The sequence below is a fragment of the Bombina bombina genome, chromosome 2 (genome assembly GCF_027579735.1).
Source record: "Bombina bombina isolate aBomBom1 chromosome 2, aBomBom1.pri, whole genome shotgun sequence".
In the NCBI taxonomy this organism is placed as follows: domain Eukaryota; kingdom Metazoa; phylum Chordata; class Amphibia; order Anura; family Bombinatoridae; genus Bombina; species Bombina bombina.
The window spans coordinates 118,291,475-118,561,708 of record NC_069500.1 but is presented as its reverse complement, the minus strand read 5'-3'; the positions used below and the strand labels follow the sequence as shown (position 1 = coordinate 118,561,708).

The window sequence follows — 270,234 nt, the reverse complement described above, 5'->3', positions numbered from 1 at the left end:
TGTATTGTTTCTATCCATATTGCACTGTGCCTGTCAATAAACAAACCCTCTCTAACCTGTTATGGTCTGAAGAGTCAAATCAGTCCAGGGTGAATATCAACAACAAATGGCGTAGTCAGCAAGATAGCACATCCCAGATGACAGTCCAGGTGGCAACGACTTTCTGCTCACAGGGGCACTCAATTAAGACCAGTCTTCTAAATGGTAAGAGTACTTTTTAAATGCCTTTAGTGTAACTGTAATTGAGTGCATCTGGGTAAGGGGTCAGAGATTTTTGGTGTTCTGGGTGACATTATCTGTCTTTGTTTATTGATTCATCAATGTTATATGTTGTATTGTCTAAATTGTTTTTGTAAAGGTGAACATTTGTATAGTGTAAATTGTTTTGTAAATGTAAAAACTTGTGACCTAGGAGGGTGTCTATTTATAGGCAAATGGGATTAGGATATTGGGTTAATAGTTCTTTATGCCCCAGTCCTATTTGATTGCAAGGGGGACTGCATGATTTACCTATATCTAAAACTATGACCTGGTAGACACCCTAAGAAGACACATAGTTATCTGTTAATAATTTATAGATATTTATGGTTTAGGATAAGTCCTGGTTAGAAAGCTTTATTTCATGCAGAAGCACAGATAGTAGTTCCAGTGAGGAAGTATTGTTAGTCTTGGTGAGGGCTATCCTGGGTAGACGTAAGACTGCAGTGGTCATTTAAGATCAGACACATTTTGTAGTCTCGCCATGGTCCCCTGATAATATAATTCTGTTTTGTTGTTTTTTGTTTCTGTGTAAATTAGAATTTGTGTTATTTGATAGTAAAAAAACCCTGGGTACATAATGAAACATAAAGTAGTTGATTTAAAATGGGACATAATTCCCCTAAAGGTTGTTCCAATAATCCTAATAATATTGGCCAAAAGGTTCCCCAGCAGACTATATGAATCAACACTATGGACCTTTTTGTAATTATTATCAAACTAAAAGGTCCCAACTGACCCAAAACAAGTGTTCCAATATATGGCCAGAGGGTAGCTCTTGGAAGTAATGTTTTAATAAAAAAGAGATACACCTACATCAGCAGAGGTGAAGATACAAAAAATAAATTTGTTGCTGAAGTTAACAAAAAGTGTTTCAGGGTACACAATAGCAGGTTATGGGACATTTTATATTTCAGTATATTAAGGAAAGGTTCATTTCTAATGCTTGAGTGCATGCAAGGGGTATAGGGATATTGATAGAAGAACCGGTGCAAGTATGTGATAGAAACGTTAGTGTTTTAATGATTTAAAGGGTAAGTAATAAATTAAAACTGTGCTTTATATTCCTAATTGACATATTGAGTAGGGTAAATCACGTCTTAGTGTTTGTTATCAGGGAGTACCCATGAACAAAGTAATGGGATAGTTTTAAAGTGAATGTCAATTTTGATGATAAAGTGCCCGATTTTTTAAAATTTGATTAAAAACAGGGGCACTTTAATTCATCAAAATTTACATTTCACTCCTGTTGAGAAAAAAACTTACCTTTTAATCTTGACAGCAGCTCCAGCTTCCTCCACCCGTCGCAAAGCCTCTTCCTGGGTCTAAAATGAGGAATCCGGCTTCCTCCAATCATGGTGTTGAACCAGACACTAATTCCCTCGGGGGGGAAGCTGTGATTGGAGGATGACCTATCCATCATTTCTGACATCAGAAATGGCTTGCAACAACTGGAGGAAGCTGGAGCTGCTGTGAAGATTACAAGGTAAGTTTTTTTTTCTCAACAGGAGTGAAATGTAAATTTTGATGAATTAAAGTGCCCCTGTTTTTAATCGAATTTTTAAAAACTGGGCACTTCAGCATCAAAATTTACATTCACTTTAAACAATTCTGTAAAAATAGGAAAATTAAGAAGAAGAAGAGTGTTTCTTTGTCAGTGGATAAGCTTGAAGATTTGGAATTAATGGTTAATTGTCTAATAGGCATTTTGCATTGCAATGTAGGAAAATCAAGTTTTGTTAACAGATTGAATGTTTCATGTGTTGTCTCAATGTGAGATGTAGGTTGTGAACACCGGTTCAATGTGTCTGTGTTGTATGATTTTTCCAGTGTGTGTATAACGGTAGGGTTTATTGTGTTCTTCAGTGAAATTAAACAGATTGTCATGGTAAATAATTTGCAGCAAATTTTCTTAAATATAAAGGGCTAGTTTACAAGTGGAGCTCTAAATTAATGACTGCCCACAAACGGGCACATTTGCAGTTTACGGGTGCGCAATAATTAACCAGACATTGCAAGTGGCTGGTTATTGCTACCGTGAGTTTGCAGTAGCAATTAGTGCTCATAAATTTAACCAGAGATCCAATCTCTGGTTCATTTTCTAATAGTTCCCCAAATGCCCTCAAAATAAGAGTGTATTTTAGTTTTTTATTAAAAAAAAAATATGTAGCATTTTTTTTTTAATAAAAAACAACTACAGCAGGCAGTTTTAGGGCTTTAAAGTTGGTGGGGGTGTTGTGATAGAAAAAAACTAACACTGAAAAGTGCCTTTACATTGCAGTCTATAGGAACTGTGTGTTCCTAGTAAATATGTGTATGCACATAGACATATATATTTATAAATGCTGCAATCGCTGCACAACTTATCCCCTTCGCTGTGCTTTAGTTCTGATGCCATCTCTGTGCTGGTATTACACAGTGGAGCGCAGATATCACTTTTTTAGCCCATATTGTCTTGATTTGCAGAACTGGTCAGACCATGAAAAGGCAATATTTTGTTTAAATAATATTTGGTGGATGAATACAATTAAACCATGTGTAATCTTAAAAAAGAAGTTTGTAAAAAAAAAAATGTTTTAATTATTATTATTTGTTTTTTGTTTTTGAGTGAATGTAGACATTCTATGTTAACTATGGTTTTCTGTTATTTTTATGTAGAACTGAGTGAAAGCATTTAAGGAGTTAAGAATAGTATGCTGCTCCTATCCCCCCCCCCCCACAACTAGGGATATAGGTCAAATGGTGCAGTCCATCTTGACCCCTTCAGGGCAACCTAAGTTCATTGCCAGATATGATGTCGATCCTTATAGTTGGGGGAGGTAGTTATTCGTGTTTTCCCCAGTTGGAACAGTCTGTGTGATGAGAGAGATACAAAACCATTGGGTTAGAGGTATACACATTTGCAAACTGCAACTCAGAATACCTTTAAAATTTAGATACATTGAGAAAAATAACAGTATGAAACAAAGTAATAAAATGTTTTAACTAATGTGACAGAAAGCAAGGCCTGGTTATAAATGGAAGATATTTAAGACCAAGCATTGTACATGCTATTTCTCCTTTCAGTTAAAACCCCAGGGAGAAAGAGTGTGTATTTGATTATGCAGTTGATAAACTGTGTTCTGGGTCCCTGGGGTTTGGGATAATTGGAGAGAGGGTGGGCCATTATCCCAGACAGCTGTGAAGCTGTCCAGCAGTTAATCACAGGTGTGGCTAATTAGAAGTTGTGAGGGTTTAAATAGCAGCCTCACTTAGGCCTTGAGAGAGAGTTACACAGCTACAGAAGCTGGTGTGTGTGTGTTTGTTACACTGTGTAAAAGACTTTTGTTCCTGTGAACTGTAAAAGGACATTATTTTTACAAAGCACTTGTGGAATGCTGTGAAGTGCTGGGACACATTTAAAAGTACTTAACTTTGCTGCAGAGGAAGGATTTCCCTCTTTTTAAAATGAACTGCCTGTTTGTTATTGCTGTGGAAAATAAAGCCTTTTAAACTACAGTGGACTGTCCTGTGCTGCATTTGTGCCCTAGAAGACCGTGGTTAAAAGTGTTCCTGTTACACTAAAGACAAATGTGACACAGAAAAAGATTTTGAGCAATCAGGCAATATAGAAACAGGAGCTGTGTGTCATAGGAAAAGGGAGGGGAGAAGGAAATATTTAACCATGAAAAGTATGAAAATTATGACTGACCAGCTGAGCAGATTTTTGTTTCAGCTCTAGGTTAGACAAAGGACAAAGCCTCTTGTAAATATAGCTAAAAGCTTTTAATTATTACTAGATTTGGGAATAAGGGTACCCCACACCACATATTAGAACCCTTGAGTGTAACTGTATATCCTGTAACAGAATGGCATTCCTTTGTTAAAGGGACAGTCTAGTCAAAATTAAACTTTCATGATTCCGATAGGGCATGCAATTTTAAATAACTTTCCAATTTACTTTTATCATCAAATTTGCTTTGTTCCCTTGGTGGTATTTTTGAAAAGTTAAACTTAGGTAGGCTCAAACTGATTTCTAAACCGTTGAAAACCGCATCTTAGCTCAGAGCATTTTGAAAGTTTTTCACAGTTAGACAGTACTAGTTCAGTGTGTCATATAGATAACATTGTGCTCTCTCCCATGGAGTTATTTAGGAGTCTGTGCTGATTGACTAAGCTGCATGTCTGTCAAAAGCACTGAGATAAGGGGCAGTCTGCAGAAGCTTAGATGCAAGATAATCAAAAACTGTGTTAGTTATGCAAAACTGGGGAGTGGGTAATAAAGGGATTATCTACCGGCTGAAAAAAGTCTAACACCTGCCAAAAGCAGCGTAAAGCTCCTTAACGCAGCCCCATTGATTCCTAATGGGAAATAAAATTTATGTCTACACCTAACACCCTAACATGAACTCCGAGTCTAAACACCACTAATCTTACACTTATTAACCCCTAATCTGCCGCCCCCGACATCGCCGCCACCTACATTATACTTATGAACCCCTAATCTGCTGCCCCCATAATCGCTGACACCTACATTATATTTATTAACCTCTAATCTGCCGCCCCCTATGTCGCCGCCACCTACCTACATTTATTAACCCCTAATCTGCTGCCCCAATGTCGCCACCACTATAATAAACATATTAACCACTAAACCGCCGCACTCCCGCCTCGCAAACATTATATAAATATTATTGACCCCTAATCTGCCAATCCTAACATCAACGCCACCTACCTAAATTTATTAACCCCTAATCTGCTGCCCCCAACGTCGCCGCCACTATATTAAAGTTATTAACCCCTAAACCTAAGTCTAACCCTAAACCTAACACCCCCTAACTTAAATATAATTTAAAGAAATCTAAATAAAATTACTATAATTAAATAAATTATTTCTATTTAAAACTAAATAATTACCTGATAGTTACATTGTAGCTAGCTTAGGGTTTATTTTTATTTTACAGGCAAGTTTGTATTTATTTTAACTAGGTAGAATAGTTACTAAATAGTTATTAACTATTTAATAACTACCTAGCTAAAATAAATTCAAAGTTACCTGTAAAATAAAACCTAACCTAAGTTACAATTACACCTAACACTACACTATAATTAAATTAATTCCCTAAATTAAATACAATTAAATAACATTATCTAAAGTACAAAAAAGCAAACACTAAATTACAGAAAATAATAAACAAATTACAAGATTTTTAAACTAATTACACCTAATCTAACCCCCTGACAAAATAAAAAAGCCCCCCCAAAATAAAAAAGCCCTACCCTACACTAAATTACAAATAGCCTTAAAAGGGCCTTTTGCGGGAATTGCCCCAACGTAATCAGCTCTTTTAACTGTAAAAAAAATTACAAATCCCCCCCACACATTAAAACCCACCACCCAAACAACCAACCCTACTCTAAAACCCACCCAATACCCCCTTAAAAAAACCTAACACTAACCCCTTGAAGATCACCTTACCAGGAGACGTCTTCATCCAACCGGGCCGAAGTCCTCAACGAAGCCGGGAGAAGTAATCCTCCAGACAGGCAGAAGACTTCATCCAGACAGCATCTTCTATCTTCATCCATCCGGCGCGGAGCGGCTCCATCTTCAAGACATCCGACGCGGAGCATCCTCTTCAATCGATGGCTAACACAGAATGAAGGTTCCTTTAAGTGACGTCATCCAAGATGGCGTCCCTTCAATTCCGATTGGCTGATAGAATTCTATCAGCCAATTGGAATTAAGGTAAATAAAATCCTATTGGCTGATGCAATAAGCCAATAGGATTGAAGTTCAATCCTATTGGCTGATCCAATCAGCCAATAGAATGCAAGCTCAATCCTATTGGCTGATTGGATCAGCCAATAGGATTGAACTTCAATCCTATTCGCTGATTGCATCAGCCAATAGGATTTTTTTTTCTACCTTAATTCCGATCGGAATTGAAGGGACGCCATCTTGGATGACGTCACTTAAAGGTACCTTCATTCTGTGTTAGCCATCAATTGAAGAGGATGTCTTGAAGATGGAGCCGCTCCGCGTTGGATGGATGAAGATAGAAGATGCTGTCTGGATGAAGACTTCTGCCTGTCTGGAGGACCACTTCGCCTGGCTTGGATGAAGACTTCTCCCGGCTTCATTGAGGACTTCGGCCCGGATGGATGAAGACGTCTCCTGGTAAGGTGATCTTCAAGGGGTTAATGTTAGTTTTTTTTAAGGGGGTATTGGGTGGGTTTTAGAGTAGGGTTGGTTGTGTGGGTGGTGGGTTTTAATGTTGGGGGGATTTGTAATTTTTTTTACAGGTAAAAGAGCTGATTACTTTGGGGCAATGCCCCGCAAAAGGCCCTTTTAAGGGCTATTTGTAATTTAGTGTAGGGTAGGGCTTTTTTATTTTGGGAGGCTTTTTTATTTTGTTAGGGGGGTTAGATTAGGTGTAATTAGTTTAAAAATCTTGTAATTTGTTTATTATTTTCTGTAATTTAGTGGGGGGGTTGTACTTTAGATAATTGTATTTAATTGTTGATAAATTAGTTAATTTATTTAATTATAGTGTAGTGTTAGGTGTAATTGTAACTTAGGTTAGGTTTTCTTTTACAGGTACTTTTGTATTTATTTTAACTAGGTAGTTATTAAATAGTTAATAACTATTTAATAACTATTCTACCTAGTTAAAATAAATACAAACTTGCCTGTAAAATAAAAATAAACCCTAAGCTAGCTACAATGTAACTATTAGTTATATTGTAGCTAGCTTAGGGTTTATTTTATAGGTAAGTATTTAGTTTTAAATAGGAATTATTTAGTTAATGATAGGAATTTTATTTAGATTTATTTAAATTATATTTAAGTAGGGGGTGTTAGGGTTAGGGTTAGACTTAGATTTAGGGGTTAATAACTTTAGTATAGTGGCGGCGACGTTGGGGGTGGCAGATTAGGGGTTAATAAATGTAGGTAGGTGTCGGCTATGTTAGGGATGGCAAATTAGGGGTTAATAATATTTAACTAATATTTGCGAGGCGGGAGTGCGGCGGTTTAGGGGTTAATATATTTATTATAGTGGTGGCGATGTCCAGTTCGGCAGATTAGGGGTTAAAAAATGTATTTTAGTGTTTGCAATGTGGGGGGGCCTCGGTTTAGGGGTTAATAGGTAGTTTATGGGTGTTAGTGTACTTTTTAGCACTTTAGTAAGGAGTTTTTTGCTACGGCGTTGTAGAGTAAAACTCTTAACTACTGACTTTAAAATGCGGTACCAGTCTTGACAGGAGAGGGTCTACCGCTCACTTTTTGTCAGACTCGTAATACCGACGCTATGCAAGTCCCATTGAAAAAATAGGATACGCAATTTGCGTAAGTGGATTTGCGGTATTTCCAAGTCTGGCCAAAAAAGTGAGTGGTACACCTGTACCTTCAAGACTCATAATACCAGCGAGCATTAAAAAGCAGTGTTGGGACCGGCCAACGCTGCTTTTTAAGCTTAACACACAACTGGTAATCTAGCGGATAGTTTTTGGCAAATTAGTTAAGTTAAAGGGACAGTGAACCCAAATTTTTTTCTTTCGTGATTCAGATAGAGCATGCAATTTTAAGCAACTTTCTAATTTACTCCTATTAACAAATTTTCTTCATTCTCTTGGTATCTTTATTTGAAATGCAAGAATGTAAGTTTAGATGCCGGTCCATTTTTGGTGAACAACCTGGGTTGTTCTTGCTGATTGGTGGATAAATTCATCCACCAATAAAAAAGTGCTGTCCAGGATCTGAACTAATAAAAAAGCTTAGATGCCTTCTTTTTCAAATAAAGATAGCAAGAAAACGAAGAAAAATTGATCACAGGAGTAAATTAGAAAGTTGCTTAAAATTGCATGCTATATCTGAATCACGAAAGAAAAAAAATTGGGTTCAGTGTACCTTTAAAACGTTTTTTTCAGATCCATTCGTTATTTCGGTTCCATTCTTTATTCATATTCATTATTCTATTGTAAAGTTTAGAATAGAATAATGCATTGAATAAAGAATGGATCCAAAAAAACGGAAAGATCTGAAAAAATGATTTAACTAAACATAACAAATATGCCGCCGATTGCCGAAATTATTTAATACATCCGCCTCTGCCACCCAAAACGCCAACACTAAATAAAGTTATCAACCCCTAAACCACCGCCCCCCCCACATTGAAAAACACTAAATAAAACTATTAACCCTTAAACCGCCGCCCCCCCACAGCCGAAACTAACTAAACCTATTAACCCCTAAACCACTGTTCCCCAACATTGTCGACACTAGCTAAACCTATTAACTCCTAAACCGCAGCTCCCCGACATCGCCGACCCTAACTAAATCACTAAATAAACCTATTAACCCCTAAACCACAGTTTCCTGACATCGCCAACACTAAATAAACCTATTAACTCCTAAACCATAGCCCCCACATCGCCAACAATAACTAAACATATTAACCCCTAAACTGCCGCCCCCCACATCAAAGCAACCTAAATTAAACTATATTAAACCTCTAAACCTAACACCCCCTAACTTTAACATAATTAAATTTACAATTATTAACTAACTACCTATTGAAAAAGAAATACAAACTTACCTGTAAAATAAAAATAAAACCTAAGTTAGCTAAAATATAACTATTTACTAACTACCTAGTTTAAATAAATACAAACTTACCTGTGAAATAAAAATAAAACCTAAGCTTACACTAATAAAACCTAACATTTAGTTAGGTTTAGTTAGTGTTGGCGATGTGGGGGGCGGAGATTTAGAGGTTAATAGGTTTATTTAGTGTTTTAGTTAGTGTTGGCGATGTGGGTGTACAGCGGTTTAGGGGTTAATAGGTTTAGTTAATGTCGGGGATGTCAGGGAACTGTTTAGGGCTTAATAGGTTTAGTTAGTTTTGGGGAACTGCGGTTTTTCGGGTAAATAGTTTTAGTTAGTTAGGCAATGTTTAGGGGTTAATAGGTTTATTTAATGTTTTAGTTAGTGTCAGCGATGTCTTGGAACTGCAGTTTAGGGGTTAATAGGTTTATTTAGTGTTGGCGATGTTTGGGAACGGCAGTTTAGGGGTCAATAGGTTTAGTTAGGGTTGGTGATGTTTAGGAACGGTGGTTTAGGGGTTTATAGGTTTAGTTAGTGTCGACGATGTCAGTGAACTGCGGTTTAGGGGTTAATAGGTTAAGTTAGTGTCGGCGATGTCGGGGAACTGCAGTTTAGGGGTTAATAGGTTTAGTTAGTGTTGGCGATGTCGGGGAACGGCGGTTTAGGGGTTAATAACTGTATTTAGTGATTTTGTTAGTGTCGGGGAACTGCGGTTTAGATTATAACAATGAAAAATTCTGAATATGAATAAAGAATGGATCTGAAAATTCGGAAACTAATTTATTCATTTTTAGGATTTTAGTTATGGTGCCGATTCAGAAATTCAGATTCATTTGAATCTCCGAATCGGCCAAAATTTGTCCAAAAACAAAATTCATCCGAAACGAATTGCACATGTCTAGGGAAAGACATACTGATGTCCCTGGAGGGGAACAAGACAGTGTATACCTACCTTGGACTGATAGTGAGCTCCTCCTCCCTCTTAAAATTTGGTAAATTGCAGAATCTCTTTGTGTTAAAGAGGGTGATGATTTGGGACTAATAAAGTCAGCAGGGGAGAAAATTCTGTATTTTCCAATACCTCTGTGTAAAAAGTCTATTGAACACTGGTTTAACATTGCTCAGAAACAAGTTGTAAAGATCATATCTGTGATGATGATTTTAGTGACTATTGCATATAACTAACATCAATACATAAAGGGACAGTATACTGTAAAATAGTTTATCCCTTAATGTGTTTCCAATTACATTTTTTACCAACTGCAGAGTATAACATGTATGAGAATTTGCTTTTTAAGGTTTATTTGTGTATATTAAATAGCTGATTTTGTGTTCTGAAGCCACAACCTAATAAAATGGGTTGAGCTTGTAGGTATAATCAGATCTCATTACTTTATCACATTGTGTAGATATACATGCTTCTTTATCTTATATCTGCCCGTAAACCAAAGGCCAATACTTAGAGAGAACAATGGAAAATTTACATTTTATAACTGTATCTCTTCTATTCCCCACTGGCAGTGCAATTTATTCTGCTGGCTGTGTTTACACAGATTATCTATAGCTTGGACCTAAGGTCAGAAACTTTCATATAGGTGGGGATAACACAGGCTTAATCAACTATTTCATATGTCAATATAAGGGTAAAGGAAATATTTGTAAACAATTTTATACACTCCAGCAGGTAAAGTGGATCATTGGGATCAAATTAAAGGGGAGAAACATTTTTGAGTATACTGTCTCTTTAAGTCCCTCTATCTCCAGGTACATGTTGTGCAGTCACAGAATGATAATCGTGTAGTGCATGCCATCTCACCTGGTGATCGCCTACTGATTAAAAGTTTTTCCAAAAAAACAGCTCTAGAGCCAAAGTGGAAGGGTCTTTTCTGTATACTTCTTATATCACACATACAGTCATTGAAGTTACAGAAGTTAAATCATGGATCCATGTATTTCACTGCAAATTGGTGCCCCATAGTCTGATCCTATCACTGGCAAGGGAATCCATAAAGACTGAGTTTTTGGGAAGTATCATTCTTTGATAGTACTTGATTATTTCCTGACGGCTAGATTTGGAGTTTTGTCGGTAACGACCCGAAAAGCTAACGCCGGCTTTTTTCTGGCCGCACCATAAAAATAACTCTGGTATTGAGAGTCCACATAAAGGCTGCGTTAGGCTCCAAAAAAGCAGCGTAGAGCATATTTAACGCAGCTTCAACTCTCGATACCAGAGTTGCTTACGCAAGCGGCCAGCCTCAAAAACGTGCTCGTGCACGATTCCCCCATAGGAAACAATGGGGCTGTTTGAGCTGAAAAAAAACCTAACACCTGCAAAAAAGCCGCGTTCAGCTCCTAACGCAGCCCCATTGTTTGCTATGCGGAAACACTTCCTACGTCTGCACCTAACACTCTAACATGTACCCCGAGTCTAAACACCCCTAACCTTATACTTATTAACCCCTAATCTGCCACCCCCGCTATTGCTGACTCCTGCATATTATTACTAACGCCTAATCTGCCGCTCCGTAAACCGCCGCTACTTACATTATCCCTATGTACCCCTAATCTACTGCCCTAACATCGCCGACCCCTATATTATAATTATTAACCCCTAATCTGCCCCCAACAACGTCGCCTCCACCTGCCTACACTTATTAACCTCTAATCTGCCGAGCGGACCTGAGCGCTACTATAATAAAGTTATTAACCCCTAATCCGCCTCACTAACCCTATAATAAATAGTATTAACCCCTAATCTGCCCTCCCTAACATCGCCGACACCTAACTTCAATTATTAACCCCTAATCTGCCGACTGGATTTCACCGCTATTCTAATAAATGTATTAACCCCTAAAGCTAAGTCTACCCCTAACACTAACACCCCCCTAAATTAAATATAATTTACATCTAACGAAATTAATTATCTCTTATTAAATAAATTATTCCTATTTAAAGCTAAATACTTACCTGTAAAATAAATCCTAATATAGCTGCAATATAAATTATAATTACATTGTAGCTATTTTAGGATTAATATTTATTTTACAGGCAACTTTGTAATTATTTTAACCAGGTACAATAGCTATTAAATAGTTAAGAACTATTTAATAGTTACCTAGTTAAAATAATTACAAAATTACCTGTAAAATAAATCTTAACCTAAGTTAGAATTAAACCTAACACTATGCTATGATTAAATTAATTAAATAAAATACCTACAATTACCTACAATTAAACCTAACACTACACTATCAATAAATAAATTAAATACAATTCCTACAAATAACTACAATGAAATAAACTAACTAAAGTACAAAAAATAAAAAAGAACTAAGTTACAAAAAATAAAAAAATATTTACAAACATAAGAAAAATATTACAACAATTTTAAACTAATTACACCTACTCTAAGCCCCCTAATAAAATAACAAAGACCCCCAAAATAAAAAATGCCCTACCCTATTCTAAATTACTAAAGTTCAAAGCTCTTTTACCTTACCAGCCCTGAACAGGGCCCTTTGCGGGGCATGCCCCAAGAAGTTCAGCTCTTTTGCCTGTAAAAAAAACCATACAATACCCCCCCAACATTACAACCCACCACCAACATACCCCTAATCTAACCCAAACCCCCCTTAAATAAACCTAACACTAAGCCCCTGAAGATCATCCTATCTTGTCTTCACCTCACCAGGTATTACCGATCCGTCCTGGCTCCAAAATCTTCATCCAACCCAAGCGGGGGCTGGCGATCCATCATCCGGTGGCTGAAGAGGTCCAGAAGAGGCTCCAAAGTCTTCATCCTATCCGGGAAGAAGAGGCGATCCGGACCGGCAACCATCTTGATCCAAGCGGCATCTTCTATCTTCATCCGATGACGACCGGCTCCATCCTGAAGACCTCCACCGCGGACCCATCTTTTTCCGGCGACGTCCAACTGAAGAATGACGGTTCCTTTAAGGGACGTCATCCAAGATGGCGTCCCTCGAATTCCGATTGGCTAATAGGATTCTATCAGCCAATCGGAATTAAGGTAGGAATATTCTGATTGGCTGATGGAATCAGCCAATCAGAATCAAGTTCAATCCGATTGGCTGATCCAATCAGCCAATCAGATTGAGCTCGCATTCTATTGGCTGTTCCGATCAGCCAATAGAATGCGAGCTCAATCTGATTGGCTGATTGGATCAGCCAATCGGATTGAACTTGATTCTGATTGGCTGATTCCATCAGCCAATCAGAATATTCCTACCTTAATTCCGATTGGCTGATAGAATCAGCCAATCGGAATTCGAGGGACGCCATCTTGGATGACGTCCCTTAAAGGAACCGTCATTCTTCAGTTGGACGTCGCCGGAAGAAGATGGGTCCGCGGTGGAGGTCTTCAGGATGGAGACGGTCGTCATCGGATGAAGATAGAAGATGCCGCTTGGATCAAGATGGTTGCCGGTCCGGATCGCCTCTTCTTCCCGGATAGGATGAAGACTTTGGAGCCTCTTCTGGACCTCTTCAGCCACCGGATGATGGATCGCCAGCCCCCGCTTGGGTTGGATGAAGATTTTGGAGCCAGGACGGATCGGTGATACCTGGTGAGGTGAAGACAAGGTAGGATGATCTTCAGGGGCTTAGTGTTAGGTTTATTTAAGGGGGGTTTGGGTTAGATTAGGGGTATGTGGGTGGTGGGTTATAATGTTGGGGGGGGTATTGTATGTTTTTTTTTACAGGCAAAAGAGCTGAACTTCTTGGGGCATGCCCCGCAAAGGGCCCTGTTCAGGGCTGGTAAGGTAAAAGAGCTTTGAACTTTAGTAATTTAGAATAGGGTAGGGCATTTTTTATTTTGGGGGTCTTTGTTATTTTATTAGGGGGCTTAGAGTACGTGTAATTAGTTTAAAATTGTTGTAATATTTTTCTTATGTTTGTAAATATTTTTTTATTTTTTGTAACTTAGTTCTTTTTTATTTTTTGTACTTTATTTAGTTTATTTCATTGTAGTTATTTGCAGATATTGTATTTAATTAATGTATTGATAGTGTAGTGTTAGGTTTAATTGTAGGTAATTATAGGTATTTTATTTAATTAATTTAATGATAGTATAGTGTTAGGTTTAATTGTAACTTAGGTTAGGATTTATTTTACAGGTAATTTTGTAATTATTTTAACTAGATAGCTATTAAATAGTTCTTAACTATTTAATAGCTATTGTACCTGGTTAAAATAATTACAAAGTTGCCTGTAAAATAAATATTAATCCTAAAATAGCTACAATGTAATTATAATTTATATTGTAGCTATATTAGGATTTATTTTACAGGTAAGTATTTAGCTTTAAATAGGAATAATTTATTTAATAAGAGTTAATTTATTTCGTTAGATTAAAATTATATTTAACTTAGGGGGGTGTTAGTGTTAGGGTTAGACTTAGCTTTAGGGGTTAATACATTTATTAGAATAGCGGTGAGCTCCGGTCGGCAAATTAGGGGTTAATAATTGAAGTTAGGTGTCGGCGATGTTAGGGAGGGCAGATTAGGGGTTAATACTATTTATTATAGGGTTAGTGAGGCGGATTAGGGGTTAATAAGTGTAGGCAGGTGTGGTCCGCTCGGCAGATTAGGGGTTAATAAGTGTAGGCAGGTGGAGGCGACGTTGAGGGGGGCAGATTAGGGGTTAATAAATATAATATAGGGGTTGGCGGTGTTAGGGGCAGCAGATTAGGGGTACATAGCTATAATGTAGGTGGCGACGCTTTGCGGTCGGCAGATTAGGGGTTAATTATTGTAGGTAGCTGGCGGCGACGTTGTGGGGGGCAGATTAGGGGTTAATAAATATAATACAGGGGTCGGCGGTGTTAGGGGCAGCAGATTAGGGGTACATAAGTATAACGTAGGTAGCGGTCGGCAGATTAGGGGTTAAAAAAATGTAATCGAGTGGCGGCGATGTGGGGGGGCCTCGGTTTAGGGGTACATAGGTAGTTTATGGGTGTTAGTGTACTTTAGAGTACAGTAGTTAAGAGCTTTATGAACCGGCGTTAGCCCAAAACGCTCTTAACTACTGACTTTTTTCTGCGGCTTGAGTTTTGTCATTAGATTTCTAACGCTCACTTCAGACACGACTCTAAATACCGGAGTTAGAAAGATCCCATTGAAAAGATAGGATACGCAATTGACGTAAGGGGATTTGCGGTATGGAAAAGTCGCGGCTGAAAAGTGAGCGTTAGGCCCTTTTTTGAGTGACTCCAAATACCGGAGTTAGCCTAAAACCAGCGTTAGGAGCCTCTAACGCTGGTTTTCACGGCTAACGCCAAACTCCAAATCTAGCCGTGAGTGTTTGAAACTAATGAACTCATTTTTTATTTTTATTTTCCATCATTTCTGTATGCTGCAGTCACACTCTGTTGATGCTCATATCGGAGTGTAAAGGATTTCTCTGATTTATAAAATGTTGAATGATCACTTAGATATTAGCAAATAATTTTGGTATCATATGTTCATTCTATCACTTTGTAATTATGTTATATGCTTCTTTAACTCACCATGTATCCTTTTATATTTACGGGTACTCTCACTGTTCCCAGTTATGTCTGCGATACCAACCCATGGGAACAGGACAATTAATAAAGCATATTACTGTCACACTGAAGGTACAGGGGCCTGTTTGATACCCTGGGTACTTTAGACTCTGGGTACCTCTATATTGATGGTTTTTTAATTAAAAGACTATTAAACTAGGCATTTCAACAATGAATAAAATGTCTCACTCTTGAAAATTAAACATTACTATACATTCATTATTTGTTTTGCTTCAATTTGCTTTAAAATGCATATCAAAATTATCTTTGTTCCACTTTCTCCCAGGGAGGATTAGTTTAATACTTTCAGCTAATTTATCTGGGAGGTTTTGTTTAACCCCCGTCCTCCCTCACATTCTCAGTACTAATTTGCTTTTTAAAGTGGATTATCAGTTTTGCATCAAAAATCGTGATAGGAAAAGTATTTTTTCCAATAGCATTGGGCATGCAGGCTACATTATTTATTAGAAAAATATTTTCAGAAATGAAGGTACATTATTTTGCAGCATAAAATTTGTGTTTAATGTTCCTTTAATAAAAAAATTAAAAAAACATCAACAAGGTGTTGACCCTGAATAAACTGCTGGGCCCTAGATATCATATTAACTTATAATGACATGCTCTTTGATAGAAGCCCAATGCTGTGTACTATTGTGACAAATATTGGAGAATCACAGCAGTTTGGTTAACTGAACACATAAATGCAGAGTTCTGAGTATATATATTTGCAGCCGGATATTGAGCAATGACAAGTTGTAACAGTGAATAGTTGTAAAGTTCAACAATTATTCAGTTGTAGTAATCAGAGTATGATCATAGCAAAATACAAACTTGTAATTTAGATTGGGGTCAGAGTAAGCTTAATAAAAGTGTCCAAGAAACAATACCAGAAATTTATGGTTATTTGCAGTTAGTAGAATTCAGGCTTTAGTAGACAGGCAAGGCTGAAACCTGAATATCTCTAGGAAATTTCCATGCTGGAAAACAAACACAAACAAAAACAAACTTCAAAGCTAGTGCAAAGTACAATAGGCCTGACATAGCTAAATAGAGGCTGAGAGAACCAGGTGCATGAATAATTAATAAGCTAGGTTAATTCCAGCAGAAGAGTCAATGCAGACTACGCCCCAAACAGCATGATTGACAGAAGCAGGGAAGTCAGTCTTAAAGGGACAGTGATAGCAGGTAAGCATATGTGACAGTATATATTCATGAATACTTATGTGTGCATTTATACCACTACATATAACTTGCTCAATATTATTATAACTAGGATAGGACTGGATTAATAGGAATGTCTCAGAAAAGCAGACATTAGTTAAAGTGAAAGTCAACCATAGCGTTTTTGAAACGCTAGGGTTGACTGTTGAAACAAATAAATGGCACTTTCATTCATGGAGTATAAGATACTGCTTGCAAAAAGTGCCTTTATTAGTTTTAACCAATCACGGTTCTTAGCTGCTACTACAGCCCACAGCCCAAAAACATTTTGCTAAGAGGTGACATTTTCACCTTTTAGCCAATAGCCGTGCTGTAAATCCGGTTTGGCGCCCATGGGAGTTAAACCATACCCCCCAACTGTCCCGATTTTCGCGGGACAGTCCCGATTTTAGGGGTCTGTCCCTCTGTCCTGAGTTGCTAGCCATCTGTCCCGATTTGCCCCAGGCATTTAAAAAATTTTTTTTTTTTTTTTTTTTTTTTAAATTCTATTGGGCCCATACTCAGAAGCAGCTGGCTTTGCTCTCACAGGGTTAGATACCTGTTATATTCCCTGTGGAAAAGGAATGGTGTGTGGGTTAAGCAGGAGTAAGAAGGCTGTATACACTCTGACCACGGATAATGGTGACCTCTCTAACCTACCTCTGGTAATGATGGTATCTAACCCCTGGTGATAATACTAGCATGCCTTCAGTTTTATACAATGAGCAGTGCTAATACCAGGGTAACGAACAGTGTAACGAACAGTGGCAGCCGCAGACTGCCAGCTAATGTGCTTGCCAACCCCAGGACCCCATACAATGAATTACAGATACCCATAGATGATGTAGTGTGTGTCTATCTGTATCCATAACTGTGTGTGTGTATCTGTATGTATAAGTTTATGCTATGTAGTGTGTGTATGTCTGCATGTATAAATGTAAGCTATGCAGTGTGTATGTGTATCTGCATGTATAAGTGTATGCTATGTAGTGTGTGTGTGTCTGCATGTATAAGTGTATACTATGTAGTATACTATGTAGTGTCTGTGTATCTGCATGTATAAGTGTATGCTGCATGTATAAGTCTATGCTATGTAATGTGTGTGTGTCTGCCTGTATAAGTGTATGCTATGTAGTGTGTATGTATCTGCATGTGTAAGTGTATGCTATGTAGTGTGTGTGTGTATCTGCATGTATAAGTGTATACTATGTAGTGTGTATCTGCATGTATAAGTGTATACTATGTAGTGTGTGTATCTGCATGTATAAGTGTATACTATGTAGTGTGCTACTGTGCATTTTTGCTGACTTTAAAAGCCAGAATTTAGAATATTAATGGGGAATGCAGAGAGCAGTTTTAAAGAATTTATTATTAAATGTCCAATTAAGATAAAAATATTTAGCAATGTCTGTGCAAAGGATAATTAAATACAGTGCTCACATAGCCATACCAGTGGTTTGAGCTTGTGTCTGATTTGCTGCCTAAGTGTATTAAAATCTATGAATTTATTAATAATTTTATTTATATTACTTTGGTCTTATGATTTTTTTAAGCCCCGCCCACATAATGTGGGGGGGGGGGGTGTCCCTCTTTTGAATTTTGAAATGTTGGGAGGTATGGTTAAACACAGAGCTATATACAAGCAATAGTGCAATTAAGTTTAACAAAAGCCTTAACAAATTAGAGCATTTTTTTTTAAATTATTTTAATTTGTAATTTTTACTGTTCTTTATATGACCATTTTGTTCTATGTTATGTAAACTTTGTAAGACAACATTCATTAAAATGACCCTTCCCTCTTCCAAGCTCTGAGTTACCACTAATGCAACTTTTTTTCACAGACTACCGGCATGTCCTGTTATGTATATGTTGTCCCCTCCTCTCTCTCTCTAATTTAAAGTTTCTTCATAACCTCTGAACCCTTCAGATTAATCAAAATAGTGTCAACTGATACTGGATAATGTTTTATGCATTTTGATTCTACCAAAGGTTTACAAAAATAAATAATTTATTTGGTTTTATTACATGTTTCTTGGTTGGATTTGTTATGTTTTTATTTATCTCAAATTTAGCCACTAACTTAAAAAAAAGTTGTTTTTTAATCTCATGCAAACACAGCCATCTGAGCCATGTGAATACTGCACTATAGATTACAGTATCAAAACATAGGAAATTGCATGTTTGGCCATTGTGTTTTTCACAAGAGCAATTACTGGAACTAACTATTTGGAAATGTTGCTGATCAGTGAACAAACATCACAAAGGAATTTAGCTAAAGGATACAAGGGACAGTTCAAGTAAACAGCAGATAAGGAACAAAATAAACAGTAATTTTCTGTAATATAGTCATCATTTGTTTTAATTAAGGAATATTTCTTTTATGATTTAAATACATAGTTTACTGCTGTCACTTACATATAAAGAATTATTTGTTAAGTTCCAGTCACTGTTTTAAAAATTGCATAAATATATGTAAATTTATTTTAAATAAAACTGCATGAAAATAAAACTGCTGAAACCTGCGCCACCCATAAGATCACCTCACACATCGGGTGAATCACATATACGGCGCTGTCAGATGATAAACTTCCGTAAGTCAGATAAACTGCGGATGTTCAGAAATGTGCGGAAATACACATTTCTGGAGTCGCCAGTGACATGGCAGTTTATGATCTGCCGGAGCGTAAGAAAAAAACATAAAAATGTTGTATTGCACTTAAAAGTCGAACACGGAATGGTACTCACCATTCCTGAAGTCCGCAGTGAAGGTCTTCTTGCAGGCGGGTCCATCTTCATCCAGCGCAGGGACATCTTCTTTCTTAATCTGGAGCAAAGGTGGCGCAGAGCGAAGGCGGCCACTGAGCAGGACCGGCGGCTGCGGAGCAGGACCGGCGGCTGCGGAGCAGGACCGGCGTCCGCTGAGCCATCCAGCGTGGAGGATCCTCTTCATGCAATCGTCGCCACACACTGATCATTAAATGCAAGGTACCTGTTTTTAATTGGGGTACCTTGCATTCCTATTGTTTGAAATTTTTAAATCAGCCAATTGGATGAGAGCTACTGAAATCCTATAGGCTGATTTGAACAGCCAATAGTATTTTAGTAGCTCTCATCCATTTTATTTTATGAAGTTGGGGTTAACTTAGGGGGTGTTAGGTTATGGGGCTTAGTGTTTAGATTAATACTTTGAGCTGTAGGTGGGTTGGTGGTTTAGGGGTTAATAGTGTAATTAGGTAGTGGGTTGGTGGTTTAGGGGTTAATAGTGTAATTAGGTAGTTGGTGTTGTGGGGGATTGGCAGTTCAGTGCAACTGCTGAAACCCGCGCCGCATGTAAGTTCACCTCGCACATCGGGTGAATCACATATACAGCGCCGTCAGATGATAAACTTCCATAAGTCGGAAGTCGCCAGTGACTCACGGCAGTTTATGATCTGCTGGCACGTAAGAAAAAAACATAAAAATGTTTTATTGCACGTAAAAGTCTAACCCGCCTCCCAAAAATAAACCGACACGTCAAAACCCCTATATCTAGTGTGACCATATTGCCGCTTTAAAAAGGGACGCATATGAAAAATTCTTATATCAGGGTTCTTATACAAAACATTTATTTAAACAGCCCTGAGAGGCAATATGGTCACCCTACCTATATCCGCAGTCCCCCACATCGCAACTAGTAATAAAAATGTATTAACTTCTAAACTGCCATCCCCCCACATTGCAACTATTAACAAAAGTATTAACCCCTAATCCGCCTACCCCCCCACATCGCAATCTACCTAATACAGTTATTAACCACTAAACCGCCAACCCCCCACATCGCACCCTACCTAACACTGTTATTAACCACTAAACCGCCAGCCTCTCACATTGCAATCTACCTAAAAAAGTGATTAACCCCTAATCCGCCATTCACCCACAACGCAAATAACCTAATTAAAGTATTAACCCCTAAACCACTAACCCCCCACAACGCAATCTACCTAATTAACCCCTATAATGCCATCCCCTCACAACGCAAATAATTAAGCTAATCACTAAGCCCCTTAGCCTAACACCCCTTAAATTAACACCAATTGAATACAATAAAAAAATTTAATTAAAAAGTACCAAAGTAAAAATAAATCCTAATTTAAAATAAAAAAAACTAACATTACATAAAAAAAACTAAGCACAAATTAAAATTAAATAATCTATTATTACAAAAATAAAAAAAATCTAAAATTACAGAAAAAATAAACAAAATCCTAATCTAATACCCTTATAAAAATGTCACCCCAAAATAAAAACACCCCTAATCTAAGAATAAACTACCAATAGCCCTTAAAATGACCTTTTGTAGGGCATTGCCCTAAAGTGATCAGCGCTTTCACTGTTAAAAATTACAAATTTCTCCCTAAAAGTCGCCACTTCTCGCCGCCTGGATGAAGATGGATGTCCAGACTTCAGGAACCGTGAGTAGATGTTCTGGGGTTAGTGTTAGATTTTTATTTTTTTGGGGGGTGTTTTCTTTTTCAGATTAGGGTTTGGGCAATTCGAAAAAGAGCTAAATGCCCTTTTAAGGACAATGCCCATACAAATGCCCCTTTAGGGGCAATAGGTAGCTTAGGTTTGTTTTAGAGTTAGGTTTTAATTTTGGGGGTTGGTTGGGTGGTGGGTTTTACTGTTGGGGGGACTTTGTATTTTTTTTTTTATAGGTAAAAGAGCTGTTTAACTTAGGGTAATGCTCTACAAAAGGCCCTTTTAAGGGCTATTGGTAGTTTATTGTAGGCTAGGGGTGTTTTTATTTGGGGGGGGGGCTTTTTTATTTTTATAGGGCTATTAGATTAGGTGTAATTGTTTTTATTTTTAATAATTTAATTTATTATTTTTGTAACTTAGCGTTTTTTATTTTTCGCAATTTAGTGTCTATTATTGTTGTTTTTTTAAATTTGTCATTTAGATTTTTTTAATTGGTAGTATTTTTATTTTATTAGAATAGTAATTTTTAATTTTAATTTTTAATTTATAGTTTTGGGTTAGTTTTATTTTTATTTCACAGGTTTTTATTTATTTAAAGATAGTTATATTGTAATTTTAATTTAAAGTTTGGGGGGTGTTAGGTTTAGGGGTTAATAGTTTAATTTAGTGTTTTGCGATGTGGGGGGCAGAGGTTTAGGGGTTAATAGGTTTATTTAGTGGCAGCCATGTGGGAGGCCGGAGGTTTAGGGGTTAATAACTTTATTATAGTGGTGGGGATGTTGGGGAGCAGCGGATTAGGGGTAAATAGCTTTTTATAGTGTCGGGGAGCGGCGGAATAGGAGTTAATAACTTTATTATAGTGGCGGTGATGTCGGGGAGCGGCGGAATAGGGGTTAATAGCTTTTATTAGCGTCAGCGATGTCGGGAGCAGCAGATTAGGGGTTAATAACTTTATTTAGGTGTTGGCGATGTCGGGGGCATCAGATTTAGGGTTGTTTCAACTTGGGGTTTAGGGTGTTAGGTTTAAACATAACTTTTTTCCCCCATAGACATCAATGGGGATTGCATTACGGCGATCTCCATTCCGCACTTCAGGTGTTGTTTGTTTTTTTCTAACACTCTCTCCCCATTGATATCTATGGGGTAAGAGTGCACAAGCACGTCAAAGCAGCCCTTGGATTTTTTACGGTATGGAGCTTTTCAGTAACTCATAATGGCAACCCTATGGAGAGTGAAATAACACAACTTTTTTGGTGTTAGTTTCACACCTTGTTTAGCGCAAAACCCGTAATCTAGGTGTTTATTAGGTAGTTTGCTATATGCGGGGTTGGCGTATTAGGGGTTAATACTGTAATGAGATACTTTGTGTTTTGGGTGGGTGACGGATTAGGGGTTAATAACTTTATTAGGTACTTTGCGATATGGGGGTTGATGGATTAGGGGTTCATACATTTTATTTAGTTATTGTGTTTGGGATGGTGGTTGACAGGTAGATATAGCGCATGCGTTAGGTGTTGTTAAGACTTCTAGGCAGTTACGGTGCATACATATTCAGCGCAAGGCTTGCTGCACCTGCCTATGTGTGGCGAGGTGAAAATTGAGTAAAATTTCTCAATTTTTGCCGTGTAAGTCCTTGCGCTGAATATGTTATACCGACTTGCGATGCTGGTTCTATGATAGTTTATGGGAGTAAAAATATCGGCCGACGGGTGATATCTACATGCCACAATTATATGCGGTGCCGTATATGTGATAGCAATATCTGACTAACAACAGCCGACGCCGGCTTTTGTGGGCAACTCTGCATATGTAATCTCGCCCATCATGCATGTTTAAAATCAGCACTATATACATATATTGAATTTATAATTTAAAAACATAAAAAAAGAAAATATTATTACTAAGCAAAATTGGATATTACTATACATACTTAACTAAATAATAAGAGAGTAATTTATACAATTTGAATCACTACAGAACGGGTCTAAGAATTTTTTAAATACATTATAGAGATTGAAGTGTTAAACATTTTCAGCTGAAATAATATCTATCCCCTTGAATGCAGTTCCTTACTGATATTTTTAAAAAAAAACATTTTTATTGGTTTTCTATGAAGGTTGATACAAAACAAAACATATTTCTGAATACTCAGATAATATCTGAAGTGTAACAAGGTATGGCTACAACTGATAGTTATTCATAGTATCAAAACATTATTAATGGTAAGCAGTCATATGGTTTAACAATAAGGAAAAAAGAGAGGAAGAAAGAAGAAAAAAACAAGATTCAAGACATAATTAAATAAAAAAATTAAGAATCAAGAATTAGAGGTCCATTAATTTCTTACTTTTTTATCCAGTAATGGATGGTAGCTCCAGAGTCCAAATTATACGAATTGAATATTTGCATGATAATGTCTCATAATGAAACAATTGTTTTCAAGAACAATACCTGTATGCACTTAAGAGTTCTAAAAGGAAGTCAAACAGTGTCAAGTTAAACTCATGAGAATAGGACTCTGGACTTGCACTCACAATGTTGTTTCACACAAGTTGAGTCTCATCAATGTGGAAAAAGGTAAGAAGCATTTTAAAACTGATGTCATTTCTTATAATCTCTCTCTCTCTCTCTCTCTCTATCTCTATCTCCATCTCTGTCTATCTCTATCTATCTCTATCTATCTCTATCTATCTCTATCTCTCTCTCTTTCTCCTTTTCCTATATAAAATAAATTTCACAGTGTTTTTCCTTGGGCACATTTAGGTTTTGTTGCTAGTTAGACTGGAAAGCAAAAAAGCTCCTTCACGGTTCAGTGATTTGGCGTTGTCAATTACAAATTTGGTATGGTTGGCTCAAATGAATATTTTTACAGATTTTTATATCAAACAGATTAACTAGAGATGCCCTAAGTTTCAACAAAAAATGCAAACGGAAATCGGTAAATGTGATAATTTTTTTTTTTTTTAAATAAATTGTTTGTTGTGCTTGAATCATAAAAAGTAAACGGCTTCCATATACATTTAAGATACAGATTTATCCCAAACTATAATGAGTAATATTCAAAGCATGTGACTTGTCTCTCTGTCTCATTGTTCCTCTCTTTCCCTATCTACCTACCAGTCTCTTTCTCTTATCTAAAGCTCTCTACACTCGTAAGATTATCTGACACCTCGTCTGCACTGTGAGGTCTCTTAAAACATTTTAGAAAGACATTTTAGAAAGGCAAATGTTATCTTGGGATCTGTTTCTCTAGCTTTACTGGATTCTCAATTTGAAGGAAAGACATTTACATTACAGTATAGGGCTAGATTACAAGTGGAGAGCTAATTTATCACTCACCCGCAAACTGTCAAATTCACCCATTTATGGGTGCGCAATAAATAACCAGCCATTACAAGTAGTTGGTTATTGCTATCATGAGCTTGTGGTAGCAAATAGCGCTCAAAAATGTAACCAGAGGTCAGACCTCTGGTTATTTTTCTTAATATCCCCCAATTGCCCCCAAAATAAATTGTTTCTTTTCCTTTTTTTAAAAAAAATAATATGAGCATTTTTTTTGTTATTAAAAACTGCACAAAGCAGTTTTATGGGGTTACGGTTGGCGGGTGTTTGGGGTGTTAAAAAAATAATGGCACTGAAAAGTGCCTTTAAATTGCGTTCTATGGGAAAATATATATGTATATGCTTATTTACATATATATTTATGTGTATATACACATATAAATACATAAATATATATGTTTATAAGCATATACATATATATTTACATATGCTGCACATTGATGCGTGACTTACCTCTTTTGCTGTTCTAGTTCTCATGCTATGTCTGACGGCATAAGAACGAGGCTCCTATTGGAGCCTAAGAAAGCTTCCGTGCAATACGAACACGAGGTTGTGTTCACATTGCACCTACTTTGTAATACCATCACACATTTGCGTGCTCTGGTGTTACTAAGTAGAGTGCAAATATCGCTTTTGCGCTCTACTTGTAATGTAGCCCATAAGGTTTTTTTACAAAAAAGAAGAATTTGCGTGATTTCTCTTAGGAACAACTAATCAAACTCTGCAGTTCCTATGTTATTTGGAGAAGCATAGAGCAGAGAGGTAATCAAAGTTTACAGAATAGGCTTTTAGAATAACAAGGGAATTGGACACCCTTAATTATTAATACAAACTCAAAACATTAATAGGATTTAGCTTTTCTCCTCCCATTTTTGCATTTTTACTACTTCTGATAAATATACAGCATTACATTATTAAATAAAACAATAGGAGACTGTTGAAGCAGAAGCATCCCATAAACTGTTTGCTATAGTTTAAATAACTATAATATAATATAATATAGTTGTTATATAATGTTATCACAAATTAATTTAAAAAAGAAAGAAAAATGGCAGCCCTGGATGATAATAAAGAAAGAGGGGCTTTTGACCCCAAGGAAGGCAAAATGTATCAAAAAGTTGGTTAGGAATGAGGTGGGTGGGTGGTGTTAAGTAGAGGGGTATTTAACAGGAGATCCCAGGAAGTAAGGGTCTCTTCATTCTGGACTAGCAAGTGAAAAGAAGCTCCCGCCCGCCCTCCCTGCGAATTACTTCTAGGGTGTCTGTTTCATGTTTGGGGGAGTGCTTGCCTTCTTTGAAGGGTGGTGTTTGAAGTGAGGGTACCTCCTGGTGGGCCAGGAGAGGTTTGTGATCAAGTCTGAGTGGTAACACTTAGGGTGATGTTACTGAACAAGCACTGTTGGGGTTTAAAAGAGGACTTATAAGAATGGTAATTTTACACTGTTGTTGTTTATTTATGTTCCAGTTTTATAATAAATAACTGCTACCCAAAATCCTGGTGTGGTGGTATACTTATTATGGTTACCTGTTGAGGTTAATGGGGAATGTATTGCCTAATTAGGGGGCCATGTAATATCTGCATTAAAGGAACACATTTAGGGTTGCCACTTTTTCTGAAAATAATACCAGCTGTGCTCATTAGCATAAATTTGCATAAATAATTATACAGCCTAACTTAAAGCTGTTAGGGCTAAAATTTAATAATCACTGATTAATAATTAGATTCTAACACACTTGAAAGATGTGTCCCTAGGATATCATCTTTATTTTATATTTATTCTTCATTTTCAACTTTGACCAGAGCCTTAAAAATACTGTCCGTGTTGGTAAAATACCTGCTGGGGTGTAACCCTAGACTCATTACCTTATGCTAAATCACTTGAAATTGATGCAGCATAACTGTCAAAAGCTGACTAGAAAATATCACATGATGTTATTCAGCATTTCACAGTAAAATGTCCCTTTAAATGACAAAATACACATTTTACCATTCTATGGGGCCGAATTATCAGGCTCGCCGGAAACAGCACTGTTATGCTCCATAACTTGTCCGCTGCCTCTGAGGCTGCGGTCTGCAATCCGCACAATCCTATATGATCAGGCTGATTGACACCCCCTGCTAGCGGCCTGTTGACCGTGAATCTGCAGGGGGCGGCATTGTACGAGCAGTTCTGGTGAACTGCTTGTGCAATGTTAAATGTCGACAGCATATTCTGTCAGCATTCAGCGATGTCTGTGGGACATGATACGCCACAGCGTATAATGTCGGACAGACATTGATATATCGGCCCCTATAACTATAAATTCAAACAATATCGCAATCCTATTCCATGTTTTTATTTATTTATCAGTTTTAAGATTTAGCAATGGTTTATCCGGCTGACAAATTGTAATGACACTACCCATTTTTGGAACAATTGCAGGTTTAGATTAGTCAGTACAAAAAGAATGCAAATATTGCAGACTTAAGCCAAAGCAAACAGGAGTCTCAGATTTTTAATCCCAGTGAACGGGCTAGTGCGACACAAGGTGAGTCTCACGTGTGGCAGAAGGTAAGGAAGATATGTGTTCAGCAACGGAAAATAATGTTATGGGGTTTTGTTTAGTTTTTTTGGCTTTTGCAACGTATTTTGCTGAAATATTGTTCTATTTTGTTGTGGGGGGGGGAGCCTCTGATACTAGAAAAAATACATCATAGCTTTTGTACCTTTTTTTGTTTTTTGTTTTACTGTGCTGTTTGTCTATAATGCTCTCTAACTTCACTTCCTTTTTTATTCTATAGGAGCTAATTTTAACTAACCTCTGTAACCATCTATAGCAGAGCTTTCCAAACTTTTCATGTTGGTGACACACTTTTTAGACCTACATCATTTCGCGACACAGTAATTCAGTTGTACTAGCAAAAAGGAGGTTAAACTAACTTGTTTTAAGAGATACGGACACATACATAAATTATATAATTATGAAATGTATTTACAAGTAACAGTATGTATGTGCAAGAATTAAAAAAAGTTTAATAACACCAATAACTACTTGCTATTTTAATGGAATGTATGAGGTTGAATGGATAAACACAATTTCTAAATATTTGGTGGAATATTAGATAAAGACACTCGCATTTCATCATCAAGCATTTTTAAGCTTCCACTTCCTATCCATATATCAAGAGCAGGAGCAGCAATGCACTACTGGGAGCTAGTTGCCAAAAAAACCCCACTGACTTCAGCTAAGCGTTTAAGCTGCCGCCCTCAGAGCTCGGTGAGTCCGATTGATTACTGCCCACGCTGCAAACACACTGCTGTCCCACTCAATGACTACACATGCAGTCACGAGCCAATTAAGGAGACTACACGTGCAGTCAGGAGCCAATGTGCCGCCAATGGGAATAGTTTTGGTTCCCACTGAGTTGCACCAATAGGTTAAGATGATCTGTATCCCCCTAGGTATCAATCACATGTCAACCATATGATATGCGTAGCATGCAGGCAGAAAGTAAGAAACCAAAAAAAAAATTTTTAAAAATTTGTGCTGAAGCAGGGACACACCTACACACTGCTGCCGACACACTAGTGTGTCCCGACACACAGTTTGGAAAGCACTGATCTATAGTATAGAAGAGAGTTGTGCAGTCACTTTACAGTTTTGCAATTTATTTTTCTTTCTTTCTATTTCTCTCTCTCTTTCTTTCTTTCTTTCTTTCTCTCTTTCTCTTTCTCTCTCTTGCTCTCATTCTCTCTTTCTTTTCTTTCCACCTGTCTTGCTTTCTTTCTTCCTTTCTCTTTCTTTCTTTCTTTCTTTCTTTCTCTCTTTCTTTCTTTCTTTCTTTCTTTCTCTTTCTTTCTTTCTCTCTTTCTCTTTCTCTCTCTTGCTCTCATTCTCTCTTTCTTTCCACCTGTCTCGCTTGCTTTCTTTCTTTCTTTCTTTCTTTCTTTCTTTCTCTCTTTCTTTCTTTATTTTTTTCTCTTTCTTTCTTTCTTTCTTTCTTTCTCTCTTTCTCTTTCTCTCTCTTGCTCTCATTCTCTCTTTCTTTTCTTTCCACCTGTCTCGCTTTCTTTCTTTCTTTCTTTCTTTCTTTCTTTCTTTCTCTTTCTTTCTTTCTTTCTTTCTCTTTCTCTCTCTTGCTCTCATTCTCTCTTTCTTTTCTTTCCTCCTGTCTCGCTTTCTTTCTTTCTTTCTTTCTCTTTCTTTCTTTCTTTCTTTCTTTCTTTCTCTCTTTCTCTTTCTCTCTCTTGCTCTCATTCTCTCTTTCTTTTCTTTCCCCGTCTCGCTTTCTTTCTTCCTTTCTCTTTCTTTCTTGCTTTCTTTCTTTCTCTTTCTTTCTTGCTTTCTTTCTTTCTCTTTCTTTCTTTCTTTCTTTCTCTTTCTCTCTCTTGCTCTCATTCTCTCATTCTCTCTTTCTCTCTTTCTTTCTCTTTCTTTCTCACTCACTCTTTCTTTCTTTCTCTTTTTTTCCTTTAGTTAAAGAGATAGAAAGGACAAAGTTGGAATGTGTGGATGAGGGCATTTCAGACTTTTTTGCAATATACATCATTAGCAAAATGCTTCTAATAAAAGTAATTATTATTTTTTCAGTGGTTTACACACATATGCTATAAGTGCCCCTGTGCGCCTACATTTATAAACCACATGCGTGAATGGGGGCTGGTATGGCAAAATGTATCTTCACTGATGCAATACACACCATGGTCAGCTCTCTGAACAGGCATGGTGCTTTACTCTTCATCCACTAGTCACGCGTAGCATATGTGCATATGCTGCTGTAACTGTAATAAATATTGCTAGAAGCATGTTTGCTAATGGAAGTATATTCCAAAAATGCCTATATTTAGAACTGAAATTATCTGATGCATGTTTCAGTTTTGACCTCTCACTTTAATATGTATAGTAAAACAATGTTAGAATCAAAAGGACAACCTAACGATAAAACAAACTTGCTGTAATTTGTTAGAGCATTTCATTTTAGCACTACTGTCCCTGCCAATTTGTTTAAAGCCCGGAACACAAAGCTAAGAGTCCTGCTTGGGATCCACAGCCTATTGCAGCTCCTAAGCAGAATATGGTCAGTGATTGGCGGCTTCCTGCCTTAACACACCTGATTGTAGTAGCTTTTGTGAGTAGCTGTTCCAGGGTTTATTGCATGGGGACTCTGTCACTGCAGTAAGGGTTAATTGAGATGAAGGGCTTCAAGCTAATAGTAGTAAAAGTTGTGTTTTTATAGAATAACATATCAGCCAATTTTCAACATTTTTAAAACAAATTAATGTGTTTTACTGCAATTATGCTTCTATAGCCATATATATGTAGCAGAGTTAGCCTTGAGATGTCCACAGGGGGCATTTAAAGGTCTGAGAATAAGAAATTGCTCAATTTCCAGAGCTAAGTTACACAAAAACGGGGCAAAATAAATAACAAGAATGTATTGCAAAAGTTAATTCATTATGCATAACTAAACATTTTATATAAAAATCCCAAGGTGTTTACTGTCCCTTTAAGAGCAATAGGGTGTCAGTGTAATTGCAGTTAAGGTTTAAGTGTAGTTAAGGGTCTGTAAGGACTAGAGAAGTCATGGTTAGTGTAAAATACGGCAGAGTGTCTCACTGAATCATACTTAGAAATAAGCTGCTATGTAGTCCGAGGGGATCATGGTTAGGTTTAATTTATTTTTAATATTTTTCTTTTTGCTCTTTTCTTTTAGTTTTAGAGTCAGAATTCCGTTAAAAGTCCTCATGTTACAGTAGAAATGTATAATACCAAGGGACCCATTAACTAACTGCTTAACAAAATATGTCATTTATCTCATTGAATGCACATGTTGTTCCCTACAATTTATGGGTCTCAACTAAGCAATATAAGTTGCAAAAAAAAACTGTTCTGCCCTCTCTAAACACTTTATAGGTCTGCACTAACAAAAAGCTAATTCCTTTAAGTGGAGAGCTATGGAGAGAGTGAGTTATCCTAAATGGAGAGGTGATAGATTTACTCTATTGGAGCGACAAGAAGTCTATTGGATCTTTAATCTCCAAACTCAGATACCTAAAGGGCCAATAGTGAACCATTGGCTATAATTAATTATTTACTAAAATATTTTATGATTTTATTTGCCTAATTAAATGGCCCTTAAATGAAACTAATCTATTTAATTCCTAACATCGACTGTTAATACCTGTTCGTTATACTGTGAATCTGTGAATACAGGGGAGTGAAACAGTTAATATTGGTTTTAATTAATTAACCAACCATCTTAGTATTAGCCTTTTAAATTCTGCATTGCATATGTGTATTCCAGGATCTATGATAACAGTGACAGTGAGTTCAGCTGAAACACGTCAAATCTTTTTTCTAAATACCGTTTTTGACCCCAGGGGTATGGCCTAAATAAAGCTTATACCATTTTTTTATAGCTTGGCCTTTTTTTCATTCATCCCTTAAAAGGTTGTAAGACTCCTAAAGCTACACATAAGAGAAAAAGTTAGTGCATTAACGTGCGGCATAGCAGCCATAAAGCATTCCATCACTACAATGCTGCAGTGCATCCTATAGGAAGTGTGTGTATGAGACCACTACATGTGCACGCTGCCACTACCTGACTGGCATTTCCGTTTGCAGTGTGATGGACATGATTCAGCTTGTGATTCTCTACCTAGAATTATTCTCCAATAAATGACAAGTACAGGATCTAGGCAAATGCTTGCGATGGATATTAGTGCTAAATTTAAGTTATGATTATATTTACATTATATTTTTCTTTATCTCTCTTTTCAGACTTATTCATCAATGGATAACAATATGTATTTCTCAGTCCTTCTATTAAGCTCTGTTTTTGGAATTGCATTGTCTTGTTTTTGTGAACGCTATCCATGGGCTCAGTGGTCAGCCTGCTCTAAAACCTGTAACCATGGCACTCAAAGCCGATCACGGTAAGTGATATGAATGGTAAATGCACAGTTTTAAAATTAAACATTGTCTCTTTTAAGGTGACAACAATTTTATATTATTGATAAGGTACTTAAAGGGATTAAAAAATCTCAAGGGATAGTAAACATGTTGTAATATGAAATGTTTAGTTATGTGTGATAACTAAACATTTGCCCAACATCTGTTGGGCTAATATGGAATTGCTTTTAACTTTTATTATTGTAACATTCCAATCTCTTGTCTCTCCTTCTACCCTGTCTCAAACTACACCTCTCCCTTTACTTTATAACCAGGATTTTTCACCTTACCATTCTCTTTCTTACAGCTGCAACTCTAACTAAACAACTTACCCTGCTCTGCAAGCACTAGCCCTCCAATCCTCCCTCCACCACCCTCCCTGGTGTTACCTTAATATATACACACCTCCTTACAGCAGTTAGGTGCAGCTGTCACTAATAATCCAGGATAGAGACACTACTTCATTTTCACAGCATCTGTACTGGCACTTAACCACATTCTGTTGCACTTTTCCAAACCTCATTTGCCCACTCACCACACACTTTTTCTTATTGTTTGCTTACACTACTCACTCTCAGTTTACTCTGCCTTATATCAGAAATATTTCCCTTCTCCTTTCCTTCTGTGTACATTCCCTCTCCTTTAGATCGTAAGCTTGAGAGCCTCTCTACCTGTAGGCCACTTTGTATTTAAAGGGAACTATTACTGATTGTGCTCAAGGGCAGGGCATTCCTCTCCTTTTGTATAGCTCAATTATTGCAGCTACAACTGTAATGTACCCCAATACTGTACTTGTTTGTGTATGTAATGCATTATTGTAATGTTCTATTATTACTTGTATAGCGCAGCATAATCTGCTGGAGCATTATAAATACCTGATAATAATAATAATAAAACAACTTTACAGTATACTTTCATACTTTTTTGCCTGCTTTTTAGGTACTTTAACTCTCAAAATTGGGGGTTTTCTATTCCTCAGAAATACAAACGCACAAAGCTAACCCTGATACATATATGTTCCTCATTAGCCTCAGAAAATAGCAACTGCAAACCAGTGCAGCGTATACTAACATTATGACTATAATACTGCAATATTGTTTTAACTTAATTTTAAGCAGCTTTTACTTAAAATTCTCTTCTCAAGAAAATGTTACCGTGTAAATTCTAGTCTTTTCATATGGAGGCACAACTTTCAGGACAATGTCCCTTTAGAGAAACTCTAAAATATTGTTTTATAAAATCACAAAAATGAATTTTCTCTTGTAAATTACAAATAAATATATGTCGTTTTTAGCATTATTGTGAAACATTTGACTTGTGCTGAGAAATATGACCTCTACAAATCATTTACTCATCTCAGTTCATAAACAAACACAGAAAAATACTATCAGCCCTGTAGGGCTTGAATCAATAGTATACAAACTAACCTTCCAACTCTGCAACTTATAAAAAGTGCTTGTTAAAGTGGTACTGCAAACCAAAAAGTCTACCATACTGCAGTAGATTGGACATACACACAAGTTTGAATATATAGATATATGGTATAATTGTTTAACAATGGGTCCAGTGTCTTGCAATGAGTTTGTCACACCTATGAAAATCCATTAGCTTAGAGTTTTCTGCCCCAAATCTTATATTTGATAATCTGTGAATGTTAGTTAAAGGGACACTGAACCCAAATTTTTTCTTTTGTGAGTCAGATAGAACATTCAATTTTAAGCAACTTTCTAATTTACTCCTATTATCATTTTTTCTTCGTTCTTTTGCTATCTTTAATTGAAAAAGAAGGCATCTAAGCTTTTTTCTTAGTTCAGCACTCTGGACAGCACTTTTTTTTATTGGTGGATGAATTTATCCACCAATCAGCAAGGACAACCCAGGTTGTTCACCAAAAATGGGCCGGCATCTAAACTTACAGTCTTGCTTTTCAAATAAAGATACCAAGAGAATAAAGAAAAATTGATAATAGGAGTAAATTAGAAAGTTGCTTAAAATGTCATGCTCTATCTAAATCATAAAAGAAAAAATTTGGGTTCAGTGTCCCTTTAATGTTTGTGCCACTAGGAGGAACTATTGGTTGTACACAACATTCTGAATGTTGAATATTAATTATGTGCTATTCTTAGGGTGCATAATAGATTTACTTAGACTTAAAGGGATAGGGAACCCAAAAAAAAAATTTTGTGATACAATTTAAAAAAAAGTTTCCAATTGACTTCTATTATAAAATGTGCTTTGCCCCCATGATATTCTTTGTTGAAGAGATACCTAAGTAGGTCACTGGAGCACTACATAGCAGGAAATAGTGCTGCCATCTAGTGCTCTTGCAAATGGATAACATTCTTGCAAAATTACTGCCATATAGTGCTCCAGACGTGTGCACACTCCTGAGCTTATATCCCTGTGTTTCAACAAAGGCTATCAAGAGAATGAAGAAATTTGATAATACAAGTAGAAAGTTGGTTAAAATTGCATGTTCGAGTTGAAATGTTGGGTTTCATGTCCCTTTAATAGACCTACTTGCATGACTTTTATAACCTCAGATGAGCAGGGTGTGATGACAAAACAATTTTCAAAAATATTTTCATTAGTTGCTTTCAGGCAATGTCATTGTATCTGTTCTGTTGTTACAGTACTTTAGAATGTAGCAGTCCTCCCTAACGGGACATATTTTCAGGATTACCTTGGGTGAGAGCAGGTAAAATAACCATGTTTACTAATCCGCTGATTATTTCACCTGTAGTCTAGTTCAGATATCCTCAAAATCTGACCTTTAAGACCTGAAAACAGGTTTGAAGCCAGTGCTCTATAGTGAGCAGAGGCTTCCACAACCATAGAACAACAAGTTAGAGCAAGAGAACAGTACTGATGATGTGCACTTGATACAGTTCACAGGGCCTGTCTAGACTACCAGATAGAGCAAGAGAACGGTGCTGATGATGTGCACAGGCTACAGTCAACAGGGCCTCCTTACACTACCAGATAGAGCAAGAGAACAGTGCTGATGTTGTGCACTTGATACAGTTCACAGGGCCTGTCTAGACTACCAGATAGAGCAAGAGAACAGTACTGATGATGTGCACAGGTTACAGTCTACAAGGCCTCCTTAAACTACCAGATAGAGCAGGAGAACAGTACTGATGATGTGCACAGGCTACAGTACACAGGGCCTGCTTAGACTACCAGATAGAGCAGGAGAACAGTACTGATGATGTGCACAGGCTACAGTACACAGGACCTGCTTAGACTACCAGATAGAGCAAGAGAACAGTACTGATGATGTGCACAGGCTACAGTACACAGGGCCTGCTTAGACTACCAGATAGAGCAAGAGAACAGTACTGATGATGTGCACAGGCTGCAGTACACAGGGCCTGCTTAGACTACCAGATAGAGCAAGAGAACAGTACTGATGATGTGCACAGGATACAGTACACAGAACCTCTTTAGACTACCAGATAGAGCAAGAGAACAGTACTGATGATGTGCACAGGCTACAGTCTACAAGGCCTCCTTAAACTACCAGATAGAGCAGGAGAACAGTACTGATGATGTGCACAGGCTACAGTAAACAGGGCCTCCTTACACTACCAGATAGAGCAAGAGAACAGTGCTGATGTTGTGCACAGGCTACAGTACACAGGGCCTGCTTAGACTACCAGATAGAGCAAGAGAACAGTACTGATGATGTGCACAGGTTACAGTCTACAAGGCCTCCTTAAACTACCAGATAGAGCAGGAGAACAGTACTGATGATGTGCACAGGCTACAGTACACAGGGCCTGCTTAGACTACCAGATAGAGCAAGAGAACAGTGCTGATGATGTGCACAGGCTACAGTACACAGGGCCTGCTTAGACTACCAGATAGAGCAAGAGAACAGTACTGATGATGTGCACAGGCTGCAGTACACAGGGCCTGCTTAGACTACCAGATAGAGCAAGAGAACAGTACTGATGATGTGCACAGGATACAGTACACAGAACCTCTTTAGACTACCAGATAGAGCAAGAGAACAGTACTGATGATGTGCACAGGCTACAGTCTACAAGGCCTGCTTAGACTACCAGATAGAGCAAGAGAACAGTACTGATGATGTGCACAGGTTACAGTCTACAAGGCCTCCTTAGACTACCAGATAGAGCAAGAGAACAGTGCTGATGATGTGCTCAGGCTACAGTCTACAAGGCCTGCTTAGACTACCAGATAGAGCAAGAGAACAGTACTGATGATGTGCACAGGTTACAGTCTACAAGGCCTCCTTAGACTACCAGATAGAGCAAGAGAACAGTACTGATGATGTGCACAGGCTACAGTACACAGGGCCTGCTTAGACTACCAGATAGAGCAAGAGAACGGTGCTGATGATGTGCACAGGCTACAGTACACAGGGCCTCCTTAGACTACCAGATAGAGCAAGAGAACAGTACTGATGATGTGCACAGGCTACAGTACACAAGGCCTCCTTAGACTACCAGATAGAACAAGAGAACGGTGCTGATGATGTGCACAGGCTACAGTACACAGGGCCTCCTTAGACTACCAGATAGAGCAAGAGAACGGTGCTGATGATGTGCACAGGCTACAGTACACAGAGCCTCCTTAGACTACCAGATAGAACAAGAGAACGGTGCTGATGATGTGCACAGGCTACAGTACACAGAGCCTCCTTAGACTACCAGATAGAGCAAGAGAACAGTACTGATGATGTGCACAGGCTACAGTACACAGGGCCTCCTTAGACTACCAGATAGAGCAAGAGAACAGTACTGATGATCTGTACAGGCTACAGTCTACAAGGCCTCCTTAGACTACCAGATAGAGCAGGAAAACAGTACTGATGATGTGCACAGGCTACAGTACACAGGGACTGCTTAGACTACCAGAGAGAGCAAGATAAAGGTGCTGATGATGTGCACAGGCTACAGTCCACAAGGCCTCCTTAGACTACCAGATAGAGCAAGAGAACAGTACTGATGATGTGCACAGGCTACAGTACACAGGGCCTGCTTAGACTACCAGATAGAGCAAGAGAACAGTACTGATGATGTGCACAGGCTACAGTCTACAAGGCCTCCTTAGACTACCAGATAGAGCAAGAAAACAGCGCTGATGATGTGCACATAATACAGTCCAAGAACCTCTTTAGACTACAAGATAGAGCAAGAGAATGGTGCTGATGATGTGCACAGGCTACAGTACACAGGGCCTGCTTAGACTACCAGATAGAGCAAGAGAACAGTACTGATGATGTGCACAGGCTACAGTACACAGGGCCTGCTTAGACTACCAGATAGAGCAAGAGAACAGTACTGATGATGTGCACAGGCTACAGTACACAGGGCCTGCTTAGACTACCAGATAGAGCAAGAGAACGATGCTGAAGGCCTACTTAGACTACCAGATAGAGCAAGATAACAGTGCTGATGATGTGCACAGGCTACAGTACACAGGGCCTGCTTAGACTACCAGATAGAGCAAGAGAATGGTGCTGATGATGTGCACAGGTTACAGTCCACAGAGCCTCCTTAGACTACCAGATAGAGCAAGAGAACAGTACTGATGATGTGCACAGGTTACAGTCTACAAGGCCTGCTTAGACTACCAGATAGAGCAAGAGAACAGTACTGATGATGTGCACAGGTTACAGTCTACAAGGCCTCCTTAGACTACCAGATAGAGCAAGAGAACGGTGCTGATGATGTGCACAGGCTACAGTCTACAAGGCCTCCTTGGACTACCAGATAGAGCAAGAGAACAGTACTGATGAAGTGCACAGGCTACAGTACACAGGGCCTGCTTAAATTGCCAGATAAAGCAAGAGAACGGTGCTGAAGATGTGCTCAGGCTACAGTACACAGGGCCTGCTTAGACTACCAGAAAGAGCAAGAGAACTGTGCTGCTGAAGCCAATGAGACGAATAGGCAAAGTGCAGGATATGAGGTTGATTTGGGCATTCAGCTGGCATTACAGGGTGTACTGGTTATGCATATATTAAATTCTAATGTGGCATGTATATGGCAACATGAGGCTACAGTGGCTGTGCACAGGATGTGAAGGCTAATTTAAGCTGGCACAAGGGGGCTGTAAAGGCCATGCATATGATCTGTTGTCTCATATGGGTATATAACTAGCATGAGAGGGTTGTATAGGCCATGCATATAATCTATTGTCTCATATGGGTATATAACTAGCATGAGGGGTCTGTAAAGCAATACATATGAACTGTTGTCTCATATGGGTATATAACTAGCATCAGGGGTCTGTATAGGCCATGCATATGATCTGTGGTCTCATATGGGTATATAACTAGCATGAGGGGGTTGTACGGCCAAAATCTGATCTATTTTTCTAATGTTTGTAATAGAGGGTCAATCACAAACATTCAGAAAAGTTTATCAAATTATCTATCTACAAAAATCTCCATAGACGTAAATGGTGTGTTTCTTTTGATAATTATTTGATATGTTTTTCTTCAGGATTGTGATGGAACCCATAGTTGGCATGTGGGGCACTGTTAGAATTTAGCTGAGTAAATTGATGGCACAACTGATGCTCATATAGTTTATGAATTACACACAGGAGTCTGGACACTGTCTCACCCTCTAAGCCTTTCAGATTGGACTAAGATCTCTCCACTTAGTCAAAATGTTTATCAAAAATACAGAAATATGAAGGACGCTCAGGAGCTGAGGGGTATGATATAATATGTCTTTGACTAGTTAAAATATTAAGTCTTTGACCAATTGAAAATATTAGAGATGAATTATTGTGTTACCAAAGTATTTATATAGGTGTATATAGGCCCATTAGTAGGACGAAAGCAAGTTGTATAATAAATATAATAACTAGGTTTAAATAATAAATCCAACAACTACGTATAAATAATAAATGGAATTTAATCAATATAAAAATACATAAATTTAGAGTTCAATAAAATTAAGTTGTGGCCACAACTACTAAAAAATTAGTTTGTAATAAAACGATATAGACACTTCTCTGTGCTAGTTATCCTAATACATAGATAGTAATATACAGGGAGTGCAGAATTATTAGGCAAATGAGTATTTTGACCACATCATCCTCTTTATGCATGTTGTCTTACTCCAAGCTGTATAGGCTCGAAAGCCTACTACCAATTAAGCATATTAGGTGATGTGCATCTCTGTAATGAGAAGGGGTGTGGTCTAATGACATCAACACCCTATATCAGGTGTGCATAATTATTAGGCAACTTCCTTTCCTTTGGCAAAATGGGTCAAAAGAAGGACTTGACAGGCTCAGAAAAGTCAAAAATAGTGAGATATCTTGCAGAGGGATGCAGCACTCTTAAAATTGCAAAGCTTCTGAAGCGTGATCATCGAACAATCAAGCGTTTCATTCAAAATAGTCAACAGGGTCGCAAGAAGCGTGTGGAAAAACCAAGGCGCAAAATAACTGCCCATGAACTGAGAAAAGTCAAGCGTGCAGCTGCCAAGATGCCACTTGCCACCAGTTTGGCCATATTTCAGAGCTGCAAAATCACTGGAGTGCCCAAAAGCACAAGGTGTGCAATACTCAGAGACATGGCCAAGGTAAGAAAGGCTGAAAGACGACCACCACTGAACAAGACACACAAGCTGAAACGTCAAGACTGGGCCAAGAAATATCTCAAGACTGATTTTTCTAAGGTTTTATGGACTGATGAAATGAGAGTGAGTCTTGATGGGCCAGATGGATGGGCCCGTGGCTGGATTGGTAAAGGGCAGAGAGCTCCAGTCCGACTCAGATGCCAGCAAGGTGGAGGTGGAGTACTGGTTTGGGCTGGTATCATCAAAGATGAGCTTGTGGGGCCTTTTCGGGTTGAGGATGGAGTCAAGCTCAACTCCCAGTCCTACTGCCAGTTTCTGGAAGACACCTTCTTCAAGCAGTGGTACAGGAAGAAGTCTGCATCCTTCAAGAAAAACATGATTTTCATGCAGGACAATGCTCCATCAAACGCGTCCAAGTACTCCACAGCGTGGCTGGCAAGAAAGGGTATAAAAGAAAAATCTAATGACATGGCCTCCTTGTTCACCTGATCTGAACCCCATTGAGAACCTGTGGTCCATCATCAAATGTGAGATTTACAAGGAGGGAAAACAGTACACCTCTCTGAACAGTGTCTGGGAGGCTGTGGTTGCTGCTGCACGCAATGTTGATGGTGAACAGATCAAAACACTGACAGAATCCATGGATGGCAGGCTTTTGAGTGTCCTTGCAAAGAAAGGTGGCTATATTGGTCACTGATTTGTTTTTGTTTTGTTTTTGAATGTCAGAAATGTATATTTGTGAATGTTGAGATGTTATATTGGTTTCACTGGTAAAAATAAATAATTGAAATGGGTATATATTTGTTTTTTGTTAAGTTGCCTAATAATTATGCACAGTAATAATCACCTGCACACACAGATATCCCCCTAAAATAGCTATAACTAAAAACAAACTAAAAACTACTTCCAAAACTATTCAGCTTTGATATTAATGAGTTTTTTGGGTTCATTGAGAACATGGTTGTTGTTCAATAATAAAATTAATCCTCAAAAATACAACTTGCCTAATAATTCTGCACTCCCTGTATATTAGGCTCTAATCAGATTTAGCAGTATAATCAAAAACACATCCTGTAGAACTATAAATGACACTAATAGTGAAGATCTATTCATAGGAAGACACTTTATTGTGAAGAAAACACTTAATAGTGAAGAATTAAAAAGTCTCTTAGAGCGAAACAGCCGTGAAATTTTTTTTCTTTATGATTTGGGTGATTGTATCAAAACATCACAGGTCTCTTATAAACATTGATACAAATTGTAGGATAATGTGAAAAACTGGCTGTTCTCCAGTGTTATGCTGTGACTGGAGTGTAGTAGTGCAGTTTGTATCCAAATTCAGTTGTAACACCTTTCTCACAAAATTGTGTAAAATATATAGATAAATGTTGGTCTTTTTTCCGTTTTCCTTGTGAGAGAAAACAATGGTCGTTACTGTGACTTAACGCTATGTTATAACATGTTCCAACTTATGTGATACTAAGATAGATGTGTATTTTATCCACTCTTATGTATATAATTATCCGATGATAGTAATTTGTGCAACTTAGTGCTACGTGAAACAGTGATTATGTTCAAAGTCAGTGAGTATTATCCTCCAAAATAGGTATGTCCAGTTTAAAAGCAGTTAGCTTCTGTAAGTATTAGTAGGCTTGTAAGTAAATGCGATGTTGTGGCTATATGACAGACTTACCTAGCTGCTCTCCCTGGCCGGCGTTGTCCTTGCACGGCGGAAGTACTCGCAGCCTCTTCACTGTCTGGTGTAGCCCGGTCTTTTCTTCGCTATTTCTGTGTGGTCTTTTCCGTGTGGTTTGTTAACCTTTAGCCTTGCAAGTCGCTGTTGAACTGGTTCCTCCTGCAGTCTGCAGCAATGGTGAAGAAAGAAATTACAAGTGCAATAGATCCACAGATTACTTCTACGCATTTCAGCACTCCATGTGCCTTTATCAGGATAGTTTCTGTGGATTCGATCTCGCCTTTTAAGTGTTGCTCATGCCTGTATGTAAGACCCGTATGTAGAAGCAAGGTCTTAGAGGTAGTTCGCTATCATTGTGATTTGGTCTCATATAAATTTCTAGTAAACACATTATCATTTAGTAAACATTCTCTATTTGTAGGGGTACATTATACTCAATATAAAATTAACTGTATAATTCCTAACTAAATCGATAAATTATTATGTAATGTTTATTATACAAATTTATTAATTCTGTTTTACATTGATAACCAACAATTCATCATATCTTGTATTATACTGGATAACTTATTTGCACCTATTAGGGGTATCTAATTTTATTTTAACTATAAGAGTGTATTATAGTAATTAGTTTCTTTTGGTGCTAGATGTTGCACTAGTGTAACAAATATTACTGAGAGTATTTGCAGAAGTTTATGAGAACTAAGAGAGGGAAAGAAGATAAATCAATATGTTATGTATAAAAATATGTTATGTAAAAAAATATATATATATAAATTGAGGTGTTGTGTGCAAAAAATAATGTATGATAAAAAATAAATAAATACATATATAAAACTATGTGAGTGTATTTGAAGTGTTAGCTAGATGTTAGAAATTCTGGCTAAAGTATAAGGAAGTATATGCTATAGTATGTATGTGAGTGTTATATACTATATAAACGGATTTAGGTCCAATTCTGCGTTGAGCCCTCCTGGGATTAGGGAGGAGAAATTTACTATAAGTTCAGCTTCTACCTGTAATAGTTTTTTAGGTGCAAATAAGTTATCCAGTATAATACAAGATATGATGAATTGTTGGTTATCAATGTAAAACAGAATTAATCAATTTGTATAATAAACATTACATAATAATTTATCGATTTAGTTAGGAATTATACAGTTAATTTTATATTGAGTATAATGTACCCCTACAAATAGAGAATGTTTACTAAATGATAATGTGTTTACTAGAAATTTATATGAGACCAAATCACAATGATAGCGAACTACCTCTAAGAACTTGCTTCTACATACGGGTCTTACATACGGGCATGAGCAACACTTAAAAGGCGAGATCGAATCCACAGAAACTATCTTGATAAAGGCACCTGGAGTGCTGAAACGCGTAGAAGTAATCTGTGGATCTATTGCACTTGTCATTTCTTTCTTCACCATTGCTGCAGACTGCAGGAGGAACCAGTTCAACAGCGACTTGCAAGGCTAAAGGTTAACAAACCACACGGAAAAGACCACACAGAAATAGCGAAGAAAAGACCGGGCTACACCAGACAGTGAAGAGGCTGCGAGTACTTCCGCCGTGCAAGGACAACGCCGGCCAGGGAGCGCAGCCAGGTAAGTCTGTCATATAGCCACAACATCGCATTTACTTACAAGCCTACTAATACTTACAGAAGCTAACTGCTTTTAAACTGGACATACCTATTTTGGAGGATAATACTCACTGACTTTGAACATAATCACTGTTTCACGTAGCACTAAGTTGCACAAATTACTATCATCGGATAATTATATACATAAGAGTGGATAAAATACACATCTATCTTAGTATCACATAAGTTGGAACATGTTATAACATAGCGTTAAGTCACAGTAACGACCATTGTTTTCTCTCACAAGGAAAACGGAAAAAAGACCAACATTTATCTATATATTTTACACAATTTTGTGAGAAAGGTGTTACAACTGAATTTGGATACAAACTGCACTACTACACTCCAGTCACAGCATAACACTGGAGAACAGCCAGTTTTTCACATTATCCTACAATTTGTATCAATGTTTATAAGAGACCTGTGATGTTTTGATGCAATCACCCAAATCATAAAGAAAAAAATTTTCACGGCTGTTTCGCTCTAAGAGACTTTTTAATTCTTCACTATTAAGTGTTTTCTTCACTATAAAGTGTCTTCCTATGAATAGATCTTCACTATCAGTGTCATTTATAGTTCTACAGGATGTGTTTTTGATTATACTGCTAAATCTGATTAGAGCCTAATATATATTACTAGTGATGTCCCGAACTGTTCGCCCGCGAATGGTTCACAGCGAACATAGGTTGTTCGCGTTCGCGTTTGTGGGCGAACACATGGCAATCCGCCCCTATGTGTCATCATTGTGGAAACTTTGACCCTTTATGTCACAGCCGCCTGACACATTAGAGCCAATCAACATCAGACACTCCCTCACAGACACTCCCAGCTACTCGGAATCCGCCATTTTAGACTCATAACGACCTTGCTTTTTTAATGAGAGGACGTGTTGTTTTTTTGCTCCTGACATTAATAGGAAAAACATAGCTAGGCTAGTGTATTTACAGTCCAGAAGGACTCCACTCATCTCTGCTGCAAGCACAGCACCCCAAAAAGCCCTTTTTAGGGCTATATTTCGTGCCGTTTTTTTTTTTTTTTTTTTTTTATTAGCATTTGCCTGGCTTTCAGCTGTGTGTTTAAGGCTCACAGCATATGCTGTGACTACTGCCACCACTGATATCTCCCTAACAACATTAGTTTAAATTTAACTAACCCAAAAATATAATTATTTTTCTAGTGTAATTTTTTTTCATTTTCTATCAGGCCAGTGTCACACAGCATATACTCTGGTTCATTGCTCTGTGCCAGCCAGCAGCCAGCAGTGTTAATATCCGTTTATAACATTATTTTTAATTTAAAAAAAAAAACACAAAAAAATATTTTTCTAGTGTAATCTAATTACATTTACTATCATGCCTGTGTCTGTCAGGCTCACTCAGCATTAATATACCTCTTTTTTTTCCAGTCTTTTGGTTAATTGGTCTGTTCCAGGCAGCCACCCAGCACTCATATCTATTTTTCTTTCACCTTAATTTTAATATATATAAAAAAAAAAGTTTAAATGTGTTTGCTAGTGTAATCAAATCTAATTTTCTATCCGGCCTGTGTGTTTTGCTGACATAGAGAGCCTACTTTGTTTACTTGCTGCCCTCCCTAGTCTATGAGCCACGACTCATATGTGTTTAACCTTTTTTTAATTTCCCCCCCCAAAAAAATTATTTCAATCATTTTTCTAGTGTAATCTAATAGTATTTTCTATCAGGCGTGTGTGTATCCGACATACATAGCCTACTGTTTTTAATAGCTGCCCTTCCAAGGCTATCAGCCACAACTCATATGTATGTGCTTAACCTTTTTCTTAAAATTTCCAAAAAAAAGTCTTTAAATCATTATGCTAGTGTAATCTAATTGTATTTTCTATCAGGCCTGTGTCTAACTGTCTATCTGACTTACACAGCATACTGTTGTTATAATTGCTGCCCTACGTAGCAGCCAGCCAGTGCGACCACTCATAGAGTCATATGTGCATTGCACTTCTTAACATAATTTTAATATTAAAATCTAAAATTTTAAAATATTTTGCTAGTGTAATGTAACTTAATTTTCTATCAGTCCTGTGTTTTTGTCACTTACACAGCATACTGTGTTAAATTACTGCCCTACCTACCATCCACGACTCATATCTGCCAGCCTGTCTGCCAGGCCCAAGTAGCCAATTAGTGGCACCAATCACAATTCTTGTAACAGTAATAAAAAATAAAAAAAACATAATTTTTTGGACTGCAAATATTCAGTCTCCTAGGGCCATTGAATTTCATTTACCTCCTGCCTGCCACTGCCAGCCTTTTGTGCCAGGCCGTCTAGCCAACTATTTACACCAATCATAATTGTTGTCACAGTCAGACAGTATAGTTATTAATTTAAATAAAAAATTTTTTTAGTGTTGATCTTAACCCTCAGTTTGCTTGTGCCTTTGAATTGCACTTTTCTACAGCCTTCCAAGCCTGTGTGCCAGGCCTACTTAAAAAATATTTACACCAATCATATTTGTTGTGACAGTATTCTAATAATTAAAAATTAAAATTTTTGGTAATAGTTGCTGTGATTTGAATCGTCAGTTTGCTGGTGCCATTGAAACGCACTTTCCTCCTGCCTTGCAGCCTGCTGTGAGCCAGGCCCCCACCTAGCCAATTGTTGTCAGCAATCATATTTCTGTTAACAGTATTGCAAAAATTGTCAATCATCACTGTTTAGACTGTCAGTAATCAGTCTCCTAGTGTCCTTGAATTGCATCTCCCTCCTGACTGCCATCCTTTTGTGCCAGGCCGTCTTGCCAACTATTTACACCAATCCTAATTTTTTGTCACAGTATAGTTACTAATTAAAATTAAAAAAATCTTTATTGTTGATGATCTTAACCCTCAGTTTGCTCGTGCCTTTGAATTGCACTTTTCTACAGCCTTCCAAGCCTGTGTGCCAGGCCTACTTAAAAAATATTTACACCAATCATATTTGTTGTGACAGTATTCTAATAATTAAAATTAAAATTTTTGGTAATAGTTGCTGTGATTTGAATCGTCAGTTTGCTGGTGCCATTGAAACGCACTTTCCTCCTGCCTTGCAGCCTGCTGTGAGCCAGGCCCCCACCTAGCCAATTGTTGTCAGCAATCATATTTCTGTTAACAGTATTGCAAAAATTGTCAATCATCACTGTTTAGACTGTCAGTAATCAGTCTCCTAGTGTCCTTGAATTGCATCTCCCTCCTGCCTGCCATCCTTTTGTGCCAGGCCGTCTTGCCAACTATTTACACCAATCCTAATTTTTTGTCACAGTATAGTTACTAATTATAATTAAAAAAATCTTTATTGTTGATGATCTTAACCCTCAGTTTGCTCGTGCCTTTGAATTGCACTTTTCTACAGCCTTCCAAGCCTGTGTGCCAGGCCTACTTAAAAAATATTTACACCAATCATATTTGTTGTGACAGTATTCTAATAATTAAAAATTAAAATTTTTGGTAATAGTTGCTGTGATTTGAATCGTCAGTTTGCTGGTGCCATTGAAACGCACTTTCCTCCTGCCTTGCAGCCTGCTGTGAGCCAGGCCCCCACCTAGCCAATTGTTGTCAGCAATCATATTTCTGTTAACAGTATTGCAAAAATTGTCAATCATCACTGTTTAGACTGTCAGTAATCAGTCTCCTAGTGTCCTTGAATTGCATCTCCCTCCTGCCTGCCATCCTTTTGTGCCAGGCCGTCTTGCCAACTATTTACACCAATCCTAATTTTTTGTCACAGTATAGTTAATAATTAAAATTAAAAAAATCTTTATTGTTGATGATCTTAACCCTCAGTTTGCTCGTGCCTTTGAATTGCACTTTTCTACAGCCTTCCAAGCCTGTGTGCCAGGCCTACTTAAAAATATTTACACCAATCATATTTGTTGTGACAGTATTCTAATAATTAAAAATTAAAATTTTTGGTAATAGTTGCTGTGATTTGAAACCTCAGTTTGCTGGTGCCATTGAATAGCACTTTCCTCCTGCCTTGCAGCCTGCTGTGAGCCAGGCCCACCTAGCCAATTGTTGTCAGCAATCATATTTCTTTTAACAGTATTGCAAAAATTGTCAATGATCACTGTTTTGACTGTCATTAATCAGTCTCCTAGTGTCCTTGAATTGCATCTCCCTCCTGCCTGCCATCCTTTTGTGCCAGGCCGTCTTGCCAACTATTTACACCAATCCTAATTGTTGTCACAGTATAGTTACTAATTTAAATAAAAAAAATCTTGATGGTTGATCTTAATCCTCATTTTGCTTGTGCCATTGAATTGCACTTTTCTACTGCCTGCCAGCCTGTGTGCCAGGCCCAACTATCCAATTAGTGCTAGCAATCATATTTCTTTTAACAGTATTGCAAAATTTGTCAATCAACACTGTTTTCACTGTCAATCTGTCTACTAGTGCCCTTGAATTGCATTTTCCTCCTGCCTGCCTGCCTGTGTGCCAGTCCCAACTAGCCAATTAGTGCCACCACTCATATTTATTGTAACAGGATTGGAATTTTTGTTAATCATAACTGTTTTGACTGTGATTATTCAGTCTCCTAGTGCCATTGAATTGCAGTTTCCTTTCTCCCAGAGTGTGTGCCAGACAGGCTCATTTGCCAAATAGTGCCAAACAATCATATTTGTTGCCACAGTACTAGTAATATTTAAAAAAATTAACAATTTGTGATTTTTAAAACATCTGTCTTTTTTGTTGTTGTCAGTCTCACAGTGTATACTGTGCCCACTTTCACAGTGCCACCACTCAATTGGTGTAATAGTATTGTTAGTGTCCATTTAAAAAAAAATGACAGGCAGAGGCAGGCCACCCCGCAGGTTCTGTGGTCGTGGTCGGGGTGCTGTGATTCCTTTAGACCCTACAAATATGCACATTGTTCAGACGCCGGGTGCCAGGGGGGATGCAAAAACTTCTGAGGAGGACCTAGTTGAATGGCTAACACAGGAAACCCAATCTTCTTCAGCTTCCGCTGCTAGTCCTCCTAACCTTGACGCACCATCTAAGTCCAGCTGTGCTTTGGGCAGGTCTCAAGTGATCAGTGACACTCCGCCGCCTGTCGCCACCACCAACACTAGCACCACAGCCGCTTCACTTGATCTGTCACAGGAGTTATTGACACATCATTTTGAAGAAATGAGTGATGCGCAACCATCATTGACAGAGGATGTAGATAATAGTGATCAGTCTCAGTCAGGCAGCATTACCGACATGGAGGTACGGTGTGATGATGATGGTGATGTTGTACCCGCTGCTGCTTCCTTTCTTGATGTTTCAGATACAAGTGAAGCGGTTGATGATGATGTGTCGGTGGATGTCACGTGGGTGCCTGCTAGAAGAGAAGAAGAAGAGGGGGAAAGTTCAGATGGGGAGACAGAGAGGAGGAGGAGGAGGAGACGATTTGGAAGCACGGGGAGGTCGTCTCAAGGAGCTAGTGGCACAGTCAGACAGCATGCATCGTCACCAGGGGTCAGCCAGACAGCCCGCCGACGCCCATCAACGCATGCTGTTGCCACCACCAGAATGCCGTCATCGCAGAGCTCAGCAGTGTGGCATTTTTTTTGTGTGTCTGCCTCTGACAACAGCGATGCCATTTGCAACCTGTGCCAAAAGAAACTGAGTCGTGGGAAGTCCAACAGCCACCTAGGTACAACTGCTTTGCGAAGGCACATGGTCTCCCATCACAAAGGCCGATGGGAAGAACACATGAGTAGAAGCAGCACACAAAGTGAAAGCCGCCCTCCTCCTCCTGCTCCAGCATCTTCAGCCACGTCAACCAGTGCTGTCCTCCTTGCCCCCTCTCAACCATCCTCCACTCAGTCTCTCTTACGTAGCAGTTCCTGGTCATCTGCCCACAGTCAGGTGTCTGTCAAGGACATGTTTGAGCGTAAGAAGCCAATTTCACCCCCTTGCCCGGCGTCTGACAGCTGGCTTGTCTGAACTCTTAGCCCGCCAGCTTTTACCATACAAGCTGGTGGAGTCTGATGCTTTCAAAAAATTTGTATCTATTGGGACACCGCAGTGGAAGGTACCTGGCAGAAATTTCTTTTCACAAAAGGCAATCCCAAACCTGAGAAAGGAAGTTATGGCATGTCTGGCACACAGCGTTGGGGCAAGGGTCCATATGACCACGGATAGCTGGTCTGCAAAGCATGGTCAGGGCAGGTATATCACCTACACTGCGCATTGGGTAAACCTGCTGACTTCTGACAAGCATGGAATGCATGGCTCTGCAGAAGAGTTGGTGACACCGCCACGACTTGCAGGCAGGCCTGCTGCTACCTCCTCTACTCCTCCTACTCCATCCTCTTCCATAACCTCTTCCTCGGCTGAGTCCTCTTCAACTTCTGCGTCTTGCTCCACATCTATGGCACCCCCCAAGCTCCCCAGGTACTATGCTACATTCCGGGTACGGCAGTGTCACGCCGTCTTGGGGTTGACTTGCCTGAAAGCGGAGAGTCACACCGCACCAGCACTCCTGACCGCCCTGAACGCACAGGTGGATCAGTGGCTGACTCCGCACCAACTGGAGATTGGCAAGGTTGTTTCTGACAATGGAAGTAATTTGGTGGCGGCATTGAAATTGGGCAAGTTGACACATGTGCCGTGCATGGCACATGTGTGTAATCTGATTGTACAACGATTTGTCCATAAGTACCCAGGCTTACAGGACGTCCTGAAGCAGGCCAGGAAGGTGTGTGGCCATTTCAGGCATTCCTACACGGCCATGGCACACTTGTCTGATATCCAGCGTCGAAACAACCTGCCAGTGAGGCGCTTGATTTGCGACAGCCCGACACGGTGGAATTCAACACTCCTAATGTTTGACTGCCTGCTCCAACAAGAAAAAGCTGTTAATGAGTATTTGTATGACCGGGGTGCTAGGACAGCCTCTGGGGAGCTGGGGATATTTTTGCCAAATTACTGGACGCTCATGCGCAATGCCTGTAGGCTCATGCGTCCTTTTGAGGAGGTGACAAACCTTGTCAGTCGCACCGAAGGCACCATCAGCGACATCATACCATTTGTTTTCTTCCTGGAGCGTGCCCTGCGAAGAGTGCTGGATCAGGCAGTAGATGAGCGTGAAGAGGAAGAGGAAGAGTTGTGGTGTCCATCATCCCCACAAACAGCCGAATCAGCATTGCTTGCTGGACCTGCGGCAACGCAGGAAGAGGATTGTGAGGAAGAGGAGTCAGAGGAGGAATGTGGCTTTGGGGAGGATGAGGAGGAGGAAGACCGAGCACAACAGTCATCCCAGGGTGCTAGTTGTTGTCACCTCTCTGGTACCCGTGGTGTTGTACGTGGCTGGGGGGAAGAAGATACCATCAGTGAGATCAGTGAGGAGGAGGAACGCGACATGATTAGCTCAGCATCCAACCTTGTTCAAATGGGTTCTTTCATGCTGTCGTGCCTGTTGAGGGACCCTCGTATAAAAAAGCTGAAGGAGAACGACCTGTACTGGGTGTCCATGCTCCTCGACCCCCGGTATAAGCATAAAGTGCCTGAAATGTTACCAAATTCCCGCAAGTCGGAAAGGATGGAGCATTTTCATAATAAATTAAAAACTATGCTTTATACAGCGTATAAGGGTGATGTCACAGCACCACGGGAATGTAACAGGGGAAGAGATGAAATTAATCCTCCTCCTCCCACGACCACGGCGGCAAGGACCGGGCGCTTTCCTGACGTCTTGTTGATGGAGGACATGCGTACCTTTTTAACTCCCATGCACCATCAGAGCCTTTCGTGATCCAGCCTTAGAGAAAGACTCAACCGACAGGTAGCAGACTACCTAGCTTTAACTGCGGATCTCGACACTCTCAGGAGCGATGGACCCCTTGACTACTGGGTGTGCAGGCTGGACTTGTGGCCTGAGCTATCCCAATTTGCAATGGAACTTCTGGCCTGCCCCGCTTCAAGTGTCCTGTCCAAAAGGACTTTTAGTGCAGCAGGAGGTTTTGTCACTGAGAAGAGAAGTCGCCTAGGTCAAAAAAGCCTTGACTATCTCACTTTTATAAAAATGAATGAGGGCTGGATCCCGAAGGGACTGACATTGGGCGATACATTTGAATAAAAAACTACTGATGATGATATGAGCTGCCTTGGGCTACAACTGGTACACAGGCTGGCCTTTTTTTTTTGGTTATAAAGACGGAGGACTTGCTTGACTTATCCGCCAACAACTAGTGTTCAAGCCACAAGCTTTTAGGGCACTTTATAAATGTTTTACAAACATCGATTTTTCTGGCCGCTGCTACAGCAGTTGCTCCAACAATACCCCAATGTTTCAGTCATTTGTACATTCCTAATTTTTCTGGCCTCTGCTGCATCTCTGTGGGTACAAAACTCAAATAAAAAAAATAAGGCACATAACACTAGTGATTAAACTGTTACGAATTGTACAACTTTACACACCACTCATATCCGGTGGACCATTCAATTGAACGCAAAATGCAACAAATTTGAAAGAGTAGGACCGACCAAGCATCTTTATCCGTCTCTTGGTTGATCTAAATTATCTCCGTGTTCCATCTATGACATACCTGTACTCTATTGTGCAAAAGGGTGGCATATGTTTTGTTTCATGCTGTTGTGCCTGTTGCGGGTCGTGGCCCATGATATAAAAAGGCTGAAGGAGAACGACCTGTAGTAATGGTTGCCCCATCCAGTTTTTATAAAAATGTTCCTGGTTCCTCTCAATTATCTTTGGGTTTCTAAAATGGATGCCATACCTGTACTCGCTTGTGCAAAAGGATGGCATATGTGGTGGTGTTTCCTGCAGTTGTTTCTGTTGAGGGTGCTGGACCCTCTTATAAAAAAGCTGAAGGTGAACGACCTGGAGTGGGAGTCCAAGCATGGTTTTTGGTGCTATTTCACTTTTACAAACAATTATCTGTGGGTTTCACAAATCAATGCCGTACCAGTACTCTATTGTTCCAAAGTATGCCATATGTTCTCTTTCCTGCTGGTATTTTGTTTGAGGGTCCTGGACACTCTTATAAAAAGGCCTAAGGTGAAAGAGGTGTACTGGGTGTCCACTCATTTTTATTTTCTATTTCTCATTTGACCTAAATTATCTCTGGTTTTGTAAAATCAATGCCGTACCTGTACTCTATTGTTCAAAAGGATGCCATACATCCTCTTTCCTGCTGGTGTTTTTTTTGAGTGTCCAGGACCATCTTATAAAAATGCCGAAGGAGAAAGAGGTGTACTGGTTGGCCACTCATTTTTATTTTTCTATTTAATAATTGACCAAAATGATCTCTGGGTTTGTAAAATCAATGCTGTACCTGTACTCTATTGTTCAAAAGGATGCCATATGTCCTCTTTCCTGCTGGTGTTTTTTTTGAGGGTCCAGGACCCTCTTATAAAAAGGCCTAAGGAGAAAGAGGTGTACTGGCTGTCCATCGAATCATTTTTTTTATTCAAATTTACATTTGCAAAAAAATTATCTATGGGTTTCTAAAATCAATGCCTTTCCTGTACTCTTACTGTATTGTTAAAAAGTATGCCATATGTCCTCTTTCCTGCTGGTTTTTTGTTTGAGGGTCCTGGACCCTCTTATAAAAAGGCATTATGGATAAAGAATTGTACCTGGTGTCCATCCAATCTTTTTTTTTAATTCAAATTCACGGTTGCAACAAATTATCCCCGGGTTTCTAAAATCAATGTCTTTCCAGTAATCTATTATTCACAAGGATGCCATATGTACTTTTTGATGCTGTTGTTTCGGTTGAGGCTCCGGGAGCCTCTTATTAAAAAGGCCTAATGAAAAATAAGTGTACTGGGTGTCTAATCAATGTTTTTTTCGATTTACCGTTTGCAACTAATGATCTCTGTGTTTCTGAAATCAATGCCTTTCCTATAATCATTTTTTCCAAAGGATGCCATATGTCCTCTTTCCTGCTGCTGGTTTTGTCGACGGTCCTGGAGCCTCTGCTGCGCATAATAAAGAAAAAAAATTAATTTAACTTGACTTAATAACTGAAGCATGACTTCAGGAGTCAGGTGTGGTTGTAGGTAGTGGTTGTTGTTAGCAGATTATTTTTATTGCAAATTGCAATTGCCACAGCGTGCATAAAATGTGCGTCACTAGTCCAAATTTTAAGTTTTTTTTTTTTCATTCATGATTAGTTTGGGGTACGGCGCAACATTGGAAAGGCAAAAAACAGGTCTCGGTACCCGTTGATATAAGGGGTGACTACTAGTGCTTTTACCAGGCTCCTCTTGGATAGCCCCAGAAAGTGTGAGTATGAATCCCAAAAAGAAAATTAAATTAAGGTTGAAAAATTACTCCTAAGTAAATTGTAAGACCCGGAGCTCCTCAAACACACGTCCTACCGCAACAGGTATAGGCTCTGCCCACCCAAATCTTACCTTTTTAATGCCAATTGATATTGCCACAGCTGGAATAACAGTAACTAACATGTGCGTCACCACAGTTTCCGAATCTATTGTCGGATGTATACAAAAACAACAATAAAGAATTCCTTTTGGGGCGCAAAGAGATGGCTACCGGAACACTCCAGGAACTTCACAAAAGTGGCTGTCTTGTGTTTCTGGTGATGTTGTAGACATCTGGGTAGTGTACAGGGAGGGCAAAAATCCTCTCCATCTCTGTGCACCACAGGACAGGACGTCCTTGTCATCCATAAGCACATGAAATTGCTGGCATTTTTGTTGCTTCAAGAAGTTCATTTTTTGTGGTGATAGATAGTACTGAATTAAATAAACTTTGGTTTCCTACCATACTCAAGACAATCTTGTAGTTCAAGCTTCGGACTTGCTGTGGGAAACAGTGGGCTGTCCATAACAGGAAGATGATTTAGACAGAAGTAACGGGCTCTGCATGCAGGTGACACATGTTTATCGTCAATCATCAAAGGGGTTGCGTGCAGAATATGGCTGATGGCCCCTTATTCACATGTTTGTCCAGAGCAACAACATTTGCAAACAGCCAGAAGAGAGGTCGGTTCTCACCAGCCTTAAGTTGAGCTTCAATTACCAAATGCTGATATTCAATAAATAGACAAACAGTGCCTTAAAAAACACATTTGCAATATGGATTCACCAGAGCAAGGTCATTGCTAGTATTTCCCACAATAACAAAATTAAAATGACACAACTCCGCAATCTTCCCCTTCACATTATTATTGTCACACTCCATTGTACTCCTATGCCCACCTCCCTGCTCTTGTTTTTGTTGAGGGTCCTGGAGCCTCTGCTAAAAAGGCCTAAGGATAAATAAGTGTACTTGGTGTATAATCGAAGTTTTTTGTGATTTCACGGTTGCAACTAATGATCTCTGTGTTTCTAAAATCAATGCCTTTCCTGTAATCTAATTTTCTAAAGGATGCCATATGTCCTCTTTCATGCTGCTGGTTTTGTGGAGGGTCCTGGAGCCTCTGCTAAAAAGGCCTAAGGATAAATAAGTGTACTTGGTGTATAATCGAAGTTTTTTGTGATTTCACGGTTGCAACTAATGATCTCTGTGTTTCTAAAATCAATGCCTTTCCTATAATCATTTTTTTCAAAAGGATGCCATATGTCCTCTTTCCTGCTGTTGGTTTTGTCGAGGGTCCTGGAGCCTCTGCTGCGAATAATAAAGAAAAAAAAAATTAATTTAACTTGACTTAATAACTGAAGCATGACTTCAGGAGTCAGGTGTGGTCATAGGTAGTGGTTGTTGTTAGCAGATTATTTTTATTGCAAATTGCAATTGCCACAGCGTGCATAAAATGTGCGTCACTAGTCCAAATTTTAATTATTTTTTTTTCATTCAGGATTAGTTTGGGGTACGGCGCAATATTGGAAACGCAAAAAACAGGTCTCCGTACCCTTTGATATAAGGGGTGACTACTACTGCTTTTACCAGGCTCCTCTTGGATAGCCCCAGAAAGTGTGACTATGAATCCCAAAAAGAAAATTAAATTAAGGTTGAAAACTAACTCCAAAGTAACTTGTAAGACCTGGAGCTCCTCAAACACACGTCCTACCTTAACAGCTATAGGCTCCACAACCCACAAATCTTAACTTTTTCATGCCAATTGATATTGCCACAGCTGGAACAACAGTAAATAACATGTGCGTCACCACAGTCTCCGAAGCTGTTGTCGGATGTATACAAAAACACTGATAAAGTATTCCTTTACGAGCGCAAAGAGATGGCTACCGGAACACCAGGAACTTCACAAGAGTGGCTGTATTGTGTTTCTGGTGATGTTTGAGACATCTGGGTAGTGTACAGGGAGGGCAAAAATCGTCTCCATCTCTGTGCACCAAAGGACATGACATCCTTGTCATCCATAAGCACATGAAATTGCTGGCATTTTTGTTGCTTCAAGAAGTTCATTTTTTGTGGTGATAGATAGTACTGAATTAAATAAACTTTGGTTTCCTACCATACTCAAGACAATCTTGTATTTCAAAATTCGTACTTGCTGTGGGAAACAGTGGCCTGTCCATACCAGGAAGATGATTTAGACAGAAGTAACGAGCTCTGCTTGCAGGTGACACATGTTTATCGTCAATCATCAAAGGGGTTGCGTGCAGAATATGGCTGATGGCCCCTTATTCACATGTTTGTCCAGAGCCACAACATTTGCAAACAGCCAGAAGAAAGGTCGTTTCTCACCAGCCTAAGTTGAGCTTCATTTAACAAATGCTGATATTCAAAAAAATAGACAAACAGTGCCTTAAATAACACATTTGTGATATGGATTCACCAGAGCAAGGTCATTGCAAGTACTAAGTTCCCACGATAACAAAATTAAAATGCCACAACTATGCAATCTTCACCTTCAGATTATTATTGTCACACTCCATTGTACTCCTATGCCCAGCTCCCTGCTCTTGTTTTTGTTGAGGGTCCTGGAGCCTCTGCTGAAAAGGCCTATGGATAATAAAGTGTACTGGGTGTCTGTTCAATTTTTTTTTTTATTTCCCGGTTGCAAGTAATTATCTCAGTGTTTCTAAAATCAATGCCTTTCCTGTAATCTATAATTCAAAAAGATTGACATATGTCCTCTTTCATGCTGTTGTTTCAGTTGCGGCTCCGGGACCCTCGTATTAACAAGGCCTGAGGATAAATAAGTGTAACCGGTGTCTAATGAATGTTTTTTTCTATTACACGGGTCATATAAATGATCTGTGGGTTTCTAAAATCAATGCCTTTCCTGTAATCTTTTATTCAAAAGTATGACATATCTCCTCTTTCATGCTGTTGTTTCGGTTGAGGCTCCGGGACCATCGTATTAAAAAGGCCTGAGCATAAATAAGTGTCACGGGTGTGTAATCAATTTTTTTTTCTAATTTCACGGTTGCAAATAATGATCTGTGGGTTTCTAAAATCAATGCCTTTCCTGTAATCTTTTATTCAAAAGTATGACATATCTCCTCTTTCATGCTGTTGTTTCGGTTGAGCCTCCGGGACCCTCGTATTAAAAAGGCCTGAGCATAAATAAGTGTCACGGCTGTCTAATCAATGTTTTTGTCTAATTTCACGGTTGCAAATAATGATCTGTGGCTTTCTAAAATCAATGCCTTTCCTGTAATCTTTTATTCAAAAGGATGACATATCTCCTCTTTCATGCTGTTGTTTCGGTTGAGGCTCCGGGACCCTCGTATTAAAAAGGCCTGAGCATAAATAAGTGTGACGGCTGTGTAATCAATTTTTTTTTCTAAATTCACGGTTGCAAATAATGATCTGTGGGTTTCTAAAATCAATGCCTTTCCTGTAATCTTTTATTCAAAAGGATGACATATCTCCTCTTTCATGCTGTTGTTTCGGTTGAGGCTCCGGGACCCTCGTATTAAAAAGGCCTGAGCATAAATAAGTGTCACGGCTGTGTAATCAATTTTTTTTTCTAAATTCACGGTTGCAAATAATGATCTGTGGGTTTCTAAATTCAATGCCTTTACTGTAATCTTTTATTCAAAAGGATGACATATCTCCTCTTTCATGCTGTTGTTTCGGTTGAGGCTCCAGGACCCTCGTATTAAAAAGGCCTGAGCATAAATAAGTGTCACGGCTGTGTAATCAATTTTTTTTTCTAAATTCACGGTTGCAAATAATGAACTGTGGGTTTCTAAAATCAATGCCTTTCCTGTAATCTTTTATTCAAAAGGATGACATATCTCCTCTTTCATGCTGTTGTTTCAGTTGAGGCTCCAGGACCCTCGTATTAAAAAGGCCTGAGCATAAATAAGTGTGACGGGTGTGTAATCAATTTTTTTTTCTAAATTCACGGTTGCAAATAATGATCTGTGGGTTTCTAAAATCAATGTCTTTCCTGTAATCTTTTATTCAAAAGGATGACATATCTCCTCTTTCATGCTGTTGTTTCGGTTGAGGCTCCGGGACCCTCGTATTAAAAAGGCCTGAGCATAAATAAGTGTCACGGCTGTGTAATCAATTTTTTTTTCTAAATTCACTGTTGCAAATAATGATCTGTGGGTTTCTAAAATCAATGCCTTTACTGTAATCTTTTATTCAAAAGGATGACAGTACTACCAAAATACAGCCAATGAAGGGCCTTAGGAAGACTGAGCCAAGGTTGGATTGTAGTATATGGTTAGGCTAATCATGATGGCCATGTAGACCACCACCACCGAGAGTCCTGGAAGTAACAGGGATGATGAGATGAAAGAGCTAAGAATAGTAGAACTTGAAACAACAGAGTTAGCCATGGGTGTTAGTGCAAAACCGCTTGGCTTTTTTTTGGCTTTGGGTGCGGCTATTCATGCAGGCCATATAGAGCTGACAACATTCGGTGTCGTATCAGCTATTAAACTAATAAGAACAGTACTACCAAAATACAGCCAATGAAGGGCCTTAGGAAGACTGGGCCAAGGTTGGATTGTAGTATTTGGTTAGGCTAATCATGATGGCCATGTAGACCACCATGTAGTAATAAGAACAGTACTAGCAAAATACAGCCAATGAAGGGCCTTAGGAAGACTGAGCCAAGGTTGGATTGTAGTATTTGGTTAGGCTAATCCTGATGGCCATGTAGACCACCACCACCGAGAGTCCTGGAAGTAACAGGGATGATGAGATGAAAGTGCTAAGAATAGTAGAACTTGAAACAACAGAGTTAGCCATGGGTGTTAGTGCAAAACCGCTTGGCTTTTTTTTGGCTTTGGGTGCGGCTATTCATGCAGGCCATATAGAGCTGACAACATTCGGTGTCGTATCAGCTATTAAACTAATAAGAACAGTACTACCAAAATACAGCCAATGAAGGGCCTTAGGAAGACTGAGCCAAGGTTGGATTGTAGTATTTGGTTAGGCTAATCATGATGGCCATGTAGACCACCATAGTAATAGGAACAGTACTAGCAAAATACAGCCAATGAAGGGCCTTAGGAAGACTGAGCCAAGGTTGGATTGTAGTATTTGGTTAGGCTAATCATGATGGCCATGTAGACCACCACCACCGAGAGTCCTGAAAGTAACAGGGATGATGAGATGAAAGAGCTAAGAATAGTAGAACTTGAAACAACAGAGTTAGCCATGGGTGTTAGTGCAAAACCGCTTGGCTTTTTTTTGGCTTTGGGTGCGGCTATTCATGCAGGCCATATAGAGCTGACAACATTCGGTGTTGTATCAGCTATTAAACTAATAAGAACAGTACTACCAAAATACAGCCAATGAAGGGCCTTAGGAAGACTGGGCCAAGATTGGATTGTAGTATTTGGTTAGGCTAATCATGATGGCCATGTAGACCACCACCACCGAGAGTCCTGGAAGTAACAGGGATGATGAGATGAAAGAGCTAAGAATAGTAGAACTTGAAACAACAGAGTTAGCCATGGGTGTTAGTGCAAAACCGCTTGGCTTTTTTTTGGCTTTGGGTGCGGCTATTCATGCAGGCCATATAGAGCTGACAACATTCGGTGTCGTATCAGCTATTAAACTAATAAGAACAGTACTACCAAAATACAGCCAATGAAGGGCCTTAGGAAGACTGGGCCAAGGTTGGATTGTAGTATTTGGTTAGGCTAATCATGATGGCCATGTAGACCACCACCACCGAGAGTCCTGGAAGTAACAGGGATGATGAGATGAAAGAGCTAAGAATAGTAGAACTTGAAACAACAGAGTTAGCCATGGGTTTTAGTGCAAAACCGCTTGGCTTTTTTTTGGCTTTGGGTGCGGCTATTCATGCAGGCCATATAGAGCTGACAACATTCGGTGTCGTATCAGCTATTAAACTAATAAGAACAGTACTACCAAAATACAGCCAATGAAGGGCCTTAGGAAGACTGGGCCAAGGTTGGATTGTAGTATTTGGTTAGGCTAATCATGATGGCCATGTAGACCACCACCACAGAGAGTCCTGGAAGTAACAGGGATGATGAGATGAAAGAGCTAAGAATAGTAGAACTTGAAACAACAGAGTTAGCCATGGGTGTTAGTGCAAAACCGCTTGGCTTTTTTTTGGCTTTGGGTGCGGCTATTCATGCAGGCCATATAGAGCTGACAACATTCGGTGTTGTATCAGCTATTAAACTAATAAGAACAGTGCTACCAAAATACAGCCAATGAAGGGCCTTAGGAAGACTGAGCCAAGGTTGGATTGTAGTATTTGGTTAGGCTAATCATGATGGCCATGTAGACCACCATAGTAATAAGAACAGTACTAGCAAAATACAGCCAATGAAGGGCCTTAGGAAGACTGAGCCAAGGTTGGATTGTAGTATTTGGTTAGGCTAATCATGATGGCCATGTAGACCACCACCACCGAGAGTCCTGGAAGTAACAGGGATGATGAGATGAAAGTGCTAAGAATAGTACTACTTGAAACAACAGAGTTAGCCATGGGTGTTAATCCAAGACCGCTTGGATTTATTTTTGTATTGGGTGCAGCTAATCATGCAGGCCATATAGAGCTGACAACATTCGGTGTTGTATCAGCTATAAAAATAATAAGAACTGTACTATCAAAATACAGACAATGAAGGGCCTATGAAGACTGAGCAAAGGTTGGATTGTAGTATTTTGTTCGGCTAATCATGATGGCCATGTAGACCGCCCGTAACAGGGATGAAAGTGCTAAGAATAGTACTAATTGAAACAACAGAGTTAGCCATGGGTGTTAGTCTAAGACCACTCGGCTTTTTTTTGGGTTTGGGTGCAGCTAATCATGAAGGACAGATAGACCTGCCACCATTTGGTGTTGTAACAGGTATGAAAATGCAAAGAACAGTACTACATAACACAACCTACTTACCATGGGTCCCAGAACATATGTTTGGTTGTTATATTTTGTAAGGGTAATCATGCAGGCCATATAGACCTCCACCGATAGGGTGAGTATGAGTAACAGCTATTAAAATGCGAAGGACATTACTAATTAACACAACATAGTTACCATGGGTCGCAGACCAAGAGCAGATGTCTTATTATTATATTTTGTATGGGTAATCATCCAGGCCGTATAGACCTCACCAAATAGGGGGAGTTACAGAGATTAAAGTGCTAAGAATGGTAGTACTTAAAACACAACCTCGTTAAAATAGGTAGCAGACCACATGTCTTATTATTATAATTTTTCAGGGTAATCTGGCAGGCCATATAGAACTCCCACGATAAGGGGGGGGGGAACAGGGATTAAAGTGCTAAGAAAAGTACTAATTGACACAAGCTAGTTGGGTCCAAGAACGCATGTTTGATTATTAGAATTTATTAGGGTAATTATATATCTAACAAATATATCTATTTCTCTTCTATCGATTCTATCTAACTATCAGTCTATGTATATCTATCTATCCTATCTATCACTATCAATCTATCTTCTGTCCGCGATGTTTTGAGACAGCCACTTTGGGAATGTTATTTGATTTAGACCCATTATGGCTTAAAAGCAGACCCCCTCCAGCCTGCAACAGTCCAGGTGTTAGGACCCTTGAAACAACTTTTCCATCACTATTGTGGCCAGAAAGAGTCCTTGTAGGTTTTAAAGTTCGCCTGCCTATTGAATTCAATGGCGGTTCGTGCGTTCGCGAACAATACCGGAAGTTCGAGTCCGCGGTTCGTGAACCGAAAATTTTAGGCTCGCGACATCACTATATATTACTATCTATGTATTAGGATAACTAGCACAGAGAAGTGTCTATATCGTTTTATTAGAAACTAATTTTTTAGTAGTTGTGGCCACAACTTAATTTTATTGAACTCTAAATTTATGTATTTTTATATTGATTAAATTCCATTTATTATTTATACGTAGTTGTTGGATTTATTATTTAAACCTAGTTATTATATTTATTATACAACTTGCTTTCTTCCTACGTATGGGCCTATATACACCTATATAAATACTTTGGCAACACAATAATTCATCTCTAATATTTTCAATTGGTCAAAGACTTAATATTTTAACTAGTCGTATGCTCATATAGTTGCTCTGTGGTCTCACTTGTCTGTAATTTTGGTAAAATATCACTATAATTAGTGAGTGAACACTTTAATTAGTGAGTTGAACATTATTATTTATTAGCTCTGGGTTATTTGTAGAGGAAGGATAGCATTAGCATATTTGCTTTATCTTTTAAAAACAGTTCACTACTTTATTACTTCATACTAAAAATAAATGTATAGATGGTTTCCATGTAGATCCAGGTTCTCTGAAGTTGTGTTTCTGATTGGGGATGGGGGTAACTCAAACAACATGGGAATTAAAGGAACGTTAAACACTTTGAGATGGTAATATAAAATGCTTCTGGAATAACAAACAGATAGAGGGGCACCTAATGTGTGTATCAATCAGTTGTGTTCAACATCAAAAGTAAGATATACAGAGAGAGTACTCACATTTTCCAAAAGCACCCTAATGTGCTGGTAGAAGCAAGCTGATAGATTGGGGTGTATCAGCTCACCCTCTCCCGGTGGTTAGAACAAACTGGAATGTTTCCAATATTTATTTATTTATACAGTATTTTACCAGCTGTGAATTCCAAAACTGTTATGGGGCATAAATTCCCAAAACTGCTGTATAGAAATGGCTCAACCAAACTACTCAGGTTAAAAAAAGCATTTTAATTAGAACACATTAAAAACAATAGCAGAAGGTATTAGGGAGCAAACTAGAGCTCCCCTTAAGTAATGAAATACGTTTCTCGGCTCTGGTAATCTGCAGTTTCATCAGGCATTAGAAGTAAATTGGAAAGTTGCTTAAAAATGTAAGCTCCTCTATCTGAATCATGAAAGTAAAATTTGGGGTTTCATGTCTCTTTAATTGTTGATAATTATCAAATAGCAAGGATACAAATTATGAACAGTAAGAATTAAGTTCTGGAAAGCTACAGCGCACTGACATTTATTTTATTGTTATGTGACTAAGTTTATTACCTTTATATAAATGCGTTTTTTACAGGAATATCGTTTATGATGAATACTACAGGAAAAACTTTTGTGAACGACTGTGTACAAAATATGAGACTCGAGCATGTAACGATGAGGCGTGTCCTATACACTGTCTCCTTGGTGATTATGGACCATGGTCTGACTGTGATGCCTGCCTCAAAAAACAAGTACGTTGCTAAATTATCATTTTTAGTAAGTGAATATTCATTACTCTGCATGTAAAGCAGGAATTAATGACATTAAAGGGGCTGTAAGCACAATGAGATTTTTATAAAAAAAATGCTTAATATTGTGTAATAAATATATTTGCAATATATTTTCAAGTTACATTTTGTCCCCTTTTCCTGTCACTTAGGATCTTCCGATTCTCAGAAATTGAAATGCACCATTCTGACTTCTCAAAGCTAACCATGCTACATAACCCCCTAATTAAAGGGATAGTAAACCCCAAAATTTTCTTTTATGATTCAGATACAAGATACAATTTTTAACTACTTTCCAATTTCATTCTATTATCAAATTTTCTTCATTCTCTTGTTATCCATTGCTGAAGGGACAGCATTGCACTGCTACCAGGAAGCTGAAAATATCTATTTAGCCAATCACAAGAGACAAATGTGTCCAGGCACCAATTAGCAGCAGCTCCCACTAGTGTATGATATCTGCGTATTCAAGTGAATTTAAAAGTGTCTTAACATTACATACTCTATCTGAATCATGCAAGCTTAATTTTGACTTTCCTAACCCTTTAAGCTTTAGCGGATAACAACTGTAAAACAATGTATACACTACGCTAACATTATGCAGACTCAAGCCCGAATTGGCTCATCCACATATGGTAAACGGTGGGTAGGCTATTGAAAACAGTTGCAACAAACATGATATTATTTGTTTGTAAAAACGTTTAGAATTGGCTGATATTCTATAGCAACACAGCAGAAATGTAATGTAATTCCGAGTTATTTAGGGTTCCTTTAACCACAACTATTTTAAGTAAAAATTAATTATGAATATAAAGATATATATAAAGAACATTTTTTATATGTGAAGAACATAGGAATTTCAAGTATTTTTATTCAAAACACATTAAAACACTTTTAAAACAAATACAAATTATATTGCATGTTTGACTGGGAAGGGCTCAATAGTGTAAGGCCTGCTCCTAAGCTTTCATTCCTGCTTTTTCAAATAAAGATACCATGAAAATGAAGTAAAATTGATAATAGGTGTAAATTAGAAAGTTGCTTAACATTGCATGCTCTATCTGAATCATAAAATAAAAAAAATCTGGGTTTAGTATCCCTTTAAACTAAAGTGAGATTGGCTTCCCTTTTTTACCCAGTTTACATGCATCTTCATTCTGTTTTATCACTGCACACAAATGTACAACTCTAGCAAGATGGTGTTTTTTTGTACTTGCAACCCTCACCTGAGACAGACAGTACATTTATATAATTATGAACGATTAGTTAAATATATTATATTTCAGTATTAATATTTATTTATTTATAAAATATTTTACCAGAAAGGATACATTGAGATTTCTCTTGTTTTCAAGTATGTCCTCTGTCCACAAAACATTGCATTGATACAATAGGGTACAATAAAATACAAAAACAATAATAATACACAATATATGCAAAATTTAACATAGAATAGGTAGGAAATATGTAATCAACCATGACAGGTGCATTCTGTTTTGAGATATGTAGAGAGGGATCTCTTAAAGGATTTTAGGCTTGGGGAAGGTTTGAAAGTGTGTGGGAGGTTGTTCCATAATTGTGGTGCTCTGTAGGAAAAGGAGGATCGAGCTGCTTTCTTTTTGTATTGAGGCAAGCTAAATAATGTGCTGGTACTGGATCGGAGGTTATAGGAGGTGGGAATAGCCGGGGAGAGCATTCTGCTCAGGTAGGGTGGAAGCTTTCTAGAAAAGCTCTTAAACACAAGGCTGGAAAGATGGAGGGTGCGTCTTGATTCCAGCAACAGCCAGTTTAGTTCTTTTAGCATGTCACAATGGTGGGTCCTGTAGTTACATTGTAGCACAAAGCAGCAGAACAAGTTATACAATGTGTTACGTTTATTAAGGTGAGTTTGCAGTGCATATACTACATCCCCATAATCCATGATAGGCATCAGCATTTGCTGTACAATCTTTTCCTTTACTGTAGGGCTGAGGCAGGATTTGTTTCTGTACAGGGCACCTTGTTTTGGATAAAGTTTAGATGCAAGTTTTTCTATGTAGAGGCCAAAAAATAGATTGGGGTCTAACAACATACCCAAGTATTTGAAAGAGTGGACTGCGGTCAGTGTGCAATTTGATTTTGTATTGTTGCATAGATGGGAATTTTAAAGTTTGTGTAATTTAGGTCCCGTTCCAAAGATCATTGTGACAGTTTAGTTTTGTCAGTGTTTAGGAAGAGTTTGCTTTTTGAGATCCACTTTTCTACCTCTGTGAACTGGTCTTGGAGCTGAGGCAGATCGGATTTGTTTGCATAGATTACTGTGTCATTTGCGTACATGTGTACAGTTGAGGATTTGCAGACATTAGGCAGATCATTTATAAATAAAGTGAATAGTTGGGGGCCGAGAATGGATCCTTGGGGAACACCACACGTGACTGGAAGAGGGAGGGAGTCTCTGTCACAAATTGAGACATATTGTGATCGATCCGATACATATGATCGAAACCAGGTTAGCGGACGATCACCAATACCTGAGTTTTTTAGTTTGAGCAGTAGAATGTTGTGGTCTACTGTGTCAAAGGCCTTTGCAAAATCAAGGAAAATAGCTCCAGTTAGGTCTTCTTGTTCCATGCCAGTTTGGATGTCGTTGCAAACTTTTAGAAGGGCAGTTGTAGTGGAGTGATTCAGGCGAAAACCTGATTGATCAGGGGTCAGATAGTTAGATTGTTGGTAATACTCAAATAATTGCATATGGACGCATTTTTCTAAGATTTTTGACAATACTGGGAGCAATTGGGCGATAGTTAGAAACCAAGGTTATCTCACCACTTTTATGGATAGGTACTACTCTTACAGTCTTGCAAAGTTTAGGTATGTATCCAGACACCAAGGATTCATTAATTAGAGTTGTGACAGGCTTAGCAGTTGCCGGCGCACTGAACTTCAACAGCATTGCTGGGATTTGATCAGGTCCAGACTGGTATTTCATTTTTAGATTATTAAGGTGTTTTTTAATGACATTGATGGGTACAGGTCTAAAATGTAACTTCTCTATATTGCAGATTTAGTGGAGCCTGATCCACATTTGTAGTTTCAGGATGTGTTTAATTTATCAGTTTGTCAATCAGGGTGGTGGAGCATCTGACAAAATAATTGTTAAAGGCATTTGCTACTTCTAAGGGAAGTTGCAGGGTTTGGTTGTCCACTTTGACAGTGGAGGGTTGGGAGTGGATTGGTGGAGTTTGTAAGTTATTTATGACTTTCCAAAACTTTCAAGGGTTTGATATGTTATTGTTCAGATTTTCACAGAAATATTGGGCCTTGGCCAATTTTGTTTGTTTACTTGCATATATTTCGCCATTGTCTACATACACAGTGATCGTTCATAGAGCCAGTATGCTTGAACTTTGACCACAATGAATCCCGAAACTGGTACATTTGAATGAGGTCAGCTGTGATCCAATTCAAATGTGCTCCTTTTGCTCTCACCTTAAAGGGACAGTATACACTCATTTTCATATAACTGCATGTAATAGACACTACTATAAAGAATAAGATGCACAGATACTGATATAAAAATCCAGTATAAAACTGTTTAAAAACTTACTTAGAAGTTCTAAGTTTAACTCTGTTGAAAGGGTGGCTGGAAAGCCCACTGCAAGTGGAAAATAAGACACTCCCCCTTCTTTTGCATATGAAAAGACCCTTTACACAAACAGGAGCAAGCTGGAGAAGGTAGCTGACGATATTCACATAAAACTTTGGGGCTTGGTTAGGAGTCTGAAAATCAGAGCAATGTTACTTAAAAATAAGCAAAACTATACATTTTAAAAAAAAAAAAACTTTATGTGCTTTATAAATAGATCATCTACAAAACATTTATGCAAAGAAAAAATGAGTGTATAATGTCCCTTTAAGCAGCGGGGCATGCAAATTCCAAACCTGTAGGAGTTCGGACTGAAAGAATTCAACTGCATAGTCTAAATCTGGGATTAGGTTTAATCTATGCCAGGGGAGGTTCTTCATGTAATTTAGAAATGATTGAAGATTACATTTTTTGAAGGACCTGGTGATTTTAACCTTGGGAGAGGATTTATTTTGCGCACGCAGTACACTAAGCAGTGGTCACTGAAACTGTTAGGGAGAACACCTGCCTCCTGGATTCGGTCAGGAGAAGTGGAGAGAATCCAATTGAGCAGGGTGTGATTATGGATTTTGATGTTTATACGAGTTGGGGAGGAGGTTAATTGCGTTAGCTGCAAAGTCTTAAACAGCGAGCAAGAACTATTATTTTTAGGATTCAGTCAATCAATATTAAAATCTCCAAAAATCAAAATTTAACTTTTTGGGTTTTGAGCTATGGTTTCACTAAGGAGATGTGCTATGTCAGAAAGGGAATGCACAGGGAGCTAGGTGGGCGGTAGATTTCTGCAACAATGATTGATTTACTGCACAGGATCTCAGTTGTGCCAGAAAGGAAATCAAAGGTGTCAGGAGAGCTAGATTTTTGTAAGGGGGTGTACTTTGTGGAATTGTCAACATAAATTACAATGCCGCCTCCTCTCTTTGCTCTGTCATTTCTATGGCATGAATACCCATGTATTGCAATGGCAGAGTCAGGTATTTTTGCAGTTAGCCACGATGCAGAGATCACAATGATTTTGGGCTTGTATTGTAAACACCATGCATGCTTGCAGTGCATCAATTTTTGGTAGTAAGCTGCAGATATTACAGTGCACAAAGGAGAGGCCTGTTTTAGCTGGAAGGCTAGTAATAGAATTTGTTGGGGGACCAGGGTTAGACTCTACATCATTTGCAAGGGCAAGTAACATAAGGAATAGGAATTTGGACATAATTTTTGTTTGGCCATATAGTGAATGGGATACTTTATAATTTTGTGAGGTGGGGGTAGGAAGGTTATTTTTTATAACTCTCCACCAGCACTCAGCAGATAAGTTACAGCAACAGAGCAGGCCATGGTGTATGATAATTTGTTTTCCAGTTTGAGGTGTGTGCGTATGGTTAGTGAGAAAAGGGTTATTAAGAATAACAGTATGGTCATATTTGGATTCATATTAGTGGTATGATGTGTGTAGATGAAAATAAAATGAAAAATAATAATAAAAAAATAAATTAATTATTAAAAATAAAAAATTTTATTAAAAATTAAAAATATAAAAAAAATATATATATAAAATATACAAATGTATTAGTACATATTGGCCTAGATTATAAGTGGAGCGCATAATTGGGCAGCAAATTAAAAATATATATGTTTGAATATGAACATAGATATGTAAGTGTTTATATGTGTATATATACACATATTAACAAATAAATATATATGTATATAAGCAAATACATATATATTTACATAGAGGTTAAGTCCCCATTCCATGTCACTTTAACCCCTTATAACTGTTTTGTGCAGTTTTTTATTAAATAAATAAAAATGGTCATATTTTTATTTATATAAAACTGTCCACTTTATTTTGGGGGTAATAAAGGCACATTTTTTAATTAACCAGATGTCTGACCTCTGGTTAATTGAGCTAAGCGCAAAGTGCCCTTTGTATAGGCTGGTTATGTAACGTGCGCCCGTAAAGGGGCAAACTTCTAATCTAGCCCTTTATGTATAAAATATTAGAGTCAACATAATTCTCAATAATTCATATGATTTTATTGAACATGTGTGTTTCATATGTATTTTAAATGGGATACATTTTGAAATACTAGTTGTAAAGGGCATTTAACCCTTTAAACCTAGCCATTATTATGCTCATTGTGTGCTATAATTTTTGTGGTTAGCAAGTGCAAACAAAAGTGTTAGTTATGCAAAACTGGGGAATGGTTAATATCTAACTTTTTAAACAATAAACATTTTCAATTAGACTTTCTCTATAGTTTAATACTAAGAGCGCAATTTATCAAATGGTTGACAAATAATGTTCCCAGCTAGGGAACCTGTCTGTTGCCCACATTTAGTTTTGTACAAGAATGTGCTTATGCAGTGCTGCCCCTTGCTCTCTGGCAACCTATCATGCAAGAGCATGGCCTGTCAGTCATTTCAAACGAGTTTGCACCTCCGGGGCTCTAAAAGCTGCACCCATAGCTTGAAACTGCAGCCCAGTTTGGTATCTAGTACTAAACAGAAGCAAAGCATGATTGACATAGTAACAATCACAAATTAAAATACTTTAAAGTTGTTGTGGGATACTAACATTCCTACAGAACTATTTAGTATTTTACACTCTCCAAATGTGCATATTTTTTTAAAGGGACAGTCTACTCCAGAATTTTTATTGTTTAAAAAAATACACAATCCCTTTATTACCCATTCCCTAGTTTTGCATAACCAACACGGTTATATTAATATGCTTTTTATCTCTGTGATTATCTTGTATCTAAGCCTCTGCAGACTGCTTCTTATTTCATTTCTTTTGACAGACTTGCATTTTAGCCAATCAATGCTGCCTCATAAGTAACTCCATGGAGTGAGCACAATGTTATCTATATGGGACACATGAACTAGCACTGTCAAGCTGTGAAAAAAATGTCAAAATGCAGATGTGACCGTTAGAATTTAGCATATAAGCCTACCTAGGTTTAGTTTTTAATAAAGAATACCAAGAGAACAAAGCAAATTTGATGATAAAAGTAAATTGGAAAGTTGTTTAAAATTGCATGTCCTATTTGAATCATGGACATTTTGACTAGACTGTCCATTTCAGAAAAAGGATTTATTAAATTCCATTGAGTATCTATTTGCAGTTGTAAAAAGAAAAACTGCTTTAGAACCTAGGTAGTATAATAGTATTTTATAGCACATTCACTAGTGAAAAGCTTAAATCATTTGCAAAGTTTTCAGAATTCAATACCTTTTGAGCTTTGAAAATATTGTATTACAGCAGCTACAGCTTAACATCTTACACCTTCTTGGCTAGGAAATAGGTTCCCATTGGTGTATGCAAAGATAGGGCTGCTTGCATAATATTATTTTTGCATTATGTTATACCAGACGTGTCACAGTGACATGACTTTCAGCACCTTAATTACAATGTATGAATATAAATTTGAACATCAATTTAAATTACATTCATTATTTTCCATTGGAGTCTTGCTATGCTTTCTCAATAAAAAAAAAAAATTAAGAGCAGGAAGGTATATATATATTTTTTTTTAAAAAAATTATTTATTTTTTTAAACCTTGATTTAGTAACTAAGATACCTATGCTTGTTATCTATCAATTTATAGTTTTATTAGCCTTTTAACTACAAATACAAAGTTTTCTCGTTGGAAATAAAACATCAATGATTTATTTTTCAGTTATTTTAGAGATTTTCATTGGATTCCTTATTAAATACGGACTCTAAGATGACAATATGTCAAATAGCTACTGCAAATTTGATGACATTTAAATGGTGAAGCTGAAATTGTAAAGCATAGCCAGCACTCAAGAGAAACCCAACAAAAATGCAGAGATGCCATTATCTACCTCATTTTATTGCTGGAGTTAGTTTAATTGGCCATTGCCTCACTTCTCAAATTCAAGATGGCAACATTTCATTTTGCTGTCACTAATAATGATGTGGTTATCTTACAACCATCATTTTTATGCCTTTATATAGTAATACAAAAATTGTGTTAGATACATGAAAGTTTATACAGATTAAATATGTTTCTTCCTTTAACATTAACCCTTTCAGTTCCGTGTACGAGCACTGGTACGTCCGTCTCAGTTTGGAGGTGAAGCCTGCGCAGGGCAGTTGGTTGATTCCAGAGTATGCAATCCTTCAAAGATTTGTAATATTGAACAGGAAGACTGCTCTGAAAAATTCAAGTGTGACTCAGGTAATTTTATATGGTGACTGACCGCTACACATATTACATAACAATGTGGGTATCATTTCACAATAGAGTGTAGTTCCATAAAGGGAGTATGTTTACTCCCAAGTGTCTGCATATTTCAAAGGCCTTCACAATTGTTTTCTGACACAGCTGTCCATATTATATGGCTTTGCTCCCATCCATGTGCTGTTACACAGATAATATAGGTGGCACCCACTTTCCCAACTTCCCTAGGAGCTCAACTTGAAAAATCACATAGTTACCATATGGTTGTCCCCACAAAATAAACCATGGATTACTTATTAGCCTAAAAGTTAAAGAGATTATGCACTCAAACAAGCAACTGCTAAGAGTTAATTGTATTCAAAGCACCTGCAGGAACACTTTGTCGTATGGGCCCAGCTCTCTCCCACCCACACCCCATTGGGAAGTTGCTGCTTTTCTTTAGCTAATACTACATTATCAAAATTTGCAGTGTATCTTTCTGAAGGCAAAAGCAGCTACTTCAAATGACATAATAAAGGTAAATGAGCTATTTTAAAACATTATAATACACTTAAAGGAACATGAAACCCACATTTTTTCTTTCATGATTTAGAAAGAGAATGCAATTTTAAACATCTTTCTAATTTACTTCTATTATCTAATTTGTTTTATTCTCTTGATATTCTTTGCTGAAAAGCATATCTAGATATGTTCAGTAGCTGTTGATTGGCTGCTGCACATAGAAGCCTCATGTGATTGGCTCACCCATGTGCATTGCTTTTTCTTCTAATAAGGATATCTAAAAAATGAAGCAAAATAAATAATAGAAGTAAATTGTAATGTTGTTTAAATTTGTATGTTCTATCTGAATCATGAAAGAAAGATTTTGGGTTTACTGGCCCTTTAAGCAGGTAAAATGGAGATACATTTAGCATACAATATCTCTGTAACTATCTAATCAACTCAAGCTTAAAGGGATATGAAATCAATTTTAAACAACTTTCTAATTTATTCTATTCTCAATTTTTCTTGGTTCTCTTGATATTCTTTTGTTGAAAAGCAGGGATGTATGCTTAGGAACATGCCCATTTCTGGAGCACTATATGGCGGAAGTTTTGAAAGAATGTTATTATTTGCAAGCCCACTAGAGGGCAGCACTATTTCCTGCCATGTAGTTCCAGACACCGACCTAGGTATCTCTTCAACAAAGAATTTTATTGGAACAAAGCAAATTTGATAATAGATGTAAATGGTAAATTTGTTTAAAATTGTAAGCGCTCTCTGAATCATACAATAATTTTTTGGGGTTCACATCCCTTTAAAAAGCCCTTTAACAATAACTTGCAGATTCGAACACCCCCAATTAACATATTGTTTACCAGACGTAGCGCTGATGATAGGCACAACTTTATTGGAAAACTGTATCAATTTATACAGAATATAACAGGTAACAGGTCAAGCTGCTACTGTTTAGATGAATTTTATTTTTAGTTGTTTGGTAAAGTTCTGTTATCTTCCTGTTTTGTACAGGATTCGTGTTTTTGCTGCAGTGCTGGAGAAGACTGTTATTGCCTTTTGATAAAAAATAAATATTGTTTAAATTCATTATTTTATTTGCATTTAAACAACAGGTCGCTGCATACCCAAAAATCTTCAGTGTAACGGAGACAATGACTGCGGTGATAATTCAGATGAAAGGGGTTGTAGGAAAAAGAGTTTGTGCAAAAGAAGTTTTGAGAACATACCTGGAGTTCAGTTGATGGGGAATGGGTAAATTGCATTTAGATCTAATTTCTTCATATAACATGTACAGCTAGTAACCTAATTATTTCAGTGTTCTATATATATGTAGTCTTGTAACTAGTCATAGTATAATCTTTAATTAAATAAAAAAAATGTCCTGTATAAATTGCTAATTGTACTTAGGACATAATAAACTAAAAAATAAATTTAAAAAATACTCTTTTTTGATGAAAAGTTCTTAGACTGCTGAAATTGATATTAGAACTAGTTGGGAATGCAAATTTGTGCATAAACTAAACTCTTGTATAAAGTGCTCAGAGGCTGATATACTGGTGGACATGCTATACTGGTGAGCATGCTTTATTGGTGGGCATGCTTTATTGGTGGGCATGCTATAATGGTGACCATGCTATACTGGTGGTCATGCTATACTGGTTTTCATGCTATATTGGTGGTTATGCTATATTGGTTGGCATGCTATATTGGTGGGCATTCTATATTGGTGGACAGGCTATACTGGTTGGCATGCTATATTGGTGGGCATGCTATACTTGTGGTCATGCTATATTGGTGGTCATGCTATATTGGTGGGCAGTCTATATTGGTGGGCATGCTATACTGGTGAGGTTGCTATACTGGTGAGCTTGCTATACTTGTGGTCATGCTATACTGGTGGTCATGCTATACTTGTGGGCATGCTATACTGGTGGGCATGCTATACCGATGGCCTTGCCATACTGTTGGGCATGCTATACTGTTGGGCATGCTATACTGGTGGGAATGCTATACTGATGGGCTTGCTATACTGATTGGCATGCTATACTGATTGGCATGCTATACTTGTGGGCATGCTATACTGGTGGGCATGCTATAATAGTAGGCATATTTAACTGGTGGGCATGCTATACTGGTAGGCATGCTATACTGGTGGGCATGCTATACTGATGGCCTTGCCATACTGTTGGGCATGCTATACTGGTGGGAATGCTATACTGATGGGCTTGCTATACTGATTGGCATGCTATACTGATTGGCATGCTATAATTGTGGGCATGCTATACTGGTGGGCATGCTATAATAGTAGGCATATTTAACTGGTAGGCATGCTATACTGGTGGGCATGCTATACTGGTGGGCATGCTATACTGGTGGGCATGCTATACTGGTGGGCATGCTATACTGGTGGGCATGCTATACTGATGCGCATGCTATACTGATTGGAATGCTATACTGGTGGGCATGCCTTCAGGAGAATAAAGAAAACTATGCTCAATCAAACACAGTAACATTCATAAAAAAAATCTTATATATTTTAAGAGAGGCTTTCTCAGTTCCAACAGTAAACAAATAGGAATGCACATCATGTAAATTGCCTGCTTTTTTCTGTAATTAACGTTAGCAAATTTTACTTTTCCCCTTTACCAAGAGGGTTTAGAGACCTAGAGGGTTATTTATCAAGCCTTCAACCGCGAATAAGCTGGAATTAAGCAGCGTAATTGTGGTGAGCTTGATTCGACCTAGTTATCAAAGCCTACAGACCGGCAAAAGTTGAAATTTGTGACTTAACATACAATCCGCCGGTCTCAATCTGACGCAGATCGATGCTTACGTCATTACAGATGTTCCGAATACACATTTGGCTCTGACACTTTTTCCCATTTATCAAATTTCTAACAGGTACGCTTGCGGCTATTCCGGCCCAGCGTACCTGGTTTTCAATCCGCCACCCTGGAGGCTGCGGATGCCATAGGAATCAATGGGAGTCGGAAAGCAGTGAAAGCTTATGTTCAATGCTGCCAGATAGCCCATTGATTTCTATGGTAGAAAACCAATTACGTTTACACCTAACACCCTAACATAAACCCTGAGTCTAAATACCCCTAATCTGCCACTCCGACATCGCCGCCACCTACATAATGTTATTAACCCCTATCCCGCCGCTCCCGGACCCCACCGCAACTAAATAAATGTATTAACCCCTAAACCCCTGGCCTCCCACATCACTACCACTTACTAAACCTATTAACCCCTAACCTGCCAGCCCCCAACATCACCATAAACTAAATTAAGCTATTAACCCCTTAACCTAACAACCCGCTAACTTTACATTAAAATTACAACATCCCTATCTTATAATAAATTTAAACTTACCTGTAGAATTAAATTAAACTATTAATTAACCTACCCTAACTTTTATACTAAAATTACATTAAACTATATTAAACTATTAATTAACCTACCCTAACTATTATACTAAAATTACATTAAACTACCAATTCAATTAACTATATTACATATTTAAAAACCTAACCCTACTCAAATGATTTAAATCTACAATTAAAAATTAGTAAATTACAAAAAAAAATAAACTATAAGTTACAAAAAATAAAAAACAGTTACAAAAAATAAAAAACACTAAGTTACAAAAAATTAAAAACCACAGTATCAAAAATAAAAAAGAATTACACCTAATCTAATAGCCCTATCAGCGCCTTTTGCGGGGCATTGGCCCAAAGAAATCAGCTCTTTTACCTGTAAGAAAAAAATACAAACACTCCCCCAACAGTAAAACCCACAACCCACACATCCAATCCCCACAAATAAAAACCCTATCTAAAAAACCTAAGCTCCCCATTGCCCTGAAAAGGGCATTTGTATGGGCATTGCCCTTAAAAGGGCATTTAGCTATTTTACTGCCCAGACCCTACTCTAAAAATAAAACCCACCCAAAAAAACATTAAATAAACCTAACACTAACCCCCGACGATCCACTTACAGTTTTGAAGTTCCGCTTGAAGGATCCATCCAGCCGGCAAGAAGTCTTCATCTGGGCGGCCTCTTCCCTCTTCATCCAGACAGCGAAGTCTTCATCCATGCAGCCTCTTCTATCTTCATCCATCCATCCGGCGAGGAGCGGGTGGATGGGAACAGCCAATAGGATTTTAGCGGGTCTAATCCTATTGGTTGATTGGAACCTTTCAACCAATAGGAATGCAAGGGATGCCATCTTGGATGACGTCACTTGCATTCAAGATCCAGTTTATGGCGGAGACCGTATTGAAGAGGAGCTCCTTGTCGGATGTCTTCAGGATGGACCCGCTCTGCGCTGGATGTCTTCAGGATGGACCCGCTCCTTGCCGGATGGATGAAGATAGAAGAGGCTGCATGGATAAAGACTTTGCCGTCTGGATGAAGATGGAAGAGGCTGCCCGGATGAAGACTTCTTGCCGACTGGATGGATCCTTCAAGCGGAACTTCAAAAAACTGTAAGTGGATCGTCGGGGGTTAGTGTTAGGTTTATTTAAGGTTTTTTTGGGTGGGTTTTATTTTAGAGTAGGGTCTGGGCAGTAAAAGAGCTAAATGCCCTTTTAAGGGCAATGCCCATACAAATGCCCTTTTCAGGGCAATGGGGAGCTTAGGTTTTTTAGATAGGGTTTTTATTTGGGGGGATTGGTTGTGTGGTTGTGTGGGTGGTGGGTTTTACTGTTGGGGGGGTGTTTGTATTTTTTCTTACAGGTAAAAGAGCTGATTTCTTTGGGGCAATGTCCCGCAAAAGGCCCTTTTAATGGCCATTGGTAGTTTATTGTAGGCTAGGGTTTTTTTTTATTTTGGGGGGGGGGCTTTTTTATTTTGATAGGGCTATTAGATGAGGTGTAATTCTTTTTTTTTATGATACTGTGGTTTTTTATTTTTTGTAACTTAGTGTTTTGTTTTTTTTGTAACTTAGCGTTTATTTTTTTTGTAATTTAGTAATTTTTAATTGTAGATTTACATAATTTGAGTAGGGTTAGGTTTTTAAATATGTAATATAGTTAATTTAATTGGTAGTTTAATGTAATTTTAGTATAATAGTTATTTAGTTGTGGTGGGGTCCGGGAGCGGCGGAATGGGGGTTAATACTTTTATTTAGTTGCGGTGGGATCCGGGAGCGTTTGGATAGGGGTTAAAAATTTTAGTATAGTGGCTGTGTTTAGTGACAGGGTATAAATAAAGTTGGTAAAAAGCAGAATAGCAGCGAGATCGATGACTGATAGTTAACAACTGTCGGCTGCTCATCGCCCCGTACTTGGTGGGCGGCTTTTTGCCGGCTTTTTTAATAAATATGGAGATCGTATTCAGGTCCGCGGCCGCGATGTTAGGCGATGTTAGGCAAACGTATTGGTGCCGTCGAATGCAAGAAAGTTGACGGCTTGATAGATAGGCCTCCTAGGATCTGATTCTCTAAAACTCACCGAAAAATCAAGAAATCATCAGATTATTTTAGTGAGCATCATATTGTAAAGTAAGTATCTCTCCTTAACATAAAGCATATTAGTGGTTTTCCCATTAGAGCAGCCTTTGACTGATCACAAGAGAAATCAGGAGTACAGATGTGACCAGGCTTTTTAAAGGGTGAAAGGGAAACAGAAAAGTCCAACCACAGTAAATAAAATCCTTTATTTCTTTGTATGGGTCAAGGTGAAACAGAACACAACATTTCAAGATCAAAAGCTTGACATGATTAAGGGCTTTTAAGCTTGAAACATTGACGGGGCATGAATGATATAAGTTAATTTATTATCAATGTCATATACGCCAGCAATAGCTTTTAATAGAAGCATGTCAGCATTTAAGGCCCAATTATATAAACTTCGCCGAATCAGAAGTACTTTTTTGCCCACCCTCGCAGTAGCTGCCCTGGTAGAATTATCGTAAAAAAAGGGCAGTTCCTGCTATTGAAAGAAATGGAGCTAACTAACTGGAAAGGGGAACTTTGCTCCTTAGAATGAAGTTAGCAGTAAGTAGGGGGCACAATTTATAAAAGTAAATCCTGCTGCCGATGTAAATCACATTATGCTGCTTTCTCTGCTCATATTCCTCTATTCATTTTGCCATAGTAGGTGTCCCATGATTTCTATTCATACTTTCTTTTTTATGTTTTTCTCTCTATCTTTCTCTGTGGGTTAAAGTATCTAAAAAAAGATCAGTCATTGCTACCAGATCTTTCTCAGGATTCTGGAAAAGCAAATCTTACATTGAGGTCTGTGTATCTCACTGAGGGAGTCACTATATTTCTGTATATAAAGGAGTTACACATACATTGCAATACAGTGCTCAATAAAATAAGCAGTTTAAAAGTTGGACAAAAAGTACAAAATACAAATTGTAACTTTAGAATACAAAGTAAACTCCATAATGAAAGTACAAAGTAGAAATCATAATTTCATAATACAAAGGAAAAACTGTAATGAAATATTAATTAAAAAGCATTATAAAAAAATAAAATAAAAAAAATGTAAAATTCTCTTTGTGCTTCAAAGATCAAAATACAGACTATAGTGAATCTCACATTCTGAGCGAGTGACCTGAAGATATGTGAATAAACGTTAAAGGGACAGTAGAGTCAAAATTAGTCTTTCATGATTTAGATAGCAAGCAGTTTTAAACAATTTTTCAATTAACTTCAATTATCAAGTTTGCTTTGCTCTTTTGGTATTCTTTGTTGAAGAGCAGGATCAGGAGCAGCGATGCACTACTGGGAGCTAGCTGAACACATATAGTAAGCCAATGACAAGAGGCATATTTGTGCAGCCACTAATTAGAAAATGGCTCCCAGCAGTAAATTGCTGCTCCTGAGCCTGAGAACAAAAAAAATTTGATCATAGAAGTAAAATAGAAAGTTGTTTAAAATCACATGCTCTGTCTGAATCATTAAAGTTTAATTTTGACTTTACTGTACCTTTCAAATAATTTAATGTGTATTTGCTTAAAAAAATTATCAGTACTGGTTGTGCTCTGCTTAATTTGCTCTCCCTATAAATTTCTCCACTCTCGCTACTTTTTAGAAAATTAAAGGGACAGTTTAGTCAAAATTAAACTTTCATGATTCAGATAGGGCATGTCATTTTAAACAACTTTCCATTTTATTTTTATCATCAAATTTGGTTTGTTTTCTTGTTATGCTTAGTTGAAAGCTAAACCTAGGTAGGCTCATATGCTAATTTCTTGAAGGTTGCCTCTTATCTGAATGCATTTGACAGTTTTTCACAGCTAGAGGGCATTAGTGCATCTGTGCTACATAGATAACATTGAGCTCACGTCCGTGGGGTTACTGATTGGCTAAATTGCAAGCCTGTCAAAAAAAGTGAAATAAAGGAGTAGTCTCCAGAGGCTTATAGACAAGGTAATCACAGAGGTAAAAATTGTATTAATATAACCGTGTTGGTTATGCAAAACTTGGGAAGGGGTAATAAAAGGATTATCTATCTTTTTAAACAATAACAATTCTGGAGTATACTGCCCCTTTAAGCTTACCTTACTTTTGTAATATATGCAAAGTGGTATAAAATTCAGTCAGTTATGTTTTAAGTACAGGAGATCCTAATGCCTATACTTAAAGGGACACTCAAGTCAAAATTAAACTTTCATGGTTCAGATGGAGCAGCAGTTTTAAACTACTTTCCAATTTACTTCCATTAACAAAATGTGCACAGCCTTTTTATATTTACACTTTTTTGAGTCACCACCTCCTACTGAGCATGTGCAGGAATTCACAGAATATATTTATATGCATTTGTGATTGGCTGATGGCTGTCACATGATACAGAGGGAATGGAAATAGACAAATTTGTCACAAAAAAATCTACCACTCATTTGAAGTTTAGACTAAGTGCTATTGCATTGCCTTGTTATCATGCATTTGTTGATTATGGAAATCTACTGTATGTACTGGTCCTTTAAGCGTTCTTATTTTTACAGCTGGTATTACTGTTTGAAGGGACACAAAACCCATATGAAATGTATTACTTTTTTTGTCCCTGTATTTAATAAAGTGCTAAATTAATAATCTGGCTATCTTTCACTGAGCAATAGGGGCTAGATTACAAGTGAGGCGCAAACGGTTTTGCGGTAGCTCAATCGTGTTTTTGTGAGCCATTTTAATTTTGCTGATATTGCAAGTGAAGCGAAATCACGATTACACAGCAACTGGACTAGGTTCCTTCAGTTTCTTGTCCATGCTTAGTAGAGGACTTTTGCTGCAAAAACATGTGGCAATAGAACTTAAAGGGACATTAAACACTTTGAGGTGGATTTATAAAATAATAAATCACATATATAAAAGAAACTTTGCAATATACTTTAATTATTTATTTTGTCCCATTTTCCTGTAATTTCAATTTGAAATTGTGAGCTTTTCAGTTCCTGTTAGAAATGGAAGTGCAGAACACTGTTACATTCCACACAGCCATTGGCTGCACACTTTAGTGACCTTTTTATAACTGTATATAATTGGCCACAGCAGAGAAAGTAACCTAAGTTATAACATGGCAGCTCCCATTGTTTTTTAGACACTAAAACTTTAACACTTATTTTGTCAATATTTAAACAGCTAATAAAACTTTAAAAATACATCTACGTTATTCTCAGACTAATGTTTTCTTTGAATGCTTCGTTCTATATAGCATTTATTAAGAGTTTAAAGTTGTTTAAGATTTATAATGGTAGGGCCCTTATCTCACTAAAAGCAGTGCTCATTTTGCAAGAAAACAAGTAAGTTGTTTGCTTTTTTAACACAATCTGCTTCTTTATATTTACTTTTATTTAACATACTGTATATATACTGTGTATATATATATATATATATATATATATATATATATATAAACAAGCAAAGTGCACTCCAGATCCTGAACAACAATAGCTTCGGGTGCTAGTCAAAACCTAAACATAGCCAGAAAACAAGAAGCACTCCAGAAGTCTTTCAATAGTTTCACCTTTAATTAGTGAACGTTTTCGGGCAATAAACTGCCCGTCCTTGTAAGTTTGTAAGTTTGAGGACGGGCAGTTTATTGCCCGAAAACGTTCACTAATTAAAGGTGAAACTATTGAAAGACTTCTGGAGTGCTTCTTGTTTTCTGGCTATATATATATTTGTTTACTAAAGGAGCACTGCTTCATATTCTGTTAACTTGCCTTGTTTTTTATTGAATACATGTAGATCTTGTTTCCATTGCTGTTGTAAACCATGTATGGCGGTGTTAATAACTATTATCTCCATTACAGTCTGAGGAGATGTTTATGTTACACAGTTTAAAGCAGCAATGGTAACTAGTCCATACAAAATGATTACAGATTTAGATTTGTTAATTTATCAGCTTTGTTTATGCTTTATACATTGATGATCTTTTTTTTTCACCCCTAGGTTTAATTACCTATCTGCAGAAAGCCGAGGGGAAGTTCTAGATAATTCTTTCTTTGGAGGCAAATGTGTCACAATCATAGGGAATGGCACGGGGTCAAACAGAAAATTTTATAGGCAACCAGCAAATATTGAAAAAATGGATTTTGAGGTAAATATTTCAGTTTTCCATTATTAAATAATAATGTATGGCCTAGATTATGAGTTTTGCGTCATGGTGTGGTACGGCTATCACCGCTGAAAAATTGCCCATTGCGCTGAAATGGCCGGTAACGCATATTACGAGTCGCAGAGGTATAGGCTGTAACGCAAGCACTTTAGCCTTAACGTAACGTCTATTCCGCACTCAAAAAAATTACGTTTGAGTGCAGGATTTTCCATAGCGCCGTATTACAGGTTGTGAAATCCGGCTAAAATGCTTGCGTTTCAGCCTATACCAACACAATCCATTCCGCCATCTGAGACCAGTAGTTATGGATTTTGCAAAACAAAAATGTTTCACAAAACTCATAACTAAAATGTTACAAAGTACACTAACACCCATAAACTACCTATTAACCCCTAAACCGCCACCCCCACCGCATGGCAAATACTATAATAAACCTATTAACCCCTAATCCGCCGCCCCCACATCGCAACTATTAAATAAACCAATTAACCCCTAATCCATCACCCACATCGCCAACACTAAATAAATCTATTAACCCCATAATCCGCAGCTCCCCAACATCGCCGACACTAAATAAAATTATTAACCCCTAATCTGCCACCCCCGACATTGCTGAAACTAAATAAACCTATTAACCTCTAAACCGCCGGCCCACCACATCGCAACTAATAAATAAACCTATTAACCCCTAAACCACCATCCCCCACATCACAAAACACTAAAAATATTACCAATTAAAAAACCTAAATTACACATTAAAAAAAAAATAAAAAAGATCTAACATTACAAAAAATAATAAACACTAAATTACGAAAAATAAAAAACTCTAAGATTACAAAAATAATAAACGAAATTATCAAAAATAAAAATAATTACACCTAATCTAATAGCCCTATAAAAATAAAAAAGTCCCCCAAAAATAAAAAAGCCCCCCAAAATAAAAACACCCCCTAACCTACAATAAACTACAAATAGCCCTTAAAAGGACCTTTTGTAGGGCATTGCCCTAAGTTAAACAGCTCTTTTACCTAGAAAAAAAATACAAAGTCCCCCCCCAACAATAAAACCCCCCACCCAACCAACCCCCCAATATAAAAAACCTAAGTCTAAAAAAACCTAAGCTACTAATTGCCCCTATTTGTATGGGCATTCAGCTCTTTTACAAGCCCAAATCTTAAAAAAAAAAAACACTAACCCCAGAATATCTTCTCACGGTTCCTGAAGTCCGGACATTCATCTCCATCCAGGCGGCAAGAAGTCTTCATCCAGGCGGCGAGAAGTCTTTATCCAGGTGGCAACATCTTCATCCATCGCAGGGGCGTCTTCTATCTTCATACCGGCTGCGCGGAGATGAGCTATAAAGGACCAGCGATGACATCCTGTGCGGATCGTCCTCTTCATACGATCACCGCCATACACAGAAGTTGAATGCAAGGTACCCGTTTAAAAATGGCGTACCTTGCATTCCTATTGGCTGATTTGATTCTTCAAATTCAAAACAGCCAATAGGAGGAGAGCTACTGAAATCCTATTGGCTGATTTGAACAGCCAATAGGATTTCAGTAGCTCTCATCCTATTGGCTGTTCAAATCAGCCAATAGGATTTCAGTAGCTCTCATCCTATTGGCTGATTTGAATTTGAAGAATCAAATCAGCCAATAGGAATGCAAATTATACATTTATTAGCATAATTATTTCTCTTATTTTTTGCTGGATTATAGATTATTTGTATTATTAGCAACATTTTACAGTTATGGGCCCCTATTCCAGCTATTTTAAAGGGATCTTTTAATGACTTTTTTTTATTATTATTATTATAATTGTTATTTATTTATAAAGCACCAACAGATTCCGCAGCACTGTCCATGGGTACAAAGATAAAAGTACAATGGAGAAACAATACAATAAAAGACAACATTTTACAGACAGACACAGGGGGAATTAAGGGCCCTATTCCTGTGGTAACTTGCAATCTAGATGGGTAGGAGGATAGGAAACAAGAGGTGGGGACTGCAGAGGTGAGAATGATATTAGTGAGGAGATAGATGAGGACAACTGTTAGGTAAGTGAAAATCATTTGTTACTGAATCGGGTAGTAAGCTTCCCTGAACAAAAAGGTCTTTAGGGAGCGTTTAAAGGAGGACAGGTTAGGGGAATGTCTGAAAGCTCGAGGAAGAGCGTTCCAGAGGGTTGGTGCCGCCCAAGAGAAGTCCTGTAGTCTAGCATGGGAGGAGAGGATGGTAGAGGATGTAAGGAGCAGGTCATGGTTGGATCTTAGGAGGCGGGCTGAAGTATATTTGTTGATGAGTGAGGACAGGTATGTGGGGCACCGTTGGTGAGGGCTTTGTCAGTCAGGGTGAGGATTTTGAATTTAACTCTGCTGTGAATGGGGAGCCAGAGAGGTGTAACAGAACCAGAGCATCGGGAGAGGTGGATTAGCCTGGCAGAGGCATTTAGGATGGATTGAAGGGGAGAGAGGCAGGAGAGAGGGAGGCCAGTTAGTAGGTTATTACAGTAGTCAAGTCGGGAAAAAAATTACCAGGGAGTGGATTAGCTGTTTAGTATTTTCAGCGCTCAGAAACTGATGAATTTTGTAGATACTGTGTAGGTGGTTGCGGCAGGATGAAAAGAGCAATTAGATGTGGGGAATGAAGGACAGGTTTGAGTCAAGTGTGACTCCAAGGCAGCGGACTTAAGGTGATGGGGAGATAATGGTGCCGCCAACAGTGATAGAAAAATTAAAAACTGGAGTAGAGTTAGAGGAGGGAGGAATAGAAGTAGTTCGGTCTTGGACATGTTTATTTTTAGGTGGTAAAGGCCATCCAGGAGGAAATGCCAGATAAGCAGTCGCTGATGTGAGAATCAACAGAAGGAGAGAGTGCAGGGAGTCATTTGATGATCAGCAAACTACTTTAGAAGTCATTTCCACATCATCAGACATCATCAGGCTTTTAAAGTCATCCGCTAAGGTATGAAAAAGTCTGTGTGATGACTTCAGAATGATTAGCAGATTATTTTGCTAAATACTTCACAAGCATGAACAGTCAACGAATGACTCTATATGACTAGTCTAAAGTCATCGATTACTTCAGAATGACTCCAGGAAGTTCATCCTTTTTGACTAGGGAACCTTCATTCACTTGTTCTGTCATTTCTATTTAAGTTTCCAAAACTTATTTTAGTTTCCTAACTAGAACACACAAAGTATTTTAACTTCGGATAATGATAAAGATAGGGCTAAGGATTTATTTTCATCCTTCCTTATTAAAATGAACAAGTTCTAGTTGAGTCATAAATAAAGACATTTGAGTTATTGGGATCCAATTTATGTTTTTTTTTATTTTCATCATTTTCATAATTCAACACTATGGTAAGGTAGTTACAGAGTAATCAATGCGTATTATTACAGAGTGATTGCACAATAGAAAGATACAGGGTTTCCTATATTTTGGTGATAAATAATTATATTAATTTACAAACAATGCCTATTGTAAAAGGGCCATATTTGTATGTGTATTCTTCCCAAATGAACTTAATGGCATAATAGTCATCTAATTTACGTGTTACATAATAATGATACTTTTCTAGTGATAAAGCTAGTGTGACTGAATTAATCCATTCAGAATTCGATGGTGTCTCTTTTTTCTTCCAATATCTATATTTAATCTATATTTAATTAATCCATTCACAATTTTATCTATATTTAGAGCAATGTGTCATTTTGCTGAGGCGTGTCATCCAGAGTTTACATTTTATTTTCTGGGATTTGTTAAATAGACAAATCATTAGGTCTCTGGGGATATCTGTGTCTAATACTCTAGTCATTTCCCTAGTTATTGTGTCCCAGAAATCGTTAATCCTGGGGCATTCCCACCAAATATGTGATGCTGTGCATGTCTGTCCGCAATCTCTCCAGCATAAAGCTTTTGACTTTGGGAATATCTGTGCTAATCTGTGGGGTGTGTAGTACCAAAAAGTGAGAAGTTTCATATTTGTTTCTTTGAATTTCATGGATTAAGAAGAAGAACTCATCCGTGATTATTATAGTATACTATTCTTTGCTTGTCAAAGTTAGGTTTATTTCCTTCTCCCACTTCTTGGTGTAGGAGGGGAGGGCTCTGGAGTGATATTGCAGGAGTATCTTATATGTTTGGGAGAGGTATCCTTTACTCAATTGCATACACATATTTTCAAACGGAGTTAGTGATCTAGTTATGTTAAATGTTTCTGGGTGAGTGTCTATAATGTGATTGAGCTGAAAGTATCTAAACCATTTGTTAAAGTAATCAATCCCTCTTTCTGTCAAGTCTCCCTTTGGGCGTAGTTTGCCTGTACAGAGCAAAATGGGAGTAATAAATGCATAGTATGGTTGTTTGAGGAGTTTAGGTTGGGCTTGTTATCAAAGGGGGGTGTATAGAGGATTAAGGTTAGGGGAGAAGATAATAGGTGGATAAGGTGGGAATTTGTTTGAGCAATTTTTCCCAGATATGAAAAGTTAATGCCGTTAACATGAAAGAGATTTTAATACCTTTCTTTTGGGATATTGGTGTACAGCATAAGCTACCAATATGCACTGTATCTGCCAAATTATTGTCAAGCCTAACCCATTCTTTATCTTTTTCATGTTGGCACTAGTTTATGATTCTTACCAGATGTGTTGCATATGTATAATAATCTAGAAGAGGGACACCCAATCCACCCTTCTCCTTTGACATGTACATAGTTCCAATTTATGGGTTTTTTGTTTGTTTTTAAATATATATTGAAGAGAGTGGGAACTAAATGTGTGGGGAAAAAAAGGGAAAATAGTAAAAATAACTAGTGGTTATGCAAGAAAACTGGCAGAAGTTATTCTACTTTTTACTGGGACCTTAAAGAGACATTAAACCCAAATTTTTTCTTTCATGCTTCAGGTAGAGAATACAATTTTAAACAACATTCCAATTTACTTCTATTATCTAATTTGCTTCATTCTTTAGATATACTTTGTTGAAGAAATAGCAACGCACATGTGTAAGCCAAACACACGAGGCATCTATGTGCAGCACCCAATCAGCAGTTACTGAGCCTATCTATATATGCTTTTCAGCAAAGAACATCAAGAGATTGAAGCAAATTAGACAATAGAAGTAAATTAGAAAGTTGTTTAAAATTGCATACTCTATCTGAATCATGAAAGAAAAAATGTGGAATTTATGTCCCTTTAAATACCGTAAATATTTATATTTTGCTTTTTTCATCAGATAAAAAATGAAGAAGATGATGTAGCATCGGCATACTACAACAGTTTGGTAAATTTCAATGATGGTAGCAGCTGGCATTCATCATCTTCATCTTCTTCAAGACGTAGATCTGGGATTCCCTATCTCTTTGGCAAAAAAAGTAACACGAGAGTAACTTCATCTTCATCTTTCAGAGAAGCGGTTCAGGCATCGTACAAAAAAGTAAGTAAGATTTGTTGATATAATCTGACGGTAAAACTTTACACATTTGTTTCCAATAAATAGTTATTGTGTTTAAAAAAATGTCTTTATAAATTTACTGAAAAAAGGTGTTGCACAGGTCTATGTGTATATAAATGTTTTCCAGGTATCTACATATTAAAGGGACAATGTACTGTAAAATTAGTTTATTGGTTAATGTGTGGCAAATGACTTGTTATACCAGCTTAAGATGTATGGAAAATGTCTCCTTTGGGTGTATTTTGTATATGAAATAGTTGTCTCTGCTAATTAAAACCACAACAATCAAATGGGTGGAGCTTCCAGGAAGAGCAGACCTCATTAAAGGGACAGTCTACACCAGAATTTTTATTGTTTTAAAAGATAGATAATCCCTTTATTACCCATTTCCCAGTTTTGCATAACCAACACAGTTATAACACAGTTATAATAATATACTTGCAGTCTAGCCAATCAGTGCCTTCTCCCAAATTACTTCACATGCACAAGCACAGTGTTATCTATATGAAATATGTGAACTAGTGGTGAAAAACTGTTAAAATGCAATCTGAAAGAGGTGGGCTTCAAGGTCTAAGAAATTAGCATATGAACCTCCTAGGTTAGGCTTTCAACTAAGAATACCAAGAGAACAAAGCAAAATTGGTGATAAAAGTAAATTGGAAAATTGTTTAAAATTGCATGCTCTATCTGAATCATGAAAGTTTATTTTGGCCTAGACTGTCCCTTTAAGTTGTCTCTCTATATTTACTCACAATTCTCCTTATTGTTTCTTTCTATACACAGTGAGACCAATGCTTAGATTGAACATTGGAAAATTAACTTTTTATTTCTCTGTCCGTTCCACCACCCACCAGGAGTGTAATTGTTTCTAAACATTATTGTTTGCATAACTTTTCTTTAACGTGTACAGTATTACAATACTCAGTATAAGTGAGGATACAGCAGGCTAAAGCATATATTCACAATATCAAAATAAAGGTAAATTAGCTATTTGTAAACAATTTAAAGGGACACAGGTCAAATTAAATTTTCATGATTCAGATACAGCATGTAATTTTAAACAACTTTCCAATTTACTTCCATTAAAAAAAATGTGCACATTCTTTTATATTTACACTTTTTGAGTCACCAGCTCCTACTGAGAATGTGCAAGAATTCACAGACTATACGTATATGCATTTGTGATTGGCTGATTGCTATCACATGGTACAGGGGGAGTGGAAATATACATAACTGAAATTTGTTAGAAAAAAAATCTACTACTCATTTGAAATTCAGAGTCAATGCTATTGCATTGTCTTGTTATCTTGCATTTGTTGATTATGCAAATCTACTGTGTTTACTGGTCCTTTAATACACTTAAGCAGATAAAATGAATCTTTGGGAATACATTAAAGGGGAGAAAACAAATCACAGTACACTATTTTCTTTAAAAAGTAGTAATCTCATTGTCATAATAAAGATTAGTTTTTAATCTGGATCTGTTGTTTGCTGGTCTGTTAATCCAATCACTAGTACAATTATACAGAAGTTCAGCTGGGTTTATAAACATCCTTTGTATTAAAGTTCAAGTTTGTTAAAAGGATGTGAGGCCCAAACATTTTCTTTCGTTATTCAGACAGAGCAAATCCCTTTAAAAAAAGATTTCCAATTTACTTCTATTATCAAATTTGATTCTTTTCCATTTTGGGTGTCTGGAGCACTGCATAGCAGAAATAGTGCTACCATCTAAAGCTGCATTCTTGCAAAACTGCTGTCCCTGCTCTTCAAAAAAAGATACAGAGACACATTCATTTTTAAAGGGACAGTCTGCTTAAAATGTTTATTGTTTAGAAAGATAGATAATCCCTTTTTTCTACACATCCCCCAGTTTTGCATAATCAATATGGTTATACTAATATACTTTGTATCTCTGTGATTACCTTGTATCTAAGCCTCTGCAGACTGCCCCCTTATCTCAGTTCTTTTGCCAGATTTGCATTTTAGCCAATCAGCCAATAACTCCACGGGATATGGCACACATGAACTAGCACTGTCTAACTGTGAAGAACTGAGATAAGAGGCGGCCTTCAAGGGCTTAGAAATTAGCATATGAGTCTACCTAGGTTTAGCTTTCAACAAAGAATAATAAGAGAAAAAGCAAATGTGATGATAAAAGAAAATTGGAAAGGTATATAAAATTGCATGCCCTATCTGAATCATTAAAGTTTATTTTTGACTAGACTGTCCCTATAACTACAATAATATAATAATGGGATAGATGTGTGTGTGTATGTATATATATATACATATATATATATATATATATATATATATATATATATATATATATATATATATATATATATATATATATATATATATATACATATATATACACACACACACAAGCTTTAAACCTTTAGTATATTTCCAATGATTTTATGTGCTGGAGTGTATTCAGTTGTTTACTAATAGCTCTTTTACCTTTATATCAGCATTTGAATAGCTGGTTTTGCCTGTGGTATACCCATACTTAAAGATTATATACTTAAGTATAGCCTAAAGAAAATCTGTGTAAGCATGGCCAGCAGAAGAAATTGCACTCCCAGTGGGATGGAGGCTTTGAGGCCTAATTGTGCTCAAGTTAAATCAATAGCGCTCCTATACTTGCGCTCATAAATGCTATTTTTTCTTTTATACACACACACACATATATATATATATATATATATATATATATATATATATATATATATATATATATATATAAAATTTAAAATAAGATTTTTCTTTTAAGTTTCTAACTGAAGAACAAAGGTATTTAAACATTCTATAAAAAAAAGAAATTCAATGATTAAAATGGATATATTATATGTCAAGGTGTTTGACTGGGAAGGGCTCAAGTGTATATATTTGTATGTATATATAGTATGTATGTATATATGCACATACATATGTCCACATATAAACACAAATGTACATACACACATACAAATATATACAGTTTTGAGCCCTTCCCTGTCAAACACCTTGTCATATACCATATCACTTTAAAATCTTCTTATACATTTATTAAAATAATAGACATATATTTTATTTTTAATATGTACATTTATGAGTTTAATACTTTATTTTAATATGTTTACATGTGTTTTGTTGTACTTTTATTTTAGTCTTAACACTTTACTTTAGGTCTCAATTTGCTTGCGTGCAATACGTAACTTTCAGCTTACTATGAGTGATATTTAGTGCGGTTGCGATATCCATTGGAAGTATATACAGTATATGCGTTAAAGGGATGTCGGCCGCGCTGAGCATTTTCTGGTTATTAAGTTTTACTGTGGGCTTGTAATATCAGATTGCATGCTAAGCCTAGCGTGGTCCATTAATATTAACAGTGTGTACCCTGCATTATCAATAGTGTTTCACTTGTAATGTTTGCCAAAGTATGTAAAATTTTATATTCTTTTTTATAATGTGCTTGATAATGGAGATGATAAAAGTAAACAACTACTTTTTTTTTAGAATTCAGGATTTGTCAGGATACATAAGGAAATATCAGTTTCAAATTTCAAAATGAAACAAAATGACCTTTGGATTTCAGACGTTTTCTTAAAGGCTCTGAACCATCTGCCCTTGGAATACAACTACCCTCTGTATAGCAGAATATTTGAGAATTTTGGAACCCATTATGTCAGTAGTGGCTCAATGGGAGGCTCATATGACCTTCTTTACCAGTACAGTACGGCGGATCTAAAAAATTCAGGTACAGTACAATAAATTTGTAAATAGATGAAAATTTGTGTGGTAGCTTCCCAAAACGTCTCTCCAGCTTGAAATTGGACCTCACAGGGGTAGACCTTACTGAATTCTCTAAGGGGCAGAATCTGGAAGTTCCTGTGAGTAGTGAACCGCTTTCCACTGAAAGTAATGAAACTCTCTGAAATGCAGAATCCCACAGGGCAGAGCGAGGTTAAATGAAGGTACTAATGCACAGATTACATATTCTAATGTTAGGGCATGTAATTGTTGCATTACTGATTCTAGCTATGCTTTAACCCCTAAATGATCGTTTACGTGTCTTGAGAACTTTATGTGTAATATTGCAATATTTTTGCAAGCACTACTGTCATATATTGCTCAAGAGACATACACGCTCCTGAGCCTACCTCAGTATGGTGTCATGAAGCTACGATTAGCAAAACGGATGACATGAGAAAGAGGTCATTTTAATAATAGGGAAATAAAAGGTTTTTTTTAAAGCCCATAATGTAACATGGTGAGAATTAACTGCCATTTAAAGGGACACTGAACCCAAATTTTTTTCTTTCGTGATTCAGATAGAGCATGCAATTTTAAGCAACTTTCTAATTTACTCCTATTATCAAATGTTCTTCATTCTCTTGGTATCTTTAATTGAAAAGCAAGAATGTAAGTTTAGATGCCGGCCCATTTTTGGTGAACAACCTGGGTTGTTCTTGCTGATTGGTGGATTGATTTAACCGACCAATAAACAAGTGCTGAACCAAAAAAATAACTTAGATGCAAATAAAGATAGCAAGAGAACGAAGAAAAATTGATAATAGGAGTAAATTAGAAAGTTGCTTAAAATTGCATGCTCTATCTGAACCACGAAAGAAAAAAATTGGGTTTGGTGTCCCTTTAACAGAAACAAAAGCTACAATAAAATAACAGAAACAAGGATGTTATCCTCAGTTATATTTTCTTAACCCTTTCAGTGCTAATGACGGCTCTGAGCCGTCACAAAGTTTCTCACTCTGGTGCTAATGACGGGTCAGAGCCGTCATGATCTGGGGGCTCCTTACTGCTCCTACCCCGGCAATCGTGCCTGTAGAGTGACAGGCATTGCCGGGGCTTCACGTGATGGCGGTGACATCACGCGCAATTACGTGATGACGTCACGGCGCAACTTTATTTATACTTAACAATGTTAAGTATAGGAGGAGGGGGCATGCTGCTTAGAAGCCTGTATCTCAGTCATCTAAGCAGCTACAGTCCCTCAAGACCCACTGTTGGAAAGGTAATCCAAGGGTGTAAAAAAAAAAAAAAAATTCGAAAAAAAAATATTAGCACCCAGGTGGGAAATGGCTTAGCAGCCAAAGGGTTAATATTACTGCCCCAGACATAGACAGCTACTTATTAAAAATTTCTCTAAGAGCTCAACTGCAATTTTTCTCAGTTTCTGATGAGTTTACCAGAATTCATTTTCAAGTCAGTCTATTAAAACAACATCCACAAATGAGTATAATGGGTTTGTCTATGAATTAGCTCAAGCAATTGGCATTTCGGATTAAGCAGCTAAAGAGATCTAATTATAATGCTATGTATAAGCACACTGCTACAGTATAAATATAGTATTTAAGGCAATCATCTTTGTGCATCTGTAAAATTAGGAAGAAAAAATAATTGTTTGTGAGTTTATTAAAGGGCCATTATAGTCGAAAAATTACATTGACTATCGACCCTGGTCTACTGTTTATTTAAAGGGACAGTTAACTCCAGAATTTTTATTGTTTAAAAAGCTAGATAATCCCTTGATTACCCATTCCCCAGTTTTGCATAACCAACACTGTTATATTAAAACACTTTTTAGCTCTGTGATTACCTTGTTTCTAAGCCTCTACAGACTGCCCCCTTATCTCAGTTCCTTTGACAGACATGCATTTTAGCCAATCAGTGCTGACTCCTAAATAACTTCACGGGAGTGAGCACAATGTTATCTATATGACACCTATATGACACACATGAATTAGCAGTATCTAACTGTCAAAAACTGTCAAAATGCACTAAGATAAGAGGCAGTTCAACGGCTTAGAAATTATCATATGAGCCTACGTAGGTTTAGCTTTCCACAAAGAATAGCAAGAGAACAAAGCAAATTTTATGATAATAGTTTATGAAAAAAAGTTGTTTAAAATTACATGACCTATCTAAATCATGAAATTTTAATTTTGACTTGACTGTCCCTTTAACCCCTGCAGTAGATGCTGCGCTCAGAGCCCAAGGTGAACTGCTGGTCCCGAGATGAACCCACCAATCAGCAGCACTAGTCACACGACCCAGATTTTTTAACTAGAACTACTAATTGGATCAGCGGTGGGTTCAGCTCGGGAGCTTTGCAGGGGTTAAACAAACAAATAGACCATGGTCGATAGTAAAATAAAAATGACACACTGTAACGGATTAGAGCATGTCATTTTCCGACTATAATGGCCCTTTAACATGTGTGTCACAAATATTACCCACTGACTGAATTGCATTAAAAATGGAATACGCTATCTTCTGAATTCCTGTGAAATACCTGAACAAGAACCAGTCTATTATTATTGTTATACATATTACCATCTTCATTCATTTGTTTACGTATACCAAAAAAGGTATAAGCTGCCTTCCATAAAGTAAGAAAAATATAACTAAGAGGAATTTATCTTAGATAGGAAAATTATATTTTATGGACCTCAAAGTCCTGAAAGCTTGTAATTGTGTTCCCGATATTAGTTGTATTTACAGAAATTACAGGTATATATAAACCTGTTTTAAACTTAAAACAAGAAACCTACGATCCCAGACAAGTGTGTAATAAAGGAAATTCATGGGTTTATATTCTGATTGGACAGAAATTTCAAGCTTAAATCTTGCCCTGTAGTTACATAATGATATCCACCATGTCAATGAGAATCTGCATGCAAGAATAACCATAGTAAGAATACCTCTCCTTACCCAGTACCTCTTTATTTAAAGGGAAACTAAACACAATTTTTTTTCTTTCATGATTCAGGTAGAGCATTCAATTTTAAGCATTTTTCTAATTTACTCCTATTATCATTCTTTCTTCGTTCTCTTGCTATCTTATTTAAAAAACAGGAATGTAAAGCTTAGTAGCTGGCCCATTTTAGGTTCAGCACCCTGGATAGCACTTGCTTATTGGTGACTACATTTAGCCACCAATTAGCAAGAATAACCCAGGTTCTGAACCAAAAAGAAGCTGGCTCTTAAACTTTACATTTCTTCTTTTTAAATAAAGTTAGCAAGAGAACGAAGAAAATTTGATAATAGGAGTAAAATAGAAAGTTGCTTAAAATTGCATGCTCTATCTGAATCCCGAAAGAAAAAATTTGGGTTCAGTGTCCCTTTAATGAAAAAAAATTTGGTTTAGTATCCCTTTAACATCAATTGCCTCAAAATGTTAATTCAGGAGCATCTGGGGAGGGTGCAGGGTGATTCCTATATTATGGATACATTCTATTTGAGCTATTGGGGCATATTTATCAAGCTCTAAAGACCGCTGCTCTATAACCTGTCCGCCTGGTCTGAGGCGGCGGACAGAAATCACCAGAAATCAACCCGATCGAATACGATCAGGTTGATTGACACCCCTGCTAGCAGCCGATTGGCCGCAAATCTGCAGGGGGCGGTATTGCACCAGCAGTTCACAAGAACTGCTGGTGCAATAATAAATGCAGAGAGCGTATGCTGTCGGCATTTATCAATGTGCAGCGGACATGATCCGCTGTATCGGATCTTGTCCGCTCGCACCATCTTAAATAGGCCCCATAGATTCTACTTCAGCTGAAATGTCTATCAACATTTTCTACAATATTGATCATTAAAATCTCTAAGTGGTTTTATAGGTAAATGTTGTGGTAAGCTTTTAACTATTTGATAACGCTAAATAGAGAGACGATGATGAAATCTGAGATTGCAAATACATCTTGCCTTCACTGTAGGTGACCTTTCTTTGATAAGCGATTCTAGGCCACTGCATTATATATATATGCATAAGCTGACAGAAGCATGTTCTTAAAGGGACATTAAACACAATTTTAGTTCTTTCTTATGTTTCATGATTCAAATAGAGCATGTGTTTTTAAACAACTTTCCAATTGACTTATTTTATCCAATTTGCTTCATTCTACTGGTATCCTTTTTTGATGGAGCAGCTATGCACTACTGGGAGCTATCTGAAAACAACGGGTGAACCAATGAAGAGAGGCATTTTTGTGCAGCCACTAATCAGAAGCTAGCTCCCAGTAATGCATTGCTGCTCCTAAGCCTACCTAGATATGTTTTTCAAATAAGGATACCAAGAGAATGAAGAAATTTAGATAAGCAAAATTAAAAAGTTGTTTAAAATCAAATGTTCTCTCTGAATAATGAAAGGAAAAAAATTGTGTTTCATGTCCCTTTAATGTTGCACCTGGATTCTAATTGCTATACGACTTTTTCTTCCATAGGTTTAACAGAGGAGGAATCCACGGAATGTTCGCGGACAGAAACAGTTAGACGTGTGTTTTTTAGGAAGAAAAAAAAAGTCACAGAGAAATGTGTCTATAACAAAATGTCTCAGCAACACGAAGGTAAAATAAAATTTAGTAGATGTGCACAGACAAAAGAAATTAGTTTTCAGATTAATTATTTGCTGTGAAAATAAAATTATTTTGTTTCTTCCTGGGGTCTTTCAGTTCAGCCGACTTTTGCTAACATTAATTGTTGACAGAAATTCTTTAACGCCTTATTTTCTACAGTGAAAGTCTTAAAGGCAGCAGAGGGGCAGCTGGACATCAGTTTAAACTTAAAGGGACACTGAACCCATTTTTTTTCATTTGTGATTCAGATAGAGCATGCAATTTTAAGCAACTTTCTAATTTACTCCTATTATCAATTTTTCTTCGTTCTCTTGCTATCTTTATTTGAAAACGAAGGCATCTAAGCTATTTTTTTGTGGTTCAGAACAATGGACACCACTTATTTATTGGAGGGTGAATTTATCCACCAATCAGTAAGAACAACCCAGGTTGTTCACCAAAAATGGGCCAGCATCTAAACTTACATTCTGGCATTTTAAATAAAGATACCAAGAGAATGAAGAAAATTTGATAATAGGAGTACATTAGAAAGTTGCTTAAAATTGCATGCTCTATCTGAATCACAAAAGAAAAAAATTGGTTTCAGTGTCCCTTTAAAGGGACATGATACCCAAATGTTTAAACACTTGAAAGTGATAAAGCATAACTGTAAAAAGCTGACTAGAAAATATCACCTGAACATCTCTATTTAAAAAAGGAAGATAGTTTACCTCAAAATTCCATCAGCAGCAGTGTCTAAAGATGTGTGTGTGTGTATATATATATACATATGTATTTATATGTGTAAATATGTGTTTACACACATATAAACACAAAAATACATAGGTACACATATAAGTACACATATAAAGATAAATATATAAGTACATTGGAGTCCTTTGCAGTTAATTAGATGAAAACATGTGTAATCGTATTTATGCATATTTAAAATATAAAAATGTAGAGATATACAGATATACAGGGAATGCAGAATTATTAGGCAAGTTGTATTTTTGAGGATTAATTTTATTATTGAACAACAACCATGTTCTCAATGAACCCAAAAAACTCATTAATATCAAAGCTGAATAGTTTTGGAAGTAGTTTTTAGTTTGTTTTTAGTTATAGCTATTTTAGGGGGATATCTGTGTGTGCAGGTGACAATTACTGTGCATAATTATTAGGCAACTTAACAAAAAACAAATATATACCCATTTCAATTATTTATTTTTACCAGTGAAACCAATATAACATCTCAACATTCACAAATATACATTTCTGACATTCAAAAACAAATCAGTGACCAATATAGCCACCTTTCTTTGCAAGGACACTCAAAAGCCTGCCATCCATGGATTCTGTCAGTGTTTTGATCTGTTCACCATCAACATTGCGTGCAGCAGCAACCACAGCCTCCCAGACACTGTTCAGAGAGGTGTACTGTTTTCCCTCCTTGTAAATCTCACATTTGATGATGGACCACAGGTTCTCAATGGGGTTCAGATCAGGTGAACAAGGAGGCCATGTCATTAGATTTTCTTCTTTTATACCCTTTCTTGCCAGCCACGCTGTGAAGTACTTGGACGCGTGTGATGGAGCATTGTCCTGCATGAAAATCATGTTTTTCTTGAAGGATGCAGACTTCTTCCTGTACCACTGCTTGAAGAAGGTGTCTTCCAGAAACTTGCAGTAGGACTGGGAGTTGAGCTTGACTCCATCCTCAACCCGAAAAGGCCCCACAAGCTCATCTTTGATGATACCAGCCCAAACCAGTACTCCACCTCCACCTTGCTGGCATCTGAGTCGGACTGGAGCTCTCTGCCCTTTACCAATCCAGCCATGGGCCCATCCATCTGGCCCATCAAGACTCACTCTCATTTCATCAGTCCATAAAACCTTAGAAAAATCAGTCTTGAGATATTTCTTGGCCCAGTCTTGACGTTTCAGCTTGTGTGTCTTGTTCAGTGGTGGTCGTCTTTCAGCCTTTCTTACCTTGGCCATGTCTCTGAGTATTGCACACCTTGTGCTTTTGGGCACTCCAGTGATGTTGCAGCTCTGAAATATGGCCAAACTGGTGGCAAGTGGCATTTTGGCAGCTGCACGCTTGACTTTTTTCAGTTCATGGGCAGTTATTTTGCGCCTTGGTTTTTCCACATGCTTCTTGCGACCCTGTTGACTATTTTGAATGAAAAGCTTGATTGTTCAATGATCACGCTTCAGAAGCTTTGCAATTTTAAGAGTGCTGCATCCCTCTGCAAGATATCTCACTATTTTTGACTTTTCTGAGCCTGTCAAGTCCTTCTTTTGACCCATTTTGCCAAAGGAAAGGACGTTGCCTAATAATTATGCACACCTGATATAGGGTGTTGATGTCATTAGACCACACCCCTTCTCATTACAGAGATGCACATCACCTAATATGCTTAATTGGTAGTAGGCTTTCGAGCCTATACAGCTTGGAGTAAGACAACATGCATAAAGAGGATGATGTGGTCAAAATACTAATTTGCCTAATAATTCTGCACTCCCTGTAGGTATATATATATATATTGTACAAAAAAACCCATCAGATATATATAAATATTTATTTATTAATAAGTAGAACATATTCTGTTATGTGAAGAACATTGGAAAGTGAAATATTCATGTTTTTATGTCAGGTTAGCGCACATGAGAATATGCGATCGTGTTTGCACGAGAATGGGTTGTTAGGTTTTTTTCCCACTTTTTTCTCCATTGACTTTTATAGGGGAATACGTGAACGCACACGCGATATTGTAAGTTCGGCTTTTTTCGCTTATCAGGTTAGCGCGCAGCATGGGAAAACAGTTTACTTTCAACTGATAATAAAAGCGCAACCCGACGAGCACAAAAAGCTTACTTCTAGCGCAGTTAATGTTTGAGCGGGATCATTAATTAGCGATCTACTTGTAATCTGGGCCTGTATCGGAATATTTACTATTCTGTTTCATCTCTTGCAGGCTCATTTCTGGAGGCCTCTGAAAGATCCATCTCTTTAGTAAAAGGTGGAAGAGCAGAATATGCAGCTGCTTTGGCCTGGAAGAAAGAAGGAGCTTTTCCAGAACACACTCCCTATACAAACTGGGTAGCATCGACAGTAGACAATCCAGTCATTGTTGATTATGAGGTAAGAAGTGCAGCATCTTTATAGGCCATGATTAATTATCAATAATATTAAACTAATTTAGATTTTTTTGCAAACAAATATGTCTGATTGTGTAAATTAGGAATACATTACAATACAATCAGGGGCGGAACTACTATTGGTGTAGCAGTTACAGTCGCAACAGGGCCCAAAAACTGAAGGGGGCCCATAACAGCCAGTCTATACATATGTGTGTGCAGAATGTGTACAATCCTAATGCAGGGGAGCCTTTTATTAGTGCAGGTTGTAGGTCCATCTGTCTATCCTCAAAAGCATTATACAGTTAACTTTTAATACACTTAAAGGGACACTGAACCCAATTTTTTTCTTTCATGATTCAGACAGAGCATGCGATTTTGAGCAACTTTCTAATTTATTCCTGTTATCAATTTTTCTTCGTTCTCTTCTATCTTTATTTGAAAAAGAAGGCATCTAAGCTAAGGAGCTAGCAATTTTTTGGTTCAACACCCTCGACAGCATTTGTTTAATGGTGGGTGCATTTAGCCACCAGTCAGCAAGAACAATCCAGGTTGTGAACCAAAAATGGTCCGGCTTCTAAACTTACATTCTTGCTTTTCAAATAAAGATAGCAAGAAAATGAAGAAAAATTGATAATATGTGTAAATTAGAAAGTTGCTTAAAAACACATGCTCTATCTGAATCATGAAAGAAAAAATTTGGGTTCAGTGTCTATTTCACTTTAATACCAGCAAACATAAGCATGCGCTGGTATTACTCAGTGGATCACTAATATTGCTTGCATGCAAGCGATATGTAGCGCTCCACTTATAATCTAGCCCAGTATTTGCAGAATATACACATTATTAAATATTATTATGGAATTATTATTTAGACGCATACACACACATATATATATATATATACAGTATATTTATATAAAAGCCCTCTACATTAAATTACATTGCCATAAACCATATACCTTTGAACTCTTATAAATATTTTTTTTAATATATTTTTATGACAACATTTTATCAGATGCTGTTTATATGAGTGAATCAATTTATTTTAGTGTGTTTATGTTGTGTTTGGTGCAATTTTTTGATCTCACTACCCCTTACATGAGGATGCCAGTCACGCTAACCCAACTATCATAATTCACGTTTGCGCTCTCGTTTACTTTCAACGTGTAATATGAGCATTATTTCCATTGCGCAAAAAGCCGAAAAAACCCGATATTGCTCACACTTGTAATCCAGCCCTAAATTTGTAAAAAATAAATTGGTTTAACCATCAATCTGTGATATAGTTGAACAGGTATGGAACATTTCTTCATGTTGTAAATTGACTATAAATTGTTACATTACAAAAACACAATTGATTTTTACTCTTTTTATCTTTCAGTTATCTCCAATTCTAGACCTAGTAAAAGGATTTCCGTGTGCAGTAACAAAGCGGCGCAATCTCTTAAAGGCATTTGAGACTTATCTTGGTACATTTGACCCATGCACATGTTCACCTTGCCCTAATAATGCCAGGCCGGTTTTATTGGGCACTGAGTGTCTGTGTGTTTGCCAGACTGGTACTTATGGTGAAAGCTGTTCTAAGAAAGCTCCAGATTACATCTCAGGTAAAGTCAACACAGATCAAATAAAATAATGAGTCAAAATATCTGATACAAAGTATAAACTACACATTTTGAAACTAGTAAGAGAAAATATGTGTGATTTATTCAACCAAACCATAATTGTTATATCTTCCCTACCAGAGGATAATCTAAAGAAGATAATTATTGTATGAAGAAATAAAAAATACAACTTTATTAAAAAAAAATGTTTTTAGTAAATTGTAGTACTTATTACTGTGTAGTCCTACTCCTAAATTAATGGGTCATGAATGATGAAAGTAGTATACTTGAACTGTACAACCTCAGAACAGTTCTGCGCAGCAACTGCTAGAAAGCAGTGTTTACAAAATGCATAGTAACATAGTAGATGAGGTTGAAAGAAGACAAAATAAGTCTATCAAGCTCAACCTATATAGATAGCGCCTGATTTACATTGAAGAAACTGCCAACTTGAAGTATCATTAATACAATTAGAATGCCGACCCATTTAACAAAAGCAATTATATCCTTGAATTCTGTTTTTAGCCAAAAATGTATCTAAGCCATTTTTAAATGTATCTTAGGGATTGGCTTTCACTACCTCCTTAAGCAATTAGTTCTGCAATTTGATCTGATAGTGAAAAAATGACCTCTAGTCACAAACAATTGCCTTGGAATAAACATCACTAACACCAACTCTGTATATGGGCCTTGAATATATTTTTATAAAGTAATCATATCACCTCTCAACTGCCTTTTTTTCTAGAGTAAACAGGTAAACCTTTCTCTTATTTTATCACATTACAGAAGCCTTTTGGGAAGGCTCTGCAGATTTACACTGGGAGACGCCATCTTGTAGTGCGTGTATTGTTTCATCATGTGATAGAAGCACTGCACTTTCACTGCACTTTCACGGATGTTACTGGCTTTTTTGACAGCTGCACTTTGGATTATCGCATATAACAGAATTTAGAAGCTTTAAATATTTACATTTTTAAACACAGTTTAAATGTTACGTAAAAAATATAAAATGCCCTTAGGAATAATACAGAGAAATTCAGCCGCTGCAAAAATCTACAGCTCCCACTCTGTATTGTGCACTCTAAACTGAAGTGCACAGTAATGTTTGTCAAGAAGGCAACGATATCACAGATATGTCAGTACACACTCGCTTCTGTCACAGTGTGCATCAATACATAAACTCCAAAATGGCGGCACCCATTGTGAAGATGCAGAGTTTCACTAACCAGCACTTGTAAAGGGTTAAAATAAGAGAACGGCTTTGAAGAGAGCTGCAATCACAAGAGAAAAACCAATAGCATGATGTGTAGTAAGTCACTTTCAATCTACTTCTATTTTCAAATTGACTTTGTTAACTTGGTATAATTTGCTGAAAAAGTATATGTACATATCCTTCACTACTGGGAACTAGCTGGTGATTGATGGCTACACACATTTGTCTCTCATCATTGGCTATTCAGATGTGTTTAGCTAGCTCCCAGTAGTGCAGTGCTGCTCTGGAGCTGTCTTTAACTAAGTGTTTAAGTCCTTTGCAGGGGTTAAACACACAGTTTTATACAATCATTAGTGCCATAATAAAATGCACTAATGTATTAGAGCATATATTTTTTCCACTTTTATGCCCCTTTAACCATAACCACATTGTCTGTATTTAACTCTTCACAGTTGCAGTTGATGGTTACTGGAGCTGCTGGTCTTCATGGAGTCCTTGTGATGGTTCTTTAAAGAGAAGAAGGACAAGAGAATGTAATAACCCTGCGCCACTTAATGGGGGCAAACCGTGTGAGGGGGAGAGCACGCAAGAGGAGAACTGTATGATCTCACTATTTGCTGATAAGTGAGTAAAATGTCCTATCATTTCTATATAATTGTAAAGATTTTCTATCATTTGGCCTTAACTACTTTGAGCTCTGTCACAATGGGAAGTTTACTTTGTGCCTCGTGCATATAATCTTACATAATGGGGCCAATTTATTAATGTGCGAGCGGACATGATACTATGTAGCGTATCATGTCCGCCGCACATTGATAAATGTCGGCATTTATCATTACACAAGCAGTTCTTGTGAACTGCTTGTGCAATGCCACCCCCTGCAGATTCGTGGCCAATCGGCCGCTAGCAGGGGGTGTCAATCTGTCCAATTCGGATCGGGCAGATTGATGTCCGCGGCCTCAGAGCAGGCGGACAAATTATGGAGTAGCGATGTATAGACCACTGCTTCATAACTTCTGTTGCCAGCGAGCCTGAAGGAGCTTGATAATTCGGCCCCAAAGTATCTTATACACATATAGTTAAAGGACCAGTCAACACAGTAGATTTGCATAATCAACAAATGCAAGATAACAAGACAATGCAATAGCACTTAGTCTGAACTTCAAATGAGTAGTAGATTTTTTTTGGTGACAATTTTAAAAGTTATGTCTTTTTCCACTCCCCCTGTACCATGTGACAGCCATCAGCCATTCACAAATGCATACACGTACCATGTGACAGCCATCAGCCATTCACAAATGCATACACGTACCATGTGACAGCCATCAGCCATTCACAAATGCATACACACTTATTCTTGCACATGCTCAGTAGGAGCTGGTGACTCAAAAAGTTTAAATATAAAAAGACTGTGCACATTTAGTTAATGGAAATAAATTGTAAAGTTGTTTAAAATGGCTGCTCTATCTGAATAATGAAAGTTTAATTTTGATTGAGTGTCCCTTTAAGGGGACATAACAGACCAATGGCCTAATGTGTCAGATCATTATATTATTGTACTATTACTTACACACAATCCCTGCAAAGAGGTTAAACATGTAGTTATGGGGACAGTAAACTCAGAATTAAACTTTTATGATACAGATAGAGTATGCCACTTTACACAACGTTCAGTTTATTTTTATTATCTAATTTGCTTCATTCTCTTGGTATCCTTTGTTTATAAACTCACCTAGGTAGGCTCAGAAGCAGCAATGCACTACTGGGGACTAGGTGGTGAATGTTGACTGCACATTGGCTCACCTGATATTTTCAGGTAGCTCCCAGTAGTGCACTGCTGCTCCTTCAACAAAAGGAAACCAAGGGATTTATGCAAAATTGATAATAAAAAGTAAATGAGAAAATTGTATTTTGTTTTTGAATCATGAAATAATTTTGGTTTCATGTCCTTATAAAGTCAGCTCCAGACCAACAATACACTGACAAACAATCCTGAGCTAAACATGGTTGATAAGCTCAACGTCTCAGTTAGTGACCAGTAGGGTTGGAAACCCAATTTTTTTTTCTTTCAGGATTTAGATTGCACATATAATTTTAAGCAACTTTCCAATTTGCATCTATTATAAAATTTGTTTCATTCCCTTGATATCCTTTGCTGAAGGAACAGCAATGCACTACTGACAGCTAGCTGAACACATCTTCTCTTTAAAGAACCATCACAAGGACTCCATGAAGACCAGCAGCTCCAGTAACCATCAACTGCAACTGTGAAGAGTTAAATACAGACAATGTGGTTATGGTTAAAGGGAATAAAAGTACAAAAAATATTTGCTCTAATACATTAGTGCATTTTATTATGGCACTAATGATTGTATAAAATTGATTGTTTAACCCTTTGCAAAGGACTTAAACACTTATGGCTAGATTACGAGTTTTGCGTTATGAGGGGCGCGGAACTAACTTGCACGTTATTGTCACTGCTCACTTACCTACAGCGCTGGTATTACAGGTTTTTACAAACCCGGCGTTAAAAGGCAAGAAGTAAAATTGTGCTCCATACTGCACTCCAATACCAGCGCTGCTTAAGTCAGCGGTGAGCTGGTTGTACGTGCTCGTGCACGATTTCCCCATAGACATCAATGGGGAGAGCCGGCTGAGAAAAAGTCTAACACCTACCAAAAAGCAGCGTAAAGCTCAGTAACGCAGCCCCATTGATTCCTATGGGGAAACACATTTTATGTTTACACCTAACACCCTAACATGAACCCTGAGTCTAAACACCCCTAATTTTACACTTATTAACCCCTAATCTGCTGCCCCCGACATCGCCAACACCTACATTATACTTATTAACCCCTAATCTGCCTCTCCGGACATCGCCGCCACCTACATTATACTTATTAACCCCTAATCTGCTGCCCCCAACATCGCCGACACCTACATTATATTATTAACCCCTAATATCCCACCCCCAATGTCGCAGCAACCTACCTACACTTTTAAACCCCTAATCTGCCGCCACTATAATAAACATATTAACCCCTAAACTGCCGTCCCTAACATCGCCGCCACCTACCTACATTTATTGACCCCTCATCTGCCGCCCCCAACGTCGCCGCCACTATTTTAAATTTATTAACCCCTAAACCTAAGTCTAACCTTAACCCTAACACCCCCTAACTTAAATTAATTAAAATAAATCTAAATAAAACCTACAATTAATAACTAAATAATTCCTATTTAAAGCTAAATACTTACCTGTAAAATAAACCCTAAGCTAGCTACAATATAAATAATAGTTACATTGTATCTAGCTTAGGTTTTATTTTTATTTTACAGCAAGTTTGTATTTATTTTAACTAGGTAGAATAGTTACTAAATAGTTATTAACTATTTACTAACTAACTACCTAAAATAAATACAAATTGACCTGTAAAATAAAACCTAACCTGTCTTACACTAACACCTAACCTAACCCTACAATTAAATAAATTCCCTAAATTAAATACAATTAACTAAATTCAAAACAATTAGCTAAATTACAAAAAAAAAACTAAATTACAGAAAATAAAAAACAAATTACAAGATCTTTAAACTAATTACACCTAATCTAATAGCCCTATCAAAATAAAAAAGCCCCCCCAAAATAAAAAAAAAACCCTAGCCTAAACTAAACTACCAATAGCCCTTAAAAGGGCCTTCTGTGGAGCATTGCCCCAAAGAAATCAGCTCTTTTACCTGTAAAAAAAAATACAAACAACCCCCCCAACAGTAAAACCCACCACCCACACAACCAACCCCCCAAATAAAACCCTAACTCAAAAAACCTAATCTCCCCATTGCCCAGAAAAGGGCATTTGGATGGGCATTGCCCTTAAAAGGGCATTTAGCGCTATTGCGGCCCAAAGCCCTAACCTAAAAATAAAACCCACCCAATACACCCTTAAAAAATCCTAACACTAACCCCCGAAGATCCACTTACCGGGAGAAGTCTTCATCCAAGTGGCAAGATGTCCTCAACGAAGCCGGCAGAAGTGGTCCTCCTGACGGGCAGAAGTCTTCACCCAGACAGCATCTTCTATCTTAATTTTTCTGACACGGAGCGGCTCCATCTTCAAGAAATCCGGCGCGGAGCATTATCTTCCAATGACGACTACCCAACGAATGAAGGTACCTTTAAGTGACATCATCCAAGATGGCATCCCTTAGATTCCGATTGGCTGATAGAATTCTATCAGCCAATCGGAATTAAGGTTGAAAAAATCCTATTGGCTGATGCAATCAGCCAATAGGATTGAACTTCAATCCTATTGGCTGATCCAATCAGCCAATAGGATTGAGCTTGCATTCTATTGGCTGTTCCAATCGGGGTAGGGTGTACCGCTCACTTTTTGGCCTCCCAGGACAAGCTCGTAATACCGGCGCTATGGAAGTCCCATAGAATAAAGACTATACGCAAATTGCGTAAGTTGATTTGCGGTAAGTCCACAAAAGTGTGCGGTGCCCCTAAATCTGCAAGACTTGTAATACCAGTGGTAGTAAAAAACAGCGTTATGAGGCTTAACGCTGCTCTTATACTCATAACGCAAGACTCGTAATCTAGCCGTTAGTTAAATGCAGCTCCAGAGCATCAGTGCACTACTGAGAGCTAGCTGAGCTATCTGGTGAGCCAATCACAAGAGAAAATGTGTGCATGCACCAATCACCAGCTAGCTCCAAATAGTGTACGTATTATTTTTCAACAATGGATACCAAGAGAACAAAGTACATTTGAAAATGGAAGTGAATGTAAAAGTGTGCTAAAATGGCATGCTGTATCTGAATCATGCAAGTTTAATTTTGACTTTCCAATCCCTTTAAAGGGACATTAAACACTAAATAATTGCTAGATAGAATGATGCATTCAAAGAAAAGATAAGTCAGAGAATAACATGTAGATGTCTTTTTAATGTTTCATTTGCTGTTTGAATAGTGACAAAATAAGTGTAAGGGCCGAATTATCAAGCTCCGAATGGAGCGTGATCTCCCTGTTTTCGTGCGAGCCTTTAGGCTTGCCGGAAACAGCAGTTATGAAGCAGCGGTCTAAATACTGCTGCGCCATAACTTGTCCGTCTGCTCTGAGGCTGCGGACCACAATCCGCCCAATCCTATACGATCGGCTGATTGACACCCCCGGCTAACGACCGATTGCCTGTGAATCTGCAGGGGACGGCATTGCACAAGCAGTTCACAAGAAAATAAGGTAAATAAAATAAATCTCAATTTCTTAGCAAATTCTTAATATGTTATCTGACAATGTCACTATATGAGACAAAGACACATGTGCTAATCTGACAGTAGTGGCTATTTGTTGGATATGTCAAACTGACATTTTAGAGGGGGGAAGTTCCAGTTATGGTTGTGAAGAGCAAAGCGTATACACTCAGCACTACACACCTGGCAACTGTGGTTAGATAAACAGTCCACCACAATGACTTGAGAACGTTTGTTTAGTACATATTAGCAATTAAAAGGCACATGAAACCCAATTTTTTTCTTTAATGCTTCAGATAGAGCATATCATTTTAAACTATCCATTTTACTTCATTCTTTCTGTATCCTTTACTGAAGGAGCAATGCATCACTAGAATCTAGCTGACCACATCAGGGCCTCGATCCAATATGCAGCGTCACCTGCAGAAGCCGGCGACGCCAAAATTTGCGCGGGTTTGGTATCCTATATACGGCGTAACCTAGAAGTTACGCTCGTATATTTCTGCCTTCGCCCGTAGTTTTTTGGGCCATAGACAGGTATACCAAACCCGCGCAGTTTGGTATCCAATATACAGCGTAAGGACTTACGTGGCGAAAATGGAGAAATCTTACTCCATTTTCACCTCGCCACAAAATGCAGCCGTAGTAAGCCTTACGCTCTCTATTGGAGCCCCGTAACTCCCTAAACTAGCTGCTAAATAAAACCTAACACCTAACGCATGCGCAATGTCTATCTACCTGTCAACCGCGATCCCCCGCCGCAATCCCTAATAAAGTATTTAACCCCTAAACTGCTGCTCCCGGACCCCGCCGCCACCTACATTAAAAGTATAACCCCCTAATGTGATCCCCCTACACCGTCGCCAGCTACATTACATACCCCCTAATGTGAGCTCCTACCCCGCCGCCAGCTATATTAAACTTCCCCCTAATGTGAGCCTCTTACACCGCCGCCAGCTACATTAAACTACCTCCTAATGTGAGCCCCTTACACCGCCGCCAGCTACATTAAACTACCCCCTAATGTGAGCTCCTACCCCGCCACCAGCTATATTAAACTACCCCCTAATGTGAGCCCCTTACACCGCCGCCAGCTATATTAAATGTATTAACCCCTAATCTAATCCCCCTATACCGCCGCCAGCTATATTAAATACATTAACCCCTAATCTAATCCCCCTACACCGCCGCCAGCTATATTATCTATATTAACCCTAATTATATTAGGGTTAATATAGTTAATATAGTTATTATATTATATATATTAACTATATTAACCCTAATTATATTAGGGTTAATATAGTTAATATCGTTATTATATTATATATATATTAAGTATAATAACCCTATCTAACTCTAACATCCCTAACTAAATTCTTATTAAAATAAATCTAATTAATATTAATATTATTAATTAAAATATTCCTATTTAAATCTAAATACTTACCTATAAAATAAACCATAAGATAGCTACAATGTAATTAATAATTACATTGTACCTATTTTAGGGTTTATATTTATTTTACAGGTAACTTGGTATTTGTTTTAACTAGGTACAATAGCTATTAAATAGTTAATAACTATTTAATAGCTACCTAGTTAAAATAATTACCAATTTACCTGTAAAATAAATCCTAACCTAAGTTACAAATACACCTACACTATCAATAAATTAAATAAACTACAAATATCTAAACTAAAATACAATTAAATAAACTAAACTAAATTACAAAAAATACCCACTAAATTACAAAAAATAAAAAAAGATTACAAGATTTTTAAGCTAATTACACCTTTCTAAGCCCCCTAATAAAATAATAAAGCCCCCCAATATAAAAAAAATTCCCTACCCTATTCTAAATTAAAAAAGTTAACAGCTCTATTACCTTACTAGCCCTTAAAAGGGCCTTTTGCGGGGCATGCCCCAAAGATATCAGCTCTTTTGCCTGTAAAAAAAAACACAATACCACCCCCCAACATTACAACCCACCACCCACATACCCCTACTCTAACCCAAACCCCCCTTAAATAAACCTAACACTACCCCCCTGAAGATATCCCTACCTTGTCTTCACCCAGCCGGGCAGAACTCCTCATCCGATCCGGGCGATGTCTTCAATCAAACGGCAGAGAAGAAGTCTTCCATCCGGCGATGTCTTCAATCAAGCGGCAGAGAAGAAGTCTTCCATCCGGGCGATGTCTTCAATCAAGCGGCAAAGAAGAGGTCCTCCATCGGGGCGAAGTTATCTTCCAAGTGGCATCTTCAATCTTCTTTCTTCGCTCCTCCAACATGGAACATCCATCCGGCACGACAACTTCCCGACGAATGAGGTTCCTTTAAATGACGTCATCCAAGATGGCGTCCGTCGAATTTCGATTGGCTGATAGGATTCTATCAGCCAATCGGAATTAAAGTAGAAAAATCTGATTGGCTGATTGAATCAGCCAATCAGATTCAAATTCAATCAGATTGGCTGAACCAATATAATTAGGGTTAATATAGATAATATAGCTGGCGGCGGTGTAGGGGGATTAAATTAGGGGGTAATGTATTTAATATAGCTGGCGGCGGTGTAGGGGGATTAGATTAGGGGTTAATACATTTAATATAGCTGGCCGGCGGTATAGGGGGATTAGATTAGGGGTTAATGTATTTAATATAGCTGGCGGCGGTATAGGGGGATTAGATTAGGGGTTAATTAATTTAATATAGCTGGCGGTGGGGTAGGGGGATTAAATTAGGGGTTAATAATTTTAATATAGCTGGCGGCGGGGTAGGGGGATTAGATTAGGGGTTAATAATTTTAATATAGCTGGCGGCGGTGTAAGGGGCTCACATTAGGGGGTAGTTAATGTAGGTGGTGGCGGGGTAGGAGCTCACATAAGTTGGTAGTTAATGTAGGTGGCGGGGGGGTAGGAGCTCACATTAGGGGGTAGATAATGTAGGTGGCGGCGGGGTCCGAGAGCGGCGGTTTAGGGGTTAATAACTTTATTAGGTGGTGGCGGGGTCCGGGAGCAGCGGTTTAGGGGTTAATACATTTTTTATTGTTAGGATAGTGAGAGGGGATAGCGGATAGAGGGTTAGACGTGTCGGGCTATGTTTGGTAGGCGTGTTAGACAGTACGGGTGATTTTATAACTTAGTCAGGTTTTGTAGGCGCCGGCAGTTTCTAAAGTGCCGTAAGTCACTGGCGACTCCAGAAATTTGTACTCACGCAGATTTCTGGACATCGCTGGTATATCCGACTTACGGCACTTTAGCCTCTGACGGCGCCGTATATGTGATAGCTCGAGTTGCGAGCTGAAACTACGGGCGGCAGGGGTTCCCTCGCTTGCGCCGCAAACTACGATCTATATCGGATCGCGCCCCAGGTGAGACAGCTGCTGCTTAAAGGGACAATGAACCCAAATTTTTTCTTTTGTGATTCAGATAGAGCATGACATTTTAAGCAACTTTCTAATTTACTCCTATTATCAAATTTTCTTTATTCTCTTGGTATCTTTATTTGAAATGCAAGAATGTAAGTTTAGATGCCGGCCCATTTTTGGTGAACAACCTGGGTTGTCCATGCTGATTAAGTACTGTCCAGAGCTGAACCAAGAAAAAAGCTTAGATGCCTTCTTTTTCAAATAAAGATAGCAAGAGAACGAAGACAATTTGATAATAGGAGTAAATTAGAAAGTTGCTTAAAATTGCATGCTCTATCTGAATCACGAAAGAAAAAAATTGGGTTCAGTGTCCCTTTAACCTGACTGAAATCATCCTGATCTGATCAGCCCCTGCTAGTAGATGATTGGCCCCCAGCCCCAGCAGGGAGCAATACTGCACAATCACTGCTTGTGCAATGTTAAATATTGATAGCGTAAGCTGTCCGCTCGCAGCGAGGTTCAGTGGACATGATTTAGCACCCCCATAAAACCACTACTTGTTGCGGGTGCAGGGACATAAGGTTTGGGGTAGCTTGTCACATAGATTGTAGTTGCAGTAGCAAAACATAGCAGTTCAAGATGTATTTTGGTGTGGATGAAAAACATATAATAGATTATAAGCCTAAAGATGAGGGATTTCCAAAAGCACCTGAAACTTTATTGTCCATTTTAAGCAAGGCCCAGAGCTTTATAACCTATGTAAGAACTTCTGAATACGTGACCAGTCCTTCACATGCAATGAATAAAATGAAATTATAAAGAAACACAGAGATACGTGTATATGTCTATAACACATTTTATTTCTCAGGGGAGCCCTGTGCATAAATGATGATGAAGAAAAAAAAGAAGAAGATTTAGAAGACCCTCACTATGATACTGGATGCCCGAGAACAAGCCCACCAGAGAATGGATACTTTATAGTAACATATCCTCTTCATTTATTTATACTTGTTTTGTACAATGTCATTTCAATTGCAAAAAAAAAAATACAATTTAATTTGTTTTTGGGGCAGTTTCAGGAACTGCAGAGGTCTTAATATATCTAACACAATGTTCAGGTTTTATTTACAAATCTAATGAAAGGCAGAAAATTCTAGAATAGGTCATTCTGTCAAGTTGCATAATATGCTATTTGCAATAAAGTTACGTATAGGAGCCTGTGTTGTCTACCTAGTTATATCTCAGGGCTAGATGCCATCAATGTGCTAAATGGATGAGCAACACCAAACATAGCACTTTTTTTGGTTGTTGTAGCTCATCCATTTAACTATTTAATGACTATTCACTACTAATGTTCAGGTAGTAGTACCTGATGGCTGGTTATAGCAAACAGCCAGGGAGTTTCTGACTCAAGTCACTATTACACTGGTATCCCTAAAAAAGTGTATTTTACACCCTCACTGCTACCTGCCCCCAAGGACCTCCCACTGCATAAACTTGTTACTCACTAAGCTGCAGAAACTCCCACTGCATAAACCTGTTACTCACTAAGCTGCAGAAACTCCCACTGCATAAACCTGTTACTCACTAAGCTGCAGACACTCCCACTGCATAAACTTGTTACTCACTAAGCTGCAGAAACTCCCACTGCATAAACCTGTTACTCACTAAGCTGCAGAAACTCCCACTGCATAAACCTGTGTTACTCACTAAGCTGCAGAAACTCCCACTGCATAAACCTGTGTTACTCACTAAGCTGCAGAAACTCCCACTGCATAAACCTGTTACTCACTAAGCTGCAGAAACTCACACTGCATAAACATGTTACTCACTAAGCTGCAGAAACTCCCACTGCATACACCTGTTACTCACTAAGCTGCAGAAACTCCCACTGCATAAACCTGTTACTCACTAAGCTGCAGAAACTCCCACTGCATAAACTTGTTACTTACTAAGCTGCAGAAACTCCCACTGCATAAACTTGTTACTCACTAAGCTGCAGAAACTCCCACTGCATAAACTTGTTACTTACTAAGCTGCAGAAACTCCCACTGCATTATGAGTGGAGCAGTATTTATCATTCCCGCTCGCACACTAAATCCTCTAGAAGAAAGCAAGTCAATAGAGAAAAAAACATTGATAAAAAACTAAACACCCAACTCGCACGCAAACCAATCGCATATTCTTAATAGCCTTAACCTGACATGAAAATATTAATATTTCACATTCCAATGTTCTTCACATAGAATAATATGTTCTAATTATTCCTAAATACATATTTCTACATATATCTGATGGTATTTTGGTACAATATACAAGTATAGATATATACAGGAATATCTATTTACATAGAATATATTCCGCTATGTGCAGAACATTGGAATGTGAAATATTTACAGTAATTATACAGTATAACACTTAAATATGAATATTGCATAAATATGCTTTTTCATGTTTTCATCTACTTGACTGCAAAAGACTCCTATGCACATATATATATATATATATATATATATATATATATATATATATATATATATATATATATATATATATATATGTATTTATATGTCTGTAAATACATATATACACATAAATACATAAATATGTACACACATATAAACACATATAGATACATACATATACATATTTTGATATTAACACCTGAAACCTCATATCTTTTAACCCTTTTTTGTGCAATAATTTTTTATAATAATTTTTATGAGATGGTGTTATTATGAGTGTAACTGTACTTTGTAATACTTTTTTTGTTTCTGAGAACGTTTACTTTTTTTGTTTCTGAGACAGTTAACCAGAGTTCTGAGGTTGTGCTATCCCGACGCGCATTAAATTAAATTGTGCTCAAGCGATCTGGTTTATTTTCAACTTGTAAAACGAGAGCTACATCCGATGCGCACAAACAGCCAAGATAAACCCGATAACGCTTGCGCATAACTGTTAGCTCGCTACTTGTAATCTGGCCCTTCATTTGCTACTTATGCTTTCCATTAAAAGTATAGGGAGCGCTATTTATATATTGGTATTTTAAGAATGTTTTATTCTTTAAACATTTGATTTAATTAAAATGCAGTTTAATTAAAAAAAACTTTTAATATCCAATTGTCTGTTATTGTTTGAATGACATTTATTGCAAAATAACACGGAAAACTTTAACAGTTGCGCCCAACTTCTAATCAAGGCCTGTAATAAAATATGCGTGAATTACAGCGTGTAATGTCTGTGTCAGAATGATCCTTTATTGTAGCTTTTTTATTTTATTACCCTGGTGCTCTCCCCTTATGCACATTATGCACATTATTATTTTAACAATATGGTTTGTTTTGTATTGTACAGAATGAAAAGAAGTGGTATTCAGTAGCTGAAGAGGCGGAAATAGCTTGTGTTACTGGATATGAACTTTCTGGCTATCAATTCTTAAGGTGTCTCCCAGATGGAACGTGGAAACATGAAAATACAGAATGTCATCGTAAGTGTGATATATTTATACCTGGTTAGAATTTACTGCCTTCATTTATATGGAAATGTAAACTTGCTTCCAAAAGACTTGTTTTATTTATCGTTTTCCCTCCCAGCCATTTTCATTATAGATAGATTGAGAGTTTACAACTGCGAAAAAGTAAATACCTACGATTTATTATGATACAGATGAACACATTGCATGTTGTAGCATATTTTGTAGGATATATCTTACATTGATCACTTATAATACTGAGGAATTATTCATTTGGAAAAACCTAGTAATGGAATAAAACACCGATGTGCATAACCACTTTTCTAACTGTAGGTAAATGCAAAAGGAAATGCAAGGGGTTTCTTTAATTGCTCTACTTTGTCTAGTGGTGGGATTTTATCCCTTTCTTGTTCACCATATGCTAAAGCAGTGTTTTTCAACCGCGGACCTCAAGTACCCCCAACAGGACAGGTTTTCAATATAGCTGAACTAAAATAATGTGTAGATAGGTTTTAAAGGGAAAGTAAAGTCATTTTTATGTATGCAAAGCAAATGTCATCAATTAAATGCACACCCTAGTGTAAAAGGTATACTTCATATAATATTTCCACTGCTGAACATCAAACTCTATGGCCCCAAGGTTCAAAAGATCACTGCGTCCAACGAGAAGCATTCATTTCCATCCCACCAGTCTCACAATGTTCACGCAGCGGCCAGGTTAAAGAAGAGGTCTTTAGCCTCTTTGTGTAGAGATCTGCAATGTTGTTTCTATTGGAAAATAAAGGTCTCACTACTTAAAGGGACATGAAACCCAATTTTTTTTTCTCATGATTTAGAAAGAGCATGTCATTTTAAACAACTTTCTAATTTACTTCTATTACCTAATTTGCTTCATTCTCTTGATATCACTTGCTGAAAAGCATATCTAGATATGCTCAGTAGCTGCTGATTGGTTGCTGCACATAAATGCCTTGTGTGATTGGCTCACACATGTACATTGCTATTTCTTCAACAAAGGATATCTAAAGAATTGAGCAAATTAGATAATAGAAGTAAATTGGAAAGTTGTTTAAAATTGCATGCCCTATCTGAATCATGAAAGTTAAATTTTTGACTAGACTGTCCCTTTAAGAACCTTCTGAAGGTGGCGGAGCCGGGAGCTTCATAGAGATGGAGGTGTAGGTTTGGAGCTCCGCAAAACACTGCTTATCAAACAGTTGCAAAGGGCATAAATTTATTTGCTGCTGCTTTAAAAACCTAAGGGAAGAGGTAATGAAGGAAAGGTGAACCCAAAAACTTAAGACCGGGAACCGAGCTGCACATTGAACGCTGTGAAACTCAAGGAGCAAAGTATGAAGCGTTAGCTAGGCGGAGTGATCCGCCATCTTGCCCACGCGGTCAGCAACTACTCAGAAGCAAAGACTTCAAGCCGCATACACGGCATCTAGAACATACTCGCCACATAAACGTGGAGATCGGACCAAGAAGAAACGGAATGACCGACAGGGTAAGAGAAAGGAGCGGTGGTTATTAACTTTGGGAGCGCGGTCGCGGACCGCCCCAGAACAAGCAATAATAAATAAATGGCGTAGTGCCGCGTACACACAGCAGACACCACATGCTTGTAGGAGAGGTTGCTAAAGAGAGACATAAAACTGGGGAGCCACTTGGGTGCTGCAACAGTATTAATGCAAGCGAATTAGGAGATGGAGGAATGGCATAATAGAGGAACTCCTTTACATGACACCTAAGTCCCCGCTCAAAGGCAGAGTATTAAGCGACCTATTTACTGGCATACAGCAGAAGACGCAGCAAATCTATGGGTGGATGTGTCAGTGCTGCGCCACAGAAACATAGTTAGCTCCAAGTCAAAAGACTATCTACTCAAATACTAATAGGTGACCTGCTGCATTAGGATACGATATAGCTGCCCCTCCACAGCTTACCAAATAAATACATATCCTTAGAAGCTATCTTTATAAAACAAGAGATTAATGTATTTAACAAGAAACCGCTTTGAGGCTGAAGATATGACTGCAAGCATGATGCATAAGGTGCAATGCTAACAGGCGCAAGATCCCAGGTCCCATTAAACACAACGATGCTACATCCTGACAAGTATAATAACTATGTATAATCTGTGTGCTGCAGAATAGCCTGCCTTAACAACAAATTCCTACATAGCGATTAATCTATCCAAGGAAACTAAGGATACAAAAGGCATACACCTTGCTTAAGATTTACAGGTTTACATCACTTAATTCACAAAAAAAGAGACTATAAACGCTGACACTCATCTGTCAACTAATAACTTACCACCGCACCGGGTGACATATATTAGCCAATATGACAGCTAGAAAGCACACTAAATCCTCTCAAGGACTTAAAACTCCAACAGCAACTATGTTTTTTAAACCAGTAAAAGAGAAGGCTATAGAGGCAATCAACAGCGAAGCAGATGAAGAGGTGGATTCTGATACAGACTCACAAATCCAGGTAGATGATTCTACCCCCGCTACAAAAGCTGACCTCAAGACACTGGTATCAAAGCAAGATATCAACCAGAACTTTGACAAGTTGTGGGAAAAAATCGACACATTTCAAAGCACTATAACCAACAGTCTAGCAGAAATTAAGCAAGATGTTATAGACCTAGGCTCTAGAGTGGCGATCCTAGAAGACGCTGACACTTCAGTAACAGAAGATCTCTCTAACTTCAAGCAGCAACTTACTGCACAACAACAAGAGGTTATGGAAATGCAAGACAAACTAGAAGATCTTGAAAATAGAAGCCGAAGATGTAACCTAAGGCTGAAAGGAATACCTGAATCTGTTACAGCAGAAGAATTACATATCTATCTACATCAGCTCTTCCAAGCCATAACGGGAGAAGGGGGCGACGAGAAATTCCAAATGGAAAGAGCACACAGAGCACTTCGTGCCAAACCAAAAGAGGGAGCCCCACCTAGAGACGTCGTGGTCAAGTTTTTTAGATTCCCAGAAAAAGAGGAGATCCTGACAGCAGCACGGAAAAATCCCACATTCAAATTCCAAGGTTCGGTGATCCAGTTCTACCAGGACCTCTGTCTCAAGACGCTGCAGAGAAGAAGCGGTTTGAAACCTCTCACCACTATCCTGAGGAAACACCAAATCAGATATAGATGGGGATTCCCCTTTAATCTATACATCATACATAATGGCAGACCTCTAAGTCTTAGAGAACCGGATGAGATTCCAGCAATTTGTAGCAAACTACACTTGGAGATCCCAGATCTACCGCAAAGCAACCATGATGAGGATACCGAGCAGCAGACATCTAGACACAACCACCTACAAAAACCAAAATGGACAAAAGTCACGAAGAAGAAAACCAAAACATGACATCTTTATCCAATACAAGTTCGGAGATTCCAGGGACTGGACTGAAGCAGTATGTCCCATCAAACACCTTGTGGAGACATAAGTAATCAAGGTTTAGTATCACACCCCTAGACAAAGGCTGACGGGGGTGGGAACTGTGAGTAATATGTTCAAATTAACTCTGACTATTGATCGTGCCCAAATCTACCACGTTGGCAGTGGGAGTACAAAATATTCAGAAAATGTTTGAAGTAATAGGGGGGTGGGGGGGGGAGATCATAGTTTTGTTAACTTTCTATGTTTATCTTCTACATATAGTTACCCAATGTAGGAGTCATTTGTTATTTATTGTTTTTAATGTTGCCACTCGATATTCCACAGTTGATATGCTGCATACTATATGTAACTTGCCTAATAATGATGTTGTCTTTGTTTTCCTACATTGCTTGCCCCGCTTGGGCGAAACCCCTGGAGGGGGACATACCCTTTTTGAGTCATCCAGGGATAATGTTTGTGAATGTGGAAGAGGCGGATCCGGGGGGGAGAGCCCCAAACACCAAATTGTAAGTAATGACTAGTGATATTCGCTTAATTTCACATAATGTTAGAGGCCTTAACACAGACCTTAAAAGACGGACAGCACTGTCGCAATACCTGAGATTAAACGCTAAGCTCATTTTCTTGCAGGAAACACACTTCACCAAAGAGGTGGTTCCAAAATACTGGTCAAGACACTTCACACAACACTACCATTCAACATCAGACAAAAAAAAGAGAGGGGTGTCGATATTGATACATCAATCCATGGGATTTATGGTGGAGGAGACAATTAGGGACCCAGAAGGGAGGTATCTGATAGTAAGAGGAAGACAACAAGACAAGCAAATTATTCTATGCAACATATATGCACCTAACGAGACACAGATATCTTTTTTTGCACACATATCTCATCTACTGACCCAATGGTCACAAGCCAGGATACTCCTAGGAGGCGATTTTAATATATCAATGTACCCATACCAAAATACAGAACAGACTAAATTGACACACAAACAACTAAGACATAATTCTATGATTAAGAAAATAAAGGAGATTTTTTTATCCCACAATATTATAGATTCATGGGATACCTTATATGGTAAAACATCTGACTATACCTACTATTCTCACGCACACAAAAAATACTCCAAATTAGACTATGTTTATGTAAGCCAAATCTTGATACCAGACTTGACATCCTCCACCATACACGCCTGTGCTTGGTCAGATCACTCCATAGTCCAAATTCACATTAAAGACACCTATCATGTTAGTGCGGCACGTTCATGGAACTATGACCCTATGATATTGCAAAAACCAGGCACACACGAATCTATTTTACAGAACATGTCAGAATATTGGACAATGAACGAGGGAACCACATCTAACCCTATCAACACATGGGCGGCACACAAACCCTTCATTAGAGGATTGCTAATCAAAGAAAAAGTGGCCCTAAACAAGATTAATAGAAAGCAAATAGATTTACTACAAACTCAAATAGATACCCTTACTAAAACTCACCAACAGAACCTATCAGCCACAGTATTCCAAGAACTACAAGCCAAAAGACTAGAATTATCAGAGATTATGAACAGGGCATCTCTCAGAGCAGCTCATAGATTGAAATCACAGTACTTCATTTATTCCAATAAACCTGATAAGTACTTAGCCCACAAACTCAGGGAACAGACAAAATCATTTTCCATACCAGTTTTACAGACACAAGACGGAACTAATACCTCTAATCCACAAGTAATAGCGGATACTTTTGCACAATATTACGCAGGTCTTTATGACGGAGAAAAAACAAGTAAAACTAACCAAACCAAACTGTTACTACACAAATTTTTAGATGACGCTAATTTAAGTCCAATAGACGAAGCCACCCGAGACGAATTAAATGCAGAGGTGTCGACCAGGGAAGTCCTATTAGCCATTAAAGAACTTAAGCCTGGAAAGGCAGCAGGTCCGGATGGTTTCCCAGGGGAATATTATAAACTTTTTAAATCTACTTTAATCCCGCACGTTGTAACTTTTTGTAATGATATTCTACAAGGTAAGACAATCCCAAAAGAAATTCTGCAAGCAAAAATAGTAGTGATCCCTAAGCCGGGGAGGAATCCCAAATTATGTCAGAGCTATAGACCTATATCACTAATCAATCAGGATATCAAGATCTTTACTAAAATTTTAGCAAACAGGCTTAAACTACATTTACCAACTTTGATCCATCCGGACCAGGTAGGATTTATCTCAGGTAGAGAGGCCCCCGACAATATCAGACGCACGATCTCCCTGGTCGACTACCTAACTAGGACACGAACGCCTTCTCTGGTCCTGTCATTGGACGCGGAGAAGGCGTTCGACAGAATAGATTGGGATTTTATGTTTGAAGTGCTACACAGGTTAGGGTTTATTGGCTCATTTGTTCAGGCTATTAGGAGTATATACTCATATCCCACAGCTTACATCCGAGCGGCAGGTTATCAGTCTAGGGGAATTGATATTCGTAACGGTACAAGACAAGGGTGTCCCTTGTCGCCGCTTTTATTTGCTATCTGTATTGAGCCATTGGCAGCGATGATTAGATTAACTCCAGAGATACACGGAGTTCTGATAGGTAGAGAGGAATTCAAATTATCTTTATTCGCAGATGATATCCTTCTCACCCTATCCAATCCAATGACGTCTTTACCCCACCTATATCGAGTCCTAAAGGACTATGCCGACATATCAGGGTATAAGATCAACCAAGAGAAATGTGAAGCGATTCCTATCGCTCTCCCTTCCCACACTAGAAAGCTCCTTGAAATTAATTTTTCGTTCGAATGGGCCAAGGAAGCAATAAAATATCTAGGAATCCGGTTGTCTAACGCTATTCCAGACCTCTACAAACTAAACTATGTCCCACTATATAAATCTATTAGAAAAGAGATCAACAAGTGGAGAACAGGGGGTTTCTCTTGGTACGGACGTCTATCTACTGTTAAAATGAACGTTCTCCCGAGGTTACTATATTTATTCAGGGCCCTGCCGATTAAGATTCCCATACCAGAACTCAATAAACTCCAAGTAGACTTGATTAAATTTATAAGAGGGAACAAAAAAGCTAGGATACCATCACAAATACTACAGCAACATAGACAACTAGGAGGGGTTGGGGTACCCAACTTGCTTAATTACTATCAAGCGGCGAGATTAGCACAAACAACACTGCTGGGCAATCCACAAACAGATTTGGTATGGGTGAAAGTAGAGTCCAAGATAGCAGAATATAACCACTCAGACGATATACTTTGGGGGCGTCCAGGGGACAGACTTGGGTTGGATGGGGTTTCGAAACTTACAGGTGAGATGATGTCCATGTGGCACTCAGTGACCACTGCCCTAAAATTATTCCCACAAGACTCACTGTTGAGACCTCTGCGAACTCTATTAGATAGAGACTCTCATAAGCTGATCAATAAATGGGTGAACAAAGGACTCTATAGGGTAGCAGACTTTCTACACAAGGGTAAAATAGCCACACACCATCAGTTACAAGACAAACTATTACCAGAAAAATTGCCATGGTTTTTATACCTACAAATAGCATCAGCTATTAATAAATATCTACCTCAACAATCTAGACAGACGTTGACGACACTAGAAAAGCTAAGTGGCTCTGGATCCCGACTTAAAAAACTAATCTCCATTATATACATCTCACTGCAAGAAGCTAAACACACTGACAAATCCCCACTAATGGAAAAATTGGACAGAGATACTAATGCTACACATTCCAAAGAGGACTGGACAGAGATTTTTTATAAATCAGGCAAAGGTATGATCAGTGCGGACTTTAAAGAAAACTGTATTAAAACTACCTTTCGATGGTACCTTACCCCGATAATCACATCACATTACACTCAAAATGGTAGCAAAAATTGCTATAGAGGCTGCAACGAGATAGGGACGTATAGTCATATGTGGTGGGATTGCCCACACGTTCAGCAAATTTGGTCTAAACTATCCCAACTATTGAGCGAGGTGCTCTCCGAAAACATCACCCTAACAATAACTCAAGCTTTGCTGAATGAACATATCACACCTTTTAACTCAGCCACAAACACATTCATACACACTTTATGCACTGCCACTAGGATTTGTGTGGCCCGATACTGGAAGGTGGGGGTGCCCTCCTGGGGGGAGGTACTGGAGAAAATCAAGATAACATACTCACTCTCTGAATCAGCATCACTGATACAAGCCAATCATGACCAATTCTTAAAAGTCTGGAATTACTGGATATTAGGGGGACACTGATTAAGCACATCTGGGGAATTTGACTAGGACACAACTTTGAGTTCAAGACAGGACTGGATACATTTAGAGAATCAAAAGGCGACAGTGGAGGGTAGGGATTTATGCAGGCCGACTGCAGACGGGGCTCTCTCTTCCCGGATCGGCGTCTGAAGCAAGGCTGAAGCAGGCAAGTAGATGTCTAACACTTTATCGAGTGGGGGGGATGTTGATTTATAGTTTATTGTTATACAATAAGAGGGTAATAGATATTGGGAAATGTTTTAATAGAATGCAATTGAGTGGAGCGGGGACTGAAGGGTTGCCATGTATATTTTCAATGTCCACAGAAATTGGTGATGTGCCTCACCCTTTGGTCTCTGTAGTTCTTACCGATTGTATGATTAATCACACTGTTTGATAAATCTCTCCATGCTCAGACAAAAGCGTTTGGACATTCCACAGTTTTTCTGGTTCAGCAAACCAATCTGTGGCAACCTACTATGAACTTTTACCTAATGGACCCTCACCAGAGAAATAGAGGGAAGAGTTGGAGAATTACAAATAGGACAAATTATGCAATATGTGATGTATCTATTATTCTTTGTTTATTTTATTTTTACAATAAAAATCATTTCAACTAAGAACCTTCTGAAATCTTTGAATGTCAGCAGTATCGAGGGACATATTTTCAAAATATGTTTACTTACTATATTATGTGCATTTCTTAAATCTGAAAATAGATTATGTTTTGTTATATGTCAAATAGTCTATATGCAAACTAATTTTCAAAGTATATTACATATATTTCTTAAGTTAAAGAGTGACGAGACATGTATGGGTGGAAATGTACCCCTTAGCGTGCGTATATTGTTAGAACATACCTGCAAAGTTTCCTCATTGTAATACAAGTTAAAGTGATTGTAAATGTTGTGTATACCATGATGCATATTTCTATTGTTCATCCCTTGACTAGCAAATTTGCATGATTTTTATTTGTTGTTTGCTTTTTATTAAAAAAATATAACAAAATGTATCACCTGTCAACCAAAGTTCACTAGACCGCCCTTACCGTTTCCGAAAGCGTACACTAAGTGATGTTGACAGAGGGTAGTACCTTTGTAACGTCACAGTAAGGGCGGATGTTATCTGACCGATGTTCTGCTCACTGTTTATGCGCGCCCCAGTATCAGCTCACTGATCCTTCTTACCCTCTAACAGATGAGACAAAGCTGCTGGTGGCTATCCAAGTAAACACTGAATTGTAAAAAAAATACGATTCAGTGTTTACAATGTTGCGAGTAAGAAACTCCCCTTGGAAGAAACGCGCATGTCTGTTTAGTATCATGAACATGCATGGTGACGACTGCTGTTTGAGTACTATGACACGACACAGACTTTAGCACATGTGCATTAAGGATGAAAATGAAGGCTATCATAAAAAGCCTGTCAACTGACATGCATCGCAATAGGACTAATTGCGTCATAGGAAGAAAAAAAAGTGTTAGAGCGGGGACGGCGGATACACAGCAGTGAAAAGTATATTTGTTTCTAATGATACGATGAGTCCACGGATCATCTAATTACTATTGGGAATATCACTCCTGCCCAGCAGGAGGTGGCAAAGAGCACCACAGCAAAGCTGTTAAATATCACCTCCCTTCCCTCCAACCCCAGTCATTCTCTTTGCCTACGTTAGAGCAAGGAAGTGGTAAAGTTAGGTGTTAGAAAAGATTCTTCAAGCAAGATTTTATTATTTTTCAGCATGTAAGATTGTGCTGTTTTGTTCTAGGGTGTAGCCGTAGTCCATATCAGTCTCTTCAGTAGAGCAGTGGTGGCTTTAAAGCAATGGGAACTTAATTGGGGACATAATTCTCACTGCGCCTCCCATGTATTAATGCTGCCCTAACCGTACAAGCCTGAGTAAGGTTACTCTTTGTTTCTATCCACAGGTCCATGTGAGGGAACTGGCCTCTCAAACCTAGTGAGCTGCCGTGCTGCCTGGCAGAAGTCTTAAGGTAAGTGCTAACTTTAATTTTTTCTGGGACACGCATACAGAGAAAAAGATAGCACTTTCACATTTAAAAATTTGGGGACAAGTCACATTCACCTATGATAGGGGAATGTTTATTAAGGGCAGCAGAGCAGGCACTGGGGACAAGGAGAGTCCGATCGGGAGTTTCATGTGGTTACGCCCACGATGGGCGGAGTTAGATTCGGCGGCAGTTCCTATTGTGCGCCTTTTTTTCTGGCCCGGTGTCACTTCCTGTGTTCCGCATTGGAAATCAGCTGCATCACAGATTAAGCAGCGTTGCGGTTATGGACCGTAATTGCTAAAACATTTGAGTCCGGATCAACTAGAAGTCACATACTTCGTTAGTAGGCAGACAGGTAAGCACCTCAGCAGGACTAAGCTGAGGTGTAGAGTTGTCTGAGGTGTTATTTTAGGGGCCATTGTTTATTTGAAATGACAGAAAAATAAAGCAGTTATTTTTTTTTTTCGTTTAAAATTTAAAGAGACAGTAACGATTTTTTGGGGGGGCTATTTTCTAAATAAAAAAATATCAATGTTTGTCTGTTTATTGGTGAATAAAGATGGACCAAGAAACCCTGCAAGATGTTACATGTTCTCTATGCTAATGTAGAACCACCAATTCCTTGCTGTTCATGTATTGAGAGAACTTTACATTACAGGGATAGACTTTTTTCTGAGCCAACATTGTCTAAGGCGGATACTGTTCAGGAGTCTTCTGACAATGTTCAAGATATGCCGCAGCTTTCTCCTCATATGTCCCAAAAAATTAGCGTCCATACAGCCAGTGCCCTGCGCTTCCTCTATTACTCCACATGGAGTTACCTTGCAAGACATTGCTTCCCTAATGTCATCAACGGTATCTAATGCGTTGTCTGCTTTTCCCATGCTGCAGGGAAAGCACAAGAGGAAATGTAATCAATCTGTGAATAAGGTTGCTGACACAGTAGTGGCTATTCCGAATGTTTCTTCCGAGAAACCTGAAGAGGAAGATACTTTGGTAGTATCTGAGGGTGAAATCTCAGACTCAGACAGTGTAATACCTTTAGCTGATACTGAAGTTGTTTCTTTCAGGTTTAAGTTTGAACACCTCCGTTTGTTACTTAAGCAGGTTTTAGCTACCCTGTACGACTCCGACACTACCGTCGTAGTCAATACTAAGAAGTCTAGTAAACTAATCAAGTACTTTGACGTGCCCTCCATGGTGGAGGTATTTCCTGTACCAGATAGGGCTACAGAGATTATTGCTAAGGAATGGGAGAGACCATCCCCTATATTTAAAAAGATATTTCCTATAGCAGTCTCTATCAAGGAGTCTTGGCAAACGGTACCCAAAGTGGAAGGGGCAATTTCCACGCTAGCCAAGAGAACAACTATTACCATAGAGGATAGTTGTTCCTTTAAGGATCCTATGGATAAGAAGTTAGAGGGGTTGCTCAAGAAAATGTATGTACACCAGGGTTTACAATGGCAACCTGCGGTTTATATTGCTACTGTCACTAGTGCGGCAGAATACTGGTTTGATGCGTTGTCTGATTCTATTCGGACAAACACTCCCCTCAAAGAAATCCAGGATAGGATAAAGGCCCTTAAGTTAGCCAACTCCTTTATTACTGATGCTTCCCTTCAGGTTATTAAGCTAGGAGCTAAGATTTCTGGTTTTGCCGTACTGGCCCGCAGAGCTTTATGGTTAAAATCTTGGACTGCAGATGTGTCATCTAAGTCTAAACTTTTGGCAATTCCTTACAAGGGAAAGACCTTGTTTGGGCCGGGCTTGACGGAAATAATTTCTGACATTACAGGTGGAAAGGGCCATTTCCACCCTCAGGATAAGAGAAATAAGCAAAAGGGACGTCAGAGTAATTTTAAATCCTTTCAAAATTTCAAGGGAAAGCCTTCCTCTCCCTCTTCCAAGCAGGAGCAGTTCAAGGCTTCCTGGAGGCCCAATCAGTCTTGGAACAAGGGAAAACAATCCAAAAAGCCTGATATTGAATCAAAAGCAGCAGGAAGGACCTGCCCCCGATCCGGGACCGGATCTTGTGTGGGGGCAGACTTTCCTTCTTCACTCAGGCTTGGGTTCGAGATGTTCAGGATCCTTGGGCGGTAGACATCGTGTCCCAGGGATACAAACTAGAGTTCAAGACCTTTCCTCCCAGGGGCAGGTTTCTGCTCTCAAGATTATCTGTAGACCAGACAAAAAGAAAGGCATTCTTACACTGTGTTCAGGACCTCTCTGACCTGGGAGTGATAGTTCCTGTTCTGATGCAGGAACAGGGTCTGGGGTTCTATTCCAATCTGTTCGTGGTTCCCAAAAAGGAGGGAACCTTCAGACCAATTTTACATATCAAGAGTCTAAACAAATTCCTCAGAGTGCCATCCTTCACGATGGAAACTATTTGTTCCATTCTTCCTTTGGTCCAAGAGGGTCAATTTTATGACAATGGTAGATTTAAAGGACGCATACCTGCATGTTCCCATCCACAGGGACCATCACAAGTTTCTAAGGTTTGCATTTCTAGACAAACACTTCCAGTTCGTGGCTCTTCCATTTGGCCTTGCCACAGCTCCCAGAATTTTCTCAAAGGTTCTGGGATCCCTGTTGGTGGTGCTCCGATTGCGAGGCATTGCAGTGACGCCTTATCTGGAAGACATTCTGGTTCAGACGCCATCCTTTCATCAAGCGAGATCCCACACGGAAATGTTGTTATCTTTCCTGCGATCTCACGGTTATAAGGTAAATTTGGAAAAGAGTTCCTTAGTTCCAAATACAAGGGTAATTTTCTTGGGAACCATAATAGATTCCTTATCAATGAAAATATTTCTGACAGAAGTCAGGAACTCAAAGATTTTTGATTCTTGCCTAGCGCTTCAGTCCTCTCCTTGGCCATCAGTGGCTCAGTGCATGAAGGTAATCGGTCTGATGGTAGCGGCAATGGACATCATCCTATTTGCCTGTTTCCACCTCAGACCTCTGCAGTTAAGCATGCTCAGTCAGTGGAACGGAGATTATGCGGATCTGTCTCCGCGATTACAGCTGGAGCAGGAGACAAGGGATTCTCTTCTTTGGGGGTTGTCTCAGGATTATCTTTCGCAGACCCTCTTGGGTGATTGTGACAACAGACACCAGCCTTCTGGGATGGGGAGCAGTATGGGGCTCTCTACATGCTCAGGGAACAGGGACTCGGTCGGAGTCTGTTCTACTCATAAACATTCTGGAGCTGAGAGCAATCTTCAATGCTCTTCTGGCCTGGCCTCAGTTAGCCTCGGCCCGGTTCATCAGGTTCCAGTCGGACAATATAACTTTAGTCTAAAATTAAAACCCACCCAATTTCACCTTTAGAAATAAGCATATGAGCCTGTCTAGGTTTAGCTTTCAACAAAGAATGCCAAGAGAACAAAGCAAATTTGATGATTAAAGTGAATTGGAAAATTGCATTCCCTATCTAAATCATGAACGTTTTATTTTGACTATACTGTCCTTTTACGTGAGTGCTGTGATTGATGCTTCCTTTGCTTTCTACTATATAATATTACTGTCTAGCACTTAGCACCCTCCATAACTCTCTTTTGTGGGTTAAATATAGGTACCCCTGTGCTGCACACGATTGCCCTATATTTCATGTGTATGTATGTATCTCAATGTTAAAGCATTTTGGCTGCCTTTTTGTTTTCTAACACCTGAGACCTCATATCTTTGAGCCTTTATAACTTTTTTGTCAAATATTTTTTTAAATATGTTTTATTATATGGTGCTATTATGAGCGTAACTGTACTTTGCAATTTATTTTTTATGTGTTTTGTGCAACTTTTTTTTTCATGTAACAGTTGACCACAGCTCTGAGAAAGGCTTATCATACTAGTGTAAATCACGATTGCGCTCAAGTGTTCGCTTTAACTTTCAACTTGTAATACCAGCACAATTTGAAATACTGCGATATTTCGAACATCGAAACTCTTGATTCGCCAAACTCTAAGCTCTCACTGATTTACTTACAGGATCCTGTTCTGCGCACTGAGACGCATATTTGCAATATACTTCCATTAGAAAAAATGCTTCTAGTAAAGATTTTTGAGCAGCATACGCACATATCTACTGATATGCAAGCCCTCACAGCATGCTGCATATATGTAGGGTTGCCACCTTTTCTGGAAAGAAATACAGACCATGCTCATTAGCATACATTTGCATATAGAATTATACAGCCTAACTTACGGCTAGATTTAGAGTTTAGAAAAAAGCCCGCGTATCTAACGCTGGCTTTTTTCTGGCCGCACCTTTAAAATAACTCTGGTATTGAGAGTCCACAGAATGGCTGCGTTAGGCTCCAAAAAAGGAGCGTATAGCATATTTAACGCAACTGCAACTCTCGATACCAGTGTTGCTTACGGACGCGGCCAGCCTCAAAAACGTGCTCGTGCATGATTCCCCCATAGGAAACAATGGGGCTGTTTGAGCTGAAAAAAAACCTAACACCTGCAAAAAAGCCGCGTTCAGCTCCTAACGCAGCACCATTGTTTCCTATGGGGAAACACTTCCTACGTCTGCACCTAACACTCTAACATGTACCCCGAGTCTAAACACCCCTAACCTTACACTTATTAACCCCTATTCTGCCACCCCCGCTATCGCTGACCCCTGTATATTATTTTTAACCCCTAATCTGCCGCTCCGTAAACCGCCGCTACTTACATTTTCCCTATGTACCCCTAATCTGCTGCCCTAACATCGCCGACCCCTATATTATATTTATTAACCCCTAATCTGCCCCCCACAACGTCGCCTCCACCTGCCTACACTTATTAACCCCTAATCTGCCGAGCGGACCGCACCGCTATTATAATAAAGTTATTAACCCCTAATCCGCCTCACTAACCCTATAATAAATAGTATTAACCCCTAATCTGCCCTCCCTAACATCGCCGACACTTAACTTCAATTATTAACCCCTAATCTGCCGACTGGAGCTCACTGCTATTCTAATAAATGTATTAACCCCTAAAGCTAAGTCTAACCCTAACACTAACACCCCCCTAAATTAAATATAATTTTAATCTAACGAAATTAATTAACTCTTATTAAATAAATTATTCCTATTTAAAGCTAAATACTTACCTGTAAAATAAATCCTAATATAGCTACAATATAAATTATAATGATATTATAGCTATTTTAGGATTAATATTTATTTTACAGGTAACTTTGTATTTATTTTAACCAGGTACAATAGCTATTAAATAGTTAAGAACTATTTAATAGCTAAAATAGTTAAAATAATTACAAAATGACCTGTAAAATAAATCCTAACCTAAGTTACAATTAAACCTAACACTACACTATCAATAAATTAATTAAATAAAATACCTATAATTATCTACAATTAAACCTAACACTACACTATCAATAAATAAATTAAATACAATTCCTACAAATAAATACAATGAAATAAACTAACTAAAGTACAAAAAATAAAAAAGAACTAAGTTACAAAAAATAAAAAAATATTTACAAACATTAGAAATATATTACAACAATTTTAAACTAATTACACCTACTCTAAGCCCCCTAATAAAATAACAAAGCCCCCCAAAATAAAAAAAATGCCCTACCCTATTCTAAATTACTAAAGTTCAAAGCTCTTTTACCTTACCAGAACCTGAACAGGGCCCTTTGCGGGGCATGCCCCAAGAAGTTCAGCTCTTTTGCCTGTAAAAAAAAACATACAATACCCCCCCCCCAACATTACAACCCACCACCCACATACCCCTAATCTAACCCAAACCCCCCTTAAATAAACCTAACACTAAGCCCCTGAAGATCTCCCTACCTTGAGTCGTCTTCACCCAGCCGAGCCAAATTCTTCATCCAAGCGGAGCAAGAAGAGGTCCTCCATCCGGTAGAAGTCTTCATCCAAGCGGGGCACAAGAGGTCTTCCATCCGATTGAAGTCTTCATCCAAGCAGGATCTTCTATCGTCATCCATCCGGAGCAGAGCGGCAGCATCCTGAAGACCTCCGACGCGGAACATCCATCCTGGCCGACGTCTGAACGACGAATGACGGTTCCTTTAAATGACGTCATCCAAGATGGCGTCCCTCGAATTCCGATTGGCTGATAGGATTCTATCAGCCAATCGGAATTAAGGTAGGAATATTCTGATTGGCTGATGGAATCAGCCAATCAGAATCAAGTTCAATCCGATTGGCTGATCCAAGGTAGGGAGATCTTCAGGGGCTTAGTGTTAGGTTTATTTAAGGGGGGTTTGGGTTAGATTAGGGGTATGTGGGTGGTGGGTTGTAATGTTGGGGGGGGGTATTGTATGTTTTTTTTTACAGGCAAAAGAGCTGAACTTCTTGGGGCATGCCCCGCAAAGGGCCCTGTTCAGGGCTGGTAAGGTAAAAGAGCTTTGACTTTAGTAATTTAGAATAGGGTAGGGCATTTTTTTATTTTGGGGGGCTTTGTTATTTTATTAGGGGGCTTAGAGTAGGTGTAATTAGTTTAAAATTGTTGTAATATATTTCTAATGTTTGTAAATATTTTTTAATTTTTTGTAACTTAGTTCTTTTTTATTTTTTGTACTTTTGTTAGTTTATTTCATTGTATTTATTTGTAGGAATTGTATTTAATTTATTTATTGATAGTGTAGTGTTAGGTTTAATTGTAGATAATTATAGGTATTTTGTTTAATTAATTTATTGATGGTGTAGTGTTAGGTTTAATTGTAACTTAGGTTAGGATTTATTTTACAGGTCATTTTGTAATTATTTTAACTATTTTAGCTATTAAATAGTTCTTAACTATTTAATAGCTATTGTACCTGGTTAAAATAAATACAAAGTTACCTGTAAAATAAATATTAATCCTAAAATAGCTATAATATCATTATAATTTATATTGTAGCTATATTAGGATTTATTTTACAGGTATGTATTAAGCTTTAAATAGGAATAATTTATTTAATAAAAGTTAATTAATTTCGTTAGATTAAAATTATATTTAATTTAGGGGGGTGTTAGTGTTAGGGTTAGACTTAGCTTTAGGGGTTAATATATTTATTAGAATAGCGGTGAGCTCCAGTCGGCAGATTAGGGGTTAATAATTGAAGTTAGGTGTCGGCGATGTTAGGGAGGGCAGATTAGGGGTTAATACTATTTATTATAGGGTTAGTGAGGCGGATTAGGGGTTAATAACTTTATTATAGTAGCGGTGCGGTCCGCTCGGCAGATTAGGGGTTAATAAGTGTAGGCAGGTGGAGGCGACGTTGAGGGGGGCAGATTAGGGGTTAATAAATATAATATAGGGGTCGGCGGTGTTAGGGGCAGCAGATTAGGGGTACATAGCTATAATGTAGGTGGCGGCTCTTTGCGGTCGGCAGATTAGGGGTTAATTATTGTAGGTAGCTGGCTGCGACGTTGTGGGGGGCAGGTTAGGGGTTAATAAATATAATATAGGGGTCGGCGGTGTTAGGGGCAGCAGATTAGGGGTACATAAGTATAACGTAGGTGGCGGTCGGCAGATTAGGGGTTAAAAAAAATTAATTGAGTGTCGGCGATGTGGGGGGACCTCGGTTTAGGGGTACATAGGTAGTTTATGGGTGTTAGTGTACTTTAGAGCACAGTAGTTAAGAGCTTTATGAACTGGCGTTAGCCCAGAAAGCTCTTAACTACTGACTTTTTTTTCTGCGGCTGGAGTTTTGTCGTTAGAATTCTAACGCTCACTTCAGACACGACTCTAAATACCGGAGTTAGAAAGATCCCATAGAAAAGATAGGATACGCAATTGACGTAAGGGGATCTGCGGTATGGAAAAGTCGCGGCTGAAAAGTGAGCGTTAGACCCTTTTTTGACTGACTCCAAATACCGGCGGTATCCTAAAACCAGCGTTAGGAGCCTCTAACGCTGGTTTTCACGGCTACCGCCAAACTCCAAATCTAGGCCTTAGAAACTAAAGCTGCTAGGACTGATATTAAATCATCATTGGTTTATAATTGGATTAAAAAAATACTTAGAAGAAGTTTCCCCATGATATTATCTTTATTTCTATATTTATTCTTCATTTTCAATCTGTAACCTGAGCCTTAAAAATACTGGCTGTGTTTGTAAAATACCAGCTGGGTGATAATCCTACAAATGTGCATATGCCACAGAAAAACAGTAATGACTTTTAATAGGAGCCTTTTAGCTAATATACAGTAAGTATAATGAAAAAATGCTTATATTTCATATTGTCACCTCATGCATATTTAAATGTTGACCTTTCTATCCCTTTAACACTAATATTTAGTTAGCAAAATTTTCATAGTTTTGCAATCATGAGACATACCCCTTGAAAAGATTCTTTATTGAATATTTCTTATTTGATATGTTGGGGCAATTACAAACTTATTTACATGAGCTCCTGAAATATCTATTTAAAATGTTGCAGGATCATGATGAAGAATCCTGCATTATACATTCCAGCCTCTCAGGGGTACTGAAACAAAACACATTTTCAGAGCTAAATTACAGGAAAGTAAATAATACGTTTGTTGCAATTGCTTTTTTAATAACACACATTTCAGAAACTCAGTATTTATGATCAATTAATTTCATTATTAAAGTTCAATAATTCTTATTAAAAAATGTTTTTATTATTTCAGGAAAAACATGTCCCAGACCATCAGCCTTAGTTGACGTCACAATATTTAAATTCCAAACAGAGTATAAGATTGGTGAAAGCATCCAGATCAGCTGCCCAGCTGGTTTTGTTAAAACTGGTCCGACTCGCTATACGTGTGGAGCAGATTTGCAATGGAATCCTCCTATCCTGAGAGAATTTAGTTGTGAACCAGGTAATCCCTCTTTTTAATCCTATTATTCTGTAGCTGTTAGGGTTGCCAAATGCCCTGCCATTTCTGGACAATCTGTAGTTGACTGATCACAATGGTAGGGGCGGTCACACAATGCCCCTGAAAACATCATTCCACTGCTTGGTACAGCCAATAAAAAGCCATACCCCACAGAGAAATAGCACACTTCTGAACCTTGGCTCAACTTGCTGCCCTATTTTTTTTATTATACTGCAGCTTAGTCAGAGACACTGGAGTGTGTGCATCTAATTTTGATTTATCACTACATTTAATACCCAATGGAATGATATTAGAGCAATTCTGTCTAAACATTGGAAAATATTATCCACTGATTCTGAGGTTCAAAAAATTGTGGGGGAATACCCACTCATGAGAGCTAGACGTGCACTGTCACTCAAAGACAGGCTAGTGCATAGCCATTTCAAAAGAAAAAATGAATGGCTGGGGAAACTTCAAACTAAAAATGGATGTTATAAAAGTGGCAAATGTAAAATGTGTAAACATCTGATAAAAGAACAATTTATGATAGCCAGGGATGGACGCTCCAATAAAATTAAAGGGCATATTCCATGCCGCAGCGAAGGGATAGTCTATGTAGCCTTTTGTTCATTCCCAAGTTTTATGTGGGCAAAACGTACAGAGAATTTAAAGAACGTATGAAGGAACACAGGAGGGATATTCTTAATGAAAGAGTTAAAGACAGTGGAGTGGCACGACACTTCTCTGAACAGGGGCAAAACTACAGGGGGTGTAGAGGTTGCAATTGCGACTGGGCCCCCAAGGGTGGGTGTCTAGCTTAAAATTTTTTTTTTTATTTTGTTTACAATAAAAAATGTTGGCCTGCCACTGCCTGCACTGATATCATGTGAGTGTGACATGATGCTTCACTAGTGTCTCTGACTACAGGCGTTAGTGTTTCTGTTTTACCCATTGGTGTTAATGTGTGTGTGTGTATGTATGTGACTGTGTGTATTTATGCATGTGTGTGTGTATATTTGTGGAACCAGCAAATTACAGACCTTGATACTACAGCATGGGGGGCGGGGGGTAAACAGTGTCACTATACAGTACCACTATATACAATACGGGGGGGCTGGACCATGTCACAAACTACTGTGGTCACTTTATAAAGTACTGGGGCGGGTAGGATCAGGCCAGCCATCTCACCGGCAGATTACAGACTGTGTCACTGACTCACTATATACAGTACTGGTGGGTTAAACAGTGTCACTATATACAGTAATAGGGGGTCAGGCCATCTCACAGTGGGCACAGGGTACCTCCTTTTGCAGACATGTAATCTGATTCACATTTTTTTTTCTGTGTTAAATGTAAAAAAAAAAAAAAAGATATGTATCAAATTCACTTTTTTTTGGGGGGGGTGGGGCCTTCTTAGATTCTTGCACCTGGGCCCTGTGGTTTCTAGTTACGCCTCTGTCTCTGAATCACATAATAGTAAATATGATGATCGTAAATGTAGGGGCCTTGAATTGTTTTATATTAGTGAAAGGTGAGGAGATTGGGATAACTTACTCCTTAAGTCAGAATGTAAATGGAATTATAACTTGTGTTCATTACAACCATCAGGGATCAACGAAGAAATTAACTATGCCGCCTTCTTGGCAAATTAGATGTTAATAACCGCTTAATAATATTCCATTTTGGTCTATGTAACTATAGGCGATGTACTAACTTACTTCGTAATTGCTTAGATTATTATTATTATGTGCCCCTTTTTTGTGTTCAAGCATTATGCTTATATTTATGATAAGGTTGCAACCCTTCTTTCTCTTTGTTTTGAGTGATCAGTATGATTAGTGCTGATCTATATTCTTACCCCCTTATGAATTTCAAATTTCCTTAATGGTTTAATTATAGGAATGTAAATAAATACTATTACTTTTTAGCTGTTATCTAATTGCTGCTCACCGTTTGTGATTAATAATAATAACTATGGCCTAGATTTGGAGTTTGGCGGTAAAAGGGCTGTTAACGCTCCGCGGGCTTTTTTCTGGCCGCACCATAAAATTAACTCTGGTATCGAGAGTTCAAACAAATGCTGCGTTAGGCTCCAAAAAAGGAGCGTAGAGCATTTTTACCGCAAATGCAACTCTCGATACCAGAGTTGCTTACGGACGCGGCCGGCCTCAAAAACGTGCTCGTGCACGATTCCCCCATAGGAAACAATGGGGCTGTTTGAGCTGAAAAAAAACCTAACACCTGCAAAAAAGCAGCGTTCAGCTCCTAACGCAGCCCCATTGTTTCCTATGGGGAAACACTTCCTACGTCTGCACCTAACACCCTAACATGAACCCCGAGTCTAAACACCCCTAACCTTACACTTATTAACCCCTAATCTGCCGCCCCCGCTATCGCTGACCCCTGCATATTTTTTTTAACCCCTAATCTGCCGCTCCGTAAACCGCCGCAACCTACGTTATCCCTATGTACCCCTAATCTGCTGCCCTAACATCGCCGACCCCTATATTATATTTATTAACCCCTAATCTGCCCCCCTCAACGTCGCCGACACCTGCCTACACTTATTAACCCCTAATCTGCCGAGCGGACCTGAGCGCTACTATAATAAAGTTATTAACCCCTAATCCGCCTCACTAACCCTATCATAAATAGTATTAACCCCTAATCTGCCCTCCCTAACATCGCCGACACCTACCTTCAATTATTAACCCCTAATCTGCCGAGCGGACCTCACCGCTATTCTAATAAATGTATTAACCCCTAAAGCTAAGTCTAACCCTAACACTAACACCCCCCTAACTTAAATATAATTTACATCTAACGAAATAAATTAACTCTTATTAAATAAATTATTCCTATTTAAAGCTAAATACTTACCTGTAAAATAAATCCTAATATAGCTACAATATAAATTATAATTATATTATAGCTATTTTAGGATTAATATTTATTTTACAGGCAACTTGGTATTTATTTTAACTAGGTACAATAGCTATTAAATAGTTAAGAACTATTTAATAGCTAAAATAGTTAAAATAATAACAAATTTACCTGTAAAATAAATCCTAACCTAAGATATAATTAAACCTAACACTACCCTATCAATAAAATAATTAAATAAACTACCTACAATTACTTACAATTAACCTAACACTACACTATCAATAAATTAATTAAACACAATTGCTACAAATAAATACAATTAAATAAACTATCTAAAGTACAAAAAATAAAAAAGAACTAAGTTACAAAAAATAAAAAAATATTTACAAACATAAGAAAAATATTACAACAATTTTAAACTAATTACACCTACTCTAAGCCCCCTAATAAAATAACAAAGCCCCCCAAAATAAAAAATTCCCTACCCTATTCTAAATTAAAAAAGTTACAAGCTCTTTTACCTTACCAGCCCTGAACAGGGCCCTTTGCGGGGCATGCCCCAAGAATTTCAGCTCTTTTGCCTGTAAAAGAATAAATACAATACCCCCCCCCCCCCAACATTACAACCCACCACCCACATACCCCTAATCTAACCCAAACCCCCCTTAAATAAACCTAACACTAAGCCCCTGAAGATCTTCCTACCTTGTCTTCACCATCCAGGTATCACCGATCCGTCCTGGCTCCAACATCTTCATCCAACCCAAGCGGGGGTTGGCGATCCATAATCCGGTGCTGAAGAGGTCCAGAAGAGACTCCAAAGTCTTCCTCCTATCCGGCAAGAAGAGGACATCCGGACCGGCAAACATCTTCTCCAAGCGGCATCTTCGATCTTCTTCCATCCGGAGCGAAGCGGCAGGATCCTGAAGACCTCCAGCGCGGAACATCCATCCGGACCGACGACTGAACGACGAATGACTGTTCCTTTAAGGGACGTCATCCAAGATGGCGTCCCTCGAATTCCGATTGGCTGATAGGATTCTATCAGCCAATCGGAATTAAGGTAGGAATTTTCTGATTGGCTGATGGAATCAGCCAATCAGAATCTAGTTCAATCCGATTGGCCGATCCAATCAGCCAATCAGATTGAGCTTGCATTCTATTGGCTGTTCCGATCAGCCAATAGAATGCGAGCTCAATCTGATTGGCTGATTGGATCGGCCAATCGGATTGAACTAGATTCTGATTGGCTGATTCCATCAGCCAATCAGAAAATTCCTACCTTAATTCCGATTGGCTGATAGAATCCTATCAGCCAATCGGAATTCGAGGGACGCCATCTTGGATGACGTCCCTTAAAGGAACAGTCATTCGTCGTTCAGTCGTCGGTCCGGATGGATGTTCCGCGCTGGAGGTCTTCAGGATCCTGCCGCTTCGCTCCGGATGGAAGAAGATCGAAGATGCCGCTTGGAGAAGATGTTTGCCGGTCCGGATGTCCTCTTCTTGCCGGATAGGAGGAAGACTTTGGAGCCTCTTCTGGACCTCTTCAGCACCGGATTATGGATCGCCAACCCCCGCTTGGGTTGGATGAAGATGTTGGAGCCAGGACGGATCGGTGATACCTGGATGGTGAAGACAAGGTAGGAAGATCTTCAGGGGCTTAGTGTTAGGTTTATTTAAGGGGGGTTTGGGTTAGATTAGGGGTATGTGGGTGGTGGGTTGTAATGTTGGGGGGGGGGGTATTGTATTTATTCTTTTACAGGCAAAAGAGCTGAAATTCTTGGGGCATGCCCCGCAAAGGGCCCTGTTCAGGGCTGGTAAGGTAAAAGAGCTTGTAACTTTTTTAATTTAGAATAGGGTAGGGAATTTTTTATTTTGGGGGGCTTTGTTATTTTATTAGGGGGCTTAGAGTAGGTGTAATTAGTTTAAAATTGTTGTAATATTTTTCTTATGTTTGTAAATATTTTTTTATTTTTTGTAACTTAGTTCTTTTTTATTTTTTGTACTTTAGTTAGTTTATTTAATTGTATTTATTTGTAGCAATTGTGTTTAATTAATTTATTGATAGTGTAGTGTTAGGTTAATTGTAGGTAATTGTAGGTAGTTTATTTAATTATTTTATTGATAGGGTAGTGTTAGGTTTAATTATATCTTAGGTTAGGATTTATTTTACAGGTAAATTTGTTATTATTTTAACTATTTTAGCTATTAAATAGTTCTTAACTATTTAATAGCTATTGTACCTAGTTAAAATAAATACCAAGTTGCCTGTAAAATAAATATTAATCCTAAAATAGCTATAATATAATTATAATTTATATTGTAGCTATATTAGGATTTATTTTACAGGTAAGTATTTAGCTTTAAATAGGAATAATTTATTTAATAAGAGTTAATTTATTTCGTTAGATGTAAATTATATTTAAGTTAGGGGGGTGTTAGTGTTAGGGTTAGACTTAGCTTTAGGGGTTAATACATTTATTAGAATAGCGGTGAGGTCCGCTCGGCAGATTAGGGGTTAATAATTGAAGGTAGGTGTCGGCGATGTTAGGGAGGGCAGATTAGGGGGTTAATACTATTTATGATAGGGTTAGTGAGGCGGGTTAGGGGTTAATAACTTTATTATAGTAGCGCTCAGGTCCGCTCGGCAGATTAGGGGTTAATAAGTGTAGGCAGGTGTCGGCGACGTTGAGGGGGGCAGATTAGGGGTTAATAAATATAATATAGGGGTCGACGGTGTTAGGGGTAGCAGATTAGGGGTACATAGGGATAACGTAGGTGGCGGCGCTTTGCGGTCGGAAGATTAGGGGTTAATTATTTTAAGTAGCTGGCGGCGATGTTGTGGGGGGCAGGTTAGGGGTTAATAAATATAATACAGGGGTCGGCGGGGTTAGGGGCAGCAGATTAGGGGTACATAAGTATAACGTAGGTGGCGGTCGGCAGATTAGGGGTTAAAAATTTTAATCGAGTGGCGGCGATGTGGGGGGAGCTCGGTTTAGGGGTACATAGGTAGTTTATGGGTGTTAGTGTACTTTAGGGTACAGTAGTTAAGAGCTTTATGAACCGGCGTTAGCCAGAAAGCTCTTAACTCCTGCTATTTTCAGGTGGCTGGAATATTGTCGTTAGAGCTCTAACGCTCACTTCAGAAACGACTCTAAATACCGGCGTTAGAAAGATCCCATTGAAAATATAGGCTACGCAAATGGCGTAGGGGGATCTGCGGTATGGAAAAGTCGCGGCTGAAAAGTGAGCGTTAGACCCTTTAATCACTGACTCCAAATACCAGCGGGCGGCCAAAACCAGCGTTAGGAGCCTCTAACGCTGGTTTTGACGGCTACCGCCAAACTCCAAATCTAGGCCTATGATTGCAAAGATTGTATATGTGATGTATTTCTGAGCATACTTGATTAATTCACCTGGGCAAAGGTATAAATGGTGCTGAATCGATTCTACAGTTATCAATTGTTTCTGCCCGAGGAAGCCCTGTGAGATGCTGGGATGAAACACGTGTAGCAGTTGTTTGCAAATGGTTATATGCCTGTGAAACTGGCTGTGTAAATTGCAGCGAATATTACTTCTCTAGGACAGGGGTCGCCAACCTTTTGGGCCTCAGGGACCAATAAACTCACAATTTTGAATCCCATGGGCCATTAACATGGTTTTTTTTTAAAAAAAAGGTACAACCCTCTATAATGTGTGTGTCTATATATATATATATATATATATATATATACATACATACATACACATACTGTACATAACTATTATAACCATAGCTAAGTTTACATTATGTATATATTTACACATTTTTAAGAATTAAAAACTAGAAACCACAGGGCCCAGGTGCAAGAATCTGAGAAGGGCCCCCACCCACCCCCCCAAAAAAAGTGAATTTGATACATATCTTTTTTTTTTTTTTTTACATTTAACACAGAAAAAAAATGTGAATCAGATTACATGTCTACAGTCTGTGAGATGGTCTGACCCCCTATGACTGTATATAGTGACACTGTTTAACCCACCAGTACTGTATATAGTGAGTTAGTGACACAGTCTGAAATCTGCCGGTGAGATGGCTGGCCTGACCCTACCCGCCCCAGTACTTTATAAAGTGACCAAAGTAGTCTGTGACATGGTCCAGCCCCCCCTTCTGTATATAGTGGTACTGTATAGTGACATATAGTGTATAGTGGCAGGTCAACGTTTTTTTATTGTAAAAAAAAATTTTTTATTTTTTTTTTAAGCTGGGCCCCCACGCTTGGGGGCCCAGTCACAATTGAGACCTCTGCACCCCCTGTAGTTCTGCCCCTGGTGCCAACTATTTAGCTGGAAACAGAGAGGTAGAAAGTGAGGGGGAAAATAATTATGTTTAAAAGGACCACAAGACTTCTAAGTCACCTCCCCAGTTAGGAATTATTCAAAACTACTTATGTTATGATCATGGACAGACATTGGAGTCATAAATTAAGTTTATAACAGAAATCTCTCAATATGGATGTGAGCTAACCACGACTGATGTTACTGGCAATTACATAATACTGGTGGGATATGGCTCATCTGCTGGATGGCAATTACTGGAATTCAGGTTGAATGCTTTGTGAGCAGGAAATTTTTTATAAAAATATAAAAAAAAAAGAAAAAAAAGAAGATGGAAGGGAGGAAGACAAATAGTGATGTAAGTCTATCTAAGGAATTAGGAAAACTTTTACAAATAGACATGTAAGGGAAGAAAATAAATGAAATATGAAAAAAAAGTATTTTCTTTTTTTATATACTTTAATTCCACTATTTCAAGCCAAGACTATACCAACCTCTGCTGGCTTTAGAATGGAAGCATCTTCCTCTGAACAGCGCGCTGGGTGGGAGAAGTTAAAAATACAATCTAGCTACGCAAGTTGCGCAGTACTATGCAATGTGCGTAGGGAGATTGTAATTTGACTCCTCCGTCGGTTTTCACTGATGTCCAGCCAGGCACTGTAGGGAGTTGTGGCACAACAGGGGTGACACCATCAGAGGAGATTAATTCCTGCTTGATGGTGTCAAGGACCACCAACATCTTCTCGTGGACCACCAGTGGTCCATGGACCACTCTTTGGTGACCGCTGCTCTAGGAGATTGAACCCCTCCCTACATGAGTGGTGCTGTAAGAATATTAATTTCTGGATACTTTGGAAGCGGACGGTAACCACCGATCAGAGACACTGTGATAATACACTGAATATGTATTGCGCCTATGACTCATGACAACAGGCGAGAGGAACACCACTCAGAGCCTGAAAGAGGCAAGTCCAGCGTTCAGTGAGATTTGCAAGTCGAGGGTGGTGAGTGTTCCATGCTCTATTTCCAGGGGCGTCTTTAATATTGACTGGACCCTGGGCAAAAATTTTCTTGGGCCCCCTCCCACCCCATGCAATTTCGCTCTCCACCCCAACATCCCAAAAAACAACTAAATAATTGTAAAAAAAATGAAATAAATTGCAATATGTGAAACTGGACCTAAGCAGTACTAATAAGTAAATATATAAATTCCTCCACTGTGGATTTATTTAATATTCTTTTGAATGTGGTTCTGGTGTGAGGTTAACTAACAAGCTTCAGTTGGTTGATCTTAGGGCCACAGCAGAAAGAGCAGGGCTAAGGGGACCAGCAGAATGGATGCTGTCTGCCCAAGGCTGCATGGATACAGTGTGAGATGAGTCACACAGCCTCAAGACTGAAGAGAGCAGTGTATGCAGCTGCACACATGCTCAAATCCTCACGCGCCTGCCGCTCCAGCTTTCTGCTGCATGCGCCTACAGTCAGCCCTACCCAGAAACAATCCCCACCACCAGAGCAGTTACCTGGTAACAGTGGTAACCCCTGTAGGACCTTTTCTGATGCAGTGGGATTGGCTGGATGCATTCAGTGCTGCACAGTGCACATCTAAAACAGCATATGGCAATAGCTTGGCATGTCACATGACACCAACACGGTCTGGCACAGTTTTTTAAAAAAATATATAAGCAGAATACTTTTGACTGTGACAGTATTAACAATGAATGTGTGTGTTCCCCATGTCACATCAGCAGTCTGGTATGAACCAGACTCTTGGGCCCCTCAACAGAGACAGGGCCCTTGGCAGCTGCCCCTTTTGCCCTGTGTTAAAGACGGCCCTGTCTATTTCATTACGGTCCAGTGAACTTGATCTCTAGGCGGACCGCTGTTCGTTTACCCCGTTCAGTGTCCAGCTTTAAGGGAGGTGAGGGATATTCTGCGGAGTCCTTGCTTTATTTTGACGAAATGTCATGTTACATTCACACTGGATTAAAGAAGATGTATCCATTTATCATTCCGTGTAACTGGGGTTGTTACTTTTGGATACAAATCATTTTCTGAACACCCTATACGGTACTTCTTTTGTGTATATTGGTACCTTTAAAGGGACACTAAACCCACATTTTTTCTTTCATGATTCAGATAGAGAATACAATTTTAAACAACTTTCCAATTTACTTCCATTATCTAATTTGCTTCATTTTTTAGATATCCTTTGTTGAAGAAAGAGCAATGCACATGGGAGAGCCAATCACAGGAGGCATCTATGTGCAGCAACAAAAAGCATATCTAGATAGGCTCAGTAGCTGCTGATACTGAGCCTATCTAGATATGCTTTTCAGCTAAGAATATCAAGAGAATTAAGCAAATTAGATAATAGAAGTAAATTAGAAAGTTGTTTAAAACTGCATGCTCTTTCTAAATCATGATTTTTTTTTTTAGGTTTTATGTCCCTTTAAGTTGTTTTTCATCTATTGAATGAATTAGTTGCTTCGTTGATGCTCTTAAAGGACCAGTAAACACAGTAAATTTGCATAATCAACAAATGCAAGATAACAAGACAATACAATAGCATTTAGAATTTCAAATGAGTAGTAGATCTTTTTCTAACACATTTCAGTTATGTATATTTCCACTCCCCCTGTACCATGTGATAGCAATCAGCCAATCACAAATGCATATACGTATAGTCTGTGAGTTCTTGCACATGCTCAGTAGGAGCTGTTGACTCAAAAAGTGTAAATATAAAAGACTGTGCACATTTTTTTTAATGGAAGTAAATTGGAAAGTTGTTTAAAATTACATGCTGTATCTGAATCATGAAAATTTAATAAAACTTGAGTGTCCCTTTAATATGAGGTTGCTGGGTAAGGTGTACTACTTTTTCTGTTGATTTAATAAATATATATATATATATATATATATATATATATATATATATATATATATATATATATATGGTATATTAAGGTATGTTATCACTTGTATCCAATGTACAAATGTTTGTTTTATTCTATAGAACCTCAAACAGTATTTCAAGGTACCTGCAGCCCAGGCAAAAAACAAGTGGGATCAGAGTGTGTTTGCATGTCTCCAGAACAGGATTGTCGGTAAGCAATGTTACCAAGAATCAACGGATTGCATCAGCTTGGCATTTTGTGTTTAACAGCTTACCTTACATAGGCAAATACAGAGAGATAAGCATGTAGCGCATTTGTGTTTGATTTTCTGTTCTATATAGCTCAAAAAGTAATGTCTAAGAATAGATTAGTCTGTGGTGCAGTTTATTGTCAGGTTTGGACAATGTAAAATCACTGGCGATATACAGTATATATTTATAGAAAGAAGAGAGAGTTAGGAAACTTTTAACCCCTGCATTCTTGTTCCTCTTCAGCCCGCTGGTATTTTTACTCTAATTGTTAAATGGGATTGGTTGAACTAAGGTTCCATGAACACAGTATTTATTAACTATTGATCTTCACATCAGACCTCTACAGAAAACTTGAAGGAGTTATTATACGATCAAAGCATCTTACAGCATTCAGTATCATTTTTATTATGGAATTTGTGTCCAATAACTAATTATTTTCTGTTTGTTTTTCAGTCATTATACAGAAGATATGTGCGTTTATGATACAGCTCTTGACAATTACCTCACAATGTCTCGTTGTCGGTTCTTGGCTGAGAAGTGCCTGGGAGTAAGGCAGCTCCATTTCTTGGATAACGGACCCTGTGGAGATATTGACCTGAGCTGGGTACGTGATAGGATAGCCCTGTCTACAAGCAGCGTGAAGAAAGTGTCTTGTGGATACGATTTCTGTTATGACTGGGAGGTTTGCTCAGGTATGACCTACTTTGGTATGAATTGTTACTAAAATTGAAAAGTTAAGCCAATTGGTCGTAGATTTCTATTGCAGTGGAAAAAGATCTTGTGTAGTTTTTAGAAAATAAAAAAAGAAAACAGACATTTTTCCTCAGAAAATTCTAGAGCTTTCTTTAAATACTACAGACTCAGCTGTAAATTCACTGCCTTTGATATTTACTGGAAATGTAAAGATTCAGTTGTAAACCAATGTTATCCCCAACTACATAGTGCAACCTTACCTCTCCTTTAATGGCACCACCCAAGAACGCCTTAGGGCCACCACCTACAAGTCCCCCTTCCTGAAAAGCCTCCACAAAATTTTACTGAAGCTATACTAGGACCATGACCTGATCTGTGGATATGGTTCAAGTGGCCCTTGGTTTTCGAAAGTAAAAACAGGGCATATAAAGGGAAAGAAAAGCAGCAGGGGTATAGATCTAGAACTAGGACTATTCTTAAAGGGACACTGAACCCACATTTTTTTTTTCTTTCATTATTCAGATAGAGCATGCAATTTTAAGCAACTTTCTAATTTAATCCTATTATCATTTTTTCTTCGTTCTCTTGCTATCTTTATTTAAAAAAGAAGGCATCTAAGCTTTTTTATTGATTCAGGCCTCTGGACAGCAATTTTTTTTATTGGTGGATGAATTTATCCACCAATCAGCAAGAACAACCCAGGTTGTTCACCAAAAATGGGCCGGCATCTAAACTTACATTTTTGCATTTCAAATAAAGATACCAAGAGAATGAAGAAAATTTGATAATAGGAGTAAATTAGAAAGTTGCTTAAAATGTCATGCTCTATCTGAATCACAAAAGAAAAAAATTTGGGTTCAGTGTCCCTTTAATTAAGTGATTAAAGAGACATTCCAGCCAAAATTGGAATCCACATGGATGCATTTCAGTTTAGAATAGAAACATTGTTGTAATACACATGTATTAGCAAAAAATAATCTAATATACAAGCTATAACTGTTTCAAAAGTGTATTTAAAGGGACATGATACCCAAATTTGTTCTTTTATGATTTAGAAAGAGCATGCAATTTTAAACTTTCTAATAAACTTCTATTATCTAATTTGCTTCACTCTCTTGATATACTTCCCTGAAAAGCATATCTAGATATGCCCAGGAGCTGCTGATTGGTTGCTGCACATAGATGCCTCATGTGATTGGCTCACCCATGTGAATTTCTATTTCTTCAACAAAGGGTATCTAAAAAAAATGAAGCAAATTAGATAATAGAAGTAAATTGGAATGTTGTTTAAAATTGTATTCTCTACTTTAATCATGAAAGAAAATGTTTGGGTTTACTGTCCCTTTATGTATGCATTGTGCACCAGCATTTTATGCACAGCACTTGCTCATAGAGCCTAAGGTGCTTGTACCACCTAGTAATGACTCAATTTGTTAACCGCTGACATGATACAAACCCCATTGGCTGTCTGAGCAGCTACAATATTTAAAATGCTGGTGCAGTGAGAATATCTAACCATGCTTCACATGCAGAGAAAAATGTTAACACTAATACAGTGATAACTTTTACTAGAAGCGTTTTTGTCAATACATTTATATTGCAAATATGCTCTATTCAAAGATGTAATTAATCTATGTGCATTTAAATTTTGACCGGAATGTCCCTTTAAGATAATGAAATCCTGTATTTTTGAGTTTTGAATTACCAGTTATAACACATATGTTCCTTGTCTAATGTTTTTTTTTTTATTAAATTATTGTTTTTACTATCTATTCTGTCTAATGCACTTTCATCTTTTCTATGTTTTATTCATTAAATACAATGGCCCCTATTTAAGAAAGTCTGGCGGACCTGATCCGACAGTGCGGATCAGGTCCACCAGACCTCGCTGAATACGGCGAGCAAAACACAAGAGCTGCTGTTGCAACGCCGCCCCCTGCAGACTCGCGGCCAAAGGGTCACCAGCAGGGGGGTGTCAAACAAACCCGATCGTACTCGATCGGGTTGATTTCCGGCGATGTCCAGGTTATGGAGCAGCGGTCTTTGTGACCGCTGCTTCATAACTGCTGTTTCTGGCGAGCCTGCAGGCTCGCCAGAAACACGGGGCATCAAGCTCCATTCGGGCACATAGTGACCAGCATTAATAAATAGGACATATAAGTGCAAAAAGAAAATTCTGTACTGTGTTAGAGCATTTTATTATTGCACTATTGTTGCATATAATAATGTATTTAACCAACCCCTGCAAATGAGGTTACACACATAGTTAAAGTCAGCTCCACAGCAGCAATGCACTACTGGGAGCCAGTTGAACTGGTGAGCCAATGTCCAGAGGCATATGTGTGTAGCCACAAATAACTAGCTACTACCTAGCTCCCAATTGTGCATTGCTGCTCCTGAGCCTACCTACATATGTTTTTTAGCAAAGGATAAGAAAAGGAAACAGTAAAAATCGTAATAGAGGTAAATTTAAACGTCTCTAAAAAATGTAATGCTTTTTCTATACCATGTTTAATTTTGACTTTAATGTCCCTTTAATATGCTTCTTTTATGTCAGCAGGATCACAGTGTTCCTGCCTTTTGCCGTACAATTGCCCTGAAAACAAAGACCAGCAATACTGCATCAAGATCGGAGCCGCACGAAGAGAAAGAACCGTCAATCTCTGCTCACTGGGAGCCATAAAATGTTCCAAGATTAATGCAGAAATACAATATAATGGTCCATGCACTGCCTGAGACGAGATTCACCACTTATAGCTCCGTTGTATTTTTATATATAATGATCGCTAACGATTAATACCATTAATGTATTAGGTGCTAAACAAATACTTCTGTATATTTTACTTTTTTCCCTTTAAATTGAGCTTAACAGTGAACACGCAATTATTTTTTATAAAATGACTTGTTTTTTTTAGTTTTATTTTATTTCATTTTTTTTGCTTAATTTCATCCGTTTGACATGATTTATTGTAAAACATTAATTTATGAATCTTCTTAAAAGTAGAAAGTTACAACAGTAAAAATATTTTGTTTTCTGGCAATTTGCTTGTACACTTTAACTGAGCTCAGCTTTGTTTTCATTCTGCAAGTTGTTTTTTTGTGTTTGTTTTTTTAATAATCTGAATTATGGAGGAGAGTTCCCTGTTTTTATTTTCAAGAAAAGTTTAAAATATTAGCCCTTATATTGCCAAAAAATCTCATATCACTATTTTGGGCCCTTACAATATAAGGCTTATATACCTCAGTAAGAAATAATAAAATTCATACACACAGAGAGAAGTGCACTCACAGGAATGAACAACTGTCTCAATACCATTGTTAGCCTGTTCTATGGTGATTTACCACCTGGGTGCAGCTTCTTTTAGCCCAGTAATGCTTTTCACAGAGTAGAAGTTTTCTGTAGTTTATCATCTGATCCCACCTGTCCAGCGCCGAAATACCAGGCAATTCCTCTCTGAACAAGGAACACAGCAACCCCAGACGATCGTTTCGGCCTTCATTGGGTCTCGTCAGTGAGGTGTAGCAGTATTCCTCTAAGCACACTGAGCAAGGAGTCCACGTCTGGTTGCCCCTTTTTCCCATAGGGAGGCTAAATACACACAGAGAGAAGTGCACTCACAGGAGGGAACAACTGGCTCAATACCATTTTTAGCCTGTTCTATAGTGATTTACCACCTGGGTGCAGCTTCTTTTAGCCCAGTAATGCTTTTCACAGAGTAGAACTTTCCTGTAATAATAATACAATTCATGTATAACTATATGAATGTGTCAAGATCTTCTGAAAAGGGAATACACTGTAAGGGACTTTATAAAGCCCCTTATGGACCCTAATGCTGCTGTTTCCGCACGAGCCTTCAGTCTCGATGGAAACAGGAGTTAAGAAGCAGCGGCCTTAAGACTGCTGCTCCTTAACTCGTCCACCAGCTATGAGGCGGCAGACAGCAATCCGCCCAATCGTATACGATTGGGTTGATTGACACCCCATGCTAGTGGCCTATTGGTCGCAAATCTGCAGGGTCGGCATTGCACAAACAGTTCACCAGAACTGCTTGTGCAATCTTAAATGCCGACAGTGTATGTTGTTGGCATTTAGCAATGCAGGGCTGACATGATTTGCTATAGCGAATCATGTCCGCCGGGGTATGATAAATCTACCCCTAAGTATTAAACAACATAGCATTGCACACGCCTTGAAACTACAAGAAATACAGCTTGAAAGCATTTACAAGAGCTGACTGGATATTTCTGTTATTTTTTTGTAAACATGTAATAGGCTTATGGCCTAACAATAGCTATTCAAAAGTCAGTGGCTGCTTTCAGTTATATTGTTGCCAGAGTGGGCCCCCCCCCTCCCAAGTATAATGGCTGAACCTCATGTGCTCCCCCAACTGTGATTGTTCCTCGTTTTCCCACCCCATTCTGCCCATGGCTCCATGCCAGCCCACCTATGACACACCCCCAACTCCACCCACAGACCACACAGCCATGACTGTTGATTGTCTGGTACCCCCCTATCATCATGGCACCCTTTTACAACAACTGTGGGCCTCTAGTAAGTGCCCTGCTTATAACAACTAAGCTACTTTTTTAGTGCAAAGGTAACATTTTTTGATAAAGGCACAAATGTTCAAAGGAACAGAACATATGTATGTTTATAACATGCCTCCCAACCTTCCTGGATCATGGGTATTAACACAAGTTGGGAAATTCGATGACCCTCATTCCTGTTTTTTTTAGGTTGCCTATCCCCTCATATAACACATCTTGACTCTGCTTAACCCCACCCCTGCCTGCCCACAGCAAATCCATGGCCCCTCCCCTTTCATCACAGCTCCACCCACCTAACACCAGTAGGCTACTCACGTCTCTGCCCTGGAAAGCCTGCAGGAAATATTACGATTATGGTGCCACAAAGCTTAAGTTTTAGTAACATAACATGTATTAGGGAAAGTGTGTATAAAAAACAGAAACTAATAATTGTTTTCTGTACTGTTATAGTAACAAATTTAAAGAAAATAAAAGTGGAAAAAAATAAAATTGTGTTATTATTTTTTTAACACTTGCAAAGTGATTAAACATTTAATTAAAGAGAAACAATGCACTATTGGGACATAGAAGAACTCATCTGATGAGACAATGACAAGAGACACATGTAAGCAACCACCTATCACCAGCTAATACCTAGTAGTGCATTACTGCTCCTGGGCCTGCCAGGATATGCTTTTCAATAAAGAATACCAAGAAAACAAAGTCAATTTGATAACAGAAGTAAAATGAAAAGGTTCCTAAGATTGCAAGTTTTGAACCATTAAAGTTTAACACCTAGATTTAGAGTTCTGCGTTAGCCGTCAAAAGCAGCGTTAAGGGGTCCTAACGCTGCTTTTGGCCGCCCGCTGGTATTTAGAGTCGGCTAGGTAAAGGTGTACCACTCACTTTCAAGCCGCGACTTTTCCATACCGCAGATCCTCTTACGCCAAATGCGTATCCTATATTTTCAATGGGATCTTCCTAACGCAGGTATTTAGAGTCTTGGCTGAAGTGAGCGGTAGACCCTCTACCGACAAGACTCCTAACGCCCATGGAAAGGCTGTAGTTAAGAGCTTTATGGGCTAACGCCGGTATATAAAGCTCTTAACTACAGTGCTCTAAAGTACACGAACACCCATAAACTACCTATGTACCCCAAAACCGAGGTCCCCCCACATCTTCGCCACTATAATAAATATTTTTAACCCCTAATCTGCCGACTGCACATCGCCGCCACCTACATTATCCCTATGAACCCCTAATCTGCTGCCCCTAACATCGCCGACAGCTACATAATATTTATTAACCCCTAATCTGCCCCCCCAACGTCGCCGCCACCTAACTTCAAGTATTAACCCCTAATCTCACCGCTACTATAATAAATGTATTAACCCCTAAAGCTAAGTCTAACCCTAACACCCCCCTAAATTAAATATAACTTTAATCTAACGAAATAAATTAACTCTTATTAACTAAAGTATTCCTATTTAAAACTAAATAAAATAAACCCTAATATAGCTACAATATAACAAATAATTATATTGTAGCTATTTTAGGATTAATATTTATTTTACAGGCAACTTTGTATTTATTTTAACTAGGTACAATAGCTATTAAATAGTTATTAACTATTTATTAGCTACCTAGTTAAAATAATTACAAAATTACCTGTAAAATAAATCCTAACCTAAGTTACAATTAAACCTAACACTACACTATCATTAAATTAATTAAATAAATTAACTACCAATACCTACAATTAAATACAATTAAATAAACTAAACTAAATTACAAAAACTAAATTACAGAAAATAAAAAAATATTACAAGAATTTTAAACTAATTACATCTAATCTAAGCCCCCTAATAAAATTATAAAAAAAAAATAATAAAAGTCCCTACCCTATTCTACATTACAAAGTAATCAGCTCTTTTAACAGCCTTTAAAAGGGCTTTTTGCGAGGCATGCCCCAAAGTAATCAGCTCTTTTAACATCCTTTAAAAGGGCTTTTTGCGAGGCATGCCCCAAAGTAATCAGCTCTTTTAACAGCCTTTAAAAGGGCTTTTTGCGGGGCATGCCCCAAAGTAATCAGCTCTTTTGCCTGTAAAAAAAAATACAACCCCCCCAACATTAAAACCCACCACCCATATACCCCTACTCTAACCCACCCAAACCCCCCTTAAATAAACCTAACACTACCCCCCTGAAGGTCTCCCTACCTTGAGTCGTCTTCACCCAGCCAGGCCGAAGTCTTCATCCGATGGGGCAGAAGAGGACCTCCAGACCGGCAGAAGTCTTCATCCTATCCGGGCAGAAGAGGACATCTGGACCGGCAGACATCTTCATCCAAGCGGCATCTTCTATCTTCATCCATCCGGAGCGGAGTCATCTTCTTCCAAACCGACGCGGATCCATCCTCTTCAACCGACGCCTACTCGCCGAATAAAGGTTCCTTTAAATGACGTCATCCAAGATGGCGTCCCTCGAATTCCGATTGGCTGATAGGATTCTATCCGCCAATCGGAATTAAGGTAGGAAAAATCTGATTGGCTGATTCAATCAGCCAATCAGATTCAAGTTCAATCCGATTGGCTGATCCAATCAGCCAATCAGATTGAGCTCGCATTCTATTGGCTGTTCCGATCAGCCAATAGAATGGTAGTTAATTTATTTAATTAATTTAATGATAGTGTAGTGTTAGGTTTAATTATAACTTAGGTTAGGATTTATTTTACAGGTAATTTTGTAATTATTTTAACTAGGTAGCTATTACATAGTTAATAACTATTTAATAGCTATTGTACCTAGTTAAAATAAATACAAAGTTGCCTGTAAAATAAATATAAATCCTAAAATAGCTACAATATAATTATTTGTAGCTATATTAGGGTTTGTTTTACAGGTAAGTATTTAGTTTTAAATAGGAATACTTTAGTTAATAAGAGTTAATTTATTTAGTTAGATTAAAATTATATTTAATTTAGGGTGGTGTTAGGGTTAGATTTAGCTTTAGGGGTTAATACATTTATTATAGTAGCGCCGAGGTCCAGAAGGTAGATTAGGGGTAAATACTTGAAGTTAGGTGGCGGCGACGTGGGGGGGGGGGGGCAGATTAGGGGTTAATAAATATTATGTAGGTGTCGGCGATGTTGGGGGCAGCAGATTAGGGGTTCAGAGGGATAATGTAGGTGGCGGCGGTGTCCGGAGCGGCAGATTAGGGGTTAATTGTGTAATGCAGGTGTCAGCGATAGCGAGGGCGGCAGATTAGGGGTTAATTGTGTAATGCAGGTGTCAGCGATAGCGGGGGCAGCAGATTAGGGGTTAATAAGTGTAAGGTTAGGGGTGTTTAGACTCGGCGTTCATGTTAGGGTGTTAGGTGCAGACATAGAAAGTGTTTCCCCATAGGAAACAATGGGGCTGCGTTGGGAGCTTAACACTGCTTTTTTGCAGGTGTTAGGTTTTTTTTCAGCCCAAACTGCCCCATTGTTTCCTATGGGGGAATCATGCACGAGCACGTTTTGCCAGCTTACCGCTACCGTAAGCAACGCTGGTATTGAGGGTTGAAGTGGCGGTAAATTCAGCTCAACGCTTCCTTTTTGGAGCCTAACGCAGCCCCTCAGACAATTCTAAATACCAGAGTTGTTTGGAAGCAGCGGTAGGAAAAAAAGCTGCGTTAGCTACGCGGGTCTTTACCGACAAAACTCTAAATCTAGCCGTAAATTTGACTTTTATGTCCATTTAGTATAAAAGTGATTGATTTATTACAGCATTTTTTAAACTAATTATTTGTATTAACACTGAGTTAGATTGCAAGTGGTGAGCTAACTTTTTCAATATCGGGTTTTTGCATGTGTCGGAAATAGCATTCGTATTACAAGTGGAAAAAAAACATGAGCGCGATAGAGCATTTTAACGTTCATCAGGTTTTACTGTACATATATTTCACATACCAATGTTCTTCACATACAGGATAATGTAATTTTTCCTGTAAATATATATTTCTATACATGTCTGCATATAGCTATACCTGTATATCTATTCTATTCAGATATATATATAGAAATATATCAATGTTTAATAATAAAAATTGCATTATTTTCTATGTGAAGAACATAGGAATGACAAATATGCGTAGCTTGCAATGGGGTTCGCGATTTAGGTCTTAAGCAGTGTCAGGTTAGCACAGTAGATTAAAGTTGCACACTGACTGCAGCGCATTTGCAATGTTTTTTTTACGGCTCCCTCAAGCATCTTCAGCCTCGCTAGCCTCACCAGTCCTTATGTTATTTAAATAATAAGAGGTTGAAGAGGCTCGAGGGAGCCGGAAAAAAAATATCGCAAATGCGCTGAAGTCAGCACGTGACTTGTAATCTAGACGATGAACATTTACTAATCTTACATAGAGTTATTTAAATATTATATAATATAAAAAAATGTATTTACAATAAAAATTACATTTTTATGCAAGTGAAGAACTTTGGAAAGTGAAATAATCATAACTCCTGTTGCGTTAACGTGCAAGCGATAGGTGTTTTTTCTTCTGCGTTCTCCATTGACTTCCATTGACTTCTATGGGGAGAATACATTAACACAGTTGCAAAATTTGGTAAGCGACCCGTGCAAAAAGTTTACTTCTAGCTAAGCATGACACTTGTAATCTGGCCCATAGTCTTTAAAAAAAAGTCTTAATAAAATGTGTGATACTTCTGTATTAAATGATAGTTTCCATTGGAGAACCAAAAATATCACCATCTATGTCCACTGTTAAAGAGACACAGAAAGCCACAACTAAACTTTTATTATTCTGATAGAGCATGCAATTTTAAACAATCTTCCAATTTACTTCTAATATCTAATTTACTTTATTCTCTTGGTATCCTTTGTTGACAAAACATACCTACTTAGGCTCAGGAACAGCAATGAAATACTGGAAGCTAGCTGTTGGTGGCTTCATATATACCTTTTGTCATTGACTCTCCCAATGTGTTCAGCTAGCTCCTAGTAATGCACTGGTGCTCTTAAAAAAAAACCATCAAGAGAATGATGCAAATTTAATAAATGAAGTAAATTGAAGTTTGTTTAAAATGTTATCCTTTATCTGAATCATGAAATAAAAACATTGGATTTCATGTCTCTTCTAAAGCTTCCTGAGATCTTGTGATTGTTTACAATATAGGGTTGGAAAAAGAAGGCATCTAAGCTTTTTTTTTTTTTTTTTTTTTTTTGGTTCAGTACTCTGGACAGCATGAATTTATCCACCAATAAGCAAGGACAACCCAGGTTGTTCACCAAAAATGGGCCGGCATCTAAACTTACATTCTTGCATTTCACATAAAGATACCAAGAAAATGAAGAAAATTTGATAATAGGAGTAAATTAGAAAGTTGCTTAAAATTTCATGCTCTATCTGAATCACGAAAAAATTTGGGTTCAGTGTCCCTTTAACTAAAAGTTATAAAGACACTTTTTCACATCTATGTTCCATGGGCTGAACATGGCATTTCTGAATATCTTACACAATACTATAAGCATTTTACAGAAGCTGGTCCCACTGAATTATCTTGCCAGGTTTATGCAGGTGAAGTTTTTACTATTTAACCAAAAGAAAAGTAGTATATACTAAAGTAGTGGCAAAAATAAGTTAAATTGTAATAAAAATATTTCAGTTTAATTTGTATTTGCTGCAATTTGAGACTTTATATTAGTCCCAGGTGTTCTCGTGTTGACTTCTCTTTCCTGTGAAATTCTGCATCCAAGAAAGTTTCATTACTTTCTATCGGCCATATTACGAGTTTTGCATTATGAGCGGCTCGGTAATAATTTGCAAGTTATTTCCACTGCTCACCTTTAATAACGCTGCTATTACAGGTTTGCAAAAACCCAGCGTTAGCAGGCAATATGGCAGCGTTGAGCTCCATACCGCGCACAAATACTAGTGCTGCTACACTGCTTAACACCTGCAATAACGGAGCGTAAAGCTCCGTAACGCAGCCCCATTGTTTCCTATGGGGAAAGAAAAGTTATGTTTACGCCTAACAACCTAACATAAACCCTGAGTCTAAACACCGCTAATCTGCCGCCCCCGCCATCGCCGCCATCTACATTACACTTATTAACCCCTAATCTGCCACCCCTAACATCGCCACCAACTACATTACACTTATTAACCCCTAATCTGCCGCCCCTAACATCGCCCCCACCTACATTACACTTATTAACCCCTAATCTGCTACCCCCGACATCGTCGCCACCTACCTACACTTATTAACCCCTTATCTGCTGCCCCCTACATCGCCGCCACCTACATTATACTTATTAACCCCTAATCTGCCACCCCTAACATCGCCGCCACCTACATTACACTTATTAACCCCCTAATCTGCCACTCCCAACATCACCACCACCTACCTACACCTATTAACCCCTAATCTGCCACCCCAACGTTGCCACCACCACTATACTAAAGTTATTAACCCCTAAACCTCTGGCCTCCCACATCACTAACACTAAATAAATATATTAACCCCTAAACCTAACCCTAAGTCTAACCCTAACCCTAACTTTAATATAATTAAAATTAATCTAAATAAAAATTACTATCATTACCTAACTAATTCCTATTTAAAAATAAATACTTACCTATAAAATAAACCCTAAGATAGCTACAATATAAAACATTGTAGCTATCTTAGGTTTTATTGTTATTTCACAGCTAAGTTTGTATTTATTTTAACTAGGTAGACTAGTTAGTAAATAGTTATTAATTATTTACTAACTACCTAGTTAAAATAAAAACAAATTTACCTGTAAAATAAAACCTAACCTGTCTTACACTAACACCTAACTTTACACTACAATTAAATAAATTCAATTAATTAAATACAATTAACTAAATTACAAAACAAATAAACACTAAATTACACACAATAAAAATAATTTATCAAATATTTAAACAAATTACACCTAATCTAATAGCCCTATCAAAATATAAAAGCCCCCCCATAATTAAAAAAAACCCTATCCTAAACTAAACTGCCAATAGCCCTTAAAAATGCCTTTTGCGGGGCATTGCCCCAAAGAAATCAGCTATTTTACCTATAAAAAAAATACAAACAACCCCCCAACAGTAAAACCCACCACCCACACAACCAAACCCCCCAAATAAAATCCCATCTCAAAAAACCAAAGCTCCTCATTGCCCTGAAAAGGGCATTTGGATGGGCATTGCCCTTAAAGGGCATTTAGCTCTTTTTCGCTGCCCAAAACCCTAAGCTAAAAATAAAACCCACCCAATAAACCCTTAAAAAAACCTAACACTAACCCCCGAAGATCCACTTACAGTTTTTGAAGACCGAACATCCATCCTCAACAAAGCCGGGAGAAGTCTTCATCCAAGCGGGCAGAAGTCCTCAACGAAGCCGGTAGAAGTCTTCATTCAAACAGCAAGAAGTCGTCCTCTAGGCGGGCAGAAGTCTTCATCCAGGCAGCATCTTCTATCTTCATCCTTCCGACACGGAGCGGCTCCATCTTCAAGACATCCGGTGCAGAGCATCCTCTTCTTTCGATGGTTCTTGAAGAATGAAGTTTCCTTTAAATGACGTCATCCAAGATGGCGTCCCTTGAATTGCGATTGGCTGATAGAATTCTATCAGCCAATCGGAATTAAAGGTTAAAAAAATCCTATTGGCTGATGCAATCAGCCAATAGGATTGAACTCCCGGCTTTGTTGAGGATGGACTTCTCCCGGCTTCGTTGAGGATGGATGTCCGGTCTTCAAAAACTGTAAGTGGATCTTCGGGGGTTAGTTTTAGTTTTTTTAAGGGTTTATTGGGTGGGTTTTATTTTTAGCTTAGGGTTTTGGACAGCGAAAAAGAGCTAAATGCCCATCCAAATGCCCTTTTCAGGGCAATGGGGAGCTTAGGTTTTTTTTAGATAGGATTTTATTTGGGGGGTTTGGTTGTGTGGGTGGTGGGTTTTACTGTTGGGGGGTTGTTTGTATTTTTTTTACAGGTAAAAGAGCTGATTTCTTTGGGGCAATGCCCTGCAAAAGGCCCTTTTAAGTGCTATTGGTAGTTTAGTTTAGGCTAGGGTTTTTTTTTATTTTTAGGGGGGGTTATTTTTTTTAATAGGGCTATTAGATTAGGTGTAATTAGTTTAAATATTTGATAATTTCTTTTTTATTTTGTGTAATTTAGTGGGGGGGTTTTTGTTGTAATTTAGTTAATTGTATTTAATTAATGTAATTTATTTAATTGTAGTGTAATGTTAGGTGTTAGTGTAAGACAGGTTAGGTTTTATTTTACAGGTAAATTTGTATTTATTTTAACTAGATAGTAAATAGTTAATAACCACTTACTAACTAGTCTACCTAGTTAAAATAAATACAAACTTGCCTGTGAAATAAAAATAAAACTTAAGCTAGCTACAATGTAACTATTAGTTATATTGTAGCTAGCTTAGAGTTTATTGTACAGGTAAGTATTTAGGGATTAATAACTTTAGTATAGTGGTGGCGGAGTCGTTGGGGGTGGCAGATTAGGGGTTAATAATATTTAACTAGTGTTTTTGCGATGCTGGAGTGCGGCGGTTTAGGGGTTAATATGTGTATTATAATGTTGGCGATGTCCGGAGCAGCAGATTAGGGGTTAATCATTTTATTATAGTGTTTGCGATGTGGGAGGGCCTCGGTTTAGGGGTTAATAGGTAGTTTATGGGTGTTAGTGTACTTTTTAACACTTTAGTTATGAGTTTTTTGCTACAGATTTGTAACGTAAAACTCATAACTACTGACTTTAGATGGCGGTACGAATCTTGATGGTATAGGCTGTACCGCTCACTTTTTGGCCTCCCAGGCAAAATTCGTAATACCGGCGCTATGGAAGGCCCATTGAAAAATGACTTTTTGAAAGGTGCGGTAGTTACGTTGCGTTGCGGCCAAAAAAGTGTGCAGTACACCTATACCTACAAGACTCGTAATACCAGCGGTAGTGAAAAAACAGCGTTATGAGCCATAACGCAAAACTTGTAATCTAGCCGTTTGGAAAGCATCTCTCTAGGTCTCCTAGGTTCTGCCTTTTTTATTATAGAATTCAGTCATTTCAGCCCCTGTGAAGTCTGCACTATAATTTCTCTCTAAACTAAGAAATCTTTGATTATCAGGTCCATAGAAAGCAATGAATCACTCTGGGAAACCAAAACTGCCAGTTTTATTTTAAATAGAATGATTACAAAGTAGTCAAATTTATTAAAGTTACACAGAAACTGGCAAAGCATAATCAGAATTTGTAAATTCATAATTCTAAATACACTGTTGTATACAGAATCTATATACATTAAAATAGAAAATAGAAAGTGCAAAGTTTAATTGCAATAAAAGATAATCTACATCTATAATGCACATTCTTAAAATGTTAAATATGAAATAGTAAAACATATTAATACAAATTATTTAAAACTAGTCCTAAAGCCTGTGTACATGGGCCATTTTTTGCAGTACAGTGGTCCCACCTCTTGCTCTCCCTCCCTCTATTTTGCTCTCTTCCCCCTCTCTTTTGCTCTCTCTCTCTCCCCTCTCTTTTGCTCTCTCTCTCCCCCTCTCTTTTGCGCTCTCTCTCATCCCCCTCTCTTTTGCTCTCTCTCCACCCTCTCTTTTGCTCTCTCTCTCCACCTTCTCTTTTGCTCTCTCCCCCTCTCTTTTTCTCCCCCCCCCTCTTTTGCTCTCTCTCTCTCCACCCTCTCTTTTGCTCTCTCTCTCTCAACCCTTTCTTGCTCTCTCTCTTTCCCCTTTATGTTGTGCTCTCTTCCCCTCTCTTTTGCTCTCTCTCTCCACCTTCTCTTTTGCTCTCTCCCCCTCTCTTTTGCTCTCCCCCCATCTCTCCCCCCCTATCTTTTGCTCTCTCTCTCCCCCTATCTTTTGCTCTCGCTCTCCCCCTCTCTTTTGCTCTCTCACTCTCCCACCCTTTCTTGCTCTCTCTCTCCCCCTCTCTTTTGCTCTCTCTCTCTCTCTCAACCCTCTCTTGCTCTATCTCTTTCCCTTTTATGTTGTGCTCTCTTCCCCTCTGTTATGCACTCACTCTCTCTCCCACCTCTCTTTTGCTCTCTCTCTCTCCCCCCTCTCTTTTGCTCTCTCTCCTCCCTCTCTTTTGCTCTCTCTCTCTCCCCCTCTCTTTTGCTCTCTCACCCCTCTCTTTTGCTCTCTCTCCCCTCTCTTTTGTTCTATAACTCCCATCTTGTGCTGCTCTCTCTCTCATGCAGACACTCAGGCAGCCACGGCAGCTTCTGCCCGGCCCCGCCCCGTCACACGTAGACTCCGCCCCTCCATGCCCAGCTCCGCTCCTTCACGGATTAGGTGCCAGCAGCCAGCCCAGGTCAGTTTGTTGAAGGACAGGTGTGTTTGTCCTCGTGCAGTCTCTACTGCGCATGACAGCTTCGGACAAACACACTTGGCCTTTTATATTATAGAATGATTATACATACTGTAAAATATTGTAAATAATTAATATAATATATATATATTTACAAAATGTATAATCATTTTAAATATGTTTTTTTAATATTTCATATATAATATTTCAATGACATGATTTGAAAATAGCAATTCTTCATGTGCACTTACTAGACTGTGTTAGTCCTAACTTGCAAACCCAATGTGCGTTGCATATTTTACATTCCTATGTTCTTCACATAGAAAATAATGTACTTTTTACTATAAAATATTTATATCTGATACTGTTCATGCAAAATACATATCTATACCTTCAGTATATATCTATAGGAATAGATATGTATGTAGCTATAGGTATATAGAGATATATATAGAAATATGCATAAATAAAAAGAGAGAAGCGCTCAACCTGAGAACGAACAATAGCATAATAGCTTGTTCTATGGCTAGTTACCACCCAAGAAGCAGCCTCTTTTTGCTCAAAATGTGCCTTTCACAGAGAAGAACTTTCCTGAAGCATATCAGTCTGATCCTGACTTCACAGTACAGTCCAGCCCCGAAATACCAGGCAATCCCTCTCTGAACGAGAGAAACAGCAAAACCCCAGACGTACATTTCGGCCTATTGTGGGCCTCGTCAGTGAGGTGCAGCCATATCCCTCTAGGCACACTGAGCAACAGGTCCACGTCTGGATTCCCGCATCACACTTAGGGAGACTTCCCTAAGAGTCATAATTTGCATAAATAAAAAGAGAGAAGCGCTCAACCTGAGAACGAACAATAGCATAATAGCTTGTTCTATGGCTAGTTACCACCCAAGAAGCAGCCTCTTTTTGCTCAAAATGTGCCTTTCACAGAGAAGAACTTTCCTGAAGCATATCAGTCTGATCCTGACTTCACAGTACAGTACAGCCCCAAAATACCAGGAAATCCCTCTCTGAACGAGAGAAACAGCAAAACCCCAGACGTACGTTTCGGCCTATTGTGGGCCTCGTCAGTGAGGTGCAGCCATATCCCTCTAGGCACATGTGTATTTACAATAAAAAGTACATTATTCTTTAATCGAAGAACGTTGGAATGTTGAAATATGTACAGTACATATACTGTCTAGCTGTAAAAAAACTTTCAAATGCACTAAGATAAGATGAAACGGTCTTCAAGTGCTTAGAAATTAGCAAATGAGCCTATCTAGGTTTAGCTTCTAACAAAGAATACCAAAAGAACAAAGCAAATGTAATGATAAAAGTCGGAAAGTTGTATAAAATTCCATACCCTATTTGAATTATGAAAGTTTACTTTTGTCTAGACTGTCCCTTTAAAGCCTTTGCAGGCGTTTTTTTTCTCTAACATCTGAAACCTAATATTTTTGAGCCCTTAATAATCAGACAGTTTTAATATGAGTGTAACTGTACTGTAAAACACATTTTTGATGTATTTTGTGCAACTTTTTTGTCTCGTGTAACAGTTAACTAGAGCTCTGAAGTAGCACTAACCCAATGCGAGCTAAATTAGATTGTGCTCAAGCGAACGTGTTTACTTTCAACTCATAATACGTGCAATATTTCTGTTGCACTCAAGGAGCCAGCAAATACCCCATAATGCTTGTACACTACAGTTAGAGCGCCACTAATCTAGCCCAAAGATGGCTCACAAGGGTACCGTTTTTGCCCTAATGTGGTCTTGAAGCTCTGACAGATGATGAGATATTGCAAAGGTTCTGGCTGTCAAGGCAATCAATTCTGATGTTATTTCCCCAGATACAGAACTCTTTGGAGCCAGTCACCTTCAGAACAAGCGCTATGTCTTGCATTTTAACATTGTTGGCCTTTGTGCATTTCATGGCCACAGAGTGGTTCCAATCTGTGTCCAGTGTTTTCATCGGTATGAACAAACCTATGATCTCCAGACACCTATGGACTGTGTAAGATGCCTTGTACACAATATTTAAGCGTCATGTTTGTCTCCCTGAACCCCCCGAGGAATGAAACTACATTTGTTTCCTTATTGCTGGCATTTCAAATGTATTAGATGCTATATACTGCACACATAATGTTTTGAGACAACCAAGGTCTCACCACTTATCAACGTCCAGTCTGGCTTCTAATTTGTCAATCTTCACCAACTATCACACTCAATTTGACTTGAAGAAATTCTGCAGTAATTTTGATACATTTTGGCGTTGGAACCTAATTCGAAGGGTTCAAAATTATGCGGACATTCTCACATACACTTGCTTCTACTTTTTTAAAACTTTAATAAATGGACTCTATATCGTCAGACCCTTTATAACAATGTCATTACAAATAATATCTACATTTATTCTTAACAGACATTAAAAGTAGCTAATTTATTCCTTGCAGAGGAAACAAACTATTCAAATTTACTATTAATTGTAAAGATTGTTTTTTTAATATATACTTAATATATTTATTACATGAAATATTGACTATTAAGTGAAACATGAATTCGTTACACAAAGCAAGCAAATTCAAGTTTCTTAATTAAACCATTAGGAGACATTGTTTTTAGTGTATAAATCCTGAGTGTTTCTTTTTGCAAGAGGCATTTATCTATATCACCCGCTTTTCCTTTTGGAATCTACATCTATGCCTATAAATTTTAATGACACAATGGTGCCATTATCTCATGTTGTAAATGTCTGGGTACACCAGCATATTTAGCTTTAATAACATCATCATGATGTTTCTGAATCACCTCTTTCAATAGATGTTTAGTTTTTCCAACATATAAAAGCAGGCATGAACAATGAATCAAGTATAACACCCCTATACAGTTGCAATTAATGAAATGTTAAATATTAAATTCTCTGCTAATTAATTAATTAATTTTAGAACATTTCTTATGTAAAGGGGAGAAATACACAATGGTCACAAGGATAGTTATCGTTTATTCCCTTATTTTTATTAACCAATCCGATGGGAAGATACTTTTTATCAGGCGCTAATAATAACTTGGTAGACTCTATTAAGGCTATCTTAACCGCTCATCATGACTCCCTATGTAAATGCTTTGATAAATCCTACTCTGACCTGAAAAGAGACATTACCTCAATAAGTGAACGAACAGACATAAACAAGAAGATCTTGCTGTGGACCACTCCAACGTACTATCCTATTCACAATCTCTTGCTGAACAACTCTCATCTATGGAAACAAAATTAGCCAACCTGGAGGACCGCTCCAGGCGAAACAACATCAGGGTAAGGGGTATCCCAGAAACAGTGCTATCTAAAGTTCTACAACCCTACCTCCAAGACCTTTTCTCATCAGCTCTGGGCACCATCACAGAACCTGAATCCCTTATTGATAGAGCACACAGGGAAAACAGACCTAGATCACTTGCAGAAAATAAACCGAGAGATGTAGTGGCCAGACTGCACTTTTTCACTTTCAGAGAAAAATTACTGAGGGCTATCAACACAGGGGTCCTTCGCTCCAGCAATTTGACTCTGTCCAAGTGTTCCCAGATTTATCTCCACATACTCTCCAACTCCGGAAAGCCTATCAGGATTTCACCAGAATCCTGAGGGCTAACAGGATAAAATACCGCTGGGGTTTCCTTGTCAGATTGTTCATCACAAAAGACGACCTCCAATTTATTGCCTCCTCACTAGACCAAGCAAGAGACCTGCTCACCAAATGGGGCCTTCTACCACCGAACAAGACCTGCACTCCTCCTACCATAGGATCATCCATCCCCTTACGAGCGGATGCCCCCACTTGGCAACAACTTGCCCCAAGCGCAAAACATCCAAGATCTTAACGGTCACTCCAACATAGACCCTTGTCTTCAGCACAGGAAGTTGAGTAACCCACCTTTGGTTAGATTCCACATTTTCTGAACTGCCTGATGACTTGTGACCTCTCTGTACTTATCTTGAAATATCTCTGAGGTGCTCAGTGGACTTTCTACCCATACCCTACATCCTTCTCTGGAACACATCTAATTTGTCTCATTTTGTCTAGGTTTAACTGAGTTAACTTATAGCCTAATTTTCTCTCAACCATACCTGAATATCTCTAACTCCACTTCCGCCCCTTCCTTCCTACCCTTACCCCCCCCCCCCACTCCTCTACCTTCCCCTGACACCCCCACCCCTCTCTCCTTCCTCTTCTTCCACCTCCCACCCCTAACAGGTAATGTCACCTAATATTATTGTAACTATTTATGCAATTGCTTGTAATTCACAACACACACCTATGTCATGCTCAATGTACATGTTAACCAACTTGTGGTTACCATCCTGAATGGAAAACCCATTAAAACAAAATCCATAATTATCTTAAAGGGACAGTCAAGTCCAATTTTTTTTTTCATTTTTCAAATAGGGCATGTAATTTTAAACAACTTTCCAATTTACTTTTATCAACAATTTTGCTTTGTTCTCTTGGTATTCTTAGTTGAAAGCAAACATAGGAGGGCACATATGATAATTTCTAAGCCCTTGAAGGCCGCCTCTCTTTTATTTACTTTTCATAGCAGGGGAGAGCAAGCTCATTTAGGCTATATAGATAGCATTGTGATCATGCTCGTGGCTAGTGGCAGACACTGCACTAATTGGCTAAAATGCAAGTCAATAGATAATAACTAAAAGTCATGTGATTAGGGGTGGTCAGAAGATGCTTAGATACCAGTTAGTCACAGAAGTAAAAAGTGTATTAATATAACAGTGTTGGTTTTGCAAAACTGGGGAATGTGTAATAAAGGGATTATCTATCTTTTTAAACAACAAAAATTCTGGTGTTGACTGTCCCTTTAACTCAGGACTATCTCCCTCAACCACCCCCCCTCCCATACTTACAACAAACCCCTCCTTCCCCCAAATCTCCCCTCCTCTAATATGCACCCTTCCTCTTGATTAGAGGGTCAACCCGGCTCTAGACACATATGTAACTTTTTGTCATTGTGTGTTTTTGGTGGCCATGTGTTTTTATTCTATTGTTGTTCCTGGTGAAAGTTACCGGACCCAGTTGCTTATAGAAACTAAAACCTCATAACATTCGGAATGTTAAAAACCTCTGCACCACCACCTGGAATGTCATCAAGAGTAAACTGCAGACTCTCAATCTGTGCCCCACACATTAAAGGGACAGTCAAGTCCAAAAAAAACTTTCATTTTTCAAATAGGGCATGTAATTTTAAACAACTTTCCAATTTACTTTTAGCAACAATTTTGCTTTGTTCTCTTGGTATTCTAGTTGAAAGCAAACCTAGGGAGGCACATATGATAATTTCTAAGCCCTTGAAGGCCGCCTCAATTTTATTTACTTTTCACAGCAGGGGAGAGCAAGCTCATGTAGGCCATATAGATAGCATTGTGATCACGCCCGTGGCTAGTGGCAGACACTGCACTAATTCGCTAAAATGCAACTATATGCAAAATAACTAAAAGTCATGTGATTAGGGGCAGTCAGAAGATGCTTAGATACAAGTTAGTCACAGAAGTAAAAAGTGTATTAATATAACAGTGTTGGTTTTGCAAAAAAACTGGGGAATGGGTAATAAAGGGATTATCTATATTTTTAAACAACGAAAATTCTGGTGTTAACTGTCCCTTTAAGTTTGCTTCCCCTCCTTTCAAATTTTCCCCCTCCCCCACCCCATCCTTAACCACCTCCCTATATCCTCACCCCTCCCTTCCCTTTTCCTCCCCTCCTTTCCCCCTTCCCTCCCCCATTTCCCCAAGACCAATCATTACACCTCCCAGGATTTAGATAACCCATTAGAATATGTAAAAGTATAAGAAGTAGAAATGCCACACTTTCAATAAGGTTCCTATATATGGCGGAATGGGATGTGCTAAAGTAAGCTCCCCTTTATACACGCATAGGTCTCCTTGCGTACCAGGATAATCCTCTTGTTTTCTCCTTCTCTCCCCTTAATCCTTCCCCCTTATTCTGGTTCTAGTTCTTCTCAGTAGACTATGCTGCTGTAACACCCCATTCAACCTTAAAGGTAAATTAAACCCAATTTTTTTCTGTCATGATTCAGATAGAGAATACAATTTTAAACAACTTACTAATGTACTTCTGTTATCTAATTTGCTTCATTCTTGATATTCCTTCCTGAAAAGCATATCTAGATAGGCTCAGTAGCTTCTGATTGGTTCCTGCACATATTTGCCTCGTGTGATTGGCTCACACATGTGCATTGCTATTTATTTAACAAAGGATATCTAAAGAGTGAAGCAAATTAGATAATAGAAGTAAATTGAAATGTTGTTTAAAATGATATTCTCTGTCTGAATCATGAAAGATTTTTTTGGGGTTTAATGTCCCTTTAAGGTCTTACAGTCCTCAGGCTTTAAACTGTTAAACTGTTAATCTGTTATAACGCTATGTTTGAATGCTTTAGCAAGTTTCATTTCAATATGTTGATGCTCGTTCTAACAACTTAATAGAAAATGTTCGTTGCTCGAGCCTGGACTTGGTGATATATAGCCTATTTCATCTTGTTCAGGCAAACACCCCCCCCCCCCCCGCATAATTCTTTAACTGCTCTACTCATATTGCAGACTAGAGTATTTTTTTGGCTATGTATTAACCTTAACAGCAGTCCTTCTCGCTCTACACTCTTTAGCTTATAAGACAACTTCTCCAATCCCCTCCCTTTCTTCCTCCACACCTCCCTTACTCTCTTCATTCTCTTTCTTTTTTTCCTTTCCTCCTTTCCCCACCTTACTATTTGTTTTCTGTGTTTTGCACCCCCTGACTCCCATAATCCAAATAAGCCCTCACTCAAAATTGCCACCCTCAATGCCCAAGGACTTAATTCCCTTACTAAACAGAGCTTGCTACCCAGATACCTTCTAAAAAATAATATAAAGCTAGCTTTTATTCAAGAGACTCACTGGCTCAGGGGCTCCACCTTTGCCAAATAGCTTCTTCCTAGACCAAACAAAAAGGGGTCGCAATTCTAGTCCACAAATCTATCGCTTGCGATATCCAATTCACTGAGAGAGACCCAGAGGGCAGGTTCTTAATCATGGTCTGTCAATTATATAATGTACAGTACACACTAGTGTCCCTCTACGCCCCTAACTCTAAACAATTGCCATTTTTATGAAAACTTCTCCAACAGATTGAAAAGGTACGTAGAGGTACCCTCGTTATAGTAGGAGACTTCAACCTTGCTTGGGACCCCAACTTAGATAGGAGCAATCCCTCAAAAAAAACATTTAGACAGAGGAGTCTCTTCCCAAGCATACGCCTTCTGAAATCTCATATACCAATTTAATCTTTATGACACATGGAGATGCCTCTCCCCAACTGAAATGGATTTTAAATTTTTTTCCAACCCTCGTCAATCCTACTCCCGTATTGATTACCTCATTTGTCACTCTATGCTAATTGACAACCTCTCACGCCTCAAAATCTCAATCTGCCTATGGTCCGACCATGACATGGTCATGATCAAGCTGTTATCTACACCCACATCTACAGGCCCCCCTTCCTGGAAACTCTTCCACCACTCTAATCTCAGGCCCTTCATTAGCACTAAACTCTAACGTCTTTAAAGATTTTTTGTAATTAATGATAATAAAGAGATAGATGATCCCACGCTTTGAGCGACAGCTAAAGCATACCTCAGAGGTCACTTCCTCAAGCAAGCTGCAAAGAATAGGAAAAATCAGGGCCATTCCCTTGCACAAATGTTTGCACACTTATACACCTTAGAGAAAGGAAACAGATCGGCCCCATCCAGGCCGATCTCTGAACAAATCGCTCAAATTAGATGTAAGATTAACTCTATCGAAGAAATAAGGGTCCAATCCAATCTACTCTCCCTTCGTCAGCTATACTATTACAAGGGTAACAAAGCAAACCGGTTACTAGCCACCAAATTACGCATACGTACCCAACAGCATAGAATCCCATCAATTAAAACCCCCTCAGGTCCAGTATACTCCCCTTCAGATATAGGTAAAGTGTTTGCCCAATATTATGAATCTCTATACAATATTGAGCAATCCTCAAGTGCTCTTAAGACATCCTCTTTATCGATTCAACAATTTCTCGCCTCCCTAGCCTTACCAACATTGTCCCAATCCTTTCTGAATTATAATTGGCGATCACCTCTCTTAAACTAAACAAGGCTCCTGGCCCTGACAGCTTCACCAACCTTTTTTACAAAACCTTCTCACAACAATTAATCCCTTATTTGCTTAGATTTTATGGTGCTTCCTTTGCTGAGGGAATGATGAGACCTGAATTTCTAGAAGCTAAAATTTTTACCATACCTAAGCCCGGAAAAGACCACTCACTTTGTAAAGTTACAGGCCCATCTTGCTAATAAACGGGGATGTAATAATCGACGCCAAAATTCTAGCCACTCAACTAAACTTCAAACTGCCGGATCAGGTAGGCTTCATTTTGGGCAGACAGGGCCCTGATAGCCCCAGACTCTTGTTAAACATCTTCTCGGAGGTCCATGATATGGGTGTTCCCCTCCTTGCCCTGTCAATGGACACAGAGAAGGCATTTGACAGGGTGAGGTGGGAGTACATGTTTGCTGCTATGGGAGCTTTTGGTATTCCTGACAATTTTATTAATGCAGTTTCAGCCCTCTACTCTTCCCCCACAGCTAGAATCTGAGGAGTGGGCTTCTGTTCTGACCCAATACCCATTCATAATGGCACTAGACAGGGATGCCCTCTCTCCCCCTTACTTTTTGCCCTTACCATTGAGCATTTGGCAGTCGCGATCCAGAACAACACACTTATCTGAGGCCTGCTCCTACATGACACCCATCAAAAACTTGCCTTATACGCGGACGATCTAACCTTGTTTCTTTCAGACCCAGACTCATCCCTTCCTCCCCTCTTTAATCTCCTAGAAAAATTCAGGAATATCTCATTCTACAAACTAAACCTCAGTTAGACAGAGGCCTTCCATTTAAACCTTCCTAATTCCCTAATTACTTCTTTAAAAAAAAATGGGGCCTATTTATTATAGTGTGAGCAGACATGATCCAATATTGTGGAACATGTCCGCTGCACATCGATAAATGCTGACAGCATACGCTCTCAGCATTTATCATTACACCAGCAGTTCTTGTGAACTGCTGGTGCAATGCCGCCCCCTGCAGATTTGTGTCCAATCGGCCTCTAGCAGGGGGTATCAATCAACACGATCGAATTCAATCGGGTTGATTTCTGGCGATGTCTGTCCACAACCTCAGAGCAGGCGGACAGATTATGGAGCAGAGTTCTTTAGACCACTGCTTCCTAACTTCTGTTTCCGGTGAGCCTGAAGGCTCACCAAAATACTGAGCATCAAGCTCCATACGGAGCTTGATAAATATGCCCCTATTACTTCAAATGATCCTATTAAGGTCTCACTCATTTAGGAGTCTCTCTCTCATAACTTTAGGGAAATTATCGATAACATTTTTAATCAACTACTCACCAGAATCCTAAAAGACCTGAACTCTAAGAGTTATGACAAGATCTCCTGGTTTGGGAAAATTGCAGCCATTAAAATGATGCAATTAACGAGGCTTACCTATTTATTTAGATGCCTCCCTATAAAAGTGCCTTCCATTCTCCTAAATAAATTTCAAGCCACTATTAATAGATATGTTTGGAATGGTAGATGCCCAAGGATTGTGGCATCTCTATTGCAACACCCTCTTCTATCAGGAGGTATTAACCTGCCTAATATTTGCCTCTACTACGAAGCCACAATGATCACTCATATCTCCTTCTGGGCCCCCTCTTACACCTTCCCAAGATGGTTAGAGATAGAGCAGGCCTCTATCCCTGCATATATATCATTACTTGATCTATTATGGATCCCTCGCCACAATTCTCCTTCTATCCCTCTTCATAACAAGATTGTACTTCATTGTAGAGGCCAATTGCTAAAACTTAGACACCATCCCCAGATATCTCCCCACCCATCGCCGATACATTCACTACGGGGTCTGGCATATGGCATTCCTAATGTTACCCAAAACATTAAGACTATTCTCTCTAAGGCTACTACCTCTGACCTTTTTGAAAATAAAACCCTCCTGTCCTTTGAAGGTTTTATAGATAAGACTTCTATCCCGATCAAATTCCACTTTGACCTCTTAAGGCTCCGCAACCTCATGAAATCATGGGGATTTCTGAACTCCCCCCCCCCCCCCGCAAGACCCCTTACCTCTTGGGAATCTAGAATCCAAACAAAGACCCAGCTCTTTTCCCGTCTATAACATCATTACCAATGTTTACTAAATTCTCAATAACTCTATAAAACCAAACACATACAAGCTTGGGAGAGGGACTGGGGTCTAACCTTTTTGGAAAAGGTATGGAGCCTAGTGATAGCCCATACGAAACAAACAATTGACTGTACGTCCCTCTTTGAGCTTTACTTAAAGCTTCTCACTCGATGGCACTAGGTACCTTCCAATGTAAACAAAACATTCCCCTCTTGTTCTCCTTTGTGCTGGTGAGGCTGCACACATATAGGAGACCCACAGCATATCTGGTGGTCATGACCCGTTATTAAACCCTTCTGGTCTAAGATACTCTCCCTATGCCAACTCCTCAATTTGATCGGGAACCTGACCCCCGAAGCAGCTTTGCTGCATCTTAATCTTCACAAGCAGACCTTACCACAGCGATGCCTACTAAACTATTAATAGCCAGAAGTTGGAAAAAGCCCAATTCCCCTACCTGGCCTAACCTGATTAACCTAATTTCCCTCTTGAAATCGATGGAGAGTTACGTCTACACTGCTAAACTACAACAAGACCGTTACTGCCTAATCTGGGAGCCCTGGGAAGCCATCAGAGAAACTGGAATGTTATATCTCCCCTAGACCCATACCCCATCACGCACACACAGTTCCTTGCCCCCCTATTTTTTTTCTCTCCTCTTCTCCCATTCTCTCTCTCTTTCTTTCTCCCCCTCCTCCTCTCTATCCTACCCTCCTTCTTAACGTTTTTCTACTGAGCGATCCCTGCTGACTCTAGAAGGCTCCTCTTCCATAACAGAACTAGGTTTGAGAAATTCACAGAAACACGAATCATCGTTAGTTGTTTCCTTGTTCATTTATTTATCACTTTATACAGATAATATGTCTACATGTTTATGTTAATTTACCATGCCCAAGAGAGGCTTTGTCTAGATTCTAGTTTACCTCCAGTGCAATTAACAATTAAATGATGTGCACTCATAGAAGGCAGGTGAGGCACTGCTGCGCCTGCAATTTGGGGAGAGTAAAAATTAAAAATAAAATTTTATTTAAAAAAAAATATTTATTTTTTTTGGTTAAAAATGTTCACCTCTATAATATTGCGCAATAGAGTCAGCGGGTTCTGCTTTCTCTCTATTGTGCAATATTTTGCATACATTTGTATCACTAGCTGCTCTGCTGCGCCACCCGGTGGTTATTTGTAGCTGCAGTTAGGCTGAAAAAACTATTATAGAGGCATCTCTAATGAGGCCTCTCTTGCCCCTCTGTCTCTCTTTCCCCTCTGTCTCTCTCTCTCTCCCCTTTGTCTCTCTCTCTCTCTCCCCTCTGTTTCTCTCTCTCTCCCCTCTGTCTCTAACTCTCTCCCCTCTGTCTCTCACTCTCTCCTCTCTGTCTCACCCCTCTCTCTCTCTCTCTCTCTCTCTCTCTCCCCTCTGTCTCTCTCTCTCTCCCTCCCCTCTCTCTCTCTCTCTCCCCTCTGTCTATCTCTCTCTCCCCTCTGTGTCTCTCTCTCTCTCTTCCCCCTCTGTCTCTCTCCCCCTCTATCTCTCCCCCCCCCCCTCTTTCTCTCTCTCTCCCCCTCTGTCTCTCTCTCCCCTCTTTCTCTCTCTCCCCTCTGTCTCTCTCTCCCCTCTGTCTGTCTCTCTCTATCTCTTTCCCCTCTGTTTCTCTCTCTCTCTCCCCCTTTGTCTCTCTCTCTCTCCCCTCTCTCTGTCTATCTCTCTCTCCCTTCTGTATCTCTATCTCCCCTCTCTCTGTCTATCTCTCTTCTCTCTGTGTGTGTCTCTCTCCCCCTCTGTCTCTCTCTATCCATCTCTCTCTCCCCATCTCTCCTACCCCCTCTGTCTCTCTCCTTATGTGTCTCATTCTCCCCAATGGTCTCTTTCTCTGTCTCTCTCCCTTCTGTCTCTCCCTTCTGTCTCTATCTATCTCTCTCTCTCCCTGTCTCTCCCACCCCCTGTCCAATTTACATATAATATCTAATTTCCTTCATTCTCTTCATATCCTTTGTTGAAATCATATCTAAATATGCTCAGTAGCTGCTGATTGGTGGCTGCACATAGATACCTCATGTGATTGGCTCACCCATGTACATTGCTATTTCTTCAACAAAGGATATCTAAAGAATGAAGGCGTATCCTAGTCAGTACCTCACTTGCCTCTGACCTCACCGCACGTCACTGTTACACATAGGTCCAAAAGTGGTCTACCACCAACCTGGGGGTCTACAAAATAAAATAAAAACTGAGGTTTCATCTTTTCAGGACATGATTGAACTGCTGATAAATATGTCATCCTTCCTTCTGTTTATGGCAATGCTTCTTTTTATATATTCTCTCACAGATGGAAGTACGTGTTTTGATATATTTTCTGTGTTTGTATAAGGACACATATAACTTTCTGTTATGCTGTATTTCATAAAAGCATTAATAAAAAAATTATTAATAAAAAAAAGTTGACCTGCCACTGCCTGCACTGATATCATGTGAGTGTGACATGATGCTTCACTAGTGTCTCTGACTACAGGGGTTAGTGTTTCTGTTTCACCCATTGGTGTTTATGTGTGTGTGTGTGTGTATGTATGTGACTGTGTGTGTATTTATGCATGCATGTATGTGTGTGTATGTATGTATGTGACTGTGTGTGTATTTATGCATGTATGTGTGTATGTGTGTATGTGTGTTTGTGTGTTTGTGTGTTTGTGTGTTTGTGGAACCAGCAAATTACAGACCGTGTTACTACAGCATGGGGGGGAGGGGGTAAACAGTGTCACTATACAGTACAAGTATACAGTATGGGGGGCTGGACTATTTCACAGACTACTGTGGTTACTTTATAAAGTACTGGGGCAGGTAGGGTCAGGCCAGCCATCTCACCGGCAGATTACAGACTGTGTCACTAACTCACTATATACAATACTGGTGGGTTAAACAGTGTCACTATATACAGTAATAGGGGGTCAGACCATCTCACAGACTGTGGGCACAGGGTACCTCCTCTTGCAGACATGTAATCTGATTCACATTTTTTTCTGTGTTAAATGTAAAAAAAAAAAAAAAAAAAGATATGTATTAAATTCACCTTTTTTTTTGGGGGGGGGGCGGGGATTGATGGGGCCCTTCTAAGATTCTTTCACCTGGGCCCTGTGGTTTCTAGTTACGCCTCTGTATTTGTATTTATAATTGTTATAAATTTCTAGCTGAGATGTATCCTTAACCCCTTAATGACAAGTGACGTACCAGGTACGTCCTGCAAAAACTTGCAGTTAGTGACAATGGACGTACCTGGTACGTCACTTGTCTAAGAGAGTGCTGGAAGCGATCGCAATCGCTTCCAGCAGCTCTCAGGGTATTGCAGTGATGCCTCGATATTGAGGCATCCTGCAATACCCTTAGAAAGCATCCGATGCAGAGAGAGCCACTCTGTGGCCCTCTCTGCACCGGTAGCGATGCGGCCGGTTCGTTGGTGGGTGGGAGCGCAACTGGGAGGCGGGTGGGCGGCCCATCGCTACCCGGCATCCGGCTCCTGTTAGTGCAATGTGCACGCCGGGTGCCGGGAGCGTGCGGGGGCGCGCGTGCGCGTGCGCGCGCGGGTGCGCGCGCACGCCCGCGATCACCTACTGACACCAATGACACCAATGAGTGGGAAGAGGGGGGGAAATACTGACACTGACACCAATGAGTGGGAAGAGGGGGGGAAATATATATATATGAGGATCTGGGAGGGGGAGGGGGTTGGGGTATTGTGGGGGGCTGCTACACTACAGAAAAAAATAAATTAGTAATAAAAAATAATTAAAAACACTTTTTTGGGGGGCAAATTGGGTACTGGCAGACAGCTGCCAGTACCCAAGATGGCGGCAATTAGGTAGGGGAGAGGGTTAGATTGCTGGGGGGGGGGATCATGGAGGTTGGGGCTAAGGCAGGAGTCCATCACAGCTAAAACATTTTATTTTTTTTTATTAAAAAAAATAAAAACTACTTTTATTTAGTACTGGCAGACTTTCTGCCAGTACTTAAGATGGCGGGGACAATTGTGGGGTGGGGGAGGGAAGAGAACTGTTTGGGAGGGATCAGGGGGTGGGATGTGTCAGGTGGGAGGCTGATCTCTACCCTAAAGCTAAAATTAACCCTGCAAGCTCCCTACAAGCTACCTAATTTAACCCCTTAACTGCTGGGCATAATTTACGTGTGGTGCGCAGCAGCATTTAGCGGCCTTCTACTTACCAAAAAGCAACCACAAAGCCATATAAGTCTGCTATTTCTGAACAAAGGGGATCCCAAAGAAGCATTTACAACCATTTGTGCCTTAATTGCAGAAGCTGTTTGTAAATAATTTCAGTGGGAAACCTAAAGTTTGTGACAAAATTTGTGAAAAAGTGAACTTTTTTTTTATTTGATGACATTTGGCGGTGAAATGGTGGCATGAAATATACCAAAATGGGCCTAGATCAATACTTTGGGTTGTCTTCTAAAAAAAAATATATACATGTCAAGGGATATTCAGGTATTCCTGACAAATATCAGGGTTCCAATGTAACTAGGGCTAATTTTGAAAAAAAGTTGTTTGGAAATAGCAAAGTGCTACTTGTATTTATGGCCCTATAACTTGCAAAAAAAAGTAAAGAACATGTAAACATTGGGTATTTCTAAACTCAGGACAAAATTTAGAAACTATTTAGCATAGGTGTTTTTTGGTGATTGTAGATGTGTAACAGATTTTGGGGGTCAAAGTTAGAAAAAGTGTGTTTTTTTCAATTTTTTCCTCATATTTTATATTTTTTTTTATAGGAAATTATAAGATATGATGAAAATAATGGTATCCTTAGAAAGTCCATTTAATGGCGAGAAAAAACGGTATATAATATGTATGGGTACAGTAAATGAGTAAGAGGAAAATTACAGCTAAACACAAACACTGCAGAAATGTAAAAATAGCCATTGTCATTAAGGGTAAGAAAATTGAAAAATGGTCCGGTCATTAAGGGGTTAATCTCTTTATTTCAAGTAGTTTAGTATTATACACTAAGGGATGATTGCAAAGGGAAATTCCTACAAAAACTGTTCTCATACCTCTCTCCATTGTAAGACACACACACACACACATATATATATATATATACAGTATGTATATATATATATATATATATATATATACATTACATATATATACATTCTTACACCCTTAAAACTAAACAGAAGTGATTTAATTTAAATGTGTTTCTCTAATATTTTTCTTTTGGGGGTGGGGGGGGCAGCCAAGCATTAATTATGATTATTTTAGTTCAGCATAACTGTCAGTTAGGTATAAATAGAACAATGAAGGCCGAGATGAGAATTAATTTGAATGTTTAACTCGAAAACAAAGCTGGCTTATTATTAAGACAAGAGAAACACTAGAATCTTATCACTTACTACCATCTACATAATTGTTCTCAGCTTCTTATTGCTCTGACCTTTAAATGCAAATTCGCTAGTTTAAAAGCAGAGCCCTTCACATATATTATGCTTCATTTAATAATAGAATTCTGAAATTAAATTACTATGTTAAAGGTTATAATTTCACTCCATCACTTTAAAGGTTTATTTTTTAATTAGAACACACACATGGATTATATCAAAGCCTAAACAATGGCACGTTCCTTCAGACTCTACAAGTGTTGCTACGTGATAAGTATTTAAACTTAAACTGACATGAAACATTTTGAGACTGCGAAAAAAACATGCTTATTTATGTTATAAGGAAAACTTTGTAATATTTAATTTGACCCTTTTTTCCTGTAATTTAGCTCCACAAATTCAGATTTTTCCCATTTCCTTGAGATCTGGAAGTTTATACTCAAATGTTTCCCTCACAGTCCCTCGCACTATAACTGTAGGATGATGTCGCGGGTGGATTCACTAATGAAGTAATTAAGGATTTAATAGGAGACACCATTTTTAAAGTCAATTACTGATGACATAAATGATGCTACTGATGATGTAATTTGAAGAGAAGAGAAGTTTAATTTCAAAATTTGGGGGCTTTTTAACATTTCATTAAAAACTTAACCTGGCCCTAACAGAAGTTTTTTGTTACTTCAGTGTTTAGTAAAGTTAAAAGAACATGAAACTCAAAATGTAATGTTTTATAAAAGGGTTAAAAGAAAAGAAGACTAAAGTATAAAAATGAAATACTTAACTTTTTGAAAGCAAATGCCCTGTGCTTAATCTGTTAAAAAGGGCTGCAGTCGGGAGGCGGAGCTTACAGCCGAAGCGGCAGGTTGTGTTTTAGAAGAGCTCCTGGTTCCATTTTGATCTATATGTGATATTTTACAAATTTTGGAAGAAAAAGCTATAAGTCCAGTGCTATAATACCCTCAAGAAGCTACGCAAAGCAAGATACCACTGTTTGGAAGCCAACCTCAAGCTTATCCACTTTATCTACGCTCTGCAGTTGGGCCATGTGGCTATAATCTGCCGAAGGATTTATACATCTGCAGAGCGGCTCCCTAGCCTTTACATCTAATAAAGCCTCCTACTCTAGGGCTTACAGTCGCAATCAATGCATGGGAAGCCGAAATGCACAACATCCTGCATCACCATTTTGTTGAAATGGAGAAACAGCTCTATCGGGTCCTGGTTCCTTCTAAGTCAAGTCTCCCAGACATCGTGGGCAGTGATGAAGAAGCAGTTGGGGAGACTACTGTTCCGGTGCAGGGAATATTCCTGCCAGCCCCAAACCTCACCTGATATTCCTGCCAGCCCCTTCAGATGTGTGGCACTGATGGCAGGTGCCCCTGGAGAGCATATGTCACTGACCAGGTTGTTTGGCCTCTGGAGTTACGTGTCTCTGATCAGCTGACATCGCCGGATAGCCTTACCATGGGAGAATGGAGTAGCACACTGACTAAACAGGAGCTACCAGAATATGTGGAGACGAGACCAGCTGGTATTATGGTACCAATGGCTAGGTATACGGACCAGCACAGAGAGCTTATGTATGTTGGGAGAAGTCACCCTCCACCACCATAAAGAGGATGGTTGTGAGGCCATCCTCACAGCTTTGCTGGATGGCTTGTGGGCTGTACAACGCTCCAGATGCGGCTAATATGCAGCGCAATACTATCTGTTCCGTAGTCGGTTAGACCCATAAACGAATATTCTGGACCTTACAACTCCAGGACCCTTACCTATAGCTAAAAAAGTTTTATACTCAAGTTGGTCTTGTGTATACATTTTTAATAGACAGATATGTTTGTTTTAATGTCTCTTCAAGAAGCTAAGCTGCATAACCAGATACCTGGACTAAATTATGTAAAGTGCTTCAAATTGTTCCTTTATATTTCCATTAAGTGCTCCTATTTCTAAGCAGGCATTTTTATGTTGCTATGTGTTTGTACTCCTTTATACATAAATCCCTGTTAAAGAATTATTTTGTTTATAAGGCTCTACAATTTTCCTAGAGGTGGAAAATGATTACTGCTAACCCAATATCATTAACTTCTTGAGATACATGTTGTTATTACTTAACCTATGTTTCACCATTACCTGGGGACTTTATCTAATTTAAATGTAAAGAATCTCTAGATATCAATACTGCTTAACCCAACCTACTAAAGTAGACAGTTTACAATATAGTGATATTTTTAAATGGAATTTATATTGATGTAAATTGCTGAAGGCTTTTTGCTGAATGGTAAGAAAGGTAACATGCTGTATATACTATATAGGCTTAACATATGGCCCGCCTTGCTGTGGGGCATAGGGCCCGGGCCCACAGGATAGGGGAGACTAACATGATATAGAAGCTACTTTCTTAGCAGAATTACATAATTGAGTCATAGACTTTTGCTGAACTTCTAGTTTTAGAGGTAGTTACAGTATGGTACCCAATTACATATTAGACCACAATTTAAGTGTCCAAGATATAATTTATAGTGTATGTTATGTTATGTTTTCCTTCATCCCCCTATGTTCTTAAAATCTCAAATGCTTCCCTGTTATAATTACTAACCCAGAGGTATGCTGGTGTATAAGAAAGTGACCATATAGATCCACAAGAGGTTAGTGATATTCCCTACCCCTTATTAACAATTGCTTATATACTAGTTGATGATAAGGTTCTAATTTTTTCCCCCTACTAGATACCATAGAAATTAGAGGCTAAGTGTTCATACCATGATATTAGTTCATCAGATATAGTTTATAGACGGAAATCTGAATGATTGCTATTTTAGTCAGTTAGATGGCCTAGTAGTTATATGTTCATAGACAGCTATGAGAATCTACACCTCGGTAGAATTTCCATATATAGCTGTGTTTACTGTTCTACATGTTCCTTTGGAGGGCATTGTTATTTTGACCTCCTGTCTAGCTGATATAGATTTATTATCTTCTGCATCTTCCATTAGGAGTAATGTCATGGTTATAACCCCAAGTTGTTCTCTTATAAAACGTACCTACCCAACTTCAATTGTGTCTATATCAGGGGCGAAACTACAGGGGGTGCAGAGATCGCAGGTGCCCAGCTTAAAAAAAAAAAAAAATGTTTATAATTTTTTTTTTATAATTTTTTTTTTTATAAAAAACGTTAACCTACCACTGCCTGCACTGATATCATGTGAGTGTGACATGACTACAGGGATTAGTGTTTCTGTTTTACCCATTGGTGTTTATGTGTGTGTATGGTGTGTGTATGTATGTGACTGTGTGTGTATTTATGCATGTATGTGTGTGTGTATATGTTTGTGGAACCAGCAAATTACAGACCTTGTTACTACAGCATGGGGGGGAAGGGGGTATAGGGGGTATACAGTACCACTATATACAGTATGGGGGGATGGACCATGTCACTGACTACTGTGGTCACTTTATAAAGTACTGGGCAATTAGGGTCAGGCCAGCCATCTCACCGGCAGATTACAGACTATATAAAGTACTGGTGTATAAACAGTGTCACTATATACAGTAATTGGGGGTCAGACCATCTCACAGACTGTGGGCACAGGGTACCTCCTTTTGCAGACATGTAATCTGATTCACATTTTTTCTGTGTTAAATGTAAAAAAAAAAAATGTATTAAGTTCACCTTTTTTGGAGGGGGAGGGGCAGTGGGGGGCCCCTTCTTAGATTCTTGCACCTGGGCCCTATGGTTTCTAGTTACGCCTCTGGTCTATATTTTTATTAACCTGTAAACAATTAGGTCTCTTGCGTTAAACTAATTTGAATAATATATTAGCCATCCAATTCATGTTATATAACAAAGTAGCCTATGATAATTTGTGCAAAAGTTTTGCTAGAAATGCTTATATAGGAATTACTGCCATACTTCTATGTGTGTATTTGATTTGTACCAACTTTCACCACTAAACTGTAATAGTCTTATTTATGTAACAGACCTCCCTTGGTTACCTATATTAACAGGAACACTTCAATACAACAAAGTTACATTTTAGATTTGCTTAGACTCGTAAAAGCTTGTTAGTGGTATTATTGAGGCAGATACTGACTATCCCTTCCTAAGTTTACTAGACTACAATATGTCACTCTCTTACTGTTGTCAGGCATATCTATTTTGTATACCCCTATAGTTGTTGGATGGCTGTTCCGATGAGCCAATAGAATGCGAGCTCAATCTGATTGGCTGATCGGATCAGCCAATCGGATTGAACTTGATTCTGATTGGCTGATTCCATCAGCCAATCAGAATATTCCTACCTTAATTCCGATTGGCTGATAGAATCCTATCAGCCAATTGAAATTCGAGGGACGCCATCTTGGATGACGTCCCTGAAAGGAACCGTCATTCGTCGGGAAGTCGTCGGTGAAGATGGATGTTCCACGTCGGCGGGATGAACACGGATCCTGAAGAAAGAACATTGAAGATGCCGTTGATAGAAGACTTCAGCCGGATCATGGACCTCTTCAGCTCCCGCTTGGATGAAGACTTCAGCCAGATCATGGACCTCTTCAGCCCCCCGCTTGGGCTTGGATCAAGACATCGAAGGAGCTCTTCTGGATCGATCGGTGAACCTGGTATGGTTAAGATAAGGTAGGAAGATCTTCAGGGGCTTAGTGTTAGGTTTATTTAAGGGGGGTTTGGGTTAGATTAGGGGTATGTGGGTGGTGGGTTGTAATGTTGGGGGGGTATTGTATGTGTTTTTTTTACAGGCAAAAGAGCTGAATTCTTTGGGGCATGCCCCGCAAAGGGCACTGTTCAGGGCTGGTAAGGTAAAAGAGCTTTGAACTTTAGTAATTTAGAATAGGGTAGGGCATTTTTTTATTTTGGGGTCTTTGGGTCTTTTTATTAGGGGGCATAGAGTAGGTGTAATTAGTTTAAAATTGCTGTAATTTTTTTCTAATGTTTGTAAATATTTTTTTATTTTTTGTAACTTAGTTCTTTTTTATTTTTTGTACTTTAGTTAGTTTATTTAATTGTATTTATTTGTAGGAATTGTATTTAATTCATTTATTGATAGTGTAGTGTTAGGTTTAATTGTAGGTAATTGTAGGTATTTTATTTAATTAATTTATTGATAGTGTAGTGTTAGGTTTAATTGTAACTTAGGTTAGGATTTATTTTACAGGTAATTTTGTAATTATTTTAACTATTTTAGCTATTAAATAGTTCTTAACTATTTAATAGCTATTGTACCTGGTTAAAATAAATACAAAGTTACCTGTAAAATAAATATTAATCCTAAAATAGCTATAATATAATTATAATTTCTATTGTAGCTATATTAGGGTTTATTTTACAGGTAAGTATTTAGCTTTAAATAGGAATAATTTATTTAATAAGAGTTAATTTATTTCGTTAGATTTAAATTATATATGTTAGTGTTAGGGTTAGACTTAGCTTTAGGGGTTAATACATTTATTAGAATAGCGGTGAGCTCCAGTCGGCAGATTAGGGGTTAATGTTTGAAGTTAGGTGTCGGCGATTGTAGAATCTGCTAACTTTTAGTTACTATTTCCACACTAATATTACCTTTAGCTTAGGAAATCAGGACGCTGCTTGATGAAATTATTTCTTTTATTATACAGAAAATAAGTATTTACATAGAAACACGTTGCTAACTAATGTAAGGGAAGGAAAGGGAAGGTGGAAAAGGGGAGAGAGAGAGAGATGGAAGGGGAGAGGTAAGTGAGAAGATAGCTTACCCTAGCCTACAATGGCAACTAACTTTTATAGTCATTCATTCTCTTACATAGCCCAGCCCACACTCATCTATAAATTCTTCAGTCAGAGACCAGATGACATCATTATATGAATGGGGGTAGAAGTCACTTCCTTAGGCTATTGGTGAAAGAGATAAAATCAGGGCCTTACAGTTTATGACACCACCTGTGCTGAAATGCTAAAATGTTTGTAAGGGTTGTAAAATGTCTTAGTGAATCCTGTGGTATCCTTCTGATCTATTGTTTCATCAGATTTCCAACTGGTTTCCACTTGTCTTGTCACCTCTGAACTGGAACTGTAGGTCAGTGTGCATTTAACCCTTTGTATAGACAAATGTCCCTTAGCATTTCATTATTCAATAATGTCCATGGAAATAACAGTCTGATATTAAAGATAGGTGTGTTCATTAAATACAACATTCCCCTCTTTGATCATTAAATCACTTATGATCATAACGTTGTACTGCTCACTTTATAGTTTCTTCTGTGAGTGGGGCAACCTGAAATAAAACCAGTCATTCACATCCATACTCTACATATGAACTAAATATTACAATACAATTCCCTTACAATGTGTAGCACATTCTATCAATCACATTATGAATAGGATGATTAGATCAATTTTACAAATATAATATATATTTTTCCTGGTTAGAATTAACAATAATCTGAGATGTATATCAAATCATCAGCATATTTAGAATAATTATACATATGATACAAATTAATTGTTACATATCACACACAATCTTAATGACTACTACTAGGAGTAGTGCTCGAACTTTGCAAATTATTTTCTAGCACATTGTGAGATTTGAATGTTATACATATGTGACAGATTATAATTTATTAATACAAAATACTTGCTATCTGAGGTCATAAACAAAACGTAGCATATAGCTTAGCAAACATTTATATTACTTTCTTTAATGTTAAATCATAGTCTTATTATCTGCTTCAAGGCATGCACACAGTCTTATAATCTACAGGTCAGCAGTTAGAGACCTATAAGTAGACAATGTTATACTCTTTAAACATAACTGGCTTATGAAAAAAATTTTTTACTGAAAAACATTGCCCAGTGTGGCAAAACAGATTTAAAATAAAAAAAAACTAATATGGAAGCATTTAAAAAAAGTTACCTATTGTTAAAAAAACAAACAAAAAGAGATAAAAAATAAAAATGTCCTTAAAAATACAAAAATGGTAGTGAATAAAAAAATGTCCTTAAAATACAAAAATGGTAGTGAATAAAAAATGTCCATAAAATACAAAAATGGTAGTGAATAAAAATGTCCTTAAAATACAAAAATGGTAGTGAAGGGATCCCCCGTTTGGTTCCTTGATAGAAAAGGAACCATATTACAAAAATTAACAATAATTCATTTTACACATATAAAACAGAGACAACACAGAACAAACACAACATAAAAACAGTACGCCACACAAAACATGTTGCTGTTTTCTTTAAATATAACAGCGTTCTTAAATAACTAAATTTGTATTTTGCATTAAATTATCCAATTTAAAATATCTAGTCTTCTCTACAGTAAATGATTTGTGCTTCTTTGGGTGATGGTATAGGTTGCTTCTGTAAGTAATCAGAATTGTTAGTTCATGACATTAATAACACAAACAAAATAACATAGACATATAAAACAGTACTTGAAACCATGACTTTTAAAATAAACTGGTTATGATCAATTGTTTGCAAACAATTCATTGTGACTATATTACATTTATGTAACTGATGAGCTCATCAAAAAGTACCACGTGGTCTTTAAGAAAAAGGGGGAAATGCATTTCTTTATACTATAAACATTTTATTCATGAATAGCAACAACCTGTGAATAAAAATAAACAATTACAAAATTCTTAATTTCTAGAAGTAGACTGTACAAAGTTCACTTCTCTTCAAGTAATAGCCCTAAAAAAAAAGAAACATAGCATTAATATAGACATACATACACACGGCTAGATTTGGAGTTTGGCGGTAGATGGGTTGTTAACGCTACGCGTGGTTTATGTCTAACGCACGGCATTGTGTGACTCCGGTATTTAGAGTTAAAAAAAAACCTTCTAACGATACTCCTAACGCGTGTATTTCACACGCGGAATCCTGCCCGCGTTAGACAGTCTCCCATAGAGATCAATGGAAATGCAAACAAACACGCTTTTTTCATCTAACACTCGATCTCGCGAGAAATACGCACAGCTCGGTCATATGACGCATACCACATCATGCACAACAATAACATGCCGCAAATGTCACACCAACAATCACTAAACAAAGCACAGAAGCATTACACATTCACAAGCGGGGGGAATTTTATTGAAATAAAATACAGGGAATACGCATATACTTTAAGATGCGGAAATACGCAAAATAACAACAAGAAAAATAAAAAAAATACATACACTAGCAAAATAATCGCATTCAATATCACTATATATTAGGACAAACATACATATATAACACTTCACTAATACCACACCATCGCAAATTCACATTTAAACATAATACTATTGGTCAATGTTATAGAAAACGAGCACTATGACATCATCGCATTCTACACATTCCACAAATACTAACTCAAAATGAGCATGCGCAAATTCACACACCTAATACACATTGCACAAATACTAATTGCTAATAAAGCACACATGAACACAATTTACAACGCAAATCGGTACATTTACACAGGGTATATAAGCACCACACAAGCATGGCTTCTTTGACTGTGTTGCTGGTGGGTCTTTGGAGATTGGAGGTTTAAGATTAGAGAGTTTGTGCATTATTGTGAGTGAGTTAGTGTTAGTGTGAGAGAGTCAGTTGTTAGTGTTATCGTAAGTGAGTGAGTGGGAGTTAGTGGTAGTGGGAGAGAGTCAGTTAGTGGTAGTGGGAGTTAGTGAGAGTTAGTGGTAGTGTGATAGAGTCAGTTAGTGGGAGTTAGTGAGAGTTAGTGGTAGTGTGAGTTAGTGAGAATTAGTAGTAGTGTGAGTTAGTGAGAATTAGTAGTAGTGTGAGTTAGCGAGCGAGTGCTTTTTCTGTACACTTAACACATTTACACGCAAACACATTCAATACATACATACACTTATCAATAACACTACATACACTCCATACCCCATACCCTCTCATACTACACTCCATACCCCATTCCCTGTAGTCCCATTCCCTGTAATCCCATTTACTCTTATCCCATACCCCATACCATACACATCCCCTAGGTACATTTAGTTTACATATCCTCCTTTTTGTCTTCTTCTTCATTTTGTTCATTTAAATACTCCTTACCCTCTTTTATTTATATCCCTTTCACACTTTCAGCACTTTTTTTGGTCTTTTTAGTTCTTTATTTTGACCCCCTTTCATTTGATCACACTCACTTTTGGTTTGCTTAGTTGGGGTTTAGTTTAGGGAAGAGATGGAGGGCAGGCAGGGGAGAGGTAGAGGGGGGAGGAGAGGGAGGGGGAGAGGAACAGGGCAGGAAGGGGAGCAGGAAGGGGGGCAGGAAGCGGGGGTGGAAGCGGTGGGTGGACCCAGCCACTTGGTTCAAGATGAACAAGTGGCTGGGTCCAGTGGCGGACAGAGTAGGGCTTCACAGTCCGGGAAACAGAGGGCATCGTCACAGGGGAAGGCCAAGGCGACTAGGGAGGCAAGGTTTTCGATGGAGGAGAAGGAGGCCCTCGTAGAGGCCTATATGGCCAGGTATAGGAGGCTGCAGCATCAGAAGACCACCCCGACTAAGAAGAGGAAGCTCTGGCATGAGATAAGGAATGCAGTCAATGCCGTGGGTGGACGGAATAGAGATATGGACTCTATAAAACATCGATACCGGGACTGCAAGATGGATCTCAAGAAAAAGTTAAGCCTGGAGGCCCGACATGCTGCAGGAACCGGTGGCGGCCCTGCACTGGAAATCGAGTACTGCCGATGGGAGGAAATGTTGCGTCCCAGCATCTCCGAGGTGGATGTAGTCGGTATCGGAGGAATTGATACCGGGAACCTGCCATTCTCATCTGACGGTAAGCTTATTTAAGAATAAATTCACATACGAATGTATTTCAAGGGACACTATACGCAAACCTTTACTTTCATGATTGAGGTAGAGAATACAATTTACAAAAACATTCCAATTTACTTATATTACCTAATTTGATTCATTCTTTAGATATACTTTAATGAAGAAATAGCCATGCACACGGTGAACCAATCACAGGAGGCAGCTATATTCAGCTACCAATCAGCATCTTCTAAGCATATTTAGATATGCTTTTCAGCAAAGAATATCCAGAGAATGAAGCTAATTATATAAGAAAAGTACATTAGAAAGTTGATTATAATTGTATGCTTCTAAATCATGAAAGATAAAACATTGGGTTTCATGTCCCTTTAAGGATCAGATTAATGCTATAACGTTGTTTACACGCATTCACAATTACTTTGCGGTTACATCAGTATCTAGGCTATAGGTTAGGTGTGCATTTAAACAGACTGAAAACAAACGCTAAAACATTCAGATTGAACAGACATATCACAAACACGGTTTAGAAAATGCGGAAATCGTATTGATTGTTAGATTTCAAAGTGGATTAATGATTCTGCATTTGTAATTGTATCGTAAGCTAAGTCATTTAAAGCTTGATTTGGAAATATGCTAATATATACATTTCTTTATTTTTCAAATATACAGAGTCTGGGGAGGAGGCAGCACAGCAAATACAGCCTCCTCCTTCTCCCCGGGATGAGAGTGGTGGGGAGGAATTTCCACCTCGGAGGGAAGAGGCCCCCCGTGACGAAGAGGGCACGGAAGCAGATGAAGAGGCCCCGGAAGCAGAGGAGGAGGCCGCGGAACCAGAGGCCCCTCAAGGACCCGCACCCCGCCGTGCACGGGCACCCCGCCGTGCACGGGTACCCCGCCAAGCACAACAAGAGGAAATAGCGGAGGTGCGGGTTCTACTAGACTACATTGACCAGATGCATAACTCCCGGATACAAAATATAGAAGGCCGAACTAGAATTCTTGAAGGACAAAACAAAATAATTGAAAGCCAAAACCAAATAATAAACATACTTACTCGAATAGAAGAAGGGCAAAACAGAACCTTTAATCTACACCAAGAGATGTTTAATTTTTTCCGGGAGGTGCATGCTGGTCTGCCTCCTGGTCCGCCTCCTGCTGCTGGGCCTCCTGCTGCTGGGCCTCCTGCTGCTGGGCCATCTTCTCCTGCCGGGCCATCTTCTCCTGCCGGGCCATCTTCTCCTGCCGGGCCATCTTCTCCTGCCGGGCCATCTCCTCCTGCCGGGCCATCTCCTCCTGCCGGGCCATCTCCTCCTCCTCACCTTGGTCATCCCAGTACTCTTCCTTCCACTCTTCCCACAACATATCCAATGAGAACTCGTCGGAGTCGGCAGTTGACCCTCCCAGAGCCTCAGCCCCGTGGGAAGAGGGGAAGGAAGAGGAAGTAAGTATTTGTTTTCATGTTTAATGTTATTTTTATTTAATGTGTAATGGATAGGTATGTAATGATGTGGTTTTCATACACTTGTGGACCACACTCTGTATATAATCTACTTCTATGGGACCGGGTCCATGGAGGCAGATTGTTTGCAGAGTGTGGGTTATAAGTGTGTGAAAACCACATCACATACCTATCCTTGTTCATGATATTGATTGGTTTCTGTGATGTGATGTCCAAACTGTTTCCCGAATCGCAAACAAAATTACCATTACAATTATCCATGATGGCATATTACTGTTTGAATGCCAATAACACAGCTTAAAGGGACAGTCAAAAAATTATTGATTACAAAGAAAACACTGTATTACGCATTATCAAGTTCGAAACAACAAAACATGGAGAAATACGTGTGACTTATGTGCTTACCCTTGTATCTATGACTATGAAAAATGACCACTTATTTGTTGTTCTGACATAACAACATTTTAGACATCAATGATCAATACATGGTAAATAATATGCTGTATGAGCACAAGGTTTTAGATATACAAATGCTATCCAAATGCCCTCTAGTGGTCAAATTGCATAATGATTACATGCACTCTTCAAGCTCTAAGAAATGAGCACACGAACCTCATATGTTTAGCTAGCAAATTAAAATAAACACAGACAAATGATTAATTGGTGAGAAACCTTTGATATCATTGAAATTACAAAATTGACTTTTATAATAATGCAAAACATGATTTGTTTTCTAAACTGTCCCTTTAACAAAATTACATATGCTAACATATATTTGCAGATTGTTGGTATATCTACATGTACTTGTTCAAACAATAAATATTGAAAACAGATTTATATTGACGTGTTAAATAAAGTCTATTTTCTTAAAGAGACATTATTGTGTTAATTTTTTTTTATAAAGACATTTGTTTTAACAATGAATATGGTTTAAAGTCCTTTTAGGAGTGGGGGGTGAAAATATGCTAAGAATAATATATTTGGAGATTAACCAATGTGGAACTCATACATGATACAAAATATGTGTCTAGATTGCTATCTAGGAATGTCACGAAATCATGAATCATCTTTTCGGACTTGACTGTCCCTTTAACTATAGCTATGGTGTATATCTTTAACATTTAAAATATACACATGAGAAATACATATGCCATTGATGTTTTAAGATATGTTTAGATTGTTTGGGAATAACAATAATGACACATGTATTGATCAAACGTGTCATTTATTCAAGTTGAAATATGGTCAGACTACCTATAGCCATATATGGGAGGAGAAGTATTTTTTAACAATATTTTGAAAAACATATTCCTCAACTAAAATATGCGCATTACACACAGAGATTGATTTGGTTACACTTTTACAATAAGATAGAATAGAAAATGAAATACATGTGCTGTCAACATTACAATAAGATTGTTTATTAATAAGATTATATGTCCTTGTTCATGTAAAAAGGACAAAAACGCTTTAGAAATGGAAATACATTCATTAACAATTGTGCTCACCATCACTTAAAGGGACATGATTTTTATTTTTAAAAAGAGGATACACAGAGACAATACTATTTCAATAAAATGAACACTTTACAGGGATTATATCATTGTATCAATCCTCAGATCATTTGTTAAAGGTGCATCAATTCATGCAGAGTTTATAAATACACACATGGATGTGAAATTTGAAATATACATATATAACAATCTATATATACATATATAAAATAATTACTATGCTAATCATAATCATGCAATGATAAAGCTTTTAGAAAAAAATATAAAGACAAAAATAAAAATTACATTGGAGATGTTAATCTTAAAGTCATTTACAATTGTATTACATATATGATTCAGGAAACACCATTATTTTTGGTAGGTTCCTTTAAGGATCAACAAGATAAACTAGAGATTTCAAGCAATGACATCAATAAGGAGGACAAAGAATCGTGCAATGACATGTCTTTTATTAGTATGTCAGAAAACATCAACAACGTTTATAAATAATCTGGTAAAGATCAGGAAAATTGGAGCCATATGACAAGGTAACAAAGTGCATCACAGTCCATGAAGAGAGTTGCCAAGGGCCAGCATAGCCCCATTGGAGACATATGACAAGGTAACAGTGCATCACAGTCCATGAAGAGAGTTGCCAAGGGCCAGCATAGCCCCATTGGAGCCATATGACAAGGTAACAGTGCATCACAGTCCATGAAGAGAGTTGCCAAGGGCCAGCATAGCCCCATTGGAGCCATATGACAAGGTAACAGAGTGCATCACAGTCCATGAAGAGACTTGCCAAGGGCCAGCATAGCCCCATTGGAGCCATATGACAAGGTAACAGAGTGCATCACAGTCCATGAAGAGACTTGCCAAGGGCCAGCATAGCCCCATTGGAGCCATATGACAAGGTAACAGAGTGCATCACAGTCCATGAAGAGAGTGGCCAAGGGCCAGCATAGCCCCATTGGAGACATATGACAAGGTAACAGAGTGCATCACAGTCCATGAAGAGAGTTGCCAAGGGCCAGCATAGCCCCATTGGAGCCATATGACAAGGTAACAGTGCATCACAGTCCATGAAGAGAGTTGCCAAGGGCCAGCATAGCCCCATTGGAGCCATATGACAAGGTAACAGAGTGCATCACAGTCCATGAAGAGATTTGCCAAGGGCCAGTATAGCCCCATTGGAGCCATATGACAAGGTAACAGAGTGCATCACAGTACATGAAGAGACTTGCCAAGGGCCAGCATAGCCCCATTGGAGCCATATGACAAGGTAACAGAGTGCATCACAGTCCATGAAGAGAGTTGCCAAGGGCCAGCATAGCCCCATTGGAGACATATGACAAGGTAACAGAGTGCATCACAGTCCATGAAGAGAGTTGCCAAGGGCCAGCATAGCCCCATTGGAGACATATGACAAGGTAACAGAGTGCATCACAGTCCATGAAGAGAGTTGCCAAGGGCCAGCATAGCCCCATTGGAGCCATATGACAAGGTAACAGTGCATCACAGTCCATGAAGAGAGTTGCCAAGGGCCAGCATAGCCCCATTGGAGACATATGACAAGGTAACAGTGCATCACAGTCCATGAAGAGAGTTGCCAAGGGCCAGCATAGCCCCATTGGAGACATATGACAAGGTAACAGAGTGCATCACAATCCATGAAGAGACTTGGCAAGGGCCAGCATAGCCCCATTGGAGCCATATGACAAGGTAACAGTGCATCACAGTCCATGAAGAGAGTTGCCAAGGGCCAGCATAGCCCCATTGGAGACATATGACAAGGTAACAGTGCATCACAGTCCATGAAGAGAGTTGCCAAGGGCCAGCATAGCCCTATTGGAGCCATATGACAAGGTAACAGAGTGCATCACAGTCCATTAAGAGACTTGCCAAGGGCCAGCATAGCCCCATTGGAGCCATATGACAAGGTAACACAGTGCATCACAGTCCATGAAGAGACTTGCCAAGGGCCAGCATAGCCCCATTGGAGCCATATGACAAGGTAACAGAGTGCATCACAGTCCATGAAGAGAGTTGCCAAGGGCCAGCATAGCCCCATTGGAGACATATGACAAGGTAACAGAGTGCATCACAGTCCATGAAGAGACTTGCCAAGGGCCAGCATAGCCCCATTGGAGACATATGACAAGGTAACAGAGTGCATCACAGTCCATGAAGAGAGTTGACAAGGGCCAGCATAGCCCCATTGGAGCCATATGACAAGGTAACAGTGCATCACAGTCCATGAAGAGAGTTGCCAAGGGCCAGCATAGCCCCATTGGAGACATATGACAAGGTAACAGTGCATCACAGTCCATGAAGAGAGTTGCCAAGGGCCAGCATAGCCCCATTGGAGACATATGACAAGGTAACAGAGTGCATCACAGTCCATGAAGAGACTTGGCAAGGGCCAGCATAGCCCCATTGGAGCCATATGACAAGGTAACAGTGCATCACAGTCCATGAAGAGAGTTGCCAAGGGCCAGCATAGCCCCATTGGAGACATATAACAAGGTAACAGTGCATCACAGTCCATGAAGAGAGTTGCCAAGGGCCAGCATAGCCCTATTGGAGCCATATGACAAGGTAACAGAGTGCATCACAGTCCATGAAGAGACTTGCCAAGGGCCAGCATAGCCCCATTGAAGCCATATGACAAGGTAACAGAGTGCATCACAGTCCATGAAGAGACTTGCCAAGGGCCAGCATAGCCCCATTGGAGCCATATGACAAGGTAACAGAGTGCATCACAGTCCATGAAGAGACTTGCCAAGGGCCAGCATAGCCCCATTGGAGACATATGACAAGGTAACAGAGTGCATCACAGTCCATGAAGAGACTTGCCAAGGGCCAGCATAGCCCCATTGGAGACATATGACAAGGTAACAGAGTGCATCACAGTCCATGAAGAGAGTTGCCAAGGGCCAGCATAGCCCCATTGGAGACATATGACAAGGTAACAGAGTGCATCACAGTCCATGAAGAGAGTTGCCAAGGGCCAGCATAGCCCCATTGGAGCCATATGACAAGGTAAAAGAGTGCAACAGGCACAACAATAAACAGAAAAAAAGGCCAAATGGCAACCATAAAAAAAACATCAACATGTGGAAGGAGGATTCTTATCTGTGCCCTTGGAGCATCTCCAGATCCTCCACTTACTGGTCATCCTCTTCATCGTCCTGTGCATGTCCAGCTCCAGATTCAGGCCTTGAATTTAATCGCATGATCTGCCGCAGAGTCAAATGCTGAACCTGGAGCTGGGCCTGCATGGTGTCGTTCATCCCTCTCAGGACAGCTGCGTTCCTCAACACGGCCTGCTCTACACGTGCTATACCTTCTAGCATGAGCCATGTTGAGTCACAGCCTAAAATAAAGAATAAATAAAATATTAAGGATAATTACACAACAGAAGAAAAAATAAGCAAAGATACATTGTCATCATAAAGACAAATCATTCTTTACATCAATTTGTTGAAATTTATTATTTACACATTAAATATGTTATTCAGACAGACCGAAATCATTAAAGGGACAGTTTACTCAAACATGTTGTCCCCTTTAATTGGTTTTCGATGATCCACTTATACAGCTTGAGTGTATAAAATCTTGTTAAAGGATTTACATTGTACTTACATTAGCAATTTAAATATTTGAATTATACTGTGGTAGGCACACCTATCCTTAAACATTTTGGCGTTGAGGACAAGCTGTGTAAACATAGCAACCTGAAGAAATTACATTCCCACTGGGTTAGACAAGAAATAATGTATCAACATTTGTACATAAATTGTTGGATCCAAGTAGTGGTGATTAGTATATGTCGTGATATCAAATTAAAGGGACACTGAACCTAAATATTTAATTGACTGATTCAGATAGAGCATGACATTACAAATAATAAAAAATTACACATATTCTTTAAATGTTAGAATTCTCTAGATAGATTTTGAATGCAAGAATGTAGGTTTATAGGGCAGGCCATATTTGTTTATCAACTTTCGTTGTCCCTGCTGATTGATGGATACATTCATCCAACAATAAAGAAATGATGTCCAGACTTATTTTCGATTTAAAATTAATTCTAGCCATTTCTTTGTTTCAATAAAGATAGCAAGAGAATGAAGAATAATTCATAAGAGTAGGAAATTATAAATTTGATTAACATTGCATGCTCTATTTGAATCACAATAGAAACAATTTGCATTCAGTGTACCTTTAAGTATCTTATAATGTGGATTTTGAATGATACTTACAGCTGTGCCTGGGAAGGACAATCCGACACCCAGGACAATGAAGGTTGAGACAGGGGGGAGGGATGGGATTGGGTTAGGGAGGGATGGGATTGGGTTGGGGATGGATTAGCTGCTGCTCCGGGGTAGGCCGTACAGCTGGGGAGTGGTGAGTTGGGGTCTGGGCAGCTGGGGTAGCTGTACGGGCCAAAATACGGGGAGAGCGGCGAAGGGGGACGAAGTGGCGTTTTTTGGGAGGGACAGGATAGGAAAAATGGGAAGGGCCGGCAGGGGTCTGGGCAGGGGTCTGGGCCTGGGCAGGGGTCTGGGCCTGGGCAGGGGTCTGGGCCTGGGCAGGGGACTGGGCAGGGGTCTGTGACTGGGCAGGGGTCTGTGACTGGGCAGGGGACTGGGCAGGGGCGGAAAACAGATGACCAGAGGTGGAGGATCCATCTGAAATAAATAATACAAATATATTAACATCTCATACATCATGAAATCAAATCAACGCATTTCAAATTGATTATGTTTTCAATATACTTAGAAGTGTGTTTGAATTTCTAAACAATTATGACATGAGGATATGGTATGCATATAGGCACTCAGATGAATATCAATGACTGTCTGTACAATTATAACATTATTATTGTGGTTTGGCCTGGAATATGCATGTGACATAATGATGGCATGAATTAGAAATAAAAAAAATAAAAAAATAAAAATCCAAGCATATTTTCATGCTGCCTGATATAGAAAGGGGGCAGTAGTGTATTTGAACAGACAAATAATATTCCTTTTTAAAGTGCAAAAGCTGTAGACTTTGAATGTCTTCAATAAAATGATTTCCAATAAAGCAACATGTTGGAAACTTGATAGATATATTTCACATACCATCAGACTTCAAGGGAGCCTCTTCCTCCTCCGTCCCACATGTTAAATCAATCTCTGTAAAACATAACATGTTGTGTACACGTTAAGATCAGATATTATAACATATGTTACTGTTGCTCAAAGACACACATCAATGTTGCATTAAAGATATACACACCCAAAGTTATGATTTACATCATTTTGATGGAGCATACAAATGACATTAGATTTGTTATTCTCAATGATTCAGATTTTAGATTTATTGTTTGTATTAATTTTAACATCATAAAAGCATAGTACATAGAACATTTAAGATTTCTCATGTGTGTATCACTTGATGACTGTTGTAAGAATTGAACATGGAAACAAACATATGCTATACATCTTCTGAATAACAAAGGTGTAGACTAAGAAAGTTTTAATTATTAATCTTTCAATATTCCTAGAAAATTAATATATAATCAGAGGAGTAAATTATATGTTTGTTTCAAATGATATGCTTCATCAGAATCATGCTCATAATATTGATTACCAATACACCTTCAATGACATATAAATGAGTCAATGGACTTACCAGAAGACCGCAAAGGCAGCTCTGTGTCAGTGCTGGATTCCTCTGGGCTCCCCACACCAACTCTCTCTATGAATGATATAGATATATATTAGTGAACACATTTGGGATAGCACTAAATCACATCTGTAGCGATTTTTAAGAATAATGAACTTGAAAATGTGAAGAATAGAGCAGTCATTATCCAAAAAAATGCTTGATTGAATCAAGGGGATTCTGTTAAAAATTATGTATTGAACATATAGAAACATAGAAACATAGATATTGACGGCAGATAAGAGCCATAGGCCCAGCAAGTCTGCCCCACCTTACCTAACAGTATAAACTTATCTAGTTCGTAGGATAGCCCTATGCTTGTCCCATGCATTTTTAAAGTCCCCCACAGTGTTTAAATTCTGACTATATTAGACATCAAACTCATCTCATACGATGCTATTGCATATCTAAATATACCCATTGATCAATGTTCTTAAAAGAATACACACAAACCACATTTTGAATAACAGCTGTTGACAAATATAAACAAAGACATGTGGCACATCGAGCCATTTGTGCAATGTACAGTAATCTTGTTTAGGACACAACACATATTGATCACAATACCAAACCAAATTGATTAGTACAAATATGTAATCATGGTGCTGTTAGAGTATGCTTATATCTATAAAGTAACTCCAACAGTGAATATGTGAATTATATATCAATATTGTCTAATCCAAAGAATGTAAAGATTAATGAATCTATTGTTTATTAAAGGGACACTGACATGATTTATTTCAATCATTGATTTCACTGTTCAAACTGTTCCAAATGATTTAACATTGACTCCTATTATAATTTGAATGTTGCTACATTTTAATCTTAAAGGCAGATAAGCAATATTGGATTCAATAAATATTGTTTGTTGAAGGTATCCACCAATCATCAATAAAAACCCAGGTTGGTCAACCAAAATTGAGCTGCAGATAAACGTACATTCTTGATTTTAAAATACATTTAGCTATAGAATATTTCACATATGATTATAGTATTATATTTAAATGTTGATTAATATTGCATGCTCTATCTGAATGACAACATTAATAATTTTAGCTCAGTGTCCCTTTAATATAAAAATATATTGATTTGACAATGTTGGTGTTAATGAATTTTCTACTCCATATGTTGATGTAATGAATGGGATTGAGCATGCAATTCCAATCTAATATGTTATTTAAGGATATCCTAAGAATTATTTAATTTTCATCTATTAAAGGGACATGAAGCTCTAAATGTGTAATTGTATACTTTTTGAAACTATGTACTACTGTTATCTGAACACAGGATTTTAACTTTTGTCAAAATGCCAATTTATGCATAAAAAAACAGCCGGATAATACCAGTAATGCATTGTTTAACCTAAACCAAAATCCATTTTTTTTAGAAGAACTAAAACAATAGACTGAACCAATGTAGCTCATAAAATGTTTAACCCCTTAACGACCGAGGACGTGCAGGGTACGTCCTCAGAAAAAAGGCAGTTAATGCCTGAGAACGTACCCTGCACGTCCTCGGTGTGGAAAGCAGCTGGAAGCGATCCTGCTCGCTTCCAGCTGCTTTCCGGTTATTGCAGTGATGCCTCGATATGGAGGCATCCTGCAATAACCTTAAATGGCCATCCGGTGCAGAGAGAGCCACTCTGTGGCCCTCTCTGCACCGGACATCGGTGGCCGGTAACGTTGGTGGGTGGGAGCTGACTTGGGAGGCGGGTGGGCGGCCATCGATGGGCCGGGTAATGTAGAGGGGGGCGGGATCGGGGGCGGGGGCGATGGGGGCGCGCACAGGCGCGCGCGCGTGCACGCCGGGCGGCGGGCGGGCGCGTGCACGGGGCGGGAGCGGGTGGGAACCGCTACACTACAGAAAAGACTGTGCTTTAATCAGTGTAAAGCTTTTTATTTAAAAAAAATAAACAACAGTCAAAGGTATCTAGGAGGGGGTGGGGGTTTGTTCTTTGGTGGGTAGGGGAGCTACACTACAGAAAATGGGGAAAAAATTAAAAAGCAACTGTTTTTTTTATAAACTGGGTACTGGCAGACAGCTGCCAGTACCCAAGATGGCGGCCATTAAGGCAGAGGGGGAGGGTTAGACAGCTGTTTGGTGGGGGATCAGCCAGGTTGGGGGCTAAGGGGGGCTCCTACACAGCAGCATATGTAAATATGCTTTTAAAAAAAAACCAAAAAGCCTAAATATATATTTTATTTTAGTACTGGCAGAGTTGCTGCCAGTACTTAAGATGGCGGGGACAATTGTGGGGTGGGGGAGGGAAGGGAGCTGTTTGGGAGGGATCAGGGGGTCTGATGTGTCAGGTGGGAGGCTGATCTCTACTCTAAAGCTAAAATTAACCCTGCAAGCTCCCTACAAACTTCCTAATTAACCCCTTCACTGCTAGCTATAATACACATGTGATGCGCAGCGGCATTTAGCGGCCTTCTAAGTACCAAAAAGCAACGCCAAAGCCATATATGTCTGCTATTTCTGAACAAAGGGGATCCCAGAGAAGCATTTAGAACAATTTGTGCCATAATTGCACAAGCTGTTTGTAAATGATTTCAGTGAGAAACCTAAAATTGTGAAAAATTTAACTTTTTTTTTAATTTGATCGCAATTGGCGGTGAAATGGTGGCATGAAATATACCAAAATGGGCCTAGATCATTACTTGGGGTTGTCTACTACACTACACTAAAGCTAAAATTACCCCAAAAAGCTCCCTACATGCTCCCTAATTAACCCCTTTACTGCTGGGCATAATACACGTGTGGTGCACAGTGGCATTTAGCATCCTTCTAATTACCAAAAAGCAACACCAAAGCCATATATGTCTGCTATTTCTGAACAAAGGGGATCCCAAAGAAAAATTTACAATCATTTATGCCATAATTGCACAAGCTGTTTGTAAATAATTTCAGTGAGAAACCAAAAGTTTGTGAAAAGATTTGTGAAAAAGTAAACGATTTTTTGTATTTGATCGCATTTGGCGGTGAAATGGTGGCATGAAATATACCAAAATTGGCCTAGATCAATACTTTGGGATGTTTACTAAAAAAAAATATATACATGTCAATAGATATTCAGGGATTCCTGAAAGATATTAGTGTTCTAATGTAACTAGCGCTAATCTTGAAAAAAAAATGGTTTGGAAATAGCAAAGTGCTACTTGTATTTATGGCCCTATAACTTACAAAAAAAGCAAAGAACATGTAAAAATTGGGTATTTCTAAACTCAGGACAAAATTTAGAAACTATTTAGCATGGGTGTTTTTTGGTGGTTGCAGATGTATAACAGATTTTGGGGGTCAAAGTTAGAAAAAGTGTGTTTTTTTCCATTTTTTTCTCATATTTTATAATTTTTTTTAAAGTAAATTATAAGATATGATGAAAATAATGGTATCTTTGGAAAGTCCATTTAATGGCGAGAAAAACGGTATATAATATATGTGGGTACAGTAAATGAGTAAGAGGAAAATTACAGCTAAACACAAACACCGCAAAAATGTAAAAATAGCCTTGGTCCCAAATGGACAGAAAATGGAAAAGTGCTGTGGTCATTAAGGGGTTAAACAAAACAATAAAATAACGTTTAAAAATCAGTCTATGTAAAATTTAGTTGGCATGTCCCTTAAATGACGTGATCAATTTCAAAAATGGAATCTATATTTTTAAAATCAAAACATAGGCAAAAGTGTGTGTATTTTTTAAAAATGTATACAAATAAGATTAAGCAATACACAAGGGAAGAATATAAATTGGACATTCAAAGAATCTTACATTAAAATTAAGACATCCAGAATAGATGGGATATCTTTAATTCCAAACAAAATCAGAGTAGTCTTACAATGTAATCCTACATTTTTGTTTTATTTATTCTTATTTGCAAATATTTAAAAAATCAATTTTGCAGATACATATAAATATTGAACAATGTGGATTTAGTATGTAATGTTCTGTCCATGTTTCTAAGACAAATGTCAATTAAAATGAGACATACCATACTGTGACAAGCCCTGGCTTGAGGATCCAGCACCAACATCCAGATCTTTAATATATTAAATGAGGATTGGATATCATTAATACAATGCCATGTTTAAAATCTTTACATTATTAGCAAATCAATTAAAAACTATTAATCCTTTGGTAGTCCCATGAGTTAATTGATTCCTCAGTTAAATTCCTGATAAATATATCCTGTACTCTTATTTTCAATCATTTGTGTTGTTTACTGTAGCTTTAATTATTTTTTTGTGTTATTTCATTCTCATCAATTGATGGGCATATGTTATAATTTATTTTGATTCTGCTTTTTCTTTTTTTTATTATGTATAATATTGAAAATAAGAATACTGTATTCTTCACATATATAATAATTCACATTTCATTTTGACCAACATGTGTCAAGCAATGCCACTTACAGCAAACCCATGTTAACGTGTATGCGCAATTCCATTTTCGCGATCATTGCGCAATGATTCCAAGCGGAATTACGCATCCGTCATTTGACCAACATGTATAAAGCAATGCCACTTACAGCAAACCCATGTTAACGTGTATGCGCAATTCCATTTTCGAGATCATTGCGCAATGATTCCAAGCGGAATTACGCATCCGTCATTTGACCAACATGTATAAAGCAATGCCACTTACAGCAAACCCATGTTAACTTGTATGCGCAATTCCATTTTCGCGATCATTGCGCAATGATTCCAAGCGGAATTACGCATCCATCATTTGACCAACATGTATAAAGCAATGCCACTTACAGCAAACCCATGTTAACGTGTATGCGCAATTCCATTTTCGAGATCATTGCGCAATGATTCCAAGCAGAATTACGCATCCGTCATTTGACCAACATGTATAAAGCAATGCCACTTACAGCAAACCCATGTTAACGTGTATGCGCAATTCCATTTTCGAGATCATTGCGCAATGATTCCAAGCGGAATTACGCATCCGTCATTTGACCAACATGTATGAAGCAATGCCACTTACAGCAAACCCATGTTAACGTGTATGCGCAATTCCATTTTCGCGATCATTGCTCAATGATTCCAAGCGGAATTACGCATCCGTCATTTGACCAACATGTATAAAGCAATGCCACTTACAGCAAACCCATGTTAACGTGTATGCACAATTCAATTTTCGCTCTGTGACGCATATTCTGTAGAGCGCAAGAAACATCATTCCTATTTCATGTGTCACTAATCTAAAATCAGATCTCTAAACATCATATGTAGTGTATGTTGTGAGATCTGTATAGGTTTAGTATCTGACTATATACACATTTTCTAAAATTCAAATCCAATATTAAGTTATTATATGAAGTTGGATAGTTACCTGGTTCAGATTCTCTTTCATCTCCTCCCAGGCCACCGGACGGAGAAGCAGCTGCCCTGGCCCCGCGTCAGGACTTTCAGATCCCACAGCTGGGAGGGAAGAAGAGGAGGCCGAGGATGGCGAGGATCTAAATCTTTTGGGGACCCGGAGATTGAGGAGCTTGCATAAAGTCACCTCATAAGGGAGTAGGTATAGTTTCCGCGGGGCCTTTCTTTGGCCCCCTCTTTTACGGGCTTGTACCCAGTCCCTTATGAGGTTGACTTTTTTTGTCAAGCGCAACCTCATATCTCCGAATCTCCTCATGATTTGATCCTGGCTCCTCTGGACGTCACACACCAATTGAACCTCATTGGTGATAGACTCCCAGAGGGCCTTCTTAACAGGCGCATCTGTCGACCTCCTCTTGTTCCCAAACAGCTGGGGATAAAAGTCCTTGACTGCGTGGACCAGTGCAGCGCTCTCCTGCTTGGTGAACCTGGGAAGTGACATGCCTGCTGGGTTGTAGAATATATTTGGGTATATGATATATACTGCCTGCAGGCATTAGAGAACTGACAAAGATGGCAACGTGTAATGGACTTTTATATGGTGAAGTAAACATGAGATGCACCATGGGACAAGTTATCTGTACATCTGATTGGATTAAAGTTTGAAATATTGTTAGAATGTCTGTGAGACCATCCTGACTCAAGTTGTGTTTGTGTGATGAACTCGGATTGGCCGTTCCTTAATGTTTCATATCTTAGTAACTTCCTTACACATACCTCCTGGTGGTGCTGTTACTTCATTTTTCATGTAGACTTATTTGTAACTCATGGGCCTGTCATGCGGATATGTGTGATGCAGATTTAATATCCGTGATCCGTTAAATATTAATGTTTAAATTCTCTTTAAAATCTAATACTGTCACATTATTAAATGTTGTATACATTTTTCGGTTTAATAACGGTCTGTTTCTTTAATACAAATACACATTTAATCTTGTATGTCTTTATTGTTCATAAAATCAATTTGTTGACTTATTGTGAAGTATTGACATTGCTCTATTAAATGTATTTTATAATGCACATTGATTGTGTGCTATTGCGTGACATTAGACTCTAATGTTTAAAGATGCAAATCTGTTGTTTCAAGATCCGTTTCCCACGCAATATTTCTGAATGTTCAAATTCAGGTTATAATGTCAGTAACTTGGATAATCTGTTTATAAATGTTAAACTACAGGTTTGTTTGTTATTAGTAAATAAACCTCGAGCTTGTATTTGTCTGAACTGCTCATATATGTTATTGTGCAATGGCGTCTTTATTTTTAAATAGACATTACAAACAAACAATTGTATCAAATGATCTGTAGAGATAGAAAATTGTTTAGACTTTAAAATGTAACTCAATTTATCTTAGTATTTAGATATCCTCAACAGAAGAAATTTAAATGCACATGGTTGAGCCAATCACATAAGGCATCTCTGTGCATCCACCAATCTTCATCTACTGAGCCTATCTCGATATGCTTTTCAAGCAAAGTATGTCAAGATAAGAAGAGAAGTAAATACACTCTTTAAATCTCTTAAAGGGACACTGTCCAAACAAATTTAGCGTTCGTGATTCAGATTGAGCATGAAATGTTAAGCAACTTTATAATTTAATCCGATTCTCAAATGTTAAGAATTATCTTTCTTTGCAAATCAATAATGATATTTTAGATTACGGACAATTTTGGCAAAAAACCTGGGTTGTCCTTGATGATTGTTGGATCAATTAATCCAACCAAAAAAAACAAGTTCTGTCCAGAGTACTGAAGCAAATAAATGATCTATTTAATGCCTTATTTGTAAAGTAATGATAGCAACATCACGAGGAACATTGATAATATGAGACAATTTTTAAAGTTGCTTAAAATATAATACTCATTCAGAATGTATAAATCATTAATGTTTTAACTGTCTCCCTTTAAGTAGATTTTGAGTTCATGTCCCTTTAAAGAGACATTTCACAATAATGCTTGAAAAATCATAAACCTAGGCACCTTCCTTTTTCTAAATTAGTATAACATATGAGTAAAGCATATTTATATTAACTTCTGGATTGTTTTACACACTGACTGAAATATATATTGTAATGGATGTATTTCGCAGTCTTCAGCTTACAGAGACATTAAGCTATATGTTATGTATGCATTTTGGATAAGATTATAATATTTGAACAACTTAATATGTTTTGGTATTCAATCATTAGATTGTAATTATATATATTCTTGGATTAAATACATATCTACATAGGCTATTTTGATGATGATTGTTGGTTGCACATAGATGCCTTATGTAATTGACTAAGATATGTGCATTGATGTATATTTTTCGAAGTATATTTAAATACTGAATGTAATTCTCTAGTACTTTCTAAATATGTTTAAATTCTTTTATGATTTTTTAAAAATCAAGACACAATATACTTTGTGAATGTCTCTCTCTCTCTCTCTCTCTCTCTCTCTCTCTCTCTCTCTCTCTCTTCCTCTAGAACAGGATCATCCTCCTCATCTCTGAGGAGGTTTCGTTGCGCTTAGACGCCCTGCAGCATCCCAGCCCGCTGTGCAATATTATGCAGGACACTACAGGCTATAACGATCTTTGCCACCTTCTTTGGGTTGTACTGGAGGGCTCCTCCCGACCTGTCCAGGCACCTGAACCTAATCTTCAGGAGCCCGAACATCCGTTCAACCACCGCCCTGGTTCTCTTATGAGCCCTATTGTAGCGCTCCTCAGACACATCAGTCGGGCTACGCAAGGGGGTAAGAAGCCAAGGCCGGCTCATGTACCCAGAATCACCTATAAATTATGAACAGAACATAATTCAAACTGAATCCTCAAAATAGTATGTTGAGTCCAATAAAACTTTTTGTACACGATAATCCACTAACAAATGTTTTTTTTTTTTAAATAATAATCTAGTTCAATATTATTCTCTATCTTCCCATTTCAGCTAAGACATGCTACATATGCGTATTTCTCCTAAACCAGACCTTGTGTAAAATGGCAACTAAATGGTTACATTGCATTCTCTATCTGAGCATTTAAGGTAAGACATGCTACATTGAACTAAAACTAGACATTAGCGGAAAGAGACAATGACATGGTTAAATTGCATTAGCTAATATCTTCCCATTTCAGCTAAGACATGCTACATATGCGTATTTCTTCTAAACCAGACCTTGTGTAAAATGGAAACGAAATGGTTACATTGCATTCTCTATCTGAGCATTTAAGGTAAGACATGCTACATATCTGCATTGAACTAAAAGTAGACATTAGCGGAAAGAGACAATAACATGGTTAAATTGCATTAGCTAATATCTTCCCATTTCAGCTAAGACATGCTACATATGCGTATTTCTCCTAAACCAGACCTTGTGTAAAATGGAAACGAAATGGTTACATTGCATTCTCTATCTGAGCATTTAAGGTAAGACATGCTACATATCTGCATTGAACTAAAAGTAGACATTAGCGGAAAGAGACAATGACATGGTTAAATTGCATTAGCTAATATCTTCCCATTTCAGCTAAGACATGCTACATATGCGTATTTCTCCTAAACCATACCTTGTGTAAAATTGAAACTAAATGGTTACATTGCATTCTCTATCTGAGCATTTAAGGTAAGACATGCTACATATCTGCATTGAACTAAAACTAGACATTAGCGGAAAGAGACAATGACATGGTTAAATTGCATTAGCTAATATCTTCCCATTTCAGCTAAGACATGCTACATATGCGTATTTCTCCTAAACCATACCTTGTGTAAAATTGAAACTAAATGGTTAAATTGCATTCTCTATCTGAGCATTTAAGGTAAGACATGCTACATATCTGCATTGAACTAAAACTAGACATTTGCGGAAAAAAAAATACATGGTTAAATTGCATCCTATAGCTGAACATTATGCTAACATTTTAAAACTACAATGGCAATTGTCAAACTAATTAACCATGTTGTGCACAAATACTCACCAACGAGATAACCAGGGGGCATTTGTCTTTCCTCAAACGGTCTCCACAGGGACGACTGAGCGAGGATGCGGGCATCATGACAAGCTCCTCCAAAATTCGCACACACATGCATAATCCTCATCGGTGCGTCACAAACATACTGCACGTTGAGGCTATGAAAATGTTTGCGATTTCTGAAGGGCAAGTCATCAATTGGAGCACGCAGCGCAATGTGGGTACAATCTATGGCTCCCAAGACATTGGGCAATTGAGCAATCTCAAAGAATTCCCGCTTCAGGCGCCTCCAATCACCATTATTCTGTGGGAATCCTATGTAGTGCTTACTGATATGTACCATGGCATCCAGAAAGTTATCAAACAACACAGAGAATGTACCTTCAGACAGGCCATGCATGTATATTTCTCCGGATTGAAAACTCCCGGAGGCCAGGACGTATAGACAACTTAGCATCTTACTCATGGCGGGAACAGCAGTCCTTATTCTTATACATGGCTCCAAATGAGGCTTAAGAAGATCGTAAAGGCCAATGAGCTGTTCGCGATTGAGCCGATACTTATCATAAACCTCAAAGTCGCTCATGTTTTCCAAGGTGGGTCTCACCCTGTAGACACGAGGACCTCGAACCACACGACCCCTTCATCTCAGTCTGAGCCGCCGAGGCTGCCTGATTCGATCAATAGCTAGTTCGCCAATAGCAGCACCAGCAGTGTCTACCATGTCATCGTCATCCATCTTTCAAAACAGCGTAACAAGGTATGCACTTGATCTGATGTGGATCACAAGTGATGCATTGGCCATGTTGTTTGTGGGATTTATAGTACAATTGGTCCAATGGTAGTGAGTTTGTAATGATTGCTAATTGTATTCACTTGTTTGTATGTGAGCGGCGCGAATGCTTTCACAGTGGGCGTTTTTTTGTTGTTTGCTGAAATGTTGTTTTCCCCCAATGAATCTCAATGTGAAAGTGTCAATTATCACACATACAGTGCATGTTTGTAATGTTTGATCATATGCGTAATCAATATTTCTTAAACGCGATCTTATAGTAACAAGCACGCGTCCAGGCTAACATGAATGAAAGTGCATAGTTGTGTATAATGTGCATCGAATGTGATCGATCAATGTTGCTGCAACATTGTTTGTAAACAATAAAGTAACATCTGCCATCTGTAGTATTGTATATATAAGTGATTGCCGAGCTGTCAATATTGTACGCGTCCCTTTCAAATCGCAATAATAATTCAGAACTTCCCGTCTGCCATCTGTAGTATTGTATATATAAGTGATTGCCGAGCTGTCAATATTGTATGCGTCCCATTAAAATGGCACTAATACTGAAGAACTTCCGGCTGTCATCTGTAGTATTGTATATATAAGTGATTGCCGAGCTGTCAATATTGTACGCATCCCTTTCAAATCGCAATAATAATTCAGAACTTCCCGTCTGCCATCTGTAGTATTGTATATATAAGTGATTGCCGAGCTGTCAATATTGTATGCGTCCCTTTCAAATGGCACTAATACTGAATAACTTCCGGCTGTCATCTGTAGTATTATATATATAAGTGATTGCCGAGCTGTCAATATTGTACGCGTCCCTTTAAAATCGCAATAATAATTCAGAACTTCCCGTCTGCCATCTGTAGTATTGTATATATAAGTGATTGCCGAGCTGTCAATATTGTACGCGTCCCTTTCAAATCGCAATAATAATTCCGAACTTCCGGCTGTCATCTGTAGTATTGTATATATAAGTGATTGCCGAGCTGTCAATATTGTACGCGTCCCTTTCAAATCGCAATAATAATTCAGAACTTCCCGTCTGCCATCTGTAGCATTGTATATATAAGTGATTGCCGAGCTGTCAATATTGTATGCGTCCCTTTCAAATGGCACTAATACTGAAGAACTTCCCGTCTGCCATCTGTAGTATTGTATATATAAGTGATTGCCGAGCTGTCAATATTGTACGCGTCCCTTTCAAATCGCAATAATAATTCAGAACTTCCCGTCTGCCATCTGTAGTATTGTATATATAAGTGATTGCCGAGCTGTCAATATTGTATGCGTCCCATTAAAATGGCACTAATACTGAAGAACTTCCGGCTGTCATCTGTAGTATTGTATATATAAGTGATTGCCGAGCTGTCAATATTGTACGCATCCCTTTCAAATCGCAATAATAATTCAGAACTTCCCGTCTGCCATCTGTAGTATTGTATATATAAGTGATTGCCGAGCTGTCAATATTGTATGCGTCCCTTTCAAATGGCACTAATACTGAATAACTTCCGGCTGTCATCTGTAGTATTATATATATAAGTGATTGCCGAGCTGTCAATATTGTACGCGTCCCTTTAAAATCGCAATAATAATTCAGAACTTCCCGTCTGCCATCTGTAGTATTGTATATATAAGTAATTGCCGAGCTGTCAATATTGTACGCGTCCCTTTCAAATCGCAATAATAATTCCGAACTTCCGGCTGTCATCTGTAGTATTGTATATATAAGTGATTGCCGAGCTGTCAATATTGTACGCGTCCCTTTCAAATCGCAATAATAATTCAGAACTTCCCGTCTGCCATCTGTAGCATTGTATATATAAGTGATTGCCGAGCTGTCAATATTGTATGCGTCCCTTTCAAATGGCACTAATACTGAAGAACTTCCCGTCTGCCATCTGTAGTATTGTATATATAAGTGATTGCCGAGCTGTCAATATTGTACGCGTCCCTTTAAAATCGCAATAATAATTCCGAACTTCCCGTCTGCCATCTGTAGTATTGTATATATAAGTGATTGCCGAGCTGTCAATATTGTATGCGTCCCTTTCAAATCGCACTAATGCTGAATAACTTCCGGCTGTCATCTGTAGTATTGTATATATAAGTGATTTCCGAGCTGTCAATATTGTATGCGTCCCATTCAAATCTCAATAATACTGAATAACTTCCGGCTGTCATCTGTAGTATTATATATATAAGTGATTTGCGAGCTGACAATATTTATTAATTGTCCCATTCAAATCGCCCTAATAATGCTATTCCAAACTGTTATTTACGTATATGTTGTATTGTAGTATTGAGTGTTAAAGTTCAGAAAGGGGCGGTACAGTCGTGAATCTGTAATGTGTATGGTTGAATCTTCTAATGACGTCATCATATTATTAACCTGCCTATGTAGTTCTGAAATCCTCATTGTGTTGTTGTATTGTGCTACATTGTTATTGTGTGCTGAATAAAATCGAAATGTGTGCTTTGTGGTTGCGTGATGGGTGATGCGTGTTATGTACATCTACGTATATATTGTGATTGTGTCCCACATATGCTGACTTCTATATAGCGGTCTGGCATTGTTGTTCCTTCCCATAAAGTGACATCTGTAATCTGGTGTAATGATGTTCTTCTTGTACGTAATTCCTAATGGTTTCTGGTGATGGAATCATGATGTTAAAAGTACAGTAAAATCCATATGTTCTGTTTTGTGATTCCTAGAGAGAATGTAATGTGTTTTTCCCCCATCATTTGAATGCACATGTATGAGTGTATGGTAAAAGTAATGTATGTGCATCCATGTGATCATGTGTTAAGCCTATGTAGATATGCAGTTGCTGCAAGCATATGAGTTGAATAAATGAAATGCAATAATAAAGGTAAATGAGAGGTGTTTCCCATTGTGTACTGTTTGTGAATCCTGAAATGTTTTAATTATTTTTGTGTCCGTTTAAATGTGATTTTTTGGATAAAAAGTTTGTTACTAGTGATGTTGATTTGTAGTTGATGTAATGTAAAAGTATGAAACAATTTAATGCTGTTGTGAATATTCAATAAGTACAATCCATAAGTCCACCATAGGGAAATAGTCATCTCTTGATCTATTTATCATAGCTGGGTCTAACGCAGAAAAGCATGTATTTTCTAGCACTGGTATTTGGAGTTTTTAGGTCTACGCTATTTGTGTGCGTTAGGGAAATCTGTCTTTCGCGTGCACGAGCACGTCTTCCCCATAGAAGTCAATGGAGGCTCTAAATTTTGGTAATTTTTTTTTTTTCAAAGACTGGTTTTCCTCGTAAAGTGAGTGACGTCATGAGCTTGTGTGAAAAAGTAACTAAATCGTGTTCATTTTGTAATAAATAACTTTTTTGTGTATGTAATGTGGTGTATATTGTTTGTATGCATCGATGAGTGTATGTTTGTGATAATATTATTAGTTATATGAAGCTATATGAGTGTGTTTTCCCGTGTGTCAATGTAAGTCAATGGGAAAATGGATTTGTGTTGTTTTTTTTCTAACACCCGAGATCTCGCAACTTTGATCCTTTGTATTTTGATGAAAAATTATTAAATCATAAAAATAAATATAGTGTAGTGTTTGTATGAGTGTAAGTGTAGTTTGTGTAATATTTGTTTTGTGATTCGTGGATGTTTATTTTGTCGGTATATGTTAACTACTGGGTCTGAGCTGTCGGTAGAGATTTGTGCGTTGGGTGATTTTTGAGTGTCGGTAACTGAACTCTAAATACCGGAGTCCGTAAAAAACAAGCGTTAGGAGCCTCTAACGCTGGTTTTTACGGCTAACGCCAAACTCTAAATCTAGGCCAAAGTAAATAAATGAAACAAAATAAATCTCTACTTGCCTAAAGTAAAATTCTACCATCACTATACATGGAATACAGGGTAATAGAATGTAGAGAATAGAGAAAGATTTCTGCAATTAATTGGCAATATACACAGGCTGAGCTAAATTGAATATCAATAGATGCATTGCCAATTGTGTATAATTAAACAGTGCCCAAAATGGCCAGTTTATGTAAGGCATCTGAAATTGAACATGTGTCCCTTCTTTTATGGATGAGGGCTCTTTGCAATTTTGCTGAGAGTCTATTTTAGATGGGGGCTCTTTGCAAGTTTCCTCCCTAGTAGGTTTTTCTATTATTTCTTTCTTTGTTAAAGAAGATATATTCTGTTCCATTTCACCTTCAAATATAGCACTGTATTTTCCTACCTTACTTAAATATGATATTTTGTTCTGCCTCCTAAAGTAATTTTTATCCCTGATATCTCTCATTGATGTCACACATTACCTCATGATGTGCCCAAACTTTCCACATTTAAAACAGTGTCTCAAAAATCTCTGTATTCCCTGACTCTCAGTTAGCATAGATATATTATTATGAGTAGCATTCTTATGCTTTGAGTCTTTAAACCAGTCTTTAAGTATGTTAACAAAGTTGGTATAGGAGCTGGCATTTCTAAGAGTGATTCTTGTACTACTGTCAATTAATGTGCATTTATTTGCCATAGAATACAGAAAATCTGCATCATCTGGGGACATATTAGGGCAGTCATAAGTTATCTTATACAGTGCAAGGTACTCAGTGCAAAACAAAATCGGGTCATCTCCTTCCTTTAAAATTGCATTTGCTATGGCACTGGTACCTCTGGCATCACAACAACACATAACATACTGTAATTCCTTTAATCTGTCCCCTGAATTTCCCCAGTTTGCATCAATATCAGGAGACACTCCTTTATGGGTGCCTACTGGTGCCCTTAGCTGTGCAACTAATTGTGATGGCAACCAGGCCCTGAGCAAAGCACAGGCATCTCTGTTGCCTAAATTATACTGAGTAATAACAGCTTCTAACTTATTAGAAAGGATTACAGGTGGTGTGGAGGTATCAAAGTGACCTAAAATATGGCACAAATTATTACGGTCTTGTATTGTAAGGGGGGTAGAGTTACTATGATTATTTACTTTAGTCTGTAATTGAGGGTTACTTTGTCTGCATTCTATTTGAGGAGTTAAAATAGAGGGGACCTGGTTTAAAATTAACAAATTACTGTCAGGAATGTTAGGGGTTTGTCCATCTAGTTCTATAGTTCGACTTTCATTACCATCCACTTCTAAAGGACAAACATGTGCTAGACTACTCCTGTAATGGTTACATTTGTCTTGTATCCCATGTGCTTTTAGAGACAAGATACATTGTTCTTTATTTAACAGCTGTGATTCAGACTCCCATAAGTCTGCCTTAAGTGATGCAATAACATTTTCTCTCTGCATTTCCTTTTCTTCCATACATGTTAATAATTGCTCTCCCATTCCACACCTCACTTCACATTCATTAAGCCTCTCTTGTAGCTCAGCATTCAGTTTAGTAAGTTTGTCTATCTCTTCACTCAGTGTATCACACTCACAACTCTTTTCAGAGGAACTAACAACAGCCATAATAGAATGACCAAGTTTATCCAGCTGTTCTATGATATCAGTTCTTTCTGCCTTCCATTCCAACTCTTTCTGTTCAGCAATCTCTTTCATTCTTAGAAACATACTCAGTAAATTACTTAGCTCTCTTTTTTCTATGTCTTTCTGAAACAGTTTTCTACTTAGTTCATTATTGTGCTTTTCACATTGTTTAATTACATTATAAAACTGACGTGTCAATGGATCTTCTGCACATGTAATAAATGTGACAGAGGCATATTTCTTAATGTATTTCTCAACCAGTTCCATTCTTACTAACAATACACCCACCAGATTCACACAACACACTATACACAGTACAGATGTACACAATGATCACACAACAAACTATACACAGTACAGATGTACACACTGATCACACAATAAACTATACACAGTACAGATGTACACACTGATCACACAACACACTATACACAGTACAGATGTACACACTGATCACACAACACACTATACACAGTACAGATGTACACACTGATCACACAACACACTATGCACAGTATAGATGTACACACTGATCACACAACAAACTATTCACAGTAGTGAATCCTGTGGTATCCTTCTGATCTATTGTTTCATCAGATTTCCAACTGGTTTCCACTTGTCTTGTCACCTCTGAACTGGAACTGTAGGTCAGTGTGCATTTAACCCTTTGTATAGACAAATGTCCCTTAGCATTTCATTATTCAATAATGTCCATGGAAATAACAGTCTGATATTAAAGATAGGTGTGTTCATTAAATAAAACAGCGATGTTAGGGAGGGCAGATTAGGGGTTAATACTATTTATTATAGGGTTAGTGAGGCGGATTAGGGGTTAATAACTTTATTATAATAGTGGTGCGGTCCGCTCGGCAGATTAGGGGTTAATAAGTGTAGGCAGGTGGAGGCGATGTTGTGGGGGGCAGATTAGGGGTTAATAAATATAATATAGGGGTCGGCGATGTTAGGGGCAGCAGATTAGGGGTACATAGGGATAATGTAAGTAGCAGCGGTTTACGGAGCGGCAGATTAGGGGTTAATAATAATATGCAGGGGTCAGCGATAGCGGGGGCGGCAGATTAGGGGTTAATAAGTGTAAGGTTAGGGGTGTTTAGACTCGGGGTACATGTTAGAGTGTTAGGTGCAGACGTAGGAAGTGTTTCCCCATAGCACATAACAATGGGGCTGCGTTAGGAGCTGAACGCAGCTTTTTTGCAGGTGTTAGTTTTTTTTTCAGCTCAAACAGCCCCATTGTTTTCTATGGGGGAATCGTGCACGAGCACGTTTTTGAAGCTGGCCGCGTCCGTAAGCAACTCTGGTATCGAGAGTTGCAGTGGCGTTAAATATGCCTGTACGCTCCCTTTTTGGAGCCTAACGCAGCCATTCTGTGAACTCTCAATACCAGAGGTATTTAAAAGGTGCGGCCAGAAAAAAGCCAGCGTTAGCTACGCGGGTCGTTACCGACAAAACTCTAAATCTAGGCCATAGGAAACTACATCCTTTGACTTATACCCTCTAATTAATATAATAACTACAGGTATATTATAGAAGCAACCGACTATATCTTGTTTCCAAGGGACTAGATAATCTATACCACGTATGCTTAACCTATATAATATACAATTTTAGCCCCAATATATTATTATAATGTTGTTTCTATTATTTCGAATTTTCCCTTATCCCATTAATATTGAAACTACTGTTCTCCTAATACCTATGCTCTAAATGTCCAGTGTCCGAAAGTGACCATCAATTAAAACGGGAAATAGTTGAATAAAAATGTAAAAGAGGTTGAAAACTGACAATATAGGTTACTTATTTATGTCTAAATATATTTATACCCAAGAAAGTTAAAATAATGTTCTACATATACAATTTACTGTATGTATGATTAACCCTGAGGACATTCCTTAAAATATGCGGACAAATATTTATGTTAATATTTGTACTGTGACCTTGCTATTGTGTTTCAATTTAATAGCCTTAGTAAAAATATAATTAAAAAAAAAAAAGGGTTGAATTCACAAAAGACCCCTTTCTGCTTCAGATGAGTAATCTGCCAGTGATTGGAGCATATGCATGTATGCGTGCTTTACAGTGTACTTTTATTATTTATTTTGCATGCTTTTCCGTTCATTTTACTCTGAAATTTTTTTGTTTTTTCACTGTCCCCTGAGAAAGTACAGTGGAGTGTATTTTGAGAAATTCAGAACTCTGACCCTATAAAGTAATAATAGGATTATCTAGGTTCATCCAAAGCTGGAACCAGCAGTGCAGGAAAATAACAGCTTTCAGTTATCAGAAACATTGTAGAATAATCTATAGATGAGCCAATGGTCAAAGCCAGAGGTACAGTCCAGAACCAGGCGTTTAAGTAGAAGGATGAGGCAGACAGGTAAGTCAGGGCACAGTTCCACAATAAAAAAACAGGTTATCACTCCAATAAATGTGTATCGCAATAGAGGGGTTAAACAGGTAGAGTAATGTGAAAACGTTGCCAATTTCAGGGTCCAGGTAACAGGTCAAGAACAGGTATGCTTTGGTCTCCATGAAACAATAACCAAGCACTGAATGGGAGTCTGGGAGGACCTTTAAACACCTCCCATTCAGTCTTGGCTCTAAAGTCAAGGCCAGAGGTCATTTCCACAAGAAAACAAATAAAGGAGAGGTAACTAGTGTACCATAACTTAATATAGGTCCAAGAAACAGCAAAGACATATGCATGGAGCTGGCCGTGCTAATACGATACTACTTAGTTTGGCCCATGGCTCCTACAGCAGAGGATCCCTCTTCAGCAGGACTCATGGTCCCTATGGATCTCCAATTAGCATGGCCCTTATCCTGCTACAGCACCAGAAGGCTTCCAACCGCACTGCACTAAACCATGTTTGAACTAGTTTTCTATTTATCTCTGTCTTCCACTGAGAGCTGTTAGGGAAAGATATAAATCCAGCAATAAAATAGAGTTTGTGCATACAAGGCTGTGTTAGATAATCAGCTAAAAAAATAAAGATTATACAATATATTTAAGTTAATATAGTCACAGCATACCTCCCAACATTTCAAAATGCAAAAGAGGGACAGCCAAGACCGCTCCCCCAGTGAAAGTTTTAAATGTGGGGGGCAGGAGCAGGGACGGGGCTTAAAAAAATCATAAGACCAAAGTAATATAAATAAAATTCTAAATAAAGTCATATCTTTTAATAATCTCAGGCAGCAAATCAAACACAAGCTCAAAACCACTGGTATAGCTACTGTATGTGAGCTCTGTATTTAATCAGCCTTTGCAGAGACAGTGCTAAATATTTGTATCTTAATTGGATATTTAATAATAGATTCTTTAAAACTGCTCTCTGCATTCCCCATTAATATTCTAGATTCTGGCATTTAAAGTCAGCAAAAATGCACAGTAACACACTACATAGCATACACTTATACATGCAGATACACACACACTACATAGCATACACTTACACATGCAGATACACACACACACTACATAGTATACACTTATAGATGCAGATACACACACACACTACATAGCATACACTTATACATGCAGACACACACACACACACTACATAGCATACACTTATACATGTAGATACACACACACACAATATACCATACACATACATGCAGATATACACACACACTACACAGCATACACTTATACATGCAGATACACACACACACTACATAGCATACAGTTATACATGCAGATACACACACACACACTACATAGCATACACTTATACATGCAGATACACACACACTACATAGCATACAGTTATACATGCAGATACACACACACACTACATAGCATACACTTACACATGCAGATACACACACACACTACATAGCATCCACTTATACAAGCAGATACACACACACACTACATAGTATACACGTATGCATGTAGATACACACACAAACATAGCATACACATACATGCAGATATACACACACACTACACAGCATACACTTATACATGCAGATACACACACACTACATAGCATACACTTACACATGCAGATACACACACACTCAACATAGCATACACATACATGCAGATATACACACACACTACACAGCATACACTTATACATGCAGATACACACACTACATAGCTTACACTTATACATGAAGATACACACTACATAGCATACAGTTATACATGCAGATATACACACACACACTACATAGCATACACTTACACATGCAGATACACACACACTACCTAGCAGATACACACACACTACACAGCATACACTTATACATGCAGATACACACACACACACTACATAGCATACACTTATACATGTAGATACACACACACACACAACATAGCATACACATACATCCAGCCCCGAAATACCAGGCAATCCCTCTCTGAACAAGAGAAACAGCAAAACCCCAGATGTACGTTTTGGCCTAGTGTGGGCCTCGTCAGTGAGGTGCAGCCATATCCCTCTAGGCACACTGAGCAACGGGTCCACGTCTGGATTCCCGCATCACACTTAGGGAACTTCCCTAAGAGTCATAATTTGCATAAATAAAAAGAGAGAAGCGCTCAACCTGGGAACAAACAATAGCATAATAGCTTGTTCTATGGCCAGTTACTACCCTAGAAGCAGTCTCTTTTTGCTCAACATGTGCCTTTCACAGAGAAGAAATTTCCTGTAGCATATCAGTCTGATCCTGACGTAACAGTACAGTACAGCCCCAAAATACCAGGAAATCCCTCTCTGACTACACAGTATACACTTATACATGCAGATACACACACACACTACATAGCATACACTTAAACATGCAGATACACACTTATATATACAGATACACACACACACTACATAGCTTACATTTATACATGCAGACACACACACACACACTATATAGCATACACTTATACATGCAGATACAAACACACACTTATACATACAGATACACACACACACTACATAGCTTACACCTATACATGCAGATATACACACACACTACATAGCATACACTTATACATGCAGATACACACACACTTATAGATACAGATATACACACACACTACATCATATATGGGTATCTGTAATTCATTCTATGGGGTACTGGGGTTGGCAAACACATTAGCTGGCAGTCTGAGGCTGCCACTGTTCATTACCCTGGTGTTAGCGCTGCTCATCGTATAAAACTGAAGGCATGCTAGTATTATCACCAGGGGTTAGACGTCATCACTACCAGAGGTAGGTTATAGGTCACCATTACCTGAGGTCAGAGGGTATACAGCCTTCTTACTGCTGCTTAACCCACACACCATTCCTTTTACACAGGTATCTAACCCTGGGAGAGAAAAGCCAGTTGCTTCTGAGAATAGACCCAATAAAAATTTTAAAAAATTAAATGCATGGGGCAATGCGGGACAAACGGTTAGCAACCCGGGACACCGTGACAGACCCCTAAAATTGCGACTGTCCCGCGAAAATCGGGACAGTTGTGGGGTATGGTCACAGTGTCACAATATGTAGTGCACAAAAAGTGTACATATCAAAAATCATACATGGTAAACATCAGTTAAAAAACCAAACAACATAGATTTAAGAACAAATAGCAGCACTAGACATTAATACTTTCATACAGCTAAAGAGACTAGCAACAACCCATTGAACCCAGACCTCACCAGATATACAGGTAAGAACCATCTGCTCAGTATATCTGAGGGATCTATGCTATCTCCTGCTTTAGGAAAGATACCAACAGCACAATTAGAGAGGCAGAATGAGGTAATAAGGCAGAAAAATAAAGGTAAAGGAAGAAAAAACTCAGTTCATAAAATAAAACTTGACTTTTAATAACTTTATTAAAAAAATGACAGCAGCCAACCAAAAAGTACAAAAAGATGGGTTGCGCAGCACAGCAGGCTTACGCGTTTCGGCATTCAGCCGTATTCATAGATTAACAAGTCACAGTTTGAAATACCATTAAAAACATTTCTATTGGTAAACAAGAAGGGGCACATCACCATCACATTACCTAATCACATGCAAAGACTGATAGTGTTTATTTAACCCTTGATGATATACCAATACATGCTCAAAAAGACCTGTCAAATAACAGCAAATATGTGTAGAGGCCACTGACATATTAGCATTCTTGTCTCATAGCAGTCTTGTCTTGTCTCATTTGACACATATTACGCTAGTCACTGTTTAATTCATGTAATGACTTATCCAGATACCTCTTATATTATCTAATCAGAGGAAAAAGCACCACTAGAATAGTTGTACATACAATATTATAAACAATTTGTGCAAAACTGCAAAATTAGAAAAGTATACCAAAATATGTAGTTAGTAGAGTGACAAGAACAGACATTCAGCACACATATTATACATAAATGAGTAAAAATATTAGGGATGTGAGACCCCATTTGACAATATAGTTTGAGGGCCAGCGCACCAGAGAGCCTCAGACAATACTAGAGAACAATACATTTACTCCCAATAATTGATTAGGTCACATCTTGAGTTTAACCCCTCTGGCACCCTGGTCCTCAGCTGAAACATTCAAAAGATTTCTCTTTTTGCCAGCAATTTATCAACATCACCTCCCCTTTTAGGTTTACTCACTTTCTCAATAGCACACCACTTGAAAGTATCTAATATGCTATTGTGTTTCTCAACAAAGTGACATACAAGAGGTGTGGAGGATTTGCCCTGATTTGAGAAGTGTTCGCAATTCTGGATTTTATGTCCCTAGACGTGAGTCCTATGTACTGGACCCCACAGGATTTGCACCAAATCATATAAATCACCTGAGTAGTCATGCAGTTCATGCATGTTTTAATATCAAACTTTTCACCTGTTACACATGAACTGAAAACTGTAGTCTTATCCAGATATTCGCATGGTCTGTATTTACTGTGCCCACAACCATACATGCCTAGGCTGCTCAGCCAAGAGCTGATAGTAACCTGTTTCTCTTTAAATTGAGTGGGTGAAAGTAATGTTCCCAAAGTGGGACTTTTCCTTGAACTACACCTCAATCCATTTTTTACCACATCGTCTCTGTACTGTAGTTATTGACAAAGTTGATGCCTTTAAATTCCTTTGCTGGCTTTTGGTTCTCCTGTAGCAAAGAATCTCTTTGTCTGCATTCTACTTGTTTCTTACCTCTAACAATTACTTTTTTAGAGTAGCCCCTCTCTCTAAGTCTCTCCTCCAGGTCTTTTACCTGTATATTATATTGACCCCAATCAGAGCAGTTTCTCCTTAAGCGGGTAAACTGGCCTTTTGCTACCACTGCTGCAGTGTATTTAGGGTAACAGATTTTCCCATGTAAGAGGGAATTTTCTGAGATTGGTTTTCTGTACACCTTTGTGTAAATCTTTCCCGTCACAGTGCCAGTTAGAGTTAAATCCAAATAATTGATGTTCGTGGAATGAATCTCAAAAGTGAACCGAAGACCAATCTGATTAGAGTTTAATTCTTCCGCAAACCGAGAAATATCTTCCCTTGGACCACTCCATATAAATAAGAGGTGATCAATGAATCTACTATACGATTGTATGTGTTTCCTGTATGGATTTCTATCTCCAAAGATGTGGAAAAACTCCCACCAACCTAAAAATAGGTTGATGTATGATGGGGCAAATTTTGCTCCCATCGCTGTTCCACACCTTTGGAGACAGAAAGTGTCCTGGAATTGGAAAAAATTATGAGTGAGTAAAAATTTCACCACTCCCAGTATAAACATCTGAAAATCATCAGTATAGTATTTGCCAGAAACACCAGTTATGAAGCAGTGGTCTAAAGACCGCTGCTCCATAACCTGTCCGCCTGCTGTGAGGAGGTGGACAGACATTGTGGGAAATCAACCTGATCGAATACGTTCAGGTTGATTGACACCCCCTGCTAGCGGCCGCAAATCTGCAGGGGGTGGCGTTGCACCAGCAGTTCACAAGAGCTGCTGGTGCAATGCTGATGCAGAGAGCGTATTGCTCTCCACATTCAGCGATGTCTGTCGGACATGATCCGCTGATCGGATCATGTCTGACAGAGGGTTGATAAATATGCCCCTATGGCTTTAATACCTTCCTTATGGGGAATTGAAGAATATAAAGCCACTACATCAACCGTTGCCCAGGTAAATGTCTCTTTCCAATATTGACTCTCCATTAAACTAAGAACGTTTTTTGTGTCTCTAATGTAAGATGGCAATGTTGTAACCAAAGGTTAAAGTATGGAGTCAAGCCATTAGGATAGGTGCCCCTGTTTATTGCTCAGCGATTTGTGTATCTTGGGAAGGTGATGGAACAGGTGAATCCTTGGTGATGGAACAGGGGAATCCTAAATACTCAGCTGTATTTGTGTTGAGGAACCCCTGTTCCACACCCTCATCAAAAATATGAAAGAATTCTTCCCTGCAACAGTTTGCGGGGTCAGAGGGAAGCACTATATAGTTATCACCATTGTTCAACTGCCTGAGAGCCTCTTCAACATACACCTCTTTATCAAGAACTACCACAGTCCCACCCTTATCTGCATTTTTTTTTTAACATAATTTTTATTGAGGTTAAACTTGTAGTATAACAGACAAGTTACCTTACAGAAATCATATACATATACAAAAAAAAAAGGCATGACAAGCGCATTGCCACAATATGTAGTCACCCCATAGCCGATACCTGTTCTCGGATGTATGGGCTTTTAAATTTGATCCCTGAGGATCCGGTTCCAAGGGAAAAACCTGTTCTAGAACTGCTGATTCTGCTCTCGGTGGCAATGAACACACAGAGGGGGCATACTTTGCACCTCTAGAGTTGTCGGTATTATATACTTTAGGTCTCACAGATTGTGTTTTCTCTGTCAGGGGATTAACTACTGTGTGTTTCAATATCCCTGTTTGTATATTAGTGTTTACTTCATTAGCTGGTTGTCTCTCATCTGAGGAATAATCAGTGTCACTTTCTGAAAATGACACTGAAAGGAACAAAAGCAATAATACTTTCAGGCTTCAGAGGAGGAAGTTCATAACGTGGTGCGTGCAGGACTGAAGCAAATCCCAAGTACCATATAACTTGCATATAGCTTACTCAACAGCGGTTACACTTCCCAGCACACATTGCTCAGTGTTATCAGAGACTTAAAGGGAATGAAACCTGTGATGAAAGTGGGAAGTGACATCACCGGATGGGGCGGGGCTTAGGTCCATTATTGTCTATGTCGCAGTTATTAAGTGAGATCTATGGTGCCAGATGTATACTTCCATGCTCTGCAATAAAATAGTGTTGTACCCTCTCTGCTGTGTCCTGCATCTCATGACATGGTGTCAGAAGTTCTTGCCTGCGCTTCTCTTTCCTGATTGATGATGATGTCAAAGTTTACCCCACCTGAGCTTTTTGATTTTTCTCAGCCTGCAGCTTGGCCCACATGGCGTCAGCGGTTTCAGCGCTTCAGGATTGCATCCAAACTGAACAAGGAGAGTGGTGAAGTACAAGTTAATTCTCTTTTATACTCTATGGGGAAAGATGTGGAGCCAGTGTTCAATGCCTTTACTTTCCAAGAAGGGGAAGAATTTGACTTTGACAGAGTTATGAACAAACTAAGTGCCCAAAAGAAATGTGATTCATGAGAGGGCTTGTTTTCACAAACGTGCTCAGCGTGTGGGAGAATCTGTGCAGTCATTTGTGCGCAGCCTGTATGAACTAGCTGATTTCTGTGAGTTTGGTGTTGCTAAAGAGGAGCAAATCAGAGACAGAATAGTCATAGGAATTGCAGATGCTGAAGTCTCACTGAAGCTACAGTTGGAGGCTGATATAACATTATATGGGGCTATTAGGATGGCCGCCAGAGTGAACTGGTGAAAAAGCAAAGTCCTTATCTGAGGTCTGAGAGTATTGTGGATGAAGTGCAGCAGTTCAGGAGGGCTGCTAGTGAAAGGCACATTGTGAGCGGTAGACCAAGGGCAACAGATAGGCCCAGAAGCGGATGGGCGCAGCATGCCCGCCGCACACGGTGCAACCGTACCCATGATCAGAGTGTCATATGCCCTGCTAAAGACAAAAGATGTAGAAAATGTAACCAAATAGTTCATTTTTAAGTGGTGTGTAAAACTGAATATATTAAGGAGATGCAGGTGGATAGCGACCAGGAGGGTCAAGAAGTGTCCTTTGTAGGGTATGTTGTTGAACGGCCTGGTTCAGATGAAGATTGGAGGGTTGCACTTACTGTAATGGGAGCCAAAGTTGCCTTTAAGATTGACACAGGAGCAGACATCACTGTTATGTCCCTTGCAGCATTCATAAAACTGCCTCGACAGCCTGAGCTCAAGTTTTTGTCCTTTACACAGACCTTTTCGAATAGCCTGAGGATAGAAATCTATCCTCTATATCCTTAGACTTAACAATTCCTATGCAGTCTCAAGAACTGAAGGAATGCCTCTAATGATGTGGTTTGGAGGATGGCTTGATGCTAGCAGAAGGATATAAGTAGCCTTCAAATAAGTAGTCATTGCTTTCCTGAAATTTTTAGTTTCAGTGGGTGTCCTTGCTTTTTTACCTTAATATCTAGAAATAAAATCTATATGTTGCTGTATTGAAGAGTAAGGAAAATGGTAAAGCTTTTATCTGTTACAGTATTATTAAGTTTAGCAATTGCAGATCTAGAAGGTCTAGAATTGACCCTAATGCTATATCATCTGCAGACATAGACATGGAGCCCCAGACAAAAGTAAATTCTCACTTTAGACCCAAGACACAATTCATGCAACCCCTGACCATGATTCAAGCTGTAAACTTATTTGCAAAAGCAGTTGAAAAAGATATAACAAAAAGTTAGGTACTAAAATTATGAGTGAAAACCTGACAAAATCAGAAAGGAAACTGCTAGAGGAGTTGCTTAATGCTCCGAATATAGTTATGAAGCAGCTGATAAGGGCAGATGTAGTCTTGCTGGATGAATCGAAATATGTTATAAGCGAAAAGACGGTTACTAAATAGATCTCAGTACCAGAGACTTCTACATAATCCGATTAAGAAATTACAGTCAGAGCTATTTAACATTTTAAATGAAGCTAAGGAAGTTTGAGTAATTACATATATATAACTGAAATATCTTTATCCAGAGTTTCCTGTGATGCTGGTCTTCTATTGTATACCAAAAAGTTAGGCATGTGCATTTGTTTTGTTTTCACAAAACGAATATCCGAACAAATGAACCACAAAATTTAAAGCAAATGAATACATAGTGATGAAATTCAGCAGTATTGATTTGTTTCCTTTAAATTACCTGTAGGGGTTAAAAATACTTACCTATAGTACCCTGGAGAGGCTCACTGATCCAAACTGGAGAGCCACGCTAATCCTGGCACTTTTTCTCATAGCCCTGGGCCTCGCTAGTAGCACTAATCCTGACCCTTCTTCACAGAGACCAGTGCCGTACTAATACGAGGTTTAACACTCGCTAAGCCTCCTAATAGCGAGACCAGGGCTCTGAGAAAAAGTGCTGGGATTAGTGTGGCGCACTATAGGTAAGTATATATAACGCTACAGGTGAACATTTTCACCTGTAGGAAAGGAACATTTATATTTATTTAATGAAAATTAATGTTCCATCATTATTCAGTATTCATTTTGTTTAAAAACAGCACAACAGACAAATATTTGGGAAACTAATATAACTATTTTTTCTTTTGTCATAAAAGATTCAGCAAAATCATTTTTTTTTTTTGCCCATGTACACCTCTAACAAAAATTCCTAAAAATAGTCAGAATCCCATAGAACGTCCAATTATAGCAGGTTTTGAAAGTCTTACTGAAAATCTCGGAAACTATATTGCCTCTTTTCTACTCCAATGTCTTTATATACTGTCTTCTTTTTTTCTGGACATGGCTGATTTGCTACATAAATTGGATAGTGTAACTGTTTCTAAGCACACAATATTAGCACTCCTTGATCCTTTTATTCCTCTATACCCCACAAAAAGGGTTTGGAGGCATGTAAGGTATTCCTTGATAATAAATGACTGAGGTATTGAGACCATACAAATTTTGTGATTGACCCTTTAAGATTTGACTTGGAGAATAATGTATTCAATTTTGATGGAAGAATTTATAGGCAACTACAGGGAACAGACAATCAGGAAAACACACAACCCTTGGAAGTGGAGAAATTGTGAGATCCAGATGTTCTTGGACAGTGGTGCATACTGAGATATGATGATCATCTGCACTCAGGCATAACCCTTGACATAGATTAAACAAGTGTAAGAGTCAAGTGTATGCATCGTGTTGAACCAAATACATTTTTGTCCTTCTCGTAATGACATCCACTGGTACCAATTTGAACAAGTCCTTCAGGGGATTCCAGGTCGACAGCATGTGACATCTTGCAACATAGAGGTTCTGAAGGGGGTTTGGGCCAGACTATCAAAATAAAAGCCTGACTAAAGAGCTGCATACACACACACGCCTGGTAGCTCAGCACTGTAGTGCTTCTGTGAAGAAATATGAATTAGACACAGTTTTTTACCCTTGTTCTTGCATTTTATGAAAATGTTCCTAAAGCAACTATTTTAAAATTCTGGAATTGTTGAGTGCAACAATTCTTTGTTTAAAGGGACAGTCAACACCAGAATGTTTGTTGTTTAGAAAGAAAGATAATCCCTTTATTACCCATTCCTCAGTTTTGCATAACCAACATAGTTATATAAATACACGTTACCTCTGTGATTACCTTGGATCTAAGCCTCTGCAAACTGCCCCCTTATTTCAGTTATTTTGACAGACTTGCTTTTTAGCCAATCAGTGCTAACTCCAGGGTAACCACGTGCATGAGCTCAATGTTATCTATATTAAACACATGAACTAATGACCTCTAGTGGAAAAAATGCATTCAGATTAGAGGCAGTCTTCAAGGTCTAAGAAATTACCATATGAACCTCCTAGAATTAGATTTCAACTAAGAATACCAAGAGAACAAAGCAAAATTGGTGATAAAAGTAAATTGGAAAGTTGTTTAAAATTACATTCCCTATTTAAATCATGAAAGTTGGGGGGTTTTTTTTTACTTGAGTGTCCTTTTAAATACTCACTGCAGTTTGGTTAATAAATTTCAAATTAATCTAAATATGACTAATGTCTTTATTACATGGTTGCCTAAATGTAAAAGTGTTTTGGTGGAGTCTTGGTGAGAATTTCATAAAAATCAAAACAAATTAAAATTAAAGGTAATGTGTCCCTTCAACCCTGTTACAGTCTTCAACCCTGTCACACTATTTTCAAACTTATCACATAAATATTTTTGGAAAATAAAATAGGGACAATTAAAAATGAAAGCATTTCTTGCTGAGTACCACCTGGCATGTTAAGGGATATCACAATAAAGCTGTGGTTTCAGTTAAACATCTAAATTGAGAAAGAAATGAGAAAGATAGACCGCAGACACACAATTTGTCTATTTGTAACTTCCATCACATAAAAATGTGAAAATTATCATAAATGTTACATTTGTAGTCAATTGTTATGAGATACACATGAGTGGTAGGTAGGTGTTTGTTTTATAACAAGTTTTGTGTAAAATCCTTTTTAAACCAATTCCAATTTGCCTGTTACAGTTTTGAGAATAAAAGGTGTCCAAATCAGAAAAAAAAAACAGAAAATAATATAAGTGCTTTAATACCTGAGGTGGGAAAATATGATTTGTTGGAGGTTTGATATGTGCCGATTGATATGGGGTATAGAGAAAATTAATCAAATCTAGTTAAAACAAATAAACGCTCTACAAATAACCGATAATAATAATAATAATAAGCGCTCTACAAATAACCGATAATAATAATAATAATAATAAACGGGAGAGGGCAGAGCCAACACTTAATGGAGACGGCTGCACGCTAGGTGAGCTCCCGCTCCGGAACCATGTAAATAAGCAAGAAGAACCTGAAAAACCTCACCCCCAGACTACCTTTGCTATAGCCAGCAGTGGGTAAACCCGCGATTTATATCAGCACGCCGGAAGAACCGTTAAACACCCTGATAGACAGAGATGCTGGACAGAGTGAGTAGGCCGTGGAAAAGTGCTACTCGATTATCAGACCGGGAGATCGATCCTGGAAAACCCCAAGTTTCAGGCAAGTGTGAGCAGTAAGACAGCCTGACAAGCACAGATCATCGCAAGTGGACCGATACCTATTACTATCAGTGTCCAGCTACTGAGACGTAGAGTAAGTTCACTTTGATACGCAGATGGAATATTGGGGTTTGCACACACACCACACTTTTTATTGAGCCCGGTAGTTGCTATAGCCAATATTTAAGCAAGAGGTGCTAGGGTAGGGTGACCAGACATCCCCGATTCCCGGCGACAGTCCCCCAGATTGAGGAGACTGTCCCCGGACAAATTATGTCCCCGGAAATGTCCCCCAGAAGCACTGGGAGGAAGTTATCTTTCCCCTGCTAACTCCCTTCCTCCCAGTGTTCTGTTGGCACGCAGACAGCAGGTGTGTGCTTCTACCTATTTTTGGCATGATTGCTACATGATTATTTATTTATTTATTTTATTTATAAAATATTTTACCAGGAAGGATACATTGAGATTTCTCTCATTTTCAAGTATGTCCTGGGATTAATCCTTACACCTTCATGCTAATTTTATAGTAGATTTTCAGGACTTTTTTTTATTAGGTATTTATGGAACATCTTCTAATGAGACTGGTTTATTCAGGTAACTTCTTCCTGAGGCTATTTACGGATGTTGGTGTTCTGGGCTGCTGGAAGTGGTGCATGGCTGAGTGCTATATGTGTAGTAAACATTTATTTTGGCAATCTTTGTTTGATTCTGTGCCACAGAGGGGCTGGTAATAAAGTCACTGCCCCATGTAGTTCAGGATTTCTCTAATAAGGCAGGGAAAAACTGAAATAAAATGAAACTGTTTTCTACTGTGCATTTGAAAGAGCAGAAACTAAACATGTTAAATATAGTTTGTTTTTCTTTGCATGAAAAAATATTTTTACAGCAGCAGCTTGTTTGTGCTCAGCTCATCCTAAGGGACAGATTGCTCACTGACTAATAAAAGCAATGCCCACAACTCTATTGGTTGAGAGAGTTTTATTTATGATAGGGACAACCTTATTTAGTAACATTCGGCTACTAATTGTAATTGGGAGTTCTAGAGATAAGAAATTGCGGGTACTAACAAAATTTGCCCATAAGCAAAATAAGAAGTAGATGGTACTTCTGGAGGATTATTGTTTTATACCAGTTATTCCTGCATGATGAATAAAACAGTCTAAATTATGATGGCACATCCTAGGGGTGCTACAGCAAAAATTGGGGGTCCTAACAAACCAGTGCCACCTGTGATGCAGTATGTGGGTACCTAATACTCAGATACTACCAGGAGTAAGATAGAATATGAGACAGAAACATGCCCCTGAAATTGGTGGTATAACATGCAATATGCTGGGAAATGTCACATAAAATAAAAAAAGACGACATGTGCTAAGTTGTTAACATGCAATATTTTGCTGTTCTGAATTGATACTTTGGGGTCTATTTATGAAGCAGCGGATGCTGCTTCCGACCCTCTCTGCTTCAGTTCTGACTTCTTCTTAAGACCGCTGCTCCTTAACTAGTCCGCCACCTCTGAGGTATATGATCGGGTTTATTGACACCCTCTGCTAGCGGCCGATTGGCCGCAAATCTGCAGGGGGCGGTATTGCACCAGCAGTTCACCAGAAATGCTGGTGCAATGATAAATGCCGACAGCATATGCTGTCAGCATTTATCAATGTGCGGCGGACATGATTCGCTATAGCGGATCATGTCTGTCCGCAACTACATAAATAGATCCCTTTATATTGTTATTGTTAAACCAGAATTGTTTGGAAAGAGTAAAATACAAAATATGCATTGAAACATTTTTCTTAATTTTATCTTCTTAACATTTGGTAGTCATATCCCAAAAAATTCAAAGAAGTATTTTTTTTTTCTCATGGACGAAATGTGAGAAATAACGTATATATATCACACAATAATTTGAGGATAATATAATAATACCATGTACCAATATAAAAAAAAAAATGTCCTCGGTTTTCATTTTAAAAATCTGGTCACCTTATGCTGGGGGAGAGGTAAAAATAAAAAAGGAAAGACTCCTTTATTGTGTATAATACAAGAAAGGATATCAGCATTTTTAAAGCCATAATAAACACCCATGAAATAGAGGTCACATTAAACTAAACAAGCCTGAGAGTACATCATAACAGAAAAGGGGAGGATTTGTAGATTGACATTCGCACACCAGAACTTAACAGATAAATATCTAATCAAGGCTGTTTAAATCAGACAAAATGTCTCCAAAAAAGGGAGTAAAAAAGAAAACCAAGGGGAAGCTACACCAGCAGCTACACCATCAGTTAATGGCTATTTCAAAGCACTGGAGCCCTCCACTCCTCATAATGCGCAAACAGCAGCCCTAAAACTAAGAGAATCCAAAACTTCTTCAGACTCTGAGGAGAAAAGCACCTCTGAAATACTCACAATCCCAAATGCACTATTTGATTCATTACCTTCTAAGAAGGATTTTTCGTCCTTAGTCATGCAAATCAATAAAGTCACTTATGTGTAAGCACTAAATAACCAAAGTCCACCTCATCAGATGCCAATGTTAATTTAGGTAAATAAGTGTGTCAGACTGTTGCTGTTCAATGATGAAATTCAGGACAGCGTAGCACCTGCTGACTCACCCGGCTTCTTGTCGGTACTGTATTTTCTTCAAAGTGATGCGGTATTTGGGAGCGGCCCGTCCACGGGGGTACCCTTGTTCGAAGGAGTGTCTCTCCACTGGTGAAGTATCCTGCACTTCTCAAGACTTGCTCCCCGTACGGTACTTTCTCTCCCCTCCTAGGCTCGCTCCTCACTGCACCGCTCCGCACTCGGCGTCTGACGTCACCTGCAAGTTCCCGACAGCTGGCCGATCTTTCTCTCTGAGATACTCCCACTTACGCTGGTGGGTGTGTGGTGAATGCGTGCACTAGGTTCCGTTGTGCCTTGGAATCTTCCGTGCTTGCTCGATTTCTGAATCAACTGGATAAATGGTAGTAAGCAGCACCGGAGACTTGTATGCACTTAAAAACTGAGCTACGACTACGGCCACAGGGGCTGAAACGCGTAAGCAACGGTTCATGGGGTGCAACTCTTTGGCACAGTTTGTCACACATCAACCGCTTTGTAAAAGGATCCATTTGCCTTAATAAAGTGAAGTTTTTAAGTGCATACAAGTCTCCGGTGCTGGAGACAATGATAGATTTATGCAGTACATTCCTTGTTGGATTCGGTATATAGATGATATACTGTTCATCTGGGAAGGCCCCGAACCAATATTATGTGAGTTCATGGAAGTCTTGAACAATAATATATTGAACATCAAACTCACATACGAGTATAGTCAGCAATCAGTTAATTTCTTGGATCTACAAATACAAGTAGACCAAGAAGGAAGGGTGAGTACAAACATATACAGAAAACAAACAGCAACCAATACCTTACTGTACCATACCAGTGCCCACGCCCCCTGTACTGTTAAGGCCATCCCTAAAGGGGAATTCACAAGGCTGAGGAGGAATTGTTCTGATTTGAGTACATTCAGGCAAGAAGCCTCTAAATTATCTAACAGGCTACAAGAAAGAGGCTACAGTAAAAGGTCCATAAAAAAAGCTGAAACTGAGGCATTACAGCAAGACAGACAAAGGCTTTTACGACCACGTCAGAAAAAACAGGACAATAAACCAAGACTGATTACGACTTACAACCCCCAAATAAAACAGATAACAACGATAATAAATGATCACTGGCATATCTTAAAGAATGATCCCCTACTAGCAACTCAGATCGGGGATAAAGTTTCAATTGGATATAAAAGACCCAAAAACCTAAAAGACACACTGGTTAAAAGTCATTATATCCACATCCCCAAAAGAGCAAGTCAATCAAAAGGCATGTTCCCATGTGGGACATGCAGTACATGTCCCAAGGTACTGAAAATCAAGGACATTGTAGACAAATATGATAATAAACATATACTAGCTGACCACTTCTCCTGCACCACAACAGGTGTTATATATGTCCTTCAGTGTCCATGTAAGCTGTTCTATGTCGGAATGACGACACGACAAGTGAGGACAAGGATAATGGAACATAGCAGGAATATTAAAAATGCTTATAAGGACATGGAGAAAAACAAACAAATAACAAGTGTAGCTAGGCACTTCTATCACAAACATGATAGCAATGATTCCTTGCTTAAATTTTCAGTATTACAAAAAGCAACTCTAGGCATTAGAGGAGGTAACCTAGAGCAAATACTACTTAAAATGTGTGTGTAGATGGATACACCTATTGAATAGTGTCAAACCTCATGGACTTAACGATAACAACAACTATCATGTCTATCTGGAATAACAAAATATAAAAAACAATATAGGGATTAAACAACACTACATGATCTGAGAAGATAACATTTTCAACATATCATACCTTGAATATGTATGATTCTTTACAATCAAAGAGATACAATAAATTAAAATCAAGATTTTAACCTTTATTCACACCCAATCACTTCAATGGTTTCATTCAATAAATTGGCAGTAACACATTCCCTCACTGTGCAGCATTTTAATGGGACTTCTTAGTAACTAATTTCTTCTAAGTTAAATTTAACAACTCAGAATATCACACTCAAACACTGAGCTATCACCACACTTCACTAGAGTTGGCTTTATTTTTAGCCAACTGTTCATTATCTAAACATAAAATGAATCCCCACCTAAGTTGGATCTTAGATTCTTTTCACTAAATTAACTTAAAGTCCTTAGACGTTTTATTTTTAACTCATTTTTATTTTTAACTCATTTTTATTTTAATTTATTTTAAATTTATACTAAGCGCTATTCACAGCTTAAACACGCGTTTTTTGTTCTTAAGTTTTATTTTTATTTTCACCTCTCACTTGTATATCACCACAGTACTTAACAAAAGTACTACGAACATAACAAATCTTGATAAGTATCTATAAATACATACATTAATGGTGTTACATCCAAACAAATAGTTCCGCTTTTTCCCTATAAGAAACTATATTAACATACCTAAATAAAGATAAAGGACGAAGTGAACAAGGCAGTGTTAAACACTGGTGCATTCATTTCCAAAATAATATATTATATTTTTTGATTGTTTTGTTATCCAGTAACCATGGCGGTTACACATCGTCTCCATAGCAACCTCCGTGACAGAACTAACTCTAAGATTGACACAAGCTCTACTAATAGCAACAGTAGTCCCTGACCAATCAAACTTTAGAGGTGGGACATTAGAATACTACATACTTCCGGTAGTGTGCCGGCCCGGGTAACCCCTCTGAGGATGCGTTAGTGAAATGCTGCGTCAGGGGTCCTCGCTATTTTTTAACTGCCTCTCTTGTTGTAATAATTAGTAAAAATATCTTAGCTTAAAAAACTTTTCTCAGTTAGTACTTGGTAACCTGTAACCTGTGGCTTTTTCACAGGCTTAAGCAGAAGCTATTACTGTTTATCCCAGTATATATAAAAAAAATGGGTAACCGCTGCACTTGCATAACATAATACGATAACGTGTGGGTAATATAATATCTGGGGGATTAAGTTCTGAGACAATTGTGTCTACACAATATCGTACACTACCATAGAAGGAATATAACATACAGGTGTCATCACTAAGATAATACAAAATTAGACGCATAGGCCTAGATTTGGAGTTCGGCGGTAGCCGTCAAAACCAGCGTTAGAGGCTCCTAACGCTGGTTTTGGCCGCCCGCTGGTATTTGGAGTCAGTGATTAAAGGGTCTAACGCTCACTTTTCATCAGCGACTTTTCCATACCGCAGATCCCCCTACGCCATTTGCGTATCCTATCTTTTCAATGGGATCTTTCTAACGCTGGTATTTAGAGTCGTTTCTGAAGTGAGCGTTAGAGCTCTAACGACAAAATTCCAGCCGCCTGAAAATAGCAGGAGTTAAGAGCTTTCTGGCTAACGCCGGTTCATAAAGCTCTTAACTACTGTACCCTAAAGTACACTAACACCCATCAACTACCTATGTACCCCTAAACCGAGCTCCCCCCACATCGCCGCCACTCGATTAAAATTTTTAACCCCTAATCTGCCGACCGCCACCTACGTTATACTTATGTACCCCTAATCTGCTGCCCCTAACCCCGCCGACCCCTGTATTACATTTATTAACCCCTAACCTGCCCCCCACAACGTCGCCGCCAGCTACTTAAAATAATTAACCCCTAATCTTCCGACCGCAAAGCGCCGCCACCTACGTTATCCTTATGTACCCCTAATCTGCTACCCCTAACACCGCCGACCCCTATATTATATTTATTAACCCCTAATCTGCCCCCCTCAACGTCGCCGACACCTGCCTACACTTATTAACCCCTAATCTGCCGAGCGGACCTGAGCGCTACTATAATAAAGTTATTAACCCCTAACCCGCCTCACTAACCCTATAATAAATAGTATTAACCCCCTAATCTGCCCTCCCTAACATCGCCGACACCTAACTTCAATTATTAACCCCTAATCTGACGACCGGAGCTCACCGCTATTCTAATAAATGTATTAACCCCTAAAGCTAAGTCTAACCCTAACACTAACACCCCCCTAACTTAAATATAATTTACATCTAACGAAATAAATTAACTCTTATTAAATAACTTATTCCTATTTAAAGCTAAATACTTACCTGTAAAATAAATCCTAATATAGCTACAATATAAATTATAATTATATTATAGCTATTTTAGGATTAATATTTATTTTACAGGCAACTTTGTAATTATTTTAACCAGGTACAATAGCTATTAAATAGTTAAGAACTATTTAATAGTTACCTAGTTAAAATAATAACAAAATTACCTGTAAAAAAAATCCTAACCTAAGATATAATTAAACCTAACACTACCCTATCAATAAAATAATTAAATAAACTACCTACAATTACCTACAATTAACCTAACACTACACTATCAATAAATTAATTAAACACAATTCCTACAAATAAATACAATTAAATAAACTAGCTAAAGTACAAAAAATAAAAAAGAACTAAGTTACAAAAAATAAAAAAATATTTAAAAACATAAGAAAAATATTACAACAATTTTAAACTAATTACACCTACTCTAAGCCCCCTAATAAAATAACAAAGACCCCCAAAATAAAAAATTCCCTACCCTATTCTAAATTAAAAAAGGTAAAAGCTCTTTTACCTTACCAGCCCTGAACAGGGCCCTTTGCGGGGCATGCCCCAAGAATTTCAGCTCTTTTGCCTGTAAAAGAATAAATACAATACCCCCCCCCCAACATTACAACCCACCACCCACATACCCCTAATCTAACCCAAACCCCCCTTAAATAAACCTAACACTAAGCCCCTGAAGATCTTCCTACCTTGTCTTCACCATCCAGGTTCACCGATCCGTCCTGAAGAGCTCCTCCGATGTCCTGATCCAAGCCCAAGCGGGGCAGAAGAGGATCTTCCATCCGATTGAAGTCATCATCCAGGCGGCATCTTCTATGGTCTTCCATCCGGAGAGAAGCGGCAGGATCCTGAAGACCTCCAGCGCGGAACATCCATCCGGACCGACGACTGAACGACGAATGACTGTTCCTTTAAGGGACGTCATCCAAGATGGCGTCCCTCGAATTCCGATTGGCTGATAGGATTCTATCAGCCAATCGGAATTAAGGTAGGAATTTTCTGATTGGCTGATGGAATCAGCCAATCAGAATCAAGTTCAATCCGATTGGCTGATCCAATCAGCCAATCAGATTGAGCTCGCATTCTATTGGCTGATCGGAACAGCCAATAGAATGCGAGCTCAATCTGATTGGCTGATTGGATCAGCCAATCGGATTGAACTAGATTCTGATTGGCTGATTCCATCAGCCAATCAGAAAATTCCTACCTTAATTCCGATTGGCTGATAGAATCCTATCAGCCAATCGGAATTCGAGGGACGCCATCTTGGATGACGTCCCTTAAAGGAACAGTCATTCGTCGTTCAGTCGTCGGTCCGGATGGATGTTCCGCGCTGGAGGTCTTCAGGATCCTGCCGCTTCGCTCCGGATGGAAGACCATAGAAGATGCCGCCTGGATGATGACTTCAATCGGATGGAAGATCCTCTTCTGCCCTGCTTGGATGAAGACTTTGACCGGATCATGGACCTCTTCAGCCCCCCGCTTGGGCTTGGATCAGGACATCGGAGGAGCTCTTCAGGACGGATCGGTGAACCTGGATGGTGAAGACAAGGTAGGAAGATCTTCAGGGGCTTAGTGTTAGGTTTATTTAAGGGGGGTTTGGGTTAGATTAGGGGTATGTGGGTGGTGGGTTGTAATGTTGGGGGGGGTATTGTATTTATTCTTTTACAGGCAAAAGAGCTGAAATTCTTTGGGCATGCCCCGCAAAGGGCCCTGTTCAGGGCTGGTAAGGTAAAAGAGCTTGTAACTTTTTTTATTTAGAATAGGGTAGGGAATTTTTTATTTTGGGGGTCTTTGTTATTTTATTAGGGGGCTTAGAGTAGGTGTAATTAGTTTAAAATTGTTGTAATATTTTTCTTATGTATGTAAATATTTTTTTATTTTTTGTAACTTAGTTCTTTTTTATTTTTTGTACTTTAGTTAGTTTATTTAATTGTATTTATTTGTAGCAATTGTATTTAATTAATTTATTGATAGTGTAGTGTTAGGTTAATTGTAGGTAATTGTAGGTAGTTTATTTAATTATTTTATTGATAGGGTAGTGTTAGGTTTAATTATATCTTAGGTTAGGATTTATTTTACAGGTAAATTTTTTATTATTTTAACTAGGTAACTATTAAATAGTTCTTAACTATTTAATAGCTATTGTACCTGGTTAAAATAATTACAAAGTTGCCTGTAAAATAAATATAAATCCTAAAATAGCTATAATATAATTATAATTTATATTGTAGCTATATTAGGATGTATTTTACAGGTAAGTATTTAGCTTTAAATAGGAATAATTTATTTAATAAGAGTTAATTTATTTCGTTAGATGTAAATTATATTTAAGTTAGGGGGGTGTTAGTATTAGGGTTAGACTTAGCTTTAGGGGTTAATACATTTATTAGAATAGCGGTGAGCTCCGGTCGTCAGATTAGGGGTTAATAATTGAAGTTAGGTGTCGGCGATGTTAGGGAGGGCAGATTAGGGGTTAATACTATTTATGATAGGGTTAGTGAGGCGGATTAGGGGTTAATAACTTTATTATAGTAGCGCTCAGGTCCGCTCGGCAGATTAGGGGTTAATAAGTGTAGGCAGGTGTCGGCGACGTTGTGGGGGGCAGATTAGGGGTTAATAAATATAACATAGGGGTCGGCGGTGTTAGGGGCAGCAGATTAGGGGTACATAGGGATAACGTAGGTTGCGGCGGTTTACGGAGCGGCAGATTAGGGTTTAAAAAAAAAATGCAGGGGTCAGCGATAGCGGGGGCGGCAGATTAGGGGTTAATAAGTGTAAGGTTAGGGTGTTTAGACTCGGGGTACATGTTAGAGTGTTAGGTGCAGACGTAGGAAGTGTTTCCCCATAGGAAACAATGGGGCTGCGTTAGGAGCTGAACGCTGCTTTTTTGCAGGTGTTAGGTTTTTTTTCAGCTCAAACAGCCCCATTGTTTCCTATGGGAGAATCGTGCACGAGCACGTTTTTGAGGCTGGCCGCGTCCGTAAGCAACTCTGGTATCGAGAGTTGCATTTGCGGTACAAATGCTCTACGCTCCTTTTTTGGAGCCTAACGCAGCATTTGTTTGAACTCTCCATACCAGAGTTAATTTTATGGTGCGGCCAGAAAAAAGCCCGCGGAGCGTTAACAGCCCTTCTACCGCCAAACTCCAAATCTAGGCCGTAGTGTCACACTATTACAAGCTGTAATTTAGTAACGCTGCATTACAACTGCAGTCAAAACTGAGTGACAGAGAAAACAAGTCTGTTTTTCACAGGCCTAAGCAGCAGCTATTACTACTTACCATAGCGTTTAAAAAATGGTTAACCGCTGCACCTGCATAATCCAATACGGTAACGTGTAGGAAATATAAATCTTGAGGATAAGGTTTCAAGATAACACTTTCTCAACAATATCTTTGATTAAGTTATAAGCAGTAAAGTTTACAGGCGGCATTACCAAGATAATTTAACATTAGACACACAATGCCAAACTATTACAAGTTGTAACCTAGAAACCCTGCAACACTACTCGAGCAAAAACAGTGTGACAGAAAAAATAAGTCTGCAAGCGATTTAAGCACAAAAATAAAGTTTTAGTCTGCAAAGTCACTTTAAATATAGCTCCAGACTGGTTGAAAATTCCCACAATCTATTAAGATGCTATAATGCCATTTATTTTGACAATATAATGTCAAGTACTATAGGACACAGACTGCTTTAAATTACCACTAGCTGAAATCCGAGCTTATCCCTTGATGCAATAGTATGTGCACAATCATTAATATCAGTTAGAGTTGCCAAGTTAACTCAAAAAATCAAGTGTTGGTGATACAATATAGAGACTGCCATATAGGTAATCCTCCAGACCTCCCAGTCTCCACAGATATTTTATTGCAAGTGTATACATTGGTATTAGCACACTCTATACTGGTTATATAACTGGACATTGATGTTCATAGTGCCTTATAAGCCTATTTATCTACTAAGACCATTAAGTTTAAGTATAATAGGTATACCATATATCAATACCCACTATGGGAAAATCTGAAGGACAGGCCAGATATTAGGCCACATAGTCCTTAGATAGATAAATATACAGATATACCTAGAATATAAACTCGGTCTTAAAACTGGGTTACCAAGTACTCTATATCAGTGATATTATACAAGCTAAGTATCATACAATCAACAGAGAGTGTGCTTTTAACTCTCTCCAGGGTAGCATACACACACAATTTATGCTGTCTTTTTTATACATAAAACTAATAAAGGTTATATTTTAATTTGATGACACAAATTCTTTTTCAATCATAAGTTCCAGTAATCTACCGAATTAATTACTACAATTCATTGTTCACGGTGCAATAAAAGCATTTCTTTAAGACTATCAGGTTTATTTAGCCTGTATAGTCCAGTTTTGTTAATTGAGTATTTCATATGCTTATGCACTGCTCCTTAAGTGTTTAGGCATAACCCTTACAATTGCATTATTCTAAGCAAAAATTAAAGATAAGAGACAAAACACTTAGGCAGATAATTCAAGTATAAAAAATAAAGGTTCAAAATCTTTTCCTTAATAAGTCTCCGGTGCTGCTTACTACCACTTATCCAGTTCATGCAAATCAAGCAGTGCATAAAAGAGGAGATTCTGGAAATCAGAAAAGACATCACAGAGATGGGCCATAGAATTGAAAAAATAGAAAATGACCAAGATACACATAACACCGCCATAACCAAAGTATACTCCCAAATGCAACAAAAAGATGAAACAATTCTGGAGCTGGAAAACAGAATTGATGACATCGAAAACCGCAGTCAACAAAATAATATCAGAATGTGAGGGGTGCCAGAGTCCATCATAGCTCCTGACATGGAGCGGTACCTACAGGGCCTATTTAACTTCTTAAAAGAAGATGACGCATCAGGTATTGTTGAAATAGATAGAGCTCATAGAGCTTTACGCCCCAAGCCCCTAGATACACAACCCCCGAGAGACATTATTGTGAAAATTAAAAAATAGTCTGCTGAATGCTGCGAGATAGAAGCAACCTATCCAATATGACAATGCAGACCTGCAAATATTCCCGGACTTAACAGTCCGAACTTTACAAAAAAGGAAAGAACTGTCACATCTTACAACAAAACTCAGGAAAAGAAATATTGCTTACAAGTGGGGCTTCCCATTTCTCTTATTGATCAACTGGAGAGGCAAACGACTAGTTTGTAAATCACCAGACAACATTCCAGAAATATGCAAAGTGTTGGAGATACCTGAACCTGCACCTACGGACTCTCAGCAGAAGCAAAGGCCTAGGTCTCCTCACCAGGATCCTACTTCATTGCCACAGAGACTTGAGTGGCAACAATCACAAGCCAAGAAATCACGCAGACAAGTGACCAGATCACCTCTCAACGGAACCTGAACAAAAGAAACTTATATCCTTTTTGAAAAAAAAAATAAAGTATTTAAGACTAGGTTTAGAAAGTCGAGGTGACTTACACCAATTTGACCTATTCTTCCTCCTCCCAAGGTGAGCTTATAGGTCCTTCCAGGTCTGGGGTTGAGAGCTAATTACACCCTGAGACCTAAGATGTTTTCTTCTCACATGCAAAGGGTGGCTCTCTCCCTCAGCATGGAGTTCAGGCTGGGAATTTGTATAATCTTTATTCCTGTTAATTCTAATATATTTACATGGTGAGGATGATTTGTATCCTTAATTGTTGTTCATTTATCAAGTATGGTTTAAAATAGTTTCTTCTATATTAGTTATAAAGTTTTAAGTTATAAAGTGTTATTTTTAATGAATAGGTTTTCTCAATCTGCCAAAACTCTGCCCTTGTGTTATAAGCACTCTACAAGGTTCTCTTGCGTAATATCACTTTCATCATAAAAAAGAATGTTGTAACCCTGATAACGCAGAATGTGAAGGGATTTAACTGGCCAAATAAAAGACGAATGGCACTGCGAGACTTACACAATAGGGGGGGGGATATAGTTATGCTTCAAGAGACGCATTTCAATGTACCTAAGTATCTATCATCACACTACACACAAATTTACCATAGCTCAAAGTCTTTAAAGAAAGCTAATGGAGTTAGCATCTTAATTACTAAAGCTATACCCTTCACACTATTGAAATTAGATAAGGATAAAGAGGGTATCTCTGCATAGTAGGTATTTTATATGGTAAACCAATAACCATAGTTAATCTATATGTACCAAATAAAAACCAAGGCAGTTTTATTCAAAAATTTCCTCCACAATAGTAACTTTGATAAAGGGACCTTTAATCCTGGCAGGAGACTTAAATGTTCCACTAAATCCTGTGGTAGATTGCTCTATACGCCCAATGCTAGAATATCCCAAAGTGCACTATTATCCATATGGCAAAATCTCCGGCTCCTTACCCTGCATGATACATGGAGATACCTGCACCCACAAAAAAAAGATTATACTTTTTTCTTACATCCCCAGAAAAGCTACTCCAGGCTAGACTACATCCTAGTTGATCACCTTGCTCTCTCATATATAGACAAATCGCACATCAAACACACTACTTGGTCAGATCATTCTATGGTCACGTGTAATATTCGGGGGCCTCCCAAGCCTCTCAAAAGTTTCCAATGGCAGCTGGATGAATCCCTTCTCCTAGATAATCAAAATAAACAAAAACTGGAAGAACAGTTAGATGCTTTCTTTGACATAAACAACAACTAAGTAAACATGGGTATACTTGGGGATCACACAAAAGCTTCATGAGAGAACTCATAAAATTAAAAGCGCAAAAAGCAAACAAGATAGACTTGATAACTCTTCTCTTGCCCAAAAAATAGTAGACCTAGACTCTTTACACAAAAGACACCCCACAGATGACAATATACTAACACAGCTAACTGACTATTGAAACCGTGTAAACAACCTGCTACACATCAAAGCACAAAGACAACACTTATTTACCCAGCAAAGATTTTATAATGAAAATAATAAGGCAGGCAGATTGTTAACAAAAACTCTAAAAAAACAAAACCTTAAAGTATACTGTATGTACATTCTTTAAATAATAATAATGGATCCCCCAGTGAAGATACCACAAATATTGCAAACTTATTTAAACAGTTTTACCACAACGTGTACAATCTTTTTCCTGACAAAAATGAAGAAACACACAGAAAAATATGTGAAGAATACGTACATGATATCCCAGTCCCACCTATCCCGCCAGAGTTAAAAACTAAACTCACTCAACCTATTTCTGAGAAGGATATTAGAGAGGACATTTAAAATCTAAAATCTAATAAATCTCCTGGACCAGATGGGTTTTCTGGACTATACTACAAAACATTTGCCAACCAGTTAATACCTTACCTTACTTCACTATTTAATAACATCCCACAATTGATACATTTTCCAGATATAATGCTGCAGGTACATGTATCTGTCTTGCCTAAACCTGGGAAAATCCCCAATTCTTCTGCTAATTTTAGGCCAATATCCCTACTAAACGTAGATTTGATACTCTATGCCAAGGTTTTGGCAGCCCACATGAACTACATCCTCCTACACATAAACCACCTAGATCAGGTCTGATTTGTACCGCAGAGTGAGGCTAAAGACAATACCATTAGAATTCTAGATCTGTTGGAATACTCCTCATCCCAGAACAAACAAGCTATTTTTCTATCTACAGATGCTGAGAAGGCTTTCGATCGTTTAGATTGGACCTTCCTGCAAACCACTCTTTTACATTTCGACTTCCCAAATAGTTCTATTGAACAAATTATGGCATTATATCAGAACCCAGCAGCGCAAAATAAAGTTAATGGATGCCTCTCTGATGCATTCAAAATCTGTAATGGATCTAGACAAGGATGCCCTCTCTCCCCCTTGCTATTCATTTTATCACTTGAACCTCTTGCTATCAAAATTCGGCTAAATCCCAACATTCGAGGAATATAAATTAATGAGCAATCATAATCTCTGGCCATGTTTGCAGATAATGTCTTAATGACACTCACGGATCCATTTACATCTCTCTCTGCGGTGCTGGACGAACTGAAGCAGTATGGACTAGCATCCAATTTCTCTGTAAACCTTAGCAAATTAGAGTTACTCCCAATCAAAATCTCCCCCAAAATGATAAGCGACATAATGCAAATTAGCCCATTTCAAATTCAAAAAACATCTTTAAAATATTTAGGCATACATATCACCCCAGACAACAACACACTACTACGCAAACTCAATTATAGCAAACTAGTAGAAGAATTTCAACAACTCACATCTGAATGGCTTCTGAAATACCTTTCCTGGATAGGCAAAATCCAGGCGGTCAAAATGATGCTGCTGCCCAAGGCGCTTTATCTGTTACAAACGGTACCAATCTCAGGAACTACACAAGACTTACACAGGTTGCAAAAAATTATAAATGACTACATTTAGAGGCATAGACCACCAAGATTATCTAAACAGATATTATACAGATTAACAGCAGAGGGAGGTAACCAGAGACGGATCTTCTTGCATACAAGCAGGCCATCTCCTTGCAAAGGGTAGTAGAATGGTAAACATACTCCTCAGAATCTTGTAAAAAATGAGTACATTTAGAAATGCAACTGTCAGATACTCTACATCTAGGAGCACAATGCTGGAATCCTGATAACGCGCATAAGACCACAATCTCCACATCCACGCATACCTACAATAGCAACAAAATATTCCCTACACCCGTTCTCCACCGGACAGAATTCCATGCAGGCAATAAGACTCAATTAGGACCATCAATAAAGTATTCACATTATATACATATATATCTTGTGACACAGGGAGGCAGGCCTTTAACAAAATACCAAATTCAACACTTAAACAATGGCTATCTGAAGCCTTGGATTAGGTATCATCAGATGTCACATTTTGTTTCAACACATAAATACAAAAACAACTTTACACGTACTCTTACAGCTTTTGAGCAAATATGCACAAAGGAACTACCACCCAAAAAGCTAATATCTATCCTATATAAATGAATAATGACTAGCAGAAACCCTACAGTACCAGGATATGTCAGGGGATGGGAAAGAGAATTGGGGACCCAATCACCTGGTAAAATTTGGAAAGCAAGACTTAGAACATTAACCAAATCTGCACACTCGGCCCAAGCTTTAGAGACAAACATAAAAATCATGATGCAATAGTATTTAACCCCAACTAGAATTAAATACATGTTTCCAACTACAACTGGCAGGTGCTGGAGAGATTGTGGAATGAGAGGAGACCCCCTTCACATTTGGTGGCATTGTGAGAAAATAAAACCTTTCTGACTTATGATATCGATAGATATTAACTCAGTATTACAAACACAAGTACACAAATTTTCTCAATTCAGCAAAGCAATTGATCCCAAGGATGTGGAGGTCCCCAGTTGTCCCCACGAAAGTAGACTTTAAGAAAATGATAGCGTCAACCCTACTAATGGAAAGATATCATTACCTTAAATTAGGGAGGTTGGACCTTTTCCAGGACATGGTTTTTTATTGGGAATCATTCACAAAAACAACACTAGGTTTCAGATAACTAGCCATATTTATTACAAAATAGGATATGCAAGATTCCATAAAGTAGAAAAGTAACTGAAATGAAAAACCAGGCGCAAATGAGACAAACTAATTTGTACCAATTAACAAAGGCAGATAAGCTGTTCTATGTTTAGTTTAATTGTTTTGTATTGATGTATTAAGATTAATTGTTTATAAACTGTTTGGGAAACTAAAGGAACCTGTGTGGCAAGATTTAACTGTCTGGCATACCTACTAACTATATTCTTGACAATACAAACAAGAAAGATGAATAGACATTTTCACTAAAAGAGGACTGTGTACTACTAATGAGCCACAATTCTGGACTAAAATACTTAGATGAAACACAGTTATTATCCATACACCAGTTTTATGTATCTATGTCTATCTCCTTGTATGTACTTTTTCCCAATAAAAAAATAAATAAAGGGATAGTCTACACCTTAGCCATCGTGAAGTCTTACTTTAGATTAAGATCCAAATATCCTCCTACACCCTTTTCTATATCATGCAGGAGTAACAGTTAAAAAGTTATTTTAAAATGACCATTGTTTCTGGTCACTTTGAAATAGCTGCCAAGCTCCGCCCAATAATGGCATCACGATCTGGGCTGCATTAAAAGCTTCACTAGTTACAAAAGACTCACAAATTGGATTCACCAGAGTGCATAGATGCAGCCCAGATCGTGATGTCATCATTGGGTGGAGCTTGGAAACCATTTCAAAGGGACCAGAAACAATATTAATTTTAAAATAATGTTTTACTGTTCCTGCTGCATGATATAGAAAGAGTGCAGGATTATATTTGCAGCTTAATCTAAAGTAAGACTTTAAGATGACTAAGGTGTAGACTGTCCCTTTAAAGTTGAAATATTACCGAATCCCAGGAATGATGATAAAGATATTCTGAGTTACAAAGAGGATTGGTAAACTTTAGATCACTCATTTATGAAAACATTGTTTACTTTTTAATGCTAGAGAATATTGTTGTTCCAGTGGATAGTTGTTTTTTTTAATTAACATAAAATGCACAAATGTATTGTGTGTAGTGAAATCCCACCACCATAAGTAGATATTAGGTATTATCCTTGTTTAATTTATTATTTTCTATCTATTTACTTTTTTTCCAACCTTTTTTAACCTCTTTTTTTATCTCCTTCATGCCCAAATATGGGTCAGATTACAAAAGGCCAGCAGGAGGAGGTAAAGAGCACTCCAACAAAGCTGTTAAGTGTTACTTCTCTTACCCATAATCCCCAGTCATTCACTTGAAGGAAAATGGAAAAAGAAGAAACACAAGGGTGAAAAAGTGCCTGAGGATTACTCAAAAAAATGCTGAATTATAATTTCAAAAAGAGGGCGGGGTCATGGACTCTCCATGCCCAGAAAGAAAGAAATTTATCAGGTAAGCATACATTTTGTTTTCTTTCTTATGGCATGGAGAGTCCACAACGTCATTCCAATTACTAGTGGGAACCAATACCCAAGCTAGAGGACATGGAATGAACAGGGAGGGAGAAAAAGGCAGGAGAACCTAATCAGAAGGCACCACTGCTTGAAGAACCTTTCTCCCAAAAGGGGCCTCAACCGAAGAAGAGGAGACGGCTCTAGTGGAATGAGCCGTAAGTCTCTCAGGAGGCTGCTGTCCAGCAGTCTCATAAGCAAAACGAATCATACTTCTTAACCAGAGGGAAATAGTAGTAGAAGTGGCCTTCTGACCTTTACGCTTTCCAGAGAAAACAACAAACAGGGCAAAAGATTGCAGAAAATCATTAGTAGCTTGTAAGTAAATTTTTAGAGCACGCACAACTTCCAAGTTATGCAAAAGACATTCCTTATAAGAAGAAGGATTCTGACAAAAAGAAGGAACAACAATTTCCTGATTAATGTTTTGATCCGACACCACCTTAGGGAGAAACCCCAATTTAGTACGAAGGACCACCTTATCTGCGAGCGGAAGAAATAGCAAGAAGAAACAAAAGCATACAAGATAACAATTTTATATCAACAACATGCATTGGCTCAAACAAAGCCTGCTGCAAAACTTTAAGAACTAGGTTAAGGCTCCAAGGAGGAGCAAAAGGCCTGATTCTGACTAGGGCCTGAACAAAAGCTTGAACATCTGGTAATTCTGCCAGAAGTTTGTGCAAAAGGATAGACAGAGCAGAAATCTGACCTTTCAGAGAACTGACTGAAAAACCTTTCTCCAGGCCATCCTGAAGAAAAGATAAAATTTAGGGAATCCTCACCCAACTCCAGGAAAAACCTTTAGCTTCACACCAAAAAATGCATGTACGCCATATCTTATGGTAAATCCTACGAGTAACAGTTTTACATGCCTGAAGCATAGTATCAATGACTGCCTCCAAAAAACCTTGTCTAGACAGGACTATGCATTCAATCTCCAAGCAGTCAGCTTCAGAGAATCTAGATTTGGATGGAGGAAATGACCCTGAATTAGAAGGCCTTTCCTCAGAGGTAACCTCCAAGGTGGAAGAGATGACATCTTCACCAGATCCGCAAACCAGATCCTGCAAGGCCAGGCATGAGCTATTCAAATCACAGATGCTCTCTCCTGCTTGATACGAGCAATGACTCTTGGAAGGAGAGCAAACGGAGGAAACAGGTATTCTAGCCCGAAATCCCAATGGACCGCCAGAGCATCTATCAGGGTGGCCTGAGGATCTCTTGAACTTGAACCGTACTTTGGAAGCTTTGGAAGCTTGGGTTATCTTGGAAAACACTTCCAGATGGACAGCCCACTCCCCAGGATGAAAAGTCTGTCTGCTAAGAAAATCTGCCTCCCAATTGTCCACTCCTGGAATGTGGATGGCAGATAGGAAACAATTGTGAGCTTCCACCCACTGCAGATTGTGAGTCACCTCCTTCATTAGCAAGGAACTCCGAGTTCCTCCTTGATGGTTGATGTAAGCCACTGAGGTGATGTTGTCCTACTGGAATCTGATAAATTGGACTAAAGATAATTGAGGCCATGCTGTCAAGGCATTGAAAATTGCTCTCAACTCCAAGATGTTTATGGGAAGAGAAGACTCTTCTCGAGACCACAGGCCCTGAGCCTTCAGAGAACCCCAAACGGCTCCCCAGACTGACAGACTGGTGTACATAGTCATAATCACCCAGGAAGGTCTCAGGAAGCAAGTGCCCAGAGACAAATGCTCCTGTGAAATCTGCCACGAGAGAGAGTCTCTTGTTAAGGGGTCAAGATTTATCATCTGCGATAAATCTGAATGGTCTCCGTTCCATTGACAGAGCATGCAAAGCTGCAGCGGTCACAAATGGAACCGAGCAAAGGGAATGATGTCCATGGAAGCCACCATCAGACCAATTACCTCCATGCATTGAGCCACTGATGGATGAAAAACAGACTGGTGGGAAAGACAGGAAGCAAGAAGTTTGGATTTTCTGACCTCCATCAGAAAAATTTTCATGGACAGGGAATCTATGATTGTCCCTAGGAAACACACTTTTGTAGTTGGAACTAGAGAACTCTTTTCCAGATTCACCTTCCACCCGTGGGAAAGTAGAAAAAACAACAACATCTCTGTATGAGATTTTGCTAGTTGAAAAGATGACGCCTGAACCAAGATGTCATCTAGATAAGAACCTTTGTTAATATATTCTGGGAGCTGTGGCAAGACCAAACAGAAGGGCAATAAACTGGAAATGCATGTATAGAAAGGCAAACCTTAGAAACTGGCAATGATCTCTGTGAATGGGAACATGTAAATACGCGTCCTTCAGGTCTATGGTCATCATGAACTGACCTTCCTGGACCAATGAAAGAATGGAACGAATAGTTTCCATCTTGTAGGACGGAACCTTGAGGAATTTGTTGAGACACTAAAGACCTAGGATGGGATGAAAAGTTCCCTCCTTTTTGGGAACCACAAATAAATTTGATTAGAATCCTAGACCTTGTTCCTTTAGAGGGACTGGTACAATAACTCCCAGGGAGGATAGGCCCTTTACGCAATTTAAGAAGGCTTCCCTCTTTACCTGGTTTGAGGATAGTCTTGACAGGAGAAATCTGGCCCCTTGGAGGGCAAGTCTTTAATCCTATTTTGTAACCCTGGGATACTATGTCCACAGCCCAAGGATCTGGGACATTGTGTATCCAAGCCTGTCAAAAAAGAGAAAGCCTGCCCCCTTCCTGATCCAAAATCGTATCGGGGCAGACTCTTCATGCTGATTTAGAGTCAGCGGAAGGCTTTTTGTTTTGTTTTCCCTTGTTCCAGGGCTGGCTGGCTGGATTTCCAAGTGGACCTGGATTGGTCTGGTTTCGAAGAGGAAGAGGAGAACTTCTGTCCTTTGAAGTTGCGAAAGGAACGAAAATTAGAATTCTGACGACCCTTAGGTATATTTTTCTTGTCCTGAGGTAGGAAAGATCCCTTTCTACCCGTAATTTCGGAAATGATTTCCACCAGACCAGGACCAAAAAGAGTTTTACCCTTATAAGGTAAAGCCAAAAGCTTGGCCTTTGAAGATAAATCAACTGACCAACATTTTAGCCACAAAGCTCTGCGAACTAGAACAATGAAGCTAGATATCTTAGCTCCCAGTCGAATTACCTGCATGTTGGCATCGCAGATAAAGGTATTGGCCCGTTTAAGAGCTTTGATCCTATCCTGGATCTCCTCTACTGTAGCCTCTTCTGATATCAGATCAGATAAGGCATTGCACCAATAAGATGCTGCTCCCGCAACCGTGGCAATACTTGCCGCAGGTTGCCACTGTAATCCTTGATGGATGTACGTCTTTTTTAAGTAAGCCTCAAACTTCTTATCCATTGGGTCCTTAAAAGAACAACTATCCTCTATAGGAATGGTAGTTCTTTTAGCGAGAGTAGAGATAGCTCCGTCAACTTTAGGTACAGTGCATCATGAGTCTCAAATGGAGTCAGTAACAGGGAACATCTTTATAAAAACAGGGGAAGGGAAAAATGAAACCTGGTTTTTCCCATTCCTAAATTATAATATCAGACATATTGTCTGGAACAGGAACAACATCCTCAGAGGTTGGAGAATCATAAACTCTATTAAGTTTAGAGGACTTCTTGGGGTTTACAGCAACTGAAGGTTCAGAGTCGTCCAAGATAGCTAGAACCTCCTTCAGAAGTAACCGGAGATGTTCAAGCTTAAATCTGAAATTCACTTCTTCAGATTCAGAAATTTTTCTCCCATAGTATCAGAGTCTGAGATTTCACATTTAGAAGCTACTGAAGTATCTTCTTCATCAGACATCTGAGAAAGGTTGACCAGCATTTCCTTTTACGTTTCCCCGAAGAAGGCATAGCACACAAAGCCACAGATACTGCAGAAATAATCTGAGCAGCAAAATCCCCAGGTACATAATAACCCCCAGGGGGATGAGAGGACACAGAACACACAGTGTGAGAAACAACTAAGGCTTGGGACATTTGAGGAGAAAGCTGAGGCATGTCACGCACAGCAGTATCCTAAAAGACACTTGGCTCAGAAGGGAGTAATTTTTCTTTAAATTTTAAAGTTTTAGCTAAACATGAGGATCAAAATTGCATTGGTAGGACAATTTGAACTTCTAAGCATAGTAAGCATTTATCCATATAGATAGGCTGATCTATTTCTGATTCCATAGCTGCAGAATTCAGATTCCTTAATAAAAACAAATTAGAATGCAAAATAAGAATTTCCAAATTTTAATATATAGGCACAAAGTACAGAGGGCAAAATAGAAAGTAAAAACAGAAACCTCAGATTGCCTACCGGATAGAATTGACACCCCACTAGCAAGAGGAAGCGACTCGCTCCTGCAGAGATCTGTCTCTCTATGGCAAAACGATCCGCTAGATGCAGAAAGTAAACACATTTGCACAATATATGTATATATGTGTGTACATATGCATTTATGTATTAATATGTGTACTGTATATATTTACAGACATGTATATACATATAAACACATAAATAAATATGTATACATATATACATATATAGTGAATTGGAGCCCTTTGCAGTCAAGTAGCTGAAAACATGTAAAATCTGTAAAATCATATTTATGCAATATTCATATTTAATAAAGTGTTGTACTGTGTGTTTAGTGTAAATATTTCACATTCCAATGTTCTTCACATAGAGAAATATGATGTAAGTATTAATAAATAGATATTCCTATATTTATCTGTAAACATCTATATGTATATATAATCATGTTTTTATATTTATATATATATATATATATATATATATATATATAGTATAGAGAGAGAGAGGAGAGAGAGAGAGAGAGAGAGAGAGAGAGAGGTATAGATATATAGTTTAACAAATTACCATTTTATATATATATATATATATATATATATATATATATATATATATTTATTTAGGAATAAATAAAACACATTTTTCTATGTGAAGAGCATTGGAATGTGAAATATTCATAGCTCATGTTAGTTAGTACACTTAAAAAAATGCGTTGCACACAAAAAGCCAAAGTCGAGCATTATTAGCATGCGGGCTGGAGCGATAAATAACGATCCACTCCTAATCGAGCCCTAAGTGAGAGACAAGGTTTCCCTTTCCCAGCACATGGGATATATTGCACCATTTTGACTTTTTATGCTGTATTCTTATTATTATCCATTCTGATCAAATATAATAAATCTTGTTTTGTGCTTTTGCCAAGGCCGATGGCTAATATATATATAATTTGAGGACGGGTTTCTCTTGTTAGATTCTCTTACTATTTCTCTTTATATGATTATGTTGATCATAGATGATCATTTACCTGGTTTTTTATTACTGTTTAATTTGCTTTGTTGCATGTTTAGTTACTTTAAGGGTTTTGAGCAACCAGTAGAATTAGATTACTCTTTTTGGCTTTGTTTCCATTATATATGTTTGTTTACTTTGACCTATGTATAATTGTATTAAAATATTTTTTCTTTGTATTTCAATAAATAATAATGCTCTAAAAAAATCACAAATGTAGTTAAAAAACACTTTTATTTGTAAACATTCCAAACACTTCACAATGCAAAACATATAATTTTAACCAATTAGATTTATGCAAAAAGTTATTGTTCAAAATTATTTTGTTAAAAAAAATTGCACTGTTAAAATGTTGTTGCTTCAACATTTTCTATAACTGTAGGATAAATAAAAATCCTGTAATCTCTATACATCACAAGGGTTTATGCTGAGAATGGCTACATTCACCCCTTGGCACAAGAGAATACCGGCTTCACATTCAGTCATGGTTTGTTTTAAAGCGTTGCCATTAACTTGGACACAAATGCTGATTCCTTCATCTTTGCAAGTTTTAGCTTCTCGGCAGACACATGTATTTGTTTGATCTAAACACAGAAAGAAAATATGTGTTATCAGAACAGATACAACTGTTAACAGCAATGAATATTCATGCACGCTTAAATTGGGTATATAAATTCTTTGATTTTTATTTATTTTTTTAAACAGGGACTAAATAAAAAAACTGCAAATGCTTTGATGCTGTAATCAAATTTTCACTGTCTTTTTATCCGCGTTTACAAGCTTTGTTACTGCTTAAAATGTATTTGCAAGAACATTGCTGTTATGATTTCATACATATTTGTTATATCAGCTCTTAAAAAACAAAATTTATGCTTGATAAAATTATTTATTTCCAGGTATGGTGAGTCCACCGCTTGAGTAATTACTGTTGGGAATATCACTCCTGGCCATCAGGAGGAGGCAAAGAGCACCACAGTTAAACTGTTAAGAAGGGAGTAACACAAGGCGTTGAGGTGCCGTGGACTCACCATATCCGGAAATAAATAAATATATCAGGTAAGCATAAATTTAGTTTTTCTTTCCTATGGTGAGTCCACGGCTTGAGTAATTACTGTTGGGAACCAATACCCAAGCTAGAGGACACGGATAAATAGGGAGGGACAAGACAGGCAGTCCTAAACAGAAGGCACCACCACTTTAAGAACCTTTCTCCCAAAAGAAGCCTCAGACGAGGCAAAAGTATCAAATTTGTCAAATTTTGAAAAAGTATGTAGAGAAGACCAAGTTGCAGCCTTGCATATTTGTTCCACAGAAGCTTCATTTTTTAAATCAAAAGAAGAGGAAACAGCTCTTGTGGAATGAACCATTATTCTCTCAGGAGGCTGATGTCCAGAAGTCTCATAAGCCAAACAAATTATTCTTCATAACCAAAAAGAAAGAGTAGTAGCAGTAGCTTTCTGAGCTTTACGTTTCCCAGAGAAACAGACAAAGAGGGCAAAGGACTGGTGAAAATCTTTAGTCGCCTGTAAGTAGAATTTAAGAGCACATACAACATCCAAGTTGAGTAACAAACGTTCTTTGGAAGAAGAAGGATTAGGACAACAATTTCCTGATTGATATTTCTATTAGAAATAACCTTAGGAAGGAAACCTAACTTAGTACGAAGAACCGCCTTATCAGCATGAAAAATAAGATAAGGGGAATCACACTGCAGAGCTGAGAGTTCCAAGACTATTCAAGCAGAAGAGATAGCGACAAGAAACAAAACCTTCCAAGATAACAACTTAATGTCTCTGGAATGCAACGGCTCAAACGGAGCCAGCTGTAAAACTTTAAGAACAAGGTTAAGGCTCCAAGGAGGAGCAACAGACTTCAAGACAGGCCTGATTTTGACAAAGCCCTGACAAAAAGATTGCACATCTGGCACATCCGTCAAACATTTATGTAGTAAAACTGATAAAGCAGAAATCTGACCCTTCAGGGTACTGACTGACAATCCATTCTACAGGCTTTCCTGAAGAAAAGATAACATTCTAGGAATTCTAATTCTACTCCAAACGTAGTCCTTGGATTCACACCAATTAAGATATTTATGCCATATCTTATGGTAAATCTTTGTAGTAACAGGCTTGCGAGCCTGAATCATGGTCTCAATGACCGACTCAGAAAAACCAAACTTAGACAGAATTAAACATTCAATCTCCAAGCAGTCAGCTTCAGAGAAACGAGATCTGGATGAAGGAAGGAACCCTGAATCAGGAGGTCCTTCCTCAGAGGTGGTCTCCAAGGTGGGAGAGATGACACCTCCACTAGGTCTGCAAACAAGATCCTGCAAGGCCTCGCAGGGGCTATTAGAATCACCGATGCCCTCTCCTGTTTGATACGAGCAATGACTTGTGGAAGGAGAGCAAACGGAGGAAACAGGTATGCTAACCTGAAAACCCAAGGAATCGCCAGAGCATCTATCAGAACGGCCTGCTGATCTCATGTCCTTGAACCATATCTTGGAAGCTTGGCGTTCTGGCTGGACGCCATCAGATCTAACTCCGGCATCCCCCATTTGAGGACATAGCTGGAAAACACCTCTGGATAGAGTTCCCACTCCCCAGGATAAAAAGTCTGTATGCTCAGAAAATCCGCTTCCCAGTTGTCTAATCCTGGAATGTGGATGGCTAATAGACAGCAATTGTGGGTCTCAGCCCACTGAAGAAACCTCCTTCATGGCTAAGGAACTCCGAGTTCCTCCCTGGTGATTGATGTAAGCCACAGAGGTTATGTTGTCTGACTGGAACCTGATAAACTGAGCTGAGGACAACTGAGGCCAAGCCAATAGATCTCTGTAAATCGCTCTCAACTCCAAGATGTTGATGGGAAGAGCAGACTCCTTCCGAGTCCAAAGGCCCTGAGCTTTTAACGAGTTCCAGACTGCTCCCCAGCCCAGCAGGTTGACGTCCGTGGTCACGATCACCCAGGAAGGTCTCTGAAAGCATGTGCCCTTAGACAGATGTTCCTGGGAAATCCACCACAGGAGAGAATCCCTTGAGGACTGATCTAACTCTATTCTCTGAGATAGATCTGCATGGTTGATATTCCATTGTCTGAGCATGCACAACTGGAGAGCTCTCAAATGAAATCGAGCAAAGGGAGATTTGTCACCCTCAGACCGATTACCTCCATACATTGAGCCACTGAAGGATGAGCAGAAGCCTGAAGAGAGAGGCAAGAGGAAATTATTTTGTTTTTCCTGACCTCTGTCAGAAAAATCTTCATCAATAGAGAATCTATTATGGTCCCTAACAACACTACTCTTGTAGCAGGGAAAAGGGAGCTTTTTTCCAGATTCACATTCCAACCGTGGGAACGAAGAAAAGACAACAATATCTCTGTGTGAGATTTTGCTAGAAGAAAAGATGGCACCTGAACCAATATGTCATCCAGTTAGGGTGCCACAGCAATTCCACGAGAAGGGATCACTGCCACAAGAGCCCCCAGAACCTTTGAAAAAAATCTGGGAGCCGTGGCTAGACCAAATGGAAGGGCCAACTGAAAATGTTTGTCCAGAAATGCAAATCTCAGGAATCTGTGATGGTCCCTGTAAATAGGAACATAAAGATATGCATCCTTTAGGTCTATGGTTGTCATGAACTAACCATCTTGTACTAAAGGAAGAATGGAGCGTATAGTCTCCATCTTGAAGGATGGAACTTTGAGAAACATTTTTAGACAGTTCCCTCTTTATTTGGAACCACAAATAGGTTGGAGTAGAACCTGAGACCCTGTTCCTGCACTGGAACTGGAACTATCACTCCCAGGGAGGAAAGATGTTGTATACATTTCAAGAATGCCTCTCTCTTTATCTGGTCTGCAGATAATCTTGAGAGAAGGAATCTGCCTCTGGGAGGAAAAGTCTTGAATTCCAATATGTAACCCTGGGATACTATGTCCACAGTCCATGGATCTGGGACATTTTGTATCCAGCTTTAATCCTATCTTGAATTTCATCCAAGGAAGTTTCTACTTGAAGAGAATTAAACAAGGCGAACCAATAAGATGCTGCACTAGTCACAGTGGCAATACATACCGCAGGTTGCCATTGGAGACCTTGATGAACATAAATCTTTTTCAAATAAGCCTGCAGCTTCTTGTCCATTGGATCCTTAAAATAGCAGCTATCCTCTACAGGAAAAGTGGTTCTCTTAGACAGAGTAGAAATGGCCCCTTCAACTTTGGGTATAGTATACCAAGGGTCTTTAATGGAGTCACCCTCAAAAAGTCCCAATGTATCTTCCTCATCAGACTTATGAAAAAGGGCAACTTGGGAAGCAGAACTGAGGACAAGAACCTTACTTTCTGAATTTCTAGATTTCCTCTTGCGTTTTCCTTGTCCTCTGGGAATGGCAGCTAATTCCGCATATACCGCTGAAGATACCTGGGCTGCAATTTCTGCTTTTAAATAAACTCCACTATGGGTTATAGAGGAACCACAGGGCACTGCATGTGACACCATTGAGGCTTGGGACATAGCAGGAGAAAGCTGAGGTATTATTTTAATAGCAGCATCCTGAGAGACATTAGGCTCAAAAATGTTACCTTTATTGTGCAAGGTTTTCTTGACACATGAAGAACAAAATTAGATAGGATCTGCAATTTGTGCATCTAAACATAATAAGCATGAATTCATGAGAGCAGGCTCTTGCTCCATATCAGACATGTTGTGAAACAGTAAATAAAGTTGTACAGATAAGTTTCAAAGATTTTAATATTCAATTAAAATAAGCCAATGAAAAAAAAATCACTTTAAATTTTATCCTTAATTAGGATCGAACCCCAGCTAAAATTATGTGAGAAAACTTAAGAAAAAACATTTAATAAAATCAAATAAACTTCTAAAATACCCCTCAGGCAACCCCACACTTCAATTACTGAGGTGCCTTACCGCTACCAATAAAGACCGGATCACCCAGAAATCGAGAAAAACTAATTTTTCCTCAGAAACGTTATTAAGTAAAGCCGGTCATGTGACCGCAACTGCCGAGCTCAAATTACTGCCGCGACACAGAGAGGCACTAAAAATAGCTTCCTGGTACACTGAGTACCAGAAATAACCGTTTTTTCAAACCTGACCGTTTAAAATGTTGCATCGTTTTATTTTAGAGCAAAGGGGAAATGAATAAGCTGCTGAAATAGAAAATTCAGCCTTACTTTCAGTTTAAACTTGTATTGTTTTATCAAGTAAATATGTGTCATAAAATAAACCCTAATAAAAACAATTTACCCTTTCTTTTTAAAAGAGTTTAAATGTTAGTCTCACACATGCTACAGTGCCTGCTTCATGCCACAGTGTAACTCATACAATAGGATTATCTATGTCCCAATAAAAAAGCAGTGTCTTTTAATTTGTTAAGTGCATGGTCTCCCCAACTGGATGAAAAAGCACTTACCTGCTCCGCTGTCTGGCATGTAAACAGTTACAAGGTATGAGAAGACACAGTTCTTCACAGAGACCTTTGAAAAAGAAAGAACAGAGTAGCCAACTCTGGCTTTCTAAACTAGGGCAGCAATTGTTAGGAAAACTCAGTAAGTACCTCTTTACAAGTGGTAAGTACCTCTAACTGCTTTAAAGCCACCACTACCCGACTGCAAGGAATGACGTGGAATATGGCTATCCCCAAAACTTGCTTGTAGTTGAAATCAAAAATTTTCTTCAGACACCTAGACGTCACCTCCTCCATGCACTGAAGGCAAAGAGAATGACTAGGGGTTGTGGGTAAGGGAGTGATACTTAACCAGTTTAAAGGGACAGTGAACACCAGAATTGTTATTATTTAAAAAGATAGATAATCCCTTTATTATCCATTCCCCAGTTTTGCATAACCAACATAGTTATATTAATCTATGTTTTACCTCTGTGATTACCTTGTATCTAAGCCTCTGCAGACTGCCCCCTTATCTCAGTGCTTTTGACAGACAGGCAGTTTAGCCAATCAGTGCAGACTCATAAATAACTCCATGGGAGTGAGCATAATGTTATCTATATGACACACATGAACTAGTACTCTCTAACTGTGAAAAACTTTCAAAATGCTTTGAGCTAAAAGGCGGTTTTTAACGGTTTAGAAATCAGTTTGAGCCTACCTAGGTTTAGCTTTTCAAAAATACCACAGAGGGAACAAAGCAAATTTAATGATAAAAGTCAATTGGAAAGTTGTTTAAAATTGCTTGCCCTATCTAAATCATAAAAGTTTAATTTTGACTAGACTGTCCCTTTAACTGTGGTGCTCTTTGCCTCCTCCTGCTGGCCAGGAGTAATATTCCCAACAGTAATTATTCGAGCCATGAACTCACCATATCTTAGGAAAGAAACTAACTTTATTTAATTTCCTTCTTCTTATGTACAAAAATACTTAAAATTAAATGCATTATTTAACTCTCAACTCTCTTATTTTATTGGGGAGTTACATATTAAAAGAGTTTTTTGACAATATTAAAACAATTTTTTTGCAATGTTCTAAAAAATGGTGTAAGGCAGGGATCACCATTAGGGTTCACTCAAGCACCCTGGGTAGCGCTTGCTGATTGGTAGCTTAATTTAGACACTAATCAGCAAGCATTACCCCAGTTGCTGAACCAAAAATGAGCCGGCTCTTAATCTTACATTTCTGCTTTTCCAAAAAAGATACCAAGAGAATGAAGAAAAATGTATAATAGGAGTAAATTAGAATTTTGCATGCTCTATCTGAATCACGAAAGAAAAAAAATTGGGTTTCATATCCCTTTAAGCAGACAAAGTTACCAGCTATGGAACCTGTTTTGCCAGATTTGGAGCAAGCTAGTAGCATCTTCTGCCCACAGAACAAGCAAATTCACAAGAGCAAGGCTTGTCAATCAGCCCTGATGAATCAGTTCATGGTGACAAGTATTAGCAATGTTGCTGCTAAAGCTTCCAGCAGACTTAAAAGACGTTTCACCACAATGTCTTCTATGTTTTTTCTTTATTATCTACATTGACCTGAACCTTTAAAATAAAAGTCATGCAGTGCCCGGTCTGTCAGTTCCAGCTTTGTTTTGTTTATTTGTTTTTGTATAATTGTGACTTATCCCAGGTGTATTTTCTAACTTTTTGAGCTGCCTTTGTCAGGGTGTGAGTAACCAGTTTAAACTGTTGCTCGGGATATGGGAAATACATCTGGTTTATTTTGAGAATGCTGCAGGGCATGGAATATTAATCTATTTCAGTCTGTGAGCACTATTTATTTATTTATTTAAAAAGAAAACTGATTAAACTTCAGGTAGACAAGCTCTCAAGCAGAAACCCTTTCTGTCCACAATCACCATGATGTGTGAAATTTAAGACTTCACAAGAGCTTTCTTGTGCAATCCAGTCCCCCTACTTCCACACAACCAACCACGCAAGAGCAGGGCCTGTCAATCACCCCTAAGAAGCAAGTTCAGAGGGACTTCTATCTGTCACCTCTAAGGTGGTGTATAGGAAAAGAAGCAGGAACTGCACCACAGGGTCTCAGTAGCGGCAATTGCACCTAGATACATTTGCTCTAAAAGGGGATGTTTTAATAGGTAAGTGTTTTTGCTATTAAACAAACTGATTTAACACTCTGTGTTGTTGTACAGCTTTTTATGTTACATTAAATAAAAACTAAAATTATGTTTGTGTTATTAGAAAAGAGACACATTCTTTGCCTACCTTTACAAGTTTCCCATAAATGACAAGAATCACATGACCTTTCCTTGGTTGGGAAGTTACAGTTTTCTTTTTTTGTCAATGAGTAAGTTCTTCCCATACACTCAAGCGCGTGCATTTTACAGACAGTTAGAGGGATATTTTTTTTTCTTATTACATCTGAAGCACACACTTCAACAGATGACCTAAAAAAAGAAAAAAAATATTATTTGTATTTATCAAGCTACCCAGTCTACTTGATTTTTTTTATTGTTTAAAAAGATAGATTACATCTTTACTACCCATTCCCTAGCTTTGGCATAACCAACCTTGTTATATTAATATACGTTATAACCTCTAAACCTCTGCCTGTTTCTAAGCCTCTGCTGGCCGCCTTTTGGAATCTTGCACAACCACTAGACAGTGCTAGCTCATGTGTGCCGTGCCAAATAGATAAAATTGTGCTCACTCCCATATAGAATGATAATGGTTATGCAGGAACCAGCACTAATAGGCTAAAATGCAAGTTTTATTGCAAGTTTGTAAAAAGCACTGAGATAAGGGGCAGTCTGCAGAGGCTTAGATACAGATAATCATAGAGGTAAAGAGTATATTAATATAACTGTGTTGGTTATGCAAAACTGGGGAATAGGTAATAAAGGGATTATCTATCTTTTTAAACAATAACAATTCTGGAGTAGACTGTCCCTTTAACTAATTCTAAAGAAGGAGTCCCAACCTTCCCAATGAGGTGCCAAATGACAATATTTTAACTTGAAGGGCAGAGAAACATATGATAACAATTATAGTAATAAAAGTAAAAATATATTCTCCTTAAACAAACGTCTAATATACATATATTTAGTAATATACAGTAATTGCCTAAACCTACATATAGAACCAAAAATATATGCACCGGATCTACACAGATGGAACAGGGAATAGGTAAGCATTTTGTATGTTGCAGATAACGAGAGGTAAACTATTGTGGAGGTTGAGAAAGGGTCAAATAAGAAAGCACCCAAGGGCTGAACTGTGATGCAAAGGTTAAAGGGACAGTACACAAAATAACATATATGACTCTTAATAACTTCTTTGCTCCAATTGTTTTTCAATAACCAAACCTCACCCACCAATTGTCCCATTTAAATGAGTCAGTCCAGGTTTGTGTCTGCAGACAACAGCGTTAGCCACTCTCATAATCTTAGAATAAAGTGTAAAACTTTGATGATTCAGATAGAGCCTGCAATTCTAAACAACTTTCCAATTTACTACTATTAACAAACTTGCTTCATTCTCTGGTCATCCTTTTAAAAGCATATCTAGGTAGGCTCAGGAGCAGTAATGCACTACTGGGAGCTAGCTGATGATTAGTGACTGTACATGTATGCTTTGTGTCATTGGCTCACCAGATGTGTTCAGCTATCTCTATCCTAAATTAACTTTTTAAAGGATACCAAGAGACTAAAGCAAATTAGAAGCTAGAAGTAAATTGAAAAGTTGTTCAATATAAATGTCAATGGCATGGGCTATCTGAATTATGAAAGTTTAATTTTGACTTTACTGTCTCTTTAAGCCAACTAGGGAATTATATGAAGCAGGGTTAGCCTTTAGAAGTCTATAGTTCAGTTCTGAGTATTATAAAAGCCACAATTTTCACATCTTAATTACATGAAAGGGGGTAAAATAAATAATTTAGGTATACTGAAAAGTTGATTTACTTCACATAACTAAACATTTTATATTAAAAAAAGGTATTTACTTTCCCTTTCAATAGGACAAGTCTACTTTTATGGGTGGGCTTTTTACTACACCATAAGAAACATCTGTACTCATCAGCTTTTTGCCGATTGGTGTAACAACGGTTTGTCTTGCATATGAATTATTATTATTATTATCAGGTATTTGTAGAGCGCCAACAGATTCCGCAGTGCTGTATGAATGAGCAGATTACAAGTGGCGCGCTAATGATAGCGCAGGACGTGATAAGCAATATTGCTTGACTGCGCTAACATTAGCACACAATTCGATATTACAAGTCCATGGTAAATCTCATTTACCAGAGAAAGTTTTGTGCGACTGACATCACTCTAGTACAAAATATACTTTTAATGAATATCACGACCATGCTAAATAGGGCCCTTATTACAAGTTGAAAGTTATAGGTTGGGCTCAAAAACAAGCCAAAACTGCACTAGAATATTTAGCACAACTTGAGGCCTGAAGTAAAATGTAAGGGATAAAAAGAAATCATGAAACCCATCAAAACATATTAAAATAAAATATAACACTCATATAAACCATTTTTACTAAAAATATAATTTTAATATTGATACAAAGGTTTTAAAAGGGTTAAAATGGGATATGGTGTATGGCAAATTGTTTGACTAGAAAGGGCTCCAATGCAGATATATACAGTATATGTCTAAATATATGTATGTCTGTATGTACACATATCTATAAATGTGTATATACTGTATGTGTATACTATGCATGTGTATTTATGTGTTTCTATGTGTAAATATGTATGTGCACACAGATACATACAGTTGTGCTCATAAGTTTACATACCCTGGCAGAATTTATCATTTCTTGGCCATTTTTCAGAGAATATGAATGATAACACAAAAACTTTTCTTTGAATGACTATTAAAGGTAACCACCCTCACCTGTGATCTGTTTGCTTGTAATTAATGTGTGTGTAAAAGGTCATTGAGTTTCTGGACTCCTGACAGACCCTTGCATCTTTCATCCAGTGCTGCACTGACGTTTCTGGATTCTGAGTCATGGGGAATGAAAAAGAATTGTCAAAGGATCTGTGGGAAAAGGGTAGTTGAACTATATAAAACAGGAAATGGATATAAAAAGATATCCAAGGAATTGAGAATGCAAATCAGCAGTGTTCAAACTCTAATAAAGAAGTGGAAAATGAGGGGTTCTGTTGAAACCAAACCATGGTCAGGTAGACCAACTAAAATTTCAGCCACAACTGCCAGGAAAATTGTTCGGGATGCAAAGACAAACCCACAAATAACTTCAGGTGAAATACAGGACATGTGGTGTGGCTGTTTCAAGATGCACATTAAGGAGGCACTTGAAGAAAGATGGGCTGCATGGTCGAGTCACCAGAAGAAATCCATTACTATGCAAATGCCACAAAGTATCCCACTTACAATACGCCAAACAGCACAGAGACAAGACTCAAACCTTCTGGCACAAAGTAATTTGGAGTGATGAGACCAAAATTGAGCTTTCTGGCCACAACCAAAACCGCTACATTTGGAGAGGAGTCAACAAGGCCTATGATGAAAGGTACACCATTCCTACTGTGAAACATGGAGGTGGATCGCTAATGTTTTGGGGATGTGTGAGCTACAAAGGCACAGGAAATGGTCAGAATTGATGGGAAGATGAATTCAGTATGTTAACAAACAGAAAGACTAATTTTCCACTTCTTGATTAGAGTTTGAACACTGCTGATTTGCATTCTCAATTCCTTGGATATCTTTTTATATCCCTTTCCTGTTTTATACAGTTCAACTACCTTTTTTTCCACAGATCCTTTGACAATTCTTTTTCTTTCCCTATGACTCAGAATCCAGAAACGTCAGTTCAGCACTGGATGAAAGATGCACACTAATTACAAGCAAACAGATCACAGGTGAGGATGGTTGCATATATATATATACATACACACACACTTTTGAGCCCTTCCTAATCAAATGCCTTTAAATCTTTTTTTAATCAATTTTAATATGGTTTAATGAGTTTTGAATATACATACTTTAAATTCCTATGTTCTTCACATAAAAGAAAATATTATTTTATATATATATATATATATATATATATATATATATATATATATATATACAACTTATATATTTACAAATACATAGATACTGTATATATATATATATATAAAAAAAATAAAAAATATATATATATATATAGAGAGAGAGAGAGAGAGAGTACAAGATGGGAAAAGCACACATCCGGATTTACACAAATATTACATTTATTGTATTATTGTTTTCAGGATTACCCTCGTCCTCAGATAAAATTGATATTAATGAGTGCTGGGCTCACTTGCAACATATATATATATATATATATATATATATATATATATATATATATATATATTTATTTTTTAAATAAAAAAAAAATGAAGAACTTAGCACCCTCTGCTTTAGGGTAGTTGATCTAGCGCAGTGTTGGGTTAGCGTGAGAGCGAAACGGCTTTCTTTAGCGCTCCCCTTAAAAGTCTATGGAGAGGAGTTAACGATATCCGAAGTCCTGAAGTTAGAACTCCTGATTCTTTCGCTTGGGCGCTAACTTTTTACTTTCTACTTGTAACATGCTAACCCGGCCACGCTAATTTTTAAATTTGAACACAACACTTGAGCAGAAAAAAAATTAGCACAACACTTGTAATCTGGCCCTAAATGTGTGCAATACTTGCATGATAGGAAAACAATCACCACTAAAAACTAACGGCTAGATTCCGAGTTGTGCATTAGGGTTAAAAAGCAGCGTTGGCCGGTCCCAACGTTGCTTTTTAACGCCCGCTGGTATTACGAGTCTTGAAGATACAGGTGTACCGCTCACTTTTTTGTCCAGACTTGGAAATACCGCAAATCCACTTACGTCAATTGCGTCGGTATTACAAGTCTGAGTGGTAGACTCTCTCCTGTCAAGCCTGGTACCGCATTTTAAAGTCAGTAGTTAAGAGTTTTACATTACAACGCCGTAGCATAAAACTCTTAACTAAAGTGCTAAAAAGTACACTATTGGATCAGATTGGATCAGCCAATAGGATTGAACTTCAATCCTATTGGCTGATTGCATCAGCCAATAGGATTTTTTCTGCCTTAATTCCGATTGCTGATAGAATTCTATCAGCCAATCGGAATTGAAGGGACGCCATCTTGGATGACGTCACTTAAAGGTACCTTCATTCTGTGTTAGCCGTCGGATGAAGAGGATGCTCCGCGTCGGATGTCTTGAAGATGGACCCGCTCTGCGCCGGATGGATGAAGATAAAAGATGCCGTCTGGATGAAGACTTCTGCCCGTCTGGAGGACAACTTCGCCTGGCTTGGATGAAGACTTTTCCCGGCTTTGTTGAGGACTTCGGCCCGGTTGGATGAAGATGTCTCCCGTTAAGGTGATCTTCAAGGGGTTAGTGTTAGGTTTTTTTAAGGGGGTATTGGGTGGGTTTTAGAGTAGGGTTGGTTGTGTGGGTGGTGGTTTTAATGTTGGGGGGGATTTGTATTTTTTTTACAGGTAAAAGAGCTGATTACTTTGGGGCAATGCCCCGCAAAAGGCCCTTTTAAGGGTTATTTGTAATTTAGTGTAGAGTAGGGCTTTTTTATTTTGGGGGGGCTTTTTATTTTGTTAGGGGGATTAGATTAGGTGTAATTAGTCTAAAATCTTGTAATTTGTTTATTATTTTCTGTAATTTAGTGTTTGATTTGTTTTGTACTTATACTTACATATAATTTTATTTAATTGTATTTAATTTAGGGAAATAATTTAATTATAGTGTAGTGTTAGGTGTAATTATAACTTAGGTTAGGTTTTATTGTACAGGTAACTTTGTATTTATTTTATCTAGGTAGTTATTAAATAGTTAATAACTATTTAATAACTATTCTACCTAGTTAAAATAAATACAAACTTGCCTGTAAAATAAAAATAAACCCTAAGCTAGCTACAATGTAACTCATAGTTATATTGTAGCTAGCTTAGGGTTTATTTTACAGGTAAGTATTTATTTTTAAATAGGAATAATTTAGGCCTAGATTTAGAGTTTGGCGTTAGCCGTGAAAACCAGCGTTAGAGGCTCCTAACGCTGGTTTTAGGCTACCGCCGGTATTTGGAGTCACTCAAAATAGGGTCTAACGCTCACTTTTCAGCCGCGACTTTTCCATACCGCAGATCCCCTTACGTCAATTGCGTATCCTATCTTTTCAATGGGATCTTTCTAACTCCGGTATTTAGAGTCGTTTCTGAAGTGACATCTAACGACAAAACTCCAGCCGCAGGAAAAAAGTCAGTAGTTAAGAGCTGTTCCGATCAGCCAATAGAATGCGAGCTCAATCTGATTGGCTGATTGGATCAGCCAATTGGATTGAACTTGATTCTGATTGGCTGATTCCATCAGCCAATCAGAATATTCCTACCTTAATTCCGATTGGCTGATAGAATCCTATCAGCCAATCGGAAGTCGAGGGACGCCATCTTGGATGACGTCCCTTAAAGGAACCGTCATTCTGCAGTTGGACGTCGCCGGAAGAAGATGGGTCCGCGGTGGAGGTCTTCAGGATGGAGCCGGTCGTCATCGGATGAAGATAGAAGATGCCGCTTGGATCAAGATGGTTGCCGGTCCGGATCGCCTCTTCTTCCCGGATAGGATGAAGACTTTGGAGCCTCTTCTGGACCTCTTCAGGCACCGGATGATGGATCGCCAACCCCCGCTTGGGTTGGATGAAGATTTTGGAGCCAGGACGGATCGGTGATACCTGGTGAGGTGAAGACAAGGTAGGATGATCTTCAGGGGCTTAGTGTTAGGTTTATTTAAGGGGGGTTTGGGTTAGATTAGGGGTATGTGGGTGGTGGGTTGTAATGTTGGGGGGGGTATTGTATTTTTTTTTTTACAGGCAAAAGAGCTGAACTTCTTGGGGCATGCCCCGCAAAGGGCCCTGTTCAGGGCTGGTAAGGTAAAAGAGCTTTTAACTTTAGTAATTTAGAATAGGGTAGGGCATTTTTTATTTTGGGGGGCTTTGTTGTTTTATTAGGGGGCTTAGAGTAGGTTTAATTAGTTTAAAATTGTTGTAATATTTTTCTTATGTTTGTAGATATTTTTTTATTTTTTGTAACTTAGTTCTTTTTTATTTTTTGTACTTTAGCAAGTTTATTTATTTGTATTTATTTGTAGGAATTGTATTTAATTAATTTATTGATAGTGTAGTGTTAGGTTAATTGTAGGTAGTTTATTTAATTAATTTATTGATAGTGTAGTGTTAGGTTAATTGTAGGTAATTGTAGGTATTTTATTTAATTAATTTATTGATAGTATAGTGTTAGTTTTAATTGTAACTTAGGTTAGGATTTATTTTACAGGTAAATTTGTAATTATTTTAACTATTTTAGCTATTAAATAGTTCTTAACTATTTAATAGCTATTGTACCTGGTTAAAATAAATACAAAGTTACCTGTAAAATAAATATTAATCCTAAAATAGCTACAATATAATTATAATTTATATTGTAGCTATATTAGGATTTATTTTACAGGTAAGTATTTAGCTTTAAATAGGAATAATTTATTTAATAAGAGTTAATTTATTTCGTTAGATTTAAATTATATTTAACTTAGGGGGGTGTTAGTGTTAGGGTTAGATTTAGCTTTAGGGGTTAATCCATTTATTAGAATAGCGGTGAGCTCCGGTCGGCAGATTAGGGGTTAATAATTGAAGTTAGGTGTCGGCGATGTTAGGGAGGGCAGATTAGGGGTTAATACTATTTAATATAGGGTTAGTGAGGCGGATTAGGGGTTAATAACTTTATTATAGTAGCGCTCAGGTCCGGTCGGCAGATTAGGGGTTAATTATTGTAGGTAGGTGGAGGCGACGTTGTGGGGGGCAGATTAGGGGTTAATAAATATAATATAGGGGTCGGCGATGTTAGGGAACCAGATTAGGGGTACATATGGATAATGTAAGTAGCGGCGGTTTACGGAGCGGCAGATTAGGGGTTAAAAATAATATGCAGGGGTCAGCGATAGCGGGGCGGCAGATCAGGGGTTAATAAGTGTAAGGTTAGGGGTGTTTAGACTCGGGGTACATGTTAGAGTGTTAAGTGCAGACGTAGGAAGGGTTACCGCATAGCAAACAATGGGGCTGCGTTATGAGCTGAACGCGGCTTTTTTGCAGGTGTTAGGTTTTTTTTCAGCTCAAACAGCCCCATTGTTTCCTATGGGAGAATCGTGCACGAGCACGTTTTTTAGGCTGGCCGCGTCCGTAAGCAACTCTGGTATCGAGAGTTGAAGCTGCGTTAAAAATGCTCTACGCTCCTTTTTTGGAGCCTAACGCAGCCTTTATGTGGACTCTCGATACCAGAGTTATTTTTATGGTGCGGCCAGAAAAAAGCCGGCGTTAGTTTTTCTGGTCGTTACTGACAAAACTCCAAATCTAGGCCTTAGTTAATTATAGTAATTTTATTTAGATTTATTTAAATTATATTTAGGTTAGTGGGTGTTAGGTTTAGGGTTAGACTTAGATTTAGGGGTTAATAACTTTAATATAGTGGCGGAGACGTTGGGGGCGGTAGATTAGGGGTTAATAAATGTAGGTAGGTGGCGGCGATGTTAGGGCCGGCAGATTAGGGGTTAATAATATTTAAGTAATGTTTGCGAGGCGGGAGTGCGGCAGTTTAGGGGTTAATATGTTTATTATAGTGGTGGCGACGTTGGAGTGCGGTAATGAGCAAAATTTTGCTCAACGCTCACTTCTTGTCTGGGTTGTAAAAACCTGTAATACTAGCACCGCACAGCCTCTAACACAAAACTCGTAATCTAGGTGTATGTGTTTAATCCCAAAAAGGGGTTAAACACACAGTAGAATTACCACTGCTGGAAACCACCAATGATCCAATCAGCAACATTAGTTATACATCTGAGTCATGCAACTAGTGCTGCTGAATGGATCAGCAGGAGTTAAACACATAGTAGCGCAGGGTTAAAATTGCATGCAATAACAAATAAGACCATATAATGTTTTCGAATATTATGGCCGGCATCCATCTCAAAGGCTCCAAAGCTCTATCTGCAGCTTCATAAATGGAGCACCCTGGATTTAACCAGCTGACTGCCAGAGAAGGCTATGCTGCATAAAACTAAAATATTCACAGTCGGTCCGCATAATAATAAGTTGATTACAATATGACAAAAATAATCATGTTTTTGATGAAATAATCCTTTAAGTTAAATGGCATGAATATTTTGTATTTATATACAATATATGGCATAGAAAGCAAAGTGTTCAATTATGCGCAATTGCACTTTATATAATAGATACACAGCTGCACAACTCGTTTTATCATCTGACAAATTGTATCTCTTTATCTGTCTATTAAATTTCTCCACAATAGATGAAGTCTGTTCTGTGAGGTAGTAAAGTGCGTGCAGTATTTGAAATATGTAAATAACTTCCATAAATAGACTGGCTTGTCAGAAGGCCAGCAGAAAATGTACCTGGATAGCACTTTTTACCCTGGAACCAATTTATTCTACCACATAATAACAGTCTAATTTGTATTCGCCACAGTTATAATGAATCATATGTTTAGAAACCTATTACTACATAATGTAATTCCTAGATATATATATACATATGTATGTATAGTTTATATAATTTAATAGCAACTTCATTGAATTTATTAACTAATTTGATGCTGTTTCTTGAAAATCTATATTTCCATTGAATTAAAAGCAGTCAACGTAAATGATAAAGCAGATATTATTTTACCCGCATTGAGAAGGCATTTTACAAGAACATTTAGATTCCTGGATATCTTCCCACGGTTGGCATTTTGGTCCTGGAGGTTTTGGTGTTGCTGAGGAAACTATGATAAAATAAAATAAAAAAATACTGTTATTAAAAAGTGTTACAAGTCATATATCAATATATATATATATGAAAGTAATCCAACAGAAGTTAAAATGATAGTTCAAATAACATAAACTGGTTTATGCTTAAAAGGACATACAAGTGCAACAAATAATAATAGAAAAATACTTTTAAAGGAGGATAAGAATAGTACCATCAAGACTGCTTATATATCCTATAATTATAAGCTTAAGGGATATGAAACCCAATTTTTTTTCTTTTAAGATTAAGAAAGAGCATTCAATTTTAAACAATTTTCCAATTTACTTCTGTTATCTAATTTACTTCAATCTCTTGATATCCTTTGTTGAAAAGCATATCTAAATAGGCTCAGTGGCTGCTGACTAGGTCACCCGTGTGCATTGCTATTTCTATAACAAAGCATATCTGAAGAATAAAGAAAAAGAAATAACAGAAGTAAATTGGAATGTTGTTTAAAATTGTATTCTCTGCCTGAATCATGAAAGAAAACATTTGGGTTTTATGTTGCTTTAATATGTTTGTAGGATATGCTTATGCTCTCCCCAGGCAGTTTATTCCATGACTCAACCAATTAACAACTCTTTCATTGAAAAATACCATAATGTTTGTTATTGCGGTAGGCCGCGCAGTAGTTTAGTTTATTATTTGTTTAATAAACATTTTTATGTATGTATAGTATGTGTGTAATAAATCTGTCAACGGTTTCCACTCAATTCCAAGCAAGAAAACAGTTTTATGTTTTAGAACTTTTGTCATATAAAACCGGCCGGTGGCCTCACACTATATGCTATGCTGATAACTTCTGATGACTCTCACTGACACACAGCCACACTGCACTAATGCCACGTGCCATCACGTCCACATCACGTGACACAGAGATGCAGATGGCGGGTCAGACTCAGCAGGCGAGCTGATGAGGTCAGAGTGACAGATGGCCTTCTTTGGTAACAGGCCGGCCCGGTGTTACTCCTTTGCGCCCGTATAGGGGGACAACAAATGCCATGATGTCACATGCTGGCCGCTGGTGCCTCAAATAATCTCCTCTTGGTGGGGTGGGGTAGGCGGGAAACCACCATTGGCTCAGACTGAAGCATCAGTTCAGCAGAGAGAGGGACACTGATGGTTGAACTTGGTGAGGTGAGGTGACGCAGCAGTACTGTACAGCAGAACACTCAGTGAGTAAGTGTAGTTAGTGTACGCTACTCTGAGTCTGTGCATACAGTGAATTTATTTTTATAACTGTTTGTAAGTGTAATATGTAAAGTCTATACTACAGAGCAGCAGGAGAGGTTTTGTTTGATTAAAAAAAATTGCAGTTGAATTATTATGAGTCACTCACATACATTGATATATTCTGAATCAATATATATCAGTATATGTATGTGAGTAACTCATAATAATTAAATTATTTGTGCTGCCTTGAATGATTATTCATCATTAATCTCTTGAAGAGATCGTCCTCATATAGCTCTAACTAAATGTGTGTCACTTATGTGAAATATGCTTTGTGCCCTATACTATATCTACAACTAAATGTGTGTTATGTTACATTTACTTTGTGCCCTATACTATATCTACACCTAAATATGTGTTATGTGACATATACTTTGTGCCCTATACTATATCTACAACTAAATGTGTGTTATGTGACATATACTTTGTGCCCTATACTATATCTGCAACTAAATGTGTGTTATGTGACATATACTTTGTGCCCTATACTATATCTACAACTAAATGTGTGTTATGTGACATATACTTTGTGCCCTATACTATATCTACAGCTAAATGTGTGTTATGTAACATATACATTGTGCCCTATACTATATCTACACCTAAATGTGTGTTATGTGAAATATACTTTGTGCCCTATACTATATCTACAACTAAATGTGTGTTATGTGACATATACTTTGTGCCCTATACTATATCTACAACTAAATGTGTGTTATGTGACATATACTTTGTGCCCTATACTATATCTACAGCTAAATGTGTGCTATGTGACATATACTTTGTGCCCTATGCTACAGCTGAATTTCGAAACTGGCCCATTTTTGGTTCAGAACCTGGGTAGCACTACCAATCAACAAGTGCTACCCAGGACTGGACCAAAAATGGGCCAGCTTCTATGCTTACATTTCTGCTATGTCAAATATAGATACCAAAAATGATAATAGGAGTAAATTAGAAAGTTGTTTAAAATTGCATGCTCTATCTGAATTATTAAAGAAAAAATGTAGTTTAGTATTGGGTTTAGTATCCCTTTAAACAAGTATTATACTTGCCATGTTTGGTATACGGTTAAATAAGAAATGGTGAGTGGTGAGAAATGGTGAGTCTTTGCCCTAAAATGCCTGGGCCTCTTTTTGGTCCCAGTCTGGCCTGTGTGTAGCCATCAATCACCAACTACTTGCAGGTTGCTGATCCTGAGGCTACCTAGGTATGCCTAAATCAAATTCTCTATCTGAACCATTACATTTAAACTTTTATTATCTTGTCCCTTTAATGTCTGTTTTCAATATCAATGTCTGTTTTAATCCTCCTCCTTTAAAATACAACAAAGAAAGTTACCAAAGCTAAATATTCAGGACACACAGGGTGTCCTGGTGGGACAACTCATCTGACACTACATCTTCTGCTAGGTATCTAGTTTTATCCGCCTTCCCCCTCTTTTACCCGCACACACACTGCAAATAAATTCGGCTAGATTACGAGTTGTGCGTTAGGCTTAAAAAGCAGCGTTGGCCGGTCCCAACGCTGCTTTTTAATGCCCGCTGGTATTACGAGTCTTGCAATGACAGGTGTACCGCTAACTTTTTTGGCCAGACTTGGAAATGCCGCAAATCCATTTACGTCAATTGTGTATCCTATATTTTCAATGGGACTTGCATAGTGCCGGTATTACGAGTCTGCCAAAAAGTGAGCGGTAGACCCTATCCTGTCAACACTGGTACCGCATTTTAAAGTCAGTAGTTAAGAGTTTTACACTACAACGCCGTAGCATAAAACTCTTAACTAAAGTGCTAAAAATTACACTAACACCTATAAACTACCTATTAACCCCTAAACCGAGCCCCCCCCCCCCACATCACAAACAGTAAAATAAAAAATTTTAACCCCTAATCTGCCGAACCGGACATCGCCGCCACTATAATAAATATATTAACCCCTAAACTAATAGTTACATTGTAGCTAGCTTAGGGTTTATTTTTATTTTACAGGCAAGTTTGTATTTATTTTAACTAGGTAGAATAGTTACTAAATAGTTATTAACTATTTAATAACTACCTAGTTAAAATAAATACAAAAGTACCTGTAAAATAAAACCTAACCTAAGTTACACTAACACCTATTACTACACTATAATTAAATCAATTCCCTAAATTAAATACAATTAAAGGCACATGAAACCCAATTTTTTTTTTCTCTTGATTTAGAAAGAACATGTTATTTTAAACAACTTTCTAATGTGCTTCATTTTCTTCATATCCTTTGCTGAAAAGCATATCTAGATAGGCTCAGTAGCTACTGATTGGGGGTTAAACATAGATGCCTCATAGATACCCATGTGCATTGCTATTTCTTCAACACAGGATATCTAAAGAATGAAGCAAATTAGATAATAGAAGTATATTAGAAAGTTGTTTAAAATAGTTTTTTTCTATCTTAATCATGAAAGAAAAAATGTGGGTTTAATATCCTTTTAAATAAAATTAGCTAAAATACAAAAAAAAAACCCCACTAAATTACAGAAAATAATAAACAAATTACAAGATTTTTAAACTAATTACACCTAATCGAATCCCCCTAACAAAATAAAAAAAGCCCCCCCAAAATAAAAAAGCCCTACCCTACACTAAATTACAAATAGCCCTTAAAAGGGCCTTTTGCAGGGCATTGCCTCAAAGTAATCAGCTCTTTTACCTGTAAAAAAAATTACAAATCCCCCCCAACATTAAAACCCACCACCCACACAACCAACCCTACTCTAAAACCCACCCAATACCCCCTTAAAAAAACCTAACACTAACCCCTTGAAGATCACCTTACCGGTAGGAGTCTTCATCCAACCGGGCAGAAGTGGTCCTCCAGACGGGCAGAAGTCTTCATCCAACCAGGCAGAAGTGGTCCTCCAGACCAGCAGAAGTCTTCATCCAGACGGCATCTTCTATCTTCATCCATCCGATGCGGAGCATCCTCTTCTTCCGACGGCTACGACTGAATGAAGGTACCTTTAAGTGATGTTATCCAAGATGGCGTCCCTTCAATTACGATTGGCTGATAGAATTTTTTCTCACCGCTCACTTACCTGCAGCGCTGGTATTACGGGTTTTTACAAACCCGGTGTTAAAAGGCAAGAAGTGAGCATAGAGCAAAATTGTGCTCCTTACCGCACTTCAATACCAGCGCTGCTTAAGTCAGCGGTGAGCTGGTCGTACGTGCTTGTGCATGATTTCCCCATAGGAATCAACGAGAAGAGCCGGCTGAGAAAAAGTCTAACACTTGCAAAAAAGCAGCGTAAAACTCAGTAACGCAGCCCCATTGATTCCTATGGGGAAATAAAAGTTATGTTTACACCTAACACCCTAACATGAATCCGGAGTCTAAACATCCCTAATCTTACACTTATTTACCCCTAATCTGCCACCCCCGACTTCGTCGCAACCTACATTATATTTATAACCCCTAATCTACCGCTCCGGACATCGCCGCCACCTACATTATACTTATTAACCCCTAATCTGCTGCCCCCAACATCGCCGACACCTACGTTATATTTATTAACCCCTAATCTGCCGTCCCCAATGTCGCCGCAACCTAACTACAGTTATTAACCCCTAATCTGCCGCCCCCAACGTCGCCGCCACTATAATAAACATATTAACCCCTAAACCGCCACACTCTCGCCTAGCAAACACTAGTTAAATATTTTTAACCCCTAATCTGCCATCCCTAACATCGCCGCCACCTACCTACATTTATTAACCCCTAATCTGCCGCCCCCAACGTCGCCGCTACTATACTAAATGTATTAACCCCTAAACCTAAGTCTAACCCTAACACTAACACCCCCTAATTTAAATAGAATTACAATAAATCTAAATAAATATTAATATTATTACCTAAATAATTCCTATTTAAAACTAAATACTTACCTGTAAAATAAACCCTAAGCTAGCTACAATATAACTAATAGTTACATTGTAGCTATCTTAGGGTTTATTTTTATTTTACAGGCAAGTTTGTATTTATTTTAACTAGGTAGAATAGTTATTAAATAGTTATTAACTATTTGATAACTACCTAGCTAAAATAAATACAAAAGTACCTGTAAAATAAAACCTAAGTTACACTAACACCTACACTACACTACAATTAAATAAATTAACTAAATTAAAAACAATTAAATAAGTTAAATTAAATTAGCTAAATTTTGTATGGGCATTGCCCTTAAAAGGGCAGTTAGCTCTTCATCCAAGCCGGATAAAGTGGTCCTCCAGACGGGCAGAAGTCTTCATCCAGACGGCATCTTCAAGACATCCGACGCTGGGGGTTGGTTGTGTGGGTGGTAGGTTTAACTGTTGGGGGGGTTGTTTGTATTTTTTTTTTACAGGTAAAAGAGCTGATTACTTTGGGGCAATGCCCTGCAAAAGGCCCTTTTAAGGGCTATTGATAGTTTAGTTTAGGCTAGGGTTTTTTATTTTGGGGGGGGCTTTTTTTATTTTGATAGGGCTATTAGATTAGGTGAAATTAGTTTAAAGATCTGTAATTTGTTTTTTATCTTCTGTAATTTAGTGTGTTTTTTTTGTTGTAATTTAATTAATTTAATTTATTTAATTGTTTTTAATTTAGTTAATTTATTTAATTGTAGTGTAGTGTTAGGTGTTAGCGTAACTTAGGTTAGGTTTTATTTTACAGGCACTTTTGTATTTATTTTAGCTAGGTAGGTATTAAATAGTTAATAACTATTTAATAACTATTCTACCTAGTTAAAATAAATACAAACTTGCCTGTAAAATAAAAATAAACCCTAAGATAGCTACAATGTAACTATAAGTTATATTGTAGCTAGATTAGGGTTTATTTTACAGGTAAGTATTTAGTTTTAAATAGGATTTTTTTAGATAATAATATTAAAGGGACACTGTACCCAAAATTTTTCTTTTGTGATTGGGATTGAGCATGAAATTTTAAGATACTTTCTAATTTACTCCTATTATCAAATTTTCTTCATTCTCTTGGTATCTTTATTTGAAATGCAAGAATGTAAGTTTAGATGCCGGCCCATTTTTGGTGAACAACCTGGGTTGTCCTTGCTGATTGGTGGATAAATTCATCTACCAATAAAAAAGTGCTGTCCAGAGTACTGAAATAAAAAAAAGCTTAGATGCCTTCTTTTTCAAATAATGATAGCAAGAGAACGAAGAAAAATTGATAATAGGAGTAAATTAGAAAGTTGCTTAAAATGGTATGCTCTTTCTGAATTACAAAAGAAAAAATTTGGGTACAGTGTCCCTTTAATATTTATTTAGATTTATTGTAATTCTATTTAAGTTAGGGGTGTTAGGGTTATGGTTAGACTTAGGTTTAGGGGTTAATACATTTAGTTGAGTGGCGGCGACGTTGGTGGCGGCAGATTAGGTTTTAATAAATGTAGGTAGGTGGTAGCGATGTTAGGGGCGGCAGATTAGGGGTTAATAATATTTAAATAGTGTTTGCAAAGCGGGAATGTGGTGGCTTAGGGGTTAATATGTTTATTATAGTGGCAGCGACGTTGGGGGCGGCATATTAGGGGTTAATAAATGTAGGTAGGTGGCGGCGACATTGGGGGAGGGAGATTAGGGGTTAATAAATATAATGTAGGTGTCGGCGATGTTGGGGGCAGCAGATTAGGGGTTAATATTATTTAACTAGTGTTTGCGAGGCGGGAGTGCAGTGGTTAGTGTACTTTTTAGCACTTTAGTTATGAGTTTTATGCTACAGCGTTGTACCATAAAACTCTTAACTACTGACTTTAACATTCGTTAGGGATCTTGGAGATAGAGGGTGTACCGCTCACTTTTTGGCCTCCCAGGACAGACTCGTAATACCGGCGCTATGGAAGTCCCATAGAAAAAAGACTTTACAAAGTTTACGTAAGTCGTTTAGCGGTGAAGCCAAAGAAGTGTGCGGTGCCCTTAAACCTGCAAGACTCGTAATAGCAGCGGTAGTGAAAAAGCAGCATCAGCCTAACGCACAACTCGTAATCTAGCCGATTGATTTTGATAATGTATTCACTGCTATTAAAGTTGAGGAGAGGAAGTATGTTTTATCTAAGAAGACAGAAATAATGTAATTATGGATTAGTTCCTAACACTTCTGGGTTTTTATTCCTTTGATTCATACACCACAACCTATTTGCTCTTATTTTAATTGCTATTACTTCAGCTGTTCAACTGTTCAAAATTCAGTAAAGGCAAAGGGAAAAAATGTTATTTGACCATATTCTTATAATTTAAAGGGACACTGAACCCACATTTTTTCTTTCATGATTCCGATAGAGCATGACAATTTAAGCAACTTTCTAATTTACTCCTTTTATCAATTTTTCTTTGTTCTCTTGCTATCTTTATTTTAAAAGCAGTAATGTAAATCTTAGCAGCCAGCCCATTTTAGATTCAACACCATGGATAGTGCTTGCTTATTGGAGGCTTACATTTACCCACCAATAAGCAAGCATAACCCAGGTTTTCAACCAAAAATAGGCCGGCTCCTATGCATCACATTCCTGCTTTTAAATAAAGATAGCAAGAGAACGAAGAGAAATTGATAATAGGAGTAAATTAGAAAGTTGCTTAAAATCGCATGTTGTATCTGAATCATGAAAGAAAAAAATTGGGTTTAGTGTCCCTTTAAAGGGACACTCAAGTCAAAATTAAACTTCATGATTCAGATACAGCATGTAATTTTAAACAACTTTCCAATTTACTTCCATTAACAAAATGTGCACAGTCTTTTTATATTTACAATTTTTGAGGCACCAGCTCCTACTGAGCATGTGCAAGGATTCACAGCATATACGTATATGCATTTGTGATTGGCTGATAGCTGTCACATGATACAGGGGGAGTGGAAATAGACATAACTTTGCAATTTATTTAACAAAAATCTACTACTCATTTGAAGTTCAGACTAAGTGCTATTGCATTGTCTTCTTATCATGCATTTGTTGATAATGCAAATGTACAGTGTTGACTGGTCCTTTAAGTCTGAAAATTGTGGCTGTTCAAATTCTGAGAACTGGAAGTGCACCCTCCAGACAGAAGCCTAAGGGCTCTATTTATCAAGCACTGGATGCTGCTTCGGAGGCCCATCGTTTCAGGCTTGCCTGAAACAAAAGTTAAGAAACAGAGGTCACAAGGCCGCTGATCCTTAAAGGGACAGTCTAGTTAAAATGTCATGATTCAGATAGTGCATGAAAATTTAAACAACTTTTTAATTTACTTTGATCATAAAATTAGCTTTTTTCTCTTGGTATTCTTTGTTGAAAGATAAACCTAAATAGACTCAAATGCTAATTTCTAAGCTCTTGAAGCGGCCTCTTATCTAAATGTATTTAAAAAAAATCACAGCAAGAGGGCGTTAGTGTGTGCCATATAGAAAACATTGTGCTCACGCCCATGGAGTTACCTAGGAGTCAGCACTGATTGGCTAAAATGCAAGTCTGTCAAGAGCCCTGAAACAAGGGTGCAGTCTGCAGAGGCTTAAATACAGAGGTAAAAAACGAAATTTATGCTTAACTGAAAAATGTATTTATTTCCGGATATGGTGAGTCCACAACCTCATCATTAACTGTTGTGAATACCACTCCTGGCCAGCAGGAGGAGGCAAAGAGCACCACAGCCACGCTGTTAAAGGGCCACTGTAAGTAAATATTTTCTATGCCTGTTACTAACTACCCCAAATACGCTTTTTATCAATAGCATTTCATTAACATATCTCTACCGTATATCAGAAATCTTGTCTGCAAATTTAATTGTTTTCCAAACCCACTCCGTGGGTTTCCTTTGCTCTGTACCAATCCGTCTACAATACCTAGGTTTCAAAATGGCGCTTTAAACACAAAGTTATTGGTTTAAGTATTTTGAACATGCAGTGCTGAAAATAGTGGGCAGGATAACGTGACATCATCAGTGAATAAAAGATATAACTTTTAGAACGTTATGAAACTTCGTTTTGGAGAAAATATAGGTCAGTAGGTTTTAATTAATGTTTATTAACTTTAATATGTTAGTTGTTTAGCTTAAAAATTATAACAGAAAGTAATCCTTTAAGTATCACTCCCCTTCCCACAAACCACAGTCATTCGACTGAAGGGAAATGGAGAAAAAAGAGTAACACAAAGGTGTGGAAGTGCCTGAGGTTTAGTCAAAAAATAACTGTCGTTAACTCACCATATCCGGAAATAAATAAATTTTCATTCCTAAGATATGGTGAGTCCACAATGTCATCATTTACTGTTGGGAACCAATACCCAAGCTAGAGGACACAGATGACTAGGGAGGGACAAGACAGGTAGCCCTAAACAGAAGGCTTGAAGAACCTTTCTCCCAAAACAAGCCTTGGCCAAAGCAAAAGTATAAAATTTGTGAGATTTGAAAAAAGTATGCAGAGAAGACCAAGTTGCAGCCTTGCAAATCTGTTTCATAGACGCTTCATGTTTGAAAGCCCAAGAAGAAGAGACAGCTCTCGTGGAATGAGCCGTAATTCTCTCAGGAGGCTGCTGACTACTAGCAGTCTCATAAGCCAAACTAATTAAGCTTCTCAACCAGAGAGAAAGAGAAGTAGCAGTAGCTTTCTGACCCTTACGTTTTCCAGAGAAACAAACAAACAGGACAGAAGACTAGCGAAAATCCTTAGTCGTCTGTAGATAGAATTTTAGAGCATGCACAACATCCAAGTTGTGCAACAAACATTCGT

General features: G+C 38.2%; 2 protein-coding genes across 4 annotated transcripts in view; one reads left to right on the top strand and one right to left on the bottom strand.

Moving 5' to 3' along the window:
• The first annotated feature begins 26,919 nt into the window (after window positions 1–26,919).
• Window positions 26,920–146,206, top strand: LOC128648516 (complement component C6). Of its 3 annotated transcripts, none has more exons than XM_053701235.1 (18): window positions 26,920–26,935; window positions 31,169–31,323; window positions 61,639–61,795; window positions 69,518–69,662; window positions 71,276–71,414; window positions 79,570–79,717; window positions 84,979–85,179; window positions 88,705–88,945; window positions 93,435–93,557; window positions 96,527–96,693; window positions 98,074–98,299; window positions 99,962–100,133; window positions 108,999–109,110; window positions 111,485–111,617; window positions 129,953–130,144; window positions 140,361–140,451; window positions 140,946–141,184; window positions 143,743–146,206. In XM_053701235.1, exons 2-18 carry the CDS (start codon window positions 31,181–31,183, stop codon window positions 143,919–143,921), a joined length of 2,808 nt encoding a protein of 935 aa, XP_053557210.1. In that variant the 5' UTR covers window positions 26,920–26,935; window positions 31,169–31,180; the 3' UTR covers window positions 143,922–146,206. The 3 variants fall into 3 exon arrangements, with proteins under 3 accessions (XP_053557210.1, XP_053557211.1, XP_053557209.1); XM_053701236.1 differs by having other exon boundaries at window positions 26,932–26,958; window positions 143,746–146,206; XM_053701234.1 differs by having other exon boundaries at window positions 26,932–26,958.
• A 96,947-nt stretch (window positions 146,207–243,153) lies between these two features.
• C7 (complement C7) overlaps window positions 243,154–270,234 on the bottom strand; it is a 153,404-nt gene continuing 126,323 nt past the window's right edge. The window contains exons 16-18 of the mRNA XM_053700428.1: window positions 260,149–260,245; window positions 250,641–250,822; window positions 243,154–243,522 (exon numbers count right to left, since the gene is read on the bottom strand). Of these exons, the coding sequence (XP_053556403.1) occupies window positions 243,344–243,522; window positions 250,641–250,822; window positions 260,149–260,245 (458 nt within the window). The 3' untranslated portion in view covers window positions 243,154–243,343. The remainder of the gene's footprint in view (window positions 243,523–250,640; window positions 250,823–260,148; window positions 260,246–270,234) is intronic.

What these genes read in the sequence shown, in the direction of transcription:
- LOC128648516 (XM_053701235.1), top strand. Translation starts at nt 31,181, where the DNA reads ATGGATAACAATATGTATTTCTCAGTCCTTCTATTAAGCTCTGTTTTT. An exon ending in ATGCCTGCCTCAAAAAACAA is followed by an intron (nt 61,796 to 69,517) that starts GTACGTTGCTAA and finishes TAACCCTTTCAG; the next exon opens with TTCCGTGTACGAGCACTGGT. An exon ending in CAGAGAATGGATACTTTATA is followed by an intron (nt 109,111 to 111,484) that starts GTAACATATCCT and finishes TGTATTGTACAG; the next exon opens with AATGAAAAGAAGTGGTATTC.